The sequence below is a fragment of the Brienomyrus brachyistius genome, unplaced genomic scaffold, assembly GCF_023856365.1.
Source record: "Brienomyrus brachyistius isolate T26 unplaced genomic scaffold, BBRACH_0.4 scaffold66, whole genome shotgun sequence".
NCBI classification, from domain to species: Eukaryota; Metazoa; Chordata; class Actinopteri; order Osteoglossiformes; family Mormyridae; genus Brienomyrus; species Brienomyrus brachyistius.
Genome location: NW_026042341.1, coordinates 1,026,376 through 1,273,586, shown reverse-complemented (window position 1 = coordinate 1,273,586; position 247,211 = coordinate 1,026,376). Strand labels below are relative to the sequence as shown.

The 247,211-nt window shown below is 45.2% G+C and overlaps 10 protein-coding genes and 2 long non-coding RNA genes across 21 annotated transcripts in view; 6 read left to right on the top strand and 6 right to left on the bottom strand.

Annotated features, from left to right (window-relative positions):
* Positions 1-10,241: 10,241 nt before the first annotated feature.
* LOC125725381 (G-protein coupled receptor 6) lies at positions 10,242-12,601 on the bottom strand. The gene is made up of 2 exons (XM_049002256.1): positions 11,931-12,601; positions 10,242-11,578 (listed from the first exon to the last, which is right to left on the bottom strand). The coding sequence occupies exon 2, from the start codon at positions 11,555-11,557 to the stop codon at positions 10,574-10,576; it is 984 nt and encodes a 327-aa protein (XP_048858213.1). The 5' UTR covers positions 11,558-11,578; positions 11,931-12,601; the 3' UTR covers positions 10,242-10,573.
* Positions 12,602-16,049: 3,448 nt separating this feature from the next.
* Positions 16,050-57,713, bottom strand: fig4a (FIG4 phosphoinositide 5-phosphatase a). Of its 2 annotated transcripts, none has more exons than XM_049002248.1 (23): positions 57,283-57,713; positions 56,094-56,192; positions 54,448-54,571; positions 51,563-51,719; positions 50,046-50,096; positions 49,657-49,802; positions 49,433-49,561; positions 47,777-47,877; positions 47,450-47,612; positions 44,865-44,962; positions 42,614-42,747; positions 42,086-42,202; positions 41,921-41,966; positions 41,407-41,555; positions 40,023-40,189; positions 36,956-37,094; positions 35,322-35,380; positions 34,429-34,576; positions 33,328-33,411; positions 31,927-32,122; positions 25,453-25,538; positions 22,168-22,254; positions 16,050-16,754 (listed from the first exon to the last, which is right to left on the bottom strand). In XM_049002248.1, the coding sequence occupies exons 1-23, from the start codon at positions 57,343-57,345 to the stop codon at positions 16,577-16,579; spliced, it is 2,721 nt and encodes a 906-aa protein (XP_048858205.1). In that variant the 5' UTR covers positions 57,346-57,713; the 3' UTR covers positions 16,050-16,576. The 2 variants fall into 2 exon arrangements, with proteins under 2 accessions (XP_048858205.1, XP_048858206.1); XM_049002249.1 differs by having other exon boundaries at positions 31,927-32,119.
* Positions 57,714-57,993: 280 nt separating this feature from the next.
* On the top strand, positions 57,994-78,325 carry ak9 (adenylate kinase 9). Of its 4 annotated transcripts, none has more exons than XM_049002246.1 (36): positions 57,994-58,059; positions 58,342-58,479; positions 58,745-58,808; positions 58,932-58,984; positions 59,057-59,153; positions 59,361-59,473; positions 60,370-60,561; positions 60,720-60,842; positions 61,056-61,130; positions 61,258-61,368; positions 61,909-62,048; positions 62,538-62,860; positions 62,936-63,016; positions 63,587-63,717; positions 64,376-64,520; positions 65,311-65,425; positions 65,667-65,749; positions 66,405-66,599; positions 66,735-66,856; positions 67,135-67,341; positions 67,684-67,842; positions 68,547-68,662; positions 68,767-68,986; positions 69,077-69,145; positions 69,272-69,487; positions 69,775-69,993; positions 70,518-70,731; positions 70,853-71,054; positions 71,880-72,026; positions 72,256-72,473; positions 73,759-73,955; positions 74,717-74,886; positions 75,502-75,600; positions 75,696-75,798; positions 76,203-76,317; positions 76,441-78,325. In XM_049002246.1, exons 2-36 carry the CDS (start codon positions 58,354-58,356, stop codon positions 76,650-76,652), a joined length of 5,172 nt encoding a protein of 1,723 aa, XP_048858203.1. In that variant the 5' UTR covers positions 57,994-58,059; positions 58,342-58,353; the 3' UTR covers positions 76,653-78,325. The 4 variants fall into 4 exon arrangements, with proteins under 4 accessions (XP_048858203.1, XP_048858202.1, XP_048858201.1 ...); XM_049002245.1 differs by having other exon boundaries at positions 67,585-67,833; XM_049002244.1 differs by having other exon boundaries at positions 67,585-67,842.
* A 1,062-nt stretch (positions 78,326-79,387) lies between these two features.
* Positions 79,388-83,242, top strand: ppil6 (peptidylprolyl isomerase (cyclophilin)-like 6). Of its 2 annotated transcripts, XM_049002257.1 has the most exons (8): positions 79,388-79,533; positions 79,805-79,900; positions 80,860-81,048; positions 81,334-81,396; positions 81,474-81,600; positions 82,076-82,135; positions 82,428-82,563; positions 82,885-83,242. In XM_049002257.1, exons 1-8 carry the CDS (start codon positions 79,456-79,458, stop codon positions 82,994-82,996), a joined length of 861 nt encoding a protein of 286 aa, XP_048858214.1. In that variant the 5' UTR covers positions 79,388-79,455; the 3' UTR covers positions 82,997-83,242. The 2 variants fall into 2 exon arrangements, with proteins under 2 accessions (XP_048858214.1, XP_048858215.1); XM_049002258.1 differs by lacking the exon at positions 79,805-79,900.
* A 1,760-nt stretch (positions 83,243-85,002) lies between these two features.
* cd164 (CD164 molecule, sialomucin) lies at positions 85,003-98,715 on the top strand. The gene is made up of 6 exons (XM_049002316.1): positions 85,003-85,279; positions 86,470-86,541; positions 94,627-94,728; positions 94,985-95,038; positions 95,262-95,336; positions 95,652-98,715. The coding sequence occupies exons 1-6, from the start codon at positions 85,210-85,212 to the stop codon at positions 95,816-95,818; spliced, it is 540 nt and encodes a 179-aa protein (XP_048858273.1). The 5' UTR covers positions 85,003-85,209; the 3' UTR covers positions 95,819-98,715.
* An 8,687-nt stretch (positions 98,716-107,402) lies between these two features.
* On the bottom strand, positions 107,403-112,801 carry cep57l1 (centrosomal protein 57, like 1). The gene is made up of 11 exons (XM_049002266.1): positions 112,781-112,801; positions 111,989-112,154; positions 111,360-111,530; positions 111,013-111,125; positions 110,801-110,917; positions 110,287-110,364; positions 110,098-110,190; positions 109,927-110,007; positions 109,346-109,572; positions 107,970-108,114; positions 107,403-107,884 (listed from the first exon to the last, which is right to left on the bottom strand). Exons 1-11 carry the CDS (start codon positions 112,799-112,801, stop codon positions 107,651-107,653), a joined length of 1,446 nt encoding a protein of 481 aa, XP_048858223.1. The 3' UTR covers positions 107,403-107,650.
* Positions 112,802-114,105: 1,304 nt separating this feature from the next.
* Positions 114,106-149,440, top strand: sesn1 (sestrin 1). Of its 3 annotated transcripts, none has more exons than XM_049002301.1 (11): positions 114,106-114,254; positions 114,988-115,278; positions 144,238-144,303; positions 144,440-144,640; positions 144,732-144,914; positions 145,032-145,262; positions 145,443-145,581; positions 145,837-145,946; positions 146,423-146,613; positions 146,811-146,955; positions 147,067-149,440. In XM_049002301.1, the coding sequence occupies exons 2-11, from the start codon at positions 115,009-115,011 to the stop codon at positions 147,151-147,153; spliced, it is 1,623 nt and encodes a 540-aa protein (XP_048858258.1). In that variant the 5' UTR covers positions 114,106-114,254; positions 114,988-115,008; the 3' UTR covers positions 147,154-149,440. The 3 variants fall into 3 exon arrangements, with proteins under 3 accessions (XP_048858258.1, XP_048858257.1, XP_048858259.1); XM_049002300.1 differs by having other exon boundaries at positions 145,834-145,946; XM_049002302.1 differs by lacking the exons at positions 114,106-114,254; positions 114,988-115,278 and adding an exon at positions 143,206-143,422 and having other exon boundaries at positions 145,834-145,946.
* On the bottom strand, positions 132,354-135,018 carry LOC125725412 (uncharacterized). Its single transcript, XR_007387469.1, has 2 exons — positions 134,875-135,018; positions 132,354-132,850 (listed from the first exon to the last, which is right to left on the bottom strand). It is a non-coding gene; the product is annotated as an uncharacterized LOC125725412 (long non-coding RNA).
* On the bottom strand, positions 148,932-164,697 carry armc2 (armadillo repeat containing 2). 2 transcript variants are annotated; one of them, XM_049002294.1, is made up of 19 exons: positions 164,589-164,697; positions 163,597-163,817; positions 162,597-162,669; positions 162,306-162,489; positions 161,921-162,074; positions 159,643-159,701; positions 159,293-159,331; positions 158,417-158,518; positions 157,601-157,776; positions 157,067-157,169; positions 156,757-156,980; positions 155,658-155,803; positions 155,223-155,322; positions 154,258-154,522; positions 153,091-153,213; positions 152,669-152,782; positions 152,183-152,315; positions 150,433-150,587; positions 148,932-150,117 (listed from the first exon to the last, which is right to left on the bottom strand). In XM_049002294.1, exons 2-19 carry the CDS (start codon positions 163,788-163,790, stop codon positions 149,951-149,953), a joined length of 2,511 nt encoding a protein of 836 aa, XP_048858251.1. In that variant the 5' UTR covers positions 163,791-163,817; positions 164,589-164,697; the 3' UTR covers positions 148,932-149,950. The 2 variants fall into 2 exon arrangements, with proteins under 2 accessions (XP_048858251.1, XP_048858252.1); XM_049002295.1 differs by lacking the exon at positions 159,293-159,331.
* A 52-nt stretch (positions 164,698-164,749) lies between these two features.
* LOC125725413 (uncharacterized) lies at positions 164,750-173,527 on the top strand. The gene is made up of 3 exons (XR_007387470.1): positions 164,750-164,821; positions 171,711-171,815; positions 172,947-173,527. It is a non-coding gene; the product is annotated as an uncharacterized LOC125725413 (long non-coding RNA).
* Positions 173,528-181,234: 7,707 nt separating this feature from the next.
* Positions 181,235-211,960, bottom strand: foxo3b (forkhead box O3b). 2 transcript variants are annotated; one of them, XM_049002298.1, is made up of 4 exons: positions 210,795-211,960; positions 209,847-210,495; positions 184,869-186,371; positions 181,235-184,351 (listed from the first exon to the last, which is right to left on the bottom strand). In XM_049002298.1, the coding sequence occupies exons 2-3, from the start codon at positions 210,414-210,416 to the stop codon at positions 184,908-184,910; spliced, it is 2,034 nt and encodes a 677-aa protein (XP_048858255.1). In that variant the 5' UTR covers positions 210,417-210,495; positions 210,795-211,960; the 3' UTR covers positions 181,235-184,351; positions 184,869-184,907. The 2 variants fall into 2 exon arrangements, with proteins under 2 accessions (XP_048858255.1, XP_048858254.1); XM_049002297.1 differs by having other exon boundaries at positions 209,847-211,959.
* Positions 211,961-241,593: 29,633 nt separating this feature from the next.
* Positions 241,594-247,211, top strand: part of snx3 (sorting nexin 3) — a 13,696-nt gene continuing 8,078 nt past the window's right edge. Inside the window, exon 1 of the mRNA XM_049002317.1 lies at positions 241,594-241,821. Coding sequence (XP_048858274.1) covers positions 241,660-241,821 — 162 coding nt within the window. The 5' untranslated portion in view covers positions 241,594-241,659. The remainder of the gene's footprint in view (positions 241,822-247,211) is intronic.

The window sequence follows — 247,211 nt, the reverse complement described above, 5'->3', positions numbered from 1 at the left end:
GACCTCTTCAAGTATTTTAATGCACTCAAATTGATCCATGATCCCTGGTATGTGATAAATAGGCCCAACACTATAATTTGAGAAACATCCCCATATCATGATGCATGCGCCACCATGCTTCACTGTCTTCACAGTGTACTGTGGCTTGAATTCAGTGTTTGAGGGACGTCTGACAAACCGTCCGCAGCCCCTACACCCAAAAAGAACAATCTTGCTTTCATCAGACCACAAAATGTTGCGCCATTTCTCCTTAGGCCAGTAAATGTGTTCTTTAGCAAATCGTAACCTCTTCAGCACGTGTCTTTCTTTCAGCAATGGGACTTTGCGAGGGCTTCTTGCCAGTAGCTTGGCTTCACATAGACCTTTTCTAATACTCACAGTGTTCACAGATAACTGTAGATCTTTGCCATCTTGGCTTTTCTCCGATCCATCCGAATTTTAGTTTTCCTTTTTCTTCCACATCTTTCAGGTTTGGTTGTCATTTTAAAGCATTAGAGATCATTTTAGCTGAACAGCCTATCAATACCTGTACTTCTTTATATGTTTTCTCCTCTCCAATCAACTTTTTAATCAACGTACGCTGCTCTTCTGAACAATGTCTGGAACGACCCATTTTACTGAGGTTTTCTGAGAGAAATGCACTATAACCAGCATGTACAACATTTGCTGCCTTCCTTCCTTAAATAAGGGCTGTAATTGACACCTGTTTTTGCACAGAATGAATTACCTTACCAATTTAACTTCACACTGCTATTAATCTGAACACGCCCCTTTCAATTAATGGTTCAATTACACAGAACCAGCAGCATGCATGTCATGTCTATTGGTTTTCTATTATTCTACTACACCTACTAGCAAATTATTTGCCATGTAGAAATGAATTTCTACCAAAACCAGTGATGGATCAGGTTAGTGATGTCGGACTGTTATTATTTTAAACACAACTGTATCTGCAGCCGGTACACAGCTAGCGTCCGGCTCCCCGGCCATAGGATCGGTAGTAGCCATCTCCCTTAGTCCTTCACCAGCAGTGCCTGTGTCCCGAGCTGCCTTGCCTGTGGTCCCCTGGGCAGACACCTCGCCAGGTCCTGTGCCTCCAGTGCTTGTAGTCCCACTAGGTCTACCAACATCTGACTTCCCAGCTACTGCTTGTTTCCCCACCAGGTCACCAGGGGCCAGTTACTGCTGTTGGACAATGAAACTAAAACATTGGCTAATGGAGTGTTTGAATTTTCACGCCTATATATATATATCTGTGGCCTGGCAGCCAGTCTTCACTGATCGCACATTCCATCTGTAAAAGCGGAGTGTAAAATATCGCAAACCATACAAAATAATGGGAGACACATCGGAGTTGAAAAGAGGACAAATTGTTGGTGGTGTTGGCATCTTGCTACTGCATCTGTGACCAGGACAGCAAGTCTTTGTGGTGTACTGAGAGCCACGGTATCCAGGGTAATGTCAGCATACGACCATGACAGATGGACCACTTCCATCAGTAGTAACAAGAGGAAACTGTCTGAAACGAATGCCTGGGCACTAACCCGCATTGTATCCAAAAGGCATAAAACCACAGCTGCCCAACTCATTAGAGACTTAAATACACACATCAACTCTCCTTGCTTTTGAAAATACCGTTAAAACACGGTATACCACGGTACAATGTCTGGACGGTAAGGTGGTTAGAAAAATTAGACATTACCCAAGCCTACCCGCAATTTCTCTTCATTTTTTCCTTTTTTTTCCCCAAATAGATCGGCCATGGTAAAAATATATATCTAAAATCAGTTATGGAACTACGCAAGATTAGGAGACGAAGGGTGGACATGACCCGGGTATATAAGATTCTAACAGGTCTGGATGCTGTTTAGCCAAATGGATATTTCAATATCAGTTTCAATATTAGAACTCGTGGCCAAAGGTGGAAATTAGCGGGAGAACATTTTAAAATGGACTTCTTTACACAGCGTATAGTTTGAATATGGAATCTTCCTGCTAGTGTAGCGCAAGCTAAAACCCTGGGTTCCTTTAAAAAAGAGCTAGATAAGATTAACAACTCTGAGCAATTAGTTAAGTTCTCCCCAAACGAGCTTGATGGGCCGAATGGCCTCCTCTCGTCTGTAAATTTGTGTTCTTATGCCCCTAACTATGCATTTTAAAGCATCATTGTTGTACATTTCGTGAATTTATGAACTTCCAAGAAGGCAATGAGCGAAAAACTGAAATTTACGTCGCTGGCCACTAGATGGCAACAACGTATACAGACACAAAACCAAACATCACTATAATCAAAATTCCATGATTCCGCAATTCCTAAATAATGCATAGGCACGGTTAGAGCCACAAGGAAATGAAGAAGTCAACGGGAAATTGCAAATATGAAGGTCTCAATGATAATAAAGATGGGACAAAATTTACCATATGGTGGGTTATCCGGATGCACGGGGCCAGGTGCGCAATATTACCTTAAGGAGATACAACAACGACATCAAAGTATATAGGCTATAAGGGGTCAGCAATATTTCGTGCATTCAGCATATTGGTGTGAGTGGCAAGGGGGCTGTTGCACAGCCAAGGGAAAAAGGGGGCTGCTCGTGTGCATGATAAAAGAAATCAGTTGCTCAGTTTAATTAGGTTTAATGCTGATTTATACTGGTTCTAAACAAGATAATCAGGTCAAGTGTTCTAATAACATGCTTATTAAAGATAATGATGCTAAGTAGAGACCACTTCTAGATTCACCACATGAAGCTTCATTAATTAACAGTTTGGTCTAAACACAACCTGTAAATGAGAGCGCGAGCGCACGCTCACGCCCGCGCACGCACGCACGCACACACACACACACACACAAAACAGAATTAAGAACTACTAACGTAGAGCACCTATCTCTGCAGAAATTACCAGCAGAAATGACGCCACCCCTGCTTTAAGTATACAGTGGCCAAACTTCCCAACTGCTGTCAGACGTCTGAATACCATGCTGCCCCCTTCTGCTGTAGTACTGAAATAACACTGCTTACATCCGTATATATCCGTATACCGCTTACATCTGCCGCATGGACAGCACCAGCGACGTAGGGTATTATTTAATAGTGGAGGAGGGGGTGGGAACACAACGTAATAATTGAAATGCAAAGGTCTCTATATGGGGGGTGTTGAGCCAAATTAAATATCGTGAAGTACATGTTCCCTCTGCCCACCCCGGATTCTACACCCCTGAACAGTACTTTCATAAACTCATTTCCCAGCAGGGCGTGCAATGGCCAGATGAAAATGCTATTTGAACATATCATCCATCCATCCATCCATCCATCCATCCATCCATCTTCTCCACATGCTTCAATAAACGTTAATTTTATAGTGATGCTTTACATTTACTGCGCCTTCATAAGCAGCATGCAAGTATACCTTTACATCCTAACAACAGCTGTAAAATACATTAATACCAAACATTACTGTCACGCCCTGCTCACTCCGTGTGCCTGATCCTCCCGCATGGCCCTAACAAGCTTCACCTGGTGCTCGTTCGTCTTACCTCTTGTTCCTGGGCTCAGCCTAACCATTCAAAGCTGCCTCTCATTTGCCCCTTCGTTAGTTTGTATTTAAGCGCTTCCCGTTTGCCAGTCCTCATGTGCCTCTGTTCCTGTGTGTTTGCCCTAATAAAGTCTCCTAAGGGGGGGTTTCCCCCACTACTCGAAGCTGCCACTTGGCATGATGACAATTATATGATAATTACAAACATTATACTCATATAACGGTTCTTATAAATGTGAATTTAAGCTGTTAAAGTATGTTAGGATGTTAAGGTACATTTACATGCTGCTTATGAATGTTACGCATAAATATGTGAAAATGTGGCTTGTTAATCATATCAATGCATAATTTATTGCAACTGTATTTACATTCTTTAAAATTAATTTACATGTGTAACTCAGTTTGGCGTAGCCTGTAACCAATGACTGGCTCTGCTCTCACTTTGCACCTGCTGTAACAAAAGCCTACAGTCCTCCATGTTTCCCAGTGTTATGTAATGTGCCTGTTCATTGTTTATCCAGTGTGGAGTGGATGTTACATTAGGTACAAAATTCAGGTAGAAATCTTCCCTCTGCCCCCCCCCCCCCCACCTCCAATTATTGATAATTGTACAGGAGAGGACACTAGTAACAATATGTGGATCAGTCAGCAGAGTTAGTCAAACACATGATATATTACAATGACCTCAATACCCCATTTTGAAGCTCAATATATAAATCATATGAAATATTTATTACTTTCATTAACTTCAAACACTCCCTAACTCCCTATATATTGCAATTATACCTCTTTTTTTAAGTTACACCCAAGTTCAATAGGCCATTAATTATACTCAAACCTCATAAGGAACATTTAAAAATTTAATCAGTGAGTAATTTATGATATGCTCGCATTTGGCGTTACGTTAAAGGCCTCCTCTGGATGTAATTACCATATTGTATAATGTTATTTGTTCCTGACTAGCTTCTGGTGTTTTGCACATCTATCAAGAGATTATTATGTTATTAATCAAATCAGTTTGTGCAATCAGCTCATTTTACTGGATCTTATTGGGGAATATAGTGAAAAGTCAGTTCCACACACACACACACACACACACGAAGAAAGTTTTTTTTTTTTATATATATATATGTTGGCTGAATAGTACATCAAACAAGCTGTTAAAAATGCATCAAGCTAGACAGGAGGCCCTGATTTGAAACACCTCTGGCTGAAGTTCTAAGAAGGAGAGCGGTGTTTGTATTTTTCCCTCATGCACGGCTTAGTGCTTAATTCAGCTTTTTCTCCAGCATCCACACTTTATGGTGTTCCCATTTCAACTCCTTTTCTGCCAGCCGCTCTGCAGGCACTTTTAAAATGATTTCCAAACAACGATTTATTCCAGGATTCAACACAAAAAAGCGCTTTATGCGTTTAATCTCAAGCTACTGACTGCTGCCTCTGCACTGCACACGTTTGATATTTCTTTTCACTCATGGACGACGGTCTCGCTCTTTCCCATTACCTACATAAACAACCTGAACAAAATCACAACAAGGTTCGGACAGCGGGGGCATCAAATTCTGCTCATATTTCATTTACAGCTCAGCGGGATCACAAATGACAACATCAAAGGACATTTCAAACAAGCGATGAGGGAGATGGCTTGTCATAACCAGGACACTAAGAATTATGATGTTTTTTTTTTAAAAAAAACAGCAACATTATACACGCTAAGCGACCGCCTCACATGTTCAATACTGACAGGACAGTGAGGGCCACAAAAAACTGAACCATTTTGGTACCAACCTGGGATTCGTCCTTCGTCCAATCAATTGTCCCGATTAGGGTCATGGGGTGAGAGGGAGGAGCCTCTCCCAGGAAGCACTTCAGAAACCACCTAACTTCAGGAAAAAAAAAATCCACACTACATGGGAAGGGCATGAAAAATCCACATACAGAGCAGAGATGGGACTTGCAGATGTGATATAGGAGCACTAGGCACTGAGGAACTGAGCCACTCTCCCAACACAAAATTAAAGATGGGAGCTGAAGTAGGAGCAGGTTTCCGCGGCTGTACAAGTATGCTATAACACAAGAGAAAGCCATTATTCTGTAGAAAATCCATTTTCAAAATTTGAAAAGCACCCAAACAACAGGCAGGATAACTTGAGGAACCACTAAACGAAAAAAGTGAAGCAGTCAGCAGATGAGCTTTGACTGCAGGTCGCAGAACGAATAAAGTGCCAGAAAGTTTTAATTAAAAATGTGAATTGCATCGGTGCAGAGCTCGATAATGATGAACTTGGCAAGCTGAGCCAAACAATTTGACACAAAATAACCGAAGCAACAAGGCTAAGGGTGGAAGTCCAAAGGAGTGTAACCTCAGGTGCTGGTATATTAGCCATGAAATATATACAACCTCTCCCCAGGTTACCATTATCTTCTGATAAATGTATCATAAGGTGAAAATATCGTAAGGTGAAAATGCATTTTAATACAGTACACCAAACCTCACAAACATCATAGTCTAGCCTATCCTACCATAAAAACATGCTTAGAACACTTACATTAGCCTACAGTTGCACAAAATCATTAAAACAAAGCTTATTTTATAATAAAATGTTGAATATCTCGTGTAATTTATTGAATAATGTACTGAAAGTACATTGCCCATGATAAAATCCATGCATCCGTTCATTTTCTGCAGCTGCTTGTCTTGTTCAGGGTTGTGGAGGGTGTGGAGCCCCAGACTATGGGGGCAAGGCAAGGAACAGCCCAGGATGGGGTGCTGTTCCCAACTGGACCCTGGAGATCTACCCCCCTACAGAGCTTAGCTGCAGCCCTAATTAAACAATGAAACACATCTGACAATCAAGCCCTTCAGAGCCAGCTTAGCTTCAGCATAGCTGACATTAATACTGAGACGCTACTGAAGGACCTGATTATCTGTATCAGGTGTGTTTAATGAGCGCTGTGCCTAAGCTCTCCAGATCTCCAGGAGCAGGCATGGAGGCATCTGCTTTAGTAGGTTCTGGGGATCTATCCCCATGTCTGGAAGGTCATGGGTTTAAGTTTTGTGGCTAGAAATCATTCAGTCATTCAGTCTTAGGACAAGGCCCTAACACCCCCCCCCCCCCACTGCTTGGGGGTTCTGAATACTCTCTGACCCTGAGTTGTCACTCTAAGTAATGTAGATATTCTGTAATGACATGAGCAGCTTTCCTCTGATAAAAGTGATAAAGTAGAACAAAGGAAGTCAGTCTCCTGCCAATATTCATAATGGATATCATTCCACAGACGCTTCACAGAACTATCGACAGTGTCACACCTGAGGACACCAACCCGACCACGGCAACTTGCCTGTTTATCCCTAAAGCAGGGCGTAAGAGCATTCTGGGTAGACGACGTGGCCGAGCTGTCACTGGACAAGCCGCCACAGCAGCTGCAGGGGAGGAGCTGAAGAGCAGGTGAAAGTGGTGGAGATCAGCCGCTGTGCATCATGTGATGCATGGGGGGAGGGGGGCAGCGCAGGGAGATCCAGAGGCTGAAACCCTAGCTTCACAGAAGCCGCACGTGCTACGACCACAGCCAGGCCACACACACAATCCTCTACCGCCACGCTTAAAGGGAAAGACACCGCGGAACAGGGGCAGCAACTGAAATGCACACATCCAACACCAACACAGCAGCAGACAAACCATTTCTGAGCTTAGCCCAGCTTTCTGACATACATGAAGAAAACTATAAGCGACAAAAGACAGATCTGGAATATCCGAGTAAGCACACATATCCCAACGCAGTACCAGCAGATGACCAGTTATGGGGTATCTCTTAAACAGATGCTCTCTTACACCATACCATTTGGAAGATCAGACCTTCAATCAGCTTCAACCAGTATTGCATATTATTTCCATTGAGAGTTTTTGTGCTAATTTAAAGATTCATTATTTATTTTCCTTTGGTAATGACCAACATCCCCCTTGAAATATTTCTACAACTCGACCACTGGATATAACCAAAATTTTATTCCAGCTAGCTACCCTGAATTGGGAACGACAGAGTCAGGAGTTGTGGAATGTTCAGCAGTCTCATGTCAAAACTGTTCAAATATAAACAGTGACAAATAAACCTAGACATGTTGCCGTGGAAACCATTAGGCGGCAAGGTCTCGGGATAATAGATTCCTTATAAATGTTCATCCCGACTTTAAAAATAGCGTCTATAAACATGCACAATTCAAGGCTCTGCTAATGTGCTTCTCCATATGCGTTCGGCAGTGAGGAAGATCACAGCTGTGCACTAGAATAACTTTGTCCATCAGCTGCCATCCGTCGACGGCAGTGACTCCCGATCCGATGCTCAGGGTCCCGCAGTCGATCCATGTTTTTACTCCCTCTGAGCTCCCGGCTGGACAGGTTTAGATTGGGAAACAATGGTCTAAGGCGGGGGGGGGCACACATTTTCAACTTGCTAACTGCTTATAAATGACCAAGCCAAAATGACCATAAAAATGCAAAACATATATTTATTTATAGGTATACCAAGTATTATTTATGATTATTCTTTATTAGTATTATTATTATTACATTTTTTGATCTTGACTGTTGAGTTAAACACAAACTCTTGGACCGCACGGATTCATCAGCGCACAAACACTACATTTCCCATGATGCCGCAGTACTCACGTGCCTCCTCCCACAAACAGACGCTACGGGCCATTTAGAGACACCAATTCACCTAACCTTGTGAAAGTTCAATTATTTAAAGAAACATCCAACAATGGTTTTAAAATAGGGCTGCTCAGTGACTCAGTGTATGGTTTTATTGCGCTGCTTCTCGCAGGGCTGGGAGCTTCAGTCCCATTTCTGCTCTGTGTGTGTGTGTGTGTGTGTGTGTGTGTGTGTGTGTGTGTGTGTGTGTGTGTGTGTGTGTAGTTCACGCAGTCATCAAGGCATGTAGTCATCCACTAATATTGCGGGGTTTAGCCCTCATTTGAGTTCGCTTGCTACCCCCCAGTCGGTGAAATCTACTGAGATGGACCCAATCACTCCCCTCTAAATTGATTTCTGGCTACAGGCCAACCAGGTGTACTCTGACCTTCTGCCTGATGCTTCTGAAGATGTTTCCAAACCTCCCTGCCCCCCACTACCGGGATTAACGTTCTGAATACGGAATGTTGGATTGTGTTTGAATGCTAACCACCACAGACGTTACAAAACCATAAAATATTTCATATTTTAATTGCGTGAGTAAAAATGCTGAGGCAGCCTGAAGCCATGGTTCTTTGGATATTCCACTGCACCACGTGTGAGGAGGATTATGGCGGGGAACCTATAGAAGTGCCAGGAGGGGGGGGCATCTTCAGGTAAGTATGCAAAGCACTTACTTTTTAAAATGTTGAAATGTAAAATTGTGGAAACTACGCTCAGAAAAAAATGGTTAAAAAATTGATACATTTGCTTGTGACTGGGGCTGTATGCTCAGGGTCTGCCAATTGTACCCTTAGTTGTGGGTATTTGTACCTTTTAAGATACACAAAATAATTCTGAGGAACGTTTCTGTACCATTGATGGTACATTAATGCTGTTTGTACCTTTGGGATGCTCCTCAGAGTCTATTTCTGTACCTTAAAGGTACAATTACAAGGGTACAACCCTGGTGACAAACAAAGGTACAAATTTTCACATTTTTCTGAGAGTGTATAGAAAAATAAACTAAGGTGTAATATGTAAGCTTCATTAAACAACGGTTACTGATAAGCATCTGATTCATGTGAAATAAGCACATTAAAAGGAGCGAGTGAGGTCCGCTGGGAAAGAAAAGCCCCAGCTGCCTTCCCAGGCTTTGTGGGGGGAGACTTAATCCTGGCAGCCCGGTAAAATTAAAATACGGGGACATTTAAAGGCAGGATATGTAGCCAGAGCTGGTAGGGTCATTTACCGCAGCCACAAAAACCTTCGGAACTCCAGCACACAGTCAAAGCCACATTTCAGTTAAACAAAGCAAAAAGATTTGTACGTGACACCAATAATGTTACATCAGAAACAGATGGCGCCACGCCTTAACGTCCATAGCCAGCTAAATTCTCTTGTACATAGGACTCACCGGAGCAAAAGATGATAGGGGGGTAAAGAAGAGTGATAGAAGGATATTTCACTGTTGTATTATAGGATTGCCCCCCTCCTCGGAAGAGAATCAACGTCAGTATACTACGTTCTACAAAATAAAACCTAAATGTGAAATCATTGTATCCATCTGTTGAACTTTTTTTTCCACGATTGAAAAGTGATGGCAGGAATAACAAGTATGGGGTATGAAATGTTATCTTAATATTTAATCTTTTAATAATATATAAAAGACTCCGACGAGATTTCATATGCCAGTGAAGTCTCAGATTATTTTAATGACTGAACCTCAAACGCAATCGGCGACATATGCTTACATCAACTTTTTTTCTTCTCTTTTATGTGTTGCAGTGAATCTCCGAGCATTTAAATTAGTTATACAATCATCCTCAAGTGGCGATTCACTTACCACTCAGCTCTGGGGAGGAGACACTTGTGATCCCGCTAATTAATTTATAGTACGTAATTAATAGTTCACACAGGCATTACGAATGTGGCAAAGAAACACGTGAGCCGGTTTAGATACTTTAGTTTTATTTCATAGTCATCACGTGATTATAAAACGTATACAGACATACAAAATAGAAAATCACCAACAGTAGTCACAAGTAGCTACAAGTGGTCGTTAACTTGAAAACTTCTAGGCCTATGAGACACTGCTTTGGCATATGGATGCACCGAATAAAGTGCTTTTTAGATATAAATACATTCATGATGTAGATTTTATATCCAAAGAACGTATGTTCACAGTATTTAAAAATAGGCCGGAGTTATCCAACGACTCAGTAAAGTGCCGATGCTGTACAAACATTTACCACGGAAATGCTTTCAAATACAACCAACCAAAAGCAGATTGTCACTGTGCAAAACGTACAAAACATAATATACAAATGCATGAATATAAATAAATTAAATTGCTAAAACGTTACTTAGACCTCACTGGGGGATCTCGAACGATAAGACACGTTAGTTTGAAAACAACCACAAAAGAGGACGTAAAGGGATCGCTGGATTTCCGTGTTCCTGTAGGCATAGATTATAGGATTGATCATGGAGTTATAGGTGGCTGGCAAAAGGGTAGCGTACGTATACACGGGAGGAGAGTCCTGCTTACCCACTAAGCAATAAATGGCGAAGGGGAGCCAACTGGCCCCAAAGGTCCCCAAAATGATGGCCAAGGTCGACACACCTTTCTTGGTGGCCGCGTAGTGCGAGGTCGCGAAGAAGTGTTGCTGGAGAGCGATCTGATGGGCGTGCCGGCACACGATCTTGCAGATCTTAAAGTACAGCGTTAACATCATCATGAAGATGACAAAAAAGGACACCGCCAAAAGGACCACGTTGCTCTTGATTAATGGCTTGACGATGCTGCAGGAGGACGGCTCCTTGAGGCAGTTCCATCCCAGGATGGGCAGCAGTCCGAGGCAGAGCGAGACTCCCCAGGTCACCACCAGCATGGTGTGGATGTAGTAGAGCGTCTTCTCCGAGAAGTAAGTCAGCGCGTTGTACAGCGAGAAGTAGCGATCGACCGTGATCGCCAACAGGCTGCCGATGGAGGCGGTGAAAGACGCCACCAGGAAACCTACAGTCACAAGACTGATGGTCTCGGAGGAGATCAAGTACTGGAATACAAAATTCAAGATTAATCCCATACCGGCCAAAAGATCCGCGGTGGCCAAACTGCCGATTAATACGAACATGGGCGTTCGCAGGGTCGGCGTGTAAAATATGATGGCCACTACGATGGCGTTTTCGCAGGCGATCACGGTGCCCGACATGCACAGCATGACGTGCCAGGGGTTAACGGGAAAGTCCAAAAGCCAGGAGGACAGCCCCAAACTGTGGTTGCCATCCCCGGGCTCGATCCATGGGACAGGCGCCGTCGTTTCATTTGTCTCCAGGCTTTCGTTCATTTCTCCCCCGTTAACACCCGCCTACAGAAGAGAAATAAAATTCGTATTTTTTACACCAGAGTGCATATGAATTGCTTGTGCACACTGAAACAGAAACGACCCCTTCATCAAATAGCTTTTCAAAGTTGATTATATTCACTGACGGAATTTTACATATGTGTGCAAGACAGAATCAATGACTACAAATGTTAGAAGAAAACCGCTGTCCGTGGTCCTGAATTCCGCAATAAAGTTAAAGTAGTTTAAATGTATTAAATATCAACATTCGCAAGAACTTTTGGACAATACACTAAATCGATCCGAAATTTTAAAACGATCATGAATGCTTTCGTTTCTTTTCCACTGTATTGTGTTGTGGCAGAGTAGTTCTTACCTTTGTTTGCACATGGATTTCAATATAAGTTAAATGGAGGCGTCCAAATGTAATTTTTAAAGCTCAGGTGAAGCCTTTAGTCCGACTACGCTTCACTCTCATGAGAGCGGTGCGGCTGAGGAGCGCGTCCAGGAGCATTTGCTGGTGCTGAGGAGAGCGGAGTGTAAGTGATGTTGACGACTGTGGACTGACTGTTAATAAACCCAAATGACGTCAAGAGGCATGTACAAAAACCAACCCCCCCCCCCCGCTTCACATCCCATCCATTTGCTGGGAAGAATCGCAAGCGACTGACAAGCCGCGGATGGATTGCCTTATGGGCGGTCGTCGACATAAAGCTGTTCACAATATATTTTCATCTTATGCAAAACATCTACGGAGAATGACCAATAATATGAAACGAGTGCAGTTATACCGTTCTAGGCTACAAAGGATGGGATCCAAGATGCAAGGCGCTCTCAGCAAAATGCAGACTGGAATTTGTGTGTTAAGGTTGTATTATATTGATGCAATAAGGAGGGTCGATTTTATGTTTACATTTGTCGTCATCCGAAGCGTCGGGTTTATATTAAGAACCACCACATGATCTTGTTTACACGTACTTCTTTTGGTAGCCATTGTGCAAAAGTACTACAAAGCTGTTAATTCTATGTTGAAAACAGAGAACACGTGGGTAATACAGACATTAGGGTTGTCGGGGGTGAATATAGATTTATTGATTTTAAGTACACTGACTGGTCAGATTAAAACATTATTACACCGATACATTAACTATTGACTCTAACTACTGGTTTATTTTATAGACATAAATTAACCTGCATCGGACTGCTCTCAAGTGCGAATGTGAGGACGGAGGCTTCGATCAGTGACGTACTGTTTAGTGTATATATCTGCTTCAGAAGATATGCAGATCGCTCTTTCTCCCCCCCCCCCCCAAAGAAAAATCTTCATTTTGACATCAGTGTTAAGAAGTAAGCAGGGGTTTCTCTGCTGACACAATGGCATCTAGGTCACATATCTGTATGTAGGTCAGCCTTGATGCATACCACCTCTTGAAAGTAAATCGAGCGGACCACTTTATCACTTTAAGCAATCAAACACAGCAAACGAGTTCCAGGCGGCTCCTAGAGCGACTCCACCTCAAAGCCCGGCTGTTTTTTTTTTTTTTTTTTTTTTTTTTTTTGGGGGGGGGGGGGGGGTGTCTTTTCTGTGGTCAGCGAGAAGAATCCAGGTAATTCTGTGACAGGGCGACACATCCGGGGGTGGCAAAAACAATTATATCACATTTAATTGACAGGTCAATGACCAATCAGATAGCTGGTCAGGTTGCATGGGTAGATCTCTGAATTAACCCTCAATTAAACGCTGCCAAACCTCCCAACAAAAACATATACCAAAAGAAATATGTACAATAACAATAAAACTCTCCTTTGCTACATCGCAGTTAAAAATTTTAAGTTTTGGAACATCCCCGTTATAAAATTCAATTAAAGATAGCAAAATAACTACCAGTCCGATTTACCAGTGTATGACTGCCAAATCAAATGTTTTCTCTCTGTCATCACGTTAGGGCCATATTAATCAAATAGCCTACTATAGACAAGCACGTACACCTTGTATATCCTTTTATTAGGGCGTACCCACATAAACGTTCCCATATCGTTCTTCTCCGTTTCCAGCCATAACACTGTTAGCCACCTAACAGCTGTCGGCCGCAAAGCACGCATGCAAAATAGGCCAATGGGTTTGCGGTTAAGAGCAGCCCCGCTGGTGTTCGCCTTCACAATGGAACACTTTCAGTCTGTACCGGGTAACGAGGGCGGTCGTGCGCTACACAAAATGAAGTATTCCATGGGAAAATGTCCTAAAACGCGTGTGAATACAGGCTAAGGTGGGAGTAGCACACGCATCCGAGTTCAGGCTGATTATGCCGTCCGAGTTTATTAGAAAAATGTTTCGGCAAGAGAATGCGGAGAGAGCCGTCTCCTTGGTATCCTAGCAACCCTGTTTGTTACTTCAATCTTCTTCCGAAAAGAGAAAATTTTAAATCCAAGTCCATCTAAATGAATTCTCCGTCTTCATTTTTATTTATTATGAGCCAGAAAGACGCCGTCTGATCGGGTCTGTAATTATTACTTGCTCACAGAAAACCCTGAAAAAGTAAACCTTAGAGTAATGCTTCGGACTAAGGCACGCCTGTCCTGACCAGCCTCCACACTCGCGCAAGCTCTCATTTGCTGACACCAGTTTTTGTCCCACTACCTGTACACCTCCTGCTAACTTAAACATCCTACATCTCTGGCCATAACTCACGCTCTGTTCGCCAACACAGAATGGCAGGAAAGCTCATTAAGGTATCCCTGACCCCTCACAACCACAAGTTGACAAGCAAACCACAGAGGAACAGAATGAGGGGCCTTAAAACCAACCCCCCCCCCCCCCATCAGATCAGTCTGGGCCTAAAAACAAACATTAGCGGCTTGACTTACGGTGTGACGTTGTGTGCTGCTGTTGTTTTGAAGAAGAGTAATGACTGGAATTGGTGTTACTCACCAGGTTCCTGGGCAGAGGTTATTTTTACTTGAAAATGAACAAATTGTAGTAATTCTTGCTAATTATACCGCAGAGGATGCATTTGTCTTTGTGTAAGGGGCAGTTTACCTTCTGGCCACAACAGGAGAAGCTTCCACTTGTCGACTGTGACCTATTGACTGGACTTCAGGGTCACTTTCACAGGTCATCTGCATGTTACCTGAGACTCATTTTGCTCCATGGTCCTCCCGTAATTCACATCACCTTCTCGTTGGATTTGCATCTGTCGTTTATTTTAATCTTAGACACCATTTCATAACAAAAGCTGTTTCTGTGTGACTAGATGACTTCCCTGTTCCATTACATCATTCAGACGACTGATACTCGCCTTTTGATCATAACCTAATTTTTCCGTTACTATAGGTTATTACCGCACTTTTCATAATACAGCATCCAGATATTATTACCTTTTGTGCTGCACCGTGCAGAGCATCCGGAAGCAATGCTATTGAGATCCCTGAACTGCATATTCGATTAAACATGATATTACCTTTTCCTTGTGATATTTAACGAGGGGTTAATCTCCTCAGCTGTGCACCACCCTCCACCCCCGGAAAGGTTAATAATAATTAATAGGGAGCGGCTGAGGGCCAGTTTTAACAAACATGTGCACTGGGACTGGCAGGCTTTTGTGTCACATGGATCTCACAAGGCATGGTCTCACACTGACAGACACCTGCGATACCGTCTGCAGTAACACCAGTAACACACATGGGAGGAGGGAGTTTCCCCCCACTGCAAACCACAATATACTAAGGGCACGGCCCCTTTTCCATACGTGTGTTTTACTTACACGCTCCTAGGCTCTGCACTGCCTTCCGTTGACTCACTGTACCCTCTCTCCGGCGATCGTGGCGTTCTTGCATCCCTGAGCCTGAGGTACACGTGCTCAGAGAGGGCCGTCGTCATTACCACATGCGGTGGTGATTAACGCTGCCGTCGGGTAATTAGCGCGGAATGAGCGCCGACTCTTTGGCTCTGTGCGGCCACAGCGCACGTGAAGCGTGGGATCACGCTGAGCGGAGCCCACGTTTCGGCACAGCTCCGTGCCGTCAGCCATAACCACGATTAGAGCAAATAATCAGTCCCCCGCCCCTGGTGGGGCCCTCGATAGGGGATCACCTCCAAAACTCAAAGCGAATGTGGACATGGCCTCTAAAACAATCCCTCCCCTTTGGCTGTAATGACCGTTATGTTTTACCAGATCTTTGTTCCAGTGAGTGTGGCAGCCCAATGGAGGACATCGGGGGGGGGGCTTTTGCGTTCGGTCGGCCCTTTTGTTTCCACGGTCTGGGTTCTGTTCGGTACATTTATGTCAGCTGTGCTCGGGAACCGGCGAGGGAGGGAACAGGATCCAGGCTCTCAGATTTGCCTCATGTCTCCAGTGATGCCTTGATGTTTCCCTGGGATGCAGTGCTGGTTAGCCTTCTCTGTTAGCACGCCCATCGCCAACGGTTACACTGTCAGGGTGTAATGATTCACCGACGCCCATTGGCTGCTTCGACATGGAAAGACGGATTTCAAAAGTGTCGCAATCCTGTATTTATTTTGAACATATTAAAACTTCTACTGCCATAAAAAAGGCCATAACTCATTTATTTATATTAATAACATTAATGTTAAAAACATCCAGAATCAATATGCAGTCTGATATGATGACAGAACATGACACGGAGAAAACATTCAGTGCAGGCGGCACAGTAAGTGAGGGGCTGTGAGGCAGACCTCCTCTCTATGCTAAGCAGGCTATGCATTTATTAAACATGCTAATTCATATCAACACCGGGATCAAATATTCATGCACTTTGTTCATGACATGGCCAGCAATCCTAAGCAGTCACATGACCAAACTTCTCCAGGTCACTGCACACCTGTTGAATAATTCCCCTCTTGCAGGTCCATGCTCCAGCGAACTCAGCCCTCTGTCTTAGAAGTAGCAGTTTATCATCTCACCCATTCCCTTTGAGACTGTCTCACCCAGAAGCCCCGCCCCCACATAGCTTGAGCTCCAGCTCCTGCCCCCAGCCCTCTCCCCATGCTGATGCGCAGCTTGTCTACATGTAGCGGTTCTTGATATACTCCCGGTACATGAGGACGTCCCCCCGGTGCAGGGCCCCCACCAGGCCTCGACCCGTCTGGATGTGCCTTTCAAACACCTCCCGACTGGCCTTGTCCACGTTGGGGGGTTGCACTGCGTAGATGCTGTCTTGGGAGAATTGGGATACGGGAGTCCTGGGGAAGGGGGGGGTATAGAATAGGATTAAAATACCATCACCTGATAAAAGCTTTGAACTTGTAAAAAATATCAAAAAGTTGTAACTGGAACATAAATTAATGATGTTATTGTCATACTAATAAAACATTCAGTTTTGATATATACCATCTTGCTATTGAGACACACACAGAAAATGGGGTCAGAGTGGCAGGAGATTCGAGGTGGAGGAGGGGCAGCACCTGATAGGGGCCGTCAAATACATAATATTGTATGTAAAATTGGGCTGGGGGGGTCTAAGGTTATATTTGGTCAGGGGGCACCCCCAGTCACGTCCCTGGATCAGAGAGTATGGTCCTTTACCCTGCCGCCCTAGGAGCTGGTGGCATTCTGGGCCTTCCTCAAGGACCCACTGGAGATGTGATTAATCTGCTGACCGCGTGATTTAAACCAGTGACCCCCTGCATACAGCCACGGACTCCAGACTGTGACACTTTGCATCCAATTACAACAATATAATATGAATTTTCAGGCCAGTAATCTAGATTTTAATAAATGGACCCATAGTCAGTGATGAATGACACAGGTTCTATAAGTAGTGAGAGAGCCTAGAAGCCCCAGCTGAGCACTGTGGGAGGTCTGAAGTGTCTCCCTGCGGGTGCAGCCCTTGCCTGAGTTCCTGGAAAGCGCCAGTCTATCCAGCATTTAGCGGGGACTGAAATCAGCTCCAGTGCACTTTGAGCACATCTGTGGAGGTGGAACCTCAATTCAGCTATCATAACCGCTTATCCAGGACAGGACTGGACAGGCAGGGTAATGGGGAGTCTGGAGCCCCTTCCAGGAAGTGTGGGGCAGGATGCCAACCTATCACAGGGCATAAGGTAGGGGACACCCAGGGCAGGATGCCAACCTATCACAGGGCATAAGGTAGGGGACACCCAGGGCAGGATGCCAGCCTATCACAGGGCACGAGGCAGGGGACACCCAGGGCGGGATGCCAACCCATCACAGGGCACGAGGCAGAGGACACCCAGGGCGGGATGCTGGCCTATCACAGGGCACGAGGCAGGGGACACCCAGGGCGGGATGCTGGCCTATCACAGGGCACGAGGCAGAGGAAACCCAGGGCGGGATGCTGGCCTATCACAGGGCACGAGGCAGGGGACACCCAGGGCAGGATGCCAACTCATCACAGGGCATGAGGCATAGGGACACCCAGGGCGGGATGCCAACCCATCACAGGGCATGAAGCAGGGGACACCCAGGGCGGCATGCCAACCCATCATAGGGCATGAGGCATAGGGACACCCAGGGTGGCATGCCAACCCATCTTAGGGCACGAGGCACAGGTACACCCAGGGTGGCATGCCAACCCATCACAGGGCATGAGGCAGGGGACACCCAGGGCGGCATGCCAACCCATCATAGGGCACGAGGCATAGGGACACCCAGGGTGGCATGCCAACCCATCACAGGGCATAAGGCAGGGGACACCCAGGGCGGCATCGTCAAGTCAAACCATCCTAGTAAGTAAGGAGCATCTGTATTAATAAAAATGTAAAGGTGGTCTAATTTAACAGAATGAACATACAACTAAACTGAGCTTTAACACTGTGTAGTCATGGCTATCCCTCAATCGCTACCCGCGCCCGGCAGACCCACAAGCCGAAAATGAGGGATCACAGTCGCCGTCATTCTCACCTGGCGTAGGGGGGGCAGTCTGAGCTGCACAGGTCACAGGGGGCATAGACCTTTTTTTTTTTTTAAATGTATTTCTCAAGTTTAAGTGCGGAAGTGGCTTCCTGCCTCCCACGCGAACAGCATGACGGCAAACCCCTCCCACACCAACGCGCAGACTGTTCATCCCCTGCCATCTGGCAGAAGGTTCTGGAACATCTGAACTGTCACTGTCCGACACCAAGGCAGCTTCTTCCCCAAGCAGTCGGGCTTCTTAATTCCCTGCTGCCCCCAGAGGACCGACACAGTCACTAGTAGTCACCCCCCCAACTTCAAAGTCTGCCACTATCCTCATCACACCCCCCAACTACCCTCCAATGATGCTGCTGTCCGTTGTCTGTTTGCCTTATTCAAAATAACATTTGTATATTCTTTACTTGCACTACACCGCACACACACTACTTATATTTGCTGTACTGCATGACATCCCCAGCACTTCTGTTTATTGTCTTTGTATTTATGTACAGCACCATAGGGGGCTCAAGGAAAATGGCATTTCAACGCACTGTGCACTGTGTACATGGATCTCGAGTCTTGAGTCCTGAATGCCGCCCACTGGCTTCAGCCTGAGCGGAGATCAGAGGGTTCGGCTTAAGTTATAAGGGAAAAAAAATCAGTTCAGCTGCTACCGCTGAGAAGGAGCTTACGCTCAATGGCTTCCGTAGAAATGTCCGGCCGTGACGACGAGTCAAATAAGGAATGACAAAGCCTGGAATTACCGTGGCCAACGGACTGTGCAGAACCACAGTCGGAGGGTGAATAACCAAACAGATTTAAATATTTAACGACAGCTCTGAGTGATGAGGATATGGGGACATCGCAGCTCTTCATTTCCGTCCCGTCCAGATATGCGCCGGAATCTGTTCAGTTTCAGTCTCGGCTGAAAGCCACAGTGCTGTGCCCCCCCCCCCCCCCAGCCCCCAGGTACTGTGAGCTGTGATTGTCCCCCCCCCAATGCTTCAGCACAGGCAGCACTGGTGTGCTCTCTAATGTTTGTGCGATGCCTCTCAGGTGCCGACACAACAGGATGCAGCTTCGCTACCCACTCGCTGGCATAGAAAGAGGAGGATTTGATGGGTCGTGAAACTAACATGCCGTTCCTGCCATAGTGGGACTATACTGGGGGGGGGCAGGGACTCACAGACCCTCCTTGGCGGGGGATAATGAGCGTCCCCCCCAAGATAGAACTTACTGTCTGCCCTTCTCTCTGCTCTCCCAAGGACAGAAATACCTTATCCAAAGGTAAGTCTGCAGTACCACCTGTTTATCATCCCTGTTTGCAGCAGCAAAGAATGACACCGAGGAGACTATGGCACTAAGAAAGAGACCAGTTAAAACAGACTGGATCCTCAAACACATAAATGGATCTGGACGCTAAAACCATCATTTTCCTTTGGAAATTACAAGGATGCAAATAAAATAAGTGTTTATAGTGAAGACAACAGGCATAAGCAGGTAGACAGACCCTGCTTGTGTGCATGCACACGTGTATGTGTGTGTGTGTGTGTTTGTCTGCTGGATGGAGCCATGCCCTTTCACACAGCGACCACACGGCCGCCCCTGACACAGCACTGAGAGGCTCTGCATTGTTGCCATTTTGCATTAAAACAAGGCAGCGCGGAGGTGTTGGCTTACATAACCGCAATAATGAGCCTCCTCTCTTTCTCCCGATAGTCATTTACATTTCCGTGCTTCGGTCTGAGGAAAAAGAGACACCCGGCTTCATAATCCTAACCCCTTACACAGCCGGTTCTCCCATGAACCGAACAGCAAAGCGCCTGATGTGTGTGAGCCCTGTGGCCCGATTGTTATGTACCGTAGAGGCAAGTGGTGGCTCCACCTTGTGGTTGTCATCCACCCCCCCCCCCCCCCCCCACCACCACATTAATCACAGCAGCCATGTGCAGATTGGCGGGGGTGGGGTGCGTTTGGACGGCAGCTGCTCCTCTGTGCAGGTCAATCAACTTAAAAAAACCTGAAATATGCAAAATCAGGCATCGGTAACAGGGGGGGGGGGGAGGGGGTGTATTTCTGAGAAACAAAAAAAACACCGAACCACAAAAATCTACATAAAAATACCCAGCGGTATGAACTGTACAGTTCCACTGCCTGCCAGCCAGTCTGTTCAAAAAGTACCTGAACCTACGGATATTAAAACTAGCAGATGAAACACTGAAGGTTTCTCTTCAAACTGGCTGGCATTGCGGCTCACATCATAAGCAGCTCCAGTTTCAAACTGGGGGCCAGACTGACAGGTGCTATTGGAGCTCACAGGCCGGTGATCAGGGCCTAGTGCCACATACACGTGGCTTCTAAAAATACCCTTTAAACAGACCCCGTGACACAGATGAGGAAGAAAAAGGCTTTTCTCCCCTTTTTTCAAACATTTCTTCACACATTATAACCCCTTATAGGTCCTTTTCACTTGCAGTAAAGTCATTTGATGGACATTTTTATTAAGTAGAAAACATCAGGCTCGTGTGTATAAAACACATTGCATGTGCGTGTGTCTGAGTTTCAGAAGCCAACAGCTTCGGCTGTAAGCAAAACACAAAAACCGGACCTCAATCACCCGAAACCACGGAAACCGGCATCTCCAGATAGGCTTTGCGTTGCCATGGCGCACAATGTGAAGGTTTTGTTTTGTGTGCCAGTCCACGGTCGTTGTCACACAGGGTTAATGAGGTTCCTTCTCCCAGCTAGGGTGGGGGCTGACCATTAGCCAACTGGAGCAAAAATGTGATACAGGGGTCAAGCCGCTGAGCACCTAAGTGACCTATCATCACCTCAGGGGCTACAGAAGACTGAGGTCTGCATCGCCCTCCAGAGGCCGCCAACTACTACTGCAGCAGCACAGCCTTGGGGACAGATCCATGCCCACTTGAGGGAGGGGGAGGGACGGCTGCAGGACAAAGGCTCCAAGGCGAGCGGCAGTGTTCCAGAAAGATGGAGAATTCGTCCCACTGGACTGCAAGTGAATGCCCCCCTCTCTTCCAAAGGGTTATGGTCTTTAGGCAGGATGAGGAAAAACGTAGCCTCCCTCCTCAAGTGAGATGGTGATAAAGGAGGGCCATGTCTACACAGCACACAAGTGCCCGCCACCCACAAATGTGTCTCTGTGTCAGCCATAGCCAGGCTCTCGCATCATCCCAGCTTCATTCCCTTGTGGGGAAGGAAAATATGGTCCCCACAATATCAAAGAAACAGGTTTTTATCACATTGTGGGGATATTTGGTCCCCACAGTGTAATATATACATATATATCACCTGCACACATACACACAGCCAGGAAAGCAGCCCAGCTCTGTGACACCATGTGGCCGAAAGGTTTACATTTGATTGGGAGGAGCAGACACCTCCACCCTCGGCCATCCACCTCTGAGACGTTACAGCCAGAATCCACATTCCTTACATCATGTGCACGGCAGAAACAGGCACGCAGGTGACTTAGTGGTTAATGAACTGAAGCAACTAGAAATGCACTGATGTAATGATGAATTCTCCAGGGAGGCCATTTAACTTCAGAAAACTCCAAAAGGAGTAGCAGCAGTTTCACTGCCATCCCAAACGTTCACTGGATTAGCGGGGTCTGGGCCGGCCAGCACCTGAACGCCCCGGTTTCTCTGCCATCCCAAACGTTCAAAGCGCACAAAGACAAAGCAGTTAAAGTCGTAATAGTTAACTGCGATTACTCACAGGTTTATGACACTTTCCCGCTGCTCGGGTTCGGCGACCTGGCCCATCCACTCCACTTTGTGCTGGTTCTGACCCAGATGTGCAAACCTGTGGACATGTAGACTTGTTAGATACACTGGGGGTGGTGACAGTTACAGGCCACAGCGCTCACGTTGTCGGCCTTAGAGGACAGACACGTAGAACCGGGGCTTCAGGCTGCGATCTCCCACCCACAAGGTAACCCCCCCTCTCCGCTACCCGCCCTGTTGGTGGAGGGGTCACTTCTCCAGTCAGATCTTATCCAGAGGAGAACCTTCCAGAAAACTGGGGACCAACATATAGACGAGACTGGCGATGGTTATCCAGGAAACAAGAGATGATTCTTTGAGATGTGGGCTATGTTTCCGCTCCTCCTCCATCCGGTCCCCTCAGGCACCCCTGGACAGTCCATGTTTTCGCTCCCTCACAGATCCCTGCCAGACAGTCCACATTCCTGCTTCCTCCCGACTCCAAGTAAAAAGTGGACTGTCTGGGGGTCCCTGAGGACTGGGTGGAATAATACTGATATACACAATAGCTCTGTAGATGGCAGCTGAGAACCCCCCCCCCCATCAAGAGAAAGTCCAAAAAAAAACACCCACACATTTTTTTTTTTTTACAACACTACAGAGACACAAATGGCAATTTGCTAATGAAACTGCATTATTATTGGGCAGAATATTCAGGAAGGCCTTCAAGCATCTGCTAGAAGGCAAAAGGCAACGACTGGGAGCACGGTTCACGAATTTCCGAACTCTGAAAACGAGCAAAGCCTCATACCCCTTCTAGACAGCTGGCTGCAATCTTTCCCTTCTACCTCCGTCTTCCCACAGACTGGAGCCCAAATCCAGGGGCTTCCTCATCATTTCTTCTCATTTCAAAGAACTTCACGTCATCATCATAAATGTTATTAACATCCATCCATCCATTTTCCAAACCGCTTATCCTTCTGGGTCGCGGGGGGTCCGCAGCCTATCCCAGAAGCAATGGGCACGAGGCAGGGAACAACCCAGGATGGGGGGCCAGCCCATCGCAGTTGTTATTAACAATGACCACCAAAAACACAGGCTTTCCATCAGACGTAAATTTTGTTATTACCCATTATTATTAATAAGTAACATTAATTGGAAGTTCCTTTCTAAGAATCAACTGAATGGCAATTTCCCAAAAGTCCTACCCAAATGCTGACCCTCACGGTTCAGCATCTGCGCTTAACCAGATAAACAAAAGATTCATTTAAAAATGTAAATCACAGCTGACAATGTACAGCCCTGGTGTGGGCCGGGAAGAGAAGCTGACGACGTTACCATGGAGATCACTAGATCCGTAGCACTGAAAGGCCCTGAGATGCATTCACTCGCCTGCTACAATGCCCTTGGTGAGCGGGGCGGAGAGAGATGCCAGTCCGGGCCCATCTGTGGGCCCATCACGGGTCCGATCATGGCAGACCTTCCATCGGGCCGGCGCTATAACTGCGTTAATCATGCCAATTGACCAAGCACCCAGAGAGGAGGGTGTGAATCAGCCCCCATTTTACTTAACGAATTAGCAATGAGACAGTAAGCGCCTCAAGGGTAGCATACTGGCTACATAGACTCATGTCACAGAGGTACACAAGCATCACGAGGGCCCGGCTGTTGTACCCTAGCGCTACATAAGCGATAAGACACCTAGATGGGTAGAACTAATCACAGTGCTGGCTAAAGGTAAAGGTAGCGACGTGTCAGTAATTCAAAAGATGCCGGTGCCTGTTGTGTTGGTCAGGCTATGGTCAAAGGCTGCTTCTGTCATCAGTGGGAGCCTGAGTGTGACATAGAGCCGGAAAGAACGTGCGGCACAGCGAGCCAGAGGCTTCCAGGCGGCGTCTGCGTGCGAGTTAATCGAGTCAGAGGAACACGGGTAGGGCAGCCAATCAAATGTTACATAACAGCCATTTTTTCCCCAGTCTTTTGCAGGAAGTCCTTACGGCAGATTTTCCAGAAGAGGTCCGAAAACCAAATAACCCAGCCGGTGAAAAGAGGGCAAATTGAAAATAACCGAAGACCCGACCCCTTCAAAGCTGACAGGGTAATAATCCCGAAAGACAGCGCCGGACGCTTAAAACACTGCACCTTAAGGTGCTACGCAAGCGGGGAGAGGTATTGTGTGGAGACCAGTACTGTTTAAGAACACTAATAAAAATATAATACAAAATTTAGTTCAAATTAATTTTTGTGGGGGGGGGGGTTGTCTTTAAAATCAAGAAAATAATAGTGTCGGATGTCTAGGTTTGGTGGAGGACAGCGGATTATATGCCAAAGGGCCAAAACATTATGATCACCCCTATGTGAGGTGAATAACGCTGACGTGCCAAAACAATGGCTGTCAAGGTCTGGGATATATTACATGTTAAGGTAACATTCAATGCTCGTAGTTGACATGTTTAATGCAGAAGAAATGGACAGGAATAAAGATGTAAATGACTTTCACAAGGGCAAAATCATTATGGCCAGACGACTGGGTCAAAGGAGTCTTGTGGGGGTGCTCGTGGTCAGCCATGGTGAGTATCTACTGAGAGTGACCTGAGGAGGGAAGAACCAGGAACCTCGACAGGGTGTCGGGCGGACAGAACTCGTCAATGCGGGGTTTGAACAATGGATATCAAATTCGGCAGAAACCAACAGAATGGCTGCACTGGTGCAAATGGCAGACGATCATATCACGACTGACAGGGCGTGTAGCCCTGTTGCGTATGGGGCTACGTAGCGGCAGGCCAGTCAAAGTGCCCACATCGACTGTGAAAAATGTAAAGAGTTTCGGTATGAGGCAGCACATGGGATCGTTTACGGTGGCCGCTGAACGCTGTGCAGCGTATAAGTCACACAGCCGTCACAGACACGACAGGCTGATGTTCGTAACCTCTGCTCACCGTCAAGACCAGCCAGCTGCCAAGCAAAAACGGAGCCCTTCCCATTAATATTGCGGTTATGGAACTGAACTGGCGACCAGTAATGTTGCTGGGTGAACTGATTGGACCTCCAGTTACAGCACTTCAGCCAGGCCTGTACCTTTTTCTGCTCCAGTTCCCAGGTGAATAAAAGCATCGGTCAAAGGGCGAGAGTTAATGTTGTTTTAAACCATTAAAAGAAGAAATGAAGAGGAATGAAGAGGAACGAAGAGGAGCAGAAACGGCCAAACCAGCCTTAAGGACGGCCACCCCTTCGAGCCCCCCCCCTCCCCCCCCGCCATTTTTCATAAAGCAGAGCAGAGCGATGGAGCGGGCCTCACTTCTGGTAGATCTGGATGTCGTCCTCCCCTGGGGATTCACACGGGCAGAGTCCGTAGATCTCCCTGGCCGCCAGCCGCGCACCGTCCTGCAGGAAACACGTGGCAGACACACGTTACACGCATGGAGAGAGGTTCAGTCTGTGTCATGGGTAAACAGTCACAGTAATCAGTAAAACACTGCGTAAATCTGACCACCAGTTACGAGTAAACATTACCACACACATCAACAAACACAAGCTTCTGTCACTTATTAGCACTAATACAAACGCTTAATTTCAACCCATGACATGATAAACACTACGGCAAATCTGGAACCAGGGGTAACTCTGTGGATTTCAACACATGGTCCTGTCCATAGGCAGACTGACAGGCAGACGTATATAGACAGACAGACAGACAGACAAACATATACAGACAGACAGACCAACGTACAGACATGTGAGCAGACATGGAGACAGTCAGTCAGGCAGACAGACAGAGATAAACAGGCAGACAGACAGAGATAAACAGGCAGACAGAGACAGACATGCACGCAAGCAGACTGACAGGCAGAGAGAAAGACTGAAATACAGAGACAGACATGCAGACAGACAGACATGCATGCAGGCAGACAGGCAGAAGCCATCCTGGTCGCACCAATTCTGATTAATGTTTAACACCTGCATTTGCACCAGCTGTGGCCCCCAGTCATTATTTTAATTGCCTGAAGAGGCTGAGGCAGATAAAAAGTCCTTATTCCATTAGAGCCACAGTTTGCGGCACGTGCGGGTAAAAAAAAACACCCCCCTGCCCGCCCCAATCGAGTCTCAGGCCTACCCAGCCACGAGACCGCTGTTGCCATGGCGAAACTGATAAATGCAAGCTCTAAAAATATTAGTCATGCATATGCCTGTGACTGGGGCCAGGCTCCCGGTGTTCGGTTTCCCCATGACTGCAGTCATGGCCACTTTGGGAAGAGCGGAATGGATGGATGTGGGAGCAGGTGTGGTTGCTTATGGCTGCCATAGTGATGGCAGATGGGCAGCTGCGGGCCGAACCAGCGGCCTCCTGGCAAGACCATGCAGATGTGTGTGTACACACACACACACACACACACACACACACACACACACACGTAGGGTATACCTATCCTTATGGGGCCCGCTCACTCACTTCTATGGGAAAAATGCTAACGCTAACTATGACAACCTTAAGCCCCACCCTGCCCTAACCATAACCATAAGTAACCAGTAGTAAAGAGTTTTTGCATTTTTAGTTTTTTCATAGCAGTCACTGATTTTTATAAAATAGAGTTTTCTCTTATGGGGACCAGGAGACCGGTCCCCATAAGGGAAAAAAAACAGACATTTATCACGTTATGGGGACATTGTGTCCCCATAAGGATAGGTATACCCGCTCACACAAGCACCACACATACGTTTGTACTCATATATTTGTGGGGACCATCCATTCATTTCTGTGGGCAAAACCCTAATCCCAGCAATGACACCCTTAACCCCCACCCAGCCCTGACCTTAACCATAAGTAATACAAGAAATACCAGCCTTTTGGCATTTTTTGTCACACACACCATAGGCCTATTCAAACATAAAATTACCACTGGCAAGACTTTGAGTGTTGCCATGGTAACCATACACATACAGTTCAGAATCTGCAGCAAAATTGGTCTTATATATTGTAGATGCATGACAACTGGCTATTAATACATTTTAAAAATAACACAACACTACAAGTGTTTCTACTTGAAATGGGCATCGAGGGTCCCTGGGGGCACTCCCAGAAACATTTCAGAACGGACCCCCCCCTTCCGAAACCTCCTTCACCCCTGCAGGACTCGGCAGGCTGAAATTTTAAACATTACTACATGAATGGAAACACTTTTCTTTCTGTGTTGTCCGCTGACACTGTACTACAAAAGCGTTACGTAACCAAGGTGAATGCGATTTGGTGCCCCCCCCCCCCCCAACCCCAGCCCCCCAGGCCGGAGTCTGCGATATAGGGACTGCATTAGGGTGTCCGTGACTGTGGCGAATCCTGCCGGATTGAAATGGACCCACGTACATGTGCCTCCATGTATAATTACACAGGAGGCCAGGTCATGATCAAAGGTGGGCCTTTTAAATGTTTAATCGGCCCCCTCCAAGTCGAAGGCCCACGTGCAGGGGAGTGCACGTGCGATACACCCCCGAAAACATTTAAACCCAAAGCAGAAGACTATACCACCCAAACAGAAAGGGGGAAAAAAAACACTGGGCTTTTAATAGTTTGAGAATTCTAACAGTAATATGCTGGTAATGACACATCAGTTCAAATAAAGGCATCGGTGGATATGTATAGACATTAAATAGGAGGGGGTCTCTTATCACCCTTCTCTCTCACCGTCGTTTAGGCGCACAGTGACTGGAGGCTGCAAGTGAAGTGTTTGAAAGCCCAGGTGCAGCTAATGTAACTGCTCATCCGCGGCATGTGAAAACACCGCTAATAAGCGAACGCGCCCCGAGCCCATTGGCCGACGGGAGTCCCGCCCACAGAACCCCGCTAATGGGGGTCTTCGTGTCAGCCGTCCCCCAAAAGTCAGCCCCGCTTTCCATACCCACCCCCTCTAAGTGCATTTAGGTCTTTCTCTGAAATCACTATTTTAGTATATCTATGGGGCAGGTGCAGGCTAGCTATAGCATCTCCTGGAATGGATGTCCCCGCAGGGGACCTCCTGGGACCTACACTGGAAATAACTACACTGCCTGCTCCTGGTAATCGGTGGGGTAATTCGCTTTCTGTAAACAGTCTAATAAGAAAACGCGCGGTTTGCATCCGGGAACATGAACTGAAACAATAAGGGTCGGATAATGATTTTATCGTAAGCGCACACTGCACAAAAACACCTTTCCTCCACAGTTACTTTCAATAAATACAGTAAAATCTTTGTTAAACATGTAAAGTCTTTGTCAAGCATTTTTAAGGTCTCTATTGAGCTTGGAGTCACTCCGTCTTTTGAGCTACTAGTATCCCAGTGACTCTCAATCATGTTCCTGGTAGTTCCCCCACCCCCATATTGTTTTCATTCTAACCCACACTGCTTTCATCCTGCCACATTCATTATTAGCCTATTAAGGACCACATAAGCCTGGTTAAGGTAGGGTTGGAATGAAAACAATTTGGGGTGGGGGGGAAGGGCACCAGTACCAGGACTGAGAACCACTGGTATACGCTGGGTGTAAAATTATTAGGCAAGTGTGTGTTTTAAATACAACCAAACCAATATTTTTAGTCCAGATGAATCTCCAATTAACAATGGACTGTTTAAAAACAGAGCATGCTGAGTATTTAGTGTGAGTACTCTCTGTCCGGAGTAAAACAGGAACCCATAGATACGTGCCTGTGGAGCATTATTAGGCAAATTGTTATTACTATTAAAATGGGCCAAAAAGGACCTCAAAGAGATTTTTTTTTTTTATTTAAAACCAGACTTAAAATGTCATCACTGTACAATCAAGTACTCTGTGGCCAACAGCCAAAAAGGACAGAATAAGTATGTAGACAAAATAAGAAACAAATTAACTGATTTGTGTCAAATGAACGGGGAACCCTTTAGCATCAAGTGCCGCCATTTTTCAAAACTGTATTCTGAACTGAATATTAATGTGCTATGTGCAGTGTGCTATGTGCAGTGTGCTATGTGCAGTGTGCTATGTGCAGTGTGCTATGTGCAGTGTGCTATGTGCAGTGTGCTATGTGCAACGTACTATGTGCTGCGTGCTATATGCTGCGTGCTATGTGCTGCGTGCTATGTGCTGCGTGCTATGTGTAGTATGCTGTGTGCTATGTGCAGAGTGCTATGTGCTGTGTGCTATGTACAGTGTGCTATGTGCCGTATGTTGTATACAGTGTGCTACGTGGTATGTCCTGCGTGCTATGTACAGTGTGCTATGTGCAGAATATGTGGCATGTGCTGTGCGCTATGTACAGTGTGCTGTGTGGTATGTGCTATGTGCTATGTGCAGTGTGCTACATGCTGTGTGTTATGTACAGTGTGTTATGTGCTCTGTACAGTGTGGTATGTGCAGAGTTTTGTGTGGTATGTGCAGTGTGCTATGTGCAGTGTGCTATGTACAATAGGGCATGTGCATATTGTTGAGTGCAATGTGCAGTGTGGTATGTTCTGTGTGTTATGTGTACTGTGCTATGCACAGTGTGGTATATGCAGGGTGTTGTGTGGTATGTGCAGTTTGCTAAGGTCACAAAGGTTCAAACAGCTTCCAATCAACAAGGCACACAAGCTCAAATGTCATGAATGGGAATGATCACGTCTCAGTGGACAGGCCAGAGGAAGGACACCATCTTTTAGTACTTCTGCTGATTTTGAAGAGAGAAATCCACTTACTTAATAATTGTGCACACTGATAATCAAGTGTTTTTCTTTTATTTCTGTCTGCGACCGACTAATGTAACATTTTCTCTCCAAATAAATTTACTTTTATCATTATGAATTATGAATTCACTTTGATCACTCTGCTGAAAAATATCATTAGGAATAACACAGTCCTCATAACACGGTGTACAGGACTAAGCATTCCGATGTTCCTGATTGTCGACCCTGATTAAAAAAATTATCACAATGACTCGTTAACTACTACAACCTTTACACTGTCAGGAAAAAGACACAGCTCTGGTACAGTTTTGTACCCCAAGACACAAACAGCATTGATGTACACCCAATGGCACGAAAATGTTCCTGAGAGTCCTATTCTGTACCTTAAAAGGTACATTTACCAACAAACTGCTACTTTTTTCTGATAGCGTACCATCAGGCATGGATTGTACTCAGGTTCAGGTTTCATGCTGATGTTTGAACAAGATCTGAATATTCCTAACGGCGAGCCCACAGAAACATCCCTCGGAATTGGAAGAGGATCATGACACCCTAGAGTGACAAATACGTTTGCGACCAAAGGCATCTTCTTGGGGTGAGCTGTGTCTACGCTGGGCTCTCCTTCAGGGAGGATCATTAAAGGCCTCATGCTCTTTGTGGAAAATGCTGCCTGTCTTTCACACGCTTGTTGCCATAGCAACTTCTGGAGACCTTCTTGAGTCATAGAGAGACAAGGATACTGTAAAGTATTTCCATAACAGAAGAGCGGACAGCAGGGGTGGCTCGGAGTCCAGTGTGATTGGTGTTCGCTACCAAGCTCTTGGGAAATGTCGGTATGTTTCCCTCACAGATGCACAGGTGGCTTTCAGCGACGCACACAAAATACACACTATGAACCAGCGTAGAAAGGCCAGTATCCAAAGTAACTATTATTTCTTAGAGTGATACTTTTGTATTTGATGTTTACTGAAGGGACCCAGTTTAGCAGTCAAGATCTAAGGTAAGATTTAAGTAGCAGGGGTACAAAGGGGAACGCGGTTTTTGATGACCACTTAAAAAGGGTCAGAACTAAAATTTCACAAGCGAATGCAGCTTCAGACATGGAAAGCTTTTCCACGGGGAGACGGCGTGCTGGTGTGCTCCGTAGAGTTCGTGTAATTAGCAGACGCTATTGTCCATAGCGACAGAGCAAAATACGAGCATCCTGCGTCCCTGGGATCGTGCTTACGGGCCCAAAAGTGATTTGCTTACTATGCCAGTCATGTGATTCAAACCCACAACCTTATGGACACAGCCAGGGATCCATATCCTACTGGGCTACACACCACCCCCCGCTATGGGAAAACTCACTTTGCTATTAAATGACGATCTGAACATATGAATCATCTTCAGATGGGAACGTCCAGGTTTTAATCGCAGGCAGGCACCAAGCCTACTCTCCGCACGGAGGCAAGGGCCAAAACATGACAGGGAGGACAGCTCCCACCTCAGAGGATGGAATAATGAGCATTATTAAGTGCCAGAGGTTTGGCAATGAAAGCCCAAAGCAACATGCGAGATGTCTGACTTTGATCTGCATTCATGACACTAAGCTAACAAGCCAAGAAACTAACTGCTTACTTCAGCATGGATTCCGTCCGCATTATCCCAGCTTTAACCCAGCATGACAGCACTGAGATCTGCCTCTTGCATTCATTTTTGAAAGTCTTTGCAAAGAAAAACATGCTTGTGTGCCTGGGGTAGCAGGCCCCTTAAAGGGAGACAGGACTATCAAACTTCTTCACCGCATCCTGCTTGGAAATCCTCACAGTTCCCTGATTCCCTCGGATTAATGTGCTGGGATTCCCTTAAACCCAATTAATGTGGCAAGTGTCTGAGGGTGGGGGGGGGGGGGAGGCAGATGGGAGCCCCCGCTTTCCCTGGGACGCGACTCGTGGGGGCGGGGGTGAACACGTTAAGGGCTAAATCCACAGAAGACGGAAAAATCTTCTGAATCACGAGGCAGGGGCTCTGGTCAAATCAGGAGATCAGCAAAGAAAGAAAAAGCAGTGTGAGAATAACGCTGAGCTAAGTAACGGGAGGAGCAGCATGGGGGCCGTGCCCACCTCCTGCATGCGCGTGCTCTCCATGACCTCGGCCAGCTTGATGGGCGTGGAGCGCTGCGAGGCTGCACCCTCGTCCTCCCGCTCTTCTTCGGAGTCATCTTCGGAGCTGCTCGACACCACCTCCTCGCTGTGGGGGGGCGGAGCGCTGGCGGCAGTCTTACGCTGGAGCATTGCCTCCTCCCTGCTGCTCTTGCTGCTGGTGGGAATAGGGGGTGGGGGGGCAGGCGAACAGAGTTAGAGAGGAAGGGGCGACCGTGACCAAACGCTAAAGCCTCTTCAGGTGGGGGTTTGGACAAAACGGTTTTACCCCATTCAATAAAAAATAAATAAGGACAGTCCTATTAGGGGTAGCAAGAACAACCGTACAGCTATACATAGTTTCTTTTGAAGGGGGGGCTGTACCCTCAAGTTATCCACTGGAGGTAGGGAGATACTTCAATACTTAATGCCATGTCAGCATTTATGGCAAGAACTACGTTCAGTCAGTAAGAATTCATATAGAGAAATGAAACAGATAAAATTGGATATATATCTCATATATAATAAATTTATATAATAAATATATATAATACATTTACAGATTAACAATAAAAGCAAATAAATATCTTGACAAAGCTATCTAGTAAAAAAATACTCCAACAGCGAGAAGCAGCCCAAAAGTGGCCGGCGCTGTGACGGAGCATGAAGGTGGCCTCATTTCCATTATGCAGGAAGCAGCTCCACTTAAGGGGCCGAGATATTAGCATTTTTCTTATGAATCGGGCCCCAGCGCACTTCTTACGCACGGTGTTAAAATCCATAGAAATTAACATGGCACTGGAACCTCAAAAGAACAATTAAGGTTTGCTGGGAAGGATTTCAGAAGCCATTTCGATGCCATTAAGATCCAGGACCAAAACGAAGTAATAAAAGACTTAATCAAAACAGATTTTAAAATGAAGGCCGGTGTAGCAAAACTTGGACACATGTCAGGGGAAAGATGGAGAACTTCAAAGGTGGAAAAGAACATCCATCTGTCAGTCTTCTAAGCCCTTATCCTGTTTAGGGTCACAGGAGGTGAGGTCTGGAGCCAGTCCCAGGAAGAACACGGCACAAGGATGGGGGACACCATGGACGAGATGCCAATACATCACAGGACACATGCAATCAATCATATTCTACTAGCAATTTAGAGACTAACTGCATATCTTTGGACTACAGATGGTAACCTGGGTACCCAGAGGAGGCTTGTGCCACACTGGGAAAACATGCAAATTCCACACAGGCAAGACTGAGGCAAAAGGTGACCCATCCATAGGCGTTTCCAGGACTAGCCTCCAGTATATAGATAATGGGAACGCAGGAGGCTGTAAAAGACTGTGACCGACGGAGCGCATGTCTAATCAGGTGCCGGAGCCTCACCCCAGCACAGACTTCCCTGTCTCCTCAGGCTTGCGGACTGTGAAGGGGCTCGGGTCGACCCCCACGGTCTTCGGCATGAACTCCCTACGAGACACAAAAAAAACACAAAAAAATTAAGAAAAAGCCTTAGAGATGAGCTGTGCTGAAGCAAAAAAGCCCAGGGAGTGAAACGCCTGCATTCAAAAGACGACTGTAAAGCAGTTTTGGGGAAGTTACTCACAAAAGTAAGCCTTTACAGATGGAGGTGGAAAGTTCAGGTCCAGAAAGTACAAAAATCCAGTCCAAGATTTTGTTACAACCAACCACTTGAGTACTCTGTGACTCTTTATATTCAACTGGCTGGTTGAAATAAATCCTTGGTTTCGATTTGTACTTTCTTTGTCAACAGATACTGACTGGTTGAGTGTGAGTGGGTGTCTCTATTCACAGGTGTCTATATACACTGTCTATGCGCAGCCCACTGTAGTCTTCTGCTTACACTTCCTGCTGTTCCTGCTTCACACAGGAGAAGGGGCTCGGACACCAGCAGCTCATGTAAATCTAATGGAGGCCCATGCAGCTCAGCCTGCAAGGGGCTGCAGATGGTCTATGAATAGGCTCAGCCTGGGCAGAACTGGGAGGGGGCGGGGTTTGAGGGTTGGGAGGGTGACATCACCAGTCGCGGAGGCGGGTGCTAGTCCTTGTAGACTGCAACCTTTCCAAAGACTCGGCGCCTACATTGGCACTTTGGAATAGGGTCACATTCTAAAGACCACAATCCAGGTGATTGGTCAGTATCCTTCACCGCCACCATTAGGCACCTGTGAGTGACTAAAAGCTGACAAGATTTATCAGAGGGTTACAGGCACGGCCATTGACAGCAGGACACAGCCGGATGGGAGATACCAGCTCAGGGGACAGAGAGCTGAAGGCCCGTTGTAGCCTCTCTGCTGCTAGATCAGTATCTGCTACACCACCCACCTTGTATGTACTTTACTGCCTAGACAAACTGTTTTAGACATTTCTAAACAGTGCTGCATATCTTATTCAGGAAGCCCTGGTGCCCATCGCATTAGAGCTGGCAAGTCGGACCCCGGAGGCCCCACGACCGAGGGGTCGCACCTGGCAGAGTTGGTCATAGCCACGCAGTAGCTGTCATCAAAGCAGGAGAGCTCATAAGGCCGGAAGAACTCGTGGTAGATGTCGGTGCCTTCGTCGTAGTGGTTCATCCGCCTACCGCGCACCCGCCGCTTGTTCTCCTCGCAGGGCGCTGCAGAAACACAGGTCACATGACGTCTACGCGAATGCCGGAGCCCTCAGTAGACCCCACCCCACTCAGACTCCAGAACATTCTATCACCCCAACCCCCCCCCCACCCCACAGACCTTCATATGTTCCCCTGAAAATCCACTCCCATTCCTGAGGCGTCAAAAAAAATAATTTTATAATTTTAATTTGACAATAAAATTTTTAAGATTAAGAAATTAAGGAAAACTTGGGATCTCCCTTGGGTCTCCTAGGGATGTAATGATATCGTTTGCTCATGGTTCAGTATTTATCGTGGTTTTGGAGTAAAGATTCTGTATCCTAATATTTAAGAAAAAAAACATATCACCCTTTAATTAAACAGTGAATTCTTTATTTTTCCAAATAACCACATATTTACCTTGGCCACAACATGTTTACTTAACCGTGTAACAAAATACATTATCAAATAGCTGGGTACGCCCCCGACGATTCGATATGTACACGTGAACCGCGGTATTATGATGGCTGACATTTTTCTATAGGCACTGGCGCAAATATAAGACAGAGATTTTACCCCAAAAAAATACATCCAAAAAACTGGGGTCATCTTATTTTCGAGGACTAGAATTTAGACGTCATTATACAAGAGCAGACTGCATACTGAATGTTTGAATGTTTAGATAATATACCGTGACCCCAAAACTGCAATAAATACCGAACGGTGAGGAAATGGTATTGTCACAAAAATGACGCATAGAGATGAATACCTTCATCGTAGGGTAGCGGCAGGTACTTCAGCAAATCCTCCGACCACCAAAACGTGTAGCTGAGGAGACAAGTTGGCTGGTGAGAATAGCAGCAGATTAATACCCGTTTACCACACTGCGATGTGAATGGACATAAGGGAGACTTTATATGATTAGTATAGTTATATATTAGTATAGATTAGTATAATTAGTATGCTTGTAAAACACTGTTAAAAAAAAATTTGTACAAAGAACTGAGTGAGCATTCTTGCTTCTTCAGTGATTAGCCGTGATAAATTCTCAAATACATATTTAGCTCATTTTTGGGGGTTAAAATACATATATACATGCAGGTGGGGAGACAATGAGACACATCGAGAGATCATACAAACCGGGTTGGCAAGTAACTGTAATTTCATTTCAGTGCAGACGATGGGGTGGTGGTAGAGGTAGGTGGCCCCTGCAGTTTGATTTATTTTTTTTTATTCCTTGAGCTGTGACGTTAGTCTATCTTTTGTCACCCTTCATACAGTAATACCGGGGGAGCAAATCCGGTGCCGGGAAAATTGTTCGATTGAACCTGCAGCCCAATTCTTATTTGTTTATTTATTTTTATCATAATGGTGATGCTTTCATCATCACTCAATGGTAGTTTCAAGCAATTTGCTTGATTAAACCTAAACCCATTATGCAAGCGACTCACGGAGACCTTGAAAGTGCCCCGTCTGGGCAAGAGCATGAGATCGACCTGCCGCACCATTAACTGATTTGCAGACGTTGTGTGTGTGTGTGTGTGTGTGTGGGGGGGGCAGTAAACATTGTAAATAATGAGGAAGGAACATTTTAAAAACATTTTAAAAGGCGGGGTTGAGAATAACAGCATAGGGGGGCCGGGGGACGACTACACAGCCGAGTCACGGACACCCTGAATTTGACTGGGTGCAGGTACCACCATGCTGGGTCATTACAGGCTGCCACCTCTAGAGGGCGATGGAACCCGGTGCTGCCACACCGTAGTGTGACCATGATCAGTGAAATAAATGCGACAAAAATGGTCGTCTGATATAAAAAATAATAATAAAATCAAAGTATGAGTCTTTCAGGGTGGTGTGGCAATATGTGTGGATGGTAGTAGCCACAGTGATTTAAGCAGACATCTTAACTGGTACCTACAGTGTTCACAGAAAGTCTTCGCACGCTTCCTTGGTTCTGTACAAAACGTTGCAAATTTATCGGTTTCATAACAAAAGTCCTCTCACAAGCAATGTTTCACCTGTCAGCACCTATCTTCCGCAAGACATTTTCTTTTTATTAACCGTCGTAATTTTTTTGACTGACTCATTCGTTTCTGTTCTTGCTATTTTGCTATTAATTGCAATTGTAGTCGTTGACTCCCAAAGGGATACTAAGCACCGATATTTGGTGTTTTATGTTGTGGCAAAGCTGTTCCTAATTAAAAAGTACCCAATGAGGCTACTTGTCAATTAAGTTTTTAATTCAGAATAGCTCTTTCAGGGTTTCAGTTTATTAGTACCTAGAAAGTAATGGTTTACTTAAAATTTCTGGTTGTTTCCAATGTGATATATGCTTTTTGGAAAATAATGAGCATAGTTATAAAACCAATAAATTGAGAGGAAAGGGGGCGGCACAGCTACCTTCTGCGGTCATGTGGAAGCATCATGGTGTTCTTCTGGTGCAGGTAGAAGTCGGTCGGCAGCTCCCAGAGGTGCGGACAGGACTCGGACGGCTGGAAGACCTGCAGGAACAGGTTGATGGCGTCCTGCCTGTCGGCGTCTGCAGGAAGAGGCGGAGCAAGACCCAGAGAGGGCCCGGCGGACTGCGTGAACCGACAGACTCAGATTTCACCTGTTCTGGTTACGGGGTCGGACTCGTGGTCGTAATTTTCAGAAAAGCAAATGGACTGATCCACCCCTATCATGAATGGAAGGACTGTAATCTAAGAAAATCGCGTCAGATCAAAGTTCCTAAACCACATCATCAAAAGTGGCTTTAATCTTCAGCTTTTGTTGTTTTATTTTTTTTTTTTATTCTCACTGGAGGAACGTTTTTCGATGTCCATCACAATGTTTCCTGTCCTTAGAGACGTGCAGTTTTTGTGGAGAAATAAATGGTTGTGTGGGTTGTCTCTGAACACCTGCGGGACAGTTGATTTTTATGAGCTGTATATGACCACTGGATAAATGAGCAGGGTTACATCCCCCCCCCCCCAGTAATGCCCAAAGTTATCGGGAAGCTGATGTGGGGGAAATGACCGTACAGCTGGTCTCAGTACCGGGTCTGGGGGTTTAGCATATCAAAATGCACCCCTCCAGCACCTTCCAAATAAGAACAGCACAACCACACCTCTTTTGAGCTGAGTAGACCAGTGAGAGTGAGACACAGAGCACCACCATGAGTCCACCAAATCCCAACAATGATCACCCTAACCCTACCCAGCTCTAACCTTAACCATAAGTAACCAAACAAAATACAACAACGACAGTGTTTTTAGTTTTCTGATTGTGTTCACAGATTTCTGTCATTTGTACATTATTGTAAAGGTCAAAACAATAGGTTTTTATTACACTGTGTGGAAATGGGGTCCCCACAATGCAACAACTGCGAGAAAAAACAGACACACACACACACAAACACACACACACAAACACACACACAGCATTCTGCTTTAGGAGGGATCGGGAACCAGGAAGAGTCACGCTTTTCTAAAGAAATGAATTAGAAGGTAATACATGCAGAATCAGGTCAGACATTATCAAATCATCCTGGAGGGAGGAAGGGAGGGGTGGGGGGACGGATGGGGGGACGGATGGGGGGAGTGATGGGGGGAGTGAAAGGCACCAGCCGCGCCATCAGATAAATTACCGGGCATTGGAAACATAACCACCACCATGACAAAGAAAAGCATCTTGTCAGAGGGCACAGTGACAGGAGATGCTGGCCTGTCTGGGCGGTTATGCCTTGGCACCCCCCCGTGCCGCCCCACCTCAGTCCGCCTCCGGTTCAGAGGGAGGCTGGGCCAGCTGCAACGGTTTAGGCACTTCAAGCACGACGGAAGATGTCTGCTTAGGTCTAGGCCTGATTGTCCCTCGTTATTTGGCCAGGGTTCTGACGAGACTTTGGTCACAGACGCACGGGAGGCTGCATGCGGGGGGTGGATACAACCACAGCCAGCTACGACCAGAGATGGGTCCCGTGAACAGCTACACCCACAGCCAGCTACACCCAGGGACAGCTCCCCTGGAGAGCTACACCCACAGCCAGCTACACCAAGAGACAGCTCCCATGGAGAGATACACCCACAGCCAGGTACACCCAGGGACAGCACCCATGGAGAGCTACACCCACAGCCAGCTACAACCAGAGATGGTTCCCGCAAACAGCTACACCCACAGCCAGCTACACCAAGAGACAGCTCCCATAAAGAGATACACCCACACCCAGCTACACCCAGGGACAGCTCCCATGGAGAGCTACACCCACAGCCAGGTACACCCAGGGACAGCTCCCATGGCGAGCTACACCCACACCCAGCTACACCCAGGGACAGCTCCCATGGAGCGCTACACCCACAGCCAGGTACACCCAGGGACAGCTCCCATGGAGAGCTACACCCACAGCCAGCTACACCCAGGGACAACTTCGACAGACAGCTACAGCCCATAGCCAATGCCTCCCTGTTTCCTAAACTCTCTGTAAATTGAGCTAGAGCCAGATAAATCCCCCTTCCTACTTAATCAAAGCAGCTAGGAGAACACTGCAAGAAGGTGTGACACACACACATACACACACACACACTCACACATACACACAGGCTGGTAATTATATCTCTGTGAGGACTCTTCATTCATTTCTATGGGGAAAACTCTAAATCCCAACATGACGACCTTAACCCCTACCCAGCCCTAACCTTAACCATAAGTAACCAAACAAAATACTTTTGTCATTTTTAGTTTTTGATTGCATTCACAGATCTTTGTGGGGACCTCAATATATTTGGTCCCTACAATATAATATAAACATAATCCACAGACACACATACACTGTAAAACTGCAGAGGCGGCCATCTCGGACCACCCTCAGCCAATCATGTGCCAGCGAACTGTATGCGGAAACCGCGGCAACACTGCTCTGCTTCGATGGCAAACAGGGACACGATCTACCCATAACACCCAAGTGGCGTGAAGGTTTTACAGCAGCAGGAGCACGGCTCAGCCTCATAAAGAGGAGTTGGGAACATCCTCTCATACCCAGGAAATATCACACAGTGGGCCGCCAGCATTAAATGTCAATCCTCGGCCCTCTCGTAACGAAGCCCACTGCATAATCCGCAGGCCCAGCAGAACATATGTATGCAGCTTTTTCAGACTCCCCATAAACGGAGTTAATGAAGCTCCGATTGAGGGCTTTGTCGTAACACAGAGCGGCCTTCGATTTCCAGGGCCGGGAATGCAATAAGGAAAACCCACGGTGGATCTCATTATCCCTTATTTATTTGTTTTTAATGTTTTATTTAACACTGTAATCAGGAGAGCGATGTTCGCTCCATTACTGATCACGTTGGTCTTTCGTCCGCTGGGGACAGCTGAAAAGCAAATGCTGGCATTGTTTATTTTTTTCCCATAATGCAAAGCATCTGTTGCTTCGGGGAGTCCTGGCCTTACGCATTTCTTTATGCGTAACACGCGACACGGCAGGTGTCACCTGAGAAGGCATTGCTGTAGTAACGGGACAGGGTCTGCATGATGTCCTTGGAATGCTGGGTCCAGGGGGCGATCTTCCGGTAGGTCTTGACCCGGTGGACCAGCTGCGAGCCGCCGTACTGCAGTGACAGCGTGTCCCCGTGGTCTTCATAGAGCTCTTCAAAGAGCCTGGGACAGAGAGGAGTTAAACAGCACCGGGCTCACTCCCCAGCCTGTGGCATGGTACGGCTTGCCACGCCATATTCTACACAAGACCCACCCCCAGAAGAGAACAGTGATACTTGATTGATCCTCGCGGAGAAGTTCTCTTTTCATCTACCGCACCTTCCATTCCACAAGACGCGCCAAGCAAGCTTGGGGGTCACAGTGTGCAGCGCCCCTGGAGCCGGGGGATTAAGGGCCTCGCTCAAGGGCCCAACTGCCGCATTAGTCAGCTGGGCCCGGGATTCGGTGACCTTCTGATCACAGGCTGAGCCAAATACCACTTCAGCTGTGCTTCAAGGTGATAGATGCTATCAAAATTCATCAATGACAGAATTGTACCTCAATCATTCCTACACCAGATAGGTCAGGAAAAGGTCTGTATCTGCCAATATCCATCCATCTATCCATTATCTTACTTCATATTCTAACCAGGATCATGGCAAGGTCATGGTAAGAGGTTGGGGGACACCCTGGATTGGATGCATACATTAACACACATACACAATGGGCAGTGTACAGACTTGAATTAGGCTAATTGCATTTGTTTGCACAGCAAGAGAATCTGGAGCACCTGGAGGAAACACGGGGTAGGCTTTATACAAACTCTGCACAAACAGAGCAGGGCAGGAACTCCGGTCTCCAACATGGGGGGGGCGGAGGTAACAGTACAGTACTACAAAGAAGGACTCAATTAACTGATTAAAAAGGCTGGCTCTGTTCCGGGAATCCACCTGGATTCCTTTGAAACCACCATCCAAAACAGATCACTCAAGAAGATTTGGTCCATACTGGATAATGCCTCACACCGCCTACCTCACATCCTGGTCAAATAGAGAAGTACATTCAGCAGGACTCACGCAGCTCTGCTATCTAAGGTCTTTTCTCCCAGTGGCCATCAGATGCTACTACAAGTGCCCCCCCCCCAACCCGTCACCCCACTCAGTCACCAACTCTCGAAAAGAGTGTAACTGTATTTAAATGCTGCAATTGTGCAATACAGTATTCTGCCTTGTGTTTTTTGAATATGTACAGTGATAACAGTTTTTCTGTGTGCTGCAGTAATTTTTGGAATTTCCTTTGCGATCAATAAAGTACCACTATTAAGGTGACAGTGCTGTGAAACCCGGTCACCCAAACAGAACAGAACCTCCCACTCCACCCCGCACCCCGCGGGACACTACCTGACGCAGTCTGTGTCAAACTGCAGCCTGGGTTTGTCTACCATTCCCAGAGCATACAGCTGGTAGGCCAAGGCACACTTTCCCACCATAAACTGGGCTGTGTTGGTCCGGTCCAGGCAGTCCACGCAGTTGGTCCGGAGTACACCCGTCTGTCCCGGGACAGTAGAGGTCGCCGTCAGTGCCAACTTAACGTACAATAAGCTTTTATGGAAAGCCCTAGACAAACACGACTACTGCATATTTCTTATTTTGTATGTATTTCTGTAATATCTTCCTACAGTTCCTCAATCCCGCTTATTCAGATAGTTGGCACACAGCTCCCCCCACCCACTAACACTCCCACAAGCCTGTGACACACACACACACATGCTTATTGCACCCATGGGGGGGCACCGACAGATGTACAGGACCAGATACCATATTTACTGTATTTCAGTCTCCCACCAATCTCGTGTTACTGCCCCTCAAAGGAGAGCCCCCCCCCCCCCCCCCCACCGCCGTCAGCAGACTGCACCTGCATGCGTCCGCAGGCAGTGAGGTAGCCTCCAAGATCGCCCCACCTGCCAGGACACAACAGAGCTGTGTTTCAAATGGCATGTCAGAGGAAGCGGGGAGCCCCCGGGGGGCGACCCAAAGAAAAACATCCTTTGGCCAGTGGGGGCGGGGGGTTTAAACACACCTCTCATCAGGCCGCAGGGTGTGACAGTGCAGGTCAGCACGGTTGACAAAGAAGCCAGTCCGCCTGACCACATTCTCAGCGATGAGGCCAAGACGGTCCAGGACGTTGCACAGTTTGCTGGAATTGAGGGACACAAAGGGAAATTCACCATGAACTACGGACTGTACTGAGGCCTTGTATAAGATCCAGGGTGAACCAACTTTGCATGGTCCAGACAACAACGACTCTCAATACTGTCCATAGTGATTACAAGGAGTCTCAGGACAGTCCAGAGTGACCATCCAAGGCCCCAGGACAGTCCGCAGTTACCATGGAAAGCCACAGTACAGTCCATTTTGACTATGCAAAACCTGAGTACAGTCCACGGTGACTACGCAAAGCCTCGGTACAGTCCACAGGATCATACCTTTCTCAATTTCTCCAGACTGTATCAGAGGCTGGGCGCAGTCACTCTGGACCTTACTGCGGCTCTGTGTAGTCACATAAGTAAGCCCCACCCCCCCCCAACCATCTCCAAGCTCCTCCCACCTTTTGGTGTAGCGGGCCATGTCCCAGGCGATGTAGTCGATGCAGTGCTCTGGAGGCAGGAACTGGTTGAGGTTAATGACGGCAGGGTACAGCTCCTCACTCAGGATCTTCTCATGCTTCCTCTTCTCCCGCTTCTAGGGGCGAAACCGCCGGGGGGGGGGGGACAGTAAGACCACATGCCCATGCCCCAAAGCCCCACCCAGAAGGTGGCCTTCTACACACACCGATCACAGGAAACTCTGACACAGAACTGACTCAAAACTCGTAAGACTTTCATTTCTGTTCCATTTTCCAATACAGTGATTCCCCGCGATATCGCGGTTCAGCTGCCGCGCCCCCGGTATATCGCGGTTCAGCTACCGCGCCCCCGCTATATCGCGGTTCAGCTACCGCGCCCCCGCTATATCGCGGTTCAGCTGCCGCGCCCCCGCTATATCGCGGTTCAGCTGCCGCGCCCCCGCTATATCGCGGTTCAGCTGCCGCGCCCCCGCTATATCGTGGATTTTTCCCTGACGCATCATAGTTCTCTGCGTATCGCATACCTTGCTTGTGGTCCGATTGTTGTGAGCAAACTTTTTGTGAACTTTTCATTTTGTTTTAAGCCCTACGACAGCCCTGCATCTTCAAAGCCTTCTGCTACTAGTGAGCCTAAGCACAAGAGGAAGACCTTGACCATTTTTAAATAGTCCATTAGGAAAACAGAGAGAGAGAGAGAGTGATGTGTGTGTATATGTGTATATATATATATATTACAGTTTATTATCATCATCATTATTATTATGTTACTCATTTCCTTAGCCCAACATCCACATATCATAAGTGTTTACAATATGCGTTTAAAGCGTGTGGGAGGGGTATTTTAAGGTTTAAACTATAAAAAAATGTTCATTTATATGCTATTCCTATATCGTGGATTTTCACCTATCGCTGATGAGTCTGGAGCGTAACTTCCGCGACAGGCAGGGATCACTGTATATCATTTAGTCATTTTCATTTTGGGCGATTTAACAGCCGTTAGCAGCTGCTAGAGATAGGATGTGATTTTGCTACCCGACATGTCATATCTGCGCACGGCCATCAGCTTCTCACCTGCCGAGCAACAAAACGTTTCAGAGAGTCTGTACGCAGACAGCCAGACACGCATGCACACACGTGCACCCACGCGCACGCACACGCGCACGCAGACACATGCGCACACACGCAGACACGTGAGCACACTGCGGACCGCAGACCCTTATTAACATTTAAATTGTTCCGGGATGAATGATGATGATTGTGTGGTAATCTGGGCTGCTGGGGGAGGGGGCAATGTGGGGGGGGGAGGGGGGGGGGGAGGGGGGGGGAGTAAATCTTCAGATACACAGATTAATGTGGACATTCTTCTACAAATGCTAACGAGGCGATTTACACATATCGACTTCGGACAGGTGCCTTGAATGCAGCAGGCCACGTGCTGCCCCCCCCCCCCCCGGAGTCACTCCCTGAGTAACAGGTCACTGCGTTTGAGTCTCCCTCCCTCCTCTCAGGTGACAGATTGGAATTCCCCGCCCACACCCCCCTGGTGTCAGGAAGCCCCCCCCTCCACACGACCCGTGAGTTTCAACGTGATGCAGGCAACAGGCCCCAGCCCTAAAACCTGCCCCCCCCAAACCCCCACCACCAGCTGAGGACGCAGACGACAGCTGTAGAGATTTATTAACTTATAACCATTTAAGGGACAACAAGATTCCTCCCTTTAAAAAAACCAACATTGACTTTATAAACCCAGAGATCCAGATGCACCCAAAATGCAGTTGACGAAATAAATAATTAAAGGAGACTCCAGCTGCCTCTGACCCCATCTGATTAAAACACAGCGAATGTTCATCAGCATGATGTACTAAATGTTCGGACTTTCCCTGAAGCTGAAATTGCCACCTCGGTTCACCGGTTATAATTAAGAGACTCGGATCCTATCACTCATGTCAGACCCTTCTTAGTCCTTGGGACTGGTGTGAAGCAAGTGTGTAGAAGTAGTTTTAAGAACACTGGTGACATTCAGGCAGTGTTAGCTAGTGAGCTAAACAGCTAGTTAGCTTAGCTAAGCTTCCTTTAAATTTTCAACCAACTAAAGCTCCGTATCAAAGGGCCGGGCAAACCCGCACTGAAAGATGGTACTGCAGTAAACATGGCGCCACTTTTAGAACATGTAAAATGCTTAGCCCCTAAGATCCAACAGTGCAGATTACAGATACTCGGCCCCAAAAGCTACCTTGACCAGGTTGAGGATGATGATGGGTGAGCCGAACCTCTTCAGCATCTGGTCGAAGTGCAGTGCTGCCACGGTAGCGTAGGGATCCGCCTGGTCCACTGGAAAGGCAGAAAAACAGTCGTGAGGAAAACCCCGAAATGCCAAAACGACACACGAGGGGTGATACCCAGTGAGCTGCCGGGACCCGCTTGGGTCAGAGGGCTGCAGGTCCAGACCTGCTCTGATATCAGAGATGTGTAAAGGTGTAGTTTTAAGGAATTAGAAATTAAATTGCCACTTGTACAAATATGATCAGAGGCCTAACCCACTGAGAGACACACCACCCCTCAGAGAAAACGGGATTCAAACCCACACATGCAGAGCACATCGGATCAGCGGTTCAACGCCTTAACCACTTGCCTACCTTCCCATATGTGGCTACACCTTGGTCTTAATAATATGATAATATTAAGGATAATAATAATACAAGCAGTTTAATGATGCAGTACTAGTTTGGCAGGAGTAACATAAAATATTGGTTTTACCAGCATCAACAAAATGAAAAATGAAATCTAAAACTTACTATCTCCCCAAAAGATTAAACAAAATATTTTATTTCTTTAATAAAATGCTACAGATTTAGTTTTAAAAACATTTTATTTGCTTTTCACAAGATTGTAACACTAAAGACATAGAAATATAGGGCGTGTTGCTCCCTTGTGTTCAAAGGAAGGAACTTGTTAACATTTTCAAAGCATCAATGATGCCACTATTCAAAAGCCAAATGAGGACCGTAGGTAATTGGACCGCAGCTTGTTTGAAAGCACAAAGGACCACATCCAAGCAGCACTCCCCTTCGGGACCTTAACTAACTTATTCATATAGTTATTACGGCTAAATCCCACGCATAAAACTCAATCATCTTGTATAACGAGCCCATTTGTGTGCGTATAATGTAGCATAAGCAATGACAAATGGCTGTGTGGTCCAGACTGCTGATAAACATAATAACAGTGACCTACTTATCTCTACAGTAATAAATTATTTGTATTTTAGCTGCTTTCAGTGAAAAACATTTTTCATAGTAAAACAAACACTGAAACTGCAAACAGCTAACCGATTCTCTGAAAACCATCTAAGTGAGTTTATTAAGTTAACAGCAAGATAATAATTTGAAGACTGAATTAATGTTTTGGCATGATCTCAAGCACAGGGCATTTAGCATCACCTTAAAATGAACCAAACCCAGAACCAAACGTTAGCCATAGGCTGTGTCAATGATGCATCTAAACTGTTTCAATCTCTAGATTTGAAAAACTCAGACATGGAGATAATGACACAGTGACATGGTAACACGATGGCAGAAAGTACCCCAGGTTTTTATAAAGAACAAGTGAACGGCTGATGAAAAATTATTTCAAAAACCATTTCTGCTACCAGCTAATGGAGACAAACAAATGATGCTGAAATACAAAGGTAAGGTTTAAATAGTATTTCAGAAGGGGGAGGAGAAAATGACCCCAAAAGGCCCCGACTTTCACATTCCACACTAAAGCCTCCATCCAGGTTTTAACTGCTCTAAACCATTCGAAATCTATTTGTAAAATTGTTTTTGTGTCATATGCAAGGTGCTCAGAGCCACCCATTCTAGAATTTATGCTAAACATCAAAAACAAACGGAACTGCATGGAATTAAGTGAGTTCTGCATGGAATCGAAGAGAGAGAGTATATGTGGGCTGCAGGAAAGGAGACGCAAGAGTGTGAGAGTGTGGCTGAATGTACAAAGGCTCTATGGGTGCAGTAGTGGGGAAGAGAGGGAATGTGTACAAAGGGGGGAGAGACGGCGGAGTGGGAGAGAGGGTGGATGTAGAAAAGGTGGATGAAGGTCTGGGAGTGAAGATGAGGGTGGCTGTAGAGAGGGTTTGGGGATATAGATGAGGGTGGATGTAGAGACAGCCTTGGGATGAAGATGAGGGTGGATGTAGAGGGGGCCTGGGTATGACGATCTGGGTGGATATAGAGAGGGTCTAGGGATGAAGATGAGGGTGGATGTAGAGAGAGTCTGGGGATGAAGATGAGGGTGGATGTAGAGAGGGTTTGGGGATGAATATGAGGGTGGATGTAGAGAGGGTTTGGGGATGAATATGAGGGTAGATATTGGGAAAATGTAAGACTGAAACAGAAGCAGCATGTAGAGCGGGTGGATGTGAGGACATGGGGTGGACTCGGGATAGACCGTTCTCTGAGGACATGAACCAAGAGAGGTACACGAGGTCCACACTGCTGGAAGCCGTGGCAGGACGTGGATAGAAATGCAGCCCGTGGGGCACCTGGTTTTCTGCAATCCCAGCCTGAGAGATCTCATATTGCGAGTGACACTCATCCCCTCAGAAGTGGATCAGTGGATTACTGCTGCTGTCTTTCATCTCCTCACTTTCGCCCGAAACGACCCTCCCCTCATCTCATCTCCTACGGCCTGATCTTTATTAAACTGAGCCGAAACATGCCGCAGCAAAGCACGGTATCAACCATTCACACTAGAGATGAACGTAATAGCTATACGTGGAAAAAGTGCAATAACATGCCGCACGGCAGGCAAACTCACAGCGGATTGGTGGCTTGGGCATCATGGTGGAGATGTCCTGGGACCAGTAGAGGGGGACGGAACCTCGCACCTGCACATACGAGGAGTAGCTCCCTGCCGTGAAAGACATCACCGAGGCATCGTGGACAATCTGCTCCGTTTCGACCTCGTTGGCCACGTCGCCCTTGGAGGGTGAGGGCAACAGCATCAGCACCAACATTGTGGGCAGCTTGAGTGAGAGGTGTACGCTATAGTGCTCAACTGATCTTAGCTCAGAACTTAAAGACCCTAAACAGCACAATAGGTCTTCTCCAGGGCAGTAAAAAAGGGAAATGATGTAGGCGAGACCTCGCAGTTGGCTCCTCTCTTGAGGAAGCGGGTTCCGGCAAATCGGCTGGACCTCCGGGCGATGAGAGTGACATAAACCGGCCGTCCGTAGATCAACAGCTCTTAGAGGAACCTGGGTTAAGGTAGAAATGTCCAGGCTTGGTAATCCACTAAAGTCTGCTAGCCTCAGAAAACCTCTTCCCCAGAAGCCATTCTCCACCTCCCACCTCCGCCTCCACACCCCACACAGACGGGCAAACCAGGATGACGACTCTATTGATCGACTTGCTTTTTAATCTCATAAATGTCCATAAAAATGCTCCGGTCCCACTAATTAGATGATGATGCTGCAGCTGAACATGTAAGCATGGATACTTATCAAGCAACAGAAAGAGCAAAGATAATACATTCACGACTTCACAACAGCTCATTATTGGCCGTAACTCCCAAGGTGGATGGAGAACTCGCGCGTAAAAGCACCTTTTTTACGGCCAACAAAAGGAGGCATTCTGCGGTGTGAGGCGTGCAACAGCCCCGTGTGCAGGCACAATGGAAGGCGCCGGAGCTACAGGCCGCGAGGAAAATGACGTCGGCGTGGGAGATGCCCAACATGTGTGCCAAGGTTATGGGCCAACATGGAAAATCAAAGGGACAAAAAGAAGAGAGTAAATAAAGAAAAACAAAAGAACAGGCTTTATGTGAAGGAGGACCAGATTTCAGGAAGGTGCATGAACAGTTTTGGAGTACAAGGCTTGGGTTAGGTCTCACTCACACTGCTGTTTGCCTCTAAGTATCTCTTACGTTTTCCCACTCATATCCAAGTCCTCCATTTGCCTGTCTGCAAGGGTTCCACACCAATAAGGAGTCGACCATTCCCCGAAGTTTTACCTTTCACACCGTGGACCCCCGTACACTGAAACCAGCCACCCCTGGCAACCACAAACTTCAATGGACTTGACAAGACATCAAAGCCATAAGGCAACCCCACCCCCACCCCCCGTAGATGTCAGGGGGAACCCAGTTCAAGACCTGGGCCTCATAACTCAGCCTGTCCTCAGGATAGGCTGCCTGCTTATCATCACATGACATCTGCAAGCCAATCATTATGCTGCATGTGGAAGTACAGCTCAGCAACCATATAGGAGTACTGTCTACATTAGACAGAACCAATTTCCGGCCAATCATGGGCACTCGATTTTAACTTCTAATGCATTGAATCAATGGATTGGTCTCATTTGGCAAGGATGGAACCGATGAGTCCTTGATATTTTGGGAGGAGCAAGAATGACATCCAGGGATTTTTACCCTCCTCTGTACTTTTAGTATTGGAACTGGTCTTTGGCAATGGGAGATGATGTAAAACGGGTTCACAAGAACACAAGTACAGTCAAGTGTGCACATTGACAAACACCCAGCAGACGTCCAGAGTGCGCCCGGGTATTTGGGTCACTGAGTCACTGTCCTCGAGTCGGAAGTGTCAAGCACCTGCTGGTCTTATTTCCAAGCCTGTCCTGAGTGCTGCGGCTGCAAGCTTCGGCAGATACAACCAAACAGCTCAACACAGGGACGTCTACCTTTCACACCGACTCCCCAGGCGCCCGCTGAGGGAATAAAGGAGCCCCCCCCCACCCCACCCCACCAGGCCAGGCCCTTGTTCTCCCCCCACGTGAAGGATACTTGACTGGCCACAGAAGCCGTGGATGATGTGTAGGAGCCAATTGGGATGCACTGAGTCCTTGATCTTCTCAAAGAGCTTGCCGTTCCAAATGTACTTTGCATACGGCTCATTTATGATCCCGTGAATGACTGGGGGGGGAGCAGTGGTACATACGGTGGTGAACAAAGGGAGGAAGGCGAGAGAGTTTGTGCAGAATGAACGTGCGGCACAAACACGGTGATACCTTGCGTCGGCAGGCCCTCGTCCTCAAAAATGTCAAAGCTGTCCTGCCGGCTTGGAGGCAGCAGCTCCTCCGTCTTGCCCAGGTCGCACATCGTTTTCAGGAGGGTAAGGTTGTACTGTAAGGAGTGACTCAGGTCGTAACTGTAGCTGGAGCAGAAACAAAAAGAAAAAAGTAGCTTAAAAGTTATGGGATGGTACACAAATGGACTGACTCAATCGCCCATATCTGGCGCCCGTCTCACCGACACACATTTGCGGGTTACAAGTGGGCATGATGATAAATGACGGCCGGAATCGGACTCATATCGCTGGGATCATCCTCTCGAAGCAGAACATCTCAGAATGGTAGCAGGCCTCAGAGTGGCGTGAGGCACATCGACACGCATTTACCTGAAGTAGAAGTTGCTGGAGAGGTCCACATTCTGGAAGATCCTCACGTATCTGGAAAAAAGAGGGAAACAGCTGCTAAAAGAGCCGATGGAACGATGGTGACAATTTTCAAAAAGTGCATCTACATTTTACAGAAGCCCTTGCTGGATTGTAAAGCTGACCGTGACTTTCTATCAGAGCTAATATACAATTTTTGCCAAAACAGACCAAGTTACGATATTATTCAATTTTGAAAGTAGCTCAAATAAAAGATATTATTAACCCAAAATCCATCCATTATCTGAAACTGCTTGTCCTGTTCAGGGTGGCAGGAGGGCCCGGGGGCCTATCCCGGAGGCTACGGGTACAAGACAGGGAACAACCCAGGATAGGGCTACAGGGAACAACCCAGGATGGGGCTACAGGGAACAACCCAGGATGGGGCTACAGGGAACAACCCAGGATGGGGCTACAGGGAACAACCCAGGATGGGGCTACAGGGAACAACCCAGGATGGGGCTATCCCCAAATCATACTTGTCAAACACACAGATCACAGCACAGTATCAGGCCCATAACTAGAAAAAACCATAGGCTGCCCCCCCTTAGTAGATTTTGCCCACTGGAGGGGTTCAAACCTGTAATTTTACCATCTGTACACATGCCTACATGGAATATTTTGCCAGACTTTGCGAGCCATAAATTTAATCTGTTTACTATAAAACTGTAAGCACTCAGAGGTTCATGCAGTTTAAAGCAATTTTGGTCAATCGTATAAAAATGAGTAAGGTGATAAGGTAAAAATACACAGATCAGTTTTTACTAGTGAGAAACTATGAAATTAAGCAAAGAGCGCAGCTCAGAAACCGAGGACTCTCAGCCAATGTCAGGTGGATGACAAACTATAAATGCAAAAACCATTTGGGCTATAATAATGGAATGGTGGATTGACCAAAACAGCTGTTATTCTTTTTTAAATCCGTCGAAGAACATCAAGGTTTATACGCAATACTTGGGTGGGCGCCCATGCTATGTCTAAATGTCTGGCTTAGAAAACAGTGGATTTGGTGCCGTGAGGGTTTGCTATGCAGTGGCTGGTTGTGATGAAAATGAGTGCCTTCGGTTTCTTGGTCATGCTGTAGACGCTCAATGGGCTGCCGCCCAGCTCCTCCTGGAAATACGAGCACAAAAGCCTGGCACCCACAAGGCCTCTGCGACTTGTCAAGGTCGCCGTAACCGGGGATGCCACGTCCTGCTGGGTTATGCATGACTGGGGCCCGTGCTGATCCTCCAGGCTTGGTAATTAGGATCAAGTCATGTGATACAGTGTTTCTCTGTTTGTGGTGGGGGGGGGGGGACAGGGGACATTTAGAATGTATTGTTTCAGTGTCACCAGGGTGATTGTTAAGCCCCCGGACAAGACGGAATCCTCTAATTATCTGGCGAATTAATTACCTTTATCCCGTTGTGCCTCCCAAGCCCCCAATAGCACCAATTCCCTGGCACCGGCTTGTTGTTCTGTACCCAGGTTGGGCTCACCTCGCCTCGTCTGGGTGCGTGATCCGCACGGAGTCGTTGGGAATGTAGATCATGTTTGTGTCCTCGATCTTGTATATGGAGTGGCCCCCGATGTCCGCCATCTTCCTCTTTTTGGTGATGAGGATGACGTAGTATCCCTCCAAGAACCGCACAAAACCTGCAGAAAGGGACACTCCCATATGTTCACCTTGTACATAAGCTCTAGATCACATGAGCCAATCGTGGAATCGTGCTCACATAACGTAACGTAACACAGAGGCAATGAAATCTTGGCTGATAAAGACCTCACTCTTATGACCAGAAATAGACTTGTGCATCCTGTCTGGTGGACCAAAGGCTCAACAATATTGTGGGATATCTGTGCGTGTTTAGGGGGCGCGGGGCTCGGGGCTGATTTGGGCCATACCAATGCTGAAACCAAACCTACACCCATGTAGTGTACCTATGACTAGCACACCGTGGGATATGATTATAGATGAGTCCTGTTTCTTGATCACAGCGACACCTGCTGCGCCACGTGATAATATATAAAGCAACAAGAAATGGAGGAAACCTAAATTGCGGTGAGTGTGTATTCCCATACAGAATGATTATTTATTTATTAAAAGGTGGAATTTTGGCTGATTATCCCAAAATCAATCAAGTAGGAACACCTGTCCACTCAGGAGGAGAAAAGGCAGGTATTAGCCTGGCTGGTCTTGGTATCCTCCTATACCCTGAACAATAGGCTTCTGAGAGGTCCATCTGGCTAATTCTTTGTAGCCTTTGAAACGAACAAGTGTTAAAACGATTGTGCTCTTTTAATCACTGACAGAGGGATCATGAAACCACCTGGACAGGAAAATGCAGAATTCGACTCCAGGGGTTACTTGCTTTTTAAGTTTGTTTCGTGACCGTCTAAAATTTAGAAATGGACACAGCACAAGTGCAGTGTGAAGCAGCTTTTATTCATTTATTACCAAAATACATTTGTTTCACGTAATGTTTTCTGTTTAACGTGGTTGTTGTAATGACAAACTTCTTGTATGTTCTTGTCAAGTAAAAATGTTTTTCTTTATAAAGATAAGATTAGGTATTGCAAAAACTTTTTTTCATAAAACAATTGCTGAAAAAGTAGGGGGAGTTGTCTTATAGTCAGGGTTGTCTAATATTCATCCCAAAATGGTATATCCATTGTCCATTTTCATTGTTTTCCCTTTTTATTTGTTCCTTGTGTCGTATGATAACTATCCTGTAGACGACATTATTGTGACTGAATGTCAAAATTCTTGCTACTCCAGTTCAGTTTCGCTTGTTTATGAGGGTTAAGCTGCTCAGGAGAGGATCAGCTGTCCGTTTCGTTGATACTGTTACACAAAGTGATCCTGGAAAGATCAATAAGAGCTACAAATGTCAATAAAATTACTGACATGGCACTACCCATCTCGCGTTAAAAATCTGCTTCCAGGCCAGACTGATGCTCTCTTGCTGGGTAGCACTAGCAGGTCTGAATGAGTTCTAAACACCCAACTAAAACCTTCTCAGAAAGATGGCAGCCTCCCGCTGTTTTCAGCCAGAAGCTGGGCCAGTTTCATAACCACCAAGAAAGAGCACAGCTGCTCGTGGATGCAGGACAAGGTTGTAATGCTTTCCAGCACCGATCAAACAGACTCTGAACCCAGGTGAACTTAACACAGGTTCCGCCTTCTACCTGAATGCCATTGGTGGGTCCAAAGCAGAATGAAATAACAATGACATCATCACCAAGAGGGTGTGACACCAAACCAGAACTGCGTGACTGACCCAAGGCCATTTCAGGCCTACATGCAAACGTCACTGTATGTAGGTCACAGACAATGCTTGTAACAACCTGACTTCATAATGTAATTTCGACAATTACACTTATTCCGGAGAGGAAACGACTACCCCACACCCATCAGCCGACACCGCACACGTAGCTCGCTATTGCTGGGTCAGTGGGACGAAGAACATCTTAGTAGGAAGGTGGGTGGAAACTGCGAACGGGACACAGACGTGCGACCAGCCGTCTTCGGACGACACATGGCGACAGCTAAACCCCAGACCAGGAACTTTGCGGGAAAGACACAAAGGTAGATCTCAGGACATAACAAGCCTCTTTGAATTACCAACATCAGCTAGGACGCTGAAAGACAGTATCCTCAAAATATTGCAGGCCTAAGTTGAACCAATTATTTTACCTTCTGCCCTCAGAACATGTTTGCGCAAGTAAATCACCCACCTCAGTCAACAATCTATGACAAGCCTGGGCAATTACATCTCCTTTGTCTACAAATGATAAGGCTGGAATGCAATGAAACAGATATTTAAGATCTGAGAGACACTCAGACCTTCCTTGGCCCAAGATCAAAAACCTGCAGGTCCAAAAACTGCTCCAAAACTCCACATTGTCATGCAAAATCCTGCAGCCCCGATTATATTACCATGGACCTCAGAATTATGTAAGTTCAGAATAGTTAAATAGCTGGGTTCAATGCAAAGAGGGAAAACTATTATTATTCTCTTGATAAATGTATAAAACAGCTTGGGGAAATACCAAAATCATACTGCAACTAAAGCAAATCAACTGGGTGTAGGGCTGGACGATACGGCAAAATATTTTATCGTGATAATTTTTTTCATATCAAACAATATCGATAAGTATCACAATATAATTTGTCATTATTTATTCGCCTCAAAGCTCCATTTTATAGCTGTTAATTATGCAAGAAAACAAATGTTTGGGCTACACCACGATGCTGAAGATATTCAGACTGATGGTGATGTGAATGTTCATAATCACAATATGACATTTTATCGATACATCGACCATCAAGTATCTTACCTGTTGAGTAAAAAGATCAATAAAAGATGGAGTTAACCCTTACCCACAATGCCGCAGGCCGACACTGCCCGGGACAAACCAGAGGACCCCTTCTGGCCAATTTTGGTCCGGTTCCCCAGTTCCAGGCGGCCCAACAGCTCACGCAGTTCCTGCTGGTTGTAAACATGCTGGGGAAACAGAGGAAAGACCACCTGACTGTTTCATCAGCTTGACAGGGGCCCCCAAAGCACCAGGGACAGATCACCAGTGTGAACACCCCCATGTCAACTACTTTGTAATGTCGTCTCATCTCATTGTATAAATGTACATGGCTGAGATGACAATAAAGTTCACTTTGACTGTGACTAACAGCACAAACTCAAACCTTCACACGCAGCTGGAGAAGGCCGTTGAACTGCAGAAGTATAGATCAGAAGATATTAACCAAGTTTTTATATGCGTATATAAAGATTGCCCTTGCATAATTAATAGATTTTATCCAGATCTAAAACACTTTTTTGGTTATGTTTCGCGGATGGATGTAAAATAATACCACAGTCAGTGGACTTGTGAATTCATCACAGAACCTCAGCATATTATGTTTCTGGAATTACACATGTAACAAAATTCTGATTTGAACCTGACCAGACTTTTGTATTTTCCCTAAGATTGAATATATTAAATGCTATGACTGGCTTGAATGCTGCTTACAGGCTCATTTTATTGAGTGGAAAACCCTTTTCAGCTGAAGGGAGATGTCCTCACTGACCCTGAAATCAGAACCTAATAACCCAGCCTCTAGCCGTCGGCGCATTAATTGGTGCAAGGTCTCTGTGACGCAAAGTCGGCATCCAATAGATGGATGTTAATTAAACACCTCGCGGTCAATAACGCTCTCTTCAGGTTATGTTCGGTCGATGCTGTGGATCAGCTGCACTGACTCCCAAAAGCTTGTAATTTATTTGGCAGAACAAAACTGTCTAAAACAAGCAGAATAGAGGATCCAGTCTCCCTCTGCAAACCTGACCAGGAGAAGCAGTTAGTGGATGGATGGATGGATGGATGAATGGGTGGATGGATGGACAGATAAGCAGTATAGAGAATCCAGTCTCCCCCTGCAAACCTGACCAGGAGAAGCAGCTAGTGGATGGATGGATGGATGGATGGACAGACAGACGGACAAGCAGTATAGCCCATAATGCAAAAGTACAACCACAAGTGTAATAACACATCATACAGCCTTATAGTACAAAGGTATGACCAGAAACTGTACAACACAGGCAGCGTACAAGTACAACAAGTGGTATGAACAGCCAGTACAGGGTGAAAATTACATAAAACTGTGAAATAAAGGCATATTTGTCCTGCTGGAGCCCCATGTCCTACATTTCAAATAATTGACCATTGTGGGGAAATTTGGCACGCTCTGTTCATTAAGGTCTGGGAGAACTACAACACAAAGCGGACACCCAGAGCTGAATCAGAAGAGACTGGTCACACACGGCATCAAAGGAAAAATATCAATAATAAGAAATGTCTGTCACCTCCACCTATAATGGTAATCACACCCTCACTTATAATGTAATAAACTCTGCCGTCTGCTTCCTATTCGTGTAAAGGTGAAATACAGTACAGTATTGTAATATTACTGCTAGTAGTGTATCACATAAGAGCCACTCGCCAAATGAATTCTGGTCACTGGGCACCTACCTTATCATCAATAATCACCAAGTCTTTAGGTTCTGTGCGGTCAATTTTCAAAACACGGTGCTTAGTCTGCGCTTGATTACTCCCGACAAGAAAGTACCTCTGAAAAACAAAATGACAGAGCTTACTGTATATTGCAAAGAAAGATTTTCTTGAAAGTGTCTATTTACACAGTCTGTAAGCTTGCGCATACAAAAGTACAGCATTACTGTAATTACTTAATTTTACATATTCCCTGACAATGATTTTAGAATATGAAGGCTTCTCTAAAGGCTTCAAAAACAGTCTGAGGCTACATAAAAATAAGGCAATAATTTACAAGGTATACAGTGCTATAATAATGTGATGTTCAGTTATATCATCACTTATATGGTGTTACAATGTATTATTTACATATAGCTGATATAGCATATATCTAATTATTCGTAGTATCCCCTGCTTAATATTTTCTAGACAATTTCCATCCATGGGATACAGACACTTAGCGTCTTTGTGGTTTTGGAGGCATATCGGACCACAGCTCCACAATCTTATAAGGAAATGTGTCTTGCACAGCTTTTGTAACGTTCAATTAAGCAACTAAAACGACGTATGGTACTTTTCTTGATCAGAGTACTGAAACACTTTAAAGACCCAACTGCAAACGTGTACTGCAACCGCAATGATCAGTAGCCAAGGATGTAATTTGAGGAATCGCACCAAAACCGATAAAATTTCACATGCGAATGTTAGTGGGTTACTGCCCCCTGGTGCTTCAAAATGGGAAACGCTTGACTGCATCAGTGATTTAACAGCGACGCAGCGTACATCTAAACTGCATGGTTCTCAGATTGTATATAACAAATTTGTCAGCAATATAACAGCTCAAAGAAATGTTCACATAAAAATATATATTACATGAAACCATTACAATCTGGTTGCTCTTATGCGCTTCTTTTCAAACCGTGCGATCACTGGCGTCAGGTTAAATTAGCAACTTTAAGTATAGTATTTTGTTGTAAATCCCATTCAGAAACGTTGAAATGACTTCTTATTTTAGAGCTGTAACCAAACAATTTAAAACTTACAATGAAAAATACGCAGATGACTGTAAATGAACATCGGTAAATGGCAACGCAGCTAACCTTAAACAATAACTAGTCATTGGTTCCCTTCCTGTAAATGTTTTTTTTAATTAATTTATTTCACTTACTGCTCTAGTTTCGTACAGAACCAGCTTCTGCACATCACTGATGACTGCTGCCGACAGAGGCATGATGAAGAAGTATCGATGTAAACAAACAGCATTCACATCACGGGAAAGAGGTGATAAAATTTTTGAATGAAGGTCAGCAGCATGAAGGATTTACATAAATGTATATAATGCCAGCGTTTCAGATTAGGAACACAAACCGTGTTAAAAATTAGCTATCACTGCATTACAAGAAAAACATTCTATTTTGTTTATTTTATGAATCAGGAAAAAGACACGCGTCCTGAATCGAATTTGTGCAACCACAGAATTAAGAGCATTAATGAAAAACGTAGTCAACGTAAAATAAATGTGCAGATATAGCTATTAAAATCACACCGCCAAAACATTACTGTACCAGTGTGTACTATTTCTTCCGATCAGGTGACAGTCATGGGAGGGTTCGGCTGAGACGGAAAGTCTCACAGGTCAAACAGAACGAGTCACCTAACGAAAGATAAAAGCGATTTAATATAGCTAATGTGTTTAAGATATAAGTAGCTTATATCGTTTCTGCCATAATCAAAATTGTAACGTAAAAACATTGAATAAATGTCTATTGTATGATTATATTATAATATATGTAACTCAGTGTAAAATTAAACTTAAAGTAAGGTGAGTCCGACGAGTGCGACAGTACAGGAGAGTTGCTATGGTAACTACGCTACACAACTGAAACAGAAGTAGAAGCAAAGGCGAAAGCTACCCTACCGCCAATTTATAAGCGCCGTAGTCGTGGTAAATAAAACTGTTTTTGCATGTTGGCAGTAAAATTGGTTTAGATTAAATTTGTCACATCTTTGTAGTTTAACTGAAGTAAAGTGTATCTAGTCATTCTGAACTAAATGGTACAGTACTAATTAATACCTTCCCAATGCACTAATAAGTGTATCTATCTATCTATCTATCTATCTATCTATCTATCTATCTATCTATCTATCTATCTATCTATCTATCTAAAATTAATCGTAATGGAATTATTAATTTATTGGATTATTAAATATTTTATTTCTTAACTAGATATAGAAAAATATGTGTTCGTTCGTGCATGCGGATGGCCGAGATGTAGCCCCGCTCATTGACAGCCTCATGGAGGACGAGGCCGAGCGAGAACTGCTTCGCTCCAAACCCACCTGCTTCTTCATTGTCGGGAGCCCGGTAACCTCTTCCCGGTCTGCATAGTTGACCTCTTTCCTGGGATTCTTCTTTTTCAGATTTTTTTTTCTTTTCAAAAACGGTTTAACATCATAAATCGTTTTACTGTGACCTTTCCATTATGGAACAAATCACCTCCTGTCAGAATTTTTTTTCTTCCATTATTGCCAGTTATTTGTGCGAATCGGTTCGATCATTTCTTTCTCTGCTTAGAAAGCAAACAATATACACAAGGTCTGTAAAACTGACTTACAACCCTTTTTCATAGGGAGTAGGAAAGTCTACTCTTGCAAGAAAAATAGCCCAGGTTTGGAACTGTGTTCTAATTGACGGTAATTATCATCATAATTATCATAATTTTACGTGACTACTGAAATACATTAAATCATATAGTTTTTATTATAGGTATATGTTATACGTATAATTATGTCTTAAATGTCTCTTTAATCTTACAGACACGGAACTGCTTACTTATCACATCAACAATTTTACCGAGCATGGTTTAAAGGTAATTTTAATCTATAATCTACCCTGATGAAGTGCTACTTTAAACGTCGTTTCTGACTGATTGTGTCTTTAGCTTAGAGACATTCTCAATAGCGGGAGCTGCATTCCAGAGGAAACAGTCTTTCAGCTGATTATGGAGAGGCTGAGATCCCCGGAGGTGGAGCATCATGGTATCGATCTACAATACATTTGTGCTTATTTCATGTATATTATGTTTACTCGTTATAGCCATGTTGCAATGTTCTTATGACTACGTGTTAGATTATGATAACGATAAATGTTGAGTTACACTGCAGAGTGCAATTCCCTTTCGACGCTGATTTTTTTGTTCAGTGTAAAGAAATTAAATTTAAACTCACCGAGAATCTTTTTAACAGGCTATGTACTAAGCTGCTTACCCTCCATATCAGAAGACTATCTGAAAATACCAGAACAGATAGAGATAATTAAAAATTTTAAATTCCCACCTGATTTTATCATAAACATTAAGGTGAGTGTTTTCTTATTTATATATAAATGTCTACAAATGTTCTGTCATTTATTTTGATTAATATGGTATGCATACACCCATCCATCCATCCATCCATCCATCCATCCATCCATCCATCCATCCATCCATCCATCCATCCAAACCACTCAGTGGTGATGCTGGCAGAGACAGCATGCTTAGCAGATCAGAGCAGATCTCCAGGCCACAGACCCTAGCTCCTTCTGCATCGCTTAGCTTTTTTCCAAGTGCTCCAGGTCCTTTCTGCAGACCAAAACCATCCACCAATTTAGTGTTTCTAAATTGCCCATTGTGTGTATATATATGTAGGTATGTCTGTGCCTTGTCAGACTACCGTTCCATCTAGGATGCACCCCAGTCTCGTGCCCCATGCTGCATGTAGATTGGAGCCCTGAGTGGATGATATGTGTAGCTTAACATTTTCATGAAGGGAATTGAAGTACACACTGCAGGACCGTTCTGACTACATTTAGGTCCAGATCTGTAATCACTTCAGTGCAACAGGACAATAACCACAAATGTCCTCAAGACACAACATTAATAGTGGAGCAGGGTTGTAAGAGGGATACTTGTTGGAAGCTTGGTGTTGATTCATTGCAGCACTAAGGTTCATTTCGATATTGGATGATTTGAAAGGACTAAAAACCCCATGTAGTGACAGCTGTAAGATAACGGCATCGACGGGAGGTTAGCATCCAAAGAAGGGAGAATCCGAAGAGAAATATTAATCTGTGTAGAAGGCACTGAATTCAAGACACTTCAAAGAAACGCAGCCAGACGTAAATAAAGCAGAATTTGCAGTTGATCTTCCATTGGGAGGCTTTGCAGTTTAGTGTGAGAACAGACTGCAGTGAGAGAGCATGATGGCTTGGTGCCAGTGTGCCGACAGGGACCTGGTCCAGCGGCTCAGTGGCCGGCGCCTGCACCCAGAGACTGGAGCCGTCTATCCCAGGGAGCAGTGGAATGTGGTCAAGAAGGAGACAGGCAGGAGACAAGAGAGGGATGAGATGGAGGACCTGGGAGAAGAAGAGGAGAAGGAGGACAATCTGGCAGAAAAGGATGGGGAAGAGGTGTCGTAGTGACCTGGATGTCTGTGTATATGCGTGGCACTTGTGTGCGTGATAATATTCTTTGTGCATCTGAGGCTGTGAAACGTAGCAATTTTTTATAATTAAGGCATATTCCCTTTGAAGAGGTTTCTCGTTTGTGATTTAATTCTTGTTTGCAGATGGAGAAACAAGACCTTCCAGAGGATGTAATTACACAGCTCGTTCAGCTGGTGGAAGATTTCCCAGAAGATGTTTACAAAAAAATCCTTCTGTACAAAGACACTGTGCTAAGACCTTTACAAGTGAGATCTTAGAAATGTAAAAAAAAAAACTCATGTGAAAGTAATTATTTAATTCCATAAACGTACGTCTTGCTTTGTAGGAGATCCACATACAGTAATTATATTAATTAACCATTTATTACCTAAATCTTGGGATTATCTATTATGAAACCTAATTTTTCCCCTATCCCTGAATGCATCTCAGATTAAAAAGTATTGTACATTTTTTTCCAGGATTACATGGTCAACCATGATCCCCTGTTCCTCTTTGAGCTCGATGGTAACAACAGTTCAGAGGACTTATTTCTGGTGAGTTGTGGGTCAGGACTGGAGGGGGCAGTCTTCATTTTATAGGAGTATTTGATCCGCACCTTAAAATTAAAGGAAATGTGGGAACGAGCGCTGATGCATTCCACAATGGTTTGCACATGTGCAGTTGGTGGTGTCGCGCCTGGAGTCGATGGCGGCTAGGCGAGCTCCCGTGCCCGTGCAGCTCCTGCAGGAGGAAGAGGAGGAGGAGGAGATACTGCAGGCCAGCGTGGACACTGTGAGCCAATGTCAAATGAAACCCTTCCTGAGTTCAACAGGATCCAGACACCTTTCTGTTCAGGATTAATTCTCACCCAATTTTCACCAAGGGAAGTGATGATGATGATAGTGACGATGATCAGTCAGGTCTGAAATTTTTATTGCGTCACAGCACCACGAAGAAGATGCAAATTAGGACAAAGACACACAGATACATACATTTAGCGTGACCTTGCCGTCACAAAAGACAGTATTCATTGTACATTTGATCTGGGATTAAATTCCATGTTTAATTTCAGGATTGACTGATGCACAAAAAGTGACAGGCCTACAGTTGGAGTCTCAGTGTGTCCTGCAGTTGTCAAAACCTGGGACTGTATACTGGGTCCATGATACATAATGCATCCTCTGAAATTCTCAAAATCTAAGTAAATCCTAAAGGTGAACTTTTAGCATTCCCACTGTAGCATGTTAATAGTCAAATAGGTGGTGTTTAACAGTGTAGCAGTGATTGAGGGGCTGCAGTATATTCATAGCCCAGCAATCGTGTCTCCCATAGGACAAGCTGCTGAGGGATCTGTCAGCCTGCAAACCCGTGGCCCCGGGGCTTCGGTGGAGGCAGAGTCGCTGGGGATGCTTCTGTCCCGTGGCCCTCAGGGAGGGCACAATCCTCCAGGGAAAACCTAAGTTCGCCATCAGGTAAGGTGATGGTCGCTGTGGAACTTATGACTTCTGCGAGGATGGAGTCTGCCAGTCGCTTGTGTGCCCCATTAGCAAGGCTTAAAAAGAAACCTGGTAACAGTTTGTTGGAAATATTTTCAGTTTTAAATAGGAGAATACAGAAGAAAAGTGGAAGTCCTGGGGAATGTAATGTGTTTGCATGTTATGGCGGATCATGGCGATAAAGACGAGGGATGATCCACAGTGCGGCTCACAAGACACAAGGAGCTTTACTGAATGCAAGAAAAACAAGAGGAACACAGGAACTAAAGCAGGGAGCAGCACAGGAACAGACACACAAAGCAACACATGCATCTAAACAATAGCAAACACAAAGACTGACTGGGGAACAGTAAGGGTAGGCACTTACAGTAAATACATATATCAGGGGCAGGGACTGATCCTGACATTATGTGCTGCCAAACTGTACTGTAGTAATGCAGGACCTGCCCTGTTTGTCTCCCCCAGGTTCCTGGATAAGATGTATGTACTTTCATCATCGGAGGCCCTACAGAAGTTTATGGTGAACCCCCGCCCCTACCTGCTCCCGCCGATGCCACGCCCGCCCTGCAAGGTGGCCGTGATAGGGCCTCCATCGGTGGGGAAGAGCACGCTCTGTGGCCTGATAGCCAGCCACTATGGTGCCGCCGTGGTGGATGTGGAAGCTCTAGTGAGGCCCACGCTGAACCAGGCGCGGGACACCATGCTGGAGAAGGTGCGGGCAGAGGCCACGCCCATTGCCATCCAGAGGGTGAAGGCCAGACTGAAGGCTGAAGTCACCCACGTGACGAGTAAGCAGAATCCCTCTCTACCTTGGATGTGTGTAGAAACAAAACAATGCAATTTCACAGTTGTGTTTACTGCAGATAAAGCGAGTTATAAGACAGAGGAAGAGGATGAGTTGGATGAGAACGAGGCTGATCTTACAGAAAAAATGGAAAGCTGTGGTAAGTTCTGATTTGACTGCAGTAACAGCAATGGAGAGAATCTGTAAAGAGTAGAGTGGCTGCCATCCTGCAGAAGCTCTTACGTGATAAATCGCAATGAAGCTGTCAGTGACAGCTTAGGTCCTGCAGTCGAATGACTGACATGCTGTAGTAGCTTCGGTCTGTATTTACATGCTCAGGTCTTCATTGCAGCCTCATTATTTGCATCCTGCAAGCATTTTATATATTTATTGTATCGGTTGTCAAATCTGACTAGTATGCCATAATTACAGTGTGTACCATTTGTACCATCTAAGTTCTCAGTGATCAAATTTTCTAATTTGATGTAGAAGCAGGAGGTGCCCAACTGCCATAATTGCTTGTTTGCAATGTAATTAACTGTAATTAATCCAGAAGCTCTCTGCTAAATTATCCTGTCGTACAAATGCGTGAATTTGTCGTTTGGCTGAGTCGCTTTGAATGAAAGAATCGATACCCGACGTGATGCCAATTTGTGGTTCCGCTTGGCCGGAGATCGTAGCCCGTAGTGGTCTGTGTGGAGGAAGTAATCCGGATGGTCTCCACTGGCAGAGGTGGAAGTGACGGAGCAACACCCGGAGGTGGAGGCCTTGGTGATGGAGGCTCTGAAGGAGGCAGAGCGGGACGCTAGCTCTCCTCGCTTGGATGTCTATGGGGAGATACTGACGGAGCACATTAAAGAGGTAAGTGAGCCAGGGTGTCCTTCCCTAAGCAAAGGTCCTTCGGTGCGGATGGGTGGAGGAGTGGGCTAGCAGTTACGCTTTTTGACTGGAGACTGACTCACAGACATCAACTGGGGTATCAGCAATATAAAGACTCAGCTTAAACAGAGATCAGAGGCACAACGACAGGACAGACAGCACAGGCAGGCCTGGGGCCCTGAGCTGGGAGGGGGACCCCAAGGGCGGCCGATTACATAGCACATTGCAACGATAAAAATGTTTTATTTGCGTATTCTGTTTTTCACAAAAGTGAAAATGAAAGTCTTTTGTTTATTAAATTCTCGTTGTTGATATTATTAATTTACACTTCACAGTATAATAAAGGTAATAAATTTTACCATGGTGGGCGAGAGGAAGTTGGAGGGGCCCTATGGAGTTTTTTTCCTAAGGCCCCCAGAGTCTCTAGAATTGCCTCTGACAGAGTTAAGCTCCCTCAGTAGCCCCTGAGGACCCAATCTTAAAATACCCAGGGGGTTTCTGAGTACCTCAGCTGCTTATCCTGGCATGGTAGCATGACATTTCTGAAAAACATCACAAGACGTTTGCCGAAGGAGCACGGCTGGGACATCTGAAGGCATGCCATCTGCTGATTATTTTTTAATTATAATTTTTTTCCCAGGTCCAATCCACTAATTCAGAAGGGCAGATTAAAAAAGGATGGGTGATCGATAACTATCCAAGGAACCAGAACCAGCTGGCGGCATTGCAGGACCTGGAGATCAGACCTGATACGATTATCTGCCTCAAAGACGGTTCAGAGGATGGTAGGCCTACCTTCGGCCGCAGAAGGCTCCACCCAAAAGCTGAAGCCAAGACTGCTGTAGTCAACAGTGTGAGGGAGCGCCTGGGAATGAGTGAACTACTCACATCTGAAAGGAGACACAATGTTCTACCTGCTGTAGCATTATAGTATAACCATTGTTATTTATGGGTGACTGTATTTAGATTTAAATACGTTTACATTTCGTTTAACATATTTGGCAGATGCTTTTGTCCAAAGCGGCGTACAGGCAAGCAAATATCGCATTACAAACATTCATGCTGTCAAGAAGTCAACCAGCATAACTGTGACAAGGCTGAGCTTGCGATGAATGTCCAGGTGCAAGTGTAGGCAGGACTGGAGCAGGAGCTACACAGCAATGTCTAACAAAGCAAGATTTGATAAGGCTGCCAAGGGCCAGGAGTGTAACATACAGTAAGAGCATTTAAAGAACATAAAGAGGCATCAGGCTAGTAGAGGAATTTCTGTAACAGCTGGGTCATGCGGTGTTTCTTGAAGGTGGAGAAGGTATCTGATGACCGGATGCGGTCGGGCAGCTCATTTCACCATCAGGGAGCTGGAGGGAAAGCATACAGTGAGGACGCTAGAAATTTGATAAGACATGCAGGTGACAGAAAGGCCAGAGGTGAAGCCCTGAAGTGTATTCAGTGGAAGCTTGGAGAGGAAGGAGAACATTTCTCAGTAAAGAACTGAGGCTCTACTGTGACTCCCGTCATGCATGGTCTTGTCAGACCCGTATGTGGTTGTAACAGGCTGGTGTTGACTCTTTGAAGCTGGGACACTCCTGCGGAGGATCTACGAGGCCCACAGGGATGAGGTTGACGCCGTGATCCTGAAGAGGTTGCAGGAGAAGCAGAGACTTGAGGAGCAGGAATCCCAGGAGGCAACGTGAGTGTCGTGGGCATGTGAGGTCATGCACCAGGTGGAATCAAACCCAGCCATTAGTTTCAATAGCATTACATTCTTTTGTCTATCAAGTGTCTTGGTGCATTTAACAGAAATATAAGTGGAAACCACCTTCTGTTCACAACCTAGTACCATTTTAATGGCTGCAAATGTCTTTGAAATGTTGTCTATTTAAAAGGTGCAATGGAGGTTTCACATGTGTGATTCCGTTCCGCTTCCCCAGGCAGCACAGAGACGGGTCAGAGGAGGAGCTGCAGCTCACAGACAGTCACTGGGGGTTGGACTCAGTTCCCGAGGAGACTCAAGGTGTGCATCAGGACCCGGCAGTATGATTCTGTCATATTATTTTGTCAGTACTTTAAATGATTTTCAGTACAATAATAATGTGTTGGGCGGCATGGTGGTGCAGTGGTTAGCACTGTCGCCTCACACCTCTGGGACCCGGGTTCAAGTCTCCGCCTGGGTCACATGTGTGCGGAGTTTGCATGTTCTCCCCATGTCGTCGTGGGGTTTCCTCCGGGTACTCCGGTTTCCCCCCACAGTCCAAAAACATGCTGAGGCTAATTGGAGTTGCTGAATTGCCCGTAGGTGTGCATGTGTGAGTGAATGGTGTGTGAGTGTGCCCTGCGATGGGCTGGCCCCCCATCCTGGGTTGTTCCCTGCCTCGTGCCCATTGATTCCGGGATAGGCTCCGGACCCCCCGCGACCCAATAGGATAAGCGGTTTGGAAAATGGATGGATGGATGGATAATAATGTGTTATTTCATCATAACTCACTGTCAATAAATAGAGTAATCTGTAATAGTCTGATGTAAACTGTTTTTGCATTAAGGTTTTCTTAGGAAAGGAATTGGAATGCTCATCACGCAATTGCTATTTAACCACACAGAGGATATTCTAATGCACTCATGTGTATTTTACATGGAAACATGCAGTTCGTTGACCTGTCATTTTCTCTTAGAGCTTAAGCTGCCACAGGTATGGGAGAAGGGTTACCCAGACTGCCCCGAGATGGACAGTTTCAGACTGGGGGTGAAGCAGTTCATGCTGGAATGGGCAGCAATGGAGTCGTCGGTCATGGGGAGCTGTGCTGTTCTGGACATCCGTGAGAAGACCCCGGAGGACTTGCTGAGGGAGGCGGTGGCCATTATGGAGAGTGAGCATGCACTCTCTGTCCTTGTCTGTTTGCCCGTTTTGCCTGTGGTAGTCGAAGATGCTTCTGATCCTTTGATTCAGCCCCGACATCCCTAAGCAACCTCAGCTCTCGCATTATGACTTTTGTGTGTTTTAGGGCCCTTCCAGTACGTCGCCTGGGAGGTGACGAGCGCGGACCTGGATGAGGAAGAGGAGGACGCCCAGGCCTTGGCAGACACGAGGAACGCGGATGTCGTGGAGGCGGAGACAGAGACGGAGGTGAGACCAGCTGACACCTCGTACCATTAAACGCACATTGTTTTTTGGTTTTCATGTCCTACTGTAATAATCTTTCAGTTGAAACTTCATAGGATTTATTATATAATCAAACCAGCAAACAACACAGACCTTTACAGATGATTTTTACATTTAGGCAATTCTCTAAGAGAGAATCCTTCCTCTGTGGCTTTAAACCAGGTTTCATCCTGACACATTGACCCTTTTTCTAATGCCTCTTGACTAAATCATTCATACTCTTCCCTTTCTGCTGTGGTAAGGAGGGTACCTCTTCACCCAAGAGGATTATGGGAGACACCTTGCACTTCTGTCCAGTTGTCCTTAAGGAGAGAGGCACCCTCTTCCCATGTGCCGACGATTATGCTGTGAAGTACAGAGAGAAGACCTATTACTTTTCCAGCACAGATGCAAAAGACAAATTTCTGCAAAGTCCTGAACTGTATGTCTCCCAACACCATCGTTTGCAGGTAAAAACACCAGCTTTTTGTCCTTGGATGTTGCTGTGCAGAGCTGGGAAATTCAAGTCCAGAAAGTAGAAAACCAGACCAAGGTTTTGTTTCAACCAACCAACTGAGTATAAAGAGTCACAGTCACTCAACTGGTTGGTTGAAGCAAAGGCATGGTTTGGATTTGTACTTTTTAGACCGGAACTTTCCACCTCTGTTGCTGTGTGAATTACTGTCTCTTAGTAGTGACGTCATGCTTCCTAGGCTCCGGCGCTTAGGATATTCCTGCTTGGCGTCCGTGGCTCCGGCAAAACCAGCCAGACCAAGTGGCTAGCCAAGCGCCTCAATATCTTCCACATTCAGTTCCGTGAACGGCTCCAGGAGCTGCTTGTAGGCAAGACCGTGGAGAGGGTCCCCTATGCTGATGAGATGGAACCAGCAGACGAATGGGTGGCGGACCTTGAATTGGAGGCTGTGCAAGGAACCGGGGAGAACAGCCAGAGCCGTGCACAGGTCTTTAATGTAAAAGATCATTAATATACTTCATATATAAATACAGCTCTGGAAAAAAAATAAAAGACCACAGCAGCATTTTCAGTTTGACTCACTTCTCAGTTTATGGGTTTGCCTGTGTAAAATATACATTTTTTTGCAAACTCCAGCCTGGTTCTTCCCTCCTTCCCATTATTGAAGGGTTTCTTCTTTGTTTTATAGGTCTTCGCTCCTGCTTCTAGGAGCCTGTTATGAACTGTCCTAGCAGTGCGCATCACATCACTTAATGTTTCCCATTCTTTTTGAAGGTCATTTGAGGTCATCCACCGATCTATGAGGCTTGGCCAGATTAGTTGACGGACATCTCTGACATTAGAAAGTTGCTTCTGTCCTCTACCTGGCTGGGTTCTGGTCTTTCCCAGTACCTCCTGCTTCACCTTGTTCTTGCGTACTGCTGTCTTAGAAACTTTGAACCTGGAGGCGGCCTGCCTTGCAGTATAGACTTCTGTAAGAAGAACCGGGAATAAACCAGGATTTTAAAATGCAGATTTTTTTATTTTTTTTTTTAAAGATAAAGTGGTCTTTTAATTTTTTTTTGCAGAGCTGCATATGATCTGCATGTGATGGATATGAAGCTTGGAGCTTTGAAAATGTATGAGCACTTTATGAACATTGTGAGCTTGGCCATTTCACCTTGGTGATGATGCGAAGGTCTTATCTCTGTTTGCTGGCAGGTTGTACTCACCGAAGAAGAGGAAGCCATCAGATGCTGCTTGTCTGACGGCGTACCCTTACCTGCAGAGATACTGGACACGATTCTCCCTCAGTGGTGGGAGCAGGAACCGTACAAGTAACTCCCTCTTTGGCTTTGTGAGACCCGCAAAGTGCTGTTCCGGCTGCCCCACGATTGCACTTTAGAATGTAGCTAATAGTGTCTCTTCCCACCCCCAACAGGTCGGCGGGTTTCATTCTGGAGGGTTTTCCCCAAAGCCTAGAAGATGTGCAGTATCTCATGGACCACTGCCTGCTCCCAGATGCCACGGTAGTCATGGAGGTAGAGACAGCTGATGTACTGCGTCGCCTTTTGCCCCAGAGGCTGGACAGGTGGAGGGAAAGGAGGATGAGGAAGCTGGAGCGGCAAAGGAAGGCCATGGAGCTGCGGCTCAGGGCTCGGGTGAGACTGGTGCTGGTTTCTCATCAGGAAGTTCAAGGCAAAGATGTGTGGGCCTGCTGCCAATGACACCAACCAATCATCTTAACACAGGAAGAGGCTATGGCGAGAAGACGCGCAGAGATTATAGCAGAACGTGCGGCTGGACAGCTGGCAGCCAGGGTACATGTGCATTTTGGGAGACAGTTATAACCAGATGCATAGTTTTCTTAATTATTATAATTTGCAAAATATATTGCTTGAGATTCGTTCGGGAGAGAAAACAAGGTTTCAATCTGTGTTACACAGATGGATGATGAAAATCACAGCGACGAGGACCCGGAAGAGGTGGAGGCTGAGGAGGAGTTGGAGAGCAGGGTGGAGGCCATGCTGCTTGATGAGTTCCCCCCTGAGGAAGAGGGTGAGGATGAGGAGGAAGAGACAGAGGCCAGTGCCAAGGAACACCTGGAGATGGAGATAAGAGACTGCTTTGAGACGGACCACACTAACCTTCAGAAGATCATGGTAGCGGGATACATTTATCTTCAGTACAATCCTTTAGTTTACATAATTTTATTATTAATAATGGATCTTTATTTTTTGAGAATGGGTGGCCCTGTAGTCTCATTCCTTCAGAGTTATGTATGCTTGAGTAGGTGCAGAAGTGGATAGTTCCAATCCAGAAAGTAAAAATTCCAGACCATGATTTCGTTTCAGCTGACCAGTCTTGCTGTCTGAATCTTAGCTTTAAGATCGTTATGAAAGCAGAGTCCGTTTCCTGATGTATGACGTAGCATTCCTGGCATTTCCAGGAAGCTTTGACAGATGTCCGGAACCTACAGATTACAATCAGGGCCGGCAGGACACCCCAGATTGTGCGCCGTCAGCTTCATGACAAGCTGCGGGCGCTGGTGGAAAAGCGCGAGGCGCTGTTTGAGATATGCCAGCCACTGGGCTGCTCACTCGCTCACAAGATGCTTCATTTATCTTACAAGTTCTACAGCGGCTTTGGGTACTGGGACCCCGTCAAGGTGAGTTTTACCGTGTTTGTCCTGTCATGTAAAGCTCCTCTTATCCACATGACCATATAAGGTGCATGTTTTATGTGCATAAAAATGTTCTGAGGGCAGAATGACAAATGATCTGAGAGGTAACCAATCAGATTGTAGGTAAAGTGGGTCCAAGCAACCAAAGGAGGTGGGACTAACCAATCAGATCTCTTGGTCCGGCCTCCTCTATTTGCTTGGATCTACCTAATCTACAATCTCATTGGTTATCTCTCTGAACCAGTCATTTTTCATTCTACCCACAGAACATTTTTTTGTAAGTAAAACTCACAAGCCCATTTAAGGATTACAATGTTGACCATAATCATTCTTGTCACTTAGTGGCCTATAAACCAAGATTCTGCTAATGAAAGCAGATTAAAGCTGATATCTGAACCACAGTTTTAGCTCCACATCTTCAAGTTTGACTCTTGTGAAGTTGAGCTGAAGTGTTCCTCCCTCATTTCCTGAGAGGCCTGTAACATACGGAGGTCTCTCTCATCTGGCAGCTGAGTGAAGGCGACCTGATCCAGTCTGCTCGGGGACCCTCGGACCCTAGCTTTCCTGTGCTCTTCCACCAGTTCATTTATTTCTTCACTTCCAAAGAGACTCGCAGAAAATTTATGTTCAACCCCATTAAATACTTGAGGCAGCCCAAGCCCAGGCCACCTCTGCCAATCAAAATGGCCATCACTGGCCCCCCAAAATCAGGAAAATCCACAGGTGAATTTTTCATTTCATTAAGTAGATATCAGAAAAGGTTTTTAACACTCATTGGTGTAACTGTTACACTGCACTGGAGTAATCAGCTAGTCTTGTGCTGAGTATCTTGTGTTTTTTTTAGTGGCCAGGAAGTTTGCCAGTGAGTTTGGCATCCAGCGGCTGTCTATCGGAGATGCCATGAGAGCCGTTCTGACCAATCAACGGCAGACTGAGCTTGTTGCCCACATGTTATCGTACCTGCACCAGGGTCTTGCTGTGCCTGACAAACTGGCCGTCCAGTGCCTGGAGGTGGCCCTCATGAATCTCGTCTGCAGCACCAGGGGGTACCTCACCCTCTGCTACCTGCTTTTCACGCATGCGTTACAACCTGGTTAATTAATGGATTCATTCATTATTTGAGTTGATCAATACTCCGTGTTTCTTATACAGCCTGGAGTCTCACACTTGATTTATTTAAATAGCATGGTTTAATAGTCCCAGAGGAACTGTGGTATTTTTATTGTGTGGGGTGTCATCGTGAAGCATTTATGTGCTATTGAACACTGCCCACCTTGTCCTCTGGATGGAGGTAAAACACTTGTTTTTCCATTTCAATCTCACAGCCCTAATAGACATTGTTTGTGTGTTTGCGTATGAGTGTACTCTGTATGTATTATGTGTGCAAATATCATCACTGAGAAGAAGTTGCTGGTTAGAAAGGCATATGGAACAATGAAATACAGGGCTGGACTGGAAACTGGACCTTCATATGCTGAAAACAAGAGAGAGAACAGGGTGTGTTGGGAACCAGGCTGACAGCAAACAATACAGATAGACAAAGTGAAAATTCCCCTTTTAGGTCAAACGGATGGGGTGGAGTCAGGGATAAGCAAGGCTTGTAGGATGTGGCACCAGTTTGTGAGACTGGGAGTTTTGGTGCTTGATCCAGATCACTTTGTAAGCTGTACCCATCACACTGGATAAAGGACAGGTAGACATTATCCATCACTCGCACATTTCTCATAACCCCCTCAGTTTATGGAGATGCTTTATTAGGTGACATCGTAATGATGATCTGATACGGCGTCATAGCACTTACAGGTGCGACACCATTAGTCGAGGCTTGATGGTCTCACGGCATTCAGGTAACCTACGTAACCTACACGCAGGTTTATCCTCGATGGCTTCCCCGTGACAAAGGGACAGGTTGACCTCATGGAGAGCCGAGGCATCGTCCCGTACAGGGTGGTCGAGCTGCAGGTGGACACCCAGGAGTCTCTGAGGAGGGGTCTAGTGGACCAGATGAAAATACCAAGGTGATACTGTGGTATCTGTCAGCACTGCTCCAATTTCCCATGTCAGCATTTTAGCGAAGCATGTTTTTTACTAGAAATGTATTGTTTTCCTAAAAGCATTATTCTATCGATTTCAAACTGCTGATTACTTCCCTAGTGAAATTGTCCATATAATAGTGTAGAACAGTCTTTGTGGAGGGGAAAAATGCTCTGACTGGCCTCGTCGGTCCTCCTTGCTTCTCCTCTGCAGGCCTTACGTGATGCACGACAGCCCCCAGGCCCTCAGTGTCCATAGTTCCTGCTACAGGCGAGAGGTGGAGCCGGTCAGACAGCACTACCAGGAGCAGCACCAGAACTGGGTGCTCGTGGATGGGCATAAGAGCAAGTGGTGGGTGTGGTGCAAAGTCCTGGAGGAGGCGCAAGCGAGCGTGAGGCACATCCAGGGCTACCTGGAGAGGAAACGGCAAGGTGAGGCGTGCTTGTGCTCCTTTGGTCAAATTAGCAGCAGCAGGTGAAGATTTACATCTGGGTTTAACTCCTCAGTATGTCATCTTACAGTTCTGTGTTTTTGCCAATCACTAGTACAATGCAATCAGTAACTACTTTTTCATTATTGTTATTTTTTGCATTATTAAGTTTATTTTTTAGGGCGGCATAGCGGGGATATGCTATTAGGTTAATTTTTACACCTTTTTTACACCTGTTTTTATTCTTCCTGTTTGGGAGTTTTTGGTTCCTCTCTTCTCTTGTCGCCTGGCTTTTCTTTCTTTGCTTGTTTAAATGATGTATGTATCACAACACACCCATGTAAAGCGTCTTGAGGAAACTCTGTTCTGAAAGGCACCATATAAAAGTAAATTGAATGAATTTTCTCATAGTGTTAGATTGCCCATTGTGTATGACTGTATGTATGAGAATGGGTGTAGCCCTACATTGTGCACTGTGCTTCATGGAATAGGCTCTAGGCAGACCTGCATTTACAATAGTGCCTTGTGATGTGCATCCTCTGGTGGATCTTTCAGTCCATGACTTCTTTATGTTTGCACGAATCGTACCCCCTCGCTCATGTCAGATGCACCTTTAGTGATTTTGTTGTGGGACACAGAATCACTCCAGGCCACTGAGAGACCATGACAAGGATAAGTACCTTGAAGACAGACACTATTTTTTAACTGTTTTATTTATCAGAAAATGTCCTTGTTCCGAATGACTTGCAATCAAAAGACAATGAGCACGTAGCTTAAAAAATGGACACAAAGGACACAAAGCATTAAAACTGGAGAGGTAAAGTACAGGTCGTAACTGAACACGGCCGAGCATCAATGCTGCATGTGCTGCATGTGCCCCAGACAGAGCATCATCATTCAGTAAGAGGCTGAACCGGCTGGGTCTGTGGGTTTATGGTCTCTGCTTCTGAACCTAATCATACGTATTTAACTCTCACCACCGTGGAGAAAATCGTTGTGTAGCTCCAGCTCCAATACTGCTTACACTTCTACCTGGGCATTCATTAAAGTTCAGCCTCGCTGCACTTATGCCTGGTCGTCTCCGTGACAGCATGAATGTTTGCAGTGTACTATTTGTAAGTTCTGCGGGTTCCTCTGATTATTGACACTAGGTAAAGAGTGTGATTCTGATACAGTGGTAATGATTTGGTGCTGTTCTCCATTGATTGCTCCTTGGAAGAGGTTAGGGTTATTGTGTCCTTGCAGCAGCTTTACCAGGCAGTACTCTGCTGTTTTTTTCTTCTTAGGCCGGGCAGCCTGTATCGACCGGCTCCTGGTAACCCCCACGGAGATGCAGGCCAGGCTTGGGGAGTTTGGCCAGTACTGCCCCGTCAGCCTGGCCCTCCGTGCCGAGCTGGTAGACTGCTCCCACTTAGCCTCCCTGGAGCTGGTGGCTGAGTTCCAGGGCCACTACTACAAAATGGCCTCCAAGGATTTCCTGAAGGTGCATCATATAACCCTAAAGTCACATCCTTCAGTCATATAAGTTGGACCAGCATTAGATCTGTAAAAAGATGCAGCACTGTCGAAAGGTCTTAGAAGAAAAAAAATAATATTTAAAGCTGTTTATCTGGGTAGTAAGTATTTATTACATAATACATCCATCCATTTTCCAAACCGCTTATCCTACTGGGTCGCGGGGGGTCTGGAGCCTATCCCGGAAGCAATGGGCATGAGGCAGGGAACAACCCAGGATGGGGGGCCAGCCCATCGCAGGGCACACTCACACGCTATTTACTAACACATGCACTCCTACGGGCAATTAAGCAACTCCAATTAGCCTCAGCATGTCTTTGGACTGTGGGGGGAAACCGGAGTACCCAGAGGAAACCCCACGATGACATGGGGAGAACATACAAACTCCACACACATGTGACCCAGGTGGAGACTCGAACCCGGGTCCCAGAGGTGTGAGGCAACAGTGCTAACCACTGCACCACCATGCCGTCCCCATATTACATAATACAATTAAACATTAAAGGGGTCATCTTTTCAATGTGCCTCAAAGTCATATCTTTGACTTTGGGATCATTTTCTTTGACTGCTTAAAACTTCTGCACAGTACTGTATGGCACCTGTTACGTAACTTCATGAATTCAAACATAGCAAGGCTAGGTGTATACATTGTTTTCATGTTTGCCTTACTTGTGTTGTCTTGATGGCAGCAACTCTACTGAATTTCAACTTGCTTTTTACTTGCTAAAGAAATTCCTTGAGACACCACAGCGGTACGTGACGCCAGGATGCCCTCGAGTGATTCCTCCCACTCCCCTACTGCCGAAGCGACTGACAGCGCTGCAACTTAAAGCCAGATTCCCCCAGCAGGCAGAGATGAAGGGCTACTGCCCTGTCACCTACTTGGATGGGCGGCAGAGGTATGCCACAAGGGGGCGCACTTCAAAAGGTTCTGAACTGCTAATGATTTTAAAGAGCAACAAACAGCTGAGAATGACATTAAATGGTTGATGCCAAAGAGTTTTTTTTTTGTATTGAAATGGAAAGCTCCTTGTCTCATCGGAAATCTCAGTTAACGTGAACTGCATCAGTAAACTTCCTTTGTACATATTTGTAGCATTTGTAGCATACTGTCATATGACTGTAGGGATAATTGATTTCACCCATCCATATTTCAGCCACTTATCTAGTGCAGAGAACTTATCCTAACAGCAAAGGGCACAAGGCAGGGGTAACCCCTGGACAGAATTAAACTGTGGGAAGAATCCAGAGCATCCACAATAGAACACACAATCTCGCACATACACAGAGCAGAGGTGGCATTCGAACTCGCAACCCTGCACATGCGTGGCAGCAGTGCTACTTATTGCATCATGATTGACTGATTAAGTCTTATCACAACACTCATCTGAAAGGGGATGGTTGAAAATACTTGTTTGCAAGAGTTTTATCTGGATCTGTTACAATAACTTCTGTCTTTATTAATTACTATTCTGATTCAACTGTCTATGCTTCTGTCTGGGATTGTTCACCAGGTATGAGGCATTAGTGCGAGGACACCCAGACTATGCTGCTGAATATAGGGAAAAGATCCATATTTTTGCAGATGAGGAAAAACTACAGAAATTTTTAAGGTAAAGATAGAGCATGTTGGCCTTGTGGTACACAAATTCCATGTAGGGAAGAGTCTGTCTGACCTTATGCCAACCACGACAAACCTTCTCAACAGATCACCTGAGACCTACTGGGATCAGAAGCTTCCACACAAACTTCCACCCATTGAAGCACCAATAACTCTCACCTCCCTCCCAATGCTGGGTTACTTGGAACAGGTAAAGTCCGGCTCACTGAAAATGCTAAGCTGTCATGCTAAGCAAGGTCAATGTAATAAGCCAATGTTAGCTTACTTACTGTAATTATAGCTAGTTTTATATACTGCACTTGTCCACAGAGTCACAAAAACTTCAAATTGATTTATCTGTTTATTACATTATATCAGAAAACTGTTTACCTCTGCATACAGTACATACAAGTATTAATATAGGAAGAAAAGTTACCCTGAAGCCTGGGAGATACATATAGCCAAAGGATTATATGAGAACCCCATTTTATGCTTTTTTAAAATCTTTTAATCATTACATTCCAAAGGTAATAACTTTGTTAGATTTCCTGTGAAACTAGAAATGCACTTTTTGTATACTATTCTTTTTTAATGTTATTTTTGCTATATTAACAGGGTGTTGCTACTGCAATAATAACGGCAATGACTGCTGTTGGATGTTTTAAACCAAAGTATCCATATTTGAGTGCCAAAAGATCAGCTCTGCTCTACGTGGCGTATCACCTGAAAGGTATGCAGATTGATTCGGTATTAGGGAAGGCGTGAAGGTTGCATGATTGCATGTGTATCCCGAGCCTGGTTTCGGCCTATTCCAAAAGCACATCACTTTCAAAATCTTGTCATTGTCCTCTAGCCTTCAATCCTAGGAACTCTGACTACATTTGCAAGAAGTACAAAAAGAAGCTGGAGTGCTTGGAGGATGGCTGTGAGCTTATATCATACCTCGGATCAACCATGACGCAAGAGTATGCACAGACCCATGAGCAACCTGTGGACTTTACCCACAAGCTTCAACGCTTCCTAGCACTGAAGCACATCAGAGTTACAGCCGAGGGCATCGTGTAACCGGCTGAGTCATAGTCATATTGGATGAGATATTAGTATTAGTCGTAAGAGTAACATAAAGATTGTTCAGTTTACTTGATTTAAGAATTACATTTCACTCTGTTACTGATTAAAGTGAGCAGAAGTTTTCATGTGGCTAACAATAAATTATTTAGTTGCTTTATAGACAAATTTATCCAGGTCTACTTTTGTATATTTATTTTGCAGTTATGAGGGGATTTCATGCTAAAGGGTACAATAGTAGTTGGGGAAAAAGAAGCTGTTTGTATTAGAAATCAAATTTTGGATCCAACACCTGCTACTCTTATTTCCAGCAAACAGGGAATGTTCAGTTAACATTGGACTATGGTTTTCCTGTGGTTAGATTTACAAAAACCTACTTGTAACATATAGAAAATGTTTGCTCTGGTTTATTATGCCTCAGAACGTTCCCCAAATGTTCCTGTAATGTATAAAGAACCTAAGAGGATTTCCGTCATGAGGTTTCTCAAAGGGTTCTTGTATTGTAATGGTCAGGGGAATATTGATACAACTAACTGGAACATTGTCCACAGGTTACCCAGAGGTCCCACCTTGCAAACATTAGGAGAATGTTCCATAAACCAAAACAGCAAGCAAATAAAATGTTATATTTAAGTTAAAAAACAACACTTCCCTGCCTAACCACAGCACAACCAAACAAACCATCAGATAACGTTTTCGTAACCAAAAAAATAATCTTCCTGGGATGTTTTGAAAACCAAAAAAAAATTAATTTGAATAACAATTTGTTGGGGCCAGTGAACACTGTGACCTCAAACATGGACTGCGGGTTTTACGCCAAATCTGATTCAACTGATTCATTTCAAAGTACAGTATATGGTATTGGGACACACCTCTCAATCATAGAATTCAGGTGTTTCATTCAGACCCATTGCCACTGGTATATACACTCAAACACCTAACCATTCAGTCAGGTTTACAAACATTTGTGAAAGAATGGGTCACTCTGAAGAGTTCAGTGAATTCAAGAGTGGTACCATCATAGGCGCAAAAATTGGGTGGCAGGAGCTTCATGGATTGGGCTTCCATAGCCGAGTAGCTGCATGTAAGCTTCACATCACCAAGCACAATGCCAAACATCGGATGGAGCGGTGAAAAGCAACGCTGCCACTGGATGCTGGAGCAGTGAAAGCGTGTTCTGTGGAGTGATGAATCACGCTTCTCTGTCTGGCAGCCTGATGGACAAGTCCGTGTTTGCCAGAAGAACGTTACCTGCCTGACTGCACTGTGCCAACTGTAAAGTTTGGTGGAAGAGGGCAAATGGTATGGAGATGTTTTTCAGGGGTTCGGCTGGGCCCCAGAGCTGGGAACTGTTAATGCTGCAGCATAGGAAGAAGTTTTGAACTATTCTATGCATCCAACTTTTGTAGCTATAGTAGTTAAATAGTTGATATTTATTATTACTTGCACTTTTCCACAACCCACTATCCATATTTCATACGGTGTATGAGTGTACATAGGCATTATTACTACTATTGTATCAGTGTTCTATCTTATTTTATATTATTTTTTATTCTGTATTCTTATTCTTGTATTTTTATATTCTTTACTCTTGTAACTCTTTCTTGCTATCTGTCTGGAGCTGCGTTAACACACAAATTTCCCCACTGTGGGATCAATAAAGTCCTATCTTATCTTATCTAACTTTGTGGGAACAGTTTGGGGAAGGTCCATTCCTATGCCCTAGTCCACAAAGCAAGATGTAGACCACTGAAAACTCTGAGAGCGGCATGGTGGTGCAGTGCTTAGCACTGTTGCCTCACACCTCTGAGTCCCGGGTTCGAGTCTCCGCCTGGGTCACATATGTGCGGAGTTTGCATGTTCTCCCCATGTCGTCGTGGGGTTTCCTCTGGGTACTCTGGTTTCCTCCCCCAGTCCAAAAACATGCTGAGGCTAAATGGAGTTGCTAAATTGCCCATAGGTGTGCGTGTGTGAGTGAATGGTGTGTGAATGTGCTCTGCGGTGGGCTGACCCCCCATCCTGGGTTATTCCCTGCCTCATGCCCATTGCTTCCAGGATAGGCTCCGCCCCCCCGTGACCCAGTAGGAAAAGCGGTTTGGAAAATAGATGGATATATATATTTGTAGCTGTTATAGCTGCAAAGGGGGGATCAACTCCATATTGATGCCTATGTACTTAGAATGGGATGTCATAAAAGTTCCTGTAGGTGTAATGGCCAGGTGTCCCAATACCTTTGTCCATATAGTGTAAGACCATTTAAAACTTTATCTGGTTTTTTGATTTTTTTTGGTTCACAAGTCACGAGTTCATAAATATTAAATTTGTATTCAAAATAAGCATTATATGATATTTTGTTTTATGCATTTTATTTATATATCATTCACCTGTTTGGTTTACTACGAATTATACGGCCACCTAACAGTGGAAATCAATCAGACCAGTACACACGCGCAGCCAATTGTCATGTTGAACCTATTTATACCTGGAAGCCTCGATTCGACGCATAAGCATTAATCAGCCATTAGGCATATTCAAAGAATAGTCTCCCAGAAACACAAAAATACATACTTTCTTTACTAATACAATACCTACAGTATAGGTGTCGTTGATTCAACCCCGATACCTCTAATTTAACCTCACAGCACACAACGAAAATAAAAGAGGACCATCTAATCTACTGCGACACGTTGCTGCATTCCCATTGGATAAAACAATTACGTCACAACAGTTCGCGAGTGCGTTGGTATGGCGATAACGACAACTCTGGTTGGAAAACAAACTTACGGAACGGAGAACAACCATGACCTCAAAAATACAACTGGAGATTGTTGGTCTTTTAAAAGATCCAAAATTTCAAATTGCGAAATGCACGGCTGAGGTAAAACAGATTTTATTGAGGAAGCAGCTTGCTTTCCAATAATTTAGACGTACATCTCCTAATAAATCCCTATAATTCCTAACACCGCGGCGTCAATTTAATTAGTGGTTCTTTTTGACCGAGTCATCTAGTTATGTTGATACTTAAGTCACTAGAAGTTACCAATGTAACTACACAAATTAGCAGGACACGAATCAGTACGTCAACCACAAAGGCCAACATAACGTATGATGGTAAATTTTGACACATAGCAAATCACTTTATTCGACAGGAACTGAAACAGCGGTTTCCCTTGTCTTTCGAGGACGCAATAATTCGCCCATTAGTGGAATTTGACTGGCATACGTATTTAACTATAAAAAAACAGGTAGGTCATTCAGAGCTCATATTGTATGAATTGTATCAAATATGTTTATTCGCCTGTGATTTCATTAGAAAATAAAAATCATTAGATTTTTAGATAGTACTGTTTGTTTTCTGATTTGTGTTGAAGGTTTTTAGGGTGTATTATAGTTTTATGTGCTCCGTATGTATTACTGACTGTATTTAGTTCTACTTGTTTAAAATGCATTCACGACACTATATATTTAAAACCGAATAAGATTAAATTTAAACTGTTTCATTAGTTCGCTTGTTTGGCATGACAAACCCAAAAACAACTATAAGGTAACTATAAGGGAAGTGATCAAAATAAAAAACATTATTGACATGCCGTCCAGGGGGCGGCATGGTGGTGCAGTGGTTAGCACTGTTGCCTCACACCTCTGGGACCTGGGTTCGAGTCTCCGCCTGGGTCACATGTGTGCGGAGTTTGCATGTTCTCCCCATGTCGTCGTGGGGTTTCCTCCGGGTACTCCGGTTTCCCCCCACAGTCCAAAAACATGCTGAGGCTAAATTGCCCGTAGGTGTGCATGTGTGAGTGAATGGTGTGTGAGTGTGCCCTGCGATGGGCTGGCCCCCCATCCTGGGTTGTTCCCTGCCTCGTGCCCATTGCTTCCGGGATAGGCTCCGGACCCCCCGCGACCCAGTAGGATAAGCGGTTTGGAAAATGGATGGATGGATGGATGGACATGCCGTCCAGGCTGATTGAGAATGACTGTCGTTTTCTGGCTATGATCCATGCAACTATCAAAAAACATTAAATAATTAATTTTATGATTTAAAGAACAAGGTATATTGTACTTTCTTAGCAGAATAAATATTTAGGAATAGCAAGAAATATTGAATTTCAACTGGACATTTGCTTTGGGATTTCGTTTATTTCTGTAATTTGCCCTTGATAAAAATTTCAGTAAAATAATGTTTTTTTTTTTACATAAAAAACAGGAGCTAAAAGGTGAAGTGTGGGAGTTCAGAGGCTCTGTTATGTGTTTTGGGAATGGCAGACTGCTTGGAAATGAAGAAGATTTGACATTTTGGGCAGAGAAACAATGGAGTTTCACCTCTTCCCACCCACAAGAGCTGTGTGTCGCACTCTCCGAAGAGTACTTCTCCAAGCATTTGCAAAGCACTGGGGCAAGTCCTCGTTTCTTAAATTATGTCCCTTTGCAACCCATGCTTCGGAAGGCAATGTAGAACTGCACTATGAATAACAAACCTTGGAACCCAGATGAAATCTTGTAATTCAAGCACAGTAAGGCTTGTTACAGGTTTTTATCTAGTTTGCTGATCTATGCAGTCATCACTTTCTATTTGCAGTCCCTCAAGAACATTTTTTGCAATACCAGTTTTAAACATCCAGATCTTAGTCACCTGTTCCACCGACTTTGTACCATCTCTTTCTTCTCTCTCCACCTGCAGCACACGTTTGTGTACATGGATATTGAAATAAGTGAGAAACCTGCTGGTAGATTACTGATTGAGGTGAGAAGACAGCCGACAGTGAAATCATAGATGCACCCAGAAGCTGAAGTAAAGTAACATCAGTTGTCTTCCTTCAGCTGTTTTCAGTTCTTTGTCCAAAGACATGCAAGAACTTCCAAGCACTCTGTACTGGAGAGGAAGGATTATCCTACAAGGGCTCATTATTCCACCGAATCGTCCCCAATGGCTGGATCCAGGGTGGAGGTGGGTTAAGGGTCCTAGTAGTGAATATACTCTGTCTACCTTCTCTTCACTACATCCTGCTGCTGAATCTTCATATTCTCACTGCTTCTCCTGCTGAGGATCACGGCCGTTGTTCCATTTTTTTTATGGTCATAAAAAGATCAACAGTTGTGCCTTCAGAAGCTGTGTACTGGTTTAAACCCTGCCCTGCTGTATGCCTGAACACTTATGAATGTGTCTTAGAAAAGAAACGTATGTCGTTTTGGATAAAAGTGTCTGCCAAGCAACTTTGCAATATAAATGTAAATTTTGATTCAGTTTTTAAAAAGCTTGTTATATTTGGAATGAAATGTCATTTATGTCTGTCACATGAGTAACTTAGTATGTTAGGAAAGGGAAATTGTTATTCCGTATTAGGCCTCTCGCTCTAATTGGTAATGTATGTTTGGGTGTATATATAAATATATATTTTTTTCCTGAAAATGCTTTCTTTCAGATATCTCACTGGGGAGCAGAGGAAATGGCGGCGAGTCTATTTACGGGCCAACATTCGAAGGTAAAGTGATGTATTTTATTCCTCTGTCAGTTTATTTTATTGCCTCGTTCTGAGGTCCTGTTCAGCACAGGCACCACAATAAGGACACACTCCCATGAATGCAGATGTGCTTCAGGGTTCAGTCAAATTCTCCCTCTTCTGGCTTTTTGTCATTATTGGAACAGAAGCAGACAGGAAGCGGAACAATCCCTAAAGAATTAACCTTTGTTTATCATTATCGAACAATCTCAGACTGTTTGGGGATAAATGTATGCACAGGACACCGGTTTGAAATTGCGGTTTCCTCTCATAGATGAAAGCTTTGCTGTGGCCCACTGTAAGAGGGGTATCCTGGGAATGGCAAATCATGGCCCTCACACCAATGGCTCCCAGTTTTACATCACTCTGCACCCTGCACCCTGGATGGATAGGAAATATGTGGCTTTTGGGTATGTAAATTCTCCCTATCGAACCTCCCATACAACAAAATTAGTTCTATTGAATGTTAAGATGTGAATGTAAGTTCCTCCCTATGACTAACTTTGCTGGTGCTTTTGATTTTAACACTGTACAGTTTCCCATCTGTACAGCTGCATATTTCGCAGTAGTACAGAGTATCATCAGAGTGCCACAACTGTGTGTTATGGTCACCTCCGAAACACATCTGTTAGAAATATGGCTAACGCTTGTTAAATGGCATAAGTGAGCCGTAAAGAAAATGCTAGTAATGCTATTCAGCAAGAATGATGACTGTCCCTCCCACCTTACAGTCAAGTCATTGAAGGCACTGAAGTCCTGAAGAAAATGGAGATAATCTCCACATACAACGAGCGGCCAATACAGCCTTGTGCAGTCAAAGACTGTGGAATATTTTTACCTTGATATGAACCTTAAGTGTTTGTTTGAGTTTCTACCCACTTTCATATAGTAAAAGGTAAGGCTGAACTGATTGCGTGTTACATGAGCAGTCAGTGTGCACCCACATTTTATGACCCAACTATATGTATACCATCTCCAGAAAAGTTGGGGTATTTCCCAAAACGTAAGAACAAAAATCTGTGATTTGTTAATTCACATAAACCTTTAACTGTCAAAAGTACAAAGAAAAATTTCCAGTATTTTTACTGACTCAGCTGTACTTTGTGAATATTAACACAGTCAGAATTTGATGCCTGCAACACACTGCAAAAGCTGGGACAGAGTTAAAATAAGACTGAAAAGTGCTCAGAATGTTGCAGTTACACTGGTTTGGAAGACTTCACATTATCCAGGCTAACTGGTAGCGGGTGAGGTATCATGACTGGGTAAAGGTATAGCATCCATCAAAGGCTCAGTCTCTGCAAGCAAGGATGGGTCCCGTCTCCCCCCTTGGTGCCAAAATTTGGGGTAGAATTGTTAGCCAGTTCAAAAGAGACATTTAATGCAAGATTGTATAGAACTTAGGTCTTTCAAAGCCTGTGATACATAGTATTGTGAAAAGATAACGTGTGAATAACGGGATGTTCAGTATGGAAGCCTGGTCTACAATCTGTTGTCTTTGCAAAATAGAACAGTTAAGGAAACTAGTGGCACTGGTATGTGTTATACACACCATGGTATGTGACACACTCCTAATAGTATGGACGTTTGGAATATTTGCATTTAGAGCCGGTAATGTGTTACACGTCACATCTTTCATGTTTATTCCAGTTCATTTCTTTCTGCAGTACTAACTGGTGGGTTAATGGTTAGGGAAGTGCACTCGTAATTGAAAGACTGCAGAATCTCCGACCAGCAAGGTACTACCCCCAAGCACTCTTCCCGGGGACTGAATTAGCTGTCCCCTTCTATCTCACCATGTCACATATGGGCTAAATGCAGAGGACACATTTCGTTGTTGTGCGCTACGTGCTGTGGTGTGTCAACAATGATCACTAAATTATAATTGTAAAATTATTATTTGTACGAAAACATATACATCGAAACAACCGCTAGACTGATTATAGTCACGTCCAGTATCCCGTGTTCTGAACGGATTTATTACATCAGAATCTTTATTGTCACTTGACCAAGGCTAGTGGTAAATATTATTGGCACGGTTCGCTATTGCTGCAAACACCCTCACAATAGACAATTAACAATTAGGGCATAATAGGGACAGAGAATAAATACAAGACACAAGATACACAACAAAGAGGTGTAAATGCAAGGTGTGTGGTAAGTACAGCAGTTTGTGGTAATTCAAGTAGTGCAACATAAATCCATACATCTAGTACATAATCAGTTTAACCTTATTAAACACTATCTTTTGAAATTATGGGAACTGCCAAAAACACGTTCTTTTTCATGCAAATTAACGAAACAGGTAAAACAAACAGAATATATGCTTCCTGAATCGATGACAGTCTTCATTTCATTCTAACATGATTTACAATTTCGGCGATAAACAAATTACCCAACATGTTTTATGAATGCTGTGATGATAAAACTGTTTTATCAGCACAGCATTCATAAAACATGTTGGGTAATTTTTTTATCGCCGAAATTGTAAATCATGTTAGAATGAAATGAAGACTACTATCACTATGTTTGTTGTAGATTTTTACTACTGTTTTAAAAACAGTAGTAAAAATCTACAACAAACAGTCATACTGGTGTTATGCTGCTGGGGATTACGAGTGTGCCAAGAAAGATGTACCTAGGCTTGTTAAAACAACAATATGTCAGTCATATATGTCATTTATAACATAATTATCACGCAACTGAAATTTCAGTAATGAAACTTTATTCTATTTGGAAACTTTAGAAACTACAAACGTGGCGTTTACATCTTTTTGGCATGTAACTATGGTCGGGTTTTCATTACTATTATACTTTTTGATCCGGGATGCTTGTCAGTTTATCCTGCACCAGTTCCCGAGCAGCAACACAAGCAATGTCCCAGCGAGGTCCGGTTGCAGAACACCTATCTCACCTCCTCCTCGTGGAAAAAAAAGCCACATGACCCGCGGAGCAGGAAGTGGAGCCGCAGAAAGCCAGTATACTGCGAGCTAGCGGGACCTGCTGTTCACTTTCCAGCGCTCCGCGAGACTCGCAAGACAGGAAGAATCAGCGAAATGTGCCGGCGGCTCGTGCTCTTAACGTTGGCGCTCGCGGCGCTCGTATGGGCGACAGCCGCTGAAGCGGGTAAGGCCGGGGCGGCTCTGCCGGGATGTGCGCTCCGCTACACTCAAACACTCCGAATATATTTTAACAAACAAGTCTGTTCGGTTTCTCTTCAGCCTTCCTCACTAACGAAGAGACTTCCGTACGTTTACTTTGACGTTGTTTACAGGGCTAAGGCACCCAGTTCCAGTGGCTGTCTACCGAAAATGGTTTCAATAACTTAGCTAAATAGCCCAATAACTAGAGTCGAACACCCGCAGCAAACAGAGGCCGGTCGGTTGATCGACTGCTCGCCTGCTAGCCGATAGTACGTAAGGATGTTTGTCGAAGCCATAGCGTGTTGGAAGTCTGTAAAATATTACCGTGTGATTAATTGACTCCAGGGCTTGGCTGCTGCTCGTGCGTCATACTCAAATTTATTGAGTTCACTACGGTGCAGTGTTGGAAAGCTAACGAAAAATTATGTACACATATGACTGTAAAAAAAATTGTTGGAGTGGGCGATGCTGGTTTTGTTTGGACGTTTAGTGACTGTCTGAGCGCATTGACGCAGTCCGTGGGCGCTGTGCTAGCCGCTGAATCGCTGCTGGTATCTCCCTGTGCGGCGATCATGGTGTCTTCCCCCCGCTCTCGCTCTAATCAACTGGTATCTTGTTTCCTTTCTGTGCACTTCTTTTCTGTGAAGCGACTAAAGTATGAATTTTACTCACGCTTGTATTTGCGAACCGGAAAGTACAAGTTGACAGGCGTTCATCCGGGAAGCCCGGACCCGGGGCGCACCGTGCCGCTCGCAGGCCTGGACGCTTCTTACATCATGGTTGACTTGGTTTTGACAAGGCAGGACAGAGATCAAGTTCGTTTTACTCGCAAATCGCTCTCTGAATGTTCGAGAAGACGTCTGCCGCTGTTTTAAACTCCTGTATTACGTTGTTAGTGCTGTGCATCTTGTGTTTGAATGGGTCAGTGTACAGTAATCAAGTATTAATTTAATGCTTAGATGCATTTATGCAATTAATGGCGTAGAATGTATTTTTATGTTATTTTTAAAGCTAAGATGTGTTTGGCACTCTTTCGGTGCCATTTAATTGTACTGCTGTAATCCGGCCTAAATAGTAATACAAATAGTGGGTCACTTCTAAGTATTTTCTTTATATTCCAGATTTATTTATTACTGCTAGTGGTGCATATCAGACTGTCCATGTCTTTTACAGGAGACTGCAAAGCGTCCAGCACTTGTGAAGAGTGTAAGAGTGTGATTGGTTGCGCTTGGCTGGATTGTTCAGGTAAGTCCTACCACGTTGCCCAGTTGCACACCTGCCTGCAGCGACCCTACATGCGGCTCTTCTTTTGGTTCCGGCAGCAGTACTTTCATTTGTGAAGAAACCTGTTCTTGTAATAAAGACCTACTGGGGAAACTGAAAGTGATTGTCTTCAGCCACTATTATCTGGTGCTTGCAGTTTGACTTATTTGCAGTAATTCGATATGGGTCATGGGGAGAGAGAGCAGGATTGTTGTGCAACCTGGGGAATCATTGGTTCTTCTGCAGTGTATGAGAAAAATATTGGTCTCATTTTGAATGCAGGCCAGGTTTTAAGCTAAGAGTACTCCCCATTTAAAAGAGCATTTTAAACTTTTGCCGTTAACATTTTCTAGATCTGTCCTCATTCTTTGGCTTGGGCTTATGCCTTTTCTTTGCGGGATGTTAGCACACATGTGGTGCTTTGCTGTTGGTGAAATTACAGGAAATTGTTGGCAAAGGAAGACTGTGAAAGAGTGGTAGAAAACTTGTGTAGTGTTGTGTTTCACCTTTTTCCCTTAGGGATTTTTCTTTGGTATGTGGCTGGCGTTTTTCATATTGTCTCCAAAACCAATTTGAAATTGTTTGAGATGTTGATATTGAAGGACTGGATTTATGTCGCTTTCTGCCTGGAGCAGGTAATTCAGACCTACTAGTGCAGTGACATCCTCTATGCCTGAGAAGATCTCAATGTTTTGGGTGTGGTATGTGGCTTGTCGGGTTAGGGTGCTGTGCTATAAAGCATAACGTAGGGCTTGGCAATATGACCTTAAATCAATATCACGATTAATTGAACATCTTACCTCGATGACAATTAATGAACGATTATTTTGTTTTCATATTTCATTGACAAGATTTGTACTATAAATATGCTCAACTATTAAAGCTGGGATATTTTTCTAATGAATGACTGTATCTTTATGATTTTAAAATAATTGAAAGAAACACACAGATGAACCATTTATAGTTATTCATAGAATATTTCAACAACTGAAATAAAAGCACAAGATGCATTTTAGTTTTAATGTAAAAAGCAAGTTCCCAAGAAAAAGTGGAAAATAAATGGTTTGTATTTCTTGCAAACAAAATTGACTGTTTTTAGTGATCATATCTGGGTGAAATTGATCACTATAAGCAGATCAACATAACCGATTTTTTTAAAATTTAAAAAAAGATTTCAAGGGGATAGTACATGAACACACACTGGGGAAAGTATTAACAGGGGAAACCACAGTAACCGACATGGGCAACATTACATCGGTTTAGAGGTTCTGAATGTTGTTCTGATCAACTTTCAATTAATTGCCCAGCCCTAGCATAACGTACCACCAACCGTACGATTTGAACTGGCGAGGTTTTTGCTGCCAGGCCCTCAAACAAGGCCCTTAACCCTAATTGTTCCAGAGACTGGCTGTCCCTACTTTCTCAGTTTGTAGGTCACTTTGGATAAAAGCATTGCTGCATAAATGTAAACGCAAGCAGTGGTGGGTGATATTATGATAATTTACATTTGAAGTTGGGTCCACGATAAATGTTTCAGAGTTATTGGAAGAATTACAACACAGCACTACTTAACACTATAATTATAAGAGAACCAGCTGGCAAGCATCTGCATTGTAATGTCCGCATGTTTTGGAGACTGCAACACTACAACAAAAATTGACTAAAAAATGTAAAACAAAGCAACTTCAGCCTGCATAACATCTGGGCTGTGCTGTCTAATAAACAGTGTGCAGCACGTGTTTGTATTTATTGCAAACTAAGTCCAGAAGTGCATAGTTATTGACCGAAGTGATAAATGTTCATTTGTATTTACCTATTGAAAGTTTAATATTAAAATTAAAAAGCACTTTTCCTATGTGGTTTCTTTTGTATTTAATTATTAAGCTTATTATTATTATTATGCTGCAAGTAGTGTTAGCATAGAATTGCTGGTTAAGTGGTTATGGTTATTTAACATTACTATGTAAATTCCAGTTTAGTTGGTTTGTGAACAAGGGAAAAAAAAAAAAAAAAGATCTATATTGTGAGTTGTAATTCTAATCCAAAATATTGCGATGTGACCTTTTTGGCATATTGCCCACCGATAGGCAGTTTTCAGTTTTCAAGAAGTTTTCATTGATTGGGAGACTTATGATTCATCCCCTGTAAATATTTTAAATGACTGTGAAGTGTGAATTTTGTGTTTTGGCATGCACCTTTCCTAAAGCACCACCCGGAGTGTGAATCTCTGCACATGCTACTATCGGGTTATGATGCGTAGTTTCTGAACCTTTCACTAGTATGTACAGTTGTGCTACTAGGAAATGCGTTCAGCCTTAGATCTCTAAAATGTATTTTTTTTTTGTTTTGGCAGGCTAATGAGTTTAACTCAAGCAGTTCTCATTAGCATGCTAGCGAAGTACGTACGTGTAGCTGGTTTCTAGGTAGCCTCTGTTTAGGTGAAATGCAAGCGATTTTAATGGCCTTGTATAAATCCAGATATCTTTAAGATCAGCTAAAACCTGTTAAACATCGGCTCAGTTGAAGCTTCAACTGTTGATTCGTTTTGCATTTTTTAATGTTCCTCATTCCTTCAAGTTCGGGTAATTGGGTAATCACTGAAACGACTTGCGTTGTTTCACAAACCTGAAGTGCCCATGGTCCTTTAAGGCTGGAATGTTCTACCCCTGTTCAATGCTGTGAAGTGTTTAGTGGGTTTTTTTGTCCCTTCAAAAACCATTGTTTCTGATATTATCTAAAAATTTGAACTGAATGATGGTTTTACTAAAATTACTGGTATTAAATCTAAATGCTGAAACATTAACAGATCCTGTTAAAACCAAACATAAAAACATGTATTCTAGACAGTAGCTTGAACCGGTAAGTTCTATGTACTGTGTAGCACTGAGGTAGACTTTACTGACCATGAATATGAAGGATTTAGTTTGTCATAGGCAGAACATGCCCTGCTTGCTGTCACTTTATGTTGAAGCTCCTTAGGCTCAGACCTCCGCCAAACACTGTGCTCTTGAACATTTTTTTTATGTAAGTTTACACATGAAAACTTGAGAGAATTAAACAGCCTCATTCAGAGACAATAATAAATCTACCTAATGAGTGGTTAGAAGATGAATGAATGGATTTTTAAACGTTTGTTTGGCATAATACGAAGGATTCAGGTCTAGCAAATCTGACCTGTTAGTCCTGATGGAGTAAACATGGGCAGGACAACACACATACATGTAAACATGACTGAGAGGCATAAGTAAGGCCCATGGAAATCATGTGTGGGACACAGTCAACGTTTTGATTTGTGACATTTTCTCCTCAAGCTAATAATTCTTTCAAGGTTTTAGTCATTCATGTAAAGGAGTCCATTAACTTGATACTTTGTGAGGTGTTGCATTGTACACATACCAGTAGCTTTGAAACTGAATTAGTTCTATGAATGTGTGCTTTTAGAAGGCTCCTAGTGAGAGAGACACCTTTTGTGTTAAGAAAGCTAGTGAGCAAGTATTAAATCCCAGTTGAAGATCTAAGCTATACTGTCTTTGGGTGTTTGTAAGCTCATCTATTGCTTGGTGTTCTTGTCCTATAAGCAGAGTAGTTGGTTTGTTGTAAATCATTCAGACCGCTTGTGCTATTTTGTCATGACACTGTGAATGTATGAAAATGCACAGCTACTGAGATTTTCTGCATGTTTAATGTAGTAAAACCTTTTTGAAGCAGGTGGATGTCACCGGAGTACATTTTCACAAGTATGGGTATTTGGCAGGTGCTCATGAATTGTGCTTGACTGATTGTGTTCCATTTGGGGAAATCATTGTCCTGACCTTGTAAAGTGCTCAGTTTTGAAAAAGTGTTTATTTAGAAAGATGCAGCTTTTAGTGGGCGGTGCTTTGTGTTAATTTCCGCTGGTTGGATGTCCTGTGGTGAGGGACAGTTCTGCTGTTTGCACACCCCAAATCCTATGGCCCTGGGCACAGTAACCTGCTGGCTTTTTTCAGCAGTGTGTGAAGCCTCACCCTCCTCAGCCACACCTCCTATCTCAGTTTGATGAAAAAGCAGGTTACATTGAGCGGCTGTCCTTGTACACTTCGCTGGCCATCCAGCTGGGGCTTGGCCATCATGCTGGAGGCTTTATCAGTGCACTCTTGCATCATCCAGCTACTGACGTACCTTCACATAAGTTCTTCGGCCTGTCTCTCAGCAAAAGTCCTCGGTCTGCTGTTGCCACAAAACAGCTGTTTGAGAAGCCAGGGGACAGAGTTGTGCTAGACCTATTTTTGGATTTGAAGGTTCTGCTGAACAGTAATGCGGTAGTTTCATTGCAAGAGTACATAGCTTATACTCTGCTGATTATTACTGGGCAGGATTTCCAGGCAGCACCTAGAAATGATCCTGATACTCATACTTTCCTCCCCCTGCCTTTCTCAGTGTTTTGTCACAATCATTAGAAATACCATTAACTAGCTAATGGTGGAAAAGGCTTTGCTGTAGCAAAATTATAATAAAGCTTGTTTAGTAAAATGATTTTTGCATGTTTGCTGTAGTAGCGTCATGGTGCAGTGCAGTATTTTCTCTTGTAATCTTTACTGGGGATTGTACTACGTGAAAAGAAACTGCTGCCTGTTTGGCAACAAGGTCAGCTGACTTAGAATGACCAGGGGTCTCATTTATCAGCTTGTGTGTAGAACAATTCTTCAGTGTGTGTGCCTCTGAATCGGCATCACACACAAGCAAATAGGTGTTTATCACTTGTGCGCACCAACAGCTGTACAAAGTCAACGTTGATAAATCTGACATTTTAAATATGACTGCATGTACACAGCAAGACTATTTAAATAAAGAAATAAGCGTCCTTAGTGAATCGTATATGGCCATATTTCTTCCACAACAGACGTCAAACAGCACAAAAGGAGAGTCTGTACTATGGACAGACGTATGCCCTTATATCCTTATTCTTGATTGTGATATATTTTGCACTATACACTTGTTATTTTGTAACTGTATTTTGCTGTCAAGAAATTGTTTTTAAAAAATGCAGTGGGTGAAAAAAAAAATGGAACTTCACCAAGAATGGAGTGGAAGTTTTGCAGTACATGGAGGAGAAAAAACACAAATCAGTATTGTATGGCATCTTTACCAGTGGTTGGTTAAAGACAGAGAGAAAGAGTTAGCATAGAGACAGGTAGCGCATGCAGGTAATGGGAATGATGTCAGATGTGAGGAAGTGGTTTGGTCTGAGAATAACTACCAAAAAAGAAAAATGGTAGCAGCCCATAGATATCACCCCTGTACCAAAAGGGGTGGGCTATCAGAAATGGGTAATACTTTTGTGGTTGCTCTACTGTGGCACGACACACAATATTTGCTGCAGCCAGTTAAATGCAGCAATTGAATGCTGCAGAAAATGAATTGCGCCAGACACATTAGTTGTCTTGTGAAGCATATATTTGGTGACAGTCATATTTCTTTGGGCATAGACCTTATTTGACTTTGGAATGATTTGCTTTCATTAGCATGACCTGCCTGCACATACTTTGTGTGAACATAGACAAATACAATGATCTAGTTATCAAAGTTGATAATTAAGTGGGATTCTGTGCATATCCTATGTGTCGATTTCGTTTGCTTCAGTTATGCTTCTAAATCATTCTATACCATTACAGTAAATGATGCCAAGTAGGCTACATTTTTTTTCTTTGTAGAACAAATGTTTAAATGGTCTTGTTGCTGTAGTTTGAAAACCTGTCGTCTTGAGTTCACTGCTCATGTTTTCATGTGGTTTCCATTTTCTCTAATACTTAAGAGCTGCTGCAAGGATTTGCATGCTTGTTCATTGTCATAAATATCTATTTTACTCAGCGGCGTTTCAATTTCTGCTTTTCTGCCACAATTTCAGTATGTTAACTTTCAATTTCTATCATCGTGTCGTGATACAGTTCTATGGTTTACAATTTATCATTTTGGAGATTTTTGCAGATATTTAAGGAAGTAGTGAATGTACTGGAACTGCGTTTTGGAGAGAGAAGCAGTCCAACTCATTTTACGCGACCTCTAGTGTGGGAGAACGACAGAAACTGCTGTTGCCCACTGCCCACCTGTAGTTGATTAAGCAAAGCAACAGAAATGAGAAATGGGATGAATTTGGTTCTGCATTGAACAAAAAGGGTGAACATGCAGACGCAAAAGCCCCCGTATGCAAGCTTTGCTACAATAAGGCAACACTTGGCTAAGTATTAGTCTCTTGTTCGCCCTGATTATATAAGGACGGTAAAGATTGTCATGTTTACATGATAACCCATATGACACCTATGGTGGTATAATGACTGCTGATTTACATATCACGTTTGTTTAGTCCTGTTTAGCCTACATGTGAAGTCATTCACGTCCCTTTCTCCATCGAGGGAAAACTAGACTGGACTAAATAGCTAACGGAATAAACAAGGGAGACCACCAATCTGATACCTGGTATTGGGCTGATGATGGCAAAACAAAACCTGGACTGAATATCGGTGGGGCAAGAGAGCAAGAAACTAATCTGATTTTCTGTCCGAGGTTTGCCCTGAATAATAGCGCAAATTCTTGTAGCCTTAGCGCGACATACCGTAAACAGAAGTGAGGGTCACATAATGGCTAGTTGTTCGGCAACACGTGCGTCAGAGCTGTCGTGTGGAAATAGTTACTGTAATTTACGCTTAAGGAAGGGAAAAAAGCAAAACTGCAGAGTGCAATGTATGCAAGTCTAGAGTTCCTTTTTCTTTAGTCTGAAAACAGTTTATACAAATTGGATGTCCTTATACTTGTATTGTTTCTAAAGATTGGTTATTTAATACTTAAGTTATATCTGTGCTCCGTTGTATTTTTTTGTACTGGAGACTTACTTTTTGACTAGAAATGCTTAATTTGGGTATGCAGTGATATTATTATGATCAACAGATTTGCAAAATTTGCACTTTCACAAAAATGGACAGAAATTTGTTGAACTTTTACTGAATAAAATAAAGAAGCTGACTCCCATAAATCATGTTGGATTTCGTTCTGTGACTTTTGTGATTTGATACAAAACAAACAAAAAAAGATTTAAAAAATGTGCCTTCTCGATTACTGGGCAGTATGGCAGAAAGAAGACCGATTGTGATTGAGTGTACTTAAGAGTGAAGGCCTCGGTTGTGTTGGAGCACTTCGTATTACAAGTACGTGGAAAATGCAGCTGCAACTGCACGACTGCAATGAAACAACATCTTAAGACATTCATGGACTTACCCATGGCACACCGCCACTGCGTGTGGAATTTGCTTGTTCTCACCATGTGTATGGGGGTTTACACTAAATCCTCCAGTTTTCTCCCACATTCCAAAATCATGCAACTTTTTGATTATTTGATTTATTAATATAATTGATAGTCCTAGATGGGCAGTGGTGGCTTAATGGTTAGGGATGCACACTTATAATTCAAAGATTGCAGGTTCGAATCCCCAACCAGCAAGGCACCACTGAGGTACCCTGAGCAAGGTACTGCCCCTAAGCACTGTTCCCCAGGTGCTGAATTAGCTGCACCCTGCTATGTCATGATGTCACATATGGGTTAAATGCAGAGGACACATTTCGTCGTCGTGTGCTGTGGTGTCAACAATGACCACTGATCACTAAATTCTAATTCTACAGCTGATGCCATATTAATATCAGATTCTGTGTATTGAGTGGAACTTAATCTGCATATTTTGTTGGTAATTTTAATACAGTAAAGGTGGTTTGCTATTGGTCTAATTCACAGATAGGCCTGTTTGTCAGAGCAGTATATTAAAATAGGAATGTTTTACATTGTTGATTTTGACTTTGATATTGAGGTACCAATGATGGATTTGATATCAAAGTAAAACTTGGTACTGATCTAACTGTTCATATTTTCACACTAATTTCATCTGGGATTTTGGTAGAATTTGCTGGGAGATTCCACTTGGACAACTAGGTTCCATATGAATGTATACTGATTGCATGCATGAGATATTTCTGGAAATACTGGTTTGCAAGCCTGTCTGTAAGTTGCCATTGCGTAACAAAGGTGTACCTCCTTTTTTCCAGCAAATGAGACGATCCATAATTCATCTTGCGTGAACGCCACCGAGAGCCATCAGAATGCGTCTGTGTTCGGCTGTGTGCTCTTCACTAATGGCACATGCCCAGGTAAGGTGTTACCGGTGATGATAGGGATATCTCGTTACATTTTGAACTGAATTTTTGCGGGTTAAGTTGGAAGTGAGCAATCCCATTTTTCTGAAGTCACAGGGCGTGTACAGTTTCTCTTCAAAGCGCACTAGCATTATGCTGTACAACTCGACAGTATCTTGTTTTGCCTTATGCATCCTTTTGGTCCGTAAGGGGCTGGGCAGGGCAGCTGGTGACTGCTTCTGTTGATGTTTTTTGTCCCCCTCACTTTCAGGTTCTCCCCCAAAGACAACCGTCCTGCCTACCACAATCAATCCGAATACCACAGGTAACTTTTTTTTTTTAGTGTTTTCCTCTGTCCTTTCAGGACATGGTTGCTGCAGTTTAAATTTGGAGTTATAGGCAAGAAAGAGCTGGTCTAGGTACCATAGGGTTGTAGGACTGAAGCTCATTAAGGCTCCTCTGAGCTTCCCTTGGGCAAAGTAATTGTTCAGTCATAAGATACGTTTTGAATAAATCTTAATTAGAAAATTTGAACTTCTACTGTTTAGATCCCAAGAAAGTCTCAACCACAATTCCTACAGCTTCTCCAACTCGTAATGCCACCACTCCTGTTCCTGTTTCAAGTGAGTTAATTTATCCTATTCCAGCGAGCGTTGTGTGTGTGTGTGTGTGTGTGTGTGTGTGTGTGTGTGTGTGTGTGTGTGTGTGTGTGTGTGTGTGTGTGTGTGTGTGTGTGTGTGTGTGTGTGTGTGTGTGTGTGTGTGTGTGTGTGTGTGTGTGTGTGTGTGTGTGTGTGTGTGTGCGCGCGCCTGCATATGTTACCCTTAGCTTATGTTCTGCTATTCAATGTGAAGTTGTGTGAATACAATCCAGGGATGTGGTGCACTAACCACAGAAGGTCTGATTCACTCTTCTCCTTCTCTGTCGTTCATCTCCAGATAGCACCACAACCACGATGGCCCCCTCCAAGGCCCCCCAGAAGTCATCTACCTTCGATGCAGCCAGCTTCATCGGGGGAATCGTGCTGGTTCTGGGATTGCAAGCAGTTGTCTTCTTCCTCTATAAGTTTTGCAAGTCCAAGGATCGCAACTACCATACACTTTAAGATGTCCCCCCCACCCCCCTCCCCCAAACTCCCCTCCAAACACACTGCCCTGCCCATTTCACTCAGGCTGGCAGTTCCAGCGCCACAAACCCTGCAACTGTGTTGCAGTAAATCCTGTTCTCTACCATCATCCATTAGCAATAGTGGAGCTGTACAACCTGGGCATACAGTCCCCCTCTTTGGGCTTGGGGGTTTAAATCACCTTTTCAAATCCAGGGTGATGGTATTCAAATTGGCATTCAAACTCTCATGCTAATCCAGCTAATTGCCAAGGTCCTTGTATACAAATGTTCTAGCCATTGCGATCCATCGCCCATTTCTCATCTTTTGAATTGGAGGTAAAGGTTAATGTGCCAAAACCCAAAAGAATGGAAGAGAATTGCTTGAATACCATTGCTTTATAGGAAAGCTGGTTGCTTGTCTTATTTCATATTCTTTGAGGTCCAAAACTATGTCTTTTGCTAGATGTGGCATTGCCTTAGAAGGTGTTCCTAGCCAAGCAGTCATTTTGTGCGGTCTGTACGTAAACTTGTTCTCACTTACTAACTGCGATATTCTTGGGCAGGGAAAGCTCTGCTCCGTCCTCCAGAAACACTCCTGGTGGCGGGGAGACCCGCCTTTGCATTATTAGGTGGGGGCAGAGGCTGCATGGGGGAGTACAGTACTTGCACATTGTTCAGCCGACATGGAGTCGTGTAAGAAAAGCACCAGGGGAAAATCTCACGGCAATAAGCACGTTCCTCATTGCGTAGCCATTCGCCGATGCTTAACATACCTGGGGGAGGGGAGGTGAGGCTTGACCAAAAAGTGTGTGTCTTAAGGGCCTGGATGGTGCAACAACCTAAAACAATGATTACAGTGTAGGAGGAAGATGACTTGAGGGAAAGTGCCTTGCAGTGGTGTCTGGTGAGTCACTGAAACCCCAGCCTCTGTAAGACTCCAGTGTGCCCCAGTTGCTGAACCTGTCTTCGAACAGACAATAAAGGAGGCTGTACTGCTGTGCTAATATTCATAAATACCATAGATCTCCAGCAGGACTGAATGATTTATCTTTGGTAGTTATGGTAGTTCCTGAATTGCTGAAGGTTATTTATTTAGTGCCTAAGGACTATAAAAATGAGTGATCCTATTGTATTGTCCTGGCACATGTCTATCCCCCACTCCTTTTTTGATTCTAGCCCACTGAATGATTATCCTTTTGTTCTTTCTTAATGACCGCACCATACTCTTTACATAACTAAATTTCTGAATATTGTTGACAGTAAATTTTGTCCTGCTCAAGTGAAATGCTAAGTTTTCTCGATCAAATTTTAGTTTTAAAGCATTATGCTAATGGACCCTAAATGTTCAGGGTCCCCCCCACCCGTCGTCCCTGGTCTGTCGAGCTATTTGATACGTGGAGGAAATGCCAGGGAAACAGCTGAAGGCCATGCTTTCAGGTTTTTGTTTTGCATCTTGATTAGCATGTTGCTAATTGTTGTGTCTATGCAGTGCCCATTTGAAACGCTCAATTTAAACTGGGGAAAAGGCTCGATGAGAGATCAAGTTATTGTTGGCTTGTTGAGATACATGGTTATGATGTTTTTGTGTTTTTCCTGAGTTCTGTGTTCAGTTTTCTTCAGCTTTATAAATTTTGTGAAGTGCTTTGGATCCTGAAGAGGAGAAAGTAATACTATTACATGAAAGGTCATTTGCCAGGCATATTGTGGTGAGCATATCATTGGCCTGGCTTTGTTTGTCATATTCGTGCTGTTACCAGAATTGCACCAGAGCTTGTTGGATAACAATTTACTTCTAATTAAGCTTCCAAATGATGAAAATGTCATTGAATGACTACCATAAGCAACAATGCACATGCCAACGAATGCTACATTATCCTGTTCATTGTTGATCCTGTGTAAATGTGCATTTAACAAATTACAAAACTTTTTCTGCAGCACTAGGCAAAGAACCTTTTGTTGGGGATTAAATGCATATTTTTGTTGTGCAGTTAAGACCTTCGGACATTTCTGTTCAGAGTTCAGGAGTAGATCATATGATGCTTTTTTAAAATTTTGTTTTTCCTTGTCCCTCGTGAGACAATGGATCTTTACCAGCTGTGCACTAAAAATGACTTCTCTGTTGCTGGTGATAACCTAATCACCACTAAATGAGTCCTGTCTCATATTGAAGAATGGAGTTGCTAGATGGGAATTGGCATTAGTGATTGTTTTCCTTAATCCTGCTCTCATGTTGGGTTTTTCAGCTTCTCAGATGTCTGACAGTTGGTCTTTACCACCTTGAATACTATTTCGGCTACAACATGTGTCCAATATTTCATACATATTATTGAATATATATATGCAGTGCCTGTAGAAAAGCTGTATTGCAAATGATTTGTCATGTTTAACCATAAATGGAATGTCGTGTGCATATTTATATTTAAAAATCCTTGGTTCAGAAGTGCCTTAATTTTTTTTCCCTGTAGTCTTTACAAATCATAAGAGCTGAATAAAGCAAATCTCCTCCAATGCACCCACAAATTCAGCTTGAAGAAACGCTGTAAGCTGCTTGTTTCCAAAGTCACGCGTGCCTCTTTCTCTGCTCTATTACTTGATAGCATGTTGGTCACATTTTCTCCGATATCCTCTGTGTGTATATCTTGTTTCTTGTTCTCTAGTCACTGCTGCCTCTGATCGTCTGGGTCAGAGTATGTGCTGGTTTCTTTATTCTGCGGCTCATGCTATACCTGCTCAGGTGCAAAGGCTTGCCATCACGCGCATATAAACACTAAGCGCCCCCTCGTTTTATGCTTTTCTTTTTTTCTTTAAGTGTACCTTTTAATGAGTCTTGCCTTTTTCTAGTTTTGCAAATTTAAAGAATGAAGATGAATAATAAAGGTTTGGATATTGTTAAAAGGTTACTTTTCCTGTTTTTGCTCATGCCTCATTTCCTTTTTCTATATCAAAATTTCACCTCAAGTATAGCGATTAACTTAATTTCTACCATCTAGCGGATTTGGAAATGCAGTCACAAGGTATCATGCAGGTTTACTGTTTATAGGAGCATTTCTCAGGATGGAGACTATGGGTGAGTGAGGGGCCTTCATGGTGTGGTTCTCGCCACAGTGGAAAAGGATGAAAGCTGGCTGGAGGTCTTTGGTGCTTCCCACACTCCTTGGGGGAGAAGATGGAAACATGAATTGAAGTGTTATGCTTGATTTTTTGCCCTTGTAACAAGTTTTGTCAGGTGGATCAAGGACATTGTATGGAAGGATAAAGCGTTTCAGAAGAGCAAACAGTTTGGCATGCCAGCCTGCCAAGTATCAAAGTAAATGCAGAGGTAACGTAATGCCAGAGCAAACAGGTGTGTATGTCGTAACTGAGTACACATGCTTTACAGTAACCCTATCGAATGGAACCTTTATTGCAGTGGCTGTCAACCTTTTTTGCACCACAACCCAGTTTTTACCTTGCTGGCTCAATCGTGACCCTATATCAAGTATAGCTTTACATTAATACTGTCAAGCACACAGGCACTTTGCGCCAATCAATGCCTGTCGTACAAATCTGGATGTGCCAGTGATTTTTTTAAATTAAGTATCTGTGGTTTGGCGTTTTGGCACCGATCGATCGGCCAGCGATCGGAATGAGCCGATTTTCAGCCGATCAGTCTCACGAATTTACGATTATGAACCGATCTTGCGCATGCGCGATAAATCATATGCACTTTTAGACACGCAAAAATGTCTGTAATTTGGAAATTCTTCAGCGTGACGCGAGGGGACGTAAATTTCGCTATGTGCAGCAAGTGTGAGAACCAGGTACATAGAGGGTGAAAAAATACAAAGACATTTGACACAACAAATTTAATTAGACATTTAAAAACGCAGCACCCCAGTGAACACGCTCAGTTTTGAAGAAGCTAGCAAAGCGAAAGCTGCTAGCAAAGCATGTTCAAAGCCATCTACGAGCCAGCAGCCTGTCCTATCTTTCGTTGGTATAAGCAGTGAAAACAGCAAAGAAATTACGAGGAAAATTGTGGAATTCATGGCACTGGATGAGGTGTCTTGTTACATGTTGTTTTTCTTTTACTTGCTGCACCTATTATTTTAAAGAATATGTAATGTTTAGTTGTAGTTTTATTTATTTGTTTTAATTTAATTAAATTTATAAAGTTTAATAAGAAGTTATGAAAATAAAGTTTTGAGGTAAAGAAAATGTGATTTTTGTATGCATTTGTTGTTTTCAGGGCGGAAATCGGTATTGGAAAAATCGGCAGGTCGCACAATCCAAAAAATCGGTAATCGGCCGATTGCAATCGGTGCATCCCTACTTCTTTGATTGGTTGAGTGTTTGCTAGTTTGGAGCTAAGCAGTTGCAGACCCAGTACCCATTTATATAGGTTGATTCTAGGATTGGAGCTGCGAAATCTGATCGTGGATCAGCATAGGGGCTTGCTAGTTTTAAAATGCTTTCATATCCAACTCTGCCTCGCGAGCCTTTCAGAACTTACCGATTTGGGTCACGACACTTGGGTTGAGAATCACTGCTTTATGGTACCTGTTGTAAATCCAGCATTAAACGGTATCACACCTAGTACTGGACCATGCAAAGGTTCTGAAAGCATCTTATTTGAGATCCTAATGTCAGGGTCCCTGAGCTTGTTTTTCTTTACTTTAGAGCACAAGACTACTGCAGCACTTGGCCCAGTCTAAAAATAATGTCTGGTTCCTTGTAGAAGTGTCTAAATGGCTTGTCTGTGGGTTGTTTAACCTGAGTCAGAAGTGGGGTTAACAACAATGTTCTCTAATTATTTTCAGAGAAGCAATATTACTTTTACCAGCTTGTGAAGTCTAGGGCCTTCTCTCTTGCTCTTACGCTATGTTCATTCTCACAAGCCTGCAAAGTTCTAGCAGTCTCCACTGATCAGCTATAGTTGTTCGTTCTAGGCATGTATTTAATAAACTAGTGTTACATTTTTGAGCCTTTAGTCAGCACAGTATCTCTTCTGGAATTCTGGTCTTGTTCTAGAAGGTCTGCAGCAGTAAAATGGTTCTTCAAAAAAAAATGCTTGTGGTCAAAATTTACGTAATTCAACTATTTTTATTACTTGGCAGGCAAGATATCTTTTCACATTAGTTTTGCATTTTCTGAACTGGATTTTGGAATCTGTACAGTGTCTTTCTGAAATTACAGGCCCACGGAACAGAAGTGAAACGCACATACCAAGTGCTGGTCCCTTTAAACGTCAGACGGTTTACCGATTCCTGGATGCTGGCTTTGTTTCCCTGTCAGCCAGCAGGGGCTCTGTGCGCCAGCGGTGAGACACAATGCTCCTCTTATCAGCACTTGGCTGTCCTGCCCGCTTTCTGCTGCCCAACAGGAAATCGTGGCCGTTACGTCATTGTGAATCTGAGCAAGACTCATCCTGTAATCTTTAAAAAAAAAAAAAAAAAAAAAGGTAGGTGGTTGTTGCTGGGAGGGGTTAATAAGCATACATGTGGATGTTACTAATAGTAGCTTAGTAATAGCTTTGAAGTGGCACCTGATCAGTGACAGCATGGTGTCTGCTATCCTGGGATTGACACACGCACTACTGAGTATAAATTCTGTATACGGCCTCCTGGTGGTCATCGGCTGTACTGCTCTACCTGGATCTTACTGAATCATGCTCTGCAGTCTCCAAAACAGGCTGGCAGCTTCAGACCGCTGTGTGGAAACTGTTTCTGAAAGGAAGCGCCGGTGTTTCGCGTGAAAGAAGTGTCTGCCCTCCTCCCAGTGTCCCGGCGTAAGGTATGATCAGTTTGTCTCAAACACAAGTACTTTACCAAATTAACCACCATCCCCCCCCAAAAGAAAAATACTATATGGATTTAAATTAGCTTCATCCGAGTTCTATGGAATTCCACTTCACATGTCCATATCTTCAAGATCAAGGTGTATAACGTTCTCTTGCTCGCAGGAAGTGTCATGTGGGTTTGCCACATCAGCGTAGAAAGCAACCAGGAAATGACCATCAGCATATAATGTTATTGTGGCCTTTACACACTGTTCCCTAAGTCCCCTTCCTGGCCTGGTTCATGGCCATGGTGCAGGATGTCAGAATTGCTGACATGGAAGAATTTTTTTTTTTTGTTTTTGGGGAAAAAAGTAGGCCAGAGGACCTGAGGGGTGCGATAGCGGCAGAGCTGTGGTGAGAGACGGTATGGCAGAGAAAGCGTGTGGCTCGCTGGGTGAGCAAACAGTCTTTTGTGTGCCTCACCACCAAGCCGTGGGGAGGGACTTTGAGTCACAGCTGAATAATTAGATTTTCCAAGTAGCAATAATCCGGTTACCCACAGCAACAACACTGTGGATTCACTGAGTTCATCATGGGGAAAAGCCAAACCTCTCTTCCCAGGCAATTGTATTGTTTTACAGCTACACCTCCCACTCAGTTTTTAATTTAGTCAGGGACGTCCTAAATTTAGGTGGGGAGACCTGGCTTTGTGTCAGGGTAGGGTTGGGGTCAGGTGTGTACTTTGTGAACCTTCGCCCCTCTGAGTATGGTGCACGTGGAAGACGCCCCTGTGTTGACACTCCACCGACAACAAGGGCCTCTGGAACAGGCAACCCTGCACAACATGCCTGTACCCTAGAACAAACGTCACATTTACAGCACTGCAATGGCATCAGAGCACACATTAAAATCTCCGAGCCATGCCCAGTGCTGAGGATCAGGTTGGCTCTCATGAAACAGCAATGTGTAATTAGGTATACCATAAGGGCTGGGCTGTTCACTCGGCCAGTGCGTGCCACAGGCTTGGATAGCCCCGTCAGGGAGAATCGGCATGCAACTAACCAGCTCGTTCTATTCAGTTGCTAAGGAGATGCAAGTTTCTTTGGTCGAAAGTATGTTGCTTGTTTATGCAGCTGCCCATTTAAGCTAGGCATGTTGAGTTTTATTCAAGGCCGTAATGGTAGGGTCCCTCTTGACACAGTGTTGCTGCTTTCCTGTTATTCCCAGAAAGGTAAACAAACTGTGTCCTCTGAGTAACCGTGCTCAAATCAGACAGAACAAACCACGGCTGGGTATCTGAGTTTAATCGTCTCCCATCCCCGGAGGCCTGCGGACTGCTGACCTGATATGCGGAGGCATGCTGTTCCCCGCAATCAGACCACTGATTTGATTAAAATGTCAGGCATTTAACTGATGAGTGGTAGGTGAATATCTGCTAGGAACAATGAGTCACTGCAAAACCCGACCAATGTGATTTTGTGCACAGTTGAATAAATCAAGATCCACTGTTGCTAGTTAAAGGCGGTTTTCCCCGAGGGTCTGATTGGGTAGGGCTCATTATGGTACCCATTGTGAAATTAAACTTTGTCTCTCTGACAACTGAATCCCACAATACTGGATGGTGATCCACTTGGGGAGTTTGCCCGTTGGTGTCCAGGAGGCAGCCTGTCTCTGCTTCTTCTTGGTGGAAAACGCCACTTCTGACAAACTGGCAACTCAAGCTATTGTCCTGTGGGTCTCCAGTGACATTTCTTGACTGAATGCATAGATGCTCAGTTAACAGGCGGAAAATCTGCTCAGCGGCACAGCTATCCGTGCTCCTTGTTTTGCATCACTGATACATCATTAACCTAGTTCATGGATAACTGTGTTTGACTTGGCAAGAATAACCCCTCTCTGGAAAAAAAGTGTGATTTTGTCAAGCTGCCATTTAGGGTTTTCCAGTTCATTATTCAGAGGTTTTGTGGTCTTCTGCTATCAGGTGGCAGTACAGTCGCCATAAATATGGCACGCTCGAGACACAGAAACAAAAGCATGTTTATCGGTTGAGACAAGGATGCTCGTTGTATTCATTCAGAACAGTGTTAGCCACTCAGCTACGTGTCCTCACTTGAGCATAAAAATAAACTGCAGAATTTAGAAAACCTTAAGGATGCTTTTTCCCACAGCGGAAGTAATGAAACTGACATTGTCGTAGAAAACGGGGATTTTTCCAATCCCCCTTGACTTATGGAAGGGGTATTTTTTATTTTTTTAATCTGTAACATATTTTCTCCGGACCTTGACAGTGACATTGTGGGATTCTTCTCCAGTACTGCTGTTGCTGTCTGTGTGACCCTGACTTCCCTTGGCCCCTGTCTGCTTTTTAAAGCTGGTCTCCTCAGAGTATCTGGACTAGACCAAGGCAAAGTGGTCTGGGAATGTGGTTGTTCAGGTGGTCCCGAGTGGCTCTGTCACTGGATTGGGCCTGAGCTTTGCCGAGAGCCATCTAATTGGGAAACTTCAGGGGGTGTCAGCTGGCTATAAGTTTAGGGATAATTGCTCCTCTTCAACTCCTTTTCCAAAGGAAACTACTGAGTTTAAAGTCAGCCATTGGCTAGTTAGGCTAAACCAGGGAGGTGCCAGCTCTGTGTGGTGGACATAACACATGAGCTCATGGGAATTTTACTAACACAAAGATGTTCTGAGGACAGAAGAAAAGTGGTTCAGAGAGAGAACCAGATTGTAGAGGAGATTGGTTGGACACATCAGATGTCTCATCTAGTTGCTTTGACCCACCTATACAATCTGATTCTCTCTTTGAACCAAACATTTTTTCCTTCTACCCTCAGAACATTTTTGTGCAAGTAAAACTCCCACAAGAACATAGAGATGAGAAGCAGGCAAGGAGAAGAAGAATTACGCTGAAAATGGGGGACGTCCCTTAAGAGGAAGGCAAAACTCTTCCCAGGAGTCAATGCACATGGACAGTATAGAAAATGGCTGACAGTCAAGAGCCTGAGTTGTGCTATACCACAGTGTACACTTGCTAGCTATAGAAGCCATTTTTTCTTATTCCAAAAAGTCTTCCATCTTTTCAAGGGTGAAGCAGCTGTGAGGCACATAATACAATAAATACTCAGTCTACCCCAACCCTCCCTGCACTCTCATTCATGGAGGAATCTACAGTAGCTCTCGAGACTATGAATTTGTTTTACTTTGTAAGAAGAAATGGTCCAGCATTTGATGAGGCCCTATTTTTGGGACACGAGTGAAGGTAGGTATGAAACTTAGAAGTACGGCACACATTTTATCAGACGTTGTCTGTCCATGAACTTGCACAGTTTGTTCGGACGGGCTCTGCTCTTACTGGAAGATAGCGTCTCAGCATGACTTACCGAGGTTGATAGCAAGGCTACGGGTGTGAATATTAAGACAGCATGGAGCGTCTCCATGTGGACCAGAACTACAGAAGGCTGTAGACGTCAGTCCTTCAAGCTACAAATTACTGATGGTGTTCAAGCAGTTGATTGTGGTGTCATATGCTGTTTGCATGACTGCTGTTTATTTTAGAAAAGTGGGATAACTTTCACTTGCATGTCTGACGAAATAGTGCCATCTACTGGATACAACCACGTAAGCAGGAAGTAAGGCTGCATCATACCGATTACTTCTTGGATGAGGTCACCGTCTGATTTAGGCTGAAACATTTTTCTCTGTGACATAGGCAGGCTGGCAAATTATATTTAATTATTGGATATCATCCATAATGTAAGGACTCCAGCAGTAGCTAGGCCTGAAAATCATTTAATATTTCAGTACTGAACTTTTCTGTATCCACTTATTAAATTTCTGCAGAATGAAGTCTATTAAACCACACAATATAATCAAAGGTGTGTGAACCTTTTAAAAGGATGGGTGCCAATTCACTGTCAAGGAATTAGTGCAGAGGCTTCAAGGCCGAAGATATGTTGACACTAGAACTGACTCTCGTCATGCATCCTGTATTTTGATTAATCACCGGTGCGTTGCATAGTTAGTGGAATTGTTTTCTCAGTATATCTGTGTTCAGTGTGGGTTGAAAAGAATTCAGTCAGAACAGGAATGTCAGGTAAATCTATCCCCTGGTCCCTGACAAACTGACTGACTTCCCCAACTGCATGTCAATTTCTCCAAAACAACCACTTTTGTTCTGCCCTGTTTTATTTAATAACGAAAAGATTAATTTGTTTAATGATACACGTGAAAACAGCTCTGACTGACAGTGAGCGGTTTAAGCCATGAATCAGTCTCCATTGTGCACTGCAGGGATCCAAGAATACTCAAATCTACCACAAGTTCAGTAACAATAGCTTATGTTCCTTAATGCAGAGTGGGACAATTTGCTTTATAATACATGTATCAAGTATTATGGATAGGTATCATTAGGATTTTATCAATACAGATAATGATACTGCTTATCAATGCCAATACTTACCAATACTCAACAATACTATTCTCCATAATGGGGTCATAAAATAGACATGACACGATGTAAAAAAATTTAATGATTTTGCAAAAAAGTTTGTTTCTTGTAGTGCTGCTTCACTGTCCTGCTAGTCCTTGATGTACTGGTTGAATTTTGGGCCGTATTTTAAACCACAGAGCGGCATGGTGGTGCAGTGGTTAGCACTGTTGCCTCACACCTCTGGGACCCAGGGTCGTGTCTCCGCCTGAGTCACATGTGTGTGGAGTTTGGATGTTCTCCCCATGTCGTCGTGGGGTTTCCTTCGGGTACTCCGGTTTCCCCCCACAGTCCAAAGACATGCTGAGGCTAATTGGATTTGCTAAATTGCCTGTAGGAATGCATGTGTGAGTGAATGGTGTGTGAGTGTGCCCTGCGATGGGCTGGTCCCCCATCCTGGGTTGTTCCCTGCCCATAGCTTCCGGGATGGGCTCCGGACCCCCCGCGAACCAGTAGGATAAGCGGTTTGCAAAATGGATGGATAGTGCAATTCAATTTGCTTTTTTGCATCAACGACTCATGTCATGATGACTGGACAGCACAGTAACATACAGCTATGCGACTAATGTGTTCGCATGGCGCCGGCAGTGTCATCATCATTAGGGGACGGTATAGAATTAAACGCTGCTATGTTAGAGTGCTTTTCCACTGGAACAGGTACGGTATTTATGATACGGTATTTTCAGTACTCTCCCTTTTCCATTGACTTCCACTGATCGGTTGCATACCAGTACCAAAAGTTCCAGTATCAAAAGTGCCAAACTGGGGTGCTTTATTGGTACTTCGGTACTTTGAGGTGGGACTTGAAAGGATTTCTTTGCTATGGTAAACTTAACTGATTTTTAAACCTATATCAGATAATCAATAAAAAGGAATAATTAAATTGGCAAAGCTAATTAGGCTTTTTTCCTATGACAAAATAAAAATGTTCTGACTAAAACTCCTTGCTCTATAATGTCCGTACAGAACTAAAAGTAGGAAAACACTTGATCTTACTCCTAGCTAATGTTACACACACACACACACACAATGGCCTTTTCTCAAATTCAGTATGAGATACCCCACCCTGTGTTATGTTAATCAGCGCCCAGTACCAGTTTTAACGCCAGTGAAAAACCAACACATTCCTTAAGTATCAAAAGTACAGTGGGAAAGGGGCCCTTAGAATGAATTCCTTAGAACAGCAAAAATACTAATAGTGACACTGTTTATCCAGGAGCTTATCGAAAGTATCGGTATCACCCAGTCCAGAACCAGTATCAATTCAGTATCGGCTCTCAGTACCCATCCCTATTGAGTATTGATATTTAACAGTTAAGCACCACCAAGGTTTTGCTCATATAAATACCAAAATGGTTTATTTAAACACACACACACATATATAAATCTGTCAAACTTAAACAGATGCAAGATGACAGAATCCATTCATAAAAACATCCTCGAGAGTGTGGGGATGCTACGTGAGCCACTTTAATTGCTACTCACATTCCACCCACATGGTTCACGTCTCGTGGGAACCTCCAGGGCTAATGCTGACATCAAATGGCACAAGGGCAGCGATAGCGAAGGTTGAGGAGGTGCTCACTTAGCTACGTCTCCCACAGGATATCGCTCCTCTTCAGGCTCGTCTGTAGCCCCTGCGCCTGCTTGGGCTGAGGCGTGGTCCCGCGCTTCCCCCGGGTCTGGGCCCTTTGTGGGACTCCATCGCTAGGCAGTGGAGATTGTGGGGGTGGCCTGGTGCACCTCAGCTGCCTTACAGTCCCCTTACCGGGGCTCTCAGTGCTGCTTTTCAACTCCAGAGCCTTCTGCTTCAACTTCTCCACCTGCTTGCAGAACAAAGATGGACATTAGCTAACAGTAACTGTTAGATAGACAGCCTGAACCATCAGAAGAGCAGTCCGGTCTGACCTCCTGCTGGTGCTTCCGGAGCTGGGAGATTTGTGTTCCCTTATCCTTCATGCGTCTGACCAGGCAATCCAGCTCACGTTCCAGGTCCTCCCGCAGCCCATGCTTCTGCGTTTCCTTGATTTGCTTCGCAAGTTCCTGGTGCTCGCTTCGACATATACACCAACACGATCACGACAGGAAAACGTGCCTGAGGCAAGTCAGCCTAATCTCGTTTTTTTTTGTGAGCTCTCACAGCACTTTTCCATGACTTAATAGCTGCACTGTGTAATGCAGACTTTTCATACATATTTATTAATAATTCCACTGCATCCATTCACTGACAGTGACTGTAAATAGGACAGCTGGGCTACTAAACGTGCAGTACACACACAAACACTGAGATATTAATTAAAACTCACCCGCAAAGAAATCAAGAAAACCAGGGGGTGGTGTTTGCATTTGTTGAAAGATATTATAGCCAGAAAACTGAAATAAAGCTAACTACTGCGGTGCTGGAGTTATGGTTTAAGCTTGAATTTTCTGGAATATTTCAGTATAGATCTGTATATCCCTAAATACATCTTCATGTGAGAATACCAGGGAGGTGTTCCCAAAAGTGGCTTCGACTTCAAACCTGAACTACACAAGTGAACTAACCCATCCTTTTTATAACAATTTCCTCATAGTCAGCACTTATTTTCTCACTCTACATTTTCAGTTATTGTGTCACATGTCGATGGTGTAACCCAGGGGTGCCCAACTCCAGTCCTGGGGGGCCGGAGCCCTGCCCATTTTTGGGTTTCCCCTTATTTAACACACCTGATTCAACTCCTTGTGCTAATTACCGCACAGCTCTTGAGCTGAATCATTTATGGTGGAACAGGGAAAGAACTAAGATACGCAGGGCTCAGGCCCCCCAGGACTGGAGTTTGACACCCCTGGTGTAACCAGACACCTGTTACATGATTGGTTGCTTGTGTGTCGTTCATAGCACACTCCATTATCAAGGAATACGAGTGGCTGTTTATGAACCAGGTAAGGAACAAGCTTGGGAATTGTTCTTGCAGCTGAACTTTGCATATTCCTTGTACACTTTCCTGCCGCTTTGTATTTAATACATTTAGGTGAAACTACTGAACAGTGTTTATCGTGATACATTTTGCGATTATTTTAAATCTCCCAGGCCTATTTCAACGTGATGCAAAATATGCCACCAGTGCCACGCTGGATCTTACATTATTTTGTGATAATAATCGTTGTTATTTACCTCAAACCAGTATACTACCCAGACACATTACAGCTGCGTTACATCTGTTAATATTTACATGTTACTATGGAGCAGAAGAATTGTAACCTGATAAGACCATAAAGGGCGAGTAAGCAGCTGGGACACTCACAAGCTCATTTGGCCCAGCTCGTCCTGGAGAGCTAACAGGACCTCAGACAAGCTGCCTGAGGCAGAGGCCCCCTGGCTGGGGATCAGAGTCCTGCGGGTTCCTCTGCTTGAGAATGGGCTGAGCTTCTGGCAGGGGCGAGACAGGTGCCGTGGCTGGGCTGGGTGATGTTTCATCATGTGCAGGACACTCTGGATGTTGGCATGTACAGAGTGACTCGAACTGGTGGACTGGGACAAGAAAAATAATAAAAAAAAGATGAATAAAGCCTGAATAGAACTTCCTCATGAATTATCACATAACTTGAAAAGTACTCAGCATGATTTCCAGGTGTGTAGACTCTTAAGTGTCACACTGAATGTTATGCAACTCATTGTGGACAGTAATACACGCACGCACGCACACACCGACGGCACGCACGCACACACACACACACACGCACACGCACATGCACACGCACGCACACACCGACGGCACGCACGCACACACACACACACGCACGCACACACACACACACACACACACACGCGGAGGTTGTTATGAGCCTCTGATGGCTCATAGCGTACAACGCTGCTGCGACGTACCATCCCTGCCACGAACGGCAGCACCGTCGCCTTGGGGAGAGTCAGGGAAACCGGTGCTGCGCTCTTCACTTTGGCCGTTTTCTAAACACAGGTCAGAAACTCATGATCCATCTGCTCTGTCGCATCCTAAATGCATCGTCCGAAGTGTTCGGGCTCCCGACAGCTCCGTACCCTCACTGCTTTCATTTTCCTTTTCTTCCGTCCCGCTGATTCAGAAGCAGGTGATCTGTGGAGGTGGCAGTCATCCTCATGATCTCTTTGAGGCTGCAAGAGGAGGAGTCGCCACCAAAGCGGAGATAAGTTGGACGACTGGGACCCTGACACCTGGAGATATCTAGACGGTGGCTTAGATAAACTGACCCAGGACACCTTCTCCTGCAGGGCTAGTCGCTCGCGTTTCTCCGCAAGGAGCTTCTGGTCCAGCGCCTCTAACTTTTTCTGTTATTAAAAAACAAACAAACAAGATAAACAAGTAAAAACTAGCTTCCTGTAACCTTTTTCATTCCGTTGTCATTCTGCAACGCTGCCAACCCGTTGGTGTGTCAAACCGGGATGCCTGCTCCTCTGATGCACTCCCTGCCAGGTGGACAGCTTTACTTGCACACCACAGATCACATGGCACCATTCAGGACTCAATGCTGAAGTCCGTGAGCCGTCAAAGCAGACCAAAAAGCTACATCGCCACAGAGAATGCTGCTAGACTGTATATGCTGCTGTGAGATTCCTGTTCGCTTCTAGCGGATGGTACAACTCTGACCATAACCCTATCTATAGGCCCAAAGCTTAGCGCCCGAATTGCCCAGTGGCCCCACATCTTCAGTGTTAGGTACTGCATGTATATGTAAAGATGCTGTGAACACATATCCAGCAGTACCTCAGCTTCAGACTGCGTGCTGGTCAGCTTCAGACACTCCCTCTCCAGCTTTTCCAGCTTTTCCAGTTTAGTGTGGAAGTCTGCTTGGTCTGTCATCCTTGACCTCAGCAGGCAGGACTGCAGGGACGACAGGAAGCTAAAAATGGGTCACCTTCCTCTGGAACCTGCAGATCTTAGTGACGCCGTTCGGCTGCACTGTGAATTAACTGCACCTGTTTCTGAATTATCGAGAGCTTGTCCTTTTCTGCCTTCTCCATCATCTTCTTCATGTAATCCAACTGCTTCTCCAGCAGATTACAACGAGCTTCTGCCGACTGCAGCAGCTCTGAGACAGACAGGATGCAGGATGACACTTAAGGCTTTATATGTTATGGTGGTAATTAAAATGTAGGTCATTTAGAGCAGGATGTATTATTAAAATGTGTTGAATATTTAAATAAATGCCTTGCATGCTTAATCACTCTTCATCAATACATATTAACAGTCATTTAAGTGATTTTTACTCTTGAATGTACAAGTGTTTATTGCTGTTTTGCAATCTGCAGGAAGGACGAGTCACCTTGGCTGGATGCACTCGCCCCTTCAGTGGCTGGGTCCTGTTGAGGCTCCCTGGTTGCTGGGCCCCAGTGACCTGCCCGCGACAGCTGCCTGACATTATTCTGGGCCTGGACCCTCTCCAGCTCCAAGCGGCGCATCTTCTCCTGAAGTTTCTTCAGCGCAGCAATTACCGCTGTTAGCGAGAATGACAAAACGTTTACCACGCCGGACAATAAAACACCTAGTACTGTTGTTTTGATACGATTGCCCAATATTGATATTTACAGTACATATTTTATGAAGGACTACAGCACTAAGGGTGAATCTCAACATCAAGAATGCAAAAACCAGACTTGCAGTCTTGGCAAGACCGGTCTTGCTAACCTGCCTTCCAGGGACTTAACTTGAGGCACAATGAATCATGGAACTTGTCTCATTTGGCCAGGATGCAACTGATATATCCTTGATATTTGGGGCAGGGCTGAAACCAACATTTGGGGATTTTTACTGTACTTCTCCTCGACAACGGAAGATGACAAAAAACGAGTACACGAGAACATAAGTGCGTTCTAGTACGCATGTTATGATTCCCCTTGAAAATCGAACTCATAATTACTCATATTCGGTTCATAGCCAACGCCGCAGCCATACCTTTGCCATTAGCGTCGGGCACTGGTGAACACGGTTGCAATCTGCCTTTGTGCAGGTTCAACTCGCCGACATCGGAGGCGCCCTTGGCGGACAGCGGAGGAGGGATCCGGTCCGGGGGCAGATGGAAACTTCCAAGATAGCTGTGCTTCAAGGGCGATGCCAAACTCTAAATGGACATTTAAAAACATATAACATTACCTTGAAACACTCAGGTTAATAATATAATTGTTACAAATTATCAATATTTTGGTTAATATACACAGGGTTGCCAACTTAGGTCAGCTGGCTGGTGTGAGATTTTCAACTCGAGACCAGTCTGCACAAACATGCACACGTATTTACATGTATGTAACAGTTTCATTACCTTGCAAATAGTCTGCGAGGTTTACAAACTACACCAAAGCTTTTAACGTAGACAATTTAAGGTATACAATGGAATAATATTGATTTGCCGTAAGATTTCTTGCGTGACAGTCACGCCAGATGCGTGAGAGATGGCAACCCTGCATTTATGTTAATGTTTTGGTTAAAATCCAAGGAAGATGACAGGCTGAGAAACAAAACCGGAACACAGCATCTCGACCACGCTTTGTTTAACACGCTTTGTTTTGTTCAACCTTAACTGGCTGCCTGGTGACCACTGTGATCGCCATACGAACTCTATCAGCTACTTGTTGCACTGCACCCAACGCCAAACAAGTATTATTTACCGACTCGGCTCAATGGTGTCCTGCAACAAGCCAGAGCGCTAGTTAGCATGTTAGTTATCCGTAACTTCACCCAGGCGCCTACCTGATCCCCCAGGAGATCCATCTGTAAAGTTTTAGCAGACGTCTTTCTGCTGTGTAACATAACCCTCCACCATCTGTCGAATATGCTTATTCTACCGGTTAGCGTACGAGTCAGACGTAATTTAAATTTCCCTCCTCCCCTGCCGCGCGCTGAGGCTCCGCCCTCTTTTTTGGGGGGACGACGACACACACACACACACACACACACACACACAGTTTATTAACTTATATAGAAAGTTCTGTGTATTTGGATGGATGAATGAAGCCAAATGAAATATTGGGGCGTCCCTGGCTGCGTCTATTTTTAACATAAGGTATATGTTTTTTTCCACTGTTTTGGTTTAGCATGTACGTCTATTATAAAACTTGTATGAGAGGCTACGATATAAAATGTCAACTTAGTCACGTTTTTACTATTCAATATTCACTCCCTTGCCTTAGTTTAATAGGTATTACAAACTCGACAGCCGTAAAATTGTATCCTTTATGGATCCTTGAACTGCGTGACCCAGCTTGATCTCGGGCAGCAGCATTTTAGAAAGGCTTGTCCGTTACAAGCGCTGAAACGAAATATCTTATAAAGAGAATTATACAGGTCTTAAGAAGATACCGGCAGGGAAAGAGAGGACATAGTATTTAATGCATTCTCCCCCACGGAAATGCAGGAAACTGACCTCATAGCGTAACCGACACATTTCTTACCCGATGAAACAAAACTTTTGATATATAGTTGAGGGTCAAACTGTCACAACGCAGTCTGACGTAAGGATGACTGTTTACAGAGTGAGGAAGCTAAAGTGACAGATGAGATGTTTATTCACGTTTGACTAAATTAAGACGAATGCATTATTAATGCGGTAGTTTTGTGGGGAAACAAGAATTTTACAGAATGGCGGCATTATTTTTCTCCTTTATTGTGCAAATAGCATGTGCTGTATTGTTAATTGTGTGAAATGTACTTCCAATTATGGAAAGTGTATCTATTTACAGCTTAAAGTTCCATCCATCTATCATCCAACCGCTTATATAGACCCAATTCAAGGTATGGGGAAAGTGACTAGAGCCTGTCCCAGAAAATATAGAGTAGAAGGGACTGGTACACCATGGACGGGATTCTAACCCATTTTAAATACTAAAACCTTCACAATAATTTGGCCTTTCATGCGAATTACCGGGAGTTGTAGTTTTAATATAGCACTTCCAGTAGTTAAAGCAGACGCGAAAAATAACAAGCTGAGAACTCAAATTCCCAGTGGACATTGCGAAACTAACGGCGACACGTGCCCTGTGTTGATGCTAATTGGTTCAGTGCCATTTAGTATCCTCCCACATTGAATTCTGTGATGTTCCATTGAACGTCGCAGGTGTCAGTTAATCCTCTACTCAAGTGACACTGAAACGAATGGGTCTATTTTTCCCCACTTATAGCGCCGGGGTTTACAGCTTCTTGATCGTCGGAAATATATGTGAGCTAAGTAAGTCCCTCTGCGGTTTGTATTATTTGCCAGTTTACAGTTTAATCTGAAAGAGGGCTTGGAGGTGTTATTGAATCGTACCTTCAGTTATCCATTATAACAATTAAATGGTAGTGTTATTTACCACCATGTATGTTTTTGTGAAAATTGAATGAACTATATGGGAGTCTAGCTGACCTGCAAAACAAAAACAGCGCTCATCAGTTACAGTTGCATTATTCAACGGCACCCAGAATAACAGTATTGACAGTTTTGAGTATGGGTTATTTTATGTTGTAAATAGTGAAATGTAACGGAGGATATTTTAACATTTTTTATAGTGATAGTTGGATAAATAGCACTGAGTAGCTTGCATTATTAAACCGTTGTCTGTGCGCTCACATAAATAGCTTTGCGTATAAAAACCGCAGGTTAAAAGAAATGTGTTTACTGTTATATGTTCTAAATGTAAATTGCACGGGCTCTTTATTGTCAATCCTGCTTACATGCAGAGGATCTGCAAAATCTTGAGAAGGCATTTTCCTGCTTGCCAGCTTCCAATCAGCTTGCCAGTCTTTCCTGCAGGAATGACATGTCATTCAGTATTGAAACGTTCTGGGTCGCTATGTTTTGCCGGGACGCAATAGTTTCTTATTGAAAGCACTTCTGTATGATTAAATCATTTTACAGAACTGATAACTTTGAAGCAAGGTGTAAACATCACTATAAACTGGCTAACCGAGCACCTTTAAAGTTAGGGCACAGCGCAGATTGGATGGACATTCAGGACGCCGAGGGCTGGTGGACGGCGCTCGGTAGCCGAGACGCGCTGTCCAGGGAGGCGGCGATGGACACCATACGGCAAGAAGTGATGATGAGGGTGGAAAAAGCCGCCCCCCCGGGAGAGTCCTCTTCGTCGGCCGACTCAGCTGTCGCCTCTTCGAATGATCTGAACGACACGCTGGCCCGCCTGCTTATGCTGTCCAAGAGATGCCCCTTTGCCGACGTCCGGGAAAGATGCGCACGGATACTGCGGACAGTGCAGGTACGAGACGGAAAGCAATCGGAAAAGTATGTGCGCTGCCGTTCAGTGCTTTTCGGGCTTCCCCCTAAAGATTTAACTAATAGAAAAAATAACATGAACTCTCTTTTTAGCGGTATTGACAACAAAAATACACACCCTGCCGCTGATAGGTTTTTGAAGCTGTCCTATATATATATATTGAAAGATGATATTAAAAATTCCACTGTACAGTGTGAAGACCTCCACATATGTACCTGTATAATAATTTCAAAAGATGAGGGTTATGTTCTTGTAAAATTGGAGTCTTCGATGTCTGGCACGCAAAATAAAATGTTAAGATTAATGACTGTTCACCCCAATAGCAAATGCTAAAAATACGCTACATGGCACCACCCTTATCATGGACTGCAGCTGTCTCTTGAAAAAAACGTTTCAGTGGGTCTAATGATAGCTAATTTAGGTTGTTCTTCTACTTAGGTGAAAGGGGTATGTCCAGTTATGGAACCGGAATTCAAACTGCTTGAAAACAGGCAGCCACAGTCAAAAGACTGTGCGGCTTGACTATTACAGCCCGTGAGGGGGGTCGTGGCACCTCTAAGATCGGGCTTGTTTCCCCATCGCGATGCATTCCCAAAGTCATCTTACACTGCATTTGTTGAAGTCTTGCCAAAGGTCATGTTTTCTGGATTTCGATGCTTTTGTGTGAATGCGATGCCAAATTTTTTCGTTTTGCACAGACTCGAGGAAAAACACGCATCAGACACAAACCTTTAACTCGCTACTCATCACAGACTGGCGAAAGGAAAAGTGTTTAATTGAATCTTTATCAATGGCACTTCAGATTTTTGAGATTTTTTTTTTTTTATTTTTACCGTGTTAACGTGTTTTGACGTTGGTGGTGAATGCACTTGCTTGCCTTGTCCTCCCAAAGTAGAACCGGGAATGTTTAGAGTAAGATTCCTCTCATGCCAGCTTGATTATCTTGAGTACTTTGAATTCCGTTTATGGAGGTCTGGCGTGATTGAGTCCAACTCATAGCAATAAGATGCTAATAAAGCAAGCCGCCCGACCCCCCCCCCCCCCCCCCCCCCAAGATCAATGTTGTAACGGTAATACTGGAGGACAATTGTGCATGTCTATCATTGAAGGCCATAGCTGAAAATACTACTAGGGTAGGAGTGTCAAGGGCAATGTGCAAAGATAAATCCTTGAGGTCACTGGGGGGTCGTAGGGTCATATCTTGCTAGTGAAAATGCTACCTCCACAACAAAGTGTGTTTGGATCTCTCAGATTTATTATTGAATATGTTGAGTAGGTTTTAAAAAAAAAAAAAAAACAATATGCTCTAAACTTATGAAGGCAATCGAATCGGCTTAAATCAATAAAGCCAGATTCGAGAGGACCATCAATCTTCAAACACACGTGCTCTGACCATGGGGCAGTAGTGCACCAAGCACTATGACCTCACTCCTCCAGGAATGTGGGTTTGATTCCTCCTTTGGCTCGGCATGTGGAGGTCGAATGTCCTCCCCATGTTTGAGTGGGATTTCCTCCTTGTACACCGGTTTCCACCCATGGTCCAAAGACATGCGGCTATGCTCAGATGCTCTCTCTGAATAGTACATCGTTTATGAATGTGCGCACTGCGATGGGTTGGCACCCCATCCTGGGTTGTTCGCTGCCTTGTGGCCATAGCATCCGGGATAGGCTCCGGACCCCCACAGCCCTGCAAAGAATAAGTGGGTATAGAAAATGGTTGGATGGATGCCCTGTAATGGACTGACATCCCATCCAGGCTAACTCTTGTCTGGAGTAGGATCCAGACTTACTGCAACCCTGCACTGGAAAAATGATAATGCAAAATGGAATGGAATCGGTTACTGCAAAGCTGATTCAAGATACTGGTACTTGTTCAATTGGCTTCAAGTCTTTACTTGCTTATCTGTCATACCCCTCATAATAGGCCCTCTGCAATATTCACCTGTATGTGAGCAAAATGACCCTCCTCCTTTTCGTTGAGCTCCCTTTGCATACCTGTTTGTCCTACTGGTTTCTCTAGCAGTGTGTCAGTGCTAACAAACGATGCATTGTGTGCTGTTTGTTCTCCTGGATTATAGTGGACGTTTTGCAGAGTGGTTGGGGCGGGGGGGGGGGGACGCTTTTCCTGAGCAGAAGTGGTTTCCTAGGTCAGAGTTCAGGAATCTCTTATAGCTGTGCGAGATTTCGAGGCCACACACGGAGTTTTTCCTGTTTGGGTTTCTGCGTCCCATTGCTCACATTGGGATTTAACAGTAGCGTTAATTAAGAGTAAGAGAACTCATTTGTTTGTTTGTTTGCCTGCTGTGTTTTGCTTGTTGCTCACATTGGCTATAATGGGATCTCCTCCTTCGACCTCAAAGAACAAATTATGACCATGTTTGGTGGAGCGGCACCCCCCCCCGCCCCAATTTTTTGTTACATCGCCCGACCTTGCATGAGAGTTTGCTGCAGAGCTGATCTTCAGTCCGCAGTCTCCACATGGACCGCAGTGTCACATGCTCGGCTCGGATGCCCGCTTTGGCCACGTCCCGTGTCCCGTGGCTTTGACGTCATGGTGCCCTCCGCCAGCCCGCCCCGAGGGCCCTGCCGCCTGACCCGTAACATGGGCCATCTCGCAGGGGTGGAATGTCGTGGGTGGCCAGAGCTGGCGTCGGCCACCATAACTTTGGAAGTTAAACTGGGTCAGAGCTGGTCCTACTGTAAACTTATGACATTAATCTGGAGGAGAAGAAAGGTTGTAGATGGTCGTATGCCTTAGTGAGTGTTGTGTGTGTGCGTGTCCTGTGTTTATGCACTTTTTTATACTGCCGTTTTAATTATTTCAAATGTCAGTTTTGTTGTCAGTGTTTACTGTCATTTTGAATTTTTTGATGGACTTTTACAGAAAAATATTCCACCATTCGGTGTGTTATTTACTTCTTCCATTGTTTTATGGTCACTCACTTTGTAATATTGCAACATAACTGGGCACCCAGTCTAGAGAATTCCATCTAGTTCCCAGCCATGCAGGTGACATTGGGCTTTTCAGTAGCACTACGTGACACTGTTGTGGCCCGGAGCTGGTAAATTTCCTCAATGGCTCTCTAGTAAATATTTAGCTGTAAGGAAACAGGAGCTTGTAGCTCCGTGGGCTCTGATGAGCGCGGTAATTATAGCTGTGATGCGCTAAAATTAGCTACGTGTCTATAAGGTGCTCTTGTTCTTGGTCAGTGCTCACAGTAACCTGGCTCCAGTGACACCGATGACTTAGACAGCGGCGCCCCGCGAGCCAGCAGGGATCGTCCCAGTCGTTCCTGTTTAAACAAACAGCCTTCCCACCTGACCGGCAGACATGTGACCCACTTACTGGCGTCTCTTAGCTTCCGCTGTCGTTTCTTAGCATGTCCATTATTTGCGTGCAAAAAAGGTTCACCCTGAAATCCTTGGGCACTAAAACAGCATGACCTGGTAACTGTGCCCAAAGGGTTTTGGGGTCAAATCCCTAGCAGAGCACAGCTGTGCGCTGTTTAGTGGGCAGCGAATTTCGGGCAGCTAGTGTCCATATGCTGTGTGTTTCATTTGAATGAAAGGCTCTTTGAGCTCATTTTTGGCCGGTGTCACAGAGGTTTCACTTTGATGAGCTAGTCTGACCCATTTGTAACTTTGTGAATATGGTCCAAATAAGTGCCCAGTCAGCATGTTGCTATTAAACCGAATACAATGAATATTTACATATTTTTATATACAGACTTTTATGTAGAGCATGTATTAAAACAATTTTGTATAAAATATATATATTTTTTAAATTAAAATTGAAATACTGCACCATCAAACCAATATCCAAAAAGACACAATGTATAAATAAACAACTATAGAAACTCTTTCTTCATTCTCCACTATGGAGACAAAATATATATATATTCAGCCTTCACAGTTACTTTGTCAAAGAATAAACAACTTCAGGGCGTTTTTTAAAAAATTACAGAATATTTTCTGCTTTTTTTCCCCCAGAACTGTTTATCTCTCCCCGTTTCCAAAATAACAGAACAAGCATCGTTTTCCTTCCGTAACAGTGACACTGTGACTCCAGGGGCAGCAGAGTCACCTCACACCTCTAGGATCGGGGATTCCAGTCCAACCTGGGCTCTGTGTCTGTTTTTCCACACAGGCCAAAGACATTTGTTTAGGATAGCTGGTCCCTGCATTGGACCGGGTTCACTTCCATGGTGTACCCCCCCCCCCTGCCCTGTGCTCCCCAGACCCCCCTGTAACCTTGACCAGGATAATCAGTAGGAAGATGGAAGCCTTCATGAAATACATGCATGTGTCAGTTTATACCTGATTTAAACTAGCATGTAGCTGTGTTAGTATTTATTTATATGGGCATGCATATACGTGAAAAAATATTTCTACATGAAATTGAACAAAATTGCCTTGTTTAAAAACTCTAATATATTAATGTGTTCTGTTCTGTTGAATAACTTGCGGCGTCTTATCGTTCTGGGGCTTCGGCGGGCTTTGAGACCTCTGCCAGCTCAGTGAGAGAACAGACTGGTGCATCAACTGGAGCAGCCTAAAGAGCGTCAGTGATTGACGGCGGCAGGAGATGCTCGTGGAAGCCGCGACGTGCAGAGTGCCGGAGCCCAGTGCCTCTGTCTTTCCAGAGTGGGCGGCGATTTGGCTTTGCGAGGAGAGACACACAGAGGCTCCAGTGTGGCCATTTCACCAACAATTCGAACTATTTCAGAGGGAGAATATCCCACGGCAGTCGCCAGACATACTGTGGCCGTGCAGATCTGCCTGAATTGAGGTGCCCGAACAATAACGGAGACGTATGCGATTAAACCGTGACTTTCGCACCTACCGTCCGAACGTGCCTTTTTCTCCTCTCAGCGGGGGATGTATGTCACAAGCAGGCTCGCTAGTCCAATCGTCTACCATCTGTTGCCGATTAATAGGATTTGGAGCCTGTATATTATGGGATGGTAAATCCATATTGGGGTTTGATATTGCACAACGAATTTCCGTACGCTGTCCTTTTTCATGCTTTATGTATTCCTACCCAACGCATCGCCTTGTCTTTGGATGTGGTCTCTTTTAATGCAGATATAAGAAATAAATATATATTTTGCTTTTTAGAAGTTTTTTTAAACTACAGGAATGTTCATAAATCATGAGCTTTTTTAAATGTGTGCGAAAATATTTTCACACCGCCATAAGGCACTCTCAGAGGGAAAAAGAACATGAATAAGCCCAGATGTCTTGAAGGCTTTTCCTCGAGTGCGTCGTAATAGATTCTGATTGTTACCGTCACACTCCTGGCATTTTCGAGCCGTGGAGTGAAATGAAAGATTCCGTCAGCAGAGGGCACCAGAGATTCACTAGAAACCCCATGCTGCGCTGGCAGAATTTTCCATCCTTGCGTTACTTGCGTGTATTGGCGTACCCTGTTTTACTGTGGTCAGCAGCTGACCGACGTACAAGGCGCGAAAGATTACCACGGCGCATAGCGAAGCGCCGCCGGTCGAGCTGCAAAACAAATTGCGTGGCGCTTCTCCAGCTCGGCCGGGAAAAAACCGCGGACCCCCTCGAGGAGGAAGCGGAGCTGATCCTTCTAGCGCGGTGGATCTGGCGGGGCTCCGGTTATTACAACCAGCCGAGCGGAGGCGGACGAAACGGTTAACTGACCAGGTTAACATGCACACTATCCCCCTGTCTGCGTTTCACTTTACCTTCTATATATATATATATATATATATAGGTTTTTTATATATATAATGTATATACAGCCCAATATGTGGGGACTTAAAAAAATAAAGTGTCATTAAGTTGTTACCTAGAAAACGCTGGGTGTGTTTACGCAAGATGTTGAAAGGTACTCAGGGTGGTGGGGGCTGGGGCAGGAGGTAGGTGGGAGATTGTGTTTCTCAGCCTGGGCCCGGTTCCACACAGAGGTTAAGACGTCCTTTTTTTAGGAGACTGAGATGTGACCCCTCCCTCCCCTTGGTGCTGAGCTTTGGACAAATTAAAGGCCCCTGCATTTTTGACCCGGGGACTGATGCTGTTGTAACTTAAGTGTGGGATCTCAGCTCCGATAGGGTTGTGGGTTCAGAGTGGGGAACAAAGTTTTTTTTCTGGTAAATCTAAACATTTGGCTTGTATTTGATTCTTCTCTATTTGTTGAGACGTATCTTCTTGCTCCCTGCCTGAAATTCTACATTTGACTGCGGCAGCATCGGTGGGGAATGTGGTCACATAAATATTGCAGATAATTAAAAACTAATTGGATTTGGGGGGGGGGGGGGGGCGAGTTGGGAATAGAGCCAGCGTAAATACAGCCCCCCAGGGACTTGGCCTGGAACACCTGCACTAAAAGCTGTTTTGTTGAGCGAGCGTCGTCTCCGTGAGCCTTTGTTGGCCTCCTGTAACTTTAGCCAGCCAGCACTTGGGGGGGCGGGCTCCAGACGTTGGGTCTGCTCTGCACTGGGCTGCACGGGCTTCACTGAGATGCGATCGAAGGAAAGAACAACTGACTTCCTCTTGTTTGTGTTTTCTCTCTCTCTCTCTCTCTCTCTCTCATATATATATATAAATGAAAGGAGAATTGGCCCTTTTGGGCAGTTGATGGAAATGTCTGGAAATACTTGTGAGGCTGAGATGTGCTTTAAATCTGTGCTTGGTGCAGTGGGACACTGTGGGTCACAGGTCACCGGGAGGGGTCATGGTCTTAACCTCGATTCGTTGAACATACAGTGCTCCATAGTAGCCCGGCTGCTAGAACATGTGAGACTGAGGGTTTTATTGGGTTTTACCACGGCTCTTGGCCCCCCCCCACCTCCTCGTGTGACCTGACTCCAGTGACAGACCCCCCCCCCACACCCCCATCTCCCGTCCTGTGGTTTTGCCGTCTGTGGTTGGTTACGGCAACTTGAGAAGGTCGTGTTTGCACAGATAATCAATTGGCTCGCTGCAAACAAAGCAAATGGTCAGGGGAAAAAAAAAATAAAACAAACCCAGGAGAGTATGGTCACATGGCCTGTGAGTGTGGCTCAGTGCCTGCATTTGGAAGGTCACCAGCTCGAATCCAGGGAATCAATTGGCTCGCTGCAAACAAAGCAAATGGTCAGGGGAAAAAAAAATAAAACAAACCCAGGAGAGTATGGTCACATGGCCTGTGAGTGTGGCTCAGTGCCTGCATTTGGAAGGTCACCAGCTCGAATCCCAGGGCTTGCAGGTTGGTGCCACCGTTGAGTCCTTGAGCAAGGCCCTTAATCCCCAGTTGGACCAGGGGTGCTGCTGACCCTGTGCTGTAACTGGATGTTCTCACCTCCAAATATGTCAGTAGGGTTAGGAGGGAGTAGGATGAGCTCGGCAGAAACCCGATTTCCCCTTGGGAATGAATAAAGCATCACTATCCTGTTCTGTTCCTCTATTGCTTCCCAGCAGGAATGAATGTGCAGGATTTCATTCAAGAAGGAGATACTCTGTCAACACCACCCCATTTGGCAGTCTGTTGCTCCTTCGACACTGATTGGCTAGTGATTTCTATCCAGTGAGCAGGAGGGGTTGGGACCAATGGGATGTCATGCCTACATGATTAATTCTGTTTTGTTTTTCAAGTTCCCCAGGGATGCGTTTGTGAGCCAGACACACCAGCTCTCTGACTGCTTCCCTTCCCCTAATGATAGTGTCCCTAACATAGATCTTAGTCTTAGGTGTGTAGTTCTTTCTAATATACTTTCGGAGGATGATGCTGGTTCAGATTACAAAGAGGAAGTTGCATTCGTGGTTTTGCGATAGTGCAGCGGGAAAAGCGCTTCAGCTGCATAAAAGAAGAAAACTTTCACGGTATTGGCTGAATAAGTCATGTTCGCATAAAAGCCTCTGTAATAAAAGTCACTCTTTTATGGGGTCGGCAGTGTGGTGTCATGTGCTGACAGTGTGACGTGCACTTGTGTGACCCCCGAGGGGTTTCCCTCGAGTCTTTTTAAAGCAATTATCGATTCCTTTTCGCACAAAGCATTAAAGAATCAGATGAAAACTGATAACAAGAAGTGATTTTTCTATCCTCCAAATAGTATGAAATGGCAAAAAAGCAACACACTGCCTGAAGAACCAGATTGTAACGTAAATGTTTTTATTCTGTGTTTTTTTCCGGCACTGTCACAGGCATATGCTTTGTAGAGCCCGTTTGCCGTTTGGCATCGTGTCTGTGCATCGCATAGTGGTGGCCTCACGCTTTGCCGGCGACGGCAGATTTCTGTATGGGGATGGACTCTACATTCTGTACAGACGTAAATAGCTGCTGAGGTCTGGGAACAGGACCCCCAGTGTTCCCCGCTTCTTGAGGCCATGGTACCAGTGGAGTTTGTATGCTGCTTTGCACCACCCGTGTATTTTGAGTTTGCCCATGTCCTTTGCGTTCCGCTGTGCCTCTCACATTCTGCTGTGCCCCTTCCGTCCTGCTATACCTTTCGCATTCTGCTGTGCCTCTCGCATTCTGCTGTGCCTCTCGCATTCTGCTGTGCCTCTCGCATTCTGCTGTGCCTCTTGCGTTCTGCTGTGCCTCTTGCGTTCCGCTGTGCCTCTTCCGTCCTGCTGTGCCTCTTCTGTCCTGCTGTGCTTCTTGCGTTCCACTGTACCTCTTCTGTCCTGCTGTACCTCTCGCGTTCCGCTGTACCTCTCATGTTCCGCTGTGCCTCTTCTGTCCTGCTGTGCCTCTCGCGTTCCGCTGTGCCTCTTGCATTCCGCTGTGCCTCTCGCATTCCGCTGTGCCTCTCCCGTTCCGCTGTACCTCTCATATTCCGCTGTGCCTCTTCTGTCCTGCTGTGCCTCTTCCGTCCTGCTGTACCTCTCGCGTTCCGCTGTACCTCTCATATTCTGCTGTGCCTCTTCTGTCCTGCTGTGCCTCTTCCATCCTGCTGTACCTCTCGCGTTCCGCTGTACCTCTCATATTCCGCTGTGCCTCTTCTGTCCTGCTGTGCCTCTCACATTCCGCTGTGCCTCTTCTGTCCTGCTGTGCCTCTCACATTCCGCTGTGCCTCTTGCGTTTGCCCATGTACCTCACATTTGCTCGTGCCTCTTGTTTTTGCCCTGTTTCTGTTATGTTTGCCCTTGCCTTTCAGGTTCCACTATACCTCTTGCATTCTGCCGTTCCTCTCGCATTTAGCCCTGCTTCACTTGCATTTGGCCTCTGCCTCTCGTATGTGAAACTGGTTTCTCACATTTGAACTGGCCATCTGGCACACCACCATTTTCCCAGTATGTAAATGGGTTTTTGGGCTGGCAATACTTATCTGTCGCTTGGTAAAATTCACCGTTGGGTATCCCCCCTGCCCCCGATTGGCAAAATTTATTGTGGATGTCTGTGTCTGGTGGATCTATGTGGGAAGTGGCGTTTATAGGCAAAAATCCAGTGCCGATTTTTAATCCCAGTCCAGCCCTCCCTGGTAGACATGGTTGACCTGGTTGGCCGTGCTACAGAGGGCTAGCCAGTAACTCAACACGCTGTCTGGACATCCGATCAGGGCGCTTCGTAAAATGCGCTGTTGTGAGGGCGTGGAAAACTGCTCATGAACATCAGGGGCATAGAGAGAGCCTGATGCCTGATTGGCTGGACCGTAAGCAGCCCCTGGATTGGTGTCAGACACTGGCGTTGGGTTGGAGAGCCAGGTGGAGCTTCGCTTCAGGTATGGGAAAATCCGGAGCCAGAACTTTTTTGAGCTCGGAGGTCCTTGTTTGGAAGTTGCTCATTGGACAGGTATGTTGTCCATCTTAACAATAATCTTTGGCTGTTGCCCATCATCTATTGTGAAGATAATGGGCAATATCCAATACCTACGTTACATATTGCTGATTTATGTTTGGCACTAAACCAGCCTGCAAGCTCACATCTTTGCGTCTACCTTTCTTTAACCACCCTGCCGCCTACAGTCCTGTCTTGGTAATGCCACATACATAACCGCCACTGCCCAGATCCCCAGGCTCCTGGCGGATGTCACCAGCTGCTTCGCACCTCGATGTATTTTTAGAGTAAGCGCTTCCCGCAGAGCGCTGTGGCCAAGTCTCATGTGCGCCTTGTGATTCTCATTCTGGGCATGTCTTCCCGCCCCCCGTTGCTGTTGTCTGATCTCTTTTACTCCGTATGGTCACAAAACCAACCAGCATCTGGCAAAGGCCCATGCTGTGATGGGAGGGTCACGGCTCTCCCTGCTTTGCTTCGATTGGCCACTCTCTTCACTCTGATTGGCCACCGCTATTTCTGCTTTACTCTGATTGGCCACTCCCTTCACTCCGATTGGCCACGGCTCTCTCTGCTTCACTCCGATTGGCCACTCCCTGCCTCTTTCCGATTGGCCGCTTCCTCCTTGTGTGACCCCGCTGGGCTCGCATGGCTATGCGGCGCCCCGTGAAAAATGGCCCCCTGCCACCCAGCACCTTGCCAAGCTGGCTGAAATGCAAATAAGCAGGATGACAGTCGGCTTTACTTCATCAGTTTATTCCTGCGTACTTGGACGTCCTACTTTCGCTGCCATTCCGCACATCGGGAGATAAAGGGATAATGTAACAGACTAACAGCAACAGCATTGAGTGTTGTGTATTATAACTGTTAAGGGAGAAACAACCACACTGCCTAATTAAAATGAATGCAATTAGTGTGCTCAGATAAGTAAAGTGGGCTTTATAATGCACCATTGGAGCACATTAATGCGGTCAGAGGCCCCTTGGCTGCTTGAGCTGTCATAGGGCCCCTTATTTCCTCTGATGGTCCCTGAGAAAGTTGTCAACCCGGGGAGGGGCTGGCAACGGTAAAAGTTATGGACCTGGGGGGTCCCTTTTTAGCAGAGGCCCTTGCAGTAAGGCCCCCTTGCATCCATATATATGAATACATTGGTATGAAATAGCATCCCCCTGTGGGGGGTGCTGGACACATAGTGCAACGTTTATTTGTATAAGGGGGTAGAATAAATATAGTGGTTAACAATAAACTAAAGGATGTATAATATCACTCTGGAACCCTAAATTCCTTATTTTCTGCTGCTGACTTTTTCCCCATGAAGAAACAGAAAACGGGAATCTGTGATGCTGAAATAGCGGCTGCTCTGTGCGTGTGCGTGTTTAGCTGGGGCGTGTAAACTTGCGGGGCTGTATGAACGAGGAGCCGTAACGCTGGGCGCTGGGCCACCGCGCCTCTCTGCGGGAAGCTCTTTGTTCTCGGTTACGCCCTGTGCAGTCGTCGGCCTTGTCTCCAGGTGTGTTTACAGACCGCCCTGCACCCAGGTGTCTGTGAAGGCCTCTGGAAATAGGCTAATCCTTCTGAGTTACGAGCGACGAGCTCCCCGCTGCAGAGGCTGAATAACCAGCGCCTCCCCCTCCACAACTGCCCCGGGACGCCAGCCAGGGATATCCACGCTTTGGGCTGACCTCTCCTTCATCGCTCTCGTTCATCACTGTCAAGTGTGCAGGGGCCCAACAAAACAACAAGCCCCTCGCCGAGGGGCCCACCCCCCTGCCGCTCCCATTGGTTCAGGCGGCCGAGTACCTGCTCCCTGATTGGTCATGGGAGGACACACCTCTAGGATCTGTTTGTGCCCTGAGCTGTGTTCTCCACGAAAAGAACATTGCTTACAGCAGAACAGAGGGGTGGGATGTTGTTTTGGCAGGATCCGGAGGGAGGGGGCTCTGGAAAATGTACACTGGAGGCATTTCAAAACTTCTAGGAAATTTAGCTGTTTGTTTGCACAAGCTCTGGGAGACAAAATGGGCTAACCTAATTTAGTCAGCATTATTTACAGAAGGCTGTTTTTATCGGTGCTGTTGTTTACCGGGCTTTGACGCTCAGTGTGCCACAGTTATGCATGTAGGTTAAGGTCCTCGTTGTTTATAACCATGCCCCAGATCCTGCGGGAGCATAAGGGAGCCGCATTTTTCTGAAGCAGTACCATCCCCCCCCAGGACACAGTGGGATAGAAACCTTAGTCTGTGCCAGTTTGTGTGGAGCTGATTTGAACCACGGTCGGGTTCGCTTTTGAGGAGTTCATCTCCCATAATCCTCCAGCCTCAGGCGCCTGTAGTCAAGCCCGTACAAGACATTACTAAGCGATGACGGAGCCCTGGGAGGGCATGGGGAATACAAGCCAGGGCCCCCTGCTGCTCACAACGTGGCCTGCGTGCTGCTGCCGACGGTTCAGGGAGAGAGATGCTGCTTGGTGGTTTAAGCCGTGTGCCATGCTGGATAGGTGATGGCGGTGGGACCACCCGGTTCCCTGGAGGGTGGAAGAACACGGCACCCTCTGCCTCGTACCACTGAAGGGGTCTGGATGACAGGGCCTGCTCTGGTCTATCACGGGGTAGAAAATGGCCCAGAAGGGGCCATGTGGATTTACGGTGGACAGCCATGTTTTTGTTAAGTAAATAGAGGTGTGTGGGAGAGCATGCGTGAGTGAGGCAGTGACATACTCATGTGCAATTTCCAACAACCGGTTATTCATTTTCATGCACTTATAACCTGTCGTCCATTCAACTGCATTCTGAGACACTCCGAAGGATGGTCATGACTTGCAGATTTTAACCCCGGTCCTTCCCAGTCATGTGACCCCGCAGCCTCTTGGAATGAGATTCGGGCAGCGTTTCCTCATTAGTCACGTACCTGCGGCGGAGTGAGTGAACACAAACACCCCCTGACACCCCCCTCCCCCCATCTTCCCCTTCACAATGGCATATTGTTTTCCCTACAAGTCCCTCCTCACCAGTAGAATTGTTAGATGAGGCAGCCATGGATGTGTTATTAGATGGACCAAGCTAATAATACTCTCTGGTTAATAAGCCACAGTCCTTGTGTACCGCACAAGGAGAACTGGGGCAGAATGAGGAAGGTGTAAGGACAGAGTACGGCCCTCAGGCCATGTCCAGCGCACCGGGGGAAGGCCGCCAAACTCAGGAAACCAACGCCTCGGGGAAGTCAGCCGAGCTTCACTCTCAAGGTGCCTCCTGGATGGTTTTGCATGTCAGCTTGGTTTGGTTCCTGCTCCAATCAGCCCTGATTGCACTGACTGCCACCCCCATCCTGATAACTGTTGATAGTCTGACTGAATGAAGCTGTCAGGTCAGGACCCCCCTCCCGAGCAGGCTGGATCCTGCCTGTCTAAATATACTCGGCAGCTGATTTCAGGCATGCAAGCTCAGCTTGGCCGCATTGAATCCTGTTGTTCAGCTTTTATTATTTATGACAAGCCCGTACCAGTTTTATCCAAACTGCCAGCTTATTTTGTTTTTCATCGTTTGTATGTGATTTATTATTCTTAATTAAAATTGCTTACTGGGGGATCTCGCTCCAAGTTAACATCCCGTGGGTTGAATTTTTAATTAGCTCATGATATGCAGCAGTTTCTTTCGCTGATTCTGAAACTTTGTGATCGACACAGTGGAGTTCATGGGGATCCTTTATCAAAGGTCAAGCAGCATGTCTCTTCTGGGACGCAAATCCGTGACCTTCCGGTTATACTTTACCCCGCGGCGGAGTCCTGCCCTCTGCCCCAGTCACTTCCTTCAGCTGGAGACGGACAGATAGGTCTTCCTCTCTCTCTCCGCTATGTGGAACCATCACCCAAATTGCTTATTTTCTGCCCCCCAGTGTCCATGTGCGTCAGTGTTTGAAGCGCACGCACGCTGTCTTGAGTGTCAGTAAGACGCGTGTCGCGACCCGGGGGAGACCGTGAGAGCGACGGCCGCCGAGTGCCGTTGCCTCCAACAGGAAGTTGGGCTTGTGGGCACTAGGTTGCCTGGGTGCAGAAAAGGGGAAGTCCCTGCATTCTCAGACTTCTGCACAGATACACAGGGTCGTTCCTGGGCCGACGCAGCCACACGCGCAAACGTGTGGGTGTGTATCCTCACACGTGTTGCATTGTAGGCCGAGGCCTCATTGCCACACGCACATGCACACACATACACACACACACACACACACACACACACACACACACACACAAACACCAGCACGGTGACGAAGGCTCCATTGTTGGCGGTGAGCAGCTGCCCGGGGTCCTTCCTGCAAAAACAGGCATTTGTGCTGATGTAGCTCAAGCAGGCTCTCACGTTATAAGAATGGGTATGGGGGGGGGGGTGTATCCCAGGGAAGGTTGACGGCGGGGTTGAGGAAGCCATGAGGTGGGAGGGACTCCCGTGCTATCCCAGGGGTCTTCCACCCCTGCTACCAGGGGCCATGTGACCTTTGAACCAGGCCGTCTCCTTCAACGACCGTGTATGCGACTGTGGAGAAGCAGAGTGAGCTCATCCAGGCTGAATGAGGATGTCCAAAAAAGTGAGGTGGGGTTAGATTTCGGGTTTGGGGGGGGGGGGGGTTAGGTGACATCCTGATGAAGGTGGGGGAGCAGTCACACATCCCCTGCTCTAGCCCCTGCACCTGAATTTGTTTTTTTGAGCCACAGTTGGATGTGGGTGGGTTTTTTTTGGAAGGTGACTGACGATTCGGAGACCCAGACAAACATCACAGTCTGATTCGTGGGTGAGATACGGAGATGCCTCGCCCACCAGCCCCCCCCCCCCCCCCCCCCAAGGTCTGCTGGAGCTGTGGGGGGGTGGGGGTGCAAGGTGTGTGACATCGCTGGTGCCGTTGTTGTTTTTCAAGGAATACAAGGGGCCTGGTTATGTGACATTTTGAGACCAGAACTGCCAGTTCGGTGTACGGCCAAGGAGAGATAAGCTAAATCAGATGATATAGTACAACAGAGCCATGTTATCTGAAGAGAATCTGATTGTTTCCTGTGGGGTGTGAAGTTCAGGCGCAAGAGAAGGGAGCAGTAAGGTAATGAGTCTCAGCATCGACGGAATTAGAAAGGCCTTTAAGCCGAGGGCCACGCGACACTAGAGGTGGGGAATGGCTCGGGATTGACTTGCCCTCGTCAAAGCCACGTCCATGTGAATGCAATTCTTTCCACGGCCGGTTAATTTTCTCTGGAGATGTTACAAATTTGTTTAGTTTTTTTTCTATGATAATTTTCCCCATTTTTCTTGGCATGATACCAGGTTGAGGGGCCTCCTGTAACGGCCGCTAGTGCGAGGCCTGTGGATGGGCGTGTCAGCAGCAGAAAGACTTCCCACCGAGAACGCACGGAACAGAAAGGGCCGCCCACAAGCAGCTGCTGCACCGCCCACACTCTGCTACACATCCCTGTTTTCAACAATAAAAAAGTATTATTATGTGATATAGTTGCTAATTGGCTATTCTTTAGGTCAGAGTTTCTCAGCCTAATCCTCAGGGACCCCCAGACAATCCACGTTTTTGCTTCATCCAAACCCTTAGCCAATCAAGAGCACCAAATACCTGGTACAGGCATGCTGGGAGCAGGGTAGGAGCAAAAATGTGGACTGTCTGGGGGTCGATGAGATCTGGGCTAGGAAACTCTGCTTTAAGTCAGTAATGGGTAAAGAGTCTTTACCTTGGATATGCTTAGACTGCAGTGTAAATATGGTTACCTGGGTTTGAGGTTCTACTCAGCACTGGCGGTGTGAGGTACATTGGCTGGGTCGACTCCTGACGGGGGGGTTGCCCTGGGGAGCCGCTGATGGGTCTCAGCAGAGTAAATGGAAACAGCTTCTCTGAGTGTAAAATGAGAAGGCATCTGCACTGGCTTCGGGGTGGCATGGCAGCACAGCAGGTAGCGCTGCAACCTCGCACCTCCAGCGCCAGCGGCTGCAATCCCTGGAATCCCGCCCCCGTCTTGGTCTGTATAGAGTTTGCATGTTCTCAGAATGGCCTCCTCCCACTGTGTTTCGGGGAATCAATACCTGGAAAATGTGTGTGTGAATGTATGCCCTGCGATGTGTGGAATCTCCTTCAGGATGTCGAATGCCTCCTGCCCTGTGCTTCACGGGATTGATCGTGTGTGGTTGGTTTGGACATGGTGATTGTGAATGGAAGGTCCTTGGTTCAAATCCCAGGCTTGGCCCTAGAGCAAAGCCCTTAACCCCAAATTGTTCAAGGCCCATCCTTTACTGGATAAGCAGGTATGGAAGGTTGAAGGACTGGATTAGATCCTTTAAGTAAAAATGTCTGTTAATAGAGGAAACTGATTGTATGGACTCATCTTGCGTCACAGTGCTGAATTTTCATTGAGAAACGGCCTATAGGGCAGCAGCAGCCTCGCTGAGCTCCGTCTGCTGTGTGACACGAGTGATGAAGAACTTACAGTGCTTTGAATTCTGGATTGACCAAGTTTGTTGTCGCTATCGGTTACCGCCTGTTGCCCTGTGTTTCTGGAAGGCAGGAATGCCTTTGGGGGGATGTGCAGGCATGAACCAGTGCATAATCACTTGCTACTGGGACCCAGCCTTCCATAGCTGAATTTGACCCCCTAGATGAGAGGGTGTTGTAGGGGGAGGCATCCAAGGAAGCCAACTCCTGAAGAAGCCGGGGCTCTGACTCCCGCCACCCTCACAGCTGATACCATGCTTCCCGTCTGAGACCTGGTGCTCCTTTTCCTTCCCGACTCATCCGGGTCCTGAGACCCTATGATGTCCAGGTTTCTGTCACCAAGGCAACATCCTGCGAGAGGGAGCTGATGGAGCTTTGGGGGAGGAGGGGGGCAGAGCGCAGACAGCGCTGTTCTGACGTTAGTACATTAACAGCGTGATACAGATTGCTGACAGCGACGGCATGTTGTGAACTGAACCCATGACCACCCGTATTTGAGAAGCTTTAGTCCTTTATAGGCCCAGCCCACGTAAAATTCCTGCTAGATACCCAGGCCTTCAGCGTGGATGCATTTAGACCAGGGGTGGGGATCCTGATTCATGGAGGGCCGTGCGGGTTTTTGGGATGACCAACCCAATCAGCCAATAATAAAACAGCAGTTCTTAACTCCAGTCCTGGGGAGCAGATGGGGAAATGCTGGGGGGGGGACTGGGACATGCTGCATGCGCCCAGGCCTATCCACTGCCCTGCCCACTAAGCCTGAGACCCACCTTGAAGCCTGAGCTCAGCCTAGTTGGGCTGAGCATAGTCAGTCACGAGGAAACTCAGTAATATTATTTTAATTAATTGAGAAACAACAAGGGACTTGCTGGTGGAACTTAAGATTTTATTTGTCTTCTGCTCAGCAGGCCTGTATTCTTAACAGAAGTCGCATTAATGATATTTACACGGTTGTAAAAGACTGTTGTTTACAGCTGCTAAATGCTATGGCGTAACTTCGCCTGCTTCGACAAACGGCCAACAGGATACTCCAAAAAGGCAGTTGTTGCTGTGTTTTATCAGCATTTTGTTGATCATTCTTAACATGAGCAGTTACATAACACTCTCTCTCTCGCACAGCTCAGCCTGCCCATGCTGATGTAGAGATACGTTTGGTTGGTGGGTTTTTAATGTGTAGATTTTGTTTGTATTCCAGGATACTTTCTCAGTTTGCACCCTACAGTCTGTCATTTCTTTTATCTCCGTAATAAACATTTTAAATGTGTCACGCAGATGGTTTGGAAGACAGCCAGAGGAAGTAGACTCCAATGCGTGAGGGTAGCAGGGCCAGGCTGTTGTACCTTTCCTGTGACACTTTCCATCCTGCGGAGGGGAAAAACAATGCAAAAGCACAGAATGATAAAGACAAAAGCCAGCCTTGATGTGACAGAGCAGAAGTTTGATTCAGTAAATGACTGGGCCTCTGTCTTTATTTGTGTTTGCATTAGAAGTGCTAGACAGTGGAGGTATGTGCAGAAATTAAAGTGAGACCTTTGCATGTGATGTGTGGCTGAGTTGGTTACCTGATAGGGTGAGGTGGCTGTATGAAGCTACGGTGGTTGTGTAAGAGAGTGTTTCTCAAAACAGTCCTCGGTGATCTCCAGACGGTCCACATTTTTGCTCCGAACTTCCAGGGAATCGGTAGAGAGCAAAAACGTGGACCATCTGGGAGGTGCACGAGCACTAGTTTGAGAAACACTGATGCGCGAGAATGGACCAGGAGGGTTTCAGAGGACTAGCAGCTTTGTGCGGTTGCTGGGGGGGGTGGTGGGGGTTGCTGTCGTTGCTACAGGTCAGTAAAGACGACACCCTGAGTGCAAGGGAGTCGCAGCTGGAGCAGACTACAAAACATGATGGGAGAGGATCGGCAGTGCAGGTTCCTGCTGCATTGAACAGAGCGGGGATGTTTGGCAGAGCTGTGTGTTTTTGCACGGGGAATGCTGCACAGCCGACTCTCTGGTGGTGTTTTTCACGTCTGACTGATGTGTTTGCAGCGATGAGCCGTTTCTGCGGCAGTTTGTCAGAAAGTCGCCGCTCTGACTCATTTTTCTGGGACTTAAATTAGAAAATCCATGAAAAAACACATGTTTGGCAAACAGCTTTGCGGTTTGGCGGAGCTGTTTGATAAAATGACACGTTTGGTCGGTAATGCGCTGATCAGATATCTTACCACAATAAACAGGCAGAATCATTGTCTGACGTGCCCTGTGTAATTGTCAGAAAGATACCAGCGCTGTTCTGGCTCTTTTTCAAGCTTCGTGTTTTTGTTTCCTGATTTGCTTTGAAACCTAATTCGCACGAGGCCCGATTCATTAAATCCCCTGACAAGTGCAAAGTCTCCACATATTTTCTTGTCCCTGGCAAGTAAAGACACCGATTGCATATTTTTGTGAAATATATATCAGAAATAATAGATGGAAATATGTAAAGTAACAAGTTAAAACATCTTGAAAAGTATAAACATTAAAGCTGTATTTTTGCTTTATTTATTGTTTGGCAGAAGGTGCAGAGACTTGGACAAATCAGCCTTATAGTGCCCTGAAACATCTTGACATCTTGTGTATGGTCATATACCACAGAATTATGCAACTTCACTGCTCCAGGCAATCTAGTGTGTTCAGCTAGCTGGGGGTACATTCCACCGATTGTCTCTCTGGCAGAATAGTGTGACGGAAACAATTTTCAAGCAACAGCTATTTGGGTTGGAAAAACAACCTTTTGCCTCCAAAAATTAGGAATGCTGCTTCATCCTGGATGGTTTATATTTGTCTGTTATTTTGTTACTGGATAATGTATTCTAGCAATTCAGGGCATTTTCCCATTTGTGTCTGATTTTTTTCGCATGTTGCTGGATAGCATGTGCAAAAAAATCTATAAATAAAGGCCGTTCCTTGAATGTGTTTGCTTATGGAATTTGTTAATTGTCTTTGAAACTTAAATGAAACTGAAAGACTCATTTTTTGCTTATTCTGTATTTTCCCTCAAGAGAACTTGCCTTTTTTTTAACCAAATAAAGGCATGCATTGCAGAATTGAAACCAGCAGCACTTAATGTTTTATTTTTTCCTGTTCGGTTAATATGTGTTTTGGAATAAGCTGATGCAGTCATATTGTTTATATTCTTCTAGAATTCTACAGTTTTGGTTTTAGAATCTCGGATTGTATCAAAAATAGGACCCCGATTTAAGTACGTGTTGTATACGTTTATCTTTTCCACCTGCTGTCAGTCTTATCAGCTTTTTCAGGTCCCTGATTGGCGTGAGTTACTCTCTTAGCAGAAATGGCCTGTAATGTCCGATCGAGCCCCTGTCAATCTCGTACGTGGTGCGGTTTGAGGTGGGGACGTACCTGTGTAGCATTGTGACAGGGAGAGATGGTCGTCGTCATTGCCTCCAGCAGGGAAGGGACGCCTCCACGGATTTTCAGCTGCAGGTTCAAGTTTTGGAAACCTGTCGCTTGTCTCTGGGGGTTGGCGGTCATCGGTGAAAAAGGGGGAGTGGTTGGGAGGTGGGGTGTTGGAATGTGGAACGGTTTGCCTAAAATGACTTCTCCTTTGAAAACAGTCTTGACTGGTGTTTATTCATCTGTGCTTGTGGATGTATTTCTTGGGGGGGGGGGGGGGTGACGGGGGTTAAGAGTTTCTTGGGCACCAGACTGAGCATTTCAATTTCTTATCAGTGGCTCTGACATTAGTGTCTGTTGTGACCTTTGACCCCAATCACCCCTCCAACTGCCAGCCTTATTGGGGGGGTCGTAATTTTTAAGGCTGTGGAATCCTGCTTGGGATTTTATCAGATGTTTGCCATCCAGGCTGAAGTGTACGCCGCTGTGGCTTTCTCTGATGACTCCTGTTTGGCACCAGATAAATAGAGGTGGCCAGGTATGGAGAACTCGTAAAAAAGATTTGTGCACTGCGGCAGCTGTAAATGCCACTGGGACCATGCCACTGGGAGACGTGCAGCTGACCATGCCAATGGGAGACGTGCAGCTAATCATGCCACTGGGAGACGTGCAGCTGACCATGCCACTAGGAGACGTGCAGCTGATCATGCCACTGGGAGATGTGCAGCTGATCATGCCACTGGGAGATGTGCAGCTGACCATGCCACTGGGAAACGTGCAGCTGATCATGCCACTGGGAGATGTGAGCGATCTCCCCGTTTTGCGCTTTTGTTTGCGCTAATTTTGTTGCTGATATTAGCTGACGTGGCAAAACAGGCCAACAATAAGCACATGCAGTCAGGACTGTTTCTATCACATTTTATTTATCTCGTCTGCACAGCTGTAAGGTGATATGAACCACAAACGTGTTGATCTTGTCTTCTTACCGCCGAATAATTATAGCTCGTAGATGATAACAAGCCCCCCCCACACCCGTGAAGACTGGTAAGACAGAGAGGAAGAGACGGTTTGGCAGGAATGGACTCGGCGAGGGGGTGGGGCGTAGCTTGTTTTCTCGTTCTCTGTTCTGTGTGGAGCCAGGGGGCTGGGCTCTTCGGCATTGGGTCGGCCTGCAGACTCTAACGGGGACAGTCCGCACGGGAGCCTTGGACGCACCTGGGCCCACAGCGGTACACTTCATAAACATGATGTGTTATTTAAACCCTTTTTCCTCTACCATTTATTTTCACATAGTTTTATGTATAAAATGTGCATGTTTGTATAATATATTATGCCAGACTGATGTGTTGGATCCTGAGGTAGTGTGTTGGGCCAGGAGGTGGCCTGGCTTCAGGGACAGTGGTGCCTGTGTTTGACGGACCTAAGGGGGCCCGTGCCCTACCTCAGCAGCGCGGCTCGACGCTTCTGCTTTGCGTAATTAACGACTTCCCCTTTTAGGCTGAACAGTGAGCTCTCTAAAGCAAGGAGCTGACTTAATCAACACCACCTATCAGGGTGGAAGCACCGGCTAGCATCAGCCAATCAGCAGCCGGAAGACTTGTTTTTGACTCACAGGTTTTATTTGTATAGGCACTGAAGTGTTTTACAGCACTTTGGCTGCTGAGGACTCTGAAGGGCATAGGAAAACATCACCTCGTTAAGGACTTTCGGGTCCGAAAATTCTTATTTATCTCGGTTTATGTTATTTGTGATTAACAGATGACCGGAGTCAGTGTTAGTTTTGGTCTTGTTAGTATTAGCTGAGTAACAGTACGAAACAGGACAGCTTTTAATTCCTGCCTTGAAGAAAATAAACATAGAGGCACAAAGATTTTTTTTGCATATGATGATAACGTGACAGAGATACCATGTAATAAGCTGATGTGCTGTTCCTGTCAGATGATATCTTCTATTTCATTATCACCCCATTTCTACGTTTTTCTCTCTGCTATTCCAAAAACAAACTCATAATTGTCATCATTATGCTTTTGATTAAAGAACAGCATGACTGTGTTGTTAATTATAACCTTCTACAAATAAACTCTTATTCAGTATAATAGTGTTGAACTAAACAGAATTGTATATATAATGTACAATCGCAGCAATAAAATCCTTTTATTTAATTATGTATGACACTTAAAAGAGAAACAACTTTAGGCAGACAGATTAACTTATTTACTCAATATTTTTGCATTAATCAGTAGATTAATCTGTGAATGTCATGTTTATCATTGTTGCTTAATTGTTTAATGGCTAAATAGTTATTGATTAATTGAAATACTACTGTGGTCATTTTTGGGGATGAAACAAAATATTTTAAGTCACCTACGTCTGGTTCCAGTGTTAGTTTTTCCTAGAACAATTTTGATTTAACACTATTGGAAAAATTATAGCACTTTTTTGGCTACGTTTGAGACACACGACACAAGCGCTGAACTTCTCAAACGGCTGACCTGGTTGGAATGAAAGCTGCATTTTCTTTGGCTCTTTGATGACCCCTGGGAGGGAGAGAGACTCAGAGGATGTTTTCCTATTGTTGCACCAGGGTCTGCAACGTCTACGACGGTGAAACATCATGGGTTCCCAGGACATGATCCAAAATAGCGTCTCGACAAAGTTACTGCAGCAGAATGATAAGCAGCACGCTCCGTAATGTGTTTCATTTCCAGAGGAAATGTCAGGGGATTCACAAACCTGTTACTTATTAACAAAAAACAAACTGCCATGTGAGTCTGTTTCACTCACTCTAAGCAGCATTTTTTTTTTTTTTTTTGAGGGGGGGGGGGTTATTGTTAAACATAGGGTGCATGTTTCATGCTGAACACCATAACTTCACTCTTCTACTTTGTCAATAACCCCCGTTCTCAGAAATGTCCCGACAGGTCTCTGTCAGGACCAGTTGTGGATGATTTCACGTGAGATATTCTATTCCGTATGACTGAGAGAGATTACTGAGCTGTTTTTTTTATTTTTTATTTTTAAGATATACATTTCTAAGCCATTTAAACAACTGGTTTGCCATCTATGGTCCTCTGTCCCCATGGTACCGGGAAATTAGATGCGGTCGGGTTTTAAACGCTCCATCTTATGGACCTTTGTCCATTTGCTATCTCCAGTCCTGCGATCAGTATCGGCAGTGTTTGTATTGTGTTAGGGTTCCATTTGTCCGTTTTTTATTACCGTCTGCAGCACAATGGGTGAAATACAAAGTAGTTGCCACATTCCTTAGACCAAAGTAACCAACCTGTAATGGCTGAAGCCTTAGTAATCTGACATAAGAACAAATTCATATTTCTGCTTCTCCACCTATTGGAAAACCCAGGCTCCCTGACGAGTAGCGCCTCATAAAAGATTAAATATTAATCAGAGGCCTATGTTGGGCCCACTAAGATCGGTTCCATATTAGATTGTCTGAGTTTGCATTCGTAGCCTGCCAGAACTCATCTGGAATTGATGAGGAAACGTGACACCCCCAGGAACAAAGGTCTGGGTCAAGCCACAGAGCGACACCGGTCCTTTCCATGTGTCCCTCACGTCTGCAAGGACTCCATGGCCACTGCCCCGTTCCCCATTTGAGCCGAACTGGTGGAATGAATGTGAGGGAGACCTGAAGATCTGCATGCACCTGAAGACAACACCATTCGCTCTGCTTGGTCTCCAAGCCAGGCGTTCAGCTGGAGCGAGTTGGCCATTTAAACGTAGGACCTCCAGCTCGGTACCCCACTTCCGCAGTGTCCTCCATGTTCCCGGTGTGGTGTTGTGCCTATATCTGGACCCGGATGTCAGGATCGACGTACGTGTTGCCGTGTCACATCACCCTCCAGACGCCACGAATAACTTGTTCACTCACTTGTCTCCCGGTGACATGAGCGAGAAATGAGCCGTTCGACGTATTTTTGTGTTTTGCCAGGTGCAAGTTTAAAATGTGATTGTCGCTCCCTGTTAGGTGTTGATTGCTTGTGGTGACGAGATAGAACCCAATGCCTGTGGACCTGTCTTCCACTTGGATAGGAGGTGGCAGCGTGGGGTCCAGTTGAAGTGAGACACTCAGTGCTTAATGACTATTCTTAAGTTTGGTTCAGCTTAAATGTTTTACCGTCTGTCACGCTGTGTTGGCGTTGCCCTGTTCGTGTATCTCATCCCGTGGTTAAATCAAACCCCATACCTTCTCAGGTAGATGCCTTACTGTTCCCAGCAGAATGTTGCTGACTCGAGGGGACAGAAGAACCGCATGCACATGCCCAGCTCTGTCCTGAAATTAGTTTTGCTAAAGTAAGGATTAGTACAGATTTGAACTTGTTTGATATTCTATTAGAAACATCACCATGACATTTATGGTAAACACAGCATATGTGATTCACTGAAGGGATATTATCATGAGATTCTAAAGAGAACATGTGAAAAGAAATATTAATATGCAGAAGTATGCAGAAAGTGTCCCCCAGCAGCGAACATTAACATCGTCCTCTGTTTTATACTTTATTTTCACAAATCAACAGTAGATGTGCCCTAGAACCTTCCACACTTCTCTGCCATGAGAGGCCTTGAAGGAGCTGTACTCAACATTGTTAGAAATGTGGCAGCCACAGAATTTTTGGTGTGGCTGAGGGGTGTGAAAAAAATTGTTTAGCAAAGGTGGGGGAACCAACCACTTATTGTACCAATCATATGCAGGATATGCAATGGCAGCAGCTGCCATCTGTGCTTTATTTAATCAGAGTTGTTACTTCGACAGGCTAAACACAGAGTCCCAGAAGAAAAAGCTCTGCCGCCGAACGCCCTGCCCCGTCCATGTGCAGCAGCCGGCCTCGGACGCATCTCACATACATAGATCATTGAAATGTCATTTGTGCGAGCTGTGTGTATTTTTCCGTACAAGTGCGTTTATGATTTGTGCAGTCCAATTCCAAGTTTCGGCCGATGCCGTCCTCGTAGGTTGTGGGGGGAGTTCTCTGCAGGGGGGGGGGGAGGGTAAAGCCTTCCTACCCGGTGCAATCTGTTGCTTTGTGATCATAGGGTTAAGCACAGTGACTAAGCTGGGTGCCAAGTGAGAATATTCAAACAGAAGTTCTTTAACCTGCAGCATTTTACTCATTTTTCTTGTTTCTGGAGGCTGATACGATCCAGAGCATTAAGCAGGAGGGTGGAAACAAAAAAACGGACAGAAATAAGAACGGCTTGCATTCCCGTCCGCTAGAAACCCCTGCTGGAGTCACTAGAAATCAGACAAGGCCTCAGGTGAGGGACCCGTTTCAAGCGGACCCTTGCGCCCCGATTTGACGCTTTCGGGACCGTTGTGACAACATGTGACATCAAGGGCAGTGATTGGTTATCTAGGTTTTGTTTTATAAATGGGGATGGGGCAATCTCTGCTTCAGCAATTGCTTATAAAAGTCAAGGTTAATGTATAAAACAGGCAGCAGGCTTACTTGGAAATATGGGTGCTGTGCGGGGTTTTATAGCATTCTATAAAAGAGGACATTTTTTAGGTTTAATTTCTGAAAATTCAGCCTCTTCGTCCGTAAATGAAACCATTACCATGCTCTTGCAAGAGTACAGAAGTTCACACAGCGGCTGGTGCTTTTCATAGTATCAGCGGAACCCAAAAAAAAAAAAAAATGGGGGCGTTCCCTGTGGCTGTTATTATCCACTGTGATTGGCTGCTGCCTGTTGCTAGGCTTATGTCACTTTTTTCCTTTTTTCTCTAAAGTGGAAAAAGTCAGGTTTAAACTGGTTGTGAGAGTCAGTCAGGCAACTTCTATCACTTGTTGAACACCCACAATCTGTGGTTTCACTTCTCTTGTGCATGTGAAAAACACATTTCAGCACAACGGTTAACGTCTGGCTTTGTATACTGCTTTACCTTACTTTTAGTAGTAACTTTTCATGTATTTTAATAAAACTTTTAGAAGAAGCGCTCATACAAATGATACAGATCCTCTCTGTACTGCATATGTGATGATGTGGCTTTTAGCTAGACATAGGACTGAAATGACTTATTAATGCGTTATTGTGAATATAATAATTTTCACTGAATTAGTCATCCTTTTGATTCTTATATGGATCAGTGGCTGTGTGGTTAGGGCACTGATTTAGGTATTTCCCAATATTTATTACTGTCCTTTCAAGTAGTGGAGCATCAGAAATCATTAGGACTAGCTGAGATTCAGGTGATCCCCTGCACCGTTTTCGATAATTTGGAAACCACAGTTTTTAGCTTTATTCTTCCAAACCGCAGTACGAAAAATCCCCAATGTGGTCAGCGGACTGAACTGGTGGATTTAAAAAAGAAAGATGTAAATCCCAGAAAGTTCTCACACATTTGCAATACTAGGAGTAGTGATTTACGTTGGAGTCTGTAACGTGATTGCAGCTTCTCTGATCGCCGCCTGCAGTTGTTGGCCTCGTGTCTTATGTTTAAAAAATAATACACAACATGTAGTAATGTTCAGTCTTCAGGACAGAAGGTTCCAGATTATGATGCCAAGTCCAGAATGTCTTTTGTACCGTTAGAAAGATGTTGAGATTGACTGACTGTTTTTCAAGAGACATCTAGGTGTGACGATTTTTTTAATGTTGCACCAGTATTTAATTTGAAGTAGTTTCTAACGAAACTAATCAGACATTGTGGCAGCTAGCAGAGGACGAGTAATCAAAGGAAGATGAAAAGCTGTCTGTGTCTGTGGTGAAAGTCATCTGTAAGCTCAAGATGGTAGCATGGATATGTTTAGTTTTGAAGTGCTGGTCATGGATTCTCTCTGCGCAGATGCGGATGAGATGTTAGTCTAGAGGTCTGGGATCCTTGCTGTTATATCAATGGGAAGCCCCCTGTAGTGTGCAGTCACCCCCCCCTTCACTCTGTACCCATCGGCTCGGCGTCTGGACTGCTATTTTAGTGGGGCTTTAGGAGTGCCAGAGCCTAGCCGTGACGAGCCTCAGCTTGGTCTGCTGGGCTTACAGCTAGCTCCCAGCATAGTGCTGACTGTGGTTGCAGCCGTCTTACAGCGACACAATGAACTTGCTGAATGGCCGACTATCTGACTCGCAGCCAGTGCCAAGCTGACAAGCTCTTACAGGCCGGGGCTGTAGCGCTCTCGTTGGGTTGCGAGAGTTCCGTCTAACACAGGACTCCGGTTATAGGTGTCACCCGTCTGTATGTGTTTCTGCAAAAAAAGGTACATATGAAATGGGTGGAATGTTTAATGATCAAAAAGCAACATTTTGGAAAAACTCCTAAAACTGCTGAGGCTGCTCCTGTATGATTCCGCTTCAACTAAAGCTAATTAATTCTCCATGCTTTTATTTCCTCGCTGCAGCTGTTCAGTGTGGCTGTTTGTTCTCCATGCAGGGCTGGGATAAAAACACGCAGTTCCTTGTTGGTTGCGGTATCACATGTGAGGGTAACTTTCTGTTAGGGCCAGACTCATGTGGGATTGCAGAAGGCAAATGCAGGTTAGTGTTGTGCCATCAGTACCCTCTGTTGATCGCAAGGGGCCCCCGAGTGTTCAGCATTTGCGGTATGTCAGAAATACATACCAGTCTTTATCTATGAGAAGCATCCACGTTACTGCCTGGAAGACACAAACACTTTATCCTTTGGCGTTCTAAGGTCCACTTGTGAACCATACCAAGATGAACGTGTCATATACAGGGTATTAAGATATTTTGTTTCAGACGTTTAGGGATTATACAAAGTGATGTCATGTTACTTGCAAGTTTCCCCTGCAGACAGACGACCAGTACTCGAGGGAAAAAAGCGTTTTCTCTTTCGTTACCATTTTCTATTTGGTTTTCCGAATCAATCGGGATTTTCTGGGAAACTCTGGCTTCCACCTTCCTTAACACTGGAGTACTCAATTATTTGGTAAATAACCCAAAGAAAAATAGTGTTTCGGGTTAAGGCAAGCTACTGTATGCAATGTGTCGTTATAAAAGGCGTTAAGAACTAACGGATCCACATTATTGTTTCGAGCACTGTTAAAATAATCAATAAAGCACTGTGTTTTTCCCCTAAAATAAACAACAAATTTAACTTCATAAACAAGTACTGGGATGAGAATTTATCGTAACAATTTATGCTTGGACTGAAGTGTTAAATGATAAGACGTATATCTAGACAAATGTAACACAAACTGGGAAGGAGCGTAGAATGTTTATCTGTACGCGAAGTACTTGGACATAACGTAATTCTATGGCGTTTTCGTTATGTTTCGTGATTGGGCGAGATGAAGCCACTTTTAACTGTGATTGGCTGGCATGGACGTCAGCTAAGATGGGCGTATTTTATTTATGTAGGCTGAACGCACTGCTGCGCTAATAGCGCCCAGGCGTCGGGACGAGTGGACGGTGAAGGGCAGCGGCAGTATATGTGATAAAGCTTAAAAACAGATCGATCAAGGCGAACGTTTACAAGATGAGACATGCAACACCGGCCCATGAAGCTAAAGAAACGACTTCACTCCCCGTAGCAGACTTGTACAAAATATGCACCAACTGCGAGAGGCGCATTAAAAAGGTGAGACAGGTTTATAAGCAACATTAAATATCTTTGTCAGCGAATACTTAAATATTTGATTCAAGTATTAGATGTGCAGGTAATTACCGTAAAGAAAAATTGCATTGTTGTCATTTTGGAGCTCCGTTCTCTGTTTTCGGGTCTCATTTTTCTAACTGGATTGTTAAAAGGAGACATTGCTTTGTTGTAAGGTGATTTCCTTTATAGTCTTATTGACAGGTCACGTTCATTCATCGGCATTAGTCATTCGCTATGCGCTGCGGGTGTCTTGCGGCCGCACCGTGATTTATGCGACTATACATGAAAATAAGCGTTGTTTTGCGCAGTTTTTCATGCTTGCTTGTCATACCCCAAATACGCTATTGCAGGCACCGTTATTTCGCGATGTTCTCGGCGGTGCTGTAATGGAAACGCGCGATGCGCACGGTAGCCGGTGCGCAGGTATCGGATCACCGCTGCCGTCTGGCCGCTTTCTCTGTTTACCGAGCAGATGCTGGCACTTTCGCCTAATATCGCGCACAGTTCCCGGGAGGGCGTGTGAGCACAGAAATGGATTGTTTGCAGAGGGAAGCAGCCGGCTTAATATTTAGCACAATGTCAAAGCAGGACGATTTTCAATTTAATTATCCTCGCAGCTGCCCCAGAGAGCCCAGACGGAAAATTTAAACCAAATCCAAGGCAGGGAAAATGTAAGGTTTTAATAATAACATTATGGTATGTAAAGTTTTCAGTCGTTGATCTTCGTCTGATTATGAAAAGAAATATGGCCGACTGTTGCATTACTTTGGTAAAACTCTATGTGGGTCACTTCACAGGAAATTGGAGTGAGAATTCCAAGACCTCTAGGAAGCGGACCAAGCAGGTTTATCCCTGAAAAAGAGGTATTAATCTTAATATTTGTCTTGAAGAATATTGTATAAAAGTTGTGGTCTAAAATTTGTGCCCATAAACTTTTATTTTTGTGTAATTATGACATTTTATTTGCTTTAACCAGCATCCTTTGTGACTCTGTGCTAGATACTTGAGGTGAGCAAATTAGATACCAGGACACAGTTGATATTTGAGGATTCCTTCGCCGCCCTGGGTCGCCTGGACAACATCTCGCTGGTGATGGGCTTCCACCCCCAGTACCTGGAGAGGTTCCTCAGAACACAGCACTACTTGCTACAGATGGACGGGCCCTTGTCTCTCCACTACCGGCACTACATCTGCATCATGGTACGAGGGCGGGGCCCACTCTTTCCTCCCTCGACAGGCCAGTTCGCCACGTTAGTCATTTCGGTAATCATGTCTCGTTTTCTGCTCTCAGGCGGCGGCACGACACCAATGCTCATACCTGGTGAACCTGCACGTCAACGACTTCCTCCAGGTGGGAGGAGACCAAAAGTGGCTCAACGGCCTGGACAATGCTCCGCAGAAGTTACAGCTGCTCGGGGAGCTGAACAAAGTGTTAGCTCACAGGCCGTGGCTCATCACCAGGGCGCACATTGAGGTATGACATCATGCGGCAATGCCGTGTGAAGTGGCACGATGCTGGTGGCAAGGTTTCGCTGAAGTAGAGACCTGGTCGCAGTTGACTGAAGGGGCTTACGATCCATTTTCTGTCCAGCAACTGTTGAAGGCTGAGGAGCACAGCTGGTCTTTGGCCGAGCTGATCCATGCCGTGGTCCTGCTCACACACTATCACTCTCTGGCCTCCTTCACCTTTGGCTGTGGCATCAGCCCTGAGATCCACTGTGACGGGGGTCACACCTTCCGGCTGCCGTCTATCAGCAGCTACTGTGTCTGTGACATCGCCAATGGCAACGGGGCAGTGGAAGAGGTGTTGGGGAACCACCAGGTGAGCATGCGGTTCTTCACTGCGGATTTTATTCTTCGTTGTGTTAAATGGAGGACAGCTGTAGGTATTATGGAATTGCATGCTGAAACTTGCTTGATAGATGTTTGTGCTGTAGTGAGCATAGCGCAGGTCTCATGGTCTGATCTGATTGTGTGTTTCTTTGGGGGGGGCGGTGTTTAGGAGGCTTTTTGTGAGGTAGAAGCCCTCATGGAGAGGATGAAGTTGCTACAGTGTCGGGATGAGGAAGAGGCCAGTCAGGAAGAGATGGCCACCCGTTTTGAGAGAGAGAAGACGGAAAGCATGCTGGTGGTCATGGCAGGTATGCCCCCCCCCCCCCAACACCGTCCCGGAAACCCCCCTCACTGCCCCGTTCCCGCTATCTCAGGATTCCATAAGTGGAGCAGCAAGAAGCATCCATCCATTTTCCAAACCGCTTATCCTACTGGGTCGCGGGGCAGGAAGAAGCATGAAGCAGATAGAAGTGTAACAGCTGTGTTTGCCCCCCCCCCCCCCCCCCCCCCCCCCGCCCACTGCCGTTAGATGCTTGAGCATGTGTGATGTTTGCTTACAGAAGAAGAGGAGAAGTTTCTATCGAGAGACATTTCCTGCCACTTTGAGGACCTGAGTTATGGTTATAAAGATTTCTCCAGGCGTGGGGATCACGTGCCCACTTTCCGGGTTCAGGTACGGCTCTCGGAACTTGAAAGCAGCGACGATAGGCTTTGCTGATCAATCTGGAGGGTCTTATCTGGGAGGGGGATTTTTATATGGGTTTTTTAAAACGACACCCACTCCCAAGAACCCACATATTCTCTCCCTTGGGCCGTCTTTGTTCTGTCCTTCCTACTCATTCACATGGGTTGTAAGGGTCCTCAAATTAGTGGGTGTAAACCTTCCTGTTGACCTTCGGACCAAAGATAAACACACCTTTTCAGTTTTGTACCACTGCCCTCTGACAAACATTTAGCAGCATCTAATGTGGTGGTTAGTGAGGTGTACCGTTGCGTTAAACCAGTGAAAGCTGTGTAAGATGCTTTAATTTTGACAGAACACCCGGCTGTTTAAATATCCTTCGATACGCCAGACACCTTGTACCCCTTGATGTGTATATGTACCCCTCGTTTTCACGCCAGTATGGACTCACTGACTGCTCCTTGCAGGACTACAGCTGGGAGGACCACGGCTACTCCCTAGTAAATCGGCTGTACCCGGACGTCGGGCAGCTGATTGACGAGAAGTTCCAGATAGCCTACAACCTGACTTATAACACCATGGCTACGCACCGGGACGTGGATACCTCCATGCTGAGACGGGCAATCTGGAACTACATCCACTGCATGTTTGGCATCAGGTCAGCAACCTGAACTCCAGGCACTACTGGGCGAGCAAGAGAAAACACTGAGATCGGGAACTGTCCATTTACGTGATGCCATTAAGCCTTGGATAGTCAGAGTAGATGCAATTTGTGGCAGATGTTGCATTGTGTACCTGCACTTAATTCATCCTTTATCTTCGGCACTGTCAATTTTTTTTTTCCCTCTGCTGCAGATATGATGACTATGACTATGGAGAGATCAATCAACTATTGGATCGTAACTTTAAAGTTTACATCAAGACTATGGTCTGCAGTCCAGAGAAGACCACAAAAAGAATGTATGAAAGCTTCTGGAGACAGTTTCAGCACTCCGAGAAGGTGTGGTTTCGCTCGAGCACAGGACTGCTTTTGTCGTCGCCTCCTGCACTGCGGTCGGGGGACATTTGTGGTTTTGCTGTTGGTCGTAACACGGTTGTTCTTCTCTTCCAGGTCCACGTGAATCTGCTTCTTATGGAAGCCCGTATGCAGGCAGAGCTGCTCTATGCTCTGAGAGCCGTCACCCGCTACATGACATGAAGTGTTGGGGGGGGGGGATTTTTTTTGTATAACTTTTTGTTTTAGGATTATTTCTATTATAACTACTAGTATTATCACTTTGTGCTCTCATCGGACATGAAAGGAGCCTTGAATGTGATGCAGAACTTCATGGTGGATGCTGGAAATGGCCATCTGGAACCAGCAGCCAGGTAGCCTCTCCTGGGCTTCTTAGTAGTGCCAAAATGTGAGGGGTATCTGGGCCAACCATCCATCTGCAGGATGTTATCCTGGGTGGGGTGTGGGGGGGGGGGGTGGCTGGGGAGGGTCCATAGTGTTGTCACACTTGCAGGTGGCCCCTCTGCGTGTATCATGAAAACATTGCAGCTTCTGAACCCAGGCCAGGCTGCATCGCATATCCAAGTCCATAGTCTTGCATTAAAAGCCGACTAAGCAATGGCAGAGGTTGAGTGGGTGTGGGCAGCTGGAGTCGCCGGCATTACCAGGCTCCTTTATGTGCTTCAGTGCAGCGCAGTAGGTGTAGCAGGTGCTGCCGCTGGTCTCGGGTTGGACTGGGGGTAGTGCACCATTGAGCCGTTCATGTAAGCTAACACGAGTGTAAGGAAAAATCTGAGCCTGTGCGTGGTTTACTGTACCGAACCACGAAGCTATTTAGCGATGCTCTCGTATTTTACCTATAGCCTCACCTCCGGTGTTTCAGAAGTCTGATGGGACACTGTAGAAGGGAACTGAAGACGTGATGCTAGTTTTCTGTTCTTGTTACGGGGGAAGGGGGTGGAGCTTTGTCCATGTAAAGGGTCTTCCTTGTGAAAGTGCTTCCTTTGTCTAACCCTCACTCTTTATTCCCCCCATGTCTTTTTTTCCCCCATTTGAATATACATACCTCCTTGAGGTGCACTATGCTGTCACACAGGACTGCAGCATAGGGCAGGTTGGCGTTTTTTTTTTTTCCCTCCAGTTATTTGTCTGCAGTTCAGTCAGACAATATGCTAGTTCTCGCTATTCTGATCTAACCAGTATATATAGCTTTTTAAGGACTGGGAGTCCCATGTTTGTTTACTCTACCAGTGAAATGCTGGACTTGCAGTCAATTTAAATGAATGCTGTAGCTGAAAGGTTGAGAAGTACTTCTTCAGTATGCTTTTAAGAACTGTAAAAGTCTGAGATGATGGCTGCTGGCATTTTTATATAAACAATAAAACATTTTCAATATATTTGAGTTCAGACTTAGTTCTCTTCCATTGTGTAGGTGAATTCCATTCACATTAGCTCAAAACTGTTTACAATGAAACATTTGTGATGCAACACGAAAGCACTGAATTTGACAGACATTTAAAGTGTCATTTTGGGGGTGGGAGTGGGGGGGGGGGCTAATTGTAAAAGCTTGTCTTTGTTTCATTGCGTTTGGCATCCCGATATTCAAATAGTTGGATTTCACCCTATGGGTTTTGTCTTGGAGAATGGGCATCTACTGTTCTCTGAATGTAAAGAAACTGTGTTGTGGAGACTGTAACCATATCTGAGGCTCAGATGCTGCATGGGATTGTGGGTGTTAAATACATGACATGCATCGTATTTGTACACGTCGACAATGACAGTTTCCCCACCATTTTCTATATAAATCGGAATTATTCAATGTCAATACCTGCTATTCAATTTGTATCCAGTACAGAGACTTAACTTTATTTACAGTTTTGAAAGAAGTTTGGATCATTTAGCTTATTAGGTTCACTGCATCTCTTTCATTGTGTTTACAATCTCTGGGGCTGTAGGTGAAGGGAATCAAACGTGGGGGGAAAAAAACTGCACAGGCCTTTTATTCCAGCATGAGGAAAACAGAGCCAAGTTCATAAGGATTGTAGATCTGCAGGTAGAGTCTCTTTTAATGAAGACCTGGTGAAATGACGTTTAAAAGCACAGGCAGAAGGTGGCACTGCACTGTCGCCGCCATCCAACACCGTCGACCCAAAAAGAGGTGAATGAGGATATGTGTCTAACACATGCATTCTGCCTTCTGATATGTATATTTCATCAGCCTGTCTACATGCTGGATTGCATATGGAAGCCGTCTCAGAAGTTCCTTCTTCCTACAGCCTGGCCCTCTTCGTTTTTTACATGACAGTTTCTGTTGTCTTAGTTATTATTTTATTATTGGAATGTAGGGCTTCAGAAAGATGTATCTAACCAGAAAGCTGGTGACTTTTCCCAAGTGTTTTCTATAATCGTATTACTAATATTACACTGTTGCTCCTCTGTGCCTCAATCACTGTTCTTTCCCATGTTGATGTAATAAAACTTTTAAAAGGTTTCAGTTGTCTTCCAGTTTTTTGTGTGGTAATTTATATTATGTAGGGCAGACATTCAGAGACAGGGCTACCATCCATCCATCCATCCATCAATCAATCATGTGGTTCTTTGCCTTTACAGATGCACCATCCTATTTCCCAGAACTGAGGGCAATTTAGAAACTGATCAATCTAAATCACAGATCTTGGACTGTGGGTGGAAACCAGCCGATCAAAGTGGGCAAATTCTGTATGGGCAAATGCAGAACTGGGGCCGGAATACAAGCCACAACGCTGGAGGTGCGAGGCCAGTGTGCTGCCCACTGTACTGCAGAGCTGCACAGAATTGGCCGAGACGGGAAACCAGCCACGCCCACATTTACATTTCGGACTTCAAAGAAACATACATTCACATTGTTCTGATTCTAAAGTGCAACACTGGATTCGTCATCTGAGTGGATCCGCCCAGTAGTAAAACGGACATTTCACAGCCTGAGCGAGTCACGCCACAAGTACGCCGGCCAATCGCGAGGCTAGGATGGCACTGCGAGTGGCTCGCGGGCGCCGACCTGCCTCTGGATCCTGTCCTGCAGCCGCTGCGCCACAGGAAGGAATTCGCTTTCCCAGCATCTCTGGTAAAAGATGCCAACTTCCTGTCCAGCACCTTCTCCCGTGGTCCAATGCAGCATATGGTCTTTGTCTATTGATAGGAAAGAAATAAAAGACCCATTGTTCGCTTCAATACATACGTTGCACATTCACTAGTTTCACAGGGAGGGAAAATACTGAGTAAACCTGTTAACGTACCCTGCAGTTAAAGTGGTGTTTGCAAAGGGTGTTTATAAAGTCTTAGCCATTGAAATGTCGAAACTGTTTTCAGGGCATGCTGATGCAACTAAAATTTAAAAATCCAGAGGGCTGCATACAGCATTACATCACAGAACAGGTTGGACAGGACCAACTCCTGTAACTTGGTTGCTTAGAAATGGAGGTGGTGTCCATTTGGACCGCGTACTCAGGTAGCGGGAGAGGAGGCGCAGCAGCGAGCGACAGTGACGCTCCTCGAAGCAGAGCACGCCGCCATCCTCGCTGCAGTTCCACAGCGCCTGGCACGCTACACTGGCCAGCTGCCAGTCCAATGGCCCCCAGTCCCGCAGGCAGTCCAGCAACCTGCAGGGGGAGCCATCATCAATGGTACTTCAATGCATTTCCTTTTCGGCTGACATACTTAACAGCAACAACCACAAAATAAAATAATAAATCTTACGCATGTCATTGTTAAGTACTTCAGGCATATTATTATGACTATTATAATTATAATTAGCGAGCCATTCTGTGTAAGCTCCATGTATTTTGGGCTTAACTCTGAATCACTGCAAGCCACATGGTTTCCGAAGTTTTAGAGTTAAAGTTATATATTCGCTTAGTGAACAGCTCAGCAACTTATTAGTGCTCACTGGTTTTGATGGTATTACTCATTTATAGCAATTTATTTATTTATAGCCAAGTAGTTAAGATGTTAGTCTTATGATCTAAGGGATGTCCATGTGGGTTTGAATCCAACTCTCAGTAAAATGTTTGCTTACTAGCACCTATTGCCGAACAGGTAGAATATTGCATTAACAACACATTCTGGGTTCGAATCCCACGGAAGACAGAATGCAGTCTTTCCATCAAGTTTAAGTTGTTTTGCATAAAATCACCAGATAAATGAATAAATGAAAATCTTACAGAGTTTTAAGGTACAATAGTGACAGTCTGGGAATGTTAAGCGTGTCTAATTAATTAGCCCTCGGGGTACCAGAGTAGCTGTATCTATACTTGGTGTCCAGGGTGTTGGGGCAGGTGTGTCTAAGGATTTCTTCACATTTCCTGGCTGAAGTAACTCATGTCTGATTTTTTGCCTTAATGTGACACATATCACTTTTCAGGGCTTTGTGGACACAGACATCCAATCGTTTCAAACCAGATTTGAGTGACTTTTGTATGTGGTCCTAGATAGGATACATACAGTATCTGATGCAATGCCGTACAACGTTTATAAGAACAGTCATATGGGACTTCATGTGGTTCTTCGCCTTTATGCGTGCGCTGAGTGCTGACGTCATCAGGCAGCGCCGACGGTGCAGGAGTACGACAATGGAGGAGAGCTGCTGTCTCGCGTTATTCTCCTTCTCGACCCAATCATGTACAGCTCAACTGTTCGCTGTCCTCCAAAGCAAAATCCGACGCACACGTCAGCTAACAGCGTGTCCGTTTTGTCAGTTTAAATACAATGAGTCGTTTCACAAATCTGACGTTTTTTTTTTTTTTGCTGTTGGTGATGCAGATGATTCGTGCAAAAAAAACATATCAATTTGTGGAACAAAAGGCGCAAGAATGAGAATCACACCCCCCAGAGTCAACGTCGGAGTCTCACCCTTGCTGCTGGCAACTGGGCTGCTCTGATAGCTGTGGGTCACTGGGCTACCAGTTTCACATGGCTTTTAACAGGCCTGAAACTCCAGTCACACCAACTCTAATACTTCCTTCTAAGGGCAAAAAAAATCCTCAAAATTTTTGCAACTGCTCAGAAATGACTTGTGACCATGTTGACATTTTGCTGAAATGGGGGGGCACAGAGCTCCAGTACATTGTATGTTCTTAAGAAATGCACTTGGTCTTGTACTAGGGCCACACAAATGACTGCATGTTGAACCCAGTCTTTATGCAAAGCGTAACAGGCTGAAATAGGCTGACAGGGTCTCTTGGGAAGAAAGGCTTACTTTTGCACGACCCCCTCATCCCTGAGGGCGGTTCTAAGCCTCCGGTCCGTAGAGAGGTTGGTGAGCACCCCGCAGCAGGCGTAACACAGGTCCTGCCGCTTCGAGTCCAGCAGAGCCACTGCAAACCGGTAAGCTGTGTGAGGAAAAAAAAATTATAAAATAAACAGGGATGTCAAGAAAGCACTGTGGCTTTCCGCACACTGGGACTCTGGTGTGTGGTGCATAGAGCGGGAATTCCTGCTCGAAAGGACACAGAAACATTGTTTTATAACAAAAGTAACAAGGACACATTGTCTACAGGGGTAAGGAGAGAGCATGCAGACAGTCCACATGTGTGTAACACTGAATATACTCTCACTAGAATCTGCCTCTGTTTCCTACCTGGTATTTATTCATAATGATGACGTATTACTTTTTTTTATGCATATCTCCCTCTTTGTTTTACAGTTTTTTAATTGCCTAAAGAGCCAAATGGGGGTCAGCCACCTTTGTGATGTAGTATGAAGTCCCGGACATCCTGGGAGCGCGAGATGTTTCCCAGCACACACATGGCTTCCAGCACGACATCCATGTTGGTGCTCAGGAGCTGCTTCAACAACACTGTGGGGTCGGGGGGGGGGGGGGGGGGGGGATATGGCGGTGATGGAAACCGAGCAGAAATGATTTTGGGTTCTAATCACCCCAAGCTGCTGTCCCACCCTTTAACATGGTAATCAGAAAAAAATAGCAAAGTAGTCTCAAATTCAGGGTTATTCAAAATTGACAGCGCACATTATGAGTCATCCTGCAACCTGAACACGAACCACGCTACGGAAATGACAGGAGACGTCGTTTGTGTCAATGACAGAAAGTTGTTCGAGGCCATCAAAACGCCTGGTTTGCTCACAGGTCCAAACGGGAAGACGTACCGCGAGCGAGGACTAGCGGCTGTGCCCACAGCACGGAGCCATCGCTCTCATAGAAGGACAGGTTGTTGATGGCGATGGTGGTGTTCAAGATGACCTCCTCGCGGCCCTCAGAAAGGCTGCGCTCTGTAAAATGGGGGAGGACAACAACATGAGCAGGGTGATAAAGCCACCCGCAAAAACAGCTGCAGAGCGGAGGAATCCAATTAGAAACAAATGCTTTGCAGGTCATAGAAAGAACGATGAACAGAAGAATTCCATTAACTAAAACGCTAATTTTGCAAGCTGCGGATTCTTAGGCTGCCACTAAGGCCAAGGTCAGGGTTCTCATTCCTCACATTATGGATGAGTGTAACTGAGAAAGAACTTCAGTATCCCAGGAGACTATAGTGCAATTAACAGAGTGTAAAAAAATATATATATATATATAAGAGATCGCTAAATGATATATGAGGCAAGAAGGTGCGACCATGGGTCCGGGGACATTGCTAGAAAAAGCATTTGCATTTCAAGCGAAAAGTGAAACTTTCGCATTTCCGCAGTTAGGATCAGAAAGAAGTCCATTGTAACGAAGGTCAGGTGTGAAATCACAAGATTAGAGTAAGACGCAGCTTACAGAAGCTAAACAGTCGCCTCACATTTGGGCCTTTTCCTTTAAAATAAAGAACAACAATAGAATGAAATGCAATGAAATGTTAGAGGTTTTATAAATTCTTCAGCCTATGAAAAAAAAATCAATGACAGGAAATGCAAAAAAAAAAAAAAATTGAAATTACATGATGACGGGAAGCTGTAGATGAGCGTCTCGTGTGACACGCGAGTAATGATTTTAAAAGTGCAGATATATTTGCATGGCACATCGCATTCTTTGTTTTGACACCCTGCACGAACCGCAGATGTACAGTACCTGGCGTTATGACTGTGAGTCAGTTTCAGTGACTGGAAATGCCTTTCATCACGGTATTCTCTGGTTTGTTTTCTGCCTTAGACCGCAAGGCTTGCTGGCTAATGTCACCGGGCGATCAAAACAGGATATCACCCGCTGACGGAAGGTGGGAGGAAGTGGGCAGCATGCTGGGATTCCACCACCAGCCTCCGCCCGCAGGTTCTATCGATTTGGATTGGTGACAAACCCTCCGGCGGCCACACGCAGCCCGTCGGGAACCTCACCGAGAACATCGAGCAGCGAGTGGACGCACTGCGCGTTGGCCACCAGGGCGGCGCCGGTCGCGGGGCAAATGGCCGCGTTGGCCAGGACGCGGGTCAGCTTCGCCAAAACATCCTCGGAGGCAGTGGCGCACGGAGCGCGACACGTCTGGAACAGGGGCAGGAGAGCGTCCAGGAGATTGCTGTCCTGCCCGCACGTCTGTCGGCGGGCCACGTCACTCTTAGCTGTCAGGCTTCCCAGGGTAAAGAGAATGCGCACCACCAGGTCCTGCAGGGAGTGGGATTCGCACCAGATGACATGGTCAGCATCTCTGTATCTGAGGCGGAAGCGTGAATTGGAGTCATTCTGAACGAAAGTCGCGACGTTTAAACTGACTCAGCTTCACTGGCCTTTCCCTCTTGAAATTCGAGTCCTACCTTCACCCCTCCACCCACAAATGAGGCTCACGCAGCCCTCTGTCGGCTACGCCGGCATGTATCGGCCCTGGGAACTGGAGCACAGAAGCGTTTTTAAATAGGAAATGTCTCTGCTGGCCGCTAACCACTTCCTGTGTCTCCGCATCGCTGGGCTACATACATGTCATGAGATGGGCCTTGTTTATGCAGGCGGACCAGGCGGCAACTTCACCCCCCCCCAAAGGGTTGGAGTCATTGTCACGGTGCAACAAAGGTATGAGCGAGCAAACCGCAGCACAGCTGCCTGGGTACAGTGCGTACTGTTCTGGCTGCAGAGGCTCACAGACACTGCGTGACAGGCCTCAGCAAACACCAACATCCCCAGCTCTCTGCACATGCTTAAATCCATCGCCTGAGATAGAATGTTTCTGGGGAGGTCATGTGTACTGAACCCCTACTGAGTGCTTTTGTCTTACGTGTTTGTGGGGGGACATGCCAGAAGGTCCACCTGGGAGTGACGCAAAGGAGGGCACTCTCTACACGTGTGGGGGCGGGGAGAAAGCGAGACTCACCTGCCGCTTGCTGTGGTTCCTCAAGAGCATTGAGAAGGCCGGGTAGCAGCTGGGGGTGTCGGCCAGGGCCAAACAGCAGTCGTGGTAGGAGGACAGCTTACTGTGGGGGGGGTGAAGGAAGTGTTTATATACAACAACCCATTATATACTGAGAATCGACACAGAAATTTCAAGAACACATAATTATTATACAGGACAGGAAAATCATTTTTAAAGGTTTTGGGTAAACAATCATGGCCCATTATTAACAGGGTTATTTGGCTAGTAGCTTATCAGACGTCTGTTTGACTTTAAAGTTTGCCCATTAATATAGTGAATATTTCACTGAAGCTAAGGAGAGGGGACTTTCCTCCCTTTTTAAAACCCAAGTCTGAGGAAAGCAAGGAAGCGTGGTGGCGGGGGTGGGGGGGGGAGGTTGGGAGGTCCAGTTGGTACCTGAATATCCGGGCCACGTTGGTGCACACGTCCGCGTCTCCGGCGTGCAGCGTCAGCACCCCGCACAGCTCGGGAAGTCCCGGGCGGGTCAGGAACTCAGGCCGGCACTCGGGGAGCTCTGCCAGGTTCCTCAGGGTGGCGGTCAGCTGTGCGGGCAAGGTGGGGGTGCCTGGATCAGACTGCATCATCGAATGGCGGCTGGGCTGTGCATCTGTGTGCTTGTCTGTCTGTCTGTCTCCGCTATTGAGTTTTTAGACAGCAGATGTCCTGGTGGAGTACTCAAACGAATCACTCTCAAAATGCACCGTGATCAAAAAAGATTAAGCGCTTCACACTGCTATAAACAAATGTGTTGGCTAATCAGTAAACGTAACTCAGCGGATAAGGGATCCAAAAGAGCGAGGCAGGGTCTCAGGGTCCTTGCCAGCCAGGTCTGTCTCCGTGTTTGCACAGGGAGCACCCCATGTTCCTTGCGATGAAAGAGGAACGGCATGACCAGTTTTCCCCTCCTGTTTGGCGAGCACAGCTCCCCAGGGGACAAAGGCGTGCTGTCACGGTATGTACGCGGCCGCTCGCAATACGAGGCACATGCCGTTCCCTGATGATGGATGACGGCCGTGGACGGCACTCTGACGGCTTTGAGAACACCGCCTTACCTTGACAGCGATAAACACCCCCCCTCCTCCGCCCCAGCCGTGGATATCGGGCCAATCACGGTGTGAGGGGGCAGTGTTTATACTTTAGGGAGCTTTAAATTTCCACTATTCGAATGTGCAGAGGAGCAGAGAGGCTGCAGATGACCTGGCATTTTGTTCCGAGACATCTGACTTCACATTATCAGCTGTAGGATAATCCATCTATCTATCTTCTGTTTATCCAAGACAGGGTCACAGGGAATCTTTAATAAAAAGTCTCAAACTGATAATGATCATAAGTTCAATGATGGTCAGAGGGGTATACAGGGGTGGGGCACTGGCCCCAGCTGAAAGCTGACTGGGCCCCGAAGCTAATGGTAAGGCTGGCCCCTCTGTGTCAATTAAGGCCCCAGCGAAGGCCAAAAATCAACGCCACAGCAGATGGGGCAGCCGGTGAGACTGACCTGCAGCAGGATGTGGCCCCAGACGACCTGGCGCTTGCCTGTCTGCGCATGGAGCCCGTTCAGCTGACCGGCAAGCAAGAGCAGGGTCCGGACGGCGCCGGCGGCCTGCAGCTGCCTTCGTAGGCCCGCATCGGCCGAGAGGAACTTCAGCGCACCGACGCAGTACAGCAGCGCCTCGCCGTCAGAGCATGCGTCACTGTGGCGGAGCAGCGTCAGCAGAGAGGCTGGGCCGAGCGCAGAGACGCTGTCAGCAAAGGTCGGACCCCCCCACCCCCCCACAACCACGGCCTCTCCACTCTTGTGAACTCACCGGTCACGGGGTGGCCCCGGAAGAGCGCATCGTTCCCGTTGTCCCGGCTGACTCTGAAGATCAGCTTGCAGATGTTCAGCAGGTTGTTTCCACTGATGCCGAGCTGGAACCAGGGGCGACACGTCAATCTGTGTGCGTCCTGCACGCCAGGGGCACTGCCCCCGGTGGCCACAAGAACCATCACGGCCAGCCGCTCCACTCAGACGAGTCAGAAGCTGCGTGTCCTTTTGTCTCGCTATTTCTCATTGGCAGTGAATGACATCCTACATCACTTGAGCTTCCACGTGCCAGACCATCTACTGACCCACTACTCTACATCTTTTCCATTTCACTAGGATTCCACTTACATATGGGGACTGCAACCTCAAACCGGAATTAACCAGTTAATTTACTTACCCGGCACCAGACACTGCAGCCAGGAATCAGCCTCCTCGGTTTGTTATTTACATGAATTATTGTCTCCAATTTAAATACCAAATACAAGCATTGAACCCCCCTCCCTTTAATGGCAGCACTGAACAGCTGGAGCCTTACCACCAGGGTGAGGTTGGCCAGATGCAGGCTGAGCTTGTCGGAGCCCAGGTCGACCAGCTTGAAGAGTGTCCGGAGGAGGGTGGGCCTCACGCTGGAGTTCCTGCCCAGCACAGCCCCCTCGGCCAGGGCAATGTGGAGGCGCTCGCATGTGCAGCACAGCTCCTCAACCGCTCCAGCTGCTCTGGGCACAGTGGGGGCTTGTGTTGGCTGTGCTCAGCCCGGTCGAATTTACCCTAAGCGTTTGTCTTTCCCATACACAGACCCCAGTGCTTAAAGGAGACCGGCTCAACACGTGCAGCACTGCACTAATAACATAAAGGTTGTGGGTTCAAATTCCTCGTAAGCCACTAATATAAGTCACTTTGGATAAAGCATCAAGAGAAATGAAGAAAGGGAAGCATTACCAGTGACTAGGACAGGAACACAATGTCTACTGTGACGATTAAAGGGACATGACAAAATTAAAGCAATCTGGTAAAAGAAAATATATATATTTTATAAATATGCCACACTGACAAAGGGTTATGTTATGCCAGGAAAGTCTGTGCCAAGTTCTTTTGTATGGATTCAAGGTTTTATCGTGTCCCTAGTTGGATATTAATCAGTTCTGTAGTTTTTTTTGTTTGTTCAGTAACAGTAACAATGCTGGAAAGCATTGGTTAGGCTACGGCCAACAGAACTGCCCCAGAACAAACAGCAGGACATTGAATGGCCGAAAAGACTGAACAAACTGCATAAAGAATGACAGAAATGGGCCCGTCTGTCTTGCTTTGCCCTCGAAGCTCAGGATGGAAACCCAGGCGCCGACGACTGCACCTTGCGCCAATGAGTGAATCTCCTGGAGGAGGTCTGAAAGTCGGCTCTTCTGGGCTGTGGTTTCCTCTGCCTCCGTAGCCGCATAGTTACCGTTACCCCGAGCTGGCGGGGGGTGTGTGGGGGGGGGGGAAATAGTGATAAATTCAGTCCTACCATATTATAGCAGAGGGGAACTGGCACACAAGGAAAATTGTTTGCTGTTTGTTCGTTTGTATCCCTCCATCCTGCTGGTGAGCCAGTACAAACAGTTCGAGCTGTACAAATGGTTTATTGCCTGGCTCAACACTGTCAGATGTCTTAAAGTTACCCCCGTTTAGAGATGGGGCACAGCATGTTTTACAACTGATGGGGAACGATAGAAGAGTGAATGAAAACTTGTGCTCCTTTAATTACTATTTACATGTCACTGGACATCACTCTCTGCCAGGGTCATGTGTGCACTAACCTCCAAAACATACTGTAATGGTACTTGGCTGAACAAACATTAGCACGTTTCGCAAAACAAATATCTTTAGAGGAAATGCGACATTAAAGGTCAGAATTCACATCTGCACTTCCTTGCTGCCTTCTCACGTAGTCACATTAACAGGCATTTGCATATCTTGCTTGCAGTTGCAGTTGCTCACATGTGAAAGCCTGTCAGCTATTGGCTGCTGCTCCCAGGCGACAGGAGCGAAAGCCATAGCAACAATGTAGCGGTTTAAGGTGCAAATCGTGTACCATCTCATACGTGGGAGACAAAAAAAGCTGTTCATGATGGAAGGGAAAAAAAAAACAAAACAAACCACTAGTCAAAAATAACAATGACCTTATAATTCACAAGGTGTCTGACATGCACATAGATGAGTCTTAAATGAGAAAATTCAGGCACATTACCATACAGAAGAGTTTCCCAACAGTGCTCCTGGAAACCTGCTGCAGACGAACTCTGAATTATGTTTGGTTGGGTTGCTGATAAGATCTGACTTGTCAAAGCCTGACATTAATGAATTCTATACTTCTTCCCCCAGATGTGTGTACGTACTGATAAACATCCATCCATCCATCCATTTTCCAAACCGCTTATCCTACTGGGTCGCGGGGGGGTCCGGAGCCTATCCCGGAAGCAATGGGCACGAGGCAGGGAACAACCCACTCATCCTTATAAGCGATTCTAATTAATTCTGAAGTGAAATGTTTTCACGGCATGTAGGTCAGCGGTCACATTTTTATTTCACCGGACAAACCTGTTCGTGGCACAGATCCTGAGCGGTTCCTTGTAGGCCGGGAAGGTCTGAGGGAAGGCCTGAAGATAGACACACAGCAGCACGTGAGCTTGTTATGGCAGAAGCAGCAGAAGGTCACCTAGAGACAAAGGCTGACACCTTTCAACCTGCATCCAGACTGATCAGAAGTACAAATAGGATACAGAACATAGACAAACCAGGCTCCCTGCAAGTATCAATCTGTAACAGAGTAACAGTGAAACATAATCTTATGTTCCCTAAGCAAACATAGTTACTACTATAACTTTATGATGTAAAGAAAGTAAGAAAATTCATAGGTTTTGTATGTTTATATGAAAACCACGACACTGACGTTTTCACCTTCGGTCTTTTGGTAGATCTCACTTGCTAGACATGTATTTTTACTCCACTAGATGGCACTGCTGCATCAGCCCATCTCGCCTGTCCCATATAAGAATACAAACAGTGCTATAGACGTCGGGCATAAAAAAAATGTGACTCGGTTAAAACAGCTCTGCGATCTTATCTTGGTCAGATAATCAGAAGATCTAATTCTCCAGAAAAGACCACAATGCTAAGCAAGGCTGGACATAAAAGAATAGAGGATGACTGTAAACAAGGCGAGTGGATTCACAACACTCAGCATGCCATAGAGAAGCATGCAAATGCATGCGGGAGACAGCGCATTCCCCAGAGATGCCATCTGTAAGATTTTTCATTTATATGTTGGGGAACATGGAGTCCAAGGCCTGCAGTTTAATAAATGTAACCACTTTTCTCAAATTTCTAATTCAAAAGTCTACACACCACTTACCTAAAGTACAATAATAATAGATTATAGCATAAACGTATATGCAACAGGTTTTAAGATAGAATGCAGTTAAAAAAGTAGTCAGTCTCCATTCAACTTCTTCTTTCATCCATAAAACCCAGTCTAGACGCTGCTTCTTTTCTTTCTTTTCCAGGAAATTCTGTTTACCAAGCAGAGCATCAACTTTCTCAAAAGGCACCCTAGACCAAGCAGAGAACACTGTACACGCCAGACAAGGGGAATCTGAGCGCCGTTTGGCCGGTCCAATAACGTTACATTGTTTCGATTGCATTTTCGGAGACATGATGTCATCTGTCTTCAGGCAAGCTGTGATGGCAGTCAAAACAATGGCCTAAGCTAGCCTGCTGGAGATGCCTTCAAATGGGGCTTCTATTAGATTTAGACTCACATCATTAGAAGGCTGGAATCGAGAGCTGGTCATACAATGTCGCTTTCTGTATCCACAGAAGTACAGCTCCACATGCAAGTCTTGCTACATTTTCTCATGGGCGTCGCCGGCATTAAATCTGAGGGGGACGTGTCCTCCTCACATTTCATAATTATTCGTTTGGAGCCCACCACATTTAACATAAGATATTAGTTTTATGCCAATGTGTCCCCCCCCCCACATTGAAAATGCTTCTGACGGCCCTGCATTTTCTTTCTAACCTTCTTTGTTCTACATCTTGGGAGAGAAGAACAGCAGTTAGCATAATGAATGAGGACATCAATTCGCAAACCTTAAGGTTGCTGGTTCAGGTTTTAATCAGGGGTTCTGCTGCTGTACCCTTGGGAAAGGTGATTAATCGGAATTTGCTTCATTAAAAATGCAACACTCTAAGTAACTGGGCAGAAAATCAGAAATGTGCTAGATAACATCCTTGTATAAGATCCCTTTAGCGGACCGTAGCTCAGAAATGGCTTCAAAAATTCAGACCACAAGCTTCCACAGGAATTCAATATGTCACGACTTCTGAGAGGAAAAATATATTCTTCTGCCCTCTGGGTTGTAAGATTAAATTGTTTACAGTGAGATGGGCACCTATAAAAATGTTTTATTACTTCTCTTGACCAAAGACTGTGGTCATAGGAAATCAATGTATGACCAGGTCTTAATAGTATCCTGGTCCTCAAGGGTAATGCTGTGATCTGAATAGCGACGAGCAACCGAGGGCCGCTTTGGGCTAATGCACATTACAGGAGGTGTCAGAATCTCTGTCTGTCACCATGAAATGCAAAGCAATACCGTCTTGTGCACTGACAGAACTCGAATCTCCTCTGCCCAATCTGAATGTACAAAGAAGCACCAGAGATGAAAAGACCAGTAAACAGCTAAACCTAGTTTTCTTTTTGGTAAAAGGGAGCCAGGCAAGGCTGTGGATAACTTAAGAAAAGGCGGCACATGGCAATGGCCTCCATGGAAACCTTTATGAATCGTTCGGTCTCTGGGTATTGTGCAATACGTACCTTTCGGTCCCGTGTCTGAGGGGAACGGCTTTCTCGCTGGGGGACAAAGAGGGGTCTCCCTTTTCACATAGCCAGAAATCAGGAGTTCCATCCTGCTGGGTATTTGATCTCAAAGAATGGCCTGGTTCATTTGAAGGATCAGAATTATGTTTACCTGGAAGGGGAGGAAAAAAATGCATTTAACAGCGAAACGTACTGGAACGGAACCACTCAACAATGCATATGGATGTAAATTAACAAAAAAAAAAAAAAAAATGCAGTCATTGTGGTGTTAAATGGAACAGCACTGCAGCACCTAGCACTGCTTAGTATTAATGCTTTAAATCATACAATAAGCACCCTCCTCAGAGATCTCTCAAAGAAACAAAAGCCCCCGCCCCCTTACTGTGCGCCGGCAGTCTCATCAGTGGCCGCCCCCTCGCGGGGTTGGCTCTGAGCAAACGGGCCCGCCCTGTGCTGCCCGTCCTGGGCTGTTGGGGATTGGTGGGAGATGTGGGGGTAGCAGAAGATAATTCTGGGGAGTCATGATCATGGTCCCCCTCACCTGGGAGTGGCGGCATTTGGGGTCTCTGTTCAAAGCAAAAAAAAGAAAAAAAAAACTGTCAAGACAGAGTCACTTTCCCAGAATCCCATGCTCTATGTCATGTATGGGGCGAGAGAAGCAGCTCGCACATACATATTCGAGTGGGGAGAGACGTTTGCCCGATCCGGGCCTCGAATCAGACTCTTCAAAATGGCGAGCCTCAAGGCTGAAACACAAAGACCACTTATAAAATTTCCACAGAGTCAAGCATGTAGCTGTGCTCTGACATTAAGACAATACGTTAAAAAGAACATACTTTTTATAGAGTGTTTTTTCTGAAATTCTCAGTGAGGAATACTTTGTTGGGTTGGTGCTGCTAGATATGTTTATCTATTGGGTGGTATCTTGCAGTGCTCCCAAAATTTCAGACATTCTGAGAATTCCAGCACAATACTGGATCACTGCATCTTTTAAACTTCAACACATTTACAAAATACACAACATTAGTTACAAGGGTGTAGATTTAATTCAGAATGGACATGTTCTTTTGATACAGCCTGATTTATTGGTAAGACTACTCGAGGGGACACAAATAATGTAGTATTATGCTATTACTTATGTATTAATTAGCCACAAATTAAGTGTTAGTTACAAACTGATCTTATGTTTGTTCATCATTAATGAATCATGATGCATCTTTGATCTCAAACAGTTATCATGTTTGTTTCTATATCTGTTAATTATGTAAACACTGTGAACCACTGAAGGAACTACTGTGGGAAGAGATAATGAATAACACATGTAAAATAATGATCTCATGTTTGTTCATCATTAATGAATTGCGATGCATCATTTATCCCAAGCAATTACTATGTCTGTTAATTGCTTAAATCTTAGTGAACTACTGAAGGAACTACTTAGGAAGTATCTTAGGAATAAGTCATGAATAACACAAGTTTAATACTGACGTCATGTTTATTCATCATTAATGGGCCATGACACATCTTTCATCTTAGGTAGCACTTACATTTGTTCATGATTTGTACTTCAGCACTAACTGAGCTATAACTAAGTATTTGTAACCGTTCAAGTAAAGTGTTACCGATGTATTTCTTGATGACCATAACAACACTTAAAACAGGTTAATGCTGACCTGAAAGATGAAGGGGGTCTGCTCTCCAGGGCCCGGCATGGATACTGGCCCAAGAGCCGCCTCTGGTCGTCCTTTGGCGTGAAAGGCCGCTGTGTGTGGACTGTCCTAAGGGATCGGCGAGCCTCGCTCACGATCTCGGCGCTCGTCTTCCTCCCCAGACTCGGACTCATGTAGAAGGGTTTATTGGCTGACATTTATCGGCTTCAGGAACAACAAGCTGTCTGCGTGTATAGTTCGATTTCTAAATTAAAGCATGATCCCTGAAGGAAATATCACATACGGCAAACAGTGGATTTTGATTTTTTTTTATTAATTCTCTTATTATTGATATTGCTAGCGGCACTAATTATGCTTCAAGAACTACAGCAACGTAGTTATGGTTGTTTTGCTATTATATATATATATATATATATATATATATATATATATATATATATATATATATATATAAAACACTGCTCTGTGTTTTACAAACAAACAAATGTTCAGTGCTTTAAGGTAGTGTCATTTCAGCCATGTCGATCTGCGAACAGCAGAAAAACTACAGATATGTTACTTCCCCGATGTGCTCGACGGTTCCAGGCCAGAGTTTCGCTTTCAGTGTGCCAGGCCACATATTAAATAAGAGCTAGTTTATCAACAAAAGATAGGCTGTGGCTCCAGTACAAGAAAGCGAAAACTGGCTTCACTGGTTATAGCCAGAGGCAGAGACTGCGCATGCGGCCTCTGTCGCCATGGTTTCCACTGTACACAAGTCTCATGATAACAAGTACTCAAAAACCGCCTTTAGTCACATAACCATAATATTGCTATACAAACTAATAGCATTCTAAACATTACATTTTGGCTTGCATTTAGTAATAGCTGTCATTTAGAAAATTTTGTAAAATCCATATCGTTAGTTAAAAAAGAGATAAGCAAAATGCATACTAACAAGTTAGATGGACATAGTAAATAGCTCCTCGGGGAGAACAGAACGCATGCTACCTTACCTTGAATTTTTGAACAACTTCGCACTCCCAGTTTTATTTAAGAAATGAAAAACTAATACGACACAATGACAGCATGTGTACAAAGTCACAGTACAAGCCAATTAGAGACGGTACGCATTAGTTAACTGGTCACCGATTGGCAAGCAATTTTGTCACGTGATACAGAGTCAGTGACGTCACTTGTTTCGTCGCGTCTTGGCGACCTGTGAACAGATTTGACTATCGTGGAAGAGGTGAGTTTATTTATGGTACGAAGTGTGACAGTAAGCATGGGCATAGCCCCCTTCATGAAAATGACAATTGCCATATAAATATAATTTACCGTGATAGTGAACGTTCAGCATTTCAAAGGCTTTCAGATTGTAGAGTTGCGCCCTGTGATTTCTTTATGTGCTGGCGGGTGGTCACGTGCATTTCCGTTATTTGAGCGCCAAAACGCAAAAGCTCACATTTTGTCAAATATGTGACTGTACATATGTATCAAATTAGCTGATAAATTCATTATTGAAGGCAGATACCATTTATATGCAGGATATAAAAGTATATTTCCCATAACAGAAATACATGGTGATAGTAAAAGGGTTGGTAATTGATATAGTTAATCGAATACTGAGGTATTTAAGTAGCAACCACATGTAATACAATTTAAGGGCAACTTAGAAGCTACAATTATACATTTAAATTAAAGGAAAATTATAATATTCCAAACCTTAACCATAGATGCAGATGGGGGCGGATAGTGTTTAATCTCCAGTATAGCGAAGTTAGTCTAAGATCTACTCGTTTGCACTACTGTAACGAGGTCTTCCCAGAGCTCTGCAGGTAGTACGTACCACTCAAATACCAAAATTACCATCATTTGCTGTTATTATTCAGTTCAGTAATTAAAATAAAATACTGGAATCTGCAGTCATTAGTCATTAAAGAGTTATTTGACAAGTTAGTTCCACTTTAGTACTTTGTTCATGGTGAAAAGTTTGGCCAACAACCTTGATTTGGTTTAATCCCTTCAGACAGACTGTGGGAATATATGGGCTGTCCTCTAGTTGGGGTGGATTGATTTGTGTTTCATTACTTTGAATGGAACAGGCCACAATGCAGTTTTTAGAACCTTGGTGGAATAAATGTCATAGTGTACCTCCTTTGCCAACTACTGGCTACCTTCTATGCACAATTTTTCTCTTAATAGCTCAATGCTAAGCTGGTGGAGCTAAAAAGGAACTCAGGAAAAAAAAAGCCTTAAATTCAGTAAATTTGCCTTTATCTGGAACATAAAAACTTGTTTATATACACTGCTCTGTTTGTTTTAAAAGGGAAAAGGAGGAGCTAGGAAATGGGTGGTAGTTCATTATAGATGATGAATCACGGGTGGGTTTTCTTGCAAGGTGGGGGAAAGTGGGGGTGCGTCAAGGACAACAAAGGGCTGTTTGAAAGCTGAGGGGAAGCAGCTTTCAGGGAGAGAGGAGCTGAGTAGGGAAAAGACTGAGGTAAACTGCCGACGTTCAGCAATCCATGCACAGCTTAGCTAACATCTTGCATGAGAACATGCTTGATATTAGCCAGTTCTTGTCCAGAGGGCAAAGTTCATTGCCCCCTGAATTTGTCTGCTATGAAATATAATGGGCATATCACGATAAAAATAATGCTGTCATGAAGTAAAAACCTGTTGGACTCTCTGCTGTTCTGCCTTTGGCATAAATCTTTCATCCATTTTCCCCACCTCTTTTCCTGTCACTGTGCTTCATTGATGCAGCAGTGAACAATCAGCCTTTTGCTCTGTGCCTTCTACGAATCCAGCTTCTTCTCAGTTCTCAGAACTTGATCCCTCAGCATATAATTAAATGAAATATGCTTGGTGCAGCATGTCAAAAATGATGGCTGACTGTCTGTCACCTAGGCAAATAAAGGGAGTTTTACTGTGACATCATGTGGATCTAATCAGCAGTTGCCAATCGATTATTTAAAGCCCATGTATTCATTTCAAAAACAAAATTATTAATGAAAAGTATTGAATAGATGATCAGAATTAGGAAAAAAAACATTTTAAGTGAGAGTTCATCTTAGTTGTGCTTAATTTTTACAGACAGGTGTTTTCAGCATTATTTAAAAATCACATTTTTACTTGGAATGTTTATGGTAGTGGATGATCTGTATTCTAGGACAGCACAGTGGCTGAATGGGTTGCACTCTTGTTTCCAGGGTTGGGAGTTTGAATCTTTCCTCTAGCTCCCCCCATACTTCCCTGCTGTGCCCAGACCGGCAAACTACACTTTGTAAAAAGGGGGATACCCCCCCCCCTCCACTGCTTTGGTAAAACATTCAACTGCATGACTGGGAAAAGTGTGTGTGCGGCTTGAATGTTGTGCCTACATTTCTATGGGAGTACTCCCAGTTTTTGCTTACAGTCAAAAAATATAAGTAAGCTTATTTGTGATGACAAATTGCCCATAGTGTGTGATTTTCAATGGACTGGCATCTCATCCAGGGTGTCCTGGCCTCACATGCTGTTCTTCCTGAGGTAGGCTTTAGGCTCACTGTGATCCTGTACTGCAGTGTTTCCCAATCTGGTCCTCGGGGACCCAGTCATTCCATGTTTTTGCTCCCTCCGAACTCCCTTCCAGACAGTCTGCATTTTTCCTCCCTCCCAGCTCCCTCAAAAATGTGGACTGTCTGGAGGGTCCCTGAGGACTGGATTGGGAAACACTGCTGTACTGGATAAGTGGTCTGTAATATGGCTGATATAAAGTACTTTTAAAGGGTATTAGATGGTATTGGCTAATCCTTTTGGAGCCCAGTCCTCTAGCTTCTCAAAACAGCAATAGCTTATTTTTTTTGCTGAATTAAAGTTGACCTAGAACTCCATACCACAAGAGGTCACTCTGTGTTCCAAAAAGAGGAAAAAACACTGGATAGCGCAGCTGTTTCACCCTTTAAATTTAACCAATTTTGAATACTCTGGCTGAACTTTTCCATCTGACATACCATTTTACAATGGTTGACTGACCTCTTTTTTATAAGATAGATTAGGAATACTGCCAATATTTCAACTGACCTAGAGGCCATTGATCAAAACACACATCTCTTTCTTCATGTTGAATTGAAATAGGTGGTCCATGAAATGATAGGTCTTTCATCCGACACATTTGTTAAAAGGACACCTGACAAACTGAAAAGCAGTCTGGCCATGTAAACACCACTGCAGAAGATGAAACGTTGACGATGCATCAGAAATGTAACGTGGCCAGACACACACACACACACACACACATCAAGGACTTCACAGTCCTTTGCACAGTCTGACATTGGGATTTCTGATGGATGACAAACCTCATCAAGCTCCTAGGGTTTTACAAGGGTCCATCTGGTTTCCCTGCAGATGCCTCAATGTGAAAGGCAAAGTTACAGGTGCCAAGATGGTGTGCTATATAGATATTTCTGCCACTGTTCATAAACAGCTTTGGAGAGGCAAGCATTAAACTTGTGTGGTTAGTTGAGTTTAGAACTTTTTGGTTGACTAATATGTGTATGTTGAACACTACACCACATACTGGTTAGGTGAGTGTTCTTACAAAATGTTGTCTATCAACCCCCACCCTACCTTCCACATTTTGAAAAGTAAAATGTGTGAACCATTTTGAGCCTCTCTAGTTGGATTTAAATAGCTCTACAGGCTCCATTCTCTTAGATACAAGGACAGTCATTGGCTCATATTGTCACATGGCTGTATCCAATCAGAAGACATCACCAAGGTGCTTTCCACCAGTGAGTGCATGCAGACAGTTGCTGTAATTTCATTGTCACTAAGGGAGGGAAAACAGAGCTGAGACATCTTTTTTCCTAACTGAATGATGTGCCTCCTGTAGTCATAAATGTTTATTGTCTTAATACATTTGTGGGGATGTTAATGAAGACAACTGGAGTACAAACTAACATACTGCTGTGCTACAAAATGATCCCTCACTTGAATAAATATGTGCTCGCACAAGCTATCGCCCTCCTTCAAGATGGTGTGTCTCCCTAGCAACCATCCCCTGGTGGACAGTCATAAGCCTCATGACGTACAGGCTACCATTGAATTAAGGTGAAAATCAGGTCTTCTTGGATACATCATAGTCCACAGACTGCTATATAATGCTCAAAAAATGGGAAAAGGGACATACAAAAAAATATTAATTATTCATATTTAAAAGCATATTTCTGGTCACTAGTGAAAACAAGCTTGCATGACATCACTAATTATTTTTTCTGTGGCACTCGGCATGAGATGTATTGGGCCTGGATTATTTCCAAAAATTCCTTAGATTAATTTATTTGATACTTCTTTTATTTGGCAGTCCCAAACAAAGCATAAAGAACAGAAAAGGAACAAAATAATTCTATTTGTACATGCATATATTGTTAGGATTTGTGCATAATATGTGTTGTCAAAAACAGGATAAATGGGTTATCCAGAAAGTAAATGACTTCTACGTGTAACTGAACTGCTGAATTTTCTGAAGATATGCATGGGAAAAATATAAAGAATCGATATAGTGAAGAAATGTCTATGTAAAGGGCATGTCAAGATGTGAAGATGAATTGAAATGCATTCACATTCATGCTACACAAGTGATGTTTTCTTCAGCACCTTTTTGCTCTAAGGAAAAGAGGATGCTTAGGATATACTGGAGCAAAAGTCATTCTGTTCTTTTCTTTGAGACTGGAGTCCGAATAATGTTTGATGCTGGCTTTCCTGCACGTGAGCTGGACTTCCAGAGCTTTTTGAGCCTCATAAATTATTCACACAGACATGAGTAATAACTCTCAGATCTATAGGTTCTGGAATAAGCTAAGCGACTCCCGGCTCTATGCTTGGGTTCTTATAGCAGATTAATGTGGCAGAGTGAAAGAGTGACGATCAACCACAATTCGGGACAAAGAAGGATATGTATGCCCTAATCACGAAATGCTGTGTTCTGTTGCAATATAGCTGAATTTTAATTCTGATATTGAAATCTTTAGTAGAAATATTTAGTACAAAATGTAGGTATTTTGTTTCAATGAATACAGAGCTTGGCGTAATGTACACTTCAGAATGCAAGAAGAGAAAGGGATTAAAATAGTATAGTTGCATGAATAAGTCTTTTTCACAGAAATTCACATTTAAGAGAAGTGGTCTTTATTCCTTCTGCATTGCCAGCTGAAGCCTTTGAGACATTCTCCTCAAAATGCACACTATGAATTCGCTGTCATCTGCACACCTGACAATCGCAGCTGCTTGTCATGTACATAGTGAAGGGCACCGCAATTGATCCCTGCAGAGCATCCGTGAGAGCAGCAGGCTATGATCAGCCAAGCAGGGAGCGAGGCGGCAACAACTTGTAATGTGGAAACAAGAATAACAGTTCGTCAATGACGGATGACACGGCTGCTGGGTGTAATCTGCATGGTTTCCGTGGGAACGGCGGGAAAGGGTCATTGGAACGGAACCCTGTAACGGAGCCTATTTTTACAGGGAAGTACCCTCGGGCTGTTATGCTGTACAGGTATTTTTCAAAAAGGATTATAAAGAAACAATAAGACAGCGCATGAAAAAATGACCTCTGGAAAGTCTAAAGGATGTTTACAAAATTTCAGTTGTAGTTATGTAAATGATTTCTGTTTGATAAACATTGGTTATGTGAGGTAAGTTAGCCTGCCGGCAGTGCACATAATTTCAGTGATGTTATTAGTTAAAAATCTTACTTTACTAAACCTGCCCACAGGTGTTGTTTGCCGAGACAATGCATTGAGTGTGCTGGAATGTAAAATACACTTATGCTTTATATGACCTGTAAAGTGATATCTGTCTGTCATTACTCCTTTGTCTCAGTTTTGAGCCGATTGTAGGCTGAGAGAAGAGAGTCACGTGACACTGACGCAGCTCATGACCGATGACGCACCTGCTCCCAACTAAATTACATTGTAGTTACACTGAAATCCACTAATGTTCTTCAGAAGGCTTGCAAAAAAAAAGGTTGTATTTTTTTAAATATGAGTTTCCGTCTTTCCACACCTCAAGAAAAGACAGTTTGTGAGGTGTGTCAGACACCATTCATTAATGTGTCTATAAAAAGACTTCATTTTTACTGTCCATCTGCCCACACCTTTCACAAACACGACCGACCGGTTTCACTGTACATAAAAAGGACAAGCGCATAGCTGGTGACAGGGCGACTAAGTTACTCCAAGACAATGCCTTTTTGCAAGCACAATGGTGCTATGGATGGACCTCTGAAACTGCCTGAAATGCGTTTGGTTTGCCCATTGAAACACCCTGTCGTACACCTTGTCTGTTCAATTATGGGCGTGTGCTGAATTAGTCACTAAACACCGTTCCTCAAGCAGTAGTGTGATGCCAGTTGTCCAACGTGTTACCGTGGTATGCTCCCCCCACCCTCCTTAGAGCATGTCATTCTGAGCATTGGGTTTTGTGATCTCCCTGCTTGACACCTTCCTATTGAACCGGCGAGTGCTTTTTACTGCTGCCCCGTGTAACGTGACTGCGCCTGCAGTGGGTATGACTCAGCCATTTTTGCGGTCAGACCCGTTTGTGATCCAGGGCATTGGACATAATGATTCCGGTGGTTTGGCCTTGATTGTCTCTGCCACCAGAGCCCCCTATTAGTGACGTTTACTAGGTGACATCATCAGTGTCTGGTCACGGGTCAGATTGCTGCTGTTATCGATGATTAAAAGGCATTCAAGTGTTTGAGGTGAAAAGCCGTACATCTAGAGTTGTCCTGTATTGTCCTGTGCTATTCTGTTGTACAGTATATACGGTGCAAGAAAGTGAGGTTTACAGTAACTCATAATGGTTGCACATGACTGTTGACTTTTTGGTCATGAGTGATCGTACTTATTGTTTGGTGTGCTGTACTACCTATACCGTTTGCCTCTCAATTATTGTCCTACGCTCTTGATGCTGAACCTGTGGGTTATTACTGATTTGTCCTGGTATGCCTGAATTTATGAGGTTTTGCACACATGGCTTCTGTTGGCACACAACCACCTGGCCAACAGGTCAAGGAATCGATTGCTCAGTGATATAGCATAAATAACATGTGGCCGTTGCGTCATATTTGTGTTTTGTTCTTACCGCAGGCCTCTGAGCAACATGATCTCGCTCCTGAAGAGGAGTGTATGGAACAGACAGACGTCTGCAGTAATTCCATCACCAAAGTCACGCGGAGATCTCTTCTGTGATGTGTAAGTGTCACCTGTCATGGCTAAAATGTAAACATCTAAGTGACAGCTGACAAATTCACCATTGCTGTTACTCTGATGATATTATAAGAAGTAGTTAAAACTGGTAATGTTTTATAAATTCTGTTTGCTGTTTTGGTTTTATTATGGTATGTAGGAAATGCATTTATGGAGGAAATATTAGAAACTGGCAGGTCACAGTTTGCCACAAGTCATCTTCACTTAATGGGGGTGTTGTCAATGCTTCTACCTCCGATTATGTAGATCAGCTTCACCTTAATGACGGTAGAGTTCGGTGGGGAAATGACTAGGCCTTCATTTGGGGAGCAGATGAAATTGGGGACAAGGAAAGAGAGAAATGAAAATAAACAATCCAGCATTGCCCTTACTTCAGCAATCCTTCCTCCATCCGCCACAGCACACACTGTTACCCAGCAGAGCGCTGGAGCAAAATTTATGTTCCACATTTAAGCTCTCTGGTGCCATGTTGGTTACAGATAGAGGCGTTTCTGTAGCGTCTTTATTGGTTTGGGGACAGGCTTTGTACCGGCCCAGCAGCATAGCCTGTCATTTAGTAATCCCCTGAGGGAGTGTGGCTGCTGTGCCCCCTGCCAGCCCACCAACCGTCAGTGCTAGGTGAAATGCTCCATAAAAAACAGTGACCTTGAAGTTTTCCATCAGAGGCACTAATGGTGAAGGGGTCAGCTGGGGCTGTGGAGAGGAGTGGAGGCTGGTGGATTCTTCACTGCACTAGCCCTGCAGAATCCTCAGTGTCACGAGCGCTGGGCGTCTCGCTGGCGGGGCATGAATAATTTAATCTGTTGCTGGTTAAAAATGCATATCTGCATGGACCTCACACAATCAGAGGGTGAGCTGTGTGGTAGAAGAGACTAGTTGTGCCGTGTGTGACTGGGGGAAGGAGATAATGTAGTCCACCTCTCGCCATGTAGTCCTCTGGGAGCAGGAGTGTACTGATGATTTTAGGGTCAGATCATTTTGAGATCTTTTTCCTGTGAAGTGCAGCATTTCTGATGCTCATCCCTTTCATTGATTTATTTCACCCCTCCCCACCCCCTCCTTAATACTCCCCGGCACATGCTCATGATCTCATGCCATTCATCTTCGGCACCTGAGTCACTGCGTCAAAAGCTGTCCGTGTGAAGAGGCAGCTGGGACTAGGTATGGCGAGACCGCAAGGCCTTCTCATCTGTTAGCTGGTTCTCCGTTGACAAATGACGTGTGTGTCACATAAAAACTGATGACAAGGGGACATGAGCCATCAGTTGGGAATTAACTTAGTTGGAGGGGGTGTATCTTCATTCTGCCAGCTGGTTGAATAAGGAAAATAAACTTGTTCAGAAAGATGGATGTCCTCTGAGAGGGCAGAAAACTCATGTCTGTGAATTCCAATTCAGCTCTGAATGCTCTGTAAGCACTGAATGCTTTTTTTTTTTTGGCGTTTTTTTTTTTTTTAAACGTGATTGTATACTTTTGTGTGTTTAGTGTGCTTGTTAATGCTTGTTTTATACAGGTAATGACCATACAAAGTAAATGTCTGGGCAGATGAGTGATACAAAGTATCGAAGGCAGGTGCATCAGCACAGATATGGTTCCTGATCTGATTAATCAATTAGCATCCCATCACGCTTAGGATGTATATAATGCTGAGTGACTTTATTTTGGTGAAAGGTTCTGGTGGCTGTGTTGTACTACTCTTTACAGATTTTATATTATTAAAAATATATTTTTTTTCTATGGTAGAAAATAAAATAAAATTATAAAACTATAAAACATAATGACTCTGTAATGGCTGTTACCCAAAGTATTGACCTTCAGTAGACTAGCAAATATAGAAAAGAATGGTCTGCAGGTCCCTTAACGAGCATATTCAACATCCTACGTACATTTCGAAGATGCTACCTTAGGATGCATATTGCATCTTATTTTAATGCAGTTCTGTTTTGTATACTTGATTTTCAGGCTGAGTATATATTGTTAATAACATTGTCAGTGACTTTATTGACATACCGTGTTTCTGCTATATCACACTGGTTGGAACAGGATGCTGTTCTTTTAATGTCTCGTGTCAAGCAAAGCTGGACACTTTATGGAATTATTGTGTTTGTTGACTCTTGACTATGGGTTACAGTACATATCACTGTATGGACATGCAAACAGTATTGGACAGAAACCAAAAAAGGGAATGTGTAAATGAAATCTGCTTTGTATGATAGGGAAGTAATGGCATGAACCATTTTTTTCATGGGGGAGTTGCCTTTTCCTTTGTATTGTCTGCGGTGACAGGGTTCTGTTTTCAGGCTGGTGATGCTGAACGGATCATGGAGGCAAGTGTCTGCCAAAGTGTCCTTTTCTGAATGATTAGACGTGATGCCTGTCTTGTGAATGTTTTGCTGTGCAGTTGTCTTAGAAACCCTTAACTACTGGGGCTAACCTCGGAGTTCCTCAAAATCTTCTGCAGATAACAGTGAATTGACAGTAAAACAGCCCAGCAGGCGTAGGTACAGATCAAGATCGATATTTATTGAACGGGATTGGCTCAGCCGTGAGCAGATCATAGTTTATTAAAAGAGAGCAAGCTACTTCCAGTTTTATACATTTAGATTTATTTACATACATTTTTATTTAGCAGATGCTTTTGTCCAAAGATACATACAAGACAAATATGACATTACAAACATATGTGCTGTTATGGAGTTGACTAGCCATACGTACAGCTAAGCTGAGCGTCGAGTGAATGCTTAGGAACAAGTGTAAGCAGTATTGGAGCAAGAGCTGTACATCATTTTCCAAATATAGCAAGAACCTAATAAGGCTACTATTCAATGACCAGAAAGTGCAACATTAAGAACATTCAGGGAACAGAAGGGTCTTAAGAATGTGAAGACCGGACGTGGTTCGGCAGCTCATTCCATCATCAGGGAACCACACGTGAGAACAAATCTGGAGTGGCACTTCTCATGTGGTGGTGGGTGGAGCTCCAAGCAATGTTGCTCTGCTGACCGAAGAGGGTGAGATGGGACAGAGGTCTTAAGGAGCTTTTTGATGGCGATAGGTGCCTGTCCATTAATGGCTCTTAAAGCCAGCACTTGAACTTGATGCGAGCGCCTGTAGGTAGCCAATGAAGAGAGATAAGGAGGGGAGAGAATTTTGACTGATTGATACCAGACCTGCTGCCACCTTTTGAACCATGTGCAGTGGTTTGACAGCACAAGCTAGTAATCTTTCTAGTAGAGAGTTTCAGTAGAGTAGTCGTGAAGTAACACATGTGTTCACCCTGTTGTATAAGATTTCCTGTCTGAATACATGTGATGCTTATACACAGAAGAAACTTCCTCTGTACTAATTTTGCTTTGCAAACTGCTTATCCAATGCAAATTAAACGCTAAAGGTCTTACCGCAGCTGTTTCCTTCTACAGCTTTATATTTACTAAAGTAATTAAGGTTGAGTGCCATGTTTATGTTTATGTGTACAGCATCGCAAATAATCTCCTGGGACTTGAACATACTTAATCCATGAATCCTTGTGTGTGTGTGTGTGTGTGTGTGTGTGTGTGTGTGTGTGTGTGTGTATGTGCATGTGTACACATGTGCGTGAATGTGGATTAGGTTTATATTACATTGTGAGGGCCAAATGTCCCCCACAATGTGATAAAAACCTGTTATTTTGATGTTGTGGGGACCATTTCTCTGGTTCCTACAAAGATCTGTGAATGCAATCAAAAAACTAAAAATGCCAAATGTGTCATATTTTGTTTGTTTACTTATGGTTAAGGTTAGGCCTGGGTAGGGGTTAAGGTCATCATGTTGGGATTAAGAGTTCTCCCCCTAAAAATGAATGAAGAGTCCTCACAAATATATAATTACAAACCTGTGTGGGTGTGTGTGTGTGGGTGGATTATGTGTATATTACATGTGTATACACGATAGGATAAAAACCTGTTATTTTGAGTAAGTAGATGCCACCCTTTTGTTGTATTATATCCCACTAACAATGATGTGCTACTGGTTTAATTGCTTCCTGGACCTGCATTTTATTCTTTATTTTTATTGTTCTTTATTTTGGGTGTATATATATATATATTTTATTATGTATCTTCCCTATACTTATAGCCCCTAAGTGTTTTATCCTTAACTTGGCGTCTACAGGCTTACTCCAAATGACATCGTTATTGTATTTGTACACTGACAATAAAGGTACCTTATCCAAGACAGGAAGTAGCATAAGGACACACTGCATTAACAAACCTAGCTGACTAGTAACATTAGACCAGCTCCCAATATGTACAGAACTGAAGTGTGGCCTCATTTTGGCATCCAAAATAAAGAAGGTACTAAAAAGTACAACAAAGGTAGTACTACATTACGGGGACTGTGATAAATGCAAATGCAGATCTCATTGTTCTGATTGCCTTAAGAAAAGTAAACTTTCTTTTCTCAGATTTTACGCATATGGTGGTATGTTCTTTATACTATGTCAATTTTTTAAAAATTAAATTTAAAAAGTCACAATGTCGCCTTGTTTACAATATCGTATTATCTTGCAATATGTATCATAATATGTATCGTATCGCTAGATTCTTGCCGATACACAGCCCGACTAGTTAGGTATGACTACTAAAGTGGTCACTGCATGCATATGCACAAGTATACACACCAGTCACGGTATCCATTAGTTGAGGCCACTTGTGTAACCTGGCTTATTGATTGTGTGGATCTCAGTTGCCTGACTTTCATTGGAGGAATAACTCATGTAGATTCATAAAGCTTGGGTAGTCAGCTCATGCTTTCCTCTGGTGGTGCCTCATTTTGGACAGATGAGTGGACGCTGGGCTGCCCCACCCCTCCATAATTGGCGGGCTATGGCTAAGGTAGTTGAACATTACCAAGTTATTTCAGTCTGACAGTCAAAGTAGAAGGTGTTACTTGTGGTAAAAGTCTGCAGAGGAACGGGTCTGATTTGCCCACACTATTTGTAGCACTATTTGTTTGAGCTTTAGATTTGGAGCTATACCATTGACCTGTTTTGGAATAGGGTCTTTGTTTTTTGTTCACAAACCCCAGGTAAGGTTACAAATTATGAACAGCTGCCATGCTGGATTAAGATGGTGCAAACATGTAGCTTCTCTTCTCGCTTGTCTGGCTCTTGTAGGTGTGACAGTAGGCAAAGTGGGAAGGCCCTGATGTCATCTACACGTCTTCTGGATCATTGGATTCTGCATTTCACTGCTTCACAGTAACATTATCTTGTCATGACCACTGAGGCCTGTGACCCTCTCTAACAAACAGGAACTATCATTGCGAATATTTAAGACACATTAATGAATTTAAATTATTGCTTAATGCTTATTATGGGATAAGTAGGTGGAGGTTGATTAGTTACCTGTAAAGGTAAAAAAAAGTGTAATTGTTTAAGGTTACGTTCATACTAGGGAAGACCAAAAATGCGATGAAAAGCGCTATGCGTCATACTGCATTTTCTTATTCTTTCACATGCCTTTCTCTGCATTTTCATCTCACGCTTGTCCACGTTCTTGTGTGTCTTTATATGTTTTTAATGTTGCGTTGCATTAGACATTTCTATGGTTGTATATGATTGCCCTTTGTGTGTGTCGGGAAAAACAGGGAGTACAAATGCATTCGTATCCATTTTTCACTGCAACGCATTAGTGGGAACATCATACATTGCTTTCTATGCAATATATGATGTTCCAGCGAATCGCAAAACCCGCACGTTGATGAAAAGCGCATCGCGGATAGTGGGAACGAGTCCTAAAACCTATAGAGCATTCTGTGTTTATTGAGACAGCCTGTGTTCCTTGCGTCATGGGTCCCCTCCTCCGTTTTGCAGGGGCCAGGTGACTCATCAGATCACTGTGGATTCTTGTGATAGGCCTTCTGTGGAGCCTCCTTCAGAAAGATATTGGAGGCTGCTTTTCCATTTATTTTTTAAAAGCGGGAGAGCCTAATTTTAACAGGTGGATAAGAACAGAGTGACACATCCTGCGTAAATACTCAGAATCCTGCCTCTGGTCCTGTGAGATGGTGATTGGGGCTGTCAGGGAGCATTCAGTATGTTTCCGTGCAGACCCCGCAGAGCCGACCAATCAGCAGATAGCAACAGTGCGTGTCACCCGGCAGTGTCCTCAGGAGCGGGGTCTGACTGGCACAGTCTGTCTTCAGAGACAGTGTGGAATGGGAGGAAAGCTGCTGGACAAATGACGGAAGTGGGAATTCTTTTAGAGGTTAAATCATAGATTTCTCATTATGTTGTGTCACCTCTTTGCACCCACTCAGCACAGATTGTGAAGATTGCAGATTGCTGGATCATCTTCACCCTCCCACGCCCTGTGGTTCAGTGTTCCGCCTTGCACAATTGGCTGGACTCTGACAGCCTGACCGCAGAGCTGGCTAATGGGCCACATGCAAATGTTACCTTTGAAACTTTCTGAGTTGTTTTTTTTAAGTGAAGGCATTAACCTGTAAAATTATAGGTGATTAATGACGACAGCTTCCAACATGATTCAAGTAATATAAAATGCCTTTCTGCTGCCCTCTGTGGCAGTACTTGTAGCATGTTACACTTGCTATGCTGCAAGTACTGACAGAGAGGATAGCAGGAATACATTTTATATTGCTTGAATCATTTTGGAAGCTTCTTACGCTTCTTCTCTTTTCTCTGCCTATCAGTTATTGGTTGGCTGTAGTTGTGTACCTGAGATACTACTGGGGTTAATATGATCACATAAATTATCACATCGCTTAACAGGACGCGAGCATCCTTGAGGTTAATGTAGTGGAGCATAAACCGCTCCATCAAGGTTTTCATGCTAGCAAGTAGTTGTTGCCAAAATAAACACTCAAATAAATGAGGTATGTTGAAAAGAGGCACTCCCCTACAGGTATAGTTGGAGAGTTAATTAGGCAATTAATGTTTTATTATTCTTAGGGTGGTGCAGGGTTCTTTCTAACCTTTCAGAAGTATTAGCCACTGTGGCTAACTGTACAGGAGTTTTCTTAGCCTTGCATAAAATGTATTTGCCACAAAATCATTCTCACGCTAAAAGCAGGATGTCTTGTACGGATGCAAAAAGGTCAAATTTGAGTGGCTGTGATACTATGTGTCTGTAAACAAGTAGCCAGGCAATGTCTGGAAATGTTTCTGTTGGTTTTCTGCATGCTTCTTTCCTTTCTCGCATATGAATTTCCCAAATGCACCATGTAGTTCTTAATGAAATTAGAGAGACCACGTATAGCATGAACAAGTTAGTATGAAATCTAGAATGTATGGACTGAAATTGGCTCGCATTGTTTAGACTTTAGCCCTTAGAGCGGACTCATTCGAGAGCGACCCATCAGAACATCAGAAGTGTCATCTGGCTTGTCCAAGTGAAGGTTGTGCTGTTAATAGAACGTTTTCAAGAAAACTTGGAAAGTAAACAAGTAAACAGTGTATCACCAAAACATATGTAGTGTAACACAAAAAAGAACTGCTATGATTGGGATTGCGAGTTTGGTCTTCGCCAGTGTGGCAAAATGGTTGGGAAACAAACTCCCCACATTTGCATTTTAATCGCCAGGGGCGATGTGGCAAATGGCTAGCAAGAACCCAGGTGGTGTATAAAAATGCTGGACAGGCCCAACCGCCTGCTGATTTGGCCACTTTGCCTGGTGCATCAATAAGGATGACACAGTCTGTGAGGAGCGGTTACTAATGTGTTTGGTTAAGGGAGAGGCATTATCAGCGGCAACTGTGGACAAGAACACATACTCCTCCATCGTGATGTCTGTGCATCGCTCCAAGATGCAATGTAACATGGATAAGCAAGTCTTTTTCTGCAAATTTTGAATTAAGGTATAAGTATGCAGTTTCATTTAGTGTAGTCTTTCAGTAACTGTATACACCCTTTATTATACCCAAAAATGCACTGAGTAAAGTGGTCCAGAGAACAAAGGCCTGCTGAGCATTGGGGAAAAAAAGTCATATGGTCAGATGAGTCATCTTTCGCCCTGCTCCCAACCAACAGATGAGTGCATGTTTGGCACATGCCAAAAGAAGCTTATGGGATGGACAGCCTGTTTCCCACAGCGATGGGTTCTGGAGTCTCTGTTATGGTGTAGGGTGCATTTTCCTGGCATGTTTTTTTTTTTTTTTTTGTAATCGGTCCTTTATTATGCAAGGTAGACGCTAACACACGGCCATTCTGAGTGATCATATTCATCCCTTACTGAAGGGTCTTTACTCTGATGGGAGTGGAATCTTCCAGCACCACAATGGTCCCATTCATTGGGCAGCAATGGTCTGATAAGCATTAAAGTGACTTAAACCATATGCCATTACCATCCCCTTCACCAAATCCTTCTGCCTTCAACACTTATGGGACATGCCACATGGGGCTCAGAATACAGTATCTTACCAGAACAAATGATGATGTTTCTCGAGGGGGAATAGCATTACGTCACTCCAGTTCCAGGCAGATGTAAAATATATGGCAGGGAGCATTGAGCCTGATACGGGTGCTAGCAGTGACCCAATGTCCTGCTAAGACGCTGCTGTTGCCGTTTCAGCAGTTAACTGCATGACAGTTAGCGTAAACCATTGCGGTATATTTTCTCATGCAGATTATTTCCTTTCTAAATGTAAAGTGTAAAGGTGGTAAACTTGGAAGAGACGACCTCTGACTGCATGCGGTGGTTGACCGTGGACATGCCTGGAAACTCTCAGAGCTACGAACCTGTATCCACTTTTGCAAAGAAACATTTTCCCTTATGCCTCTATCCAGAACCTTCCACTGTGTGGCCATTAACAGCTGGACACTTAAAGTGAGGTTCAGAAGCTGCTCAGTAGGACAGCCATAGGGGTCCTCCTGGGAGCTGAGGCAAAAATCGCAGGCCGGGATCCTTATCAAATTAGTTTCTAGCACTGGACTAATGGCTTGTGAAGAAACACCCCCAGGGCCTCCGCCCTTCTCCCACTCTGGGTCTGTTATCATGGCAATGTGCACTGTGCTATACTGTGTTTGGGTTGCTTACTATGGACTATTTATAAACACGACTGGTTCTGCAAGTTCACGTGATTATGAAGACCATATGAAGAGATTTCATGATGTTTTGTTCATTAATGTTTATTTATGATGTCTCACTGTTTCAACTGCGTGTCATGCTACTATATGCCATGGATCTACAACAATGATTTGCTAACTCCAGTCATGAAGGCAACAGGAACACTTTCCTTGGTGTGGGGGAGGGGCTTCCCGCCAAACATGTGGCGTCAATATGGGCAGTGGGAGTGAGGCAGCATGGCTGCCACATTATTCAGAGCTTCAGGAGCTAAATGCAGGTTGGTTTTTCCAAAACAAAACAAATCCACAGCAAATGGAAAGAAACGACTCTGAAACTGAAACTGTTGAACGTCACTGAGCTTCATTTACATGCAAACCATTTCTTATACAAACTAGATTACAGTTCAAAATGGTATACACAGGAAAATATTCACTAACATCAAGTAGAGAAGCAAACACTACAAGATATCTAATACAAGAGAAGGGTTTCAGCATAACATTAGACCGAGTTTCCTGTTAATGGTGGTGCTGTGACCTGGATTTTCATGGGGTGTGTGACTTCTGAAAGTAATGGCTTTCAACCCCATGGAAACAGTAAGAGTGCAAATGTTGAGCACCTGTTCAAGGGCTTCAGACAGCTTAAGAATCACATTGAATCTGTACTGAACTTTTTTTTTATGAGAAGAAAGTTCTAGAATGTGCCTTCATGTTTTAATAATCTGCCCCAACTGGAAGATGTTAGGGCAGTGCTCATACTTGGCCACTCCTTCTCAGTAGAAAGGCAGCCAGTTGGATAAGCCTGGGGTGGTACTTGCTCAGCTGCTTTGTCTCCAGACTTGACTTGTTTACGCTACCCTCCAACCCAATAGCAAACAGACACACATACACACACACACATGGTGTTGATGTTTGTGAGGGAATGACTAGTTGCCAGTTTTTAGCCAAGAAGTGCTCTATTCCAAAATAAGACACATTATTGGTGGCTTGTTCTGAGCACCGGAGATCTGCATCAGGACCCAGCGCCATGCCTGTTACGCAAGCCCAGTGTCAACTGTGGGAGCTGCCATTGTGTTTATGTATGGACACGAAGAAAGTGCATTTGTTTGAGAGATTACTACGTTTTTCTTGAACTGGTTGACAGATACATCTCAACTGGGGCAAAGGGTCTTATTTTGCCATTCCTTTTTTTTTGTGATGTAAAGCTTAACCCACACTTCACAGTCACTGAGGGGGTAGAACAGTACGTTAATAAAACAGCTAGGCACTCCAGCTATTTGCATGGCATAAACAGTTGCTACGCAGCTATTCCAAAGCACTTTCAGAGGCGAAGCGCGTGAATGGCTCTGTGGGCGCTGGCGCAAGCCTTAGCGTGGGCTTGTCTTTAGAGTCAAACAGGTGGTCATGGCTGCTTTCTCCCACCCCGGTCCTGCGAAATTTGGCCTAGCCAACATGAGAATGGGGGGAGGGGCTAGCTAGCTGTGAGTCAAAATTTAGATCAGAATAACCAGTATGTGCCACATGGTGAGTCCTAACTGTTCGCTGCCAGCTTAGCCAAGATGAGCAGTGGTGCTGGGGTGTGGGGAGGGTTCAGCAATGACTCAGAGTGTCTGGGTGGGGGTCCAATGGCTGGAGTGTGATCACAGCTGGTGTGGAGCAAATTGTGTACTCGGCATTGGATTGCACTGCCTGGCCCCGGTTCATTTTAATGAGCATGCATCATACTAGCTTACAGAGCAAGGAAATGCCACTATTTACCCCTGCAGACACAGAATAGTGACCGCTCAGCCCACGAGTGCCTTTACAGCACTTCTGTGATGTAGCTTTAGTGCCAGCCATCATTTTTAACACAATAACTGAAATTGCAAAATATGCATCATTTTTATCACTCGCTTTTCTCATCTCTCAGCCTCCATGTGTCACTGTCTATGATTACTAGCCTAAAAATTAAAAGCTGGGTACTAACACTACATTAGGACTTTTCATACGCATCTAGCACAATAAAGTAAGTTTACTATGTGAAATCATGTGGACAGGCGTGTGTACTGCTCATAATGGCGAGACACATGGGGAATCCTGCACAGATACGGGAGTTATGGGAGCAATGACTGCCAGTGGTTTCTGGTGTGCACTTGGGATGAAGTCTGGAGACCCCCTGATTGCATTCCTTAGGGATGGGAGGCATTGAGTGCATGGGAAATACAGCCTGCCCGTGGATTGGATGCCTAGCTGGCTGGCCTCCTCGCCTTCGGTTCGACTCTCTGCAGAGGCTGGAGCTAAGTCTCTCATATGCACGCCAGGAGCATGTGCCTGTGACAGAAACTCGGATCGCAGCACCCTGACCGGGAGTTCAGTTGCATATTTAATTACCCCTCCATGTCCAGCAACGGCAACAAGCCGAGTTTTTATTTTCCCCCGCCTGTATCTCCTACATGTTCAAGTTATTTGGCAATATACAAGATAGCTTATCTCAACATCTCAGTAAGTTGGCTTCAAGGTATTTTTCCCACCAGCAATGCTACCATATAGTCATCTAATATATATTACATAACTGTTTTTTTGTTTTACATTTTGTTTCATTTTAAAGTTCAGGGCTACTTTGCACTGGAAAACGACGTAGCCTGCAGAAACAGACTTGAACACTGTTTGTTTAGCACCCAATGAGGTGTGTGGAAACCTTACACAATGCAAGAACTTGTTTTGGCTACATGTATTTATATTCTGGCCACCCCCCCCCCCCCCCATAAGGGGCTCCCTTGCCAAATGACTTCATCACAATTGATATCCCCAAAATCGTCAGCTTGGATTATGCAAATCGAATGGGAGGATTTTAAACAATTACAAGGCTTATTTTAGCCATAACACAAGTTGCACAGCGATTTGAACTAAAGTGAAACGGAGCTTGAGCAGGCTCTCGCATCAAGGGCAAGATCAGTCAGGCACTGGGAAGCCACATACGTTTCCTAGCTGGTCAAACCAAGGCTTTGAAAATGCATCTGGTGAATGGCAATAAAACACAGCCAGTGGAAACATTTAACATTATAATCGCTGAGATAAAGATCAGAAAAATTATGAAAACATCCCAGAAACCACTGTATTAGATAACACCACACTTAATTTTTTTCTTTTTTTCCAGAAATTATTGGATTGTGAGTGGCTACAATATACTGGCAAGGTTGTTTTACTCTTAAAAAAAGCTATAGTTTTCCAATATGTATGTATAAGTTTACATTTCCAAACAAGATTGCATAATTTTGAAATGAGTCCGTTTTTAGGCTCCTGCAGGGAAAGGTGTGAGATGCTGAAGCAGTTGTCTTCTTAATTTTGTGTACTGGTTTCTGTGGAAAGGGGGGTTTGCGTCGCTGTTTTGTGAGTTTGTGATCTGTAAACTGTACCCACATCATGCTGACAGCTGGTTTGGCAAAGGAGATCATGTTGGGTCTTCACATGCACAGCAGAGACCTGAAATCAGAAGCAAGTGAAAGACCTTTCAGTGAAACCAATTCTGTGGCCCCTTTTCCAGCCATTTGTTTTTTAAAAGCACAAATAATAATCTCTATTATAACCATTTAAATGGTGCCTGATCAGGGTTACGCAACAATGTTTCTACTTCTGTTGCACAAATATGTCAGTGCAGGAAGCAGCTCAGTGAACAACTGAAGGATAAGGAGTGTGAATATTATTACAGCAAACTATGAATGCTCTGGTAATTTTCATCCACACTGCTTTTGCCTTGTTTATCTTTGCTGGGTGATACGCTCATGAGTGTCCAGCAAATAATGACATCAACTCATTTCCATAGGTCATTTTTTACTTATGACAACTGATTACTCTCATGGAAAAAGTTAAGTAGCAGTCAACAACAAATCAGCCTTGATGTTCCCAATAAATGAATGATAAATGTAATGCACAGATATCGGGAGTGTGTTCAATACCCTTGGACATTCCTAATTGGAAAACAGGGATAGCGCAGACTCACCCCGGTTGCCCCTTTCTGCCCCTCGAAGCTAACTGCCCTTCATCCGGGCACCCAGCTCTGAGAGGTCTGCTTAGGGTTTGTGAAGCCACCCACACTCAAGTTGGATGTGTTCTGGGTGGAGATGAGCGAGTCAAAGCTGAAGTCCAGGCTATCGGCGTCCATCAGATCATTGCGGATGATGGTGTCCATGTCGCAGTCCAGGCTGCCGTTGAACATGTCCAAGTCCAGGTCGCTGGGGAAACGATCCTGGCCTGTCGTCGGGGGGCAGATCCCACCACTGTTCAGGCTGGAGTACAGGGCAGAGTCTGATGAGTTCATTTGCATAGATACATTGCCGCTGGGCGACTGAAGCTGGTGTTTAATGGACGAGAGGCTGTTGGGCTCCGCAGCCAGCCCAAGGACCCCATTGATGGAGGCAGTGAGGCCAGCCTGCCCCTCTGTCAGCAAGGTGCTCTGCACCTGATTCTGGGGGTGAAGCAGGCTACTGTGGCTGATGGGGCTGCCCTGGTTAGACTGGGAGGCAGCGAATGACATCATGGGGTCGCTGCGCAGCATGATGCTGCGGCGGGCACCCTGCGATGACACAGCGGCGCTGGCCTGTGACATGAGTGGGTCCGACTGTGTCATCATGACGTCGCTGTGGCTGTGCGACTCCGAGCTCAGCAGATCCTGGAGCGTGTGGTTTCCAAAGTGGGAGATGCAAGAGAAGGTGGTCGGCTTGTTCTCCTGGATGGTCTGCATGGGAGGCTGGCGCAGGCTGGCCATTGAGGATGGCAGGGACGGCCCGAAGATGGAGTTTGTGTAGCTGCCGGCCGCTGGTGAGCCTAGCCCATTGCCCTTAGCGCCGAATGTGAACCCCGAGCTCCTCTGGGTGACTGCCCCACCCCCTGATCCGCTGCCGCTGCTGCTGCCACTTCCCGGGGACGGCTGCTGGGACGGGGTCAGGTTGTCTAGGAGGTCATCCATGAGGCCATCACCAAGGCCATCATTGAGGTTCATGGTACCTGCCATGTCAGCCAGTCGAGGCAGCTCGGTGGGGCAAGGCTTGCCAGCCGACGGGGACAGGCTGCCAGGACTTGAATACAGCATGGGCGAGAGGGGAGGCTCGTCGTCAGGCACTTCATCCAGCCCAGGGTTCGCCAGGATGGGCGACAGGCGGCTGCTGACAGTACTGGCGTTTGAGTTGGTACGTGAGCGGAAGTCGGTCCAGGCATCCAGCTCGTCGCTGCTGCGCGACGTGGGACTGTTGGGCCACTTCGAGATGACAGATGGGCTCTCGGCCACCCCATCCTGGGTCACCTGCAGGGCAGCCTTCTTCTTGGCGGCACGGCCGCGGCTTTTAGTGTACTTGTTGCTGTTGTCCATGGAGACGGCACGCCGGCGAGGGGCCTTGCCTCCTTTTCCGCCCTCTGGATTGATCATCCACCAGGAGCTCTTACCGGTGCCCTCATTTTGGACCCGGATGAAGCGACTGTGGAGGGAAAGGTTGTGCCGGATGGAATTCTGCAGAAGAAGAGATATAGAGAAAGGTACTATTCATTCCTTCTGCTGATTTATTTTGCACCTCTCAAGGTCTTAACCAAAGGCTTCATCTTTAGAGTAACTTAGATGTCTTGCACCTGCAAATGCTTCATATGTTTTTATCATTAAAGAGGGGTGCCATAGCTCAGTAAGTAGTGCTGTGGCCTTACACGCTGTTTGTGGGTTCGTTTCGTCTTGACTAAGAGCTGAACATGCATGTTCTCCCTGTGTTCATGTAGATTTCTTCTGGGAACTCTGGTTTTCCCCCACAGCCTAATAACACTGTGAATTTTAGGCTCCAAGATCACCATCAGCCCATATTGGATATGAAAAATGGATATCTGCTTGATATTTAAACATTGTTTAAAAAGAGAATTTTCATTGGAAAACGTACCCTATAACATACAAAATGAAGTCTGCTGGAAATGACCAAGGTCATTTCTGACCAGTGCAGTCAACAAAGAGGATGATTTTGTCCACGTCTTGTTCAGACTGTTGGGGGTGGGAGGAATGCAAAAGGTTAAGGGTTTAAGTCACCCCGTGTCTGACCTCTGACCCGGTCCATGGCAAAATGAACTGACAAGTGACCCTGAATAACTAGGTCACCCTAAGCTGAAACGCACTGCATGGTACTGCTCTAAGTGCTGGAGGTCTGGAATCCGCAAACCCGCACCTCGACAAAGGAGTTGCCAAACTCTAACATCAAAGCAGCATCTCACTGCATTCTAAAGCCTGTTACCCAGAAATGGCACCTCATCTATTGTGGCCGTGGCTTGGACAGCTAAACGATCCCCTGTCCCATCGTTGTTCAGTTCAGAGTGAGCCTGCTGAATGCTCTTCGCCTACGGATGGAAGTACCTGCAGGCCTGCCCCTCGGCCTTTGGCAGAGGCCACACGTCTTTACAAGGGGCTGTAACCTGCACAGGACACTCAATATGGCGATCGGTAGGAAATCTTACAGAAAGCTGAACTGAAACAAACACGAAGGGAGCCTTTGTGCCGATGTGTGTCCCTGATGAGGGTCTGGGCCTGAAGGCAGATGGAGCACTCCCTGCATCCCAGCATGCACCGCTCAGGGACGAGGAGGCCCCTCAGCAACCGCATGCGCCTTTTGTGAAGGGAGGACCCTTACGCACAGCACTTAAATCAACACGCTTTACATCCTCCCCCGCTCTTCTCAAGCCACACATTCCGTACGCAGCATTACAGAGAGGGGAGGTGTGGAGGGCTAGCCTGCCTCGTTACCTCCATCCGGGGGGGAGGGGGCCAAAAGAGAGCCTGCAGTCTTCCAGCACGGCTCGCCCCGCCTCCATGAACTGCAGCTGACCCCAGTGCACCCCGTCGGGAGGAGAGAATGTCCTGTTCCATGAGGGGCCACAGAGCCTGCCGCACTGACTGCACCTCACTTTCGGAGCAGATTGTGTCACAGGGTTGGCTCTGTCTCCTCCCGTCAGCCTGAGAGCGGTTTGGGAAGCACACAGGGCCAGATGGGAGGCAGACCGCCCCTCCCGCCGTGCACGCAGGAGCCCGGCGATGAAGTCAGCCCTTACCATAAAACTGTCACCTTCACAAACTTGTGATCTCAAACATATTTTATGCAGTTTTTAAAAAAAAAAAAACTGCTACCCTTTCTCGTTTCACTGTGCACTACCCGTACGTGCTGAAGTGGCTTCCAAAAATAACGCAACCCCCACCAGTCCTAAAGAGACGCTCTGCGATTAGACAGCGTGGCTCATAATGCCGACACGCCCCACTGAGTCCCCAGGAGGCTGCAGTGCTGGCGGCCCGCAGCTAATGACTGGGGCCTCAGAGACCCCTGTTTACATGAGCCGGCATCCGAGGTGTGGTGACATCACCGCTTTCATGCTGTAGGTGCCTTCCGCACTTAAAAACAAACTTTAAAACACATACATTTAATTAATAACAGATTCCGCAACGGAGGGCAGAGCCGGCCGGCCGCAGTGAAAGGAGCGGGATTCATAGCAAAGGGAGACACCCACTTCCCCACTTGGGGGGGTAAACGGATCGGGTAGAGATGTGGTAGGAGACACTCTTGTTTCTGTTGGAAGGCAGCCCAGCATGCACTGCGGCAGCGGCTGACTTACAATGGCCTTTCCTCCCGGGCCGGTCCCAGGTCCATTGAGAAAAACAAGCTCCTAAAACCAGGAGGGCCGATTCATAAAGTCGCCGTTGTTGGCCTCAGCAGTCTACCTGAAATGATTGTATATTTCATTCCAGGTCCTTCCTCCCTGGGGACGAGCGGGCTGTTATTGCCATGCGCTCAGCCCTGAGCTGGTGGGCAGTTTCGTCTAATTCGCCGTGCTTCTGGGAGACTCCCAGCGTCGTTACGAGAGGTGGCAGCTGGGCTGCAAATACAGAGGTCCGTTTGTCTGACAGCAACATGTGGTACCAATTCATCACTGTCAGCCGCCGCAGCACCAAATCCACCAACTTTCCTCTGTTTTCTTTTTTTTTTTTAAATTCTAGACTGAATTGGGGGAGGGGTGGGCCGATTGTGCAAGGGTCCTTGGCCCTTGTCAGCCGTTTGGCAGAGTGAGATGCAGCTGCCCGTTTCCACGAACAATCATGTCGGCCCCAGCAGCACTCAGACACTTTCCCGGCAAGATCTTGGAGTTGGAAGCTGTGAGTGACGAAGCAGCGGCAGTGGGCTGCTACTTGTCCCGTCTCGGCTGAATCCGCACCATCCCGCTTCGTCTGCTTCCTTTTGGTACTGTAAAAATACACAGGGCTTCACCGCCTGCTTATTTAAGGTTGGAGGTTATCTGCTCTCACTTAGCCAACTGTCAACACACCTCACGCCGGTGATCTGGGAGTCCGATTCCGGTCCGTTGACAGAAAGTCGACAGGGTCAAAGCAGTCTTTAGGTCATTCATCTCTTCTTCGCCCCCGTTCCTCCCAGAGATCACCCGATACCCAAAGCGCTGAATGTAGCCTTACACTCTGGATCCCAGCACACACTGTTTCAGGTTGTATCTGCTAGCTGCAGATGATATTCAGTGACTGGAACTTTTCTGTTGTCCCATATACTAAATATACAATCCGCTGCACCATACTTCTGCAGCCTGCATAGAGGAGAGGCTGCCGACGAGCCCAGAGCCGCCACATTAAAGGCATGACTCGTGCAACAATGCAACAAATAAGCACAACATACATATAAATACATGAAACGCGCGAAGTTGGCTGTCATTGGTAGGGGAGTGTAAAAATAAATATGTTGCAGGATATTTATTTTCATGATAGGTAGTGGTGTATATAAATAGCTATAAACTAAATCTCCCCCTGATATTACACACGTTCATACTTGCAGGTTAGACCATTTGGGCCTCAGAAATTCTTTTCGAGAATTTTGGGTGGAAAAAATAATCAGTACAAAAACAATAGGAATCTAGCATTGCTGGTGCGTGGACCCTTAATAAAGCATATTTATAGATATGCATAAAGATGAAGTTCAAGTTATGATTGTTATTTTTGAGCTGGACTTGGGTTGAGTTGGGGTACTCCGCGGAAGCAGTCCAGATGCCCCAGTACCTGCAGAGTCTTTTTTTTGCAAATCAAGACGTCAGATTTAACATGATGTGGCCTGAGCGCTTTCCCCTCCATGTGGGTGACGCTCGCATCGCAGCGGATGCTAGCTGGACAGGGCAGGGTGGCATCAGGAGCTCACTGCGGGAGTCACTGCGTCTGCTGCCAAGCCAGCATCTCTCCCGCTAGACCCCATGGGGTAAAAGGGCGTCTTGCCCCCTCCGTCAGGCAAACAGATTGAGGGTGAGCCGTGCCAGTCAGGGAGAGGGGATCCTAGTTCAGTTGTAGGGCACCACGGCTGGCCTGCTACACAGAAATTGTCAGCCCATAGGCTTGCGGCTTAAGCCGGCCCGTCAGCCGCTGTTGGCACGGCGCTACCACCTGACGGTTACGTAAGCATGACTGATAATGAGAAGCAGTTAAGTTTTAATCAGAACCTCCAGTTACAGCCTGAGACGGACGTTAATGATTATAACAAGCGGTCAAGCCCAGAGCGAGCCGTAAACACGCCGACCACGGGGGGGGGAGGAGGAGCTTGGGGAGACCAAAACAACAACACAAGCCGCACGCGTCACGCTGCAGCGCAGATGTGCTCCTGGCGCGCACCAGCGGGCTGCTTGCCGCCAGCATGCAACGCGTGGCGTATAAATAAACGGCAGCCAGGGCGGCGATACGGCTGAGGAGCGGTTATTTTTAAAGCGACCTTACGCGGCCGCCTCATTCCCAGCTGCTGTGAGTTTTGGAGCAAGCGAGGGAACATTCCATTCCTTTCAAACAGGAACGACTGTGCCTCGCTGACCGGAGCGTCTCCATACTGCCAAAGCTAGATGACTAGGTGTGGTGGGGAGTCCAGTGCTTTCCAGTAAAAGCTCTGTACCCTACACACCTGGATGGGGCGAGGGGTTGGGGGGTCATCTGGACCACCGTGACCACCTCGCATCGTTTCATTGCGTTGCTCTGGGGCCATCTTGCAACTATACAAGGCCCCGGACACAACCCAGGCAGGGTGAACGTGTGGCAGACCGGTGACGTGGGCAGCCACATGAGTGGCGTGGCAGCCAGGCTCACAAAAAAAAAACCTTTAAAAAAAAAGGGGAGATGACTCAAAAAGGAGGGCTTAGTTGCAGCCCTCGCGGTACATTGAAGGTCGCCGAGGTGATGGGGCCGGCGCACAGGGCTAACAAGGCCAACCAGCTGTGGTTGGAGCTCCTCCATAGCTCAAGTTTGGGAGGAGTGCTGGGTGCGTCGGCCAAATGGGCCCTTAAGGCACTGGATTGGGGGGAAGCTCACGGGTGGAACCGCCATATGAGCTATATAAGGAGTACAGGACTCGACTGACAAGGACTGAATCCTCATCGGGCAGGATGACTGCCTCAATGGCTCCACTCCTCCACAGAGCAGCCTCTTTTGAGCACGCAGCATGCCATTTTAATACATGGAAAATCTATATGCAAAATTGCAGATTCTAGTGTCGGCTGTCAACAAAGAATACATAATTAAGTTTATAAATATGGAGGATTGTGCAAATCGGGTCGGAAGGAATACTCCCTGCATTTCCATGTATTTGCATGGGGAAAAAATCCAGAACGAGGCTGCCCAGGTGACTGACCAAGGGGCCAGGACGAAACGGCCCGTGTGGTGGGCATGAAGGTGCCCTTTCTGTTTGCCGGCTCAGCCGAAATTCCTAACTAGCGGCCCCGTGAGCCGTGAGCTCCGCGCTTTGGGAGACTACCCCCTCTAATGAATACAGCTGCAGCAATACTTGGGGGCCAGCTGTGGCTGTCGAGAGGCAGGAGATCTCCACAGATGAGTGAAACAGGGGCCGCGGCAACTCAAGGCTGTTTTTAACACAGATCACAGGAGACCACAAGTAAAGGAACCGGGACCTTCCACACAGCTACATGGCACTACCCTTCTGGGTCATTTTTAATGCACATTTAATGCACAGGTCACAGAAAGACCAAGTGAGAACAGAAACAGCAATAATATTACATATTAAAAAGCTCAGCTTCCAGGAAAATAGCTGGGAATGTCTCATGCCAGCTGAGCTGACAACCTTGGAGGCAGGAGGCGAAAGGACTTGGGGTCCTCTGCCTGTTACACGTCACACTGGGCATCAGCACAGCCTGCCCGTACCTCTGCATGGGCTGTTTAATCCCGGGTGACAGAAGTCCATAAAAAAGCAAGCAGTAAGCATCACCCTGAGCATAGAGACCTACAGGATACTCTCCAAACAGATTAATCAGGGGATTTTGAGTACACAGCATAAAAAATAAAATAAATAAACATTCAAAGGGAATGCCATCCTGTCCTACTGGCTTGAACTGGAGTCTGATTAGATGATCCTCAGCTAATACTGAAGTAAGCGGAGAACATGGGTTTAACTCTCACATCTCACAAATTGACATCAAAGGCACATGTCTGACCACAGAATTGGTCAGATGTTCAGGACCAGGCCAATTACATGAATAGGTCAAAGGTGGCACATGCTGGTGGTTAAGGAGAGCAATGCTGCTCTGACGTTTATTTATGCATAAAAAGCTTCATGGGATTCAATCACGTAACAGACGAATGCTATGCAAAGCACAGCTTTCCTGAACATCATCCCCACCCTCACCATGGCCAAGCACACCCCATTGGATCCGTGCCCTGTCAATCACCACCACACCTCCAACACACCCCCGCCTGGCCACGCTCATATCAACAGCCCAGAGATAAACAAATTGCTTTATAATCCGGGAGGGGCGAGGGCTCTGCCAGGGACTCATCAGTTGTCAGGATAAAGAAAGGGGGGGGGGGGGTGGCTGGGCTGAACTCACAGCTTGGGCTCTTTCAGGGACACCCTGTCCTGGTACAGGGGGGTCAAATCACTTGTTAGCAGAGGGAGGAGAAGATAGAGAGGAGCACCACTCGGTCTGGACTCGTAGATAAAAGCCTTTTCTTTTTTTTTGATCACTGGGCCCATGGGCTTCTTCTGTCGCATCATGAACTGACGTCACACTGAGGTCAATAGTGGCTGGCTCTTGAAAGCGAGGTGCTTCAGGGGGCCACGCTCACCTGGTAGCAGCCTCAGGCCGGTGCCATTTTATTGTACCCATCATTTCCCTGATTCATAGTAATGTGACTACAGTTGATTTAGTACTACTTACAGTACAGTAGAACCCAAGTAAGTAATCCAATCTAATTCTGCAAGGAACACTGAGGATCTTGATGGTGACGATATGTTTCAGAATTGTGTTACTGGAATGGTTAATGCAGAGCCTGGACCTCCAGACAAAGCCTTAAATGCAAACAAACCAAGACATCCAACATATTTTGTACCTTAATTAGAAAAAATGGCAGAATCTTTTGGAAAGCCAGCTAATTGTGAGCAGCCTTCTCCGCCTGCCACCCTAGAAGAGTAGCAGATAGTAAAGAAACTAAGGACGTGTCACCAAAAGCCTGCTAGTTTCACTTCCTTGAAGGCACTTGCCTTTGGTACTTCTCCAGCGAGGCACTTCATCTGAATTACTTAAGTAATGAGGTGTCAAAACTGGTTATGGGTTTGCGGGAACTCTCTGCTGAGAGCCTGAATACATTATTCCATGCTGGTATTGCCTGGCCTTGCTTTAAGAACCAGTAGTGACATCAAAGGCTCAGTTTACGCGCGACACAGGCACATCGACTGCCTTGATCCTCTTTCAGCAACAGTACCTCCTGATACAGGCTGCGTTAGCCAGGATCACTCTGTAGCCCATCTGAAACATCGGCAGACCTCCAGCACAAAATCTGGACTGCAGCTCCTTTTTATTTATGTCATAAACTTAGGAGACACCCTTGCGGTTTCAGGATAGAATATTGTTTGTTTTGACATTGAGGCATATCAATGGCCATTAAAAAAGTTGCCATGTATTATCATATCTAGCAAGCTATATATATATATATATATATATATATATATATATATATATATATATATATATATAAATTCATTTTACAACCAGACCTGACCTTTGGCTGATTAGTTCCTAAGATCGCATTGCTGACCACAGCAATGACACAGGAGCACAACCAAGGATTTGGACTAAGCAGGTCTTTCACGCCAACCCCACTCTCCATACTATACTTCACACAGTGCTGCAGCCAGGCTTTTGGACCAGAACTCACTCTTATTTAGAAGGTCCACCAGGATTCTGCTCCAACCACAGAAAAACAGTAGAGAAATTAAATTTTAGTAAACCCGCCCCTCTTCCCACTCCAAATATCCCAGGGTTCTTCCAACATGGCTGTAGCCCCTGGGTTACCGCGGACTGTTTGTACATATCTTCTGGGTCATTCTTGACTTCCCCCTTTACACTGCTGCATGCCACATCTGGCATCCATTAGCAGTGGGGCCCCCGCTGTGTTTTCAGTCCCCATGTTGAAGGGGGTATATTTAATCTCCCGTAAAGAGCTCCGCCCTGTCTGGGCGGCGCCCGCTTTCCTGAAGTCGCTGCCCTTTGGCACAGTTCTCAGCAGACGGCCCGGCCTCCTTGCGTGCGACTGTCTGGGTCTCCCAGAAACCCCCGCTGCCAGAACGAGGTCAGCACTTGCAAATCGGGACTGGATTCCCCATGTTGGACACGTGACCACCTGGAGATCCGAGCCGGTGGCGTGCTGGGTAGGGCATTGGAAATGTGGTGCGGTCTTATTACAGATGGGCGGGGATGATGGCTAAATCAGGCCGGAATGGGTGGAATTGGGTGAACCTGTATGTGCAGTCCTTCTGTCACCCCACATGACCAGAATCATGTTGCCAAACCGGCTTATGGCGCCGCGGTGACACACCAACGATTGTACATGCACAGAGAAGACTGCCATTATTGGGTGATGCTAAGAAGCAGTTTGCCAATGGCTAAGAAGCTACTACAGTTCAGTGCTCATAGAAATGCCATATTTAAAAAAAAAGGCATTTTAAATATCGACTATTTACTATATTTGTAGAAAAGGCAAATCATCTGCATAAAGTAAATTCGAAGGAGTAAGAAAATTAAGTGAGTTTCCGTTAATGAGTGCTGTTGAAGGGTGTCTCAAAGTCAAATGATTGTGATACGAGGACTTTTGGTATCGCATGTTTAAAATAAACAATAATCTTTGAATGTGGGCTGGGTGGCCAGACAGCGGAACTTGGCCCTGGGCTGTACTGTCTGCGTAACCTCAGAAACCCAGCTACTGCTGCAAGCTGTCACCTTGGAGAGTGTGTGGCACACGCGCCCTGCTGCCACCGCAGCGTTGGGTTCAGCCGCCGTTTGCAACAGGATGCAGGGTTAGGGTTGTTTTGCAGTGGCGCGTGCCTCTCATGCCGGTGTCTTTAGTCTTTATTCCGTACCCTAGTTAGCGGTTCTCTGGCAATCCCCTCCTTATCATAACATTACCCCTAGCCAGCCGGCACACTGGGGTGGGAGGTGTTCATGAAGGCAGTAAACGTGGCTCAAGGCAGCCATGACTGATGAAAACCAAGAGCAACTCTCCTTTACGGGGAAGGGGGTATGAAATGTTCTGCAGTTGCCCTCCCTGCCTTTCCACTCCTCCCCTGGGATAAAAATGCACCCCACATATCAGACATATAATAACCAAGGTGGCTCTTTCCTGTAAGTCAGGCCTTAATGATTTTAATGATACTCCGAAGATTCTTTGTGGCCCCATTTGATGCTGCACATCTGCATGGCCCTGACCGTGAGTCACAGAGCGGCCAGTGCCGCCGTGTTCCTCAGCCATCTTTCTCTCTCCCCCACCAGGTCACACACTGGAGCTGCACGTGTGTGTGTGTGTGTGTGTGCGCGTGCGTGTGTATTATGTTTATACTACATTGTGGGGATCAAATATTCCCCCGCAAAGTAATAAAAACCTATCATTTTGACATTGTGGGGACCATTTTTCAGGTCCCCATAAAGATCTGTGAATGCAATCAAAAAAGTAAAAAAGTCAAAGGTCTCGTATTTTGTTTGGTTACTTATGGTTAGAGTTAGGGCTGGGTAGGGGTTAAGGTCGTCATGTTGGGATTAGAGTTTTCCCCATAGAAATGAATGGAGAGTCCCCACAAAGATTCAATTACAAACCCGTGTATGTGTGTGTTTGTGTGTGTCTGTCCACAATGTGGTGGAACCTCACACCTTTTACCTTGTGGAAACATTTTTCTGGTTCCACGATACAAGCCTCCATTTTATAAAAAAAAAAAAAAAAAAATCTGTGACTGCAATCAAAAAACTAAAAGTGACAAAAGTCTTGTATTTGATTACTTATGGTTAAGGTTAAGGCTGGGTAGGGGTTAAGGTCGTCATTGTTAGGAGTAGAGCTATGTCCATAGAAATAAATGAATGGTCCCCACAAAGATATGAGTACAGGTCTGTGTGTGTGTGGTGACTGGGTAGTGGTTGAGTGCTTCTTGAGCAGGGGGGCCCAGACATTAAGAAATGGCCTCCAAGTCAGCTGGGAATCACATGATTTTCACTTTTTCAAACACAAGTCTCCAGCCAAGGGAGAGGGGGAGCCTGTCTTTACACAATTACCCACCTCCTGCTTTCAGAGGAAGAGGCTAAAAGATTAGGGAACAAAGAAGTTGGGGGTGACTCCCCTCAAAAGTCAGCCTGCAATATTGCGGTGCTACCATGACTTATTTTTCCACTGGAGTGTAAGGTCTCCCTGAGATTCGAACAAACATTTACGGATTTAAAAGGCCGACTCTCAGAGGTCCTACTCTGGGAAAGGATGTTCAGGCACCAAAAGCCCCACAGCCTCCTAACTTCTTATAACCTCCTTAGAATGTAAAATAATAATATGCAAGATCAGTTTTTTAGTACTTTGAATCATGCACATGTTTCTGTGAATTTATACTACCTCACTGTCTTCTATTATTTGTTAATAAATTAATTACACACGTATGTGGGGGTGCATGTTTGGCAACTTTCCTGTTTCACTGAACGAGATCGAGAAGCCGGGCCAAACAAAGAGCATGCTGGGAAAGATAATTACCCCGAATAATCGTCTTAAATTGGGAATGATAGCAGACCCTGGCAGACGGACAGTACTAGCAGCCGTGTGGCCGAATCAAAAGTCCCGTCTGACAGCCCCCGGGAAAGTTACACCGGTCGGCGTGGCCGTTTGTGCCATGCCAAGCTGGCGGTGGGCCTGCAGACGTCGCGCAGAGTGATAATGAAGAGAGGCTCCTCCTCTGGAGCACGTCTCGCACGTCCGCTCCCATCTGCACCTCTGCACCGCACCGAGATAGCGAGCTCCTCGAGGTCGAATGCACGCAGGCTCCTGACTTTTGGAGCTTAATCCCAGCGCATAAATAGTAACGGTGTAAACACGGCTACAGGACGTAGCGATCGAGCTTCCAGATGCATGCCAAAAGCAGCCTGGGGCTTAACGCAGGCCCGTACCTTAAAAGCATTAAACGCAGAGGCACTGCCAGGTGAAGCGACGTATCTGATGCGCAGCTGCTAAGTCAGCTTTATTCTGCTGGAGATTCACAGCGTGTAGCACGTTGGTGCGTCAGTGGGCCAAGCCACAAAAGCTGCCCTGGAACAATGTAAGCGTAGAGGGGAAGGTTCTGAGGGTGTGTTATATCTGAGCAAACTTCCCTGTGTTATGCATGTGCCTTCACATTAAGCTATGTACTTTGAGTTATATGGAAGTCGGTGCCAAAACCTCTAGTCACTGAGAAGCTGTGTCCCGCCCCACACACCATGCTGACACTGCCTCGCACTGAGCAGCACAGATTGCATTCACCATAACATCTAATCAGTGTTGACTGATCTGGCCGTGCCCACGATACATGCCACCCGGCCTCCCTAACACCCTGTGACATCACTGACTCCATCGGCCAATTGAAGCAAAGCAACATGACAGCAGGCCTGGCCTTGGGAGTCCAGGCCCTGCGTTTTTTTTTACGAGAAGCTGCCAGCGCTCCCACCGCTGCCAGTTTCAATTTTTTGCCGCCAATCTCTGGGGAACGCCAAGTTCCTGACAAAGGGGGAAGTGTCTGAAGACAAGTGCTCTATTCACTGTCCCAAGACTGTACTGGGACACACACACACACACACACACACACACACACACACAGAGCCTTCACAGGGGCAGTGATACTCTAGCCTCACCCCCCCCCCCCCCCCCACACACACACACACACACACACACTCAAAGCCTCAGGATCCCCCCGAAGAGGGAAGTGCAGTGATCCCCAAGGAGACACAGGCGGAGGCCTGGTTCACCATTGTCCTTTCCCTCTCAGCTGCTGGAGTCCCACCCTGCTTTATTCTGGTGCTTGGGCTGCTGGATGGGGGCTGGTGGAAGGGGGGGCTGGTGGAAGGGGGGGCGGGTGGGGTGCTCACCTGGCCACATTATTAGCTGCTACTCGTTTTGCAGAAAGCTTATTCCAGGCATTTTTCATATTGTGAAATTCTGATTTGTATTTATTTTTTTTAAAACTGCAAATGCATTCAAATCTACCCGGTGACATCAAACGGTTTCCAGTTATCTTTTGGTATAAACCAATTAGCAGATTATAGAAGATTAGCACGAGATGGATTCAGCTCCCAGGCCAATTGGGAGTAGTCCTTGATGACGACCAGACAAAACGTTCATCTACATTACATATAGAAAGTCAAAGCTCTCTATTAGTCAAAAGCCTTTATGGCCAGCATCTGATTGCTTTGTTAGACCAGAGTAAGTCAGAGAGCTTGTTGGGGTTGGTCCTGATGGGCTTTGATAGCCTATGGGGTGGGAGTAGGGGGCATTTATCCTGCTACAGCAGCTGAAGGGGCTGATTTTAGTGGAGGCAGGTTCTACATTCATCTTCGTCCTTTTCAGGACCCATCAAAAAAGCAGTGTTGAAATTCCTCATTTGTCCCGGCACCACAGTAAGTTGCACAACAACAGAAAATAGACATGCCGAGGATGCAGGCCACACATAAATGGAGCAGGCTGTTTAATTTCATCATATGGCTTTGTGGCCAGAGGTGTGTTTGTCCGTGTGGTTAACTGATTTATTTCTGATTGCTCCATTGAGCCAGAAGAATGGGCCTACTAGTCATGGAGGCTGGGGTGGGGGGATTCTGTAAACTCCGTTCAGGGAGGCAGACAGCAGGCCGTATTTGGTAAAGGCCCTGAACTCATGGCCTAAAGGTCTCAGGTTCAAATCCCATAGGAAAAGGACGGCTACTGTGCTTCAGTGGGAGGTTTGACAAGCCAAGTTGCTCCGGCTGTGCAAACAAACAGAGGGCACTTCTAGTATGAAACTCCTGCCTTCAGCTGGTCTACGTGCGGTTCAGAGGCTGGTACATCCCGACGCACAACATCTTTCTAATCAGAGTTCACACAACCACCAACTCCGAAAGCACAGTGATGGGCTCCAAAAGTGACATGCAAATCCACAGCAAATCTTTAACAAATCTCAGCAGACACGCCGACGCGCTGTTCCGCGTATCCCGCAGAGGTCCCGCCCACTGCGACACACCCCCCCCACGGGACGGACACACCACGGGGAACAAAAACGGAAGTGCACCTCGAGTGAGTTTAACAGGAAAAGCAACTCCCCCCAGATGGGGAACATGTTTGTCGTTCATTGCTGAGTACACCCCCCATCTGCCCTGTTTCTTTTAGGGTCCGCAGACGGTCCTGTACGCCCCCCTTTCTGAAAAGGGAGAAGGTTTGTTCCAAGAACCAAGATGCACACAGAAAACTTTTGCACAGTACTGCAAAAAATAAATAAATGTGCAGCACCCTCACCTGTTCTTTAAGTCAGTGTGCGTGTGCACGAGCCGGGTCAGATAACAACTGCACATGAGACTGTGAGCTGCTGTTACGCAGAAACAGGAGATTCTGGCCAGCGGCAGACTGAGAACTGGAAAAACCTGTTGTGTGTGCTGGGTACTGCGCCTCTTCCCTACCCCCAATGTCCAGACATCCTTTTCCAGAGCTGTCCTTAGAAGTGCTAGGCCTCAGGGTGTCACATGACCATCCTAGACCTGTTGGGGGCAGACAGTCTGCTTTTAAGAGGATTCCTGCTCTAGTAATAGACCTCCGCCTGTAGCCCTTACGCACTCAAAGCCACTATGGGACAGAAAGGGAAAACAGAGCCAATTGCATCTATCTGTGTGAGAGTCCACAGGTTATGGCTCAAGGTAGCATAGCAGCTGGCAGTTAGAATCCAAGGAGGCAATGCTGCTCTTGGACCCTTGAGGCTGGCATTGCATGCAAAAGGGGGGAGACTCTGGAGCCACCAAATCTGGCACCAAATATCAAACTTAGTCTAAAACCTCTTAGCCGCACTGTAAGTCTGTGTACTGTATGTATTCAGCTGCATCCACGATTGGCTGTTTGAAGGAAGCAGGTGTGCCTAATAAACTCACCTACTGAGTAGAAAAACAGGAGGAAGACCCAACATTTTCCATTAGCAGTTCTCCAGCTTATCTGCCGGGAGGAGAGCGTGCTGTGGATAACAACTAGGAATCAGTCACAGGGAAATTTTTTATTTTTTTTAAATCCTCTGCTGCCCTCCCCCCTCAAACTTCGAGCCCTGCTGTGGCTTTTCTCTAAGCGGTTAACAGGCTCTGGAACAGAGCCAATTTACACACCGCCAGCTCACGGGGTAAGAACAGCAAGCAGCTTTCACATTGCTACACACTGACCTACATACGCTCCCAGTCAGCTGATTGATTCTCCTGCTCACACCATCGGCCAATCGGACGCAGGGGTGGATTGTGAGGCAGCCAATGGTAGTGGCCGCCACCGGACCCAAAGCTCACAGTTTCCATACAGTTTTTGCTAATAGCCAGGCATCGCCTGGCCGGACAGAAAGGAGCAGGCTCACGGCTCTCGGCTCAGGCTGGGACTGGGGCTGAGGCTGAGCGGGGCTAATCTAAACGGACGGTCCCCTTTGCGCGAAACAGCTGGAAATAAATCACAAAATGCTGCTTACTTTCAGCAGGTCTGCTTGCCAGTTTCACTCCTTGCTTTTTCTGTTTCTTAGCACTTTCTTTTAAGAGGAAGACAAAAATAATTCTCTACAGCTAAGAATCACTTTATGCCAACGGTACAGAACATGTCACTCTTACTAGTAGGAAACCTTCCATGCGAAGAGAGAGATTAATTTGTTGGTCTCATTGAGTACAAGTGAACAGTGAACTTCAAGGAAGGCTAAGCTTCTTTCAAAGGAGCTGTTTAAATCACACGTCCATTACACTGCAAGGCAAGCAGTCGAGCAACCGCAAACCCCCCCACAGTGGCATTTTTCCAAAATCCCAATCTGTCCATCTTGGTCAGTAATGAAAAAGTTCATTGTGTGCATGTGTGTGTTTTACCTTCCCATCGGCATCGGGGCTGCTGTGAAGTGAATGCCAAACAGAACTCAGGCTACACTACACATGGTCCCTGGCTATACGATCGCATTAGTTTTTTTCCCTCATGGTTCTGCATGCTGATCACACATCCAAAGCAATGTCTCAGAGTGTGGATTGATAATCCAAAGCAACAAGTGGAATAATTTGCCTTTTGCCGATTTGTTATTTTATTTTTTGGTGTACCAGCCTCCAGCACTGCTGTCTCACACTTTCAGAGCTGGCGGTTTGCGTCTAGTGCAGATTCCTGCCAGTTTACCCCACAGTCCAAAGGCATGCAGTGAAGCTAACTGGCATCTCTAAACTGCCATTGTGCGACTATGATAATGTATGTGTGTACGTGCCCTCCAGCGGACTGGCATCCTTTCCAGGGTGTTCCCCAGCCCTGCACCTTATGCTGGCTAGGACAGGCTCCAGACTCCTTGTGCTGGATAACTAGATGAGACATTTTCATGGAGTGTATGTGTTTGTGTGTGTGTGTGTGTCCACATCCCCATGTATGGGTTTATTCACCATAACCAATCACCTGAGCCCACTTGATTCCTCTAATTAACTCCCTAATTGGACTCATTTTGCCTGCGTTCTGTCAGCATTGACTGTTAATTATTTACGGAGTGCCAGATATTGGCTAAACACCAGATTCTTGGGATTGGACAGGTCCAAAGTTGTGGTGTGTTCATTGGATGTCTCTCTATTAAAAACCGAACAATAATAACAATAATAATAATGTTTTTATCCTACAGTGAATTACATAGCTTTCAGTTTTATACTTCCTTCATTTAATACGGCCAAACGTATTCAATTCAGATGGAGTTCTCTGCCAGAGGAGGTGCCACTCCAAGGCATTTAACCTGCACTGGTCTTTCAACAGTGCTTTTTTACAAAGAGGACAGTTTGCTTTAGTCGGTGAGCAGCACCAAAAACCTCTTATATCAGCGCAGGATAATAACCCACCATACTGGTCCCACTGGGAACAGTGCTGGTACTGTAGTGTCCTTGGGCACATCAGTAGACAGCTAAACCTCGGGGCCCTGGAGCTGGGGAGGGGGAGGAGTGTATGAATTATGCATGGTCTACTGATGGCCTGAGCCGAAGTATTAAAAGCCCAAAAGAGGTTAATGTATGCATATATTTCTCTGTCAGAAACAATGGCTAACGTCTGATGGATGAGTGAGCTGCGAGGTCGGTCTGTTCACAAGTTTCAGTAACAGCACAGAGACGCCCTTTAATTACTGCGAGACGAGCTAATATAAGGGCATCCATTGAGTGCCGCTGTAACGAACCTGGCTGTAATGAACCTGTCTCACGCCTGTGTCCTTTGAACCACGCCGAGCCAGCCCGAGTTCAGTGCCCGATGGAATGGTGGATATAGAGACATTACACTATTTGCACACACAGCCTTAAGCATACCACCGCTCACTGAAGCCGAGAGGGGGCACTGAAATGTGCCAGCCACAGAAATGCAATTACAAGGACCAGTAATGCTGCCCAAAGGAAAGCGCAGCATGGAGAGCTTCAGGAGTGGTTTGCACCATGAGCTGAACCATTGTGGACTGTACCAGGCACACACTCCCTGGGGGTACATAAGCCTGCGATTTTTTGTTCTGTGGACGAGTGCTGTATTTCAGGACAATGATGGCCTACTATTCTGTCTCTTTTATTTCATCTGTGAAGCTCACCCTGGCAGCAGCGTCTCTTGTTCACAGGAACAGGAGGATACAAGGTTGCCTCTCAACACCCCTCCATACACAGAAATGGCACCTCCCACATCAGGATCTCCCTTCTCAGAGATGTATGCCCTCAGAGCCCTCACACAAAAGACAAATCAGAAGACGGAGGTGACCCAGACCTCATCTTTCCTCTCCTCCCCCCTCTTCATCACTGGTGGGATGCTCACCGGTTCAGGTTCATCACTGGGCTTTACTCCGAGGCAGCAGTGACGCCGTCTGAGTGCACCACGCTGCCTGCCGAACGCTCACAAACACTCGCTCGTTTGTATGAGTGGCCATTTTCACCACAGTAGCTACTGTTACAGCTACAGCCGCCTAAGAAACATTCTGCTGAGGAAAGAAGCACTTTATGAATCTCCAAATGAGGAGGCTCAACACACATGAAGTAACCGCTTCCATAGCAGCCTCCGTGTGCCACATCCTGAACACACACACACACACACACACGTGTTTGTTTACACATCATTATGGGAACTTAGAATTATCTGTAACATAAATAGAATTTATAATTCCCATCTCCACCCCAGCAAAACGGTAAAAGATTATGCAAGTTGATAACAGAGCAGTGGCAGTAGTAATTTTATCATTTGTTTCTCGTTTTTTTTTTTCCTTTATATCTTTCTTACTGAAAACAGCTGTTATATCGTGTGGGGATGTCCCCACAATGTTTTTTTTTTTTTTTTTTTAACCAACAAGAACGTCAGGATAATGTTAGGAGAACATGTAAACACACAGGAACACAAAGACACAACCCAAAGATCAGAAGCGCAGATATGGCACAATACATATGAGTGAAATAGGAAACCAAGCCTGCCTCCACAAGGGAGACCCAAAAAAAAGTGTCGCTGCTTAATGCTGGGGGGGGGGGGGGGGGGGGGGTTATGACTAATTTCACGGTCTCATAACCACAGACTGCCAGCACGTCTGTGCACATGATGGTGAAAGCACAGGGAGGCCAAGCCCCTGACCCGGAGTAATGATGTATGGTAACTATTCATAAGAAAAGCCGATTCAGGTTTTCATTCATTTCTTAAAATGACGCTCCCTTCACCGGAGCAGCTCTGGTGTGGGACACGGTGCAGGAACACGGGGGGCTCTTTGGAAAGACGAAGCGTCCATCGCTGACCACGTGCACTTGAACCTATGCGACTGGGCTGCAGCCAGATTAGCTGCAAGCATCACACTGAGGTAAGTATTTATCGTCCTGCTATTCGTGCCCATCCACGTCCCGTCTGTGAACAGCCCCTGCCTATGTTCCAGCATTAATCTGACATCCTGCTGACTCACAGTAATATTAAGCCTGCCGGTATTATCAATTAATACAACCATATTAATTGCTCTGGGGGTGGGGGGGGGGGGGGGTGTGATCGCACGCCCTGTCAGACAGACAGTGACTAACCTAGGAAATATTCAACACTTGCCATCCTAGTTCTACCAGGTAGGAAGCCAAACAAATCATGCTAAAAATATGAATTACTGGGTGACTTTCATCTGAGAGTCACATGATGTGGGTGTGTGTAAATCAGACAAGTACTTCTAAAAGGCCTTTGTTCAAAGCAAAGCAAATCTACCATCACTACTACAAAATAAACTATTCTTATACTGTTAGTACTAAGCCACTAGATCCTAAATCTTTAAAGTCTTTACGTTTTAAAGTACGCAAGTTCAATGTCTGAAGGAAGAAAGATATTTTCAGAGGAGCTGTTTTCTTCCCTGACATCACCTTGCTATGAAGGCTTGTCATCTTTAATTGTCCGTTTGTCTCAGCCCAGCTGCCTGACACAGACAGCTAGCTTTATTGTAGTCAATAAAATTTTAATCAAGAACAATTTAGCACCCCTTATCAGTGTGTGGTGCTGGGCAGAGTGGTGTAATTGGAAGAGACAGGCTCGGGGGGGAAGACAAATTAAAGTTTAAAACCCAGGTCAAAATGGTGAAACACCTTCAGAAAATTCTCCACTGGCTCACAAGGCTGCCTCTGGTCCACACACCCTGACCAAGTCTCTGCCTGAAACTACTTTAAATCCCCCCTCCCCTCCCTTAGCAGGCTGCACACAGCATGAAGATATATGCATCTGTGTGCCCGAGAGGCAGAGCGAGTTTATTGAGGAGCCTCGATCACTCACTTATCTGAGTGCAATTTCAGCCAGCCCTGGCCTCAGAAGCCAGGGAGGTGTGAGGTTTGCAAGGTCATCCTTTATCAGACACCTCCCATACGCTGCTTGCCTTCGCTGTTCATCAGCTACATGTGCTGCCCTCAATATTTGGGGGGAGGAGCTGATGTTCTGGCTGATAGTCATGTAATGTGGTGGCGGTTATACGGTGGCACACAGAGGCCGTGCAGCATTCTGAGTCACATTCCGGGGCCTGGGTCAAGGCCTGTGCTTGAAATGGCTTTTTTTCAGTCACCTTAAGTGATTAGCGATGCTTCTTGGATCTGTTGCTCCAGAGGGCACCTTCACAGTCCCACAGTCAGCATGCCAAACATTATCCACGTGGCCGGTCATCGCTCTCAGGATGGAAACATGTTTCAGGAAGCTAGCTGCATCCAAATAGGTCCATGTTCTCCACCCTGACTATGATGCAGCATGACACGATACTGCTTTTCACACTCGGCATTTCACACTCTGTTATGAGCGATACGTTCATTTCTATTTGATATCAATGAAAACATGACCAGAGGTGGTCAGTTCAAGTAAAGAAAGTTGAAATCCAGACTAAGATGGATTCGGGAAACAGAATTACTTGGTACTCAACTGCTTTGGTGAAACAAAATCTTGGTGTGAATTTTCCACCTCTGAACACAACTACTAGAAATAAAACTAATAATACTATACATGCGCTTTGTCGTTGACTTGAACAGCTCTCTTATTAGGTTCTTGCTATGTTTTTAGCATATTGTATAGCTCCTGCTCCAGTGCTACCTTGCACTTGCTAATGATCATTCACTGGAAGCCCAGCCTAGTTGCACTTATGCCCAGCTGGCTCCTTGACAGCTTTAAACTTGTGCTATTCTGTCTAGGTTTGCGGGGGGCCAGGCAGCATGGGCCACAAGGAAGGGTTACACCCTGGGTGGTGTGCCAGGCTATTGCAGGGCACATGTATGTACACACCACAAGCAACTCTAACTGCTTAGAGTTAACTGTATGCTTAACCCTAACTGCACGCTTCTGAGCTGTGGGAGGAAACCCAGAGTGGAGGTGGGATTTGAACCACAACCCTAGAGGTGTGAGGTAAATAAGCTACCCACTGAGTGACGTGACATGAATTTCAAGGGGGAAAAAGCAAAAACAGAATGTTTCTATGGAACTGAAGAAACAAACCGAAATGTTTTTGAACGCTTTATTTGCCTCAGCCGGACCTGTCTGGCCCTACAGTGCTCTCAGAAACACGCTATAAGACACCATAAGTGGCCTCTTAAATATTTATACAGCATGCAGAATAAATGCTGAAAGCGATGAATAATTAACGGATGGCGGAACGTACTGCGATAAACAGGAATTTTAATTTATAAACAGTCAATTTGAGATAGTTTTGATTTACAGTGACCAGTAAAGGAAAAACCCAAATATCTGCTACTGAGGAACTAAGGACTGACTGTCGCTAATCATATTTACAAGATGTGGGGCTTCTGTAGAGGCGTACGGTACATAATGATCATTGATGACACTGATGCAGCAGGTGAGCCTTGTGGTGCCATGACGGTGTGCCATGAAGGTGTGCCATGAAGGTGTGCCATGACGGTGTGCCATGACGGTGTGCCATGACGGTGTGCCATGAAGGTGTGCCATGACGGTGTGCCATGACGGTGTGCCATCCTCTGAACCTTCAGTGGATGCCTTGGACGGCTCTGCCATCTTGACAAATTCCGCTTGATTTGTCAACAGCTTGATTTATCTGGGCAGCCACTGGATGCCCTCCGACCCCCATAAACACACCATGTGGACTCGTTGGAAGCAATGATGGGAGAGTTGAGGCTTTGGGAAGCCAAGACGATAAGCCTGAACATGGGAGACAGCGCGTACGGGAAAAGGCACACTTTCTGTGGAGTCACATGCCAGTGTGTCAAATGTTGGCGCCAAGTCCCTTAGGAATACGCCTTGGCACAGCCAGAGAACTGGTGACCCCAAGCAATCGCTTTTGCAGGAACTGGGCCTGGCACGCCCCCTCCCAGAAGGGGGCCCAGAATTTGGTGCCAACCCCCACCAGTTTCATTCTAAGGAAACAGGTCGCCTTCGTGAGGGACGCTGACTCAAATTAGACGTCTCGTTTTAACTTCACGACATTCATGCTGATCTACAGTGAAAATTTCATTATGCTGATTTGTGGCTACACATAATTTCATGGTTACAGAAGAGTAACACGGTCCGTTTGTCCATTACGTCAAACTCCTCGCTCAAGGGTACAACAGCAAACCTCTCTCCTGGGATGTGAGAAACTATCCTTTTTGTGAAAAATCCCTGTCCTCACAGGTAATGCTAGTAAGTGCTTGTTTGATACAGGTCTGCAAACACTTAGACAATGACCTTGTGTAGTATGCACCTCAACACACACACACACATGCACGCCTGTTAGGCTATATAAGCACAGTCAGCTTTAATCCAACCCTGCTCTGTTGTACCTTTGTTTGAATATTTAAATTTGATTTAATATTTAAGTATTAATTGGCAGGTAGAGGCAGGTACATTGGGTGGCCTATACCACCCTTACCTTTGCTGCCAAACTGAAGTTTCAAACACTTAGAAGCTTCCGGAAAAGTAAACCCCATGACAAACAAACAACCATGCTCATCAGTATCATGGTTCACTTCTCTATGTATTGTACTGAATTTGTGACATAAACTGTCTCCCCACCACAATCTGAGGGAAATCCCCCCCCCAAGGTCTTACTGAGACTACATGCGTGATGGTTTCCAAATGCCACAAAGCTAAACCGCTCAATTTCACAGCGCTGCTTCAACGAATCCGGCCTGGGAAACGCGCCTTGTCCTCATTCTTTAACAGAGTGGAGACAATGTCGCTCTGAAGCCGTGTTTACAGTGATGTCCTCGCTCGTACTTGCGCTTGCCAAGACGAACATTTGTAGGTCTGGAAAAACAGCTGTCCCTAGTCATCAGTTTACACAGCACGGTGACCATCTTTACTTACACAGAAGGATTTAAAAGTGAAACATGCTTCTTACTCAAGACAGCTCTAGGGACTCTAGGGAATTTCAGGCTTTGTCTTACCAGTGTTTTACTGCAATACAGGCCTCTTTGAACCCCACTACACCCAAGATAAAAATGCATCTGGCTTTTAAAAAGATTAAAGTCCATTTTAAAATGTTAGCCGATACAAAGTTCTCCCTGGGATAATGTCATAACTCACCCTATAAGTACAATGAAAATACTTTCGGACAGTTTCAGTTATTAGGAAGCTGATAGATTGTTTAAAAACTATTTATTAAATCCAATATATTTTCGGTGATTTGTGCGGGGATTGACATGCAGGTATTCCCGGCGTACCTTTTGTACATAGCTGAGGCAAAGCGGCCTTAGACTCAGTTTGTCTTGACATTAAAGACTGTGCTTCTCAGAGACACAGAAGATAAATCCATAGCGACACAAAGGGCTTGGTAGATAAGAGTGGGGTGATTATTAAAGCCTAGAGCAGACTCTGGGTGACCTTAACGCTACCGAGTCCTGCATAACCTGGTCACGCCAGGCCTGGGCCTCGCTGGCAACCCCCCGGGCCCTTCATTGGAGCGGGAACCTGAGCCTGTGTCTGCAGAGTTAAATAACATGACACAAAGTTCATTGGAACAAGTCCAGGCAGGTTTCCGGCGCTGTCATATGCACGGGCCACGGCGCAGCGGCCATCTTCCACTTAAGCGGTTAGCAGTACGTCTCGTTAGACAAGACAGCGTAACTCTGGTGAGCTTATCTCCCCGCGCATTACCGTTCCAGGCGAGGGGGCTGTTGAATTGTAACTAACACAGCCGTTATCACTGATAGTAATGCGCTAAACAGGTGACGTGTACTGAGAGCTTCTGCAACCCACTTCATTTGTTTACGGTCATGTTTTCTGCATTATGTACCTACATTTCAATATGGCATTTTTTACCATTGGTTATCCAAAACAGAAGTATAATTGGAGAAAATATTAAACGTCCCTGAGTTCCAGATTATCGTGGTTACTTCTGTGTCAGCTCTTCGTGCAGAACCCGCAATCTCGAAAGAAATCTCAGTTCAATTAAATATAGAATGAAGAGAGACTCGTTCATCGGTAGAGGCTACACTGATGTTATGTTGCTGTCGCGTCTGCAGCGCTTCACCGGACCTCCCGCCGACCCATTCTCCTTTACAGCAGCTTCAGTCAATCAGCTGTTACCACGAGCCAATTCTGCGATCTGTAATCTTTAACTTTTCATCTTTGACCTCCCCACAAGCTGGGCCATGTGTGAGAGAGCGAGACTATTTGTTCTTCTCCAGCTACGCCGTGCTTTCACCTCAGGTAGGATATTACGTAACATCATCTAAATATAGCGGGCGTGCAGATACGATTGTTTCAGCTGCGCGTGATTATTTAAAGTCTTGTCACTAGCGTGATTAAAATGCAAACAAAATTTCAGCCACTCGTGTTTACCTGAACCATGTTTCGACTCGCAATGGGAAACCCCGATCTTTCTGCACTGGGATTTTTTTGAAAGTGCTTTAACAGAGCTTTAATGAAACTTTACTTTAATGAAACGCTTTGCCGTTTAAAGCACTCTGCTAGGAACTCCCCGAGCTGTCAGTGTGCTCGAGACCCACACCCACATGCCCTGCTTGGACATACGCCTCTGCCTACCTTCCATCCCGCGGAGCTGTTGCTGTCTCCTTTATCTTTGAAGTACGGCACACATCTGACCATCCAGTCGTATATCTGGGATAGGGTCAGCCTCTTGTCGGGCGCGCTCTCTATGGCTTTGGTTATAAGGTCTGCATAGGAGAGGTTCCCCCAAGCATTCCGGCGTGAGGAGGACTTCCTCGGCTGCTGGTTTCCAGGTGTGCCGCTGCCTGCGCCGCTGCCAGTAGCGGGAGGGGACTGCGAGGAGAGCGGAGATCCTGCAATGTCCTGACCAGCAGAGCCTGCGTTTATATCTTCTGCTATAGTACTTGGGCTGTTCTGGTCTTCCCCCGCAATACTGGTGCTGTTCAGTAAACCATTGGCGTTGATGGTCATAGAGCCGGCAGTGTCCTCCTCGTCGTCCTCTTCCTCGGGGATAATGTCCGTGTCGGTCGATTCGGGTTTCCCCGTGCTGGACTCGGGTCGTGGCAGAGGCCAAGTGCATGATCGTGGCCTTTTCTGCGGCTCGAAATCGGGGTCTATGTCCACGTCCAGTGAAGAAAGGGGGTCAGGGGGTGGCACCTCTGCCATCTTTAGTTTTCTCTTTTTCTCTCGACCCCGAAGACGCGCCGATCAGTCAACACATAAAGAGCACCAGACAGCCAGGTACCTGTCAAAGTGGCATCCCATGAATGCGCTTAAATTTTCAAGGTGCTCCCAAAGTCTAGCAAGCTCCCAGTCCGATTAGTTTAATGTTTATACATATGTCGCAAGCGATTATTAAGATCAAATGATCCACAGTTGCGGAGTTTTTTTCCTCACTTCAAACAGCTTATCGCATAATTCTCGGTAAACTCCATACGACTTCTAAGCTAGTAAACTAGCTATCATTAATATTGCAGAGAATTACAATACAAATGCATCGCTGGTGAGTCGCTAGCAGTCAGTATTAGCGGTTTGCATACATACCGGCCACTTCAGGAATTCTTAATACGACTTTGCCCGTAACTGAATGGATCCGCTCCTTTGTATCTACCTTGCACAGTCAAGATCCAGCGATGCACTGATGCAATGCAACTAGCTATAAATGCTGAGAACCACAGGACAGCGCAAAATGTGCAATAACGTTATAAAAGTATATGCATTACATTTATATTTCGGAATAATATTCTGAATCGACTGGGAATTGACTAAATTGAAATTAAAAATCGCCTGGAAAAAAACATCATTTGCTAGCTAGTCTTGCGCTGCCATCTTGACAATTTCCCTTTCGCTCTGAAGTCCTTTTAATAACCCGACAGGCAAGAGCTTCTGAGTTTTTCCGTTAGTCGTGCACGTAAAAATAAATCGGGCGAAAAACAATCCGTTTCCCTCTTTTTGAAGACTTTTAATCGCAACCTGCAAAACGATCGCTGCTTCACCCGCGGTACCATCCACCATCTATGCGCTCCGATATCTAATTATCCCATGCCACATTCCTCCTACTGACAGCCCGCAGCAGGCAAAAAAACTTATAGAGCCCTGAATGGTCGTGAGACAGCCTAACCCCAGTTAAAGGACCTGCCCCCTGAAAGGAATCGCCTTTTAAAGCGATAACATCCGAAAGTACAGTATACGGGACTTGACAGGGCTCAGGGCATGTCGAGACACGCCGCTTGGGTAACCCACACTCACGGCCGCGTGCACTCAGCTGCCGACCTAGTTAAACTGACCCGCACCGTCCGACACCTTATACTGGATTATTTAAAAAATTCGCACCCTGTGTTTACTAATACAGACAGACGTGTAATTTTAACATGCAGCGGCAGATTCTACGTGATCGTGGTCAGTAACTGCATTAACATAGTACGCGTAAGCCGGACTAAAACACATGGCAGGAGTCGGATGGGCAAAACCTCTTTGTGCGCATACTTTCCTGTCATATAAATAGGTAATTAGCATCGCACGCAGTACTGGCTCACGGCAGAGACTCAGCGCTAACAGTATCGATGCGTCTTTAAAACTCTCCAGTAAGTTTTCCCCTTCGCGTATTAAAAGGGCTGTCAGTCAAGCCCGTCAGAGCCAGAAAGACACGCCCCGTCAAGCTAGTTCGACGCCCTCGGACGCATGACGTCACCCCATTCCTAACACGAGCGGAGGAGAAATCCTATACGGCTCTGTGTTGCCTGGCTTCGTGCTGCAAGTGATGCTTGGGCGCACCCCACCCCCACCTCTGTACTGTAGCAAAACTGCATGGTAACGCCTTTGTTTCATGCGGTTGCGAGAGGCACCTGACGTAACCAGCCGTCAGTAAAGGAATCCCTTACCTTTATGTGCTCCGTGTTAATCATTAGTTAATCTCCGAATGACTGAAGTGACTGTATGCAGAAAGAAAGTCGGTGACTGATCGAATTCGTTCGACTTTTAAGTACACTAATTTACCGGAATGAGCTCTCAGATACTAATTAATTAAAGGATTAATTTAATTTATATTTCATTATAAATTGCATTGTACTTAATATATATACAGTATGTAATATCATTGCATAGTGTAGTTACTTTTGTTTCTAACTGTAAACGTTGAATAGTTTGTCAAAATAAAAAAAAAGATGTTTTTAGTAATTAATTCAGGTAATATAAAATTTTAAGTAAGGAACCAGAAGCAAGAACTCTGTAGGTCCCCAAGGACCGGATTGGGAAACGCTGTTCTAGACAGATCAGTCATTGGTTCCTTCCTGGAGTCCCTAATTAGAGATTTCTGCACATATCATTATATGGCCCACCCACTTGAGGGGGCAAATGGGGGTGACCGTGGTGGTGTTTCTCAAGCCCATGAAATATGGGCCGAAGGAGCCAGCCCTGAACCTGAATAAGTGGAACTTTTGAGCCCCTTTGCAAGGCTGCAGTAATCCATAGTTCTAAGGTATCTGATCTTATCCCTTGAGAATTCTCCAATACCCTTTCCACAAGTCATTAAGGCAATTCACATAAGAAGGCTTGAGTTATGTTACATAAACTCCCAAGCTCATTAACATTTGTCATAGTAACAACTTTCACTGTCAAGCATTTTTTAATCAGTGCTCTTAATTGTGGATTTTCAGATTTGTAACATTTTACATCACGTCACAAAGCGGCTTCTTCTAGACCATTAAAAAGTAACAACGTTTCCAATAACAGTTCTACAGTAACATAATCTTCCTATGCAACTGGAGATCCAGCCGCAAGCGCGAGCTAAACCCATTTTGAGCATGAACACACAACTATCGGCCAGTTAACAGCTATTGGCCTGCTGGTTCTGCACGAAAGCCAGGTGACATACCTTTATGCTCGCCCCATTAACCTACCAAAGTGAAAACAGGCAGAAATGAGACATGAAATCCAAAGTCAGCAGGTGCATGCTGGGGGGTCCACATCAGCCGCCAGGGGTACGCCTCAGCACATGGTGTATCCCTTCACAGCAGTGTTTCCAAATTCGGTCCTCAGGGACTTGCAGACAGTCCATGTTTTTGCTTTACTGGGAGCTGGAAGGGAAGCACCCTGTGGGTCCCCAGGACCAGGCTGGGAACCACTGCTTCCAGGGGTCTGTGCAGACATGGCCTTGAGACCAAGGTGTCTGGAACTGCAAAGGTTTGGTTTGCCCCCGTTTATGTGCACAAAACATCAGTTGGACAGCAATCAAACAGCTGCCTCTGGGTCCAGAAATAGACTTGGCTCAGTTATTGAGTGGGAATTTGTGACTTTGGAAAAGTGCTTATGTGCTATAATGCATAATTTACCTGTAATGTATTGCGTTAGATAACGTCAATTTGTCTTCTAAACATCTTCCCACGTCATTGGTTGGTTAATACTTTAAGTTCTTCTGTAGTGAGAAGTCAGAAATAGATAATGACACATGACAATACAATAGGTATTATTAAAAAAACAAGTAACACACGTCATGAAATACAGTAAGTGTCTTATGACCTGATTTGCACAAAGAATGACATTGATTCCAGAGGGATTAATGCATGCATTGCAGAGAGCCGCACGGCACTGCTGTTTATCAAACAACCCAAGCTGAAAACAGCGTGGCCTGTCCAAGTGAGTCAATACACCAAATAACATTCCCTAGATGCAGACCTTCATCATCATGGCCTCAGCCTGAAGGGTCTGGTAGCCACTATAGACGGTGCACTTGAATTACCTCATCCTTACAAGATCAAATAGACAAGTCACGAGACACTCTGTAACTGGGTATCTGCTGCCACCTAGTGGTCAGAGGTTCATTGCCTTTTTAGAAAAGTCCCTTTTTTGACGATCATTAGGGCGAAAGTTTCTAAATAGAGGCATTAGTTAGCTGACCTCAGTAAACATTTACTGTCACAGTACACTATTGTGCACTGTTCGCGTTTCACTACTACTGTAGCACAGACCTGAGCACAAGTAGAAGTGCTTTCAGTCCAGGACCTTAATGGAAGTGTATGCATCCATCCATCCATCCATCCATCCATCCTTTCACTGCTTATCCAGAATAGGCACAGTCTCAACAGGAGGCGCAAGGGAAGGCTGGGGTGCATCTTGGGTGGGATGCCAGTCCATCATAGGGCACATGATCACAATCACACGATATAAGCAATTTAGAGAATCCATTTTGGAAACCAGATGAAACGCACATAACAAGGGCAGCATGTACGAACAGCGCACACAAAGCATAGGAGTAGGATTCGAACCCACCACTGTGTCAGGTGACAGTGTTAACCCGCGAGCCACTTTGTCTCCCCCATAGCTTTCAGGTTAGTTGAATCAGCAAACACACAAAGCTCTCTGTCTTACTTATTGTCCGTAAAATGTAGCATTACTACTGGTAATCCTGCTGTCCTATAAATGGCTTGGAGGCACATATTCTGTTAGTTACAAACATTGCCTCTGATGCTAAGATTTCAGCTGAGTCAGTGCTGCTCCCGCGTCAGTTCTGCGATCGCCGAATCCAAAAAAACAGTGCCGTAAAAGCTGCCGAACAGTAACGCCGTCTGCCACAAGGGGGAGTCAGAGGCCTTCCCGTATGACCATTCTGCTCCGGTGTCCTGTAGGGCATGGCAAGCTGTGAAGTATTCAGCATTAAGCATCACCTCAGGTTACAGCTAAAAGCTTGTGTGCTAATCTTATGAGAGTCTGTGTGCTTCCGCAATGCTTTTAGTTAGATCTTTAATAATGAATAATGAAAATTATACAGGATGTCAAATCATACGTTGGGAGCGTCATAAATTGTGCAGGTGGCTCAGCCCTGACTAGCTTGGCGTGCTGGTTGTCTGCTCCTACATACAGAATGTCCTTTGAGATCCTGCACATTCACAGGCTAAGAAGTTTCGGCCAGCAAAGTCCCTGAATATACGACCTTACTCTCTAATAAAACTTTAATCACCAATATTATCCAGTGGTATGAAATGCTTGTCACTGATGTGAGAGGCACGGGTATTTTTACATGTCTTTATCTAAATTAGCTTTACCAGTATGCATTATATATAAATACACATCGCTTATCTTAATCAGCAGTTTATTCACCGGCAGCATCTCTTTAAATGTAATAAAGTAGTAAAGATGCCCCAAGGTTCTTGGTTGATCATTTGGATACAGACAGTTTTAGCAATTTATGATCATGGGGGAAGTCAGGGACAGAATGGGGGTCCAGTCGGCACCACGAGGGAGATAAGGAAGATAACTGAATTACAATGATCAGAAAGTCTCCATCCTGTCCTGCCCCATCCCTGCCTTAAGTTCCTCACAGTCCAGGGGGTCACTCTTTATATGTAAATTCACTCACAGACACCTACACTGCACCTTGTTGGGGAGGGTTTTTTGGGGTATAAAGGGTGGGGGGAACAACTGTCCTTAATATGTATTTGAGCTGCCTTTCAATACCCGGTGTATGTCTACACTGCATCACATTATATTATTTTTTACAGTTTTGCTGAAACTACGGAGACTCTGCAAGTGGATTCCTTACATCTTATAAATCAAATTTATTGAATGACTCACTAATTGAATTTTAAGATGTATCGTGATTTTCGCCAGGATTTAAGTTCCCATGGTCAGAGTGGTATTTTAAATTAAGTCAGTGCTGCACGGCTGAGATCAGGTACCCTTACCTTCTACTCTCTGTTACCTGGGAGATGCTCCAGCCGTCTCCCCCGGCAACCCCGTGCAGGTCTGTAAGATGGGAGGATGGATGATGAGCAGCTGAAACCTCATGAGAAGACACCTTAACTTGAGCTACTGGACAATAAAAGATGGGGAAAGATTCATCAAAGAGAAATGAGTTTACTGTAAGGTCGTTCTTATCAACAGAGGTGTAGAGACAGGACAGGAAGTGCAGGCAATGGCCTGGGACCCCCGAGCTGATTACATAATTACATAATACTCTACAGCGACAAATTTGTTTTCTGTATTCTGTTTTTCACAGGAAAGTGAAAGTAAAGAAATCGTATTGGTTATATTCTCTGTTGATATTATTAATTTAGACTTCGTGCTAAAGTAATTGTCATAAACTTTACCAGTTCGGGTGGGATGTGTTGGGGGGGCCCAATGGAGTTTTTTGCCGAGGTCCCCTGGTGTCCCTAGAATCGCCTCTTCCTATCATGATGAGCTTTTGCTTTTAGGCTGGTGAGTTCGCATCACATCATCACGTCCGCCTCGAGCGGGCTGCATTTTGTACGATAAACCAAGGAGCCACAGAATATCAAAGCACAGTTATCTGATTTCAGTCAGTTTCCTAAGTTCATTCATTGTTTTATCTCTCATACTGTGCCTGAGTCGTCAAAGATTATTGTACGTGAGCATGATGAAGGCACCCAAAGAAAAGCTCTTTAACTAGACGAGCACAGGCACATGAAGCTCTGATAAGCCTGGTTTAGTTTGCTTAATATCTGCCACCTTAGATCGATTAGTAGCTGCTGTGCTCTAGCATCAGATGAGCCCTGGTGACTCACGTGGGTAATACCCTGGGAAGCAACAGACATTCCGTGGTCTTAGGCTTCACCCCACTTGGTGCCCTTGTGACTCACTGCCACCTGAATATTGCACATTTTATAGTCAGGATGACATCAACACCTACTCTAAGTTCCCTTCATATAAAACATGAAAAAAAAGGTTATCAGGCTAAATCAGTGCTTCCCAATCCCATCTCCCAGGAGGGAGCAAAAACGTGGACTGTCTGACAGGGAACTTAGAGGGAGCAAAAACATGGACCGTCTATGAGTCGCTGAAGACCAGATTGGGATACACTGCACAAAATAATTGAAAATGCATAAGCTTAAGCTCTGCATCGATTTTGATGTGACAATGCCCTGGTTGAGATCAGTTCCAGTTCATCAGACAGGTGATTTCCTATTGGCTAAAGGTCATGCTGCATGACCAGCTGAATTTTCATTGGCCAGCAGCGGTGCACCTTTTGGCAGTGGAGGGTGAGATGAAACAGCATTCCTGAGTGCAACGTCAGTCAGGGGACTGTCTCAGATACATCGTACAGATGGAACGTAGGGCACTTTGATTCCTCACTAGGAGGTTATATGAAGATCCTGAAAAGTCCTGAGGAGACCCCTGGCTACACAGATGCTGGTCCGCTGGTATCAGAACGTGTGTGATGTGATCAGAAGAACAAAATCTCAGGATGCGCACTTTACACATCTACCTGCCAAACCCCTATACTCTTATGAAAGGAATGTGAAGCCGAAATGCCTTCAGTAAGATTCTGCGATGTTTGAATTTGATATAACCGAATCATTATATTCATACATAATGAATATTACGTATACATATTATAAATAAACCATTTATCAAATACAAAGATGATGGTTTCGCAGGCAAATGGCTCAAGGAACAGTAGTGTACAAAAGTCTTATTTATCTGGGTAATAAGTGTACTATAGTACAGAACAAAAAACACAATTTAGCATTAGAACGTGCAAATTCAGAGTAAGACAATGTAAACTAGTAAGAATTTCTTCGGGCTAAACTTCAAAGACGCGAGTAAGTTTGGAACCAAAGCCACAGAAAGGAGGTGTGTGAAGAAACCGCAGAAGATGCTCCCATGATTCAAAATGATACAGGCTTGCTGGTTCTACCTGCCTGAGGAGGAAACTAACATGCACGCCTTACTTCAAACCATCTGGTTGTATGACGACACTGCAGTGACATAATGATACATCAGCATTGATAAATACGTAGAAGAACTTGGCATCTTGGCAGATAAACTGACGCATGAGGTCATTTTTAGCAGCACATGGGATGCTGCTGCATGCGAGTGCGTTTTGCATATGAATTTGAGTGATGCGACCGCAGGCTGCTGGCTGGTGCCACCAATGGGCAGGGTGGCTGTCGCCGGTGCCGCAGGTCCGACTCGGATTTGACCTGCCACATTTTCCGGACCCTTGGTCGAGTAACTATGGGAACATGAACAAAAGACGGTTTCATGTCTGGGTAAGTACAACAATATGGGGGAAAAAGGTAGGTTCTGTTTTGTAGTGGGGAGGTGAATTGTATATGTTGGTTGCTTTTAGGGGGGGATGCTTCTTCTCTGAGGTGCGGAAACCATATCCTGATGGATAATAGCGGACGCACACAGAAATCAGACAAAATACTGATACAATGGTGTCCACTTCAGTGAACTCCATCCCGGCGGGCTGAGCAATGGCACTTATTAACTGGCTGGCGGCGGCCGGGCCTCATTTATCCGGCGAATGCATTCCCTTTCAAGAGAAATTAACTAACTTACCATCGTTTTGTTTCTGCGCCAGCTCATCAAACAGCTCGTACACGGGGGCTCCTACCTCGGCTTGGGGTGGGGGGGCGGAGGGGAGGGGGGTAGGGGTATAGAGATAATAGAATATGAAATTAATAACACTCGAAGGCAACATCAAACGGACGCCGGGTCCCGCTTAGCTTCGCGCGCGTCTCAAAAGAACAGGATGTTATACTCTAAATACAAACATTAGATTTTCAATGCACATTAAAGCGGCCAATATCAACTCTCAGGTGAGCGATTCCGCCGTCATTTGCATACGCTGAAAGACGGCAGCACTTGAAAGCCAAAGCCAGTAATGAGGTCGCAGAAGTGAGGCAAACCCATCAATGCTGTGTGTACACAATGGCGAGCGAGGACAGGGCTCGGCTCCCGCACACAGGGTCCGCACTGGCGGCTGCATGGTTAAGCACGAGGCCAGGGTGGCGCTGACGGAGCGGGACCCCCCCCCACACACACACACACACACACACACACACACACACACACACACACACACATCTCCTCTCCGTGGGCCGACCTGTTGATCAGACCCATACGGTCCAGCATTTGCCCAAGGGGGGGGGGGCACTCAGAGCACACAGAGAGGGATGCAGAAGCCATGACAGGACAGGACCAGGCCCAACAGGATGTGTTACTTTGATATAACCCCCCCCCCCCCCCCAACCACTACCAGTCATTCTGGACCCTCCTCAGATAGACTGGCAAAGTGCCGTGATGAGCTACTGATGTCAGAAGACCCAAAATGCTTTGAACTGAAAGGAAAAGCAAAATATTAGCTTTCAACAAAGTGAAAAAACTGCCCCCCCCACCATGCTTTATGCTAATAAGGAGATGGGAAGGTGGGACTGTCCCTCCCAGGAAAGTAGCCATTGAAGGCATAAAAGCCTTGAGGCTTTTTTTTTTGGAGGGGGGGGGGGTTAGGTGTCTACTGTGATTGGGAGTCATGAGAAGCCTGCGTGTTCAAAGCTGTGTCCCTCTCCACACCAAGCCAGTGACCCCCGGCACATGAGGGTTAGGGACCCCTACTGGGGAAAGGTTTACATATCCTGGCTTAACACAGCCAGAGAGCGACTACAAGGCTTAAGAGCCGCCTATTGAGGGGGCCGACGCCACCCCCCCCATCCTCAGCCCCACACAGAGCAGTGCGCGGACGGCCCCGCCAACAACAGAGCACAATAAACGGGTGTCATCTCCGGAGGGTCTGAGGACGAGAACCCTTTCAGGGCATGGATTCTGGAATGTTCACAGTATCCGCGGAACAGTGATAAGAGCGGAGAAGTCGCCGCGATAGGCTTATGTGGGGAAAAAATGACATACAAGGATGTCATTTAATGCAAGTGAAAATGTAAGCATCTTATCTTTTGAGGAAACACATGAGGGTAGACACTTACATGCCTATTTTTAGCAGTTAATGTGAGAACGTGAATTGACGTGGAACTGTCTTCTCAATTTTGTAATGCTGTATTCAAAAATATAAGTAACTGCATTTGAAAAGAATCTTATGAATGTGTTGAAGAAATCTCTGATGTGAGAAAGAGATGCAACGTGTAAAATATTCAGAATATGATATGTAATATTATATGAATATACCATAGATAATTCTGATTTGAGCACCGATTCACAATATAATTAACAAATATATCTATGCGTATTTGGGGGAAAAAAATCACAGTGCATTTTGGACGGTGTGTAGAAGCCAATAATGTAATAACTTCCACTGATGTAATATCTACCAATAATGTACTGTTTTTTCCATACTTAATGTAATAAAAGTTGATAATATAACTGGCCAATAAAATCATACATTTTCTGATTCAATAATATAATAAATTTTGTCAATAGTGTAAAAAGTTACTACATTATCGACCAGTTATTACATTATTAACTTTTACTACATTAAGAACAGATAAATGTATTACGTTATTGGCGTGTTATTACATTAGTGGTAATTAATACATCATTGGCTACTACACAGTGGTAGAAGCTTATTTCTTAAAGGAAGCATATCTTTGCCATTTTAAACGTCCACAGATGTGTTCTGCTCCTCAAGGGGAAACAGTCCATAGCCCAGCATGCCAGATGTTCCAGGGTGTCAGCTCAAATTGGCACTCCCACAGGCCAGGCTGTTTATCTCTTATGTGTTTGCATAAAAAGGCCCAAGACCCTGGAGCAGGGTGTGCCCTCCATGCAACAATTTCAACCATAAAAATGTATTAAAACAGTAAATGACATCCAAGATCTAGATGCCATCCCACCTGCTCCAACTAGATGGTACTTGTACTTTGTTGTAAAATTGAAATGTTCTGAAACAAAGTGTTTGCCAGGCAACAAGAACAACAATAATAATAACAATATTAATATCCCTGTTGTTGTGTTTAATAATAATAATAATAATAATAATAATAATATATGTAGAATGGCCATGCATTCTTCATTAACTCTCCCAGAAAATTTTGGTAAATCTTCGGTAAGGAGAAGACGATAATCGTTTGGTGATATTTACTGTCCCAGCCAAGCTTTTTAGATTTCCAAATGGCTCCCAGCGTCGGCCTGCAGGAGCAGCATGTGTGAGGCGCCGCGAACCAAGCCAGGCTCATCCATCACCCCAGAATAAAAAGCAGAGAATGACCCGGCTGATGCAGCAAGGCGAATCAGTATTCAGTGACGGCTCCGGCAAATTATGAAATCAGTGCATTTCTGCTACCGTCCTCCTTAAACCGGGAATAATTAGCAATCACTACAAAGCTAGAGGACCGAAATATTCTATTCTTCTGTGCTGTCAACTTTTGTCTTGATCCATGCTTAACCGAACAGAGTTCGTTTTTCCAAGGCAATTGGTTGAATTGGGCTTAATGACAACCTGACATGTTCTCAATTACAACACAAAGGGATACGTCATTTCATCAACCCCGCCGACCCTTGCGATGTCCGGGGACATAAATAGCCCCACAGCCACGGAGCGCCATCGAGTGGTGTGCTGTTCTCTTGGTTCATGTATAGCCTGATGTCTGAAGGGTTCCTCCCGGGTGGAGGGGAGAGAGAAAAGACACCTAATCAGTCATAATTCCATTGGATATTTATAATCAGACGGATTCTCCGGGTCCTCCGTGGATCCATTACCTGATTATGTTCTTGATGGGTTCGTTAAAACTTTGGACTTCAGTCCTATTTATCAGTTTCCCACGTGCTACCAGCTGCCAGGAAACCTTGCATGAATTAAACCCAGTGCTGGTCCAGCCATTTGGCAAACTGGACATTTTCCTGGTGGGGCGATGGGGGGGGGTCATGGAGGACACCTCACCTCTGACCCCCCCCCCCAATCAGCAAATAATGTAATTTTGTAAAAGTTGGTGGTCGATTTTTAATCTCTGTCCAGCCCTGACTGAGCCCTGCTAGGTAGACAAAGGTCTGGATTTTTTAACAAATCAACTTTCCTCTTCAAAAACTGAATTCAAAACTACTTCCAAAATAAATGTATAATTATTTGACAACTTGAATAAAATACAAACCAGGGTAACGTTTGTGATATATATTTAAAAAGTGATGTAAGGACGGGTGGACGTTTTACTTGCGCTAAACCTAGTTAATGGAAGAACTGAGATGTAGAGTCTAAAAACAATGTAAGAGTCCAGTTGGGGGGGGAGGAGTAAAGTAGAGTTTGTTAGTTTATATGTATCTCCTTATAAAGGAAGATCGAGCACTTAAGAGAGTCCCTCAATGAGACAGTCAAGCAGTATACAGAGGTGGGCATTTCAGGTCCAGAAAGCAAAAATCCAAACCGGGATTTTGTTTCAACCAACCATTTGAGTATAAAGAGTCAGAGTCACAGAGACTCAACTGGTTGGTTGAAACAAAATCCTGGTCTGGATTTTTACTTTCTGGACCTGAAATGTTGGAAATGGAATATCTGAAAGGTTGGGAGCCACTTAACCCCCCTACCCACCAAGGTCGGCTAATTTTTTCAGGCAGAATGCCTGAAAATGCCTTTGTGTCCCTGATGGAATTTGGCTCTCTGGGAAAATAGTTAGGAACTTTGGTAAATTCTCAATGCAGTGAGATTGGGCTGGTTTGCTGAAATGCTAACATTTCTTTTCACAGTTGACGTTCTTAAATCTGTGAACAGATTCCCAGCACTATCTTAACTAGCTAAATTCTCGACGGGAGAAGTCCATAATCACCTCGCCAGTGACCTCAGAGATTTGGGAGCTCAGCCAATGCTGGTGCCACGCGCCTCACCTCAACTGCAACAAGTGTTTAGTTTCCTGGGAAGCGGAACTGTCAGCAGAAGGACATAGGCTCCAGTCTCAAGTCAGAATGTGCTGCTGTATCCCTGAGTCACATGGCACTGATATATCTTTGCTAAAAGTACTGAGTATCAGAGTGAAGAGACAGAGCTCTCAGCAAGTTGTTGTCAATAAACACGCCCACCATGCATGTAATAAATATGAGCTGAGTCAGCTTGGCATTTGACAAACCGCCCATCAGGTCGCGATTGTCAGATTCAGTGCATTTTGGCAACATATTTCAAGACAACTCACCGAATTTATATAATATCCTGAATCATGCCTTCCAAAAGTTTGATTTTACTTTATTTTACTTCCGACAATGCACTCATGAGAACAAATTGCACAAAGGCAGATATCTCCGCTTCTTGTCATTCAACAGCCTAGCCGGGGCTGTCTGCGATTTAGCATAAAGAACAAGTGGCTTTTTTCCTGCCAAAGTTGCTTTTGAGCTTTCAAAGAGCGGTTGTCATTGAGCGCCGACAAAAGCGAAGGATAGCTAACTATTTTGCTCTGATGAGGTCCACTGCCTCATTACTGACTGCAGAAAACATTTGATGATTTTTTTGTTTGGGAGAGAATTGACCAGTCTCAAAGAACCTGGGGTGGAAAGCTGCAAAGGAGTAGGGGCTGGGGCCGGGGGGGGGGGGGGGGGTGGCTGGATTGGGGGGGGGGGGGTCTAGAGGTTGTCGTCCATTCACTGGTTTGTGTCTTACAGCCACTGTTGAGGGGAAAGAAAGGCTGGGGGTAGAGGAAGCTTAAAACACTGCCTTTATGCTGCCAATCTTACACAACTCTTCTTACATCAAAGTGTTTTCAATACCAGGACCTCCTCTGTTAAATTTATTCAGGTTGTGGACACAGAGGCAACAATGTGCACGCACTAATTATAGCTAATTATCTGTCCCCTTTAAGTGTGACCGGCTTTGGCCAGGCCTGCTCGGTGTATAGGCGTTCTCACCACCTACCCCTGCCTTGTCCAGTCCCCTTAAAGAAGCATCTTTTGATTGCCAGTCCTGCCTTTCGTGCTGCTGCTTTCCCCCCCACTCCCCACTGTGCCTCTCCTGGACTGGGTGAGCTTCACCTGCACCATGACCCTCGCCCCCCCCAGTTGTGCCTGGTTCTGTGGTATGCCAAGAGGCATGATGGACACGTATGTCAAAATGAAGGACTGCCTTGTTAATTTGCCGATTTCCAACAGCTTGGTAGGGCTGGATGAGGGGTGTGTGGGTGGGGGGGGGGGGGGGCGTTGGTTGGGGCTCGGCTCTGAAAAATAGGCTGTCCGGTGGGTCCTGTCCTCTTACTTTCTTTTCATGATCTAAATGAGACGTTTATTGGATTAGAGCTCTTTTCCACCGTGCTTCAAGGTGGCCAGTAACAAAAAGCTCTAAAACCAACTGCCTTTAGTAATTGTCTAGAGATTTGGGCGCAAAAAAAAAAAAAGAAGCGGGTGGGAATTCGCCCACTTATTACCTCACAAACAAATAATCAGCCACAAGTTAAAGTCCCGTTAACGAGAACCGATGGCCTGCTTAGTCGCACCGGGGCAGCGTACCGTCGACTGGGAGTCCAACTGCGATTGAACGTGATTTAACGGCGCACTCCCGATTCGCCCCGGCTGCTCGAAGCCACAGCGGAGCGTGTGTGACTCAAAGAGGCGGCCTTCGAAGACAATGTTGGGTTAATGCTTTCTTATTTCCCCTCTTTGAGGAATGCGGCCTTTCATTTGTCTTATTTTAAAAACCGTAGCTGACACGACAGTTTGGCCCAACAAAGGGAGGTAAAGCTCACGCAAGGCAAGAAGGGGGGAAGAACACAGGCGGAGCTACTCAAGGTAAATTAAGGTTATCATATTTCCAACATAATGTCGTACGCTACCGCCCATCGAAACAGTGGAAGAAAAAAGTCAGCTCTCTCCTTAGCCTGGGCACACAAAACATGACCCTGAGCAGTCAAATGGAATAAACAGAGGCCTTCAGAAAGGGAGCTAGGAGGAAGGAGGACTCTCAATGGGATTTAATAACAAGTTCCAGGGCTGAAAAGCCTGCCGGCTGAAAGGCTCAAGTTTGAGTCCCGTGGGCCAGTGGTGAGCCCGGGCCGGGGACGCTGCGTGCGGCGAGGACGCCGCGCAAGGGACTCAAATTAAAATCTCACGGAGCACATTCCTCCCACAGCGTACTCCTAGGGCTTGGCTATGCTCCTTCTCTCTTAAAACCAGATCCGCTCCTTCACCGTGTGCTGTACAGTGACCATCACACAGGTGACCTCCAGGTGATCTCCGCTAACTCCTGGAGACGCAGCCCTAACCCCCATTGTGATTCTCATGCTGGAAAAAGGGACAACGTGGTAAATTTCACCATGACCAACTTCTGAACTCTTATTCACGTTATCAGTATATTACATCCATCCATCCATCCATCATTCATCTGCTTAACCTGGTCACGGTTGCAGCAGTATTACATGTGATATAACATAATAATAATGATTAAAGATGGTGTAATAGTACCGAATTTAAATGCTGATGGGGCACACGACCGTAAGCAGTGATCTCTCCAGATCTTCGGAGCTAAAACCAGAGACGTTCTCACAGGAGCAAATCTCCAAAACTCCTTGAAAGTGAGAAGATATCATTGCTGGCCACTAACACATGCCCATAGAACTAACATTGTTAATAAATTCAGTAGATTGTTAGCAATGCTAAATGCTACACATCAGACAAACTCAGCATATAGGGCACTGTTCGGTGGGCTTGCTCATGAATCGTGGGTCTGCAACGGCATGAACACAAGACAAATAAACAGATGTCCTCCTCAAGTCCTGCATCTGTGGTGCTTCGCCAGCTGCTCCCCTGACACACAGCCCCGTGTCGTCATTACAAGGGAATTAAACGCTAAACGTGTCAGAGCCGCGGCGTCTAATTTTGGCATTGTGTCCGCCTAGTCTCCCGTGAACTGCCAATCACGGTGATTTCGCAGAAGCTGCCCCTTCCAAGCTGCCCCACCCACCTTGTTCTGCATGGAATTAGTCTGGGTGACTGGGTATGTTGCCCCGCCCACTGTCCCTATGTGACAGCAGCATTGTCGGTCAGGGGTGGGGGGAGGGTCCGGCCAAATAAAAAGTCAATTGATAAGTAAAGACATCAGCGGCAGCTTAACTAGCACTATGGATCAGGTGGCAGCTGAGGTTAGGAAGGTTCTGGCACTAGCCCAAGCCAGACACGCCTCCCCCCCCCCACACACACACACAGAGCCCCCACCCTCTAGTATATCCGCCCCTTCTGGTCAGCTTCTTTAACTTCATTAGTGGAAGCTGGCCACTGGGGGAGGAAGGTAAACGGGGCCAAATATGACGTTAGATAAATTGTGGGCGACATTGAGGCAGCGGCGGCGAGCTGTTCCTCTACCTGCAGGCGGCCGCCCACTTTTCTGGAGTGACTTGGGCCAATCGGATTTGCTCGTGGCACTTGGTGTCATTCCGCAGGAAGAACGACTGCGCAAGGAGGCCAGAGCGAAGTCCCCATAAACCCTCACACATAATCCTCTCAGGATGGAACGGTGAGCACTTCACACTCATTCAAAGAGGCACTTTTCACACAATGGGGGTTGTTTGAAACTCAAATAAAATTACACAAATGCCCAACGAAAACATGGTTATTGTAATTACATAAATCTCTGTAATGATCCAAGCATATTAGATGGCATCATCTTCTCTAAAACCGTAGCCATTTTCAGCCACTGCTGCTCTGCAGTTTGTCGGCTTGTCGGTCGCTGGTTTCATTTTCCTACTTTCCATTATATTAAAACTGCTAGTAGACAATTGGTCGGTACTAATCAGCTGACCAGAAGTCCTGCACGCCCACACGAACGCGGTTGACCGCAAGGGCCCCTTATGCTCCTGGGATGCTGTCTCTCCCAGTGAAACCCATTTTTTTAAATTGACAACTTGGGATGAGCCACAAGAGGGCAACCTGTATTTGGATGGGGTCCAGGACCCAAGCTGAAGTGAGTGGAGAACTGGAAATGTTTCCCCAGCGACCAGTCCAGCTGGATGCCCATAAACTGCGTCCGCCACCGTAACTAGGAGCAGTGATGGGACATGCATGCATCAGATTCACTCATTTAAGTTGAACAAACCAGTGTGGTTCCAGAATTAAACAAACCTATTACCCACCTCTATTGGTTAATTCTTATTAAAAACCCATATTATCCGACATCCCGGCACGGTGCTCCTGTAAATTCTGCGTTAAAACTGATTAACCTGAGCTGCAGCGTACGAAATACCTGAACAGTTACAGTTTGTCTATGGATTTAAATATCTACATAAATGATAAATTTAAATGTGGAAGAATTCTTCCTCCCACAGAACGCTTGCAAATAATTCTGCGATTTATTATACAGTAGGGGGCCTTCGTAATAGGAGAGGCGGAGGGGATGCAATGCCGATACCTGCTTTTAATAATGCAATTAATTTGCAAAGCAGCTGAGGATGGCTGGCCACTTTGAAATGCAAGCGAGTCGACGGTCCCCTTTTCTGGGCGACTCGCCGCTCGCTGTGGCCCCCGGGAGCCCTTTGTAAGCAAGGGACCGGGAGGCGGAGCTGTAGCTTTGGTGCACCGCAGAAGGATCAAAGATGGAGCTCTGATCCCCTGTCCTGCTCCGGTCCAACAGGACGCCTATCAAAAGGTCTGACTTCTTATACCTATTTTTCTTTTCAACCTGCCGCACGTCGACGAACGGCGCAAAGTTAGCCATCTGCAGCCTGTTTCGATGCGGGAGCAGAAACGGTTGGGCGGCAGGGGTGGGGGGTGGTATTAGTGCCGTCGTTTTGTCTTAATGGCATCACGTTCCCAGTCCAATTGTCAAATAAAGCCCCTCGTCGACGAGAGAAGAGACTCAAAGACAAAGGAGACTACGAAGAGGGAGCCGTGATTTCTCCAGCGACTGCACGAGAAATTCATTACATTCCCCAACAATGACCAGAGGCTGAAGGGCTTTCTTCCTCCCGCTCTGAACGGCGCTCATCTGAGCTGCGAATGAATAGAAATGTCAATTAGCTCCGTAGAACAAACTATATCTGAAGCCGCACACATACAAAATGCCATCAGCCTGCTCACTGGCACTGGAAATAAAGCAACGCTGCTTAAGTTTGTCGGTTGTTGCTATTAATTGTGTATAAGGAAGCAAAACTGTTTAAAGGGAAATTTTGTAATGCTTGATGCATGTGTTTTCTGGATGTGGAGTGATATATTTGTCAGAACTGAATTACATCACAGTTGTAGCTTAACATTTATTTTAATTGAGTACAAACAAATTTGTACATAAAAAAGCAAGACCCCTTGACATAACCAGAATCATCCTTAAGTTGTCGACCATGAAATGTGACAGTGAGGCCCTGTAGTCTGCTGGCAAAACATGAAACGGCAGTTAATGACCTTTAACCATCGAATGGGGAGGCTGATGTCCCGAGAACGCATTTCTGAGAAGACTTTTCTGTAACCTTGATTGAGTGACTTTCCACCTGTAGTCCAGAATCGCAGTTATGTTCAGCCCCCAAGCCCTCCCCACCCTCTGGGACCTTATGAATAGGCCCCATCCCCCTGCCCCCCACTGTTACATGCTAGAGTCACCAGGCTCTTGCAGGTGAACGATCCAGTTGTGCAATCGGTGGCTCAAATTATGCGCCGCTTTCAATTAGCTAAGTGAGATTTGAGTTAGGAAGAATTAAGCCCGATAAAAGAGACAGATCTCAAAGTTCAGGTTCAAACACACAACCCACTTAATGTCGTGTATCATCTTGAAAAATAAAGTGTTTGGCTGAATTTTACCGACCCTTTCATGTCATGGTTGCGTTTCTGCAAAAGAGATTATGCGTTTCTCCATTAGTCGTCTAATTAAATTTAAAAAGCCCATGGAGTGCTCGCGGTCCACCTCTTGTTTGCCATGGCTCCTCAGCAGTCGCATCACGGTGCGCCGTGCGAAGTGTTTGTGACATCAATGGCGGGGCACTTGAATGGCGGAAAGCAGCAACCGCTGCCGCTTAGGGCTGCTCTGAAACGTCACGTCCCTTTTTCTGAGTCGCGTGTGCCGGGTTCCATGGCACCACATGCTGGTCCGCTGTGGCCCAACCTTCTGGCGCAAACGCAATGTGAGGGGAGGGGGCATGGAAGGCTGTGAGCATATAGCGCTAATCATGCCGATAGAACCACCGCTTCAGGTATCCCACAGGCTGCTAGACCAGGTGCCTTATGCTGCGTTCCATTTACCTCAGAGGTTGGAAGTCGGAGCTGGGAATGACATCACGCCTGAACTAACCGTGTTCCAGTACAGCAAATCGGAAAACCAGTTAGCAATACCACGGACCGGTTTCAAAAAGCAAGATTTCTTGCTTGCTTAATTTACCCTAGTTAATCTTCGTTCACTTACATTTAGCCCAGAGTACCTGAAATCTGACAAGTTATCCGGCTAAGCAAGAAATCCTGCTTTCTGAAATAGGGCCCCAGTTCAAGCCGGATTCACTGTTAGCCATTGTTAGCAATATCAGGTGATAACAACACATTATGTGGTATTTTGTACATAAAAACATGTAGCAACACGTCCACCGATAGCAGTTGGACCCATTTAATGAGCCACGATCAGACGTAAGTTGCTAATAAATGGTATAAAACCTCTGTTGATGAAGGCCGCAGCCATCTTGAATTCTGAGTTCAGGGCTGTGTAGATTCTTCCAACTTTCCAAGTAGGAATTCCAACTAGAGCTAGAAACTTGGCATTTCCAAATTATGAGTTCAAATATAATGCAGCGTTATTTCCAATCACATGACATTTCTAAGAAAGCCAAAATGAGCCCAAGGTTGGTTCCGTTTTCTCGTGGTTCCCTTGTGTTGTCCTTTCAGAAATTCTATCTCCATAAACCCAACTTCACTTCAGAACCCCCCCCAAGTACCTGTCCCTTCCTCCCACCTCCATGCTTTGTTGCTCCATTTGCCTGGACAAGTCTTACAGTCACGTTCGATATTCCCGTGTGACACAGGTGTATCACAGGTGAACCTAAATGCTTGGTTTAGTGTTTACCAGCTATGCATCCAATCCTTGAAGCCAGGCTTGATATTTATGAGTGGTTTGTGTACCAGAGACCCACAAGATCACCGCCGCCAGCATCACATCTATTAAACAGTGAGTGAAGGCTCCTGCTAGCAGCTCGTTAAAACGTTGTTTGAGACAGCGCTGTCGCCCGCCTCGAAACTCTGCTTTGCACCTCGAAAGGACGTGGTACACGAAACACCAGGCGAGGTGCCTGTCTCTTTGTGAAGAGCACAAGGGTCATCAAAGGGTCCCTTTTCTAATGGAAAAGATCAAATCACCTCCTCGCATTAGCATAATGGAGCTTTGACCTACAAACACTACATGTGAATTTACCTTGTGGGAAATAAAGGCAGAACACGGTTAGAACACAGGTGACTGCATCTCATTGGAGACGGGAGGGTGTTGAATTAGATACAGAGAAAAGTGACCGTCACCGGGGAGGAAAGGTTTGAGAAGGATGTACGAGCATGGCTGCATCCGCGAAAGATCCGGCACTGGAAAGAATCCATTATAGTTTCTTTCTGATGAAAAAAACATCTTTTTTTCACCCACCCATCCAAACATGTTCTCCGTCTACTTTCGTGGGCGACATTAACTGGCTGGGGGTGAATGACAGCTGGAAATTCGGAAGCTTGGGCCATTCTGGGGCATAGCAGGCTCACCTTCTGGGGCCTTATTTGAAGTAACCACAACCACCCTACCTTCTAAGAAGAATTTTAGCGTAGCGTTTTAGAACGACGGCATCAACGATGCACGTGACTGGGTGGAGGGGGAGGAATCAATCATAGTGTTCATTAATCCGGCAATTAATCAAACAAAAGAAGAGATCTCAATAACGTTATCTCCTTCCCATGCCCTGCGGTCCTTGATTGGAAGAAGCGGGGATCCTGTCCTCCTCTTATAGGCAGTGCGGACCTTGGCCTATGTCAATCAAAGGAAAAGAACAGTTCTTCAAATGTGCTTTTCAGATAACCTGTTATTTACTCAAATGAGTCAATTTTAACTTCCACCAAGGGGTTACCGGCCGGGGCTGAGAACGGCACTCTCCAGTGTTGCCTTGAGCTAATTAATGAGATTTAGCGTGAATACCAGGTGTTTTACATCTCTATTCCCCCTTGCAGCACCAGGGCCACTGTCGCGCTCTACTCGCCGAGTGACTGCAAATGATCATGAAGCGGCTTTCTGTCGAAATGGGGACAAGTAGGCCAGCCAATGCGGCGGGCCCGAGATAATCAAGCACGGGGGGAACATAGACTAATATGAAACAGAAACCTCGGCACAATGGAGGACAAAACAAGCCCACAGATGGCCCGACACAAAAATAAGCAGCCGCATTGTGCTCCAAGGGCCTCGCGTCGCGGCCGGCGAATAATCAGAGGTCGGCCCGTTTCTCAGGACTTTAAATTTTACCTCCCGCGAACGCGGCATGAATTGAACCCGCAAATACGGGGGCTGACACCCCGGGAACAAAAGACCCGGGCCTGTGCTACGCCACCGACGCCATGGCTCTCCGCCGCGCGGCGTGATTTCCGGCCGCGTAGCTGATTCAGAAAGATCCGATTGTCTGGTTCTGAAGAGTAGCGCGAGTCGGCCGCTGTCAGGTGGGACCCTATTTTAACGATCATTTGGCCCCTCCCACATCGCTTGTACCTCCTCTGTCTTTCAAAAAAGCACACAAATATTGTCAAGCCCCCTCCTCCAAGAACCAATCTCCCTCACCCTCAAATACAGCCCCCCCCCCATTCCTTCTCATATATTCCCCAATGCAATACTTGAAAGCATATGTTGTTTGTTTTATGCTGAAGGGCCTGAAGGGCCCGGCGTTCTGCATTCGGGGCCCTTAGATTTGATTCCTCGCCTTCCGGCTGACGGCACCCACTCCTGCGTCCACGCCGCCGTCACAAAGGCGAGCCCCCCTACCTGATTACTCGTATTTCCCCACAGCTTGAAAAGAGTAATTATAACCTTTTATTCAATCTCTATTTGTTTTGCATATACATACAGTATTGATTGCGATATCAGGGTATCTTTTGAGGAAACATGGCACTTGGACAAAACAGCACGCTAATATTCAAATGAGCATTCAATTACAACAGCAAGAGTCACTTTTGTGTGCCGCACACGGGTGCCAAATTAAGATCTTTTGATCTTACACCCTTACTTACACAACTCTACAGATGAGTAATTTTACAGTGTGACTAAGGACAAGACAATGGCTGAAGCATTTTCTTCCCCGAGCATCTCAATACCCTGCATTCATTACAGGCCGCGGACAAAGGCCAAGGCTACAAATTACAGATAATGGTGGTGTGCTAATGAAGAGAATGGAGAAATTTCATTAGCATTAAAGAGAAAAGATTTTTTTATGACCTACAGTTGCTTTCCATTACGAGTTACTTAAGGAGGAGAAAAGAGCAGACAGAAATCTAACGCTTCATTTCCATGAGTGAGAGGCCGGGGGACGCTTGATTGGCGTGGTTTCGGTGCTGCGGCTCCGCCGGGGCCGATGGCAGCCTTTTGGGGGAAAAAAACACAAAGGCGTCCAAAAATATCCCCGTACGGAGGACGATGCCGATCATTTAATAAACACATTTATTTCCACGTAGAGGCTGAAAACGTTGCATATGCTTTTGCTGGCCTGTGATAATCATAACTGGCGTTGCCAGTTGAATCTTGCGGATAGAGTCTTCGTTAATCCTATCAGAAAGTATCGATTAACTCTTGAAGTACGATTTCAAACAACACGCCCAGCTCTATCTTTAAAGGGAGAATGTGTTTATTTCAGGTAGATACTGGCCGGTAGGTGGTTATGTAGTAGTAGTAGTAGTAATAATAATAATAATAATAATAATAATAATAACAATTATTATTATTATAACAATAATAATAGGAAATGTAAAAACCATAAAGCCTGCATCAAATGTTTAAGGATTACTTTTAAATGTAAATGTAATGTATGCGTTATGTGTCAGGATATTTTGATTCTCCACGTATTTAAAAAGTTCACACACACGCGCGCACACACTCCCACACCCACATACATACAATAGGACCCAAGTGTTTCTGAGGACAGCTAATGGGGTTGTGAAGTACTGTACTGTAGCTTCAAATGTTCCTCTCAAGAAAGCAAATGAGACAAAGAAGCAGGAGACAGGCAACGAACGCTCTCATCCGCGGCTCTCCTTCGCGCGAAATGTCTTTGTACATTTTTACAAATATGCGATTCGTTACAGTTATAATTTTCTGGATGGATTTACATGTTTCCTTAATTGATTTCGAATAGGTTTCACCCGAGTGGCAGTATCACCACTAGATGGCTCTGGGCAGCTAACTGCAGAACAGGATCTGCAAATGAATGCAGGAAAAAAACACAATTTCTTCAATGCATTTATTGATTTATAAGCTCTCAAAGCCGTATTGAAATAAGCTGCTTTATAACATTTTATTCTGCATTTGTAAACTTTTTTGTTGTTTCTTCTTTTTGTTTTATTACGTATTTGCGCTGGCGCACACGAAAGAGTGCTTTGAAATGTCCTTCGTTTGCAGTATATTCGGGTAATTTTGCTGTGCGGTTGATCCGCTGTGTCAGACCTTAAAAAGAGCAGACCTTGCTGGCTTGTTTCGAATAAACAATCCTCTTGACCTATTTATTTTGTTTTGGCATTTCGTCTTTGTTCATAGAAAGACCAAACTACACGTGACATAATAGGCCTTCTGCTTAATAATCGTATCCCATAAACGATTAGACTAACCAGTTCAAGTCATCCATATGAAATAGACGTTTGAAGAAAATTAACGCAGTCAAATATGCGACATTTATTTTTGTGTCGTTACAGGCTGGTGACATCTGTGGAAATGGAAGGAAGAGCCATGGAGGAAATGCAGGTGGAGGTGTGCAGAATTTAAATACATTGGAATACTGGAATACATGTTAAAGTTCAGTCCATCCGTCCATCCATCCATTCATAACCACATGTTCAAAGCAGAGCCGTGCCAAGGCTGCAATCTAACCAGAAAACACAGGACGCAAAGCAGGGGACATCCTACCAAAGAGGGAAGATGCCAGTCCATCACAGTGCATACACACTCACACACAAAGGGGAAGGACCACACTTTAGATGGTGGGAAGAAAGCTGCAGTGCTACCCACTGCGCCACCCATCTGCTATTATATTACTATAAGATACAAGAAATAAAAGCCTCCATCCATCCATCCATCCATCCATCCAGTACAGGGTCATGGGGAGCCTGGAAAAGAAGAAGCTCTTGGTTTGCATTCACAGGAGACTCTTCTTCTCTTAGGGGTGAGACACCTTAAGACTGGCAAGCTGTGTTAAGGGAGGACAGGAAATTGGTGTTTGTTGGTGCTATTATTTTTGCAGCAGTATGGATAACTGTGACCATATTGTTGTAGCGCATCAGTCATGAATAAAAAATTGTAATAGAGGACTAAGACCAGCTAGATATTTACAATGTAGCTGGTAATAAAGTAAAACATAAGGCTACTGATCCCCCAACAAATAGTTCATGCTCAGATCTGACGAGTTGACTGCATACTGGAATATGTGCAAATGCACCACAGCTGAACTTCAATAAAACTCAGAACTGAACCACTTCTCTCCTAAATTTTATAAAAGCGCCTTATCTTCCCTGGAACCAAAGATCCTTTTGACTGAAAATTATTAAATCGTAAAATACAGCTTATTACACCTCATCAGTATAACGTAATCTGCGGAGAGAATGTTGACTGCTTCAAAAGGTTCTGAAAGATCTGGATGGTATGACATGAAATTAAAAAGTATTTTGTTGAATATATTAATACAGCACACATGTAACGTGTGGTCCTAGTGAAGTGATTTTGTTCTAATAAATATTGGAGTATTTATGAAACAAAAAAGGAGTTAATAAATGTCTCACAAACCTGTCTTTGAGTGATTTAAACGGCAAGGATGAAAATGATTAGTGTTGTTTCAGAGAATGTTTGCAGCGCTCATGCAAAAGCAGTGGAGATAAACTTTAAACTGATTTTTAAACATACAAGAATATATAAAAGGAATAATAATAAAAATTGCAAAGCTTGCTATGTTTTTTTTCCAATGACAGAGTAAAAGAGTAAAAATATTTTAGCAAACTTTAACCCCAACGCTATATCGTCCGTACAGAATTGAAAGCAAGAAAAAGCCTTATTTTAATATAACTGACTAGCAATGTAAGAATTGATTGTGCATTATTTTGATATTAATGTTGGTATTAATATTTCACATCACCCAGCCTTCGTGTTATGATGTCATTCGACGCTGCTACCAGTTTTTACGCCAGTGGAAAACCAACACCTTGAAGTACCATCCTTTTGGTACTTTCTTGAAGTACCAAAAGTTTGGTACCTGGTGCAGTGGAAAAATGCCCTTTGTGTTGAGGGAGTGGATGCTAGAGGAGTCCCAAATGAAGCACATTACCTACATTGTGACGGAGCCCAAAGTGTTTGGTTATGTGGTGGGTGTGGTAACGCCCTGTGACAGTGCCTGCTCCCCAACTGGACCAGACCTGTATACGCCTTTAATCGCAATTCAAGGCGTGAGATTAAAAATATAGAACAGCTCAACATCCCTACTTACTCCTATTTGTTCAGTGAGTCTTTTTGAAAACATTGAAGTTCAGCTTGTACTTGCTTGCAAGTAGTATTTTTGTTGGAAATTAATAAGGTATGGTAAGTTGCCTCACACCTCTGGGACCCGGGTTTGAGTGTCCGTCTGGGTCACATGTGTGTGTAGTTTGCATGTTCTCATCATGTCGTCGTGGGGTTTCCTCTGGGTACTCCGATTTCCCCCCACAGTCCAAAGACATGCTGAGGCTAATTGGAGTTCCTAAATTGCCCATATGTGTGCGTGAGTGGGTGAATGGTGTGTGAGTGTGCCCTGCGATGGGCTGGCCCCCCATCCAGGGTTGTTCCCTGCCTCATGCCCATTGCTTCCGGGATAGGCTCCGGACCCCCTGCGACCCAGTAGGATAAGCGGCTTGGAAAATGGATGGATGGATGGATGGATGGATATATATATATATATATATATATATATATATATATATATATATATATATATATATATATATATATATATGCCATTTGTTGCTCTGATTTAATGATTTCTTAACTGGGTTTTAAATCTTTCAACTTTACTGCAAGTAACCCACAAAAAACAAACAATTTGTATGATAAGATGTATATTTTTCCTCATTTTTTGCTAGTTTTGTCATTTTTTCAGTAACTCTTGCCATGGAATTGATAAAATACTTTTATTACAGAAATAAATCGTAACACAACAAAAGTGATTAACTTCCCCAGAGGCAAAACTGACATTGAAGTTGTAAAATTTGAATCTGTCTTCAAACTATACCCCTTTGCTTAAATTTCACATTAATTTGGGGATTTGACGCAAAAATATTTATTATTCAAAGTTAGGTGCTATATTGCATGCTATTAATCACGATTAATCTAACTTTTCATCGAGTCACAGCCTTCAAAAATACATACAAATGAAAAGTTGTTTTTATAAATGTTTTGTTGCATCTACTATTCATATCGGGCCCGGACATTGCTCTATTCCAGTCATAACTCTTATATCTCGTCATACAGGCATTGTTGCCTGGCTCTGCACATTCTGTTTTAGCGTACTGAAGATCCACACCAGGCCATCATACAAATATTCATTCATCATAAAATTTAAATCTTTCAGAGTTCAGTTACTTACAGAGTTCAATTCTTTTTCACGGGCTAATGGCCCCAGATCCCCCTACAAAAACTGGATTCTGTAATTATATTCCCTTTGCCCCCCCCCTCCCATTTCAAAATCAAACTACACAGCTGTTTATATACCATATTTAGGAAAAGCAGCCTTTTTGGTTGTTGGCCGCCCAAAAAATCCAAATGCCCACCCAAATATAGCATCCCAGTATTACCTCTGGCGAGGAATTTTGGGTATGCGGACAAACAGAAATGAATCTTCTGGTCAGCTGGGTGCGACTGGGCTGGCGGATTTCACAGTGTTACAGACTGTACTCTCTTGATGCGCAGTTTGAAAATGATGGACCTTTATTTGTGGAATTTTCCAATTTTTTTTCGGACTGCGGACCACTTTTTCAATGACTCGGTCTTGTCCTGGAATTTAAACATGGCTACTCGGTCCTGAATCAGTCTCAGACTACAGCGTCTTGGTTCGGACTCTTAATTTTAAAGCGAGATGTAAGACCGATTTTTCTTCACCAGTGAGAAACATTATCATTTCTCCTACTCCTCTCAAAATAATGATACACATTAATAACATAAAATACAATTAATAAAATATGCAAGCACACTTTGCTGTGTAGCAAGCGCTAAACTGCACAGTTGTCATATGGGAGAATACAGGATTTGATTTCTCCAGTATTTCCATATGATCAACCCCTGCCCCCCCCCCATCTGCTGTAAGGACAGGGACCCTAATGACAGTGTGTGCTTGTTATTTTGTTCTATACATCTCAAACAAACAACCAGTATAACTAATGATTATTTGTACTCTCACTTCTTTCACCCGGAAAGATGAAAATTTGTGGTATAGTTGGCTGTCTGTGACATATACAATGCAATTACTTTTAAATATTAAGAGGAGTTATGATAATAGTAAATATGTATAATTAAGACCATAATCTTGAAAATGGGCTTGATTTTTTCTCAGTCAGTCTCGATCCCCTCAAAATTTTGGTCTTGACTCAAAGTCTTGATCATGATCCTCCCATAGTTTCTGTCTTGACTTGAGCATCCCAAAGTCTCGATCTTGACGCAGACTCTGTGCTTGGAAATCTTGGTCTTTAATTGGACTTGATATAGGTGATCTCATCCTCATCACTATCTGATATACTACGTATGGGAATTCACAGTAGGCCCACCGTTAGTTTTTTTCCTCATAGCTCATAAAGGAAGAAGAATGAAGAGAAATCTGAATAGCAGAATTGCTTGTCCTTTCTGTTTATATTGAAACTGTAAAACATTTCCATTTAAGTGTAGGAAACTCTGTACTGTGACACCTGCACATTCCTGATTAAAAATAAAGTGTAGACCTCTCCGGAAGATCGCAATCTGAAGTCTGCCCCATGATTATAAGATGAACCTGCTACTGATTTTGAACAGACATTTGACAATGACCAGAGGCAGCACTGCCCATATCCACTGCTGTAGTCCCAGGCAAAGGGCCACAGCTGTCCTCCCTTTTCAACGTGGTTTTTATAGCTGCCCGCCTGCATCTGACCATTTTTTAGCCTCTTGAGAGAAAAAAAGCCCTCACTGTATATGTTGCAGTCTCAAGTATCTCATTAACCTTCCTTTATAGACTGTTTTCCACTTAGAGCCAAACAGTCCTGAAGGCTTCTCTGAAAATGACTGAATGTATTAAAATTACATTTTAAAGCGATTCTCCAGCAGCAGTGTGATCGCTACGCCTATAATAAACTATTCAGGAGCAACTAAGTAAATTAAAAAATAGCGGAATGGTACAATGTTATTTTACACAAAATCATTGGATGACGACCCAAAGTCACTAGATAGCAACTTGACCAAGCATTTTCGAAATTGTGTCAAGTATTTGAAATAACTGTAATAATCTTTCAACAGCTTATCCAGTGCAGCGAAGCTGGGTAATTATAATTTAGCCTATTTAAATATATTTGGTATCTGTATGTTATTATCTGTGTCAGTCACAGCCACAGTCTTACCAGGTATATATTTATGGTACATTTGTTATGTATGGAAGACAGCCAGGACTGTTTGGTTAATTTAAATTGAACAAGAAAGAAACCATATGGTAGTTTTCCATGGATTATTTCACGAGCCAGATAAAATATTAGCTAATAATGAAGCGCATTTTATTACTACGTAATGTGTACATATATATATATATATATATATATATATATATATATATATATATATATATATATATATTTCTGATCATTAGATTTTGTTGTCATATATACATGACACGAGAAAAATGGCCGTTTTGGGGACCATCCCACTCATCTTCACGCTGACAGACGATGGAAAAGAAGCAAGCTGCCACAACAACGCGTGACTGTGACTTCAGAAGCTGTCCACAACTCGTTTTTGTTCCCCATGGCAGGAGGCCGGTCATGGTACAGCGAGGAAACACAAGCCGGGCCTCGTTAAGGTCCGTCGTCCTGAAGCTGCGTCCTCCGCTTGAAAGCAGACAAAGAGCTCACACCTCCGTCTTTCAGACGGCTGATTTTCTTGCTTTCGCCTTTCTTTAATTTTATTGTAACAAGTGTAACATAGTCTTAAAGGATAGCTGCAAAAAAAATGTAAAGGGCAAATGTTAAGGAGATAAACCTGTGTGTTTTGACTGGAATTGATCCTTCTTATATTGCCATTACTTCATGCTACTATTGAACTAAAGTAAACATTGGCAACTTAATCCTAAACAATTTTGATAGGCCTATTTGTATATTGCCTTTTTCAGGTTAAGGCAGAGACATTGCTGAAGATGATCCCAGGAACGTTTAGATTTTAATGGTAATGAAAAATAACTTGGTGAATCCACTTACAAATCACACAACATCTACGTCTAGTAAATTGGAGGGCGTGGCCCAGTTCAATTACATTTGTTACCAACAACGTCCAATTAAACAGTAAACAGAAACGCTCCAACAGTATAAAACGACAATTGGGTCAATATTTAAGCAAGTGGTACTCTCCAGAACCTTCTGTAATCAGCGGACAAAGGCAAGGCTACTGTTGTGGTGAGCACATTGAAATTACAGCAGCATGACCCAATTCAGGCCAGTGTAATTGCAGAGTAACCGCCGGTTTTGGAGCATGGCTTCCAAAGTATCGTCCGGAATTAAAAGCAATGTCCACACAAAAGAGATCCCTCATTACCGCGAAGGGAGTGTGGGGGCCAGGCAACCACAGCAGGAGTCTGTCCTCGAATACAAAATGGGCCTCCCTCGATGTTTGTACCAGTGTAACCAACAAAAAAATATAATCGTATTTGATGAACAATAGTGAACCAGGACATACCCTGTTTCATAAATGAAAATTTTAAAGACCAAGGCTTATGTGAAATAAATTAATTCAAGTGAGTCTTTCATATCTTATGATAGAGATAATTTACTAGACCGAGCAAACAGTGACTCAGTGAGTGACAGTATAATCTCATACCTTTAGGGTTGTGGGTTCGATTCCCACTTCTACACTGTACTGTATACATGAGCACTTTGCATGTGCTCTATCGCTGGGTGATCCGGTTTCTTTCCAGTCAGAACATGGCAGGTAGGAATGCGCATAATCTGTGACTGATAATATTCACAATAAAATAGGAACATTGCCACAAAAAATATGAACCAGGCAAACAGAAGGAAAGTCATAACACATCAGGCTGTTATACTTTTAATGGGTATTTAGTACAGAAATATGAAAAATAATGACAGTTTGCATTGAATTTCTGCAGACCCCGTGGTCACATGTATAGAATATGTCCTGTGCAATGCCCCAATTTTTAGTTTATACATTTTGAATAACTCGTCTCGCTTAAGATAATTCTCTCGCAGGTTTTCTTCGCTCGAGAGTCTGTAAAATGTTCGCGTAGTCTTGCTAAAACACCGACCCGAGAAAACTGAAACTACAGTATATCAAAAGCGGATCCAAATGATGTTTGCGTTGTTGAGTTTTTGTCAAGTTATTTAAATTAAGTTAAATCATGAGACAGCAGCCTATATGAATTGTAGGCAAATGTACTATATACATACATACATACACACACCCAGATTTTTATATATATATATATATATATATATATATATATAAAACAGGGCTCCCAAAAAATAAATAAAAATAAATCCAAATATATCAACGTCAACATATTTTCAGAGATGATCCAACAGCACGCTTTATTTCTACTTGAGCCGTAACAAACACGTACATATTATTCCCCCGTATTTTACACAGTTACGCAGGAGTAAAAACTGACAACGTCATGGGGCCTGTATCACAACGCTGGATTTTTAGGTTAATAAGATAATTTGTCGGATTTAAGGTAGTCTGGATTACTTATGAACGACGATGAGGTCCATTTAAACTCGGGTACCTTAAACCCAACAAGTTATCTAGCTCATCAACTAATCCATGCCTCTGGTCGGCCATGTACGCTTCCACTAAACTGGGAGATATTCTCATTAAAAATTTAAATTCGACACGTTACGTATTGGAAAAAAATGAAAAATAAAAGTCTGAACAACACCACTTAAATTAATCTGAAAATTCTCTCCTGGCGTTGTAGAAATTAAATATGTTTCTATTCCATATGATGAATACAAATTAATAAACATTAAGACTGGGATTCTGTTCCATACACACTATAATACTAGGGACTGCTTCCCGTTTCGCTAATGACTACACTTCCCGTCATGCCTATTCCCATCATGCCGTGTGCAACAAAAAAAACAGGAGCTGCTTGTCGTAAATGAGGGAGGTTCGTTGTTAAGCTAAGCTAATGTCTTATCGCGGAAGACGCTGTTTGGCTAAAGCTGTAACATGACCTATCTCAGCCAATCACACCTAAACGCGCTGAGGGTTTTTTTCGAAAGTGACGTCTCTGGATATCAGCTGCTCCTCAGCTGATCGGAAGTAAAAATTGTTTTTCCAAAAAAATATCAGTGAGGAAAAAAGGACATGGCAGAGGCCATAGCCGACACGCGAAGGCTATTCACTAAGCCTCAAAACTTAAACGATGCTTACGGACCGCCGAGTAATTTTTTAGAGATTGACGTGGGCAACCCACAGACGGTCGGCGTGGGCAGGGGCAGATATACTACGTATGAAATCAAGTTGAAGGTGAGCAGGGCCGTCATGTGCGGCGGCAAGTCAGCCAGCCCGGCCTGCACCGGGCAGCGCGGAGCTGGGCGGGGAAGCGGGCAGTCTGCGGGAAAACCCAGAACATTAGGCAGACCTGTGAATCGTGTTCTTGATCTATTTGGCATGACCATGTAACGCATTTAGTGCGGGGACAATCCGCACCGATAGTTTGGTAGGGAGTTAATTGTCAAGCAGGACTTAGACTGTGCCTTAATTGGATTGACTGGTGTAAGTATTAGGGATTCAGTCGTGTGTGTGAGTGAGTGAGTGAGTGAGTGAGTGAGTGAGAGAGAGAGAGAGAGAGAGAAAGAGGTCTGGTTATTTTAGCGTTGTGGTGGAGAGAATGTACCGCGAGCTCTCCAGGATCCAAAATGGTACCAAAAAATATATAAAAAGATCACGATGAGGTTTACGGAGTTGCGTGATTCCGTTGAGATGATTTTTTTCTTTGCACGCTTCCTCGTTATCTGCATGTTTGACACTGCAGATGAGTGTGACGTAAAAACAGTGCCCTTCATGTTTGTCACCCACTGTGTGAGCAAGTGATAGTCTTTTCTGCTGTTCTGGAAGCGCCCTGGCTTTATATGCTGTGCACACACTCTTATGTATTTATTTGCAAGATTTGTTGCCCTGTGATTCTGCAGGAAAGGCCCCACTGGTGTGTAACCACTAAGTAGACTGATATGACACACTAACAGCCTTCTCTTGTTTGTATAAATCAGGTTTGGTTCTTTTTCACATTGCAGCAGGTTTATGCGAGACTCTGAACATTATTAAGCTTCGGTTGGTGAGCTGTATCGCAGGGTTGCCATTTCTCATGCATCTGGCATGACACTCACGCTTTCAGACTTAGACTCATTCAAGAAATATTACAGCAAATCTATAATATTCCATTGTAAATCTAAAATTAGCTACATAAAAATCATTGGGGTAGTTTGCAAACCCTACAGACTATTTACAAGGTAATAAAACTGTCACATACATATAAATGCTTGTACATATGTGTGCAGTCTGGTCTCGAATTGAAAATCTCCCTTCAGCCAGCTGACCTAAGTTGACAACGTCCCATGGTTCTGGAGCCTATCCCTTGTGTGGATCTCCCCCCCCCCCCCCGATTGTCCTGCAGGTTTTATGAATTGAAAGTTTGGGAGAAGTGAATGTACTATTGTTAGCGCACATTAAAATATGATGATTCCGCTTTCAACTGGCGACTGTTGCAGAAGCTTTTCTGTAGGTGAACAAGTGTGGCAAGTGTTTAATTAAAATGCTGTTTTAAGCACTGAGTTCTCCACTTAAACCTACATTTTGCTGTATGTCCAGGTAGGAGCTATGGTTTGTTTTGCAGTCACACTCTGCCTTCACATTTTACTGGGGCGCAGGCTGCCTTAATAGAGAATTCTGTGTTTATTATTACAATTTAATTTTAATTGTAGGGGTTTGATCTGTAGCTCCAAATAATGGACTCATTTCATAATTTTGGTGTCAACTTGTTTAGCTGTGCCTTTGCTGGGAGATTCTCCCCTTTGAATACTGTTACTTAACTCAGTATTTTATCTTCAGTGGCACCTCTTTGTCGTACTGTGTGTCACATAACGAGTGAGGACTCTGTGGCTGGGATCAGAAGGTTGCCAGTTCAGATCCCGGGGCTGGCAGTGTGATGTCACTGTTCGGCCCTCCAGCACAGGCCTTAACCCCAATTGCTCCAGGGACTGGCTGACCCGGCTTTCTCAGTTATACATGTGTTTGGGTAAATGTGTTTGGGTAAATGTGTTTGGGTGAATGTTAAAAAGTGACATGGTTGGGGAGGGGGGTGATGAGCACCCCTCAAACCTGTAGCTCTGCACCTTGTATAACAAGGACTGGCGTCCCTCACGGAGGTGAATAAGCCCCTCAGGTACCCCCTCCCCCAGTGTTCTGAGGGGGCTTACTGAGATCGCGTCACTGAAAATTAGATTGACGATAAAGCTACTGTACTGATTTGCGTGTGATAATTAGCATATGCGTGTAATCAGCATTATTGTGTGGCGGGCGGCCCCCGGTGACCCCGCTTTACATATGAGTGGGGGTGAGGAACATCGCTGGCAAGTAACCCCCGCTTTGAAATGTGTCTTCTGATGTGCCGTCGACTGTTAGCCTCTTTTAAAATAAGGGAATTGCATGTGGGTGCGGAGAGGCTGTGTGTGTGTGTGTGTGTGTGTGTGTGTGTGTGTGTCTGTGTGTCTGTGTGTCTGTGTGTCTGTGTGTGTGTGTGTGTGTGTGTGTGTGTGTGTGTGTGTTTGACTGCTCTGGGGAAGCTTGGGTCCCACACCCCCACACGGTGTCATCGCCCCCAATAGGCTACTTTTAATCCTCTCATTGAGGGCTGTGAAGAAAAGGCAAAGCTGTGTTTTGGGGTGGGTTTTTTTTTTTTTTTTTTTTTTGGGCAAGGGGGGGTACTTCCCTCGTTCCCAGCTGTTCTTTGGTTAAGACTAGATGGTTTCTGTGGGCTCACTGCGACACAGTATGCACCCCCAGAACCGGCACGTAGCGTCCCGATGAGGGAGGAAGGGTCACCACCTTGGGCTTTTATGTCCGCCCGATGTTATATATTTATTTCTTAATGTATTTTGCGGCAGAGCTCTTTCGCCTGGAGTGACTTGCATTTGTGAACATTAGAGACTGAGCACATTGTGGCGGTCGCTCGTTGCCACAGTGAGCGGCATTGGGGGTTGTGGGGGGTGGGCTTTGAAAGGATGCGGAGTGGAGCCGGCGGTAGGTTGGCCGACGGACGGAGGCGCATCCCATGGGGACACGGCGGGCCGAGTTAAACGAGTAGCCGAGGCTATCAAATGGCGGGATGAACTTGCATGTGGCCTTTGAGTGCTGCTGGACGTGAGCCAAGGGCCCCTAACCCAGCCACCCCCCCCCCTTTTGCCACATAATTATTTAGAATATGTTTGAGGTTTGAGAGAGATGCGCTAACAGGAAGACGACGTCCCTGATGGTGTTCGAAGTCAGTCTGGTTCACTTTCTGCTCCCAATGAGGGGATTTTGGGGATGAAGATCCAGGGGGCTGGCAGCTCCCGGCCTCTAGGGGGCGCTGTGCACCATCCGGTGGTTTCTGGGTAGCTGCGGTGTCCCGGGAATGTGTCTTAACTCTGATCTGTCCTTTCCGCCAGCCGGCGTTAATTTGTCAGCAGTGGGTATCTCCCGCTGTACCCGGAAAGCACAGAATGGGCCTGTGTCTCGCCTTTCCGGATGACTGTGACGTGGGCCGGGTGTGATCATGCGTCTGAGAGCAGGCCAGGGCGAGGAGTGGCGATGTGGAAGCGGGAATGTGACGCCTCCGCCGGGCGGCACATCTGAAGCTGCCTTTAGTCTTGATGGACCGCACTCCTGTGCTAATGTAGCCAAAATGATCGCCGGTATCCTAATTATTATTATAATTCCCATTGTCGGCTATTAATCAGCCAATTAGTCTTAATTATGAATCCGCTTATGCGTAAAAATGCCTGGGCTTTCCTCGTACTCTCTCCCCTTCATTAATATTCGTATAACGGCAGAATACGCCAAGCATATCAAAGTGGTTTTAAATATGGAGCACGGAAGCCGGTGAACGACGCGCTCTCTAAGCGCACTCCGCCATTATGGAGAACGCACAACTTTTTATTTTCATTACACTAATGCAAGTTTATTCAGCAGCGCTATAACCAGCCCCTACGTACTTGACTTGCTCGGGCTACCGTCAGCCGCGTATTATAAAGGAAGAAAACTTTGGGATCTTACTTTTATTTATGGACAGGAACATTAACGCTGCCCCCCCCCCTGCACTTTTACAGCTTTTTTTTTTCCTTCCCCCCTTTTTCCTTTCTTTTTGAGACCTTTGGTCATTAATAAAATGGGCAGGCTGTCAACCACAGTCAAGTGTAATTCAAACTATACAGCATCCTTTCAGACAACTATTTTAATGGAAATGCCCTGCATATTATATCAAGGCCACCATATCCTACTTGAGATGACAGTATCAAAAGTAGAAGTTGATACTATGGTAACAAAGCAGCCTTCTGCTGGCGAATCGAACAGCGCTGGGCGTCGGGAGAGCATGCTTACAGCAGAACCCTTTCCCGCATTGTTCCTTTCTTTGGAATATGATGCGATGAGATGGCATTGTGCTCCATCCGGATTCCATTTTTTTTTTTTTTAATACTTTAATTTAGAGCGGGACTCTCTAACTTGACTTGCTCCATCTTGCTAAAAGCTAATGCACAGGCGGCCTTGAAGCTCTCGCCCGCTGGAGGGGGGCGGCCTCTCTGTTTTTTAATGAGGGACGCCATTGTTTCTAACACATGCATGCGTTTTCATCTGGGAGGGGGGACTGAGGGGATGGGATGGGGGGGGGTAGAAGGGTTGCTCCAGGCGTCCGTGTTGGAGCTATGTAGACGCTTTTAGTGGATCAGTAGGAACCAGACAGGGAAGAAGGACACTAAGTAGGTCTTTGGACAATGGCTATTTTTATTTTTTTTTGTCTTGTATCCAAAGCTCTCTCTGCGAACCCTGTTTTTGTTAAATGGGTTTGGGCTCTTCTCATCTCTGCCGTCTACGCTCATATCTTTTAACTGTGCGTCCTCTAATACGTTTTTATTTTTTTTAATGTATCATGAGTAATGCATGATTTTTAATTTGCAGGTTTTTCCAAATTATTTATCAGCATTTGTAATGTGGTTGTGAGGTAAACCGCTCTCATGGGAATCAATGAAGCACGAGGGTTTATTCAACTCGGAATGGGAACATATCGGGGAAAACAGCTGTCTTATGAATGAGCGATGGTTCAGTTCGTCACGATGTGTATGGTGTGCATTTTCTTAGCAGTATTCTCTGCTCCTCTGAAGAATCGGATTTCCATCGATAACCAGTGAGAGGCTGGGACATCCAGTGGTCTGAACTGAGTGGCCGTCACACTGCAACCATTTTTCATTGCAGTGCCCCCAAGCTCTGCAGAAAGTCACAGATCCAGCAGTGTAACGTCACAGGAGTTTGTGTGTGTGTGTGTGTGTGTGTGTGTGTGTGTGTGTGTGTGGGGGGGGGGGGTCTTATGCTGCTTTGAAAGCCACTGGACAGGCAGCCGGACCGGCTTTGTGAGCTCCACGTGGGACACAATGGGCTATAGCAGTGTGGGTGCCCAGCCTGAGTAACTCTCACGATCGTCGTGGCATCTGCTCTCCCCTTCTGTCCCGGGGGGGGGGGACCCTTTATCCCTCTGTCCGCTCCCCCTTCTTCGGGTGACTGGACGGCGGGTGCCAGGTGATGGTTGGCCCTGGGGGGCCAGGGGTCACTTTAGGTCCTCGGTCTTGAGAGTGGCAGGGCGATGGCGCTTGTGGCTGCTGGGACAG

What these genes read in the sequence shown, in the direction of transcription:
- LOC125725381 (XM_049002256.1), bottom strand. Translation starts at nt 11,557, where the DNA reads ATGAACGAAAGCCTGGAGACAAATGAAACGACGGCGCCTGTCCCATGG.
- cd164 (XM_049002316.1), top strand. Translation starts at nt 85,210, where the DNA reads ATGTGCCGGCGGCTCGTGCTCTTAACGTTGGCGCTCGCGGCGCTCGTA. An exon ending in GGCGACAGCCGCTGAAGCGG is followed by an intron (nt 85,280 to 86,469) that starts GTAAGGCCGGGG and finishes TGTCTTTTACAG; the next exon opens with GAGACTGCAAAGCGTCCAGC. An exon ending in CACTAATGGCACATGCCCAG is followed by an intron (nt 94,729 to 94,984) that starts GTAAGGTGTTAC and finishes CCTCACTTTCAG; the next exon opens with GTTCTCCCCCAAAGACAACC.
- fig4a (XM_049002248.1), bottom strand. Translation starts at nt 57,345, where the DNA reads ATGCCTCTGTCGGCAGCAGTCATCAGTGATGTGCAGAAGCTGGTTCTG. An exon ending in TCATCCTCAACCTGGTCAAG is followed by an intron (nt 42,748 to 44,864) that starts GTAGCTTTTGGG and finishes TTTCGCCCCTAG; the next exon opens with AAGCGGGAGAAGAGGAAGCA. An exon ending in CTACAGCAATGCCTTCTCAG is followed by an intron (nt 37,095 to 40,022) that starts GTGACACCTGCC and finishes CTCTTCCTGCAG; the next exon opens with ACGCCGACAGGCAGGACGCC.
- ak9 (XM_049002244.1), top strand. Translation starts at nt 58,354, where the DNA reads ATGTGTTCGTTCGTGCATGCGGATGGCCGAGATGTAGCCCCGCTCATT. An exon ending in CAAAGACGGTTCAGAGGATG is followed by an intron (nt 64,521 to 65,310) that starts GTAGGCCTACCT and finishes GACTCTTTGAAG; the next exon opens with CTGGGACACTCCTGCGGAGG. An exon ending in CCCAACACCATCGTTTGCAG is followed by an intron (nt 67,342 to 67,584) that starts GTAAAAACACCA and finishes CATGCTTCCTAG; the next exon opens with GCTCCGGCGCTTAGGATATT.
- foxo3b (XM_049002298.1), bottom strand. Translation starts at nt 210,416, where the DNA reads ATGGCAGAGGTGCCACCCCCTGACCCCCTTTCTTCACTGGACGTGGAC. An exon ending in ACAGCTCCGCGGGATGGAAG is followed by an intron (nt 186,372 to 209,846) that starts GTAGGCAGAGGC and finishes CTTCTTCTGCAG; the next exon opens with AATTCCATCCGGCACAACCT.
- armc2 (XM_049002294.1), bottom strand. Translation starts at nt 163,790, where the DNA reads ATGTCAGCCAATAAACCCTTCTACATGAGTCCGAGTCTGGGGAGGAAG. An exon ending in AGACCCCCTTCATCTTTCAG is followed by an intron (nt 162,670 to 163,596) that starts GTCAGCATTAAC and finishes TTTGTGTTTCAG; the next exon opens with CCTTGAGGCTCGCCATTTTG. An exon ending in CCTCCTCTCCCGCTACCTGA is followed by an intron (nt 150,118 to 150,432) that starts GTACGCGGTCCA and finishes TCCTATCAATAG; the next exon opens with ACAAAGACCATATGCTGCAT.
- ppil6 (XM_049002257.1), top strand. Translation starts at nt 79,456, where the DNA reads ATGACCTCAAAAATACAACTGGAGATTGTTGGTCTTTTAAAAGATCCA. An exon ending in AGCATTTGCAAAGCACTGGG is followed by an intron (nt 81,049 to 81,333) that starts GCAAGTCCTCGT and finishes CTCCACCTGCAG; the next exon opens with CACACGTTTGTGTACATGGA. An exon ending in TTACGGGCCAACATTCGAAG is followed by an intron (nt 82,136 to 82,427) that starts GTAAAGTGATGT and finishes TTCCTCTCATAG; the next exon opens with ATGAAAGCTTTGCTGTGGCC.
- sesn1 (XM_049002300.1), top strand. Translation starts at nt 115,009, where the DNA reads ATGGACATTCAGGACGCCGAGGGCTGGTGGACGGCGCTCGGTAGCCGA. An exon ending in GGCACTACATCTGCATCATG is followed by an intron (nt 144,641 to 144,731) that starts GTACGAGGGCGG and finishes TTCTGCTCTCAG; the next exon opens with GCGGCGGCACGACACCAATG. An exon ending in AGTTTCAGCACTCCGAGAAG is followed by an intron (nt 146,956 to 147,066) that starts GTGTGGTTTCGC and finishes CTTCTCTTCCAG; the next exon opens with GTCCACGTGAATCTGCTTCT.
- cep57l1 (XM_049002266.1), bottom strand. Translation starts at nt 112,801, where the DNA reads ATGGATCTCCTGGGGGATCAG. An exon ending in TCTCGATAATTCAGAAACAG is followed by an intron (nt 110,918 to 111,012) that starts GTGCAGTTAATT and finishes TCGTCCCTGCAG; the next exon opens with TCCTGCCTGCTGAGGTCAAG. An exon ending in TGCAGGAGAAGGTGTCCTGG is followed by an intron (nt 110,191 to 110,286) that starts GTCAGTTTATCT and finishes CTCCTCTTGCAG; the next exon opens with CCTCAAAGAGATCATGAGGA.